The sequence below is a fragment of the Lithobates pipiens genome, unplaced genomic scaffold, assembly GCF_037356315.1.
Source record: "Lithobates pipiens isolate NorthernLeopardFrog02 unplaced genomic scaffold, aLitPip1_a1.2 Scaffold_19, whole genome shotgun sequence".
NCBI lineage: Eukaryota > Metazoa > Chordata > Amphibia > Anura > Ranidae > Lithobates > Lithobates pipiens.
In genome coordinates this window covers 68773082-69061439 of record NW_027507764.1, presented here as the reverse complement: position 1 = coordinate 69061439, position 288358 = coordinate 68773082, and the positions used below count along the sequence as shown (strand labels likewise).

General features: G+C 42.3%; 1 protein-coding gene across 1 annotated transcript; it reads right to left on the bottom strand.

Annotated features, from left to right (window-relative positions):
• Positions 1–50564: 50564 nt before the first annotated feature.
• Positions 50565–286684, bottom strand: ITGA8 (integrin subunit alpha 8). The gene is made up of 30 exons (XM_077490849.1): positions 286446–286684; positions 275469–275602; positions 243203–243303; positions 227840–227963; positions 222696–222757; positions 210265–210310; positions 198800–198925; positions 192462–192506; positions 182700–182743; positions 181969–182025; positions 178078–178130; positions 172150–172355; positions 165572–165763; positions 153976–154021; positions 152745–152861; positions 134999–135054; positions 132461–132615; positions 130962–131099; positions 127769–127836; positions 117916–118063; positions 117131–117223; positions 113610–113686; positions 101148–101228; positions 90005–90110; positions 89034–89192; positions 83859–83990; positions 77621–77734; positions 66773–66874; positions 59119–59241; positions 50565–52901 (listed from the first exon to the last, which is right to left on the bottom strand). Exons 1-30 carry the CDS (start codon positions 286607–286609, stop codon positions 52815–52817), a joined length of 3156 nt encoding a protein of 1051 aa, XP_077346975.1. The 5' UTR covers positions 286610–286684; the 3' UTR covers positions 50565–52814.
• Between the last annotated feature and the right edge of the window lie 1674 nt (positions 286685–288358).

Genomic DNA, 288358 nt, shown 5'->3' with positions numbered 1-288358 from the left:
TCTGCCACATTCCTGTAGCCCAGCATAGTCAACTTGTGATATTACAGGCAGTGACTCCTCCTAGGCAACTCAAGCTCTATGATGGACAGTACCACTGTCAAAACTCTAGGATAGAATACTGGTAGCTGTGACATGTGCAAGGGGCCGAGCAGATGAAGAGCCTCTGCCCACAACGCCCAGAAAACAGTAATTTGACTGGACCGGGCATTGATTCAGCTACATTGGTCCTAGCCAGGGTCAGTGCTGTTTCGAGCCTGGGTGCTCAGGATTCTTTTGTAATTGCCACATATGTTGTTTTATAATATTTTTTAAGTAAATAGTATAATATTAATCTATTTTATTTTTTTGAGTTTTGAGTACTCCTGTGTACTTTCTTTGTCTGCAAGATTTATCATAAGGATCTACATTATTGGTTGTTCTATAAGAGAGTGGAGTGGAGGTCAGGTGGGATCAGTGGTCAGCTTCCAATTTTTATGATTTTAATTTAAACCTAGATTAGAATTTGTCATTACAATTGCGGTGTCAAATCAATAAAGTATAAAACACTACCACAAGTGAAGATGAAAATCGGCCAAAAAAAATTATAATAAAAATGAATAATAATGAATAATAATTAATATTAGGTATCTCCCAGCTTCTGCTCACCCCACCAGCCATCAGGTCACAAGTAATCAAGCTCTTACACGAGGAAACAAAGCCCTTCCTCTTCCAAGATGGCTGCCTCCACATAGAGACAGTGCAGAACAAGGCACACTAATGCCGCGTACACACGAGCGGACTTTTCAACATCCAAAGTCCGACGGACTGAGTCCGTCAGACTATTCGATCGTGTGTGGGCTGCAACGGACTTTTGACTCGCCAAAGTCCGAAGGACTTTAGAATATGGAACATGCTTCAAATTTTCCCGACGGAACTCCGCCGGACCCGGTCCCTTCGAAAACTCCGCTCGTGTGTATGCTATTCCGACGGACTAAAACCGACGCTAGGGCAGCTATTGGCTACTGGCTATGAACTTCCGTATTCGAATCCAGTCGTACGTCATCACGTTCGAATCCGTCGGAGTTTAGTGTGATTGTGTGTGGCCAAGTCCGCTCCGCCGAAAAGTCCGTCAGAACTCCGTCGGAACTCCGGCAGAACTCCGACGGAACTCCTTCGGAATTCTGTCGGACATAAGTCCTCTCGTGTGTACAGGGCTTTAGTGAGCCCGGGGTATATGATTAACCACCTTCAGGAAGCCAACAGCCAGTGTTGGTTACTAATTCTTTGCCCTTTTGTTTTGTGGGTATAGTTTCCACAGTATACATGGTTTCCAAACCACAAACATTTCCCTTTAAGCAAGAACAATGCGAAGGGAAAAAAGTCACCCCATTGCAATATCACACCAATAAGGGTTCTTTGAAACCCGAAGTGCCTCACTTTCAGTGGGTGGCCAGGCTATGATTGAAGTTAATGCCACCAATCCCTTAAGATCAACTTTTGCCTTTCCTGAAAAGATTAAATAAACACAATTAAAAGAAAACGCACAGACAATCACCAAGCAGAAGCATTACAAACAGAACACAATACCCTAAAAACCAACATGAGCCTGTCTTTGAAAAGTCTGGGAAAGTAGAGGTGAATTCCAGGACTGGGTTCCCCCGTAGTGAAGAGATCACCTTGGCATTAGCAATGTTTATTTTAGAAGTTATCATAAGTTGGGACATGGCTGAGCTCTAAGCATCTAAATAAGTTTGGGCTATAGCCTCAGCGCCTGGACACCACCGTGTGTAAAGACAACAATCTTCTCTTAGGTCCCGAGGTTCTGGGCCCCTCCTGGTCATGGAGCCATGTTTGCTTTGGAAGTACAACCATAAACAACTAGAGGATATTGCAATAAATGATTTGAGGCTTAACTGGGGAAACAGAGTTTGTCATATGAGGAATCTCAGGCTGTGTTTGCTTTTGCTGTATGCAAATAAGAAAATAAAGCGAAAGATAAGCTTAGAAAAATAAAGTATCAGGTGACTGAGCAAAAAAAAAAAAGAGAAAAAACGCGATCTAATGCGCACTTTATATGACATTTTGTTGTTGGTTTGGTTACAGCTAAAAACAAAAAAGGATAAAAAAGATCCCCAGTTTAGAAGTTCCCAACTGTCTCCTTTCTGCCCTTTCGTCCTCCATAACGGTCCCTATTTTTTCGATGTACAGATCTGTGTTTGTATCACGACTGTCCCATCTAAAGGAATCATGCCATGAAAAATACTGTATATGGGCTGCCATTGGTGAATGAGGATATTGCATTTAAAAAAAAAAATAATGTGTTGCATATACAACGTTTAGTACAGGCATGCCCCACTTTTAAAGAGGAAGTAAACCCTGATGGGTTTACTTCCTCTTTCATTCCCTGCAAAGGTAAAGCATAATGGACTACTATGCATCGCATCGCATAGTAGCCCATTATGTGTCACTTACCTGACACAGGAGCCAGCGATGTCACCGCTGTCCCCTGTAGTCCGGCACATCCATCTTTTCGGTGGGGTCTCGCAGCTCCGCCGCTGTCATTCGGCGGAGCCGCGATGACGTCACTCCCGCGCATGCGCACGGGAGCCGACACGCGCGGCAGCTCCGTTGTTGGAAATGCCGCGCTAAGTGCGCCTGTCTTCGGGCAAATATCTCCTAAACCGTATAGGTTTAGGAGATATTTCTTGGACCTACAGGTAAGCCTTAATCTAGAAAGGTAAGATAAAGAAAATAGATATGGCGCTATACCTTTTTAAACTCACTAAATATAGGTGTCATAAAAAATGTACAGATTTTCCAGCTTGCTGGCTAATAATTTTAAACTCTTAAAATCCTGAATGAACCAAGATATACTAAAATAATAAACCCAATAAATAATATAGTGCTAAGAATCAGTCAATATTAAATGGTGAATACAAAAGTGAATATAAATTTTCCAGCGTGCTGGTTAATAAATTTATAAAATAAAATAAAAATAAGAATAAGAATAAAAAATATATATAAATGTGAATTCCACAATAAAATAAATAAATTAGATAGTGGAGGTAAATGGATGAATAATTGATGCTATGTTACTAAACTCAATCTATAATCAACAGTGAAATTCTAAAAAATACTCAAAGTGCCTGTGACTGTGGTTATGGCGTAACCAAGTGCCTTGGTTTGCAAATTCAATAAAATGACCATAAAACAAAACCAAAAAATTCAAATTTGTACAGTTGTGAACACAAGTGAAAAATGAAAAGTGCAACGAATATATACACTGTGTTAGGTTTCAAAAAATTCCCAAGTAGAGATGAGAAAATTGGGAAAATTACAAGTATAAGTAATAATAGAGATATAGTCCATAATATGAAAAAAATCTTGCGGTGACAAATCAGATATGAAAGTCTAATTGGGTAAAAATTGAAAATAAAAATGAAAATTAAATAGTGAAAAAAGATTTTCTATGTATAGAAGAGGAGTGGAGGGAGTAACTTCGCTATCCGTTCGTATTTATGAATTTTGCTCTCACCAGAGATACGACCCCGTCCGGGGTGGATCAGCCTCCACAGTATAAGCCACTGTATCGCTTCTTGGGCTGTCTTTGCTGTAGTGCTGGGGAGATCCCTCGTTCCTCCGTGGGGATGTTGTACCTCGTATTACATGTGGTAGAAAAGAGGACTTTCCATGGTATAGTATGTTTGCAACTCAGTTTATTTGTAACAACTTAAAAGTACTCACATTTAGTACGATAAAACACGTATTATAAAAAGCGTTCGGAACTTCCGCTCGGCTAACACGCCGTTTGCACTGGAGGTGTACGTATCTGGCCACGCCCTACGCGTTTCGTCATTCAGACGTCATCTGGAGCGGCCATCTTCATACACCTTTCCACTTATATAGGGTGTAGTTACCAATCGCGCATGCGCGGGACCTAACCGCCATGTTTGCTAAGGGAATCGCCATTATTAAGCCGATTTTTGTGCCGGCTATGTAGGGAATGTATCATTGTACCTGCTAATAATCTGATGTAAATAAACGCAGATTGGGCACTCCTCCTCTATAAGTGGAATATATACTATGACATCCTTAATACTTTATACATACCCCTAAATCGATATCAACATAGAAATTCCAATCAATACACAGTATCTATAAAAACAGTATCTATAAAAATCTATAAAAGGGAAAATGAAGGAAAATTTTTTTTTATATAAAGGGAAAATGCTGAAATACTAAGTGTGTATATGCTTTACCATAGAGAATAGAGGTAGAAAAAATTAAAATTAAATTTAATTTAATTATCTGGGGTGGCACTCACCTGGAATTACAGCAATTTTTAGATGAGATAAATCAGAATATTTATGACATCACGTTTACAGGAAGTTGGGACAACCAGAGTATAGACTATCTGGATTTACAGATTTTTAAAATGGAGGGATCCTTGGGCACCAGAACCTTTTTTAAAACCACGGACAGGAATGGATATATTCCTACCTCAAGCTGCCACCATCCAAGGTGGATTGGCAATATACCCAGAGGACAACTCGTAAGATTGTATAGGAACTGTACAAAAAAAGAAGACTTTGATAAACAGGCTGAAGTCATCATCAATAGGTTCATAAACAAAGGATACAAAGAAGCCCAGCTGAGGGCTCTCAAAGAAAATGTAATAAAAATGGATAGGAAGCAACTTTTGGATAGCAAAATAAACACCAAGAAGACCAGAAATATGGAAACCGCCTTCCTGACAGGTTTTAACAGGCAACACAAAGAAATAGAAAGGATTATCAAAAAACGGTGGCCTATTCTGAAAACAGATGATGTACTAAAACAAATCCTGCCCAACAATCCCTCTTTCATATACAAAAAAGCTCCCAACTTAAGAAATAGATTGGTGAAAAACACAATTGACCCCCCACGACAAATTAAAATTGCTGAACACCTCAAAGGCTTTTTCAAATGTGGCCATTGCCTTCCCTGCCGTAAAAGTAAAAAGACCAGTAGAAAAATAACTAAATTTACCTCGACTACTAATGGGAGAGAATTCAACATCAAGGAACTTATTTCATGCAAGAGTACGCATGTTACGTACATTATAGAATGTCCTTGTCATAAACAATACGTGGGTAGAACCACAAGAGAATTACACGTAAGAATTAAAGAACATATTAAGAACATTAAAAAAGGATACGATAAACATAGTGTCTCACGTCATTTCAGAGACTTTCATAACCAAGATCCTAAACAAATGATTTTTTATGTAATTGACAAAATCAAAGGACATTGGAGGGGAGAAGATATGACCAAGAAAATTTCTCAAAATGAAACCAGATGGATTTTCAACATGGAGACTTTGCAACCTGCTGGAATGAATATAGATCTGGATCTTAACTGCTTTTTAACCAATTTTTAATTTCAATTGTAATTTATTTTTTAACCAATTTTTAATCTTAACACATTTTTCCAGGGTCGAATGTAATACAATCAACAAGGCCTTGAACATAAATATATAGCAGGGGAATAAATAATAAGGTTGCACCTAGAAACTTATATTCTAATATCCTAATGTCCCAACACTTTAATTCTATTTCTCCTACCCAACGTGAAAACAAAATAATAAAAAATAAAAAATAAAAATACTAATAATCCTATCCCATTCTACCATTTTAGTGCCTTCCCTTCGTATACATTTTTATCTCTTCCATTTTATGTATATATATTTTTCATATATGAACTTTTTTTATATATATAGTTCATTTTATACATATAGTTCATTTTTTATGTATATATATGAATTTTATATATATATATATATATATATATATATATATATATATATATATATATATATATATATATATATACAATCTAGGTACATTTCTTACATTTTTTACATATATTTTCTCTTTATTCCAACTGAGATCGAATGTTATTCATTTCCTTTCCCTATTCTACCCCTTGGGTAATATAGCACACATTGGAAATACATTTCAAATAGTCAATGCCTTTGGAATTTAGGTAGCTATTTGCACATCTGAGACGTTGTTCAGTGTAAATTTAAATTTAATTTAAATTTTTTCTACCTCTATTCTCTATGGTAAAGCATATACACACTTTTAGTATTTCAGCATTTTCCCTTTATATAAAAAATTTTTTTCCTTCATTTTCCCTTTTATAGATTTTTATAGATACTGTTTTTAATAGATACTGTGTATTGATTGGAATTTCTATGTTGATATCGATTTAGGGGTATGTATAAAGTATTAAGGATGTCATAGTATATATTCCACTTATAGAGGAGGAGTGCCCAATCTGCGTTTATTTACATCAGATAATTAGCAGGTACAATGATACATTCCCTGCATAGCCGGCACAAAAATCGGCTTAATAATGGCGATTCCCTTAGCAAACATGGCGGTTAGGTCCCGCGCATGCGCGATTGGTAACTACACCCTATATAAGTGGAAAGGTGTATGAAGATGGCCACTCCAGATGACGTCTGAATGAAGAAACGCGTAGGGCGTGGCCAGATACGTACACCTCCAGTGCAAACGGCGTGTTAGCCGAGCGGAAGTTCCGAACGCTTTTTACAATACGTGTTTTATCGTACTAAATGTGAGTACTTTTAAGTTGTTACAAATAAACTGAGTTGCAAACATACTATACCATGGAAAGTCCTCTTTTCTACCACATGTAATACGAGGTACAACATCCCCACGGAGGAACGAGGGATCTCCCCAGCACTACAGCAAAGACAGCCCAAGAAGCGATACAGTGGCTTATACTGTGGAGGCTGATCCACCCCGGACGGGGTCGTATCTCTGGTGAGAGCAAAATTCATAAATACGAACGGATAGCGAAGTTACTCCCTCCATTCCTCTTCTATACATAGAAAATCTTTTTTCACTATTTAATTTTCATTTTTATTTTCAATTTTTACCCAATTAGACTTTCATATCTGATTTGTCACCGCAAGATTTTTTTCATATTATGGACTAAATCTCTATTATTACTTATACTTGTAATTTTCCCAATTTTCTCATCTCTACTTGGGAATTTTTTGAAACCTAACACAGTGTATATATTCGTTGCACTTTTCATTTTTCACTTGTGTTCACAACTGTACAAATTTGAATTTTTTGGTTTTGTTTTATGGTCATTTTATTGAATTTGCAAACCAAGGCACTTGGTTACGCCATAACCACAGTCACAGGCACTTTGAGTAATTTTTAGAATTTCACTGTTGATTATAGATTGAGTTTAGTAACATAGCATCAATTATTCATCCATTTACCTCAGCTATCTAATTTATTTATTTTATTGTGGAATTCACATTTATATATATTTTTTATTCTTATTCTTATTCTTATTTTTATTTTATTTTATTAATTTATTAACCAGCACGCTGGAAAATTTATATTCACTTTTGTATTCACCATTTAATATTGACTGATTCTTAGCACTATATTATTTATTGGGTTTATTATTTTAGTATATCTTGGTTCATTCAGGATTTTAAGAGTTTAAAATTATTAGCCAGCAAGCTGGAAAATCTGTACATTTTTTATGACACCTATATTTAGTGAGTTTAAAAAGGTATAGCGCCATATCTATTTTCTCTATCTTACCTTTCTTACTGTTCCATCCATTAGGATGGAAACAAAATAGAGGCTGCTCTTACCTACATTACATTATATATACTCTCTGTTTAACAAATCCCATAGCGCGCCCTATCCTTTTATTTTTATTTTTATTTAAGCCTTAATCTAGGCTTACCTGTAGGTCAAAGTGGTTTGTAAGGGTTTACAACCACTTTAAGTACACAATGGAGTTTATTTACTAAAGGTGGAAAGTGCAAAATCAGGCTCACTTCTGCATAGAAACCAATGGGCTTCTAACCTCGGCTTATTCAATTAAAGCGGGAGTTCCGTCGTTTTTTGTTTTTAAAAGTCAGCAGCTACAAATATTACAGCTGCTGACTTTTAAAATAAGGACACTTACCCGCCCAGCGTGCCCGCGATGTCTGTACCCGAAGCCGATCTCTCGATCGGCTCTCGGGTGCTGCCACCGCCATCTTGGGTATGGGAATCAAGAAGTGAAGCCTTGCGGCTTCACTTCCCGGTTCCCTACTGCTCATGCGCGAGTCCCGCTGTGCAATAAGGATGGTCCCCGCTGTCTCTGGGATCCGTGTGTTTCCCAGCAGACAGCGGGGCACCTGCAGGAAGTGGCGCAAATACCCGCAGATTCTGCGGATATCTATGCGGGAAGTGGGTGCAAATACCTGTACTATACAGGTTTCTGCACCCCCCTCCCCCCTGAAAGGTGCCAATTGTAGCACCGGGGGGGGGGGAAGGTTCCAATAAGCGGAAGTTCCACTTTAGGGTGGAGCTCCGCTTTAAGCTTTGGTAACACAACCTGGAAGCTGATTGGTTTCTATGCAGAAGTGAGCCTGATTTTGCACTTTCAAGCTTTAGTAAATAAACCCTATTGTGTACTTAAAAATGGGGTATGCCTGTATGTTATGTAGTTTAATTCATGAAGCTGTGGAGGATGTAAAGTCTCAAAAGGGGAAAGTGGATTGGACCAAAGAGCGCAGCAGGTGACCAGGAAATTGACACTCCCAGAAGTGTTGGATTCTGTAGAATCTTTATTCAACATGTTCTCTTCACTACCGCAGAGATCAGTGGACGAGAAGCAAGAGAGGGGAATATTCCATTTCTACTTTGCAGGGAGTGCTTTATAGTATAGGGCTTGTTTTAATGCCACATTTTTTATCTACTTAATATCTATATTATTTGTAATCCAGTACTGGTTAAAAAAAAAAAATACAGATTAAAATAATTTATGATAATTATTTTAAAAAGGGAGTCTGGCATGTCTTGCAGGATGCTCACAAACATTATCAATTGTTTCTAAGAGATCTTATAGGTTGTGGAGTCATTATGGGCTGTTTTCACTAATGGATCAAAGGCATGGAGATTATTGGCTGTCAGATATAGATGATAACAATAAGGATCACAACAAAATTACAACATTTAAGGGTAATTACTGGTTTTTACTTTACAGATGTGTATTGCATGCATCTAACAGGGACCCTCGGAATGAGGACTAATTGCAGGGCTGGGCCATTAAAATCAATACTCTGGTATCAATCTTCTGTTTTGCAGTGACATGAAAGCTTAGTGATAGACTATATGCAGATACAGTCATTTTTCTAGTAAATGAATATTGCACTTACAGAACTTTAAAACATTGCTTTAAAAGTTATATTAGGCATTGTGGGTATATTAGTGGAAAATATATAGTATGTGTAATTATCAGGGACTCTTTTTATATTAAAGCCAGAATGATTTTTTGTTATTAGTTTGGTTATTATTTTAATCTGTGTTCCCATTAGGGATTCTCCCTGCATATCCTGTCCTGATAGGAGATACACTATATTGTCAAAAGTATTGAGACACCTGCCTTTACACACACATGAACTCCCGATCTCAATCTCAATTTTGAGTTGGCCCACTCTTTGCAGCTATGCAGGCATACCCCACTTTTAAGTACACAATGGGGTTTATTTACTAAAGCTGGAAAGTGCAAAATCAGGCTCCCTTCTGCATAGAAACCAATGAGCTTCCAGGTTTTATTACCAAAGCTTAATTGGACAAGCTGGGGTTAGAAGCTGATTGGTTTCTATGCAGAAGTGAGCCTGATTTTGCCCTTTCCAGCTTTAGTAAATAAACCCCATTGTGTACTTAAAAGGGGGGTATGCCTGTAATATCTTCAACTCTTCTGGGAAGGCTGTCCACAAGGTTTAGGAGTGTGTCTATGGAAATGTTTATCCATTCTTCCAGAAGCACATTTGTGAGGTCAGGCACTAATGTTGGACGAGAAGGCCTGGCTCACAGTCTCCGCTCAAATTCATATCAAAGGTGTTCTATCAAGTTGAGGACAGGATTCAAGTTCAAAGTCAAGTTCCTCCACCCCAAACTCACTAATCCATGTCTTTATGGACCTTGCTTTTTGCACTGGTCCAAATCATTTTGGTGGAGGGGGATTATGATGTGGGGTTGTTTTTCAGGGGTTGGGTTTGGCCCCTTAGTTAAAGTGAAGGTAACACTTAAGACATCAGCATACCAAGAAATTTTTGACAATTTCATGCTCCCAACTTTGTGGGAACAATTTGTGGCTGGCCCCTTCCTGTTTCAACCTGACTGCACAGCAGTGCACAAAGCAAGGTCCATAAGGACATGGATGAGTGAGTTTGGGGTGGAGGAACTTGACTGGCCTGCACAGTGTCCTGATCTCAACCCGATAGAACACCTTTTGGATGAATTTGAGCGGAGACCGCAAGCCAGGCCGTCCCATCCACATCAGTGCCTGACCTCACAAATGTGCTTCTGGAAGAATGGTCAAAAATTCCCATCCTAATAGTAGATTATGGGAATTTTTAAGGCTAATAGGCAAACTACTACCAAAAAGGAATGGCAAGCTGTGCACTGCCATGTGGGACATGTATCAGTGACAAAACAAAAGAAAGAAAATACCATACAAAGGGGAGAGGGTCTTTTTAGGCAACTTTGAGAGCAACATGGAAAATACACAAATCACAAATAACAGGCTTGGGAATACCCTATATTTTACGTTGTTGTAGCTTACCCCCATAGAAGCTGCTGTTTTCTCAGGTCCCCTGTCCCCATACACCACAACTGTGGGAATGCGTGTAACCGCATGAATACCTGCACACAAAACACAGTGCTGCACAGAAGATTTGCTGGGGTGGCAATAATTCCTAATGGCACCCCACTAAACTGAAAAACAAGGTGCAGTTTCATGCACACGGAAATGCATGGTGCAAAAGCACTATGCGGTTTCTGTGAAAAAAGGTGCAGGGACCAAACGCAGCTCGCGGAGCCACATACTTTAGATATAAGTGGAATGCGTTGTCTGTTTATCGTGTTTTTTAAACCGTATATAGCCAATTTTCCAAAATAATTTTAGAAATACGCATCAATTCATAACAACAAATATACTAAATTAATTTGAATATACAAAAATTCTGAAAATAAATCATTCTAACATGATAAATATGATGAAATTAAATTATAAAGTTATCAAATGAATCAGAAATGTAACATACATTTTTTTTTCCATAGTGCACATCTCTAGTGAATGGGGCAATCAAAAACTGTCATTTTGAATACATAATTGTGTTTAGACATACTGTACATTTGCATTGCTTTTTGATGTGGTAACACCTTTATAACCTGTGAAGCTCTTGCTGAACTCATCAAAAACATATATCCCAACTTGGTAAACGCATGGGGTGTTCAGTAAATTCAAAAACCAAATGCCTGTTTGTAGTAGGTTCATGTTGGTCTAAGACTCGAAGGAATCCCAGTGACACCAATCTCTCACGATACAATGAGAAGTGTGAAATTTTAGAAGGATTCCTTTTGATGTCCCCCATATCCTGCCAAATGGCACCTGAAACAGCTTGTGGAGTATTCTCCCTTAGAGGAATACTCCAATACACAATGCATGTCCACCATATGGCGCAACATTGATCTACCACCTGTGTAAACCAACATTGAGGGAAATTAATTCTGCTAATGAAAACACTGGTGTTCATGTAACTGAAGCATTTGCTATTTCACGTGTATATATGTGGTCATAGAGCTGTATGGTACATTTTTCTTCTCTATGGGACTTTCTGGGTCCCAAAAATGTTTTCACCTCTATTTCACAGACAGGACGATAACTCTAAGCCCTTGTACACACGGTCGGAGATTCCGTCGGAATCTTTGCTATAGGATGGTTTTGTCGGATATTCCGACTGTGTGTTGTCTGCATCGGACTGTTTCCGTCGGAATATCCGACGGACCAACTTTTCCAACTTGCTGGTAAAATTTTCCGCCAAAATGCTCCGATCGGACATACTCCGATCATGTGTAGCCCACTCCGACGGACAAAGTGCCACGCATGCTCAGAACAAATTCCTAGACCAAAGCTATTGGCTACTAGCCTGAACGTAGTCCCGTCGTAATGAAATAACGTCATCACGTTATGTACAATCGGATTTTCCGACAACTTGGTCCGAACGTGTGTATGCAACATCATTTCCGGACCTCTTCCGGAATTAATCCATCAGAATAACTCAGACGGATTTGGTTGTCGGAATCTCCGATCGTGTGTACAAGGGCTAAAATGGACTTTTAAATAGGCAAATGTAGAAATACGAATGACTTTGGTATTTAAGATCTTGATATATTGGCTGCTCCAGCCTCAGGAAATACCAGCAAAGGATAATTCAATATTTCGAAGATTTGCATTAAAAATACCCCACTATGCCACCAGATCAGGAAATTAAAGAAAAAAACTGTTCAAGGCAGAACAACAATTGAAAATTGCTCATTAAAAGATAACACACTGTAACAAAAAAACAGCTTTTGCTACAATACTTGTGTTCAATACAGAACTTTTTCCCACAGTACTTCTTTTCTTTCACTAGATGGCCTCAGTCTTCCCCTGTGAATGGCTTCCTGCTAGACATATGCATTCGTTATCATCCGAATGCATTTTCCTCTGAATTTCTGGGATTTTCGTATTCGTTTTACCAAAATCCAAAATCCGGAAGATCCGAAATAAAAAAATGCTTTATTTTTGTATCTATTATATTTTCCATAATTTTTTCGCATCGTTGCAACAACAGTTCAATATAGATAGATAGTAGATTCGACATGAAGGTGACAATAGTGATCTGTGTCTATCGAACCTGCGATCGAATGTGCCTAACCTAACTCTATTAGTCCAAGATTATTCGACAGAGAGAAAAGATTTGACATTATAGAGACAATTGTAAAAGAGCTGTTATGCCCTGTACACATGGTCGGACATTCCGTCCACAAAATCCGTCAGATTTTTTCCGATGTTGGCCGAAACTTGTGTTGCATACACATGATCGGACAAAGTTGTCAGAAAACCCGATCGTTCGGAACGGGTTGACGTTCGTTGCGTATGATGGGACTACGTAGAGGCTAGTAGCCAATAGCTTTGGTCTCATAATTTAAACTGAGCATGCGTGGCACTTTGTCCATCGGAATTCTGTACAAACAATTGGAAAAAGTCAGATCGGATTTTGTTGTTGGAAAATTTTAGATCCAGCTCTCAAACTTTTTCCGTAGGGATTTCCAACAGAAAAAGTCAGATAGAGCCCACACACGATCAAATTTTCTGACAACATAAACCGATCAGACCTTTTCCGTCAGAATTTCCGACCGTGTGTACAGGGCATTAATGGTCGCTGCTGGAATGGGTGGGGAAAGTTAAATGATGATGATGATGAATGTTATTGGCTGATTGTAACCAAGGAGGAGGAAAATAGCTCGACATGAAGATTCGACGAAGCACCTAAAAACATACGATCGCCGCAAGCAGACATTTACGGTCAAATGCTCCGCCCATAGGCTAAAGAAGAATTCTAATGTTTTTTGACTAGTAATAATAATTAATAATAATAATCATTACTAGTCAAACAACATTCGAATTCCACTATAGCTTGCGGATGGAGCATTTGACCGGAAACGGTCGTACAGTTTAGCTACTTCATCGAATTTTCTTAGAACATCCGACAGACACCATAAGCCTTCCATTGACAGATTAGACCTTAATTAATTCAAATTTTCATACGAATGCATTTTTCAACAAAATTAAATACATAAAAATGATCTTCGGGAGTAACTAAATAAATTTATTTTTCCGACAAAACTGAAATTCCAAAACAAAATATTTCAGTGTGCACATGTCTACCTGCATCACTAAACCAACTGACCCTGAGCCCAATTGTCATGGATCCATCCACAGCTAGACATGTGCGCTAAGTTTCGTATACATTCGTACGAATCCGAAAAATACAAATTTTTATGCATACGAATTCTGGACGAAATATGACATTTTGTTTACGAATTTCGGATTGAAATTCATTGCGAAAATTCGTAATTGTTACGAAAAGTTAACAAACCTAAAAGGTGAAACCCCAGGAAGTCAGCACAGCACAGGGATGGTGGGTACCCCTCATAATGATAAATTAATCATAACGAAAATTCGTTATTTTTCCAAAAAGTTAATGAAACGAAAGGTTAAAAACTCTGGAAGTCAGCACAGCACGGGGATGGTGGGAGCCCCTCATAATGATAAATTCATCATAACAAACTTTTGTTATTTTATTTAAGGTTATGAATCTAACAAAAATTCGTATTTTGTACGAAACCGAATTGAATTTCGGACACGAATTACGAAATACGATTTTTTTTAATACGAAACAAAACAAAATGAATTTTTTGACGGCGCCCATGTCTGTCCACAGCCTTTGACCAGACATTGAAGAAGAAGTTATGAGTTCATTTCTCTGCCACTCTGCTATCACTTTCCCTATCAGCAAGCTCCATGTCAGCACTGATTGCCTACGTGTGCTGCTTCTTCCTCTCACATGCCAGTTAAACACAAGGTATTTACACTGCTTGCATTTAAAAAAATATATTTAATGATGTTTTAATAAATAAAGCATTGCATTAATTAGTATTTTTTTTTTTTTTTTTTTTGCCTAGAGTTCAGCTTTAGAATATGGATCCCATGAAAATAAACATAATTCATTAAAATGTTTACCTACATTCTTTGCACTGCATTCAGAGGCACCATTTAAAAAAAAAGTTTGAGCAATTTTTTCAGTTTGTAAATTTAGTTGATTGTCTAATGAAGACAAACACTGCTGGAAAACTATAATGGATTGAGTCCATTTTAGTAAATTGTTTTTTAATTTTATACATTTTTAGACTAATGTCTTATGTCTGTTTCTAATTTTTTAGAAAATAAAAAGTTTTTGCTTTACAAGGACATTGTTAAATACATTCTGCACCTAGGACAGTGGATCCAGAAAGTATATTATATTTTCTAAAGGGATTGTGCAATAGAAGACACCTGTTTTTGGGCATGCTGTGTCTGTTTGAAACCTCAGGCAGAGCCAGTGGCGGCTGGTGAAGTTTTTGGATGGGGGGGCGCCAGACCCCGCCCATCATGACCCCGCCCACCATTTTGGCCCCTCCCACTTCTCATAAAACACGCCCCTTATGTAATCGGAAAAACATTTTGACGTGGGTTCCCCCTCCGAGAGCATACCAGGCCCTTAGGTCTGGTATGGATTCCAAGGGGAACCCCCTACGCCGAAAAAACGGCGTGGGGTTCCCCCCCAGATCCACACCAGACCCTTATCCGAGCACGCTACCCGGCCGGCCAGGAAAGGGGGTGGGGACGAGCGGGCGCCCCCCCCCCTCCTGAGCCGTACCAGGCCGCGTGCCCTCAACATGGGGGGGGTGCCTTGGGGGAGGGGGGCGTGCGGCCCCCCCACCCCAAAGCACCTTGTCCCCATGTTGATGAGGACAAGGGCCTCTTCCCGACAACCCTGGCCGTTGGTTGTCGGGGTCTGCGGGCAGGGGGGGTTATCGGAATACGGGAGCTCCCTTTAATAAGGGGGCCCCCGGATACCGGCCCCCCACCCTATGTGAATGAGTATGGGGTACAATGTACCCCTACCCATTCACCTGTGAAAAAAAGTACAAAAAAAAAACACAACACAGGGTTAAAATATTTTATTGCACAGCTCCGGGGGTCTTCCGTCTTCGGGGGTCTTCTCGCCGGACTCCTCCGCTATCTTCTTGTAGCTCTTTTACTAGCGGAGGAGCCCGGCATTCTTCCTCGCCGCCGGCCTCTTCTCCCGACTTCGGGGGTCTTGTCCCCCTCTTCAGTTCTTCTGCCGGGCCACCGCGCCTTCTTATAGCTCTTTTACAGGCGGTGGCCCGGTCTTCTGCTGCCGCCGCCGCCGCCCGTTCTTCTTCTTCTTCTTCTTCTTCTTCTTCTTCTTCTTCTTCTTCTTCTTCTTCTTCTTCTTCTCCTTCTTCTCCAGGAGATGTTGCCTCGACAATCTCCCTGGCCGGAATGCCAGGGACGCGCTGTGCTGCCACTTATATAGGGACAATGGGGCGGTGTCACATGGGTTGATGTCACATGGGTTGGTCACATGGGTTGATGTCACATGGCGACTGTGACATCAACCCATGTGACCAACCCATGTGACATCAACCCATGTGACACCGCCCCATTGTCCCTATATAAGTGGCAGCACAGCGCGTCCCTGGCATTCCGGCCAGGGAGATCGTCGAGGCAACATCTCCTGGAGAAGAAGGAGAAGAAGAAGAAGAAGAAGAAGAAGAAGAAGAAGAACGGGCGGCGGCGGCGGCAGCAGAAGACCGGGCCACCGCCTGTAAAAGAGCTATAAGAAGGCGCGGTGGCCCGGCAGAAGAACCGAAGAGGGGGACAAGACCCCCGAAGTCGGGAGAAGAGGCCGGCGGCGGGGAGGAAGAAAGCCGGACTCCTCCGCTAGTAAAAGAGCTACAAGAAGATAGCGGAGGAGTCCGGCGAGAAGACCCCCGAAGACGGAAGACCCCCGGAGCTGTGCAATAAAATATTTTAACCCTGTGTTGTGTTTTTTTTTTGTACTTTTTTTCACAGGTGAATGGGTAGGGGTACATTGTACCCCATACTCATTCACATAGGGTGGGGGGCCGGTATCCGGATTCCGATAAGCCCCCCGCCCGCAGACCCCGACAACCAACGGCCAGGGTTGTCGGGAAGAGGCCCTTGTCCTCATCAACATGGGGACAAGGTGCTTTGGGGTGGGGGGGCCGCACGCCCCCCCTCCCCCAAGGCACCCCCCCATGTTGAGGGCACGCGGCCTGGTGCGGCTCAGGAGGGGGGGGGTCGCCCGCTCGTCCCCACCCCCTTTCCTGGCCGGCCGGGTAGCGTGCTCGGATAAGGGTCTGGTGTGGATCTGGGGGGGACCCCCACGCCGTTTTTTCGGCGTAGGGGGTTTCCCTTGGAATCCATACCAGACCTAAGGGCCTGGTATGCTCTCGGAGGGGGAACCCACGTCAAATTTTTTTTCAGAAATTTGGCGTGGAGTTCCCCCTTCAGAGCTCATTCTCTGATTGGCCACGGCAAAAGTCGCCTGGCCTGGGGAAACCTTTCTGGCTGTGAAAGCTTTTTGCATTCATTCAGCTAAATGCACGAACATTCTCCACAAAGTAGAGGCTAGAAAGCCTTTATGCGGTGACTCACCTCTCACTGTCTGGCAGCTCCGCTCGGGCTAAGGAACGGAGCTGCCTACGTCACTTCCGGGTTTCGTGAAGCAGCCGAAAGCCGGAAGTGACTGCCTGTCTAAGAGTGACAATGCTCCCGCCCGTAGAATCACAGTGATTTTACGGGCGGAAGCTAGTCGGCGTTCTGCTGTGCGCCGCAAGGCGGGTTTTTAACCCGCAAATGAAGCGCCATGAATGCAATCTTGTGATTGCATGGACGTGGCGCTTCTCATAGTGCACTGTGACCGGCGCCACAGTACACTATGTTAAATTGTTAAATGACATTTTTTTTTTTTTTTTAAATGTCTTAAAGGGCCCATTAATTTTTTTTCCTTTTTTTTTTACTTTTTTTTTTTTTTTTTTTTTTTTTACTTTTTTTTTTTTACACCTAGGGAGAGGGTGGGCGGCGCCCGGGCGCCCCCTATGGGCGGGCCGCCACTGGGCAGAGCTGCATGGAGAGAGAGGGAGGAGTCACTACTCTAACACTTTACCTGCGGAATAAAAGTGAGAATACAAAAAATTTGTATTAAAAAAAATAAACAAATATTTTAAATGTTACTTTTTTAGCCCTGCTAAAACAAAACAAAGGAAGAAAATTTAAACAAAGGCGCTGTACGTTTCCTTTAACCACTTCAGCCCCGGAAGAATTTACCCCCTTCCAGACCAGAGTGCTTTTTGCAATTCGGCACTGTGTCGCTTTAACTGATAATTGCGTGGTCGTACAATGTGGCTCCCAAACAAAATTGACGTCCTTTTTTTCCCACAAATAGAGCTTTCTTTTGGTGGTATTTGATCAACTCTGCGTTTTTTATTTCTTGCGCCATAAACAAAAAAAAGCAACAATTTTGAAAAAAATGCATTATTTTTTACTTTTTGCTATAATAAATATCCCCCAAAAATATTTAAAAAAACATTTTTTCCCTCAGTTTAGGCCGATTCGTATTCTTCTACATATTTTTGGTAAAAAAATTGCAATAATAATTTATTGATTGGTTTGTGCAAAAGTTATAGCGTCTAAAAATAGGGGATAGTTTATGGCATTTTTATTGATAATTTATTTTTTACTAGTAATGGCGGCGATCAGCGATTTTTATTGTAACTGCGACATTATGGCGGACAGATCGGACAATTTTGACACATTTTTGGGACCATTGGCATTAATACAGCGATCAATGCTAAAAAATTTAATTGATTACTGTAAAAATGTCACTGGCAGTGAAGGGGTTAACCACTAGGTGGCACTGTATGGGGTTAAGTGTGTCCTAGGGAATGATTCTAATGGTGGGGGGAGGGGCTGTGTGTGACTTGTCACTGATCAGCACTCAGGGAGAGCTGATCAGTGACAGTGTCACTAGGCAGAACGGGGAAATGCTTGTATACATTAGCATCTCCCCATTCTTCCTCAATGTGAGACGAAAGCAGGTATGCCCGCAAGACCCATGATCAAGGTCCCGGAGCCCCCGGCGGGCACGCGTGCAAGCCACCTCTTAAAGGACGTGCCCTTCTGCCACAGTATATCTGCGTCAGTCGGTCAGGAAGCGGTTAAAGGACAAATTCACTTTAATGACATTGTCCATTACGGGCACCTCTCCTCCCATAGTGAGTTACCCATGGGTCCACACTTGTACTCCACATGAAGTATACAGTAGATCCATCCATAGGAATGAATGGGTATGACAGGACACTCGCAGGACAGTATAAGGACCTGTCCTGAAGAAAGGACTGTGCAGGGTTTGGCAGAATGTCGTATGCCTGATGAAGGAGCACGCATGCTCCGAACGCACGCTCCTCCACACTCTTTCACCATCCGGAAGTGACGTATCCAGCCGCCCCTGGGCCGAATCTGAGAACCAGGAAGCGTTGGGAGCCACCAGCGCAGCCGGGAACATCAGCTGCCTCTCCACCTGCGAGCCGACCGCCTTCCCCCAGGAGTGGATGATCTTCCTATACCATTTCACATGCGCTGTAATCTCTACCATCTTGTGAGTTTAAAATTGTCTGTCCTATATTTAAATGTTTTTATCATGCTGCACTTAGATGGCGCTGCTCTCTTCTTTGTTTTTTAGGGTTTGGCAGAACCACAGTGAAAATCTCAAGAACTTACCCACAGCGACTGAACATTGTTTGGGTCCTACTAAAAGGATGAAGTCACTACAAAAGAAGTTATCTTTAAAGGAAACCTTTGCTAAGGGCAACTCCAGGACTTCCATTACTGACCTCCTTCTGGAAATCGGAAATGCTGATAATGTTGACCCTCTGTCTGTATTCCATTGATCTGAAACAAGCATGCATCAAATAAAGTCAGAACTCCTGGTCTGCATGACCTGAATAGAAAAGCCTGTCCCTGCCAGAATGCTGCAGAGAAGCAGAGGTCTCCGCTGATCTACAACTCTGCAGTAAGCAAAACTCATGCTTCTTGCAGACTGGGGAGCTCTAGCTCTGGATCAGCAGGGACCTTGGTAGAGAGGCCACTGCTTCCACACAGACATCCAGGGTCGTTCTCTGCAGCTTGCTGGCAGGATACAGGTTTTTCTACTTAGGTTGTGGCTGTTTTCTGAAGAAAATGAACTGTTAAGGGTCCTTTCATGGCATTCTGTCTGTCCAGTTTTCATCCATCCTTTGACAGATTATAAAGTGATGCCTCAATCTATAAAGTATATAAAGATAGGGGCTGGTACCATCATCCTTGAGCTTAAAATCATGAAGAAGGGGGGTGTCAGGGGCTATGCCAAAATAATTCCCCATGACAAGAGAGATTGTTGTGGACTATCTCGGTACCCAGGGATTGAACAAGGTAGATATAAAATGATTAATTTATTGAAAAGAACAAAAATGTAAAAATATTAAATACAGCAATATATAAGAGAGTTATTGCATACTATTACAAATAGTACAGACAAAGGATTGGTGAACCCCATAAAATAATGGGGAAAAGAGAGATGTAGGTCCAGACGTGATCCTCAACATGTTTAACGACAAAAATTGTTTCTTCTGGAGGAGTTGACCGTAAACATCTATAAAAAGATACAATCTTATAGTTATATAGTCACAAATAGTGAAAAAAGGGTACAATTTACATAAATATAGATATTCAGATAATTTGGAGTGTTATAGTCGGGCATGGCTTACCAATGGGGACGCAAGAAAAGGGTATCAGGTGGCACAATTTGAGGCACCCTAACATCCTTTGACAGATGGAAACGGGTAAATGGGTGTAAACGAATGATCAGACATTTACAGCAGTGTCTTTTGAGCTAGCAGACCTAAATGGATGTAAACAGACACGGTCTGTTTTTGCATCCATTTTTTCATTGGTTGTTAGGAGCCAGCACCCCCCAGCGTCCTAACAACCATGACTCATTTCTGCTGTCAGCACGGAATTCACCACTGACAGCAGAATGTAAACAAAAGAGCTGAAATAAAAATAAAAAAAATGGTGTGAGGTCCCCCCCCCCAATCCATACCAGGCCCTGGTATGCTTGGTATGCTTGGGCCTGGTATGGATTAAGTGTAAAGGGGGGAACGTCACTACATTTTTTTTTCAGCTCTTTTGTTTACATTCTGCTGTCAGTGGGCAAGGGCGGTGCCAGCTCCTTTAAAACCAATGCTGCTGAACAAACATGGATGTAAACATATGTAAACTTATGATCATACAATTACATTTGTTTGCCCATAGGAATTTATCGCTGTCTTTTTTTCATCCATCAATGGATGGATAGAAAACAAACAGATGCCCAGAATGCTCATGTCAAAGGACCCTATGACTTTGAACACCTTTTTAATGCCCTTGGAATGTATATAACTGGTTTAAACTGAAAGTTTAGGTTGGATTTAAGAGATCAAGTGCTCATTGTAACCTCAATTACTTGTCTTCAGAGTGAATCCTGGCTTAGAATGATGCCGCTGTAACCCATCCTCCCCAAGATTTGATGTACATCATGTTCAGAAATTCCCTTCTGCAAATTCTTGGTTCAGAGAATGTTTTCTGAGCATTTGAAGACTTTCTGTCAACTGACAGAAGCCTGCCCGTTCTCCTGTGACCTCCCCCATATAAAAGGTGTTTTGGCCCCAAAAAACTGAATCTTTATTGTTTTTCCATGACTTGTAAATTCTACAGATTTTATATACGTGAAAATTCCAGGAGGTCAGCAGTTTGTAAAACACTGGAACAATTGTGTCTGGAACCATCATTCCACATCCAAAAGTTTTTTAGATCATGGATCTTCCCCTGTTCTAATATTTAATTAGATAAGAACCTCTTAACTAGGGATAAACCGAGAAAACCTGGGGCAGGTTTGGCAAACATCAATAAATTTCAGGTGCCAAATCCAAACCCCATTAGTCTATGGGTGGCGTCAACAAACAGGAATGACCATTTTCTAGGCTTATAGGCCAAGGAATACCAAAAAATGGCATGGGGACTAGAAGAAAATTATTTTGTTTGGTGGTGAACAGCAATTTTAAAATGGTTAAAGGGGATTATTAAAAATTAAAAATTCAAAATGTAATAAATTGCAGCTTACCAATCATTAGATAGTGGTGGCTGTATCAATCTTCTTTTCTTTGTCTTTTTTTGCATCACTTCCACTTCTTGCATCACAATGGAATCTTTCCGCCCCTCCCTAAACCGCCTATGCCATTCAAAAACTCTTGATTTCTTCACTCACACCTTTACCAATTTTCACGCAAAATTATCATGTAATAATTTCTGTAAAAACTGAGTCAACTGGTCTGCGACCCAGGCGAGTGCATGCTAAAACTTGTCAGAACAGGCTCTCATGCAAATGGCTGTGTGACTCGCCATCAAAATGCTACACCGCCCCTTTTTAACAAATGAAACCACCAAGCTCCTCATTCACTCCCTTGTTATCTCTCGCCTTGACTATTGCAACTCCCTTATCATTGGCCTGCCTCTCCATAGGCTATCCCCTCTTCAGTCTATCATGAATGCTGCTGCCAGACTTATCCACCTTACCAATCGCTCAGTGTCTGCCAACCCTCTCCTCCAATCCCTACACTGGCTCCCAATCACCCAGCGAATTAAATTCAAAATACTAACCACAACATACAAAGCCATTCACAACTCTCCCCTGAGCTACGTCACCAATCTTGTCTCCAAATATCACCCAAATCGTCCTCTCCGCTCTTCTCAAGACCTCCTACTCTCAAGCTCTCTCGTCTCCTCCTCCCATGCTCGTCTCCAGGATTTCTCCAGAGCCTCTCCAATCCTCCGGAACTCGCTACCTCCACTGGTCCGGCTATCCCCTACTCATGGTACCTTCAGGCGATCCCTGAAAACTCATCTATTCAGGGAAGCCTATCACGTCTCAAACTAATCTCCTACCACTTCCATCAGCTCATTCCCGACAGCTATAACCTTTTGTACCAGCTACCCCACCCTATTAGATTGTAAGCTTTTCTGAGCAGGGCCTTTTTAATCCTCTTGTATTACATTGTATTGTAACTGTATTGTCTCCTTTTTATATTGTAAAGCGCTGCGTAAATTGCTGACGCTATATAAATCCTGAATAATAATAATAATAATACACCGCAAGCATTCTGGGAATAAAGTTGTACATAGGGCTTGGGACCCAATGAGACATTATAACCAAACAGGTTATAAGCAATTAAAAACGCCCTCTGAGTCCCTGCAGACACCTGTATGGTGGTACTGTCTCATTGGGTTCCAAGTCCTACTCCATAGAATCCATGGTTTCCATACACTGCACTGATGAGGACCATAAAGCCAGAAACAGCTGTATGCAGTTTGGAATAAGTGCCTTTATATACAGTATTAGGCTGTATCTATACTATACACCAATGGGTCTGGAGGTTCATTTGGCTGTTGGGGCATAAAGCAATGATTTGTATGGCTCTGCTCACTGTCCTGGAATGAAGAATCACCCTCTTTTTTTTGGAACATGTGTCAGAATGAGACATGTGAATACCTTCTGTTCTATGAAGGCTTTCCTGTACTATGTACTTATTACAATATTGTAACAGCATAATGGAGAGGCATGTGTGGGTGAGACCTTTGGAAACCACTGAACTCAGGGTGACCCATGAAAGCTCGGTCATTACACTTTAATAAGATGTGGTCAGACAAATAATTGTCACCTCCTGGGAATAATCTCAGGAACAGCTAGTTGGCTTCAAAATCTATCATTCTTTCAAGGAAATCCTGCTGCAATTTTCTGTAATAAATTACGATTTACAACGTACAAATGTACAGCTAACATAATGTTTACCATGCAATGATAAAATATAAAGTTAGATAGGAGTAAGCTGTGCAGACCACTGAGTGGCAGATGAGGCCATGTATGCTAAAGGATATCTAAACCCAAGAACAAAAGGTAAGTATTATTGGTGGCTGTATTGGCTTTCCTTTTGCAGGTTGGGTACATTTTCAGCAAGTACAGAAAATACTTGTTGATCCTGACAGAAATTCAGTGTCCTTTCTGTGAGCTAGACAGGAAGCAAAACAATTCTCTCTTTCTCATGTAAACTTCTAATCCCATCATTTTGTATTTATTTGAGATTAACAAAGGCAGACGTGTTTGAAGTCCAAAGAAAACACCAGTTGCAATCAGAAAAAAATTCAGACCCTCATAATTTAATTTCCCTGGACAACATGAACCCAAGAGTCTCTGCCTTCGACATCCTCCTCTGATGCTGATTTTTCCCACAAGACCGGGCTTGTATAGGTCTGACTCTATGTTTAAGCCCAGCCTTGTGCATGAAATACATTGTCTGTATTAATAAAGTTACCAGCATTTGATTTTTTCAGGGTGAAATGGGCCTGTTACTTTGGATTTGTGCAGTCTGTGGAGGGTAAAATAATCTTCTGCTGTTGTTCAATACCCCCATACTTTCACCAATATTTAGAGTTTAGCATGAGTGGCAATCATGGCTCCTTCCATAGATACAAATAAGAAATGCGAGTAGCCATCCAGGGACAGTATATGTGTTATTCAGATTACCAGGTGAAAATAAAGAAAAGCTTGATCAAATAAAACGAATGCAGCCAGCACATCTAAGAACTGATAAACTGCAATATATTACTTTTTCATTTTGGGTTTAGATATGTGTGTGCTGAAAATGTGATTGTGACGATTCACATAAGTACGTGTGTAGCACCGTGATGTTTAAGCAGGGCTGCTAGTTAATTTATTGCCAGATGATAGTTGCCTTGGCCAGTTGTTAGGAAATCAATTGATTTCACCCTAATTCTGGAATTGCTGCACTTCTCTCTTCTGTCACTAGCTCACCGGGTATCTGGTGACATTAGATAAGACAAGGGCATAGCAAGGACGGATTTTGAATAAATGGAGTGTCTCAGCCAATGGGCAGGGATTTTCTTTGGTCCCATGGCCTGCTGGGAGAGCCTATTTATTTGGGTGGAGTCAGGTGATCGCGGTTCTGTGCCACCTGGATGGCTGTCTAGGTGGACGTGTGTCATATTGCCCTGGGCTGCTAGGCTGTCTGAGGCCTATCCCAGAGACATCTGGCTGCTAGGCTGTCTGAGGGCATATCCAGAAGCAGGAGAGCAGCGTAGAGTTGGGACTGTAGGCTGGTAGTCCAACCAGAAGTAATGGTTCCGCCGGCCGGGGAACCGGTTGTGGTTGGAGGTAGAGGGGAAGCTGTCGCCAATAAGGGACCATCCACATTGCTACCGGAGATCAGAGAGTGAGCTGAGGCCAGTACCAGAGCAGACTTCTCGCCAACCAGGGATGGTGAAAAGTAGGAAAACTTCAGCAAGTGCCAAGTCAGGGTCCCAGTGGGACAGTAAAAGTGATGCTTGTGGAGCATCCGTGAGTGTCAAGCCAGGGACCTAACATGTCAGCTTGAGGAGTATCTGTGAGTGCCAAGCCAAGGACCCAGCAAGGAAGCGGGGGTGACGCTTGAGGAAGATACTGAGTGCTAAAGTGGAGGAACTCAGGGGATCCAGTGGCTATAGGATCTGAAGGCTAGTGAGAGAGACTGGGAGCTCGTTGAGTGAAGACCCACAGTGAGTGAGTGTGGGGTAAGGAGAACTGTTCATGCTGCAAATAGTTGAATACCATTACCGTTAGTGACTGTTACAAGATTGTTGCCATAGGAGAAAGCGGTCCTACCTATACAGAAGTGGTGTCCGGCTGGAAGCCTTCATCTGTATAGCTGTCCACCTATAGAAGTCTTGGAGTATGCTAATTATCTTTGCATCTACCTAAGGGTGTCCGGGCCCTAACCCTCTCTCCCACAATACTATTTAAGAGACAATAAATCTATTTGCATTCAAAAAGTGTCTGGCACCCACATGTTCCTCTTGCATTACACCCAACACTCTACACTGAAGGATGTCAGCTCTCCCTAACTCTGGAGGTAACCATTAGGCCTAAAGAGGCTCTGGACTTTGCTACATGTGTTTTCAAAAATGCATTGCAGAGAATCATGATCAACTACACATGTAGCTGAATTGTGAATATGTAGCCTGTTTCACTTGCCAAAAAATTTGAGGTTATGTTCAGTCAGTTTTGAAATTTAGACATGCTTGGTTGCTGGTTTGCATTTTTAGATTCTTTTTGGGGCTTTTCCTTGTAGCTTTTTAACACCTTTTTATTGTGGTTGAACTGGATGGACTTGTGTCTTTTTTCAACCTGACTAACTATGTAACAAAGCCAGTTTGGATTCCTAACTTTTCTCCACTGCAGTTATGCAGTACATAAACATAAAAGATGAATCTCATACTAAGTTGATAGTCACTCTCACAGTTAAACCAATTCATCCCAATGAACGGGGTACCTCCACAACTATGGGCTAAACATCTAAACAAAAAATGGGGAAAGGGGGTCCGATAAAGCCACCCCACAAGGCAAATGGAGAGCCAGCAATGGTATTCAGTTTGATAGTATAGACTTTATTGTGTACAAAAAAATTACCAAAAAATTGGAAGGCACAATGGTCCACCCCTCCAAACACTGATTAAAATGGCTTTTAAAAGAGTAGACAACACTGTCACTCACACTCAACACACCAGGACCCCCTTCACACATGCAGGCATACCGCACTAACTTCCACAAAACTTCCTAGTATCTATGCCTTATGCCGCGTACACACGACCGGACTTAGGTCCGACAGACTTTCGACGGAGTTCTGACGGAGTTCTGACAGAGTTCTGACAGACTTTCCGAATGAATGGACTTGGCCACACACAATCACACCAAAGTCCGACGGATTTGAACGTGATGACGCACGACTGGACTAGAATAAGGAAGTTCATAGCCAGTAGCCAATAGCTGCCCTCGCGTCGGTTTTTGTCCGTCAGACTAGCATACACACGAGCGGATTTTTCAGTAGGAACTGGGTCTGGCGGAGTTCTGTCGGAAAAATTTGAAACATGTTCCATTTCGAAAGTCTGTCAGACTTTTGCAAATCAAAAGTCCGCTGCAGCCCACACACGATCAAATGGTCTGCCGGAATCATTCCGTCGGACTTTTGATGTTGAAAAGTCTGGTCGTGTGTACGCGGCATTAGACGTCTGTGTAGGGGGTCATAGGGTGCTGAGCAATACTTGCCCCATACAGGGCTGGTTGTAGGCTACTAGCACATGGTTCTCGGTCTTATGATACATTATAGGAAGGAAATAACAATGTACTATAAGGTAGCTCTAATCATAGGCTGAAAGAAAAAAACACCCAAAAAGGAATGTGTATAACCTCTATGGGAATTTAAATTGGGTTGCTGGCATTATATTAATAGATAAGAAAAGTTTTTTAATATTTGAAACTATTACTTATTCAACAAAAGAGAAAAAAGACACTAAAAACAAGTAGTATTACACATAAAAAATTTAATGTATACTAAAAGTACATAACATATATACACATAGAACAATGAATGACCAGGTCTATTGCAAGAGATGATCTTTACAAAAAGTAACCCAATGTTTCAAGGTATATATAAACAGTTGACCTCTTCTTCAGGGGTAATTCGTGGTCAAATCAAGTAGATCTGTAGTAATGTGCCGTGGGTTTCCGCCATGTGCGGGGCACCGTGGCTTGAGCATGCCTCCCCGGCGTCTCGGTGGAGATTGCCGTTGGGGTAGCGTGCACAATTGCGAGGGGGGGGGGCGCCACACCTAACTCAGTGGGGATCCGCCTAGCTCCAGTGGCTCTCCAATCTAGGAGATACAGCTGGGCTGAATGGGCCTAATCAAGAGCACCATGTGAAGCCTGTATTTAACAGGCTGATCACAAGTGCTCTCTCCTGCCTGCAGCTGATCACAGGTTTTGGGACAGACAGAGATTATCTGGTAAGCTACATGGACATACTGTATATACAATATGCTGTGGCTGTTAGAGGCATGTGTGACACTAGGATGGAGTCATTAATTTGCCTGTCTATATTTTATGCCCCCAGATTTTGGGTACAGCACACTTTTTCAGTGTGGTGATAATTGAGCCCTGCCCCTGTAGAGGGATTTCTCAAGCCTGGTCCCTATGAGAGGATTCACACCTGTGGTCTAATATATCTTGCATCAGCAGTGAGGGTAGGTCTTTTCAGCTCGGTTTATATGTAATCACAGATTTTCTTGATACTACCCCAATGTTAATGGGGATGCCTGGGGAGGTACTTATATGATACATGCTAGTATGTGTGTTTCTATCTAGCCAGTTTGGACACCAATTGGAGCGTGGCGGGCCCGAGTGGTGGGGCCTTCTGTGACGCCATATGGTGGCTGGGATTCCAGATTGATTGACAGGAACATGAGATCCATGGGGTTGGGGGGTGTACGTTTTCTCCCCAATAACCTCCCTGTCCTGGTTATATATTTGGATTTCTCCTCATCCCTTGGGCCCTTTGACCTCGGTGGAGCTGGGGTAGATCAACCTTCTTGTTGGATGTTATATGAAGTTCACCATCTACACATATGGTTAGTAATGTGTATATATTTATATGTATTTGCTGTGTGAAATATGATTGTCAGTGTATTATATTGAAATGTACACATGATTAGCTATTAAAATTGTATTTTGCTTATGGGTATTTATGTACGTGACTGACATGAGAACTTGGAATGTATTTTTTATTTATTTTTTATTTTTTATTACTACAGATCTACTTGATTTGACCATGATGTTTATATATACCTCGAAACGTTGGGTTACTTTTTGTAAAGATCATCTCTTGCAATAGACCTGGTCATTCATTGTTCTATGTGTATATATGTTATGTACTTTTCGTATACATCCAATTTTTTTATGTGTAATGCTACTTGTTTTTAGTGGCTTTTTTCTCTTTTGTTGAATAAATAATAATTTCAAATATTAAAAAACTTTTCTTATCTATTAATATAATGCCAGCAACCCAATTTAAATTCCCATAGAGGTTATACACCCATTCCTTTTTTGGGTGTTTTTTTGTTTCTATGATTATAGGGAAGTGGGTTCATTTTGGCATTCTATATATATAGGGTGGACATCAACTCCTTTTTCTCTAATCATAGGCTGCAGCCTAGCATGAAATCTGTTGTGCTAGGTATGCCCCCCAGGGCCGTCTTTAATTAAGATTGGGCCCTGGGCAAACATTTTCTTGGGGCCCCCCCTCCATTCTGAGACATACAAAAAATAGCAGGTAGACTCAAAATCAGTTTACTGCAGCAGATCACACAGTGATTGCAATTGTTTGCCAGAGGTTACAGCCTATCCTTACTGCTCGCTGGCTGGTTGCTAGAGGTTAAAACACATAATTTCTGCTTGCCGATTGGTTGCTAAAGGTTAATGCACATCATTACCACTTACTGATTGGCTGCCAGAGATTAAAGCAGATCACTACTGTTCGCTGATTGGTTGCTACAGGCTAATACACATCATTACCTCTCACTGAGCAGTGGAGCAATCCTAAATAATTGATCAAGTAAAGGGGCACATTAATACACATACTACAGGAGAGGTTCAGAGACTGCAGACATACTACAGGAGACAATCAGAGACTGTGGACATACTGCAGGAGACAATCAGAGACTGCGGACATACTGCAGGAGACAATCGGAGACTGCGGACATACGGCAGGAGACAATCAGAGACTGCGGACATACGGCAGGAGACAATCAGAGACTGCGGACATACGGCAGGAGACAATCAGAGACTGCGGACATACGGCAGGAGACAATCAGAGACTGCGGACATACGGCAGGAGACAATCAGAGACTGCGGACATACGGCAGGAGACAATCAGAGACTGCGGACATACGGCAGGAGACAATCAGAGACTGGCGACATACTTCGGGAGACAATCAGAGACTGGCGACATACTGCAGGAGACAGAGACTGGGGACATACTACAGGAGACAATCAGAGACTGCGAACATACTGCAGGAGACAATCAGAGACTACAGACATACTACAGGAGACAATCAGAGACTGCTGACATACTGCAGGAGACAATCAGAGACTGCGGGCATACTGCAGGAGACAATCAGAGACTGCAGACATACTACAGGAGACAATCAGAGACTGCTGACATACGGCAGGAGACAATCAGAGACTGCGGACATACTACAGGAGACAATCGGAGACTGCGACATATGGCAGGAAACAATCAGAGACTGCGGACATAGTACAGGAGACAATCGGAGACTGCGAACATACTGCAGGAGACAATCAGAGACTGCGAACATACTGCAGGAGACAATCAGAGACTGCGAACATACTGCAGGAGACAATCAGAGACTGCGGAGATACTGCAGGAGACTATCAGAGACTGCAGAAATACTGCAGGAGACAATCAGAGACTGCAGACATACTGCAGGAGACAATAAGAGACTGCGGACATACTGCAGGAGACAATAAGACTGCGGACACACCGCAGGAGACAATCAAAGACTGCGGACATACCGCAGGATACAATCAGAGACTGCGGACATACTGCAGGAGACAATCAGAGACTGGCGACATACTGCAGGAGACAATCAGAGACTGGCGACATACTGCAGGAGACAATCAGAGACTGGCGACATACTGTGGGAGACAGAGACTGGCGACATACTGCGGGAGACAATCAGAGACTGGCGACATACTGCAGGAGACAGAGACTGGGGACATACTACAGGAGACAATCAGAGACTGAGAACATACTGCAGGAGACAATCAGAGACTGCGAACATACTGCAGGAGACAATCAGAGACTGCGGACATACTGCAGGAGACAATCAGAGAATGCGGACATACTGCAGGAGACAATCAGAGACTGCGGACATACTGCAGGAGACAATCAGAGACTGCGGACATACTGCAGGAGACAATAAGAGACTGCGCACATACTACAGGAGACAATCAAAGACTGCGCACATACTACAGGAGACAATCAAAGACTGCGCACATACTGCAGGAGACAATCAAAGACTGCGGACATACTGCAGGAGACAATCAGAGACTGCGGACATACTGCAGGAGACAATCAGAGACTGCGGACATACTGCAGGAGACAATCAGAGACTGCGGACATACTGCAGGAGACAATCAGAGACTGCGTACATGCTACAGGTGATGGTCAGAGAACTTTCAGCAACGCACAGCTTGGCAGTTGAATAGCACAGCTCAGGGTTTAAGCATTCAGGCATTTTATGGGTGCAAGGACATACCCGAGCAGCCAAACACACTACATACATTTAGAGGTATGTGGGCGGGGCTTCCATTCTCTGATCTCACTACAACAGCCGGGAGCTCCACTGATGCTTTGTAGGGGGGCCCCGTTACCCATGAATTGGGGCCCCAATGAAGGTTTTGCAGAGTGCACAGAGGACATGGGAGGCTGTATTCCCGCGCTAGCCAGCTGAGAGGGGCCGGGGCCGGGAGCTCCACTGACGCTCTGACCCCGTCCCCGTGCAGCCTGTATGCTCGGAACAGAGCGGCTGTAGTGAGAGCCAGTGATCGGAGTGGGAGCGTCAGTGGAGCTCCCGGCCCCGCCCCCTCCACTGACGCTCCCACTCCGATCACTGGCTCTCACTACAGCCGCTCTGTTCTGAGCATACAGGCTGCAGGGGGGCGGGTCAGAGCGTCAGTGGAGCTCTCGGCCCGCCCCCTCTCAGCTGGCTAGCACGGGAATACAGCCTCCCGTCCCGTGTCCTCTGTGCACTCTGCAAAACCTTCATTGGGGCCCCAATTTGCGGGTAGCAGTGCGGGCCCCCCTACAAACATTGGGCCCAGGGCAGGTGCCCCGTTTGCCCTGCGCTAAAGACGGCCCTGATGCCCCCTAGGGGGTTTGTATGGAAATTGACACAGAGTATGGAATATATCCAATGATGTATAGCTAGCCAAGTAGGAGGCCGGGAATCTAGCATCCAAGAATTGGAACACCACTGCTATGCCCCACTCGTGGGGTATAGACGTGTAGAGCGGCTCTACATCTATGCTGACAAGTATAATTTCCCATGGGAAGATCAAGTCTGTAATTTTGTTCAGGACATCCCCAGTATCCTTAACATAGAATGGTAACTCAAACACCAAATCCTTGATGAGAGAGTCAATCTATTTACCAATCCTCTCCATGGGACCCCTTATTGCAGATACAATAGGCTTGCTTGGGACTGGAGATTACTCTCATTCTTGTGTATTTTAGGGATGATGTAGAAAGTGGGAATGTTAAAGTCCTCGACTCTCAGGTATCCAAATTTCTTTTTAGTTAGTAAGTCCACCTAAAAAGCAAATAAAGGCATGTCATTAACCAGGGTGACCAGTTGGGGGAATTAATTGAAATCAAATTTTTTTATAGGTCAGTCCATCTGCCAATAGGCGTCGTACCTCTTTCTCATACATTTCCTGGGATAGCAAGACCCCATTCCCCCTTATCACTCTTCTTAATCACAAGCTTCTCTGCGTCCTGTAATTCATGCATGTTTTTTTTGTTTCTTCGGGGAGAGTTTATCCAGAGTTTCATTTTGCCATTGTAGTTTTTTAAGGTCATCCTGTACTAAGTCGAGGAAGATCGCTAACCATTTATTTTTCTCAACTGAGGCATAGACGTGGTCCTTATTTTGAGGTTATACTTCCTTTATCATGGGTTTGTTGCAATTATTTCTTCCTCTTCTGATAACTCCCCTCCCTCCTCAAATAGAGTTACCAGATGATCTAAAACGTCCTTATCCTGTATTTTATACACCTCATCTTTTCGGTCTAGCTTTTCTCTCTCCCCGAGAATATTAATTTGAAGTAGAACCTCCTGAGGAAGTGACACAGATCTTCATGGACCTCAAAATGATCCATTGTTCTACTGGTGAGAAGGACAAGCCTTTACACAAGAGTGCAATATATCTTTCCCAATTAAAGTCCGGCAAATTAATTACCTTTTTATAATCTTTATTTTTAATTTTAGGGGTTATACTAGTTCTTAGTGAACTACCTACTATGCCTAATCTTTGTATTTCTGACTCCTGGTCCTTGTTCGATCGTCTCTCCTGGGTTTCCCACTCTCTTTGGGCTTTCCCCTTCCTCTTCCTTTTCTTCCTTCTAGTTCTTCTACTCTGCCTCCTTTCAAAATTCCACATGGCATCTGGGGAGATTCCTGATCTAAAAAATTAAATGTTCGTTGATCCTCTTCCTCACTCCCTGATATGGCTTGACCAGTACTAGATTCCAGCCGCAAAGCATTCCTTTGCTGTCTGGACCTACTTCTTCCACCCCTGGGTGTGAGGTTGAAAATGTACCCCTTGGTCCAGTCCTCTATGTCTCACTTAAACTTAGCATGTTAAGTAGTTTTTAAATTTCTTTGGACCCTATCATTTTTTTTTTTTTAAGTAAGTCATTAAACTCAGCAAATTCCACTTTATCTTTAGAGGGTTCCAGTTTATCTCTACTCTCAGTTATTTGGTCCTGAAGTATAGTCAATTTTACCGTTTCCTCCTCTACAATAAGTTTCATGACTTCAATACCATGATCTATGCATTGTTTTCTCCATTTTTCTTAAAATCTCTCTGTCTGTAAATGAGTTGTGGGAACAACAAGTTCCCTCAATCTTCTAGATATGCTTTTATTATTGATATAGGATTCCAAAGAAAGGATATCCCACTTCCTATTTAATTATAAGTCTCTTATGTTCCTTAACCACATGACGTCTGTGCTATAGCCGAATGACGGCTACAGCACGGACCTGAATTTCCAGGAGGCCCTCATAGGACGTCCTCCCCTTTGAGCGGCGCATGCTGTGATCACGAGTCACTGAGATTCGAGTGATCACCGATCTGAGTAAGGGGCCGGTCTCAAAATATGCATGCACCCTGTCTCTGCTCAGACACGCCCATAAGACTACTGTAGTCATTGTTCATTGGTTGTTGTATTTCCTGTGTTGAAAGTCATGTGTTTATTTGGTCATGTCCTTATATGGTCATTTCCTGTGAGGTCGCAAACTGTTTAGGAGGCGATTGTCTGTTGGAGGCACACCCTCAAGTTTGGGACTTCCTGTTTATGTGTAAATAAAAGCAGACGCACGTCTCAGAAAAGGCCGATGCTGACGGAGCTGGGAACGTAAGAATGATGGTGATGTATGTTTACTGGGGAACCAGGGGAGACATAGATCAAAAGGGGTAAATTATATCATTAGATGGAATATGTGTTTAGGAGCACAAGAGATATGGCTGTGTGCATAATGTACAGCCAAATTTCCCCGTCAGTTATCAGCCAATGACAGCTGATCACGTGTGTAAACAAAAGCTCGGTAATCGTTTTTTTTTCTCCTCACGCTGACAGCGTGAGGAGAAAAAAGACGATCACCAGCTTATGTTCAAGGGACATCGGCCCCATCCTCTGTGCTAATCAGTACCTCCTGCCAGTGCCACCTGTAATTGCCACCTGCCAGTGCCCACACTGCCCATAAGTGCCACCTATCAATGCCCACCAGTGGTGCCAATCAGTGCCTCATCAGTGCCACTTAGCAGTGCTGACTTTCAGTGTCACCTACCAGTGCCAATCAGTGCCCATCACTGTCACCTATCAGTGCCCATCACTGCCAGCTATCAGTGCCAGCTATTAGTGCCACTTCTCAGTGCCCACCAATACCACCTATCAATGCCCTTCAGTGCCACCTCTCAGTGCACACCAGTGCAGCCCATCAGTGTCCACCAGTGCAGCCCATCAGTGTCCACCAGTGCAGACCATAGGTGCCAATCAGTGCAGCCCATTGGTGCCCATCAGTGCAGCCTCATCAACATACATCAATGAAGGAGAAAAATTACCTGTTTACAACATTTTATAACAAAATATAAAAAATAATATATCTTTTTTTTAATTCGGCCTTTTTAAACTTTTTAACAAAAAATAAAAACCGCAAAGGTGATCAAATACCACCAAAAGAAAGGTCTATTTGTGGGGGAAAAAGGATAAAAATTTCATTTGGGTACAGTGTTGTATGACCGCGCAATTGTCATTCAAAGTGTGACAGTGCTTTAAGTGTCCGGTAAGCAAGTGGTTAAACAAAACCCTTAGTTTCTCATTTTCTGATTGCACACTTTCATTGTTGTCACCGTCAAAAGCAGTCAAATGCAGCTCTAATTTCCTCATCCAATTCATCTCCTAGTACAAAGGCCATTCTTCTAATGTGCAAATCTCTAATATACTTCAAGGGTATAGACTGGTTCAACAGTGAAAGGTGTTTGGAGGGTAAATAAATATTATTAGTAAAGAGTCACATGAAGAATTGCTACCAACACTGCGTTAATGCCGGTCTTTTCAACATGAGAGGGTGGTCTCACACCTGAAGTTGCTTGTGTGTCAGACTATTCCTTTGAATCACGTTTCAACCTAGCCATCTACCAGTTCCAAATTTGGCACAGAGTAACTTGATGTGCTGCCATTATTAGTCTGCCACCCACACAGCTTTGACTGTATCATCCTACACTTTTAGGAATCCCTATGGAAACCTGATGAGGCACTATGAGGGCCATTCATATGTGACTTGGGTTTTGAATTTACAAGCATTCCCCCTACTTGGCCAGCTATACATAATTGGATAGAAAACACAATGAATCCTGCGAGCCACCACTGACCAGATGCCCATTAAATGTATAGAGAAAGAAAAAGCTGCTGCCATTAAACACGTTTCACAATTTGTGCACACATAAATGAGTAAATACTACGCTACGCTGTAAATATGATCTCATCAAAAATATAAAAATATGTAAACAGTAATAGGATTAATATAAGAAACAGCAGCTAAAATCAGAATAAATTGTAAAATAAATGAATTGAAAAGTGCTGTGCTATGTAATATATAATATGCACTACACACTAATAATTGTATACCAAATGTATATATAACATAGAAACACACAAATATTGACCAATGATGAAGTGCCAATAAATAATAAATAAAAAAATATAAGAGAGTGGAAACTCAAATGCACAGTAAGTATATGTAAGAAGGCCAGTATGGTGGCCTGAATTTATGGGAGGAGCCCGGGGGGGAATTAACCAGCCCACTCGCCTGTGGTCTTTGTGTTTCCTGTGCGCAATACTACGTCACTAGGCCGACTGCTCGAGTTTCGTTGCCATTCGGATAACTTCTCTCTACTAGAAGTCTCGTGGTTTTCGTTCCCGTTCGTGTTTTGTACAACGTCTCTGGCTCGACTGCCGCAGGTAAGGGTCTCGATTGACCTTCCTTTACTAGAAACATTTCTATTTTTGAGTATCGTTAAAACCTGAATATCTCGAGTCATTCGTTACGAAACCGGGTCGTTATCACTCAAAATGCACCATTTTCGCAGCGCCCTTCATTTCACGGGCTTCATTTCAGTAGAAATTGCTTGAAGAAAAACTGCACTGTTTTCGTAACTTGTTATGTTGTCTGCCTCATCACCGTGTTCCACAGACGAATCGTTGCCAGTCGCATCACACGGCACAACGATTCGTACCTCTGCCACAGCTGGCTCACGTAGGTCATTTCATCATTTCACTCATTTCTGTCACTCACTGCGCTCCGATTCGAATCCAGTCGCATCCGCTAAATGCGCCGATTCGTTCCGGTGTGCCCCTAGTTGCTCGGCCTCATTTCGGTACATGCTCCAGAGCCCGCTCGTTGCTAATCGATCCAGGTCTCTGTCATGGGAATCATTTCACTGTCACCTATTACGTTCCGAATCGAAACCAGTCGCATTTCTCAACGCACAGGTTCGATCGACGTGTCCCAGTTGCGTTGGCCTCATTTCAGTACATGCTCTAGAGCCCGCTCGTTGACGGTCGCAGGCTGCGTCCTCTCCGATTCATAGCTCTATCATGGGAAACGTTTCATTGTCACGTAGTGCGTTCAGTTCGAATCCGGTTGCATCCCTGTGCATCGATTCGTCCGGACGGCCCCAGGTATTTTTTCAGCCTCATTTCAGTGCATGCTCCAGAGACCGGTTCGGTTCCAGTCTCAGTTCGTGGCCGGCCGATCCAGGCCTCTGTCATGACAGAAGTTGTTCATTTCATTTCACTGTCACGCTCCGCGCTCCGGTTCGAATCCAGTCGCACATACACATGCACCGATTCGTTCCGGTTCGCCCCAGGTTATTTCCCACATTTCAGTACATGCTCCAGAGTCCGCTTTGTTGTCAGTCGCACTTGCGACGCGACCATTTCGTGCCTCTGTCATGGCAATCATGCTTCATTTCACTGTCACTTACAGCGCTCCGACTCAAATCCAGTAGCATCCGTGATGCATCGATTCGGTTCGGCGTGCCCCAGAGGGAACGGCCACATTTCACTTTTTCCAACAGGTTGCCTTATTGTACGGTCACAATTACAGCACTTATTCACGCTCCCGCATTGGACACGGGTCATCCCACACTTCATCCTTTACGCAAATGATACGTCGGATTGGGACAGCAAAAAAAAAAAAAAGGAAAAGGAGAGGAAAAAATTATGATAAATAAATGGCGGTGATAATAAAGGAGTTGTGGCGGAAAATGTCTACTCACCGGTGCACTTCGGTCGTATTAGCCAGCCGTTTACGTCACTCTTCAGTTTACTTGTTAGGCTCCTCACCAATTGTCATCTGTTGTTTCTCTCTCCAGGTCAGTCAAGTTCAGTAGGTCCACCCTGCACCAGCTTGGACGTTATCTTCCCAGGTAAAAAAAAAAAAAAAAAGGAGAGGGGAAGGCGTGGTAGAGGCAACAGCAACCATGCTGGTATACATATATATGTATGTAAAGGCACGCGACAATATATATATATGTATACACGTTCGCTCCCGCCTTAGTACTCAGCAACAGGTGGATTCGCTTGGTAAAAATAGAGAAACAGTCTTGACTTATGTCACCCTCTATAGGTTCCGGTCGTCCATCCTTCATCCCCAAAGAAATAGGACATCACTCCTAGGGCACGATTCACCTGGAGCCATGTCCCAACTCGGCAGCGAAGACCTTACCGCCCCCTTGTCTCCTCGCCCGCCTTCAGTGAGCGACAGCATACAGTCCTTCAGGGGTTGGACTATCCCCAGGCTGACAGCGGAGCTGAGACGCAGGGGCATTCCCTTCCCCGCTACGGCTAGGAAGGCAGAGCTTTTCAGGCTCCTCTCTACCCCGCCAGCTACGGCCGGGCCTAGTACCCCGCCTCAGGCTACTCTCCAGTCCATCTCAGCGGCTATAGGCCAACTGCATGCTATGGTGTCGTCCCTAACCAATACGGTCACGGACGTCCAGGCCAGAGTGACGCTCCTAGAAACTCACCCAGCCACAGCCACCCCTGTTCCGGTTCCAGTCCCGTCACCACTGCCGACAGGTAACGAAGGAACATGTCCCGTGGTCTGTCCAGCACATCTGGTGCCGGCCGGCATAAGGAAGGACATCTTGGACGGCAAGGATGTCAACCTTGCCTCCCTGCTTATTTCGGTACATGACCTTGCAGAGAACAAGGCTTACACCTGGGGAGATGTCTCCGAAGTCCTCAAAGCTAAGGACCCCAGGCTGAATCGTAAACTTTCCATCCCAGAGTTTGCCCTAGCCTTTGGGATGCTGAGAGACGTCATTTGCTCAGCATCCCCTGCCAGGAGGGAAGAGCTGGATTTGTACCTCCACACGGTGGTGGACCTAGGATACAAATACGGAGGCTTCTCCTTTTACGACTATCATCGTTCGTTCTCAGCCAAGGCAGCTGCTAAACTGGCACAGTTCCAGTCACCCACAGACTGGAGCCTTATGGACACCGAACTGTTCTGCCGGCATTTTGCCGGCCTTCGTTCACCCCTGTGTGCCATCTGCCAGTCCTCCACCCATACCGCTTCCTGGTGCGCCAACATACCGGTTAGTCGCCCGGTAGAGTTCCCCTCCACCTCTGGTGCAGCCCTAGGCCCATCAGGCCCTGCGCCAAAGAATCAAGTAGACAAATTTGGATGTACGGTCCGAACCGTAGGGGGAGCGGCCATCTGCAATAATTATAACTATGGCTCATGCAATTTTAGCCAGTGCCGCCTACTACACATCTGTGTCATATGTCACAGAGCGCACCCCAGAAATTTGTGCGAGGTCAAAGCGCACAAGGGCTCATGACTGAGCCGCATTGACGTCCTATGCTTGGGCTTCTACCTCACTATGCACCCCACTCCTTCACTAGCCACCTTCCTCATCGGTGGCTTCACGACAGGCTTCCACACCGGCCTCATCTCCCTACCCCACCAAACCTATGAGTGCAGAAACCTCCGCTCAGCAGCCTCTGACGAGCAGGCCATTGACCAACTGCTGCAAAACGAGGTGGAACGAGGCTTTGTCATAGGTCCCTTCACACAGCCCCCCTTCAATACGTGGAGAGTTAGCCCTATTGGGCTTGTGAAGGGCAAATTTTCTAATAAAAATCGTTTGGTGTACGACCTGTCTGCGCCTCGTTCTTCCCACATTCCCAGCTTAAACTCCTTGATTCCTTCCGAAGAGTTCTCATTAAAATACGCCTCTGTGGACATGGCGATTCAGGCCATCCTTAAAGTAGGCACAGGTGCGTGGCTGGCCAAAGCCGACATATCCGACGCCTTTAAACTGTTGCCTATCCACCCGTCCCTCTGGTGCTGGCACGGAATTAAATGGAGAGATCAATATTATTTCGCCACTAAGTTAACGTTTGGCTCCAAAAGCAGCCCGTGGCTGTTCGACACGTTCGCTCAGTCTCTTGAGTGGATTCTCCTGCACAAGGTTTGTTGTCAGCAAGTTATCCACTACCTGGATGACTTCCTATTGATTGAACAGCCGGGCACACCTCCAAGGGACCTCGACAAATTAAGGACCGTCTTTGGGAACCTCAATGTTCCCATCGCTGAACATAAGGTGGACGGGCCCGCACAATCAATCACCTTCCTCGGAGTCAATCTAGACACCAGCTCCATGCAGGCCAGCTTGCCCCTCGACAAACTGACCCGCATCAGGGCAGTTCTCCACGAGTTCACCCGCACCAGGGGATGTACAAGGAGGCAGCTACAGTCGCTATTGGGCATGCTCAACTATGCCATGCGTATAATTCCACAAGGTCGCTCCTTTGTCTCGTGCCTGTTGGTCTACCTTTCTCAGGCACAAGACCCGGATCAAGTCCTCTGCCTAGATACCGCAGCCTTAGCAGACCTGTCGATGTGGGACGAGTTCCTGTCCACCTGGAACGGTATCTCTCTGTTCATCCCGTGTATCTCACCTCTCTCGCCACAGGTAGTGACAGATGCCGCAGCCTCCACAGGGTTTGCGGCAATTTTTGGCCACCATTGGTTCGCCGGACCCTGGCCTTCTCAAATACTCAGGATCCCTGGGTTTAGTCAGTCTTCATCCCTTCAGACCCCAGCTCTGGGGTCATACCTGGACAGGACAAACTGTAGGTTTTACCACCGATAACCAGGCCACAGCCGAAATTGTCAACAAAGGCAGGTCTAAATCTCTCTCCATGATGTCCTTCCTACGCAGGCTGGTGCAGCTGTCTCTGCAGCATCAGTTTAATGTTTACTGCACGTTTATCCCAGGAACAGCCCACACAGTCCTGTCCTTCGCAGACGTCATCTGCTCCGTCACCAGGACCACGTCATCCTCCACCTCTCGGTAACCAAGACCCAGCAGACAGGCACCGGCGTAGATATCCACCTCTACAAAACCAACAACGCCTGGTGCCCGGTCGCTGTGCTTACACAGTTACTCTCTCGGCTACCCGAGCTCCCGGACTCTAGCCCTCTTTTGCCCTTGCCGGTCAAACCATTAACGAACTGCCAGTTCATTAAACATGTTAGGATTCTCCTCCGCAACTTGCTCCTCAATCCCGGTGAGTATTCCGGCCACTCCTTCCGCATCGGAGCAGCTTCATCCGCATCCCGACATGGGGTCCCGGACCACGTCATCAAAAGATTGGGCAGGTGGAAATCGGCCTGCTTCACTCGGTACATCCCTAACCCACAGGTAGAGATGTCTCGGGCATTCACTCAACTGGCTCAATAAAGATTAAGCTGGAAACAATAAAACTCTCTTATCCCTACCTAAGTGTTTTGCCCCCTTATTTTGGTATACCGTCCATTAGACCAGGGCACACTTTCAGGTCCATTTCATATAGGGTATCTCATGATAAGTTTGTATTGTTCGGATACGTATCGGTCATAGGGCTTCAGCCATAAGTAAGAAGGCCAGTATGGTGGCCTGAATTTATGGGAGGAGCCCGGGGGGTATTTAACCAGCCCACTCGCCTGTGGTCTTTGTCGGTTTCCTGTGCGCAATACCCACCCTCCCATCCCCTTTTTTAGGGCATTTATCAAAACATTTCTCTTCAAACACATTCATTTCTAATTACTGGGTATGCCCCCTTATTTTGGTATACCGTCCATTAGACCAGGGCACACTTTCAGGTCCATTTCATATAGGGTATCTCATAATAAGTTTGTATTGTTCGGATACGTATCGGTCATAGGGCTTCAGCCATAAATATATATATATATATATATATATATATATATATATATATACGAGAGAAAAAAAGGAAGGAAGTCGATACGAATTTCCTCATGCCATCCTGGGGAGGGGACAGGACGGCATGAGGAGCAGTCTACCTGCCATAGGAGGAAACGCACAATACCCCCATACCTTTCCGGTATCTAATCTTATTGGTTATTGCTGGCAATAGAATGGTGCACTAGACGCACCTTATAAATGTGAGTACCCTGTGTTATGGTTTGTTTGCTTTTGTTCATTAAATTGTTTAAACCTACTGCACTTTTATTTTTATTTTTGCATAAACTGAGGTATTTCACTGAGGAGCCCTGGATGCAGTTTTTCCCTTCTGAGCCCAAAGGAGGTTCTAATGCGTGTTTAAACTTGGCTTAATCGCTAAGTCGCACGCTCTAAGGTGAGCGTTCACTACCTAGGGGATCACTGGAGGGAGGACACCTTGGCACATTTAAACAACTACCAAGCTGTTGTTTGATTGCATGGACTACCCTGTGTAATGATTAGAAACACAGCAGGACACTCTGTTTGCACATGGCCATTTTATTACCTGCTATATATACACATATATAACATATTTTTTTTCTCGCATATATTTTATGGACTTCTACAAACTTTATGAATTTTACGAATCTATATGTTTTTTTTCACATGAGCACTATATACTTACTGTGCATTTGAGTTTCCACTCCCTTATATTTATTTATTTATTATTTATTGGCACTTCACCATTGGTCAACATTTGTGTGTTTTTATGTTATATATACATTTGGTATCCAATTATTGGGTGTATAGTGCATATTACATAGCACAGCACTTTTAAATTAATTTATGTTACAATTTGTTCTGATATTAGCTGCTGTTTCTTATATTAATTCTATTACTGTTTACATATTTTTATACTTTTGATGAGATCATATTTACAGAGCGGCGTAGTATTTACTCATTTATACATAATTGGATATATTCCATACTCTGTGTCAATTTCCATACGACCCCTCCCCCCCAGGGCAGTGATGGCGAACCTTGACACCCCAGATGTTTTGGAACTACATTTCCCATGATGCTCAACTACACTGCTGAATGCACGAGCATCATATGAAATGTAGTTCCAAAAAATCTGGGGTGCCAAGGTTCTCCATCACTGCCCTAGGGGGTATACCTGGGAATGATTGAAGATGCTAATTAGCGCAGCAGGTCTCATGCTAGACAGCAGCCTATGATTAGATCTACCTTATAGTACATTGTTATTTCCTTCCTATAATGTATCATTAGGCCGGGAGCCATGATTTCACGGAATTGTCAAAGGTAGTAGAGGATTTAGACATGCTAGTAGCCTACAACCTAGGGTGCTGGGCAATACTTGCCCCCAAATAGATGTGCAAAAGAAGGTGATATTACTGTGCTAAACCACAATAGTGTCAAAGAAAAAACAGAAAGCAGCTAACACTCAAAGTGCAAATGAAATAAAAATATACAATGTAGCGCTACAAGAAAAAAAAATGAACTGTGTTGTCAAAGATAGTAGAGGATTTAGACGTGCTAGTAGCCTACAACCAGCCCTGTATGGAGCAATAAAAATATACAATGTAGCACTACAAGAAAAAACAATGACCTGTGATGTCCAATAAACTGGTGATAAATAAACTAATAAAAAGTCTAATGTTCACCGAAGGGTACTAAAAAATTCATGAAAATTCGAAAGATATGTCCATCCCGATCTTGATAGCAAATCTTCAATTGAACATAGACAACACAATTGTGTAATTAATTGTACAGTTGTGAATATGAAGAAATCCTCTGTAGAAGGAATAGAAGGAATAGGATGGGTACTCTTACCAGATATGGTGGACCCACTTACCGTTTAGTAGTGGGTCAATCAGGCTTATGTGGGCCAAGTGCCACAGGGTTTCGGTTGGCAGGAAAACGATCATTCTATAAGGGATGGTTCCACTCCTCATCCGTGGTGGTCAGGCCAGGGAATCCTGGATCCTTGTGGTTCTCCAATGTGGTAAAGGACTTCCACCTTGTGGGGGAGCTGTCTGGAGGTTGATGTTGTATACAAAAAGGACTCAATCGGACCAGGATAAAAATAAAAGATAATGGAGGGACTACATAGGGTGTAGGTCAAAAAACCCCGGAAAGCATTAATTTTAAAAAAGACAGTGCATCAAATCAATGAGTACAAATACTGGTGATCACAAGTATAAATAAAAATAGATATAAAAAAGCAATGTGGGGAGAAAGCACAGCGAGCCCGATGCGTTTCATCCTCAAAGACTTATACTGGGGCATAGCATTGCTCCCCCACATTGCTAGTATTTATAAAGAATCAAAGAACATGTGAAAAATGAGCAGTGGAAGGTCCGTGACTGGTTCTTGACAGGTGGTTTTTATGAGTGGGTGGGCTTACGCTGGTCCTGTGATCCAGCCCGTTGTCACGTGACCCACAATGTGATAGTGCGGGTCACGCGGTCAAGTGTCTCAATTGTGTGATGTACATGCTTGCAGGATGCTTGCGATCGGTTCTTGTACCGCGTGACATACACACAATGCCATTATTGGTGGTTAGCGTCATTGAGTGTCCTTAACGCCACAGCTTTCAGCCGTGTGGTGTTTTTTGGCGCCTTTTCTTATGACTTCCTCAACACTGAGAAGAGTGGTTGGCAGAGCCTCCGTTATGGGCGGCTCTTGTCTTTTGGTGCCTTCTCTTGTTTAACATTTCCGGGTTAGACTGCACAGGTTCTATTGGTTCCTACGCTCCCCCACCTATGGGGATGTGTTTTTGAGATGTCTTATTGGGTGATGGAGATCACATGAGAGCGGTATCACTTCCGGTTGCCATACCGGAGGCGGACCTTCCATTGCTCATTTGTCACACGTTCTTTGATTCTTCATAAATACAAGCAATGTGGGGGAGCAATGCTATGCCTCAGTAGAAGTTCTTTGAGGATGAAACGCATCAGAATTGCTATGCTTGCTCCCCACGTTGCATTTTATATCTATTTTTACGTATACATGTGATCACCAGTACTTGTGCTATCTTTTTTTAAATAAAGGCTTTCCAGGTTTTTTTGACCTACACCCTATGGAGTCCCTCCATTTTCTTTTATTTTTATCCTGGCCTGATTGAGCCCTTTTTGTATACAACAACAACCTCCAGACGGCTCCCCTGAAGTCCTTTACCACGTTGGAGAACCACAAGGATTCGGGATTCCCTGGCCTGACCACCACGGATGAGGAGTGGAAACATCTCTTATAGAGTGATCGTTTTCCTGCCAACTGTAACCCTGCGGCACTTGGCCCACATAAGCCTGATTGACCTACTACCAAACGGTAAGTGGGTCCACCATATCTGGTAACAGTACCCACCCTATTCCTTCTACAGAAGATTTCTTCATATTCACAACTGTACAGTTATTTGCACATCATTTGTGTTGTCCGTGTTTAATTGAAGATTTGCTATCAAGCATGGGATGGACATATCTTTTCGAATTTTCATAAATTTTTTAGCCCCCTTCAGTGAACATTGGACTTTTTATTAATTTATTTATCACCATTTTATTGAACATCACAGTTCATTGTTTTTTTTTTGTAGCGCTACACTGTATATTTTTATTGCTCCATACAGGGCTGGTTGTAGGCTACTAGCACGTCTAAATCCTCTACTAACTTTGACAACACAGTTTATTGTTTTTTCTTGTAGTGCTACACTGTATATTTTTATTTTGTTTGGACTTTGAGTGTTAGCTGCTTTCTGTTTTTTCTTTGACACTATTGTGGTTTAGCACAGTATTGCCCAGCACCCTATGATCCCCATACCCAGACCTCTAAGGCATAGATACTAGTAAGTTTTCTGGAGGCTACTGTGGTATGCCTGCATGTGCGAGTGGCATCCTGGTGTGTTGAGTGTGAGGGGCAACGCTGTCTACTCTTTTAAAAACATTTTTAATCAGTGTTTAGAGGGGCGGGTCATTGTGCCTGACAATTTTTTGGTAATTTCTCGTACTCAATAAAGTCTATACTATCAAACTGAATACCATTGCTTTATCGGTCCCTTCTTTCCCCAGTTATGCAGTACAATTTGGTCACTGACCTGCCATTATTTAATGCCCTGATTATAATGATTATCGGGGAAGGTGTATCACCACAGTGTTCTGTCCTCCTGTCAGGAAGTACCCAGTATTAGATTGACTGCATTGTGCAATATGGCTGTGCCTGATTGTCTCACAGTGCTGTTCTTCATCTTTGTAGTTTAGTGGGTCTTACTTTACACTGAATTACGGAAGGCTAATATACAGATGGATTCTGGTACTCGCCGTACTTAATTATTACCGTACCAATTTTTATTAGTGAATACACAACTAATTGTCTGCTTATATATTTGTGTGTGACCTGGATACATAAAAGAAAGGATGGCAAACATTATTGTGTCCTGCCCCAGCACAGCACTGAAAGCCTTCTGTCACCCAGTTTAAGAGAAGGCTTAACAGTCCACCACAAGTTCATTTCTTCCAGATGTCCCTCCAAGCTCTAATATTGTACTTCCTCCAGATGTAACCTTTTGTTGTTCCTAACTTTGAAGCAACATGGGAAATAGCATTCATGTGCTAGATGAAACCAATAAAATAAATGTTTCAAAAATTCCAATATATTTTAATTTCTTTATAGAATATCACACTGTTCCTCCTACAGATGGAACCAGAGTCATCGCCATGTAACATACAGACTAACGTATGGAACCAAAGTAATTTTTACTAGTATATAGCAGATATCACAGAGGGATCCATCTACATTTCAGACTAGTAAGGCTTCTGTCTTAAAAAGCAAATTGCTAGGCAACATCGTGCAGATGTCAACCAATTTGATTACATTTTGTTGGGAGCTACAGAATGGTGGATATATCTGGCTGGTTATTATAGGCAACGACAGTTTCGTCTTTGGTCCAGTTTTACAAATTACTCACATTTACTTTATACTTTCATTCCACTTAAAGGTTAATCTTTAAAGATTAGGAGTGGAGGAGATACTTTAGAATGAAAGGCAAAACCTTTTTCATTTTGAATAGAGTAAGGGAAAGTTATAACCCTGTCAGATTTTGTTCCCCATCTGTCTCCCATTGAGGAGATTTCCCTGTCCCATTGCCAAAACAGGATGTGAGAGGAAATCTCTCCAAAGTGAGGGAATGCCTAGTTGTTACCAGGGTCTCCATAACTATATGTCCCTACTGGAAGATTTCCCGTCTATTTCTGTTCTGGCGACAACCCAAAATTTGGTATTTTCTTTAACTTTCAGTGATAATTGGGAAGCAAAAGGAACTCCTGGTGATGTGCCCCTGGGGGTGGCATCCCAGAGGTTCCGGAAAAAAACCCTATGGGTTTGGAACCCCTTTCACCAGCACTAGTTTATGTCACTTTGCTACTTTGCTCACACTTCTTGGGCGAAGCTTATTGCTAGCACAGAGTAATTTTTATATTGGCTGGGAGGCCGGCACAGAACGGTCCCATATCTCCTTTTTGATAGTGCCCCACTGGATCCCTTTGCTCTTTCTTCCTTTGAGCCTTCTTAGCAGGGCTGGCACCAGCATATAGGCTGCTTAGGCAGCCACCTTAAGGCACCAGGTTGGCGAGGCGGTAAAATCCAAATACCCAGTGCCCAGTAAAGGGTAGAGTGGCAGTGTACGATCCTGCATCTCAGCAGATAGGAAGGGTCTGTCTGTGGTGCTAGGTAAGGATGTCATTGCGTTCAACTGTGGCGCATGGGAACTGTATGAGTTGTCTTCCCCCTTTCCTATAACAATACACCCTCCTCCTTCCCCCGGGCTGTCCAGGATCTCCACCATGCCTCCTCAGTTCTTTTCTCTTCCCAGTGAGGCTGTCGTTGGCCCCTGTAGTGAAGGACAGGCAACATGTCCTGCTTTGTGCTGCAGTCCAGTCAGCAGAAGCTGGCTGAGAAACTCACCATCCTCAATTACCAGGGGGGGTCTGGTGGGGGGTGGCATGCTCACCTGACCCTACAACATCAACATCAAGAAGGTAGTCAAAATGCACCTTCACCTGTGTAGGCAAAAATCCTTGCACTGGCCCTGCTATTTAGGAAGCACCAGTGAATGCATGTTCTAGGGCTGGGCTGTGTGCATCCCCAGACACACACAGTACTGGTAAGCCACGCCCTAGCTCCCTCCTTACGGGAGTTTGACTGACAGCAGCAAGAGCCTATGGCTCCTGCTTTTCTTAGTGTCTCCTGTGAGACCGGGAAGTAAGAGGTGCGGTGTCACAGCCAGAACAGTGCTGGAGCAGTGGCAGGAGTCAGGTAAGTGTTTAGAGATGGGGTGGTAATACAGGTAGTGTTTTATTTTTACCATAATGAAGAGACTGCATTAAGCTAAAAAAAAAAAAAATATATATATATATATATATATATATATATATATATATATATATATATATATATATAAACTTTAGAACCACTTTAAAGCTAAAGATTATAACTTATCATATATAACTTTTGCAATTACATTAACGTGTTAAAGCTTATATGAAATTTGAGAGTGATTAAGTAAAAGTGATTGGGTTTACTGTATATATACATTTCCAGGATGTAGGAGCTCCAGACACACAGAAGATCTCCATATTTTTTGAGGGTCCCTAGTTATTTCTCCATTTTTTTCAAGGCTACAATTGCCAGGGGATCTTTTTGGCAAGCAGAAAGCAAAATGATTTCTATATTTTTATATAATTATTTTATATTTAAATATGTTTTAGACACAAACTGTACAAACCATGACTTTATTAATAAAAACATATTACCCTCAAGAGTATATCCCGCGGGATTGTTTGGGGTTTGGAAATGTTGTAATATCAAAATTGTGAAATAAATTAAATTTTTTGGCAATATGTGATAACCTCTTCTATGGGTCTGTATCCATTTTCATTAAACAGAAACACAATCCAAAGACAATATCCCTTTCTGTGACCGCTGTGCACCACCCCACTTACAGGCCGCAATCTAGCAATATATAACAAACAGCAGGAAGACGCCAACTAATGCTTTCCTTTGCAATATTCCAACCAGTTGTAATTTTTTATTTTTATATCAGCAAGATTTCCACTTAAGCCCCAAACTTTCCAGGCCGTAGTCAGAAATGTCCCTTTAAAAGCATCTTGTATGTATTAAATGAGAATGTTATAGAAACTAAATGAAACATTCAATTCATCCCTGCTGTGCCACATTATTAATCTAAAAGTTTTTACTATCAAGGGACTCAGGTCTAAAAGTATATCTGCTATATGGAGTTTACCCAACAAGCATTAATAAATAATATTGTCAGGCCAATAGTCCCTGAAGAACGTATTCAGTAACGTCGTCCAGAAATGTAATTGTTACACCAGGCTAGATATGACTTCCCTTTCATCTCCTGCAATTGTATATTCTTGTCCAAAGTGTCCCAAAGAGCCTTTTAGCTAATATTTACTATAAAAGTTCTTATATGTTTTATACAAGCAGCTTACAAATCAGGCTCATGTTGAGAAGTAAAGAGGAAATTTCTGCCAATTTCTGAAACAATGAGGGAAATATGCAAGGGAGTCTTCTCCCACAATGCTCCATCACTGTATGTGCGCCTTGTGTTACTGAGGATGGGGAGTTTAAGTATGAATAAAAATCATATACTGATACCTGGAGTTTTACTGGTGTGGGGGAAGAAAATGTGTTGCAATATATAAAATCCAGAGAAAGATAAACTAAACTGAGGTTGGACTTACATTTTTTAGCTCTTAGATCACCTTTTATGGGCTACCACCCATGATCAAAGTACTTTAGTGCCACACAAAGTTGCACATCTTAGTCAAAGGAAATAAATTGGATCTTCCAATCATCATCCCCCATACAGCTAGTCTTAAAATTGAAGAGTTTTTTTTTTTTTAAATTGGGGCCATTGAGTCAAATCAAATGTGGTCTTAGCAAATGTGGTCTTTAAAGATAAATACAAATATACTTTTAAAAGGAATATGTGCTTTTCTCATGCAACTGGTTCACTTTATTACCCTCATATTACATGGGGCTAAAAACTTTTTCCCAGCCTGCGTATGAGAGCTGGACCAACTGCCAAGCACCAGTGCTTCCATATGAGAGGAAGTAAAGGGAATAATATGCTCCTTCATACCAGAAATTAATGGGTATTTTCTTCAATCTCAAAAATTGAATGGAACAGCAGAGGAGGAAATGGAAAGTGAGTGTGTCCTGCTTTAGAGGGGGGTATCATGAACCAGTTGCTTTGTTCTGCATGGGCACAGCACAGGTTTGCTTAAGGCCCAACTGGGAAAAAAAAAATAAGTTTTCCCTTTCAGTGGGATTGTGCCTGCACTGCAAGGGTTAGTTGCTTATTTTTGTCTAGAGGATAGGAGAACAGAGATATACTTACCTAATCCCTGGCTCCTCCCCACACAAGACCAGTCCCTATGGCTCTGGCCCCCCTGGTCTAGTGGTCTTGTGTGGTGGACTGTTCCTGATGTCATCAAACCCATAGACCTGCTCAGGAAATGAAAACATCAGGAAACATCAGGAACAGTTCACCACTTGGGGGAGCGACTATTGTTGCTGGAGCAGAGGATTGGGTGAGCGTAAGCTTTCTAGTTACCCCCGGACAAAATGAGCAGTTTATCCATGCAGGTACAGCCCCACTGCATGGGAAAACCTTTTTTTGCCTAGTTGGGCATTAAATAAGGAAATTAACAATTTGAAAACCAACCACAAATCACTTTTCAATGTTCTAAGTGTTCAACCCAATCGTTGTAAACTTACTGAGTAGAGAGAACCACAATTGCAATTCCTGATATCCCCTTGGGTTCTTGCCTGATATTTAAAATATATAATACAATATAAAATGGTCAGAGACTGTAAACACTGCAAGAGATTTTCAGAGACTAAGGACATAAGGCAGGTGTGGGTGGAGAAAGGTACATGTTATATGAATCCACTAGAGATTAGTGTTCTTGTGGCAAATGAATGCTCCTTCTTCAGAACTCTTCAGCCCTGGGGCCACAAGTTGGGCACTGGGGGTTTTCAACTGATGAAGACACTTTGGTTGTTCTGGATTACTTTACTAAAACCAATTTGCTAGGGAAACCAAGTCAAAGGTGAAGAGTCAAAAGTGCGTTTTTAATTTTTTTAACAATATCATTTTTTATGATGTCAAATAATTAATAAAAAAGTTTGGACTCTTTACCTTTGGCTTGCTGCCCCTTGTATATTGGTTTGAAACTCTTCTTTGGGACTGACTGGAGGGGATCCCTGTTTTTTTTTTTTTTCATGAGCAACTGTAATAGAGCCAGTGAGCTCAATTAATTAGTGTACATCCTTTATCCCTAACTAACGAGCATACAAAGTTCCACAGACACTTGGATACGTTTCTCTGGGCTTCTTTCCATTAGTACTTTCTTGGGTTAGGTTACATCAGTACTTTCTTCAAAATATCCAAAGTAAAATATAAAAAAGACATCTACAATTATTTGCTTTTTAATGAAAAATGAAATTTTCACACATTGCATAGGCTTTTAATATGTTTGTTGTCAAGCATTTCCCAGAATTCCTGTAATCATTGTTAGTTTTGCAAGTGATCGATAAAAAATTGAAATGGAAAACAAAAAGTCTTTCAAAATCAGCACAGAGGTACACAAGCCAGATAAGACCAATGTGGAAAATACATTCAGTTGATTAGTCTGTTGTTTCCAATAAACATGGTCTGAAAATAACATTAAGTCTGCTTTTCCTACAGATAATTCATCATTATAAAACATTTCTTTTTTTCTGGCTAAAATGTACAGTTTAGGAAATATGGACAATGTAAAAACAGTATTGCAATTTTCTTTAAATTTATAAACAAACCACACGCCCATACTTGACAATGTCACATCATACATATAGAAACAATGCAGTGATACCAGTGTAAACATGCCCTTGGATTTATAATATATTGCACAGGAAAAAATGAACTGAAGTCTACATTGGGCCAAATTAGCCTTTCACCTGGTGTATAGCCATGCTGCTAGCACAAGGACAGATGCGTTCTTCCACACAAGCTGGACAACAATATGGAGTCAATGTCAGTTTAACTGTTATTTTTATATTTGAGACATTTGTATATGCAGCTTCTATACTGATCCTGGGCACCTTTCACTGTTCATCCTTTAAATCATAAATTTTGGTGACTGTGCCATTCTTGAGACCTATTAACACAACACAAACACAACATTGGAGCCCTGGAGTATGGGGAGATCTTTGTGCCCCCAAAATGCATTGGATGTTTTATGTTTTCTTGTTATGAAATAACAAATATATTAAAGATTCTGGAGATAATACAGTATCTCACCAATGGAATCCACAAGGCATGGATGAACCCATCATATACTTTAACATGCTAGAATCCAATATTGGAAAAGCAGATTTGGGAAAATCTATTTTTTTTTAATCCCATTATAAGGAGAAAAAATGCAGTAGATTCAAGCAGCTACACAGAAAAGTGTTTTTATATCCTAGTGCAAGTTGATTTGCAACCAGCATGGGGCATATATGGTGCAATGTAGGGAAGATATGACATAATGATGACATCAGATGCCAGTCCTTTGGTGCAATTTCACTGGTGCCCAAGATGTCTCATTGGTTTGCGCTTTATGTTTTTTACTTGGTTTTTGGTAAAGGAAGCATGTAAAGCCCAAAAAAGGTGGTTTTAAATGTGTACTAATTGTAATGTTTAGTAACAAATGTGTTGAACGTTAAGCATAGGGTTGTAGCACCCACTGCTTCTGTCAAATATGATATGTGTGCTTGATTGCTGACTCTATGAATAGCAAAGATGCAGTATATTATACTTTTCAGGCATCTGGCAGGTCATAAAGAGGTATGCCTAAGTTCTTCTGCTCCACTGGCACAAATGTGAAACAACATACAGTACACAATTTTAAGACGATGTTGGCAAAATATCTAAATTATCATTCTTGGTTGGATGCCACCAACCATACAATCAACAAACATACAATACACAGGGTGCCTGAAGCAGTTCTGTGAGCAAAACCCAATTTGTATCTGTTCATAGCAAAGTCTTGGAGGTATGAGTGTAACTACAATCTTACCTAAAACGGCCCCTTCACTGTGAATCAGCAACAAGCACACATAAAGTCATTCATTTTTCATTGCACATATTCTATAATAAGATCTGACTTTTAGAACATTCACACAACTGTATAAAATACCAAAACATCTATACTTAGTTTCTAGAAAGTATGGCAGAGGAAATAGGGATTTGTGCTTCACCTGATAAAGTATTGCCCACAGTTTTTTTCTAAGACACTTTCATATAAGCAGTCACTCAATGCCGCACTCCCTTCTCAGTGATGCATTTGCGTTCTGTTCTAACATGGAGTCAATCCCGTATCGTTCACAGAACAGTAGTGGTTTTAGATTTGGTTGTAGACTTGTACAATCCCACAGGTACAGTAATTCAGGCACTGCCTTCAGTTATGTTTTCATGAGACCTCAGTTTTAAGTCTGTAAAGTTTTCATCTTTTGTGTCCCAGCACAATTGCTTAGAACCTGGAAAAATTCATGTGAAACCTTTTCTGAGATCTTTTCAAGGGGTTGGTTCAGAACCACTTGGAACCAACTCAGCATCTGATTGATGCGGTACATTCAAGAAGGCATCTTTTTGGTAGAAAAATAACTTTCCATATTGCAGTCTGAAAGAATTTATCAATTCATGCTTCAGAAGCCTTGTTTGTTAACTTTTCTGTGTCATCCGTTACGTCTTCCTGCGGTGGTCTGGCCCGGTCGAAAAATCCACACTGGAAAGAAAAAAAAAATCAGATTTTAGGAATTCTGTAACATTTATAAACATAGATGCAAATTGAGTATGAAGTGGTTGAAAATAAGCACATCTACTGTATATGAGTTACAAGCTTCTTGCATGTGCACGGGAAAGTTTGAGAAACAACTACGAATGCTTGTTCGTGACAGTGAGCATGAAATCATTAAATCATCCCTAATTGGACATAATTGCCATAATAAAACTTTGAGAAGTGTTTTACCAGTTTGCCACTCTATAGAAAATGAGAAAAAAGTATCATCTTTAGATACACCATACCCTTCATTGAAATATTGTCTGAAAGGGGCATGAATATTTTAACCATTTGTGGATATTGAGCATGCAACACACCCAAAAAAACTTCAAAGTACATAAGGCATATGTGGTACGCCTTCTGCCAAGCTGCTGCTTCCCCACTGCTCTTGAAGGGAAATGCTTCCCCATTGCTCCTGAAGGGAAATGCTTCCCCATTGCTCTTGCTGGCAACTCCCAGCTGTCAAAATGACATCCATGAGTTGTTGTGTATATACAGCAGCTACTACAACAGCTGCTGTCATATGGACTTTCTGACATAGGGGGTTATTTATGAAAGGCAAATCCCCTTTGCACTACAAGTGCACTTGAAAGTGCACATGGAAGTGCAGTAACTCTAAATCTAAGGAGTAGGTCTGAAAGCAGGGGAAGCTCTGCCGTATTTACCATCCAATCATGTGCAAACTAAAATGCTGTTTTTTATTTACCTTGCATGTACCCCTCGGCTTTATATCAACTTTACTTCCAAGTGCACTTTCAAGTGCACTTGCAGTGCACTTGTAGTCCAAACTGGATTTGCCTTTAGTAAATAACCCCCATAGTGTTTATTATAAACACTGTTGAGATGTAGGATTAACAGATACAAATGAAGATTATTGTTATTTTTGTATTTTCTTTGTTCTATTCATCTGCACATCAAAGGGATGGGCATTGTCCGACATATGATTTCAGTTAAAGCTATTTGACAAGTAAAAAAAAAAATGTATTCCTATTAACCTTAGTTTACCCTAATCAACCCTAATTAACAAATTCTTCCACTTTTCCCATTAGCTACCATTTTCCTGCTGTTTTTTTAATTATGTGTTTCTAATCATTAATATTTCAACTTATTTTTTTTTTTTTGTTTTGCTCATTATTTTAATAGTATCTAATTAAAATAAATAAAGCCTTTATTATAAAAAAAAAACTTTATTTGTAAATAACTTTGCAATGCTTTGTACTAGAATGATGCAATTTGCATCATTGTGAAATAAAAATATAGAATTACTATAAATACTTCTTTGTCTACAGATTGCAAAAGACAAAAACATGCCTGGTCAGTCTCCCATTCCCTCTCCTTCTCTTTCACCTCCCGCCCCCTTTTTACTTTTTTTCATCTCCTTTTTAATTTTTTTTCCTTATTACTCTTACTCCTATTCCATTTCTGTTTAGTTTAGTTTTTCTTGCCTGATATAAAAAATATGATCTTATGCAATTTGTCATTTTATTTCCATTGTATTCTTTTATTTGTAATACTTTACTTTTTAAAGGCAATATAAATGATTGTACTAAAAAATAAAGTCCATTCTTCATTTTTGTCTTAAGTAATGACAAAGTTATTGCTTTATACCAGGGGTAGGCAACCCCCGGCACTGGTTCCGCAAGCGGCATTCAAAGCCTCTTTTGCCAGCACTCGACTCCCTCCCCATCAGCAGAGCAGCGCAGGGAAGTGTCAGTTCAGAATTTCCACACATTGTAAAAGATGGGAAACGTTGTTTGGTCCTCTAACTTTGTTGAAGCTGCGATCATCATCTTTTGTGATGGGAAGAGAATGAGTACAGTTTTGCTAGGGGGGCGGTCCCTGTTTCCAGGAGGAGGAGGACTGTCATTGGCCACTGCTGAAGCCAATCACAGTTCTGCTAGCCCCACCAACCATCTGGAGGAAGATGACTCGCTTGGTTGCCACTACCAATCTCAGAAAGAAGGGATTTCACCGATCAGGTGACAGTTTGTGGAATTACGGTTGAGCTTCTGGGAACTTTGTTGAAATTATTCCTGAACCTTTGCATCACTTACTACAGAACCCCAACACTCTGTGTCCCTTTAAGCCCTTTAAGCCACAGCCAGTATTCAGCGCAATGAAAATCACACTCAACCACTTATTCTCAGCTGTGGGGGCACAACTTATGATCTTGCACACAGGCCCACTGCTTTCAGAAAATGCCCCTGACCTGATTTAGTCATTGAGCATCCATTCCACATGCTTGTATTTGACATCACATACATCACATACAAGCACGTGGGCTGGATGCGAGAGGTGGATCAGCAGGATGAGTGTGCCAGGTAGATGTGTCTCATCTCTGCTTCCTTCCTCCACTCTGCATATCAGACAGATCATAGATGAGAAGAGGGTATAGAGGTGGAGCAGCTGAGGAGGGTACAGCCGTGGGGAAAATGAGCTGGAGGGGTTCAGAGGTAGAACAGAAGAGCAGGAGGGTACAGCGGTGGGTCAGATGTGCAGGGAGGTACAGTGGTGGAAGAGATTTGAAGGGGGTTCAGCAGTGGAACAGAAAAGCAGGGGGGTACAGTGATGGGCCAGATGAGCAGGAGGGGGTCAGTATTGGGCCAGATGAGCAGGGGGGTTTAATGTTGGGGCAGAAAAGCAGGGGGGTAGAGCAGTGGGGCAGATGTGAAAGGAGGTGTATTGGTGGGGCAGATGAGCAGGGGGTTACAGTGGTGGGACAGGAGAGCAGGGGGAACAGTGGTGGGGCAGGAGAGCATTGGGAACAGAGGTGGGGCAGAAGAGTGGGGGGGTACAGAGGTTAGACAGATGTGCAGGAGGTACATTGGTGTAGCAGATGAGCTGGAAGGTTCTGTGTTAGGACAGATGAGAAGATGATTCAGTAGTGAGACAGAAGAGCATGGAGATATGGCAGTGGAGCAGATGTGCAGGAAGGAACAGTGGTGGGGCAGATAAGAAAAAGGGTACATTGATGGTGAAGATGAGCAGGGGGGTTTACAGTGGTGAGACAGAAGAGCAAAGGGGTACAGTGGTGGGTCAGATGTGCAGGAGGTTTCAGTGGTGGGAGGGATGAGAAAGGGGGTTTAGCAGGGGGATAGAAAAGCAGGGGGGTACAGTGATGTGATAGATGAGCAGGGGGGTTCAGTGTTGGGCAAGCAGGGGATTACAGTTGTGGGATAGATGAGCAGGGGGGTTCAGTGTTGGGGCAGAGGAGAAAGGTGGTACATTGGTGGGACAGATGAGCAGGGGGTTACAGCAGTGGGGCAGAGGAGCAGGGGGTACAAAGGTGGGGCAGATGTGCAGAGGGGTGTAGAGGAGAAAGGAGGTACATCGGTGGAACACATGAGCAGGGGGTTACAGTGGTGGGCCAGAAGAGCAGCGGGAACAGAGGTAGGACAGATGTGCAGGATGTACAGACGTGGGGCAGATGAGAAAAGGGGTTACAGTGGTGGGACAGATGAAAAGATGATTCAGTGGTGGAGCAGATGTGCATGGAGGTATAGTGATGGGGCAGATGAGAAGAGGGGAACATTGGTGGGGCAGATGAACAGGGTGTTACAGTGGTAGGACAGAAGAGCAGGGTGGGGCAGATGTACAGGGGGTTACAGTGGTGGGGTAGATGTGCAGGGTAGTACAGTGGTGGGGCAAGTGTGCAGGGGTCTACAGTGGTGGGGCAGATGTGCAGGGGGTTACAGTGGTGGGGCAGATGAGAAAGGGGGCACATTGGTAGGGCAGATGAGAAAGGGCGTACATTGGTGGCACGGATGATCAGGGTGGTAGAGTGGCGGAGCAGATGAGCAGGGGTACAGTGGTGGGGCAGATGAGCAGGGGGGTACAGTGGTGGGGCAGATGTGCAGGGTAGTACAGTGGTGGGGCTGATGTGCAGGGTAGTACAGTGGTGGGGCAGATGTGCAGGGTAGTACATTGGTGGGTCAGATGTACAGTGGTGGAGCAGATGAGCAGGGGGGGCAGTGATCTGAAGTGTGGAGTTGCAGGAATTGGGGGTGATCTGAAGCGTGAGAGTGCAGGATATTACTTTCTCACTGCTAAAGTAGTTTACAGCATTTCCTTTATAAAAATATTTTTTGTGATTGAAAGTGTGAAGTTGATATTTTTTGTTATAAAATCGGCATGCTCAATTTCTTTAAAAACATTTTTTGGCACACTGTACTTAAAAGGTTGCCTACCCCTGCTTTATACGAAAGGCCCACAGCAGAAAAGTAAGACTTGTTTTGGTCCATATGATGTGTACAGATGTGAGAACTGAAGTGATTAAAACTAATGTAAAAAAACAAAAACAAATTGGACACTGATAATCAGAAGAAAACCAGCTGGTCTTCAAAGAAAAAGGTTAAAAGTAGATGTTTTTAAAATAAAAATTATATAAAAGACTAGAAAACGTGGCACATTCTTGTATACCTGTTAATCCAATACTTAAAATGAAAGGGGGACTTTTGTTTTCTCTTAATATTTGATGGATGTAGCAGGTTTTTACTCCTGAGTTTTGGCAGTATATTTGTCTGTGATGTTATGTTCCTATAATCTTGCAAATTCATTATATGAAAGGAACATTCCTCGGGAAATATGTTTTCCTTAATCCCCCTGCGCTTGTATAGCGTTATAATTGAAAGTCAAAACAATGTATTTTATTACAAAGTGCAATGAGGCACGATTACTGCTATACGGTTGTAGCGTCTGAAGAATTTCAACTTTATTTTGGCAAATGGAGACATATAGGAAACTCAATCAGCAGTAAAGTTACTGTGTTGGAGAAAAATAGCCATATTATGACCCCCCCCCACAATATAAAGAAACAGACATAAATGATCCCGAAACGTAACCAGTGGTAAAGTTGGTTTGTTGTGAAATAACAACATACCTATGTAACCAATATCACAATATGGAGAAATAGACATTGTGGCTATGCCAAACAATCACATCAATGGTTTCTAGAAAAAGAGGGAAAGGGGTAGAAACTCGATTGTGTTTTTATTGCTACCTATGTTCCTGTTGGAGGGATCCCCCCCCCCCCCCCCACTTCCTGTCCATTCTAGATATCATACAGAACAGGAAGTAGGAATAAATCTTACTAAAGGGGAACAACATCTATAAGGTGATTTGATTGTGTCACCAGTTCAATAGACTCCAGGTGAGGGGTGTCAGACAGTACAGGTTATATTGGCGAATCTACCTACTGGAGACACAAACAGCGAAAATAACCTGGAAGACTGTAAATTACAATTTCATTGCGTCAAAAGGCACAAAAAAGTATTAACATCCTAGTCCCACCCACAGCTTTGTGGATTCAAAGCACTGCCTCTGCTGCTGAGACCCTCTCACTGTGAGCTGCAGTGTCTGGAAGGGGGAGCTTGTAAGACACAAATGAAGGAGGAATTGGCTCAGGGAAGGTAAAGGAATTTCATTTGGTTTACTTTATGAGGCCTGTGCATCACATACTGTAGTTTAGTCTGTCGTATAGGATCTTTTCGTTGTATTTTAAAGTTATTGTTATTTAAAAAAAAACAAAAAAACAAAACAAACTTGTTATACTCATCTCCTGGAGCCTGGATCCTCCTCTTCTCAGGTCTCTCTTCTCTGCTCCTGGCCCCTCGTTCCTGTCAAGTGCCCCACAGCCAGCAGCTTGCTATGGGGGCACCTGAGCCAAGTGACAGCTCTGTGTGTTCATTCAGACACGGAGCCCTGACCCGCCCCCGCTCCGCTTCCTCACTCCAGATTGGCTAACTGACTTTGATTGACAGCTGCAGGTGCCAATAGCGCTGTTGCTGTGTCTCAGCCAATCAGGAGGAGAGTCCTGGACGGCTAAGACATTTGTGGACATCGCTGGAGAGAGATGGGGCTCAGGTGAGTAATTAGGGGGGTGCTGGGGAGGCTGCATAATGCATTAAAATAAAAAACCAAACCTTCTGCCTTTACAACTCCTTTACGCTCTGGTGTTGGACAAAATGCGGCAGAGTGGGAGAGTCCAGGCAGAGCCATCAAGATCAATAAAGTTGTTTGTAAATCCTGGAGGTGGGTGTGCACCATTACTGTTTTATCAAGTTATGTAATCTTGTAAAGAACTGGAGTTATTTTTTGACAGCCACTTTTCAAGGCAGATCTGATGCTGCAATTGTTTATCATAGTTATATAACAGAATTCTTACCTTCCACATTACAAGTGTAAGTATGGCTAGAACCAGTAATCCCAGCAATATGGCAAGTATGATAACCCACAGAGGTATGGCGAATGAGACATTCGGAGTGGCCCAAATCACTGATGTCTTTATCTAAATGAAACAAAAGAAAAGTAAAATGCCATCATCCATATATCTTTCATATCTCACAGACAGTCTGTTTCCACTTTCCTACACTTAACTTAAACAGAAACATTGGTGGAGTTTGTAAAAACCTCTACAAACATGATTCTTAAAGTACTTCTTCTGCATATATCTGTAATTTATACAAGGTCTTGGAAGACCCTCAAAAACCCCAAACATGCTAACGTACTTTTGTATCTTGATGAATGGATATAAACCTCCCTAATGCTTAGAGAACAAGAATCTTTAAGCCAATGCACAGCTCTCTAGGAAATCATAAATCTTTTATATCTGATGGCTGAAAGGTTAAACATACATTTTAGTGCACTTCAATGAAAAATACATTTACATTACCACAATGAGTTGAGCTGTCAAAGCTCTGAAACTATGCCAATAAAGTTAAGATGATGCTTGCTTGCCTTGGCTTAGTGGCAATATAGAATATGGATAAGTCATTGATTTTAAACACAAAGAATGTATACAGATGGTATAAATGTTTACACCTTGAAAAGCGAATACCATGGTGATTATGATCCACATGACTCACAAATAATTCATACAAGCTAGGACTCTTGGGTGGTTCAGTGGATATGCAGTTGGTTAAAGGATCCAGACCAGTCACCATTGGTGTACCACAAGGCTTTGTACCAGTTCTATTTTAATCTGTATGTAAGTGATATAACTGAAGATTTGGTGGGTAAGGTATGTATTTTTGCTGATAACACAAAGGTGTGCAATAGGTTTGATATCCCTGGAGGTGTCTATTACATGGAACATAATTCGGCATTGCTGGATACTCGGACAAAGCAGTGGAAACTTCAGTTCAATGCTTACAAATGTAAAATAATGCACCTAGAGAAATCAATCCCTCAATAAAGTACAATATTGGGGGGTACCACATTGGCCAGAACTACAGAGGAAAAGATTTGGGGGTACTTTTCTCAGATGATTGCAAAATGAGCAAAGAAAATGATCATTCTGTGGGAAAAGTGAATAGAATTCTAGAATGCATCACTAGAGGGATCACTAGCAGGAGGAAGGAGGTCCTGATCCCTCTATATAGATCTTTAGTGAGACTTCATTTAGAATACTTTGTCCAGTTCTGAACATCTTATTTACATGAAGATATTGATAGGATAGAACAAGTCCAGAGATGGGTAACAAAAATGGGAAAAGGTTTGAGGGATAAAACATATCAGGAGAAATTGCATGAAACTTAATATGTGCAGTTTGGAGGAAAGAACGGAAAGGGGAGACATGATTGAAACCTTTAAATACTGTACATTAAGGTTGTGAATAAGGTTCAGGAAGGCAGTATCTTTTTTTTTCTTTTTTTTTTTTGAGGTATGCAGTAAAACATTACAGAATGACATGGCAAACCATAGTTAATGACATCCGTTAATAGAAATGTAAAAAACATGAACAAAGAATTTATAGATATCAATAAACTACCAGACAAGATTCCAGCACTTCCGTATAAGGTGTCTATAACCTTCAAGCCATAGCCACATACCGTAGCCATACAGCAAGTATATCCTACATCGTTGGTAGGAAGCATATAGCAAAACAAATGACATGCCATACCTCAAACTAGCAGGAGGAAAGTTCTAAACTAATCTTAAAAAGTATTAATTTACCAAATGAGTAATGCTTGGAATATACTTCCAATAGTGGTAGTGAGTTAAGAGCAACTGGATTTAAACATGCTTGGGATGAACACAGAACTGCACTCAGACAAAAAAGTAAAAAAGACCACAAAAAAACAACACATACACACACTTTTTTTTCTGCCATCATTCTTCGAAAATTAGATGTAAGTACAGTAATAAAGTAATAAAAAGGGAATCTTTGGTTTGATGGGGAATCATAACCAACAGACCCTTTCATGGTTAGGAAAGTTTTCGGTGTCTAAAGAAAGTATATCTTGTCAAGTGTGACAAAGTGCTCCATTGATTAGTTGGACCTGGTAAAAGTTGATTATTTCTAAAGGTGATGGTTAGGTGTGAAAGACCTTTTTTACACCTTTCAGCATTAGCTTCCTTTGCACCCTTGATATTCGCTCATTTGACATCTCAGAGCCCCAAATTAGGATGGCGCTGGATTCTTCCCTCTATCATACAGTTAATAATCTGACTGATGTCTGAATGGTGAAGTATCTCCATTTGGGGCCACCTGCCCAACATATCTTATTAAGATTGGCCCTGGAGATAAATTCCCCTTTGCCTTCACGGCCAGGTCTACTAGTCATCCTTTAATGATAAGTGACAGAGGAGCTTACAAACAACAAAACAGATGATATGCTAATTGCAGCAGTTTCTGATCTGCCCCACTGTAATATGCTGCGTTTGTAGAGTGGGGTGACAACACACAGGACATTATTTTTTTTTTTATCCTTTGCTGTTATGTCATTTTACAGGTTGAAATGCTTTGAGAACGTGAAAATGACAAGCTTGTGTTTCTCTATCTCTTAATTATAATCATGATAATACAGGTTCAATTCTCTAGCAGAAGCAGCTGACAGCACTGATATATGAGTGTCAGCTGCTCAAAACTGCTTGTTCACCATATGGTAATGTCATGTGTACGGCCAGGTGGCAGGTAGATCGCTCAAGCAATATAGCAACTTCCAGGTCTCTCTACGTGAGAAAACATCTAGTGTGCCATAAAATGGGAATGTTAAAAGAGAAAGCAGCCAGAGGAACATCGTTCACCTTTCCCTGGACACTAGCAGGTCTCGGCCCTTCCTTCATGGAAGGAAGTCTTGACTTCCCCTGACAATGGGCTGGTCATAAATTGTGAGCTATGAACCCGCTCAGTCCTGCTCAAACAGGGCAAACCACATGTTCTGCTATTTCATTAGCAGGTTTAAGAGTGTTTTTTAGGACAAGTCTATGTAACGTAGTCTACCACTTCAATCTCTTATATACTTCTATTTAATGTATGTGAATCATTTACATAGAGCTGCTTTATTGCACAATGCTTTGGAAAGTACATAGAACTGTTTACATTAGTTCTGTTCCTAGTTAATTTACAATCAAATGTATCTACAATGATCACGCAGACACACAAACACAAACACACACACACACAGAGTCAATTTGGTCAGAAAACAATAGACCCATTACATAGACAGAGGGAGAAATGTATAATTGCTGTATTGCAATATCTGGGAGGTAAAGATATGTTTAAAGGGTTAGTTTACCTTTACTGAAAAAATGAAAAGGTGAACTAACACCAGACAACCTCCCCACCGCTCTACGCACCTACAGGGTTGCCAAGCTGTCAGCACTCCCACAGTCGATCCAGTGGTCCAGAAATTTAAAATGCACATGGAGTGTTGAACTCCATGAAGCATAGTAAAGTGTGGAGGCGGCATTTAATGGCCTTCTCAGATCCTAACACTAAAAATACTGTTGATAACTCCCAACTTATGTCCCAAATCCTGTCGGATTTTACATGTGATTTTTGCTAGCGGCTATTATAACTTCTAGCAGTAATCACTGTGTTCTCCCAGCAGGAACGGCTCCCCCTGCTGGGAGAACACAATAGCTCCATAGGAGGCATTCCCCCATTAGCACTGTCTGTGTTGATGGGGGAATCAAGCAATTTTCTTTCCTGCAATCTTTAAAATGCCCACTCTTCTCCCTCTTCCCCATGCAGCACTTTCACGACAGACTAGATTGATTCACAAAGATGGTGCTAGCCAATCAGAATCGATCTGATCTGTCTGAGAAGTGCTGCATGGTGAAGAGGGAGAAGAGCAGGGATTTTAAATCCCTGAACCACTGGAGCAGCTGTGGCGGTGCAGACAGCTTGGGAAAAGGGAGGTAAGGACATTGGGGACAATACACTTGTATTTAAAAAAGGCAATGCTCAAACTGGAGTACCAATAAATTTGAGTAAGGAGTTGAGAAATCTGTTCTCAGGCTCCTTGTGTCTTCCAATCACTTATACAAAGTAATTTTTAACCAAGGCTACTTGGCCAAAACGCATATGCTGTTTTATCCTGTAATCACCTTGTAGCAAATAAAGATTTGTGCGTTTGGATGTTTCGGTTTGCTGGCTGGCTATCTTCGTTACTAAGTATAGTGGGGACCAGGGGAGCGGGTAGGTTGTCCGGTGTTAGTTCACCTTTAAATTTTTTCTGTAAAATGTGAACTAATACTTTAATAGCATTGTGAGATGTAGGGTTTTGGGCCATGTTTAGGCATTTCACGGTGGAGCGGTTCCCACTATTACTATAGTTATTTATTTTATTTATTTCTTACAGGTACTTATTTCAGTTTATGCAGCTCTTTACATATATATTGTACATTTACATCAGCCCCTGACCTCAAGGAGCTTACAATAAGGGCCTCTAACTCACATTCATACATACATATTCTAGGGCCAATTAAGACAGTAGCCAGTTAACCTACAAGGATGTCTTTAGAGTTTGGGAGGAAACCAGAGTACCTGGAGGAAACCCATGCAGGTACAGCAAGAACATGTTAATTCCATGCAGGTAGTGCCGTGGTTGGGATTTGAACCAATGGATTGGCCCTAATGCTACTAGGTGGAAGTGCTAACCACTTGGCACTTTGCTGCCCATAAAAATGATATCTTGTGCAAAGAGGTACTGTAATTACTTTTGTACTGTAAAAGAGGAAAGCTGAACAGTTGTCAAATAAATGTAAAAAAATAAAATGTAAAAAACAAAACAAAAAAAACAAATAGCTATTATAAAATCACTGGTAGCTCTACATAAGCCAACCCTGGGGAGCTTCAGAGTACTTTTAACGAATCATGGATCTTTACTGGCTTGGTTCCAGTCATGAGTTTAAATGATAATTTACTTATACAATATTTTAAAGCTGCAGTGGTGATTATATAAAAAAACAAATAGGATGATGAACCTGTTCAATTATATACCTGGACACCAAAGTAAACTCAGCCTTTGCTCATTAAAGTCCTCATTGTGCGCCCTGAACGGAGGCTAGAAAATTCAGCGGTAAACAGCTTGAGGCTACAAAAAGAGCTTTCTATTATAAACAAGATTCTGAAAATATTTGTTTTAGAGTTTAAATACGGCACATGCCAAATGTCACATATCGCAGAACCGGCTCCTATTTTTTCCATTTAATTATAAACTTGTACTCCAAAGGTCCAAGAACCGCTTCACTACCTTAAATACTGTAAACAGATGTCATGAATATTAATTGCCAAGAGCTCTGTCTTTCTGTTTTTCTAACAATCATTTCCAACAACTTCATCCTAAATCATTATTGCTGTTATTACAAGTGTTTGCTCAATCGTCCAGCAGGGAAGTTTTTAACTAAGCTTGAAACAGTGCAGTTTATGAGGAGAAACATAATGGTGGTATAAAACATAAATTGAGCAGTGGTTTTACAGTCTGAGTAAATGTCCTGAGTGAACAGTGCACCAGTTTAACATATTTGCTTAAATTTCAAGCCCATGGAATGTTGAACAACTGCACGAAGCATAGTAAAGTGCAGAGGCGGCATTTAATAGCCTTCTCAGATCCTAACACTGAAACACTCTTGATAACTCCCAACTTATGTCCCAAATCCTGTTGGATTTTACATTTGATTATTGCTAGCGGCTATTATAGCTGCTAGCAGTAATCACTGTGTTCTCCCATCGGGGATGGCTCCCCCTGCCGGGAGAACACAATAGCTCCGTAGGAGGGATTCCCCTATACGCCCTGTCTGTGTTGATGGCAGAATCAAGCAAAGGTTGCAGGAAAGAAAATTGCTTGATTCACCCATCAACACAGACAGTGCTTATAGGGGAATCCCTCCTACGGAGCTATTGTGTTCTCCCAGCGGGGCAGTCCCCGCTGGAAGAACACAGTGATTACTGCTAGCAGGTATAATAGCCACTAGCAATAATCAAATGTAAAATCTGACAGGAATTGGGACATAAGTTGGGAGATATGAAGAGTATTTCAGTGTTAGGATTTGAGAAGGCCATTAAATTCTGCCTCCACACTTTACTATACTTCGTGCACTTGTTCAACACTCCATGTGCTTGAAATTGAAGCAAATATGTTAAGAAAATTGCTCCATCTATGGCTAGCTTTAAAGAGATAAAGTAGGAAGGCAAAGAACACACCTCTGCTGCATACCTGTACTCTGATATGCAGACCAAGTAGAAATAATACTTGATAAATGATTGGTTAAACCCACAGGATATTATTTTCAATACTACTTTTAATTTATACTGGCTTTCCAAAATGAAAATGTGATAATGGAGTTTGGATAAAAGCTTTAGTGCAATATAACTTTTGTTTAAAGAGTTTTTTTTTTTTATTGAGGTCTATACACCAGACCAGAAAGAAGAACAATAAATAAAAAAAGAGGGTCAGAGAGAGAGATATGGGTCCAAAAGTAGAACGATCCCTCAAAATGAGCGACAGTGCAGAGATATACCATTGGTTCCACCTAGTGCTATATCATCCCAAGGTTATGGCACCCTGGTAAAATGGTTTGAGTATCACAGCCAGAACTCCAATGTCTCCTGTGTGCACCCCTGGGCAAAAAGTCCAAGGAGACCTCTCTTTAGCAGCATTGTGTGGCACTTCTTGGGTTTGCCCCAGCAGTAACAGCTGACAAAAATGCAACCAGACAAGACCATATTCTGTAAGTAGGCAGAGTCACAACATAGAGGGTAGGCAGTAGCAAGAACACAGGATTAAGAAGCCCAAGCAGTGACCCCTGGTATCATCCCTTCTAAGGCACTCTCTTTAAAGCACCTAACAGACTTTTTAACTTAAGGCTTTGTGACATCATAGTCATGTTGGCACTCATTTGCTTCGTAGCACCAAATTTAAATCAGCATATGTAGTAGGTGCATTGGCTATAACAAAGTGACCAAGCCAAGGAGGAAGACGCTAACATAGACTCTGGCTGCAAGCACGGAGGACCTCCAGCTACCCACAGGTGGTGAACGTGGCTGTTTCCTTACATGAGAAACTGTATTTAACAAATAGGATTAAAAAAAATAAAAATAAAACTATGGTGCAATGCAACATCATCTTTTTGATGCAGAACTACTGGCTTACTTAGGATTTTGGGGTGCAAAGAAAACAGATGATGAATTCTGTCCAAAAAAGTGAAGCAGACATTCCTAGAGTACACACATGTTGTACTCAGTTCATGGGCCTCCATCTAAAGCCAGATCAATCTTGGGGGGGATTTACCCAACAAATAAAAAATTACATTAGATATTGCCACCTTATTTATATTACTCATTTATACAGCGCTGTATAATTTTTCTTTCTCAAAGAATGTTAAAGGATAACTGAAAAAATAAACACATGACACCTTAGGCTGTACTATGCCTACCCAAGTACTAACCTTTAGAAGAGATGAATGGGCTACTCGTCTCTGCATAACTTACCAGAGAGTGACCCAGCTCATTGATCTCTACTGCTGGTACTCACACATGCATGTCTACTTATATGATTGAAAACCTTACTAAAACCGTGTTTAGTACTTACTGCTATGTTGGCTGCTGGAAGTTTTGCTGGCTGAATGTTGTACGGCATCTTCTTGACTTCAAATGATACATTTGCTGTCAATGCGTAATGATCATTCTTCCTCTGCAATGGAAATATATTAAATTACTAAAGTTATATTTCAGTATTAAAGTGAAAGTCTGGTGTATTTTCAGTAGCTCCACCATATGAACAATTACTGCAGTGTTTAGCTCAAGCAGATCTAACGCCAATCACTAAAATCTCATAAGCTTCAGCATGGTAATGTTATTTTAAAAATTAATTTAAATCTTCATCTTGTATTAAAAAATAACTGGTGATCCTGCACAGGTGTGTTGCTGGCCAGGTCACCAGGTGTAAACAGAAGGAAGTCCAGCAGGAAGTCCCCCTGCCATTTTTTACTTACTAATACTTTAAAAGGGACAGTGCATCATCAAAATACGGCCCCCAACGAAAGCCAGTCAATATTAATTATTAGGCTCTAGGAACTGTACTCTCTACCATTTCCAGGGGTACCCCCACAATTAAAAAGCATACACACGCCCTCTATTGGGGTTGTATCCACAAGGTCTACACCAGGGCACTTTCTACTCTGAACTGGTTGATGCCAATTTGAGACTCTAGTTACCTGGTTATAGTTCATACACCCTATCTATAGTTCTTTTAAGTGCAATCTAGTGGTTTGTTGCTCACTCTTTTATCATAGTGCGCCTAAGTCTGTGCTATTATCTGTTTGTTGATTTACACCGTGTTGAATTGAATTGCCATAATAGATTCAATTAATATTCTGCCAGGCTGTTTGAGGCCTTATTCCTGTGTTTTCTTATAGAATGACAGCATGTTAACCCTTAACTCCCCAGGTGTATGTGGTTATTGTGTCTACAACCAAGTGTGTCAGTGGGGACTGAGCAGTTAAGAGATTCTTGCCAGAACAGAGAACCCATCATCACCAGCGGCTCCTGTGGGGATAAGCACTAGATTTGGAATGTTTGTTTGATTCTCTAATGATTACTAGGGTCAAATCAATGTTAATTTTTGAATGTAGTGACAAGGAAATTTTAAAGGACCAGGATATAAAAAAAAAATCAGTGAATGTGGTTTTCGTTCAGGATAAAATTGTACATTTTCTAATGAAACCTGTTTAACATGGCTGGTATTTCATTCAAGTAGCAGGTCTGGATGAAATTTCAAGGGCTTTTGAAATCAATTGACTCAATGTTGGCGACATCATATTTTTTCAGAATTTCTGTACAAACATTTGAACAAAAATCTAATCATGTATGGCCAGCTTAAGTGTAGCTGAGGAACAGCTTGTCATACTTGCACACAAGGGTCCTGTCTTGTAGTGCTATGTTGCTTCTACGGAGGTTCCTTCTCATGTGTCAACACAGTAAATTACTTTATTTCAAAAAGAACCATCTGAAGACACAAGTCTGTTGGAAATTTTGTGAATCTACTCTTATGCCTCGTACACACGATCGGACTTTCCAACGGGAAATGTTGGATGTCAGGCTGTTGGCGGACAATCCGACCGTGTGTATGATCTATCGGACAATTGTTGTCGGACTTTCTGCCAACAAATGTTGGCTAACAGGTTTTCAAATTTTCCGCCAACAAAATGTGTTGTTGGATTTTTCGATTGTGTGTACACAAGTCCGTTTGTAGTGGAGAATTAACATTTGTGACGTGGAGAATTAAGATTTGTGACGTAGCAAATTATGAAATCTCCAAATAAAGCGCACATTCTCTTCTTCAATGGGATCATAATGAAGCTGCTTTGCTGTTCATGCTGATGGAGTTATTGCAAATTCAATTTCAAAAGGCCTTTTTTTCTAGTGATATCAAGAATAATATTAATATGCTTTTTTAATTTTTTTTATTTGGGCAAGTTACCAAAACACCATTATTCCGTAGTTTTTAAGATACAACTATGTTGTGGTCCCTTGTAAATTTTACATTGTATTTTTTAAATGTAACTACCTACTCCCTATTCTGTCATTTGAAGTAAAACATATAGCCAAGTATTATTCTCCACAATTTTTTTATTGTGCATTAAAAAAGAAAAACAAATACAATTAGACATGCTATCTGCCAATAGAACTTAACCAAAAAGTGCATGCTATGCCTCCAAAAATATAGAAAATATACCAAATCAAATCATTATTCAACCAAAAAAATTATGAAATGAAAAGCGCGAAATGAAATGTGTGAATCAACACTCACCAAACTTCTACTAACACAAAATGAGCAGAAGGAGCCCAAAGAGTGGCGCTAAAGAGCTGAAAAACAACGTGGTACTTTGTATTTGTAGGCCAACTATTCCTTGCCGTTTGTATGCAAGACAAGTTTGGGCCAACGCCCTTCGGACAAAAGTCCACGGTTTTGTTGGCCAACAATCCGATCGTGTGTACGAGGCTTAAGTCTCTGGATGGCTTCCACAGTCAGAATGTGAATGACAATACCAGACCAGAGAAGAATGGTGTTCTACAGTACTTCTAAAATTCCCTCGAGTCTCAAGACTTTAGTCTGAGCCATAAAAAGAAGCCGAGGTCCCCTGGCTGATGGAGCTTTTGGTAATGTGAGGGATAAGTGGACCTGAGCCAGATGTGGAGAGAAAATGCGGGTCGGCATTTTTTGTTCCCTGCACTTGGGGGAATAGTTATGAAATCTAAAGACTCCTAAGGTCTTGTGTATAACATTTACTTCCAATTAAAGCAAAATACTACAGGGCTCTGACAGAACCGAATAATTTATGGCTTTTCTTCCTGAAATAATTCCTTGCAGACTCTGTATCACACGCACAGACGGTTTTTGTTTCTACGTTTTTGGTCTATATATAGCTGTCCGGAGAGATGTTAGCTGCTCTTGTTATCATAAAATATATTTCTTTTTTTTTCCTAGTTGTACTAAAGCAACCATAATGGTATATCTGAACTACAGGAAGTTATAAGACTCAAATTTTTGCAGCTCTGTAAGTATTAATAAATTAAGGTGTTTCTAAAGTCAAGAAATTTTTTACCTGAATGCATTCCCTGCATTCAAATAAAAAATGTCCCAGTAGTTGTATCACCCCCCATCTCCCCCCACCTCCATAAACACTTACCTGAGTGAGTTACCCATCTGCAGCAGCCTCCCCTCTCCATGCTCTCACAAGCCAAAGAGGCAGCAGTGGAAGCCACTGGCTCTTGCTGCTGTCAATCAAATCCTGTGAGGAATGAGCAGGGGCAGGGCCGAGCTGTGTGTTTCTATGGATGCAGTGTTGGGAGTACACTTGCAACAGTGACCCCATGATATAGAGTTTGTTATGAAGGCACTCACTGGTGGGAAACACCAGAAGAGGAGGTAAGGGGCTGCTCTGTGCAATACCAAGTATAACATGTTTATTTTTTTAAGGGGAAAACAATTTTAGGTGTATGTGTTTAAATGCAATTAAGTACCTGAATTTAGCCTGGTATCAGCCTCTTGCAGCTCCCTGTACAACAGAGCTCAGAGCAGGGAGGAAGAAGCATCACAGGGAGCTAAAAAGATGTGCTGCAGTGCAAGGAACATGCTGATAGGATAAGAGAGCAGAATGACAAAGATGAGCTCATTAGGCTGCAGCTTCTCCTTTCAGTGTCCAGTCGCAGGGTGGGGGGCAGGAAGAGGACTTGTAAGTTAAAGTCAAACTGTAGCAGAGAAAGATCAGATCCCCACCCTTGCTAGGACTTTGCTGTTTAGCAGAGCGATGTTTATCTGTATTAACAGAAACATAAATCTTTTGGCAGGTATAACAGCATATTTGAATTTCATCTGTATATTTAGCGGTTTGCTGGGAGTTCAACTATAAAGCCTTGTACACACGATCGGATTCTTGGCCAACAAAACTGTGGAATTTTGTCTGAAGGGCGTTGGACCAAACTTGTCTTGCATACACACGGCACACAATTGTTGGCCAACAATCAGTGATGCACTATGTGGTTTTTCAGCTCTTTAGCGCCACCCTTTGGGCTCCTTCTGCTAATTTTGTGTTAGTAGAAGTTTGATGAGTTTCGATTTGCACTTTTCATTTCGCACTTTTCAGTTTCTGAACGGTCATTTGTCAACCAGTCATGTTGCGGAATTGGAGGAGATAACGTGTTATTTATTATTGGCCTCTGAGTTATTGCTTTGACCTTTTTTTTTGGTTGAATAATGATTTGATTTGGAATATTTTCTATATTTTTGGATGCATAGAATGCACTATTTGGTTGGTTAATTCTATTTGCAGATATCATGTCTAATTTTATTTGTTTTAGTTTTTTAATGCACAATAAAAAAAATTGTGGAGAATAATACTTGGCTATGTGTTTTGCTTCAAATGACAGTTTGGGAGTAGGCAGTTACATTTAAAAAAAATACAATGTAAAATTGACAAGGGACACCAACATAGTTGTATCTTTAATCTTAAAAACTATGGGATAACGGTGTTGTGGTAACTTTTTTTAAATAAATAATTAAAGAAAAAAACATAATAATATTACTAGGGAAAAAAAAGCCTTTTGAAAATATGTTTGCAATAACTCTGTCAGTATCACCAGCAAAGCAGCTTCATTATTATCCCATTAAAGAAGAAGAGATTGTGCGCTGCATTTCGATATTTCATAATCTGCTGCATCACGAAAGTTAATTCTCCATTACAAACGTTAGTTTACAAGACCGACCGCTTCTGGCTCCTCCTTGCTTCTGAGCATGCGTGTTTGTACTTTGGACTTTTGTCCGACAGACTTGTGTACACACAATCGGAAAATCCGACAACAGACATTTGTCCATGGAAAATGTTAAAACCCGCTATCCAACATTTGTCCGTGGAAAATCCACCAATTGTCCGTTGGAGCGTACACACGGTTGGATTTTCCACCAACCTGTGATTACACATTTCCTCTCGGAAAATCCGATCGTGTGTACGAGGCTTAAGATAATATACCAGCAGCATAAACTACTACTAATGAGAAACAGATTTTTTTTATTGTAAGATTTAGGCCCCATGCACACGAGATGCCAGTGCAAACTCTGCTGAACACATAAGCCCTTGTACACATGGTTGGACATTCCGATGGAAAATGTCCGATCGGATCGTGTTGTTGGATAATCCGACCGTGTGTGACTTCATCTGACTTTTTCTGTCGGAATGTCCGACCAACAAAGTTTGAGAGCTGGATATTAAATTTTCCGACAACATGATCCGATCGGACTTTGTCTGATCGTTTGTAGAAAATTCCAATCGGACAAAGTGCTACGCATGCTCAGATCAAATTCCTAGACCAAAGCTATTGGCTACTAGCCTGAACGTAGTCCCGTCGTAACAAAATAACGTCATCACGTTCCGAACGATCGGATTTTCTAACAACTTTGTCCGACCGTGTGTATGCAACACCAGTTTCGGACAAAATCCGCCGACAGATTTTGTTGTTGGAATGTCCGACCGTGTGTACAAGGGCTAAGAATTTTGCAACTGCCTTTCACTTATTTACATATTTTCTGTTTTTATAGTTACTGTATATAGTGATTTGCCAATTGTCCCTCTAGTGGCTTTTATACATTGGACAGTGTAATCAGTATTCTTGCAGGAGGACGGCTGAAATATTATTAAGGACAGGATGATTTCTATCTCAGCAGTGTGTTCTGTATTCTGTCATCCTGAGCTGACTCTCTTGTATTGAACAAAGAGGGCCTGTGAAGCAGAACTGCTATGTTTCACTAAGCAGGATGCTTAGCATGCAGATGGTATTGCAATGCTTTCTTGTTACAAGTCCTTGGTGTTTCTTTCGTCTAATATCTTCCAATACAGTAATTTGATGCATTGCAGAATGCATGGAATTGCTTGACGAGTGAAATAACAATATTTTCTATGAAGGCCATTCACATACACGCAGTGTCGAATTTTTAAAAAGGATCCTGTACGTGTTTAGAGCGGTTGTGATTTTGTTCTCCATAGACTTGAATGTAAACTGCATGTAAAGCACTTATCTATTCAAAGACAAGACGATTCCAGTGTGTGAGAGAGAGAAGAGCATAAATCTAAATTGCATAAAAAACACATTGGAATCACATCAAAACCGCATTAACTCACACTGGACATGCTCCTAGAAATTGCACCGCAAAACTGATTCAAATCAGTTTGAACTTAGCCTTAAATTGGAATTTAAATTGTTGTTGAGTGTTCCATGATACAGGGAAGCCAGAGCTGCAGGATCACGTGACCAGGCCCAAGTGGACTAAAAAAGGCAAGTACGCAGATCTTTTTACACAACATAGCCAGGATAGGTAGGTGGAGGGGGTAAAGAACATTTTTAAATGAGAGTTCCACCCAAAAGTGGAACTTCCGCTCATTTGTCTCCTCCCCCCTTCCTCTGCCACAATTGGCACCTTTCGGGGGGGGGGGGGGAGGGGGTGCAGGATTCCTGTCTTTGACAAGTATTCTGTTCCCACTTCCGGGAGTATGGGCTGCGGCCCATGACATCACCGCAGGGCTCCCTCCTCCTCTCCCTGTCGCCAGGCCAGTAGGAGAGAGAAGCGGGGCCTCTGGATGTGACGCTGAGCATGTGCACTCAACTTCTTTGGTCGACCATGGTGAGGCCTGTTCTGAGTGGAACCTGTCCTGTTAAACCGCTGTATGGTCTTTGTCACCATGCTGCAGCTCAGTTTCAGGGTCTTGGAAATCTTCTTATAGCCTAGGCCATCTTTATGTAGAGCAACAATTCTTTTTTTCAGATCCTCAGAGAGTTCTTTGCCATGAGGTTCCATGTTGAACTTTCAGTGGCCAGTATGAGAAAGTGAGAGTGATAACACCAATTTAACACACCTGCTCCCCATTCACACCTGAGACCTTGTAACACTAATGAGTCACATGACACCGGGGAGGGAAAATGGCTAATTGGGCTCAATTTGGACATTTTCACTTGGGGGTGTACTCACTTTTGTTGCCAGCAGTTTAGACATTAATGGTTGTGTGTTGCGTTATTTTGAGGGGACAGCAAATTAACACTGTTATACAAGCTGTACACTCACTACTTTACATTGTAGCAAAGTGTCATTTCTTCAGTGTTGTCACATGAAAAGATATAATAAAATATTTAAAAAAATGTGAGGGGTGTACTCACTTGAGAGATACTGTATAGGTGATGCCTTTGTCTGTCATAATGTGAATTAAGATTTCAACCTCTCTTTAGTGCATCACCCTTTGCACTGGAGTTTTAATAACGGGTGTATTACAAAGTGGTAGTTTTGTTACTTTTAAATTGATAGCAACATAATATAAACTCAGTTTCCTCAATTTAAATCATGTAAGAGATGATTTGTGATTGGTTGTTGGGATTTACTGTGCTTTGCACATAATCATCCCTTTTTGTCTTGCTGAACTAGTCCAAATTGTTTTTTAAGCTGTGAGGTGCACAAGTTTCCTTTATAATTGAGTGTAAAGGTGTTCTGTAAACGTTTCTGGCACTTGGACGAGTGTTCTGTAAGGATGGATATGTACAGTTCAGATCTGGTTTCTCATCTAATCCAAAGATGAATCATCTGATTAATACTTTTTACTTTGATATCTGCCCAGCAGAGGCTAGTCTTGGACACCAGACAATGCAAGCGATCATTACGTCATCGTAGTTAAACCAGCTCCAAAAATAACTTGGCTACCGTCAAGAAGAAAAGTCGGAACTGGACATTTAATGGGTTATCTGTTAACGCTGAGATCACCGTATAATGCATTTATAAATACCAGACCATTAGTGGACCATTGTCTCCAGCACATGTATTTCTGGAAAGGGGAAACCAGGTTTGTTTCAAAAACATTTTTACATTTTTTTTTCTGTTTGCTACTCTCACTAGATGGACTGATAACCCTCTATGTGATAGTAGATCTGCTCTTTATGGATACATTAGGGAGCTATTAAACCATTTTCACACTGAGGCGGTTTTCAGGTGATTTAGCGATAAAAATAGTGCCTAATAAAGCCACTCCAGTGTGGAAGCCTGAGTGCTTTCACACTGGGGCGGTGCGCTTGCAGGACGGGAAAAAAAGTTCTGTAAGCAGCATCTTTGGGGCGGTGTGGGAGCAGTGTATACACCGCTCCCACACAGCCCCTGCCCATTGGAATCAATGGGCACCACTTCCGAAGCGCCTGAAAAGCACTTCAGAAGCGCACATCATGGGCACTTTTAACCCCTTTTTAACACCTTCTTGGGAGTTAGAAGTGCTCCGCTACTGCCCGAAAAGCACCGCCAAAGCGCCACTATAACAATGGTAAAGGCCGCTAAAATGAGCGGTGCTTTAACGCTAACGCCGACACTGCCCCAGTGTGAAAGTAGCCTTAGCCCTTGTACACACGGTCGGAGATTCCGACTACCAAATCCGTCGGAGTAATTCCGACGGATTCATTCCGTAAGAGGTCCGGAAGTGATGTTGCATACACACGGTCGGACTAAGTTGTCGGAAAATCCGATTGTACATAACGTGATGACGTTACTTCGTTAGACGGGACTACGTTTAGGCTAGTAGCCAATAGCTTTGGTCTAGGAATTTGATCTGAGCATGTGTGGCACTTTGTCCGTCGGAGTAGGCTACACATGATCGGAGTATGTCCGATAGGAGCATTTTGTCGGAAAATTTTACCGGCAAGTTGGAAAACAGTCGGAAACAGTCCGATGCAGACCACACACAGTCGGAATATCCGACAAAACGGTCCGATAGGACACATTCCGTCGGAATCTCCGACCGTGTGTACAAGGGCTTAGACTTTCCAATGTTACCTCCTCCCACTAGTACAGACAGATCAAGGGCAAGGAGCCCTAATCTGATTGTATAGTTGGCTAATACCAGCCAGAATTTGACTGACTGTTGAGTCTTAGCAGACTTAGAATGGGAAAGGTTGTTACTTTTTTCTTCCAATCTGCAGCATATTGGCCATTCCGGACCCTCTGGTGTGGTCCTGGACTTACATAGGAGCAAGATAAGACAGGGAAAGAGGGGGGCCCACGATTGCCGTTGCATTAATTGGGCAGCATGTAGAAGGGATCAGACAGCTATATTGCCACCAGGATTACTGCAATACTAAAAAGGGCATGATTAAAAGAAAACAAACCCAGGGTCATGGATTTATTTTCATGCTTTTTCTTCCCTGCTGTAACACAAAAAAAGCTAGGCCCCTTTCACACATTCACCATTTGGTCTGTTCAGCAATGTCTCCGTGAACATATGCTCTGCTAATGCAGAAAGTGACAGATGTCCCACTGGGTTGAACTGCAAAAAAAACTCATAGTGTGTACCAAGCTTAAAGTGATTGTAAAGTCTAGTTTTAAAAAAAATGAAAAACAACAAACATGTTATACTTACCTCCTCTGTGCAGTGGATTTGCACAGAGCAGCCTGGATCCACCTCTTCTCGGGTCCCTCTTCAGCTCTCCTGGCCCCTCCCTCCAGTTGGGTGCCCCATCGCAAGCAGCTTGCTATGGGCTCACCCGAGCCGACTCACAGCTCCATGTGTCCATTCAGGTGCAGAGCTGCGGCACGGCCCCACCCACCCCCTTTCTATTCTCATTGGCTGATTGACAGCAGTGGGAGCCAATGGCACAAGGTTGTTGTCTCAGCCAGTAAGGAGGGGATTGAGACATTCCTACAACATCGCTAGAGCTAGAAGAACCTCAGGTAAGTATTAGGGGGGCTGAGGGGGGTCTCCTGCACACAGAAGGCTTTTTATCTTAATGCATAGAATGCACCTTCTACCTTTACAACCACTTTTGTGTTGTTCCTCTGTTATCAACATGAGTCACTTCCCACATAAGATAAATTTGTGTAAGAAGGAAGGTGGGGGGGGGGGGTCCGAATGTAGCTTGTCTATTTATAACACTGTTCTTCTGCTGTGTGGAGGGGGTGTGTATTCCTTTCCTCCAATCATCTCTCACACAGTGCAACTGCAGTCTCTCTCCGCCCCCTCCTTAGTGCTGCTGACAAATGAAGAAAGATTTTTTAACACGATCTGCACTTTTGAAAGGGTGTAGAGAGGGGAAGACAGCAGATAAACAAGTATAACCTATGCAAGAGAATTAGTTTTATCTCTGTTTATCATCTGAGGCTGCTTACTTGGTATATTTAAGGGTTTACAACTGCTTTAAACCAAGGAATTAAAAAAATATAAGGATCTGTCTTCATTATCCCTACCTGAGCAATCTCAGTATGGTAACAGAAAAAGAAGTGCACTTTGCACCTTTTTAGCTACAAAGAGCCTTAGAAAATATTTCTGCTAAAATGAAACTTCCATTGCAAGGAATGCTTTTAATATACATTTTAGGTCTGTACAGGCTTCTGACAAAGCCAACTTCACAAATAACAACAAAAAAGAAAAAAAAGAAAAAGAGGGTTGTATGTACACAAACAGCTTTCTTATATTGCAAGGAAGCAACATATGGATTTTTGCCAGATTTAGAAAATCACAGGCGCTAAAGAATGAAATGGCAAGGTCTTTTTTAATACATAAAAAAAACTGGCTTGAGTAGCAACTATGGGGGTTATTCCTGAAAGGCAAATCCACTTTGCACTAAAATTGCACTGTAAGTGCACTCGGAAGTGCAGTCGCTGTAAATCTGAGGGGTAGATCTGAAATGAGGGGAAGCTCTGCTGATTTTATTATCCAATCATGTGCAAGCTAAAATGCTGTTTTTTATTTTCCTTGCATGTCCCCCTCGGATCTACAGCAACTGCACTTCCGAGAGTACTTTTAGTGCAAATTCAAGTGCACGTTGCACTGTAGTTTGCACTTGTAGTGCAAAGTAGATTTGGCTTTAGTAGATAACCTGTATGAAAAATCTTTCTTTCAGGGAGCATTTTCCTTTAACGTACCTGTAAAAATGTCTCTGCCCAGAGCCTGGATTTGATCTTTATAAGGGCGCGCTCACCGCCATTTAAACGCCACACATTACAGGAGATTGTTAAACATTTCACATTCGTGCAGTTCTGTTAAAAAAGTAAACAACAAATACATATTTATTAAATTTAAACAAATTAGTACATTGAGATTATTTATTTCAAGGGAATTGATAATAGTTGTGGGTTAGGTTTATATTATTTTCTTTTTATATATACAATTTTAAACTGATGTTTTATACTTGTTCTTTTACTATGTATATAAAATCTTTTTTCTTTTTTTCTTCAAAATATTAAGTGCACAAACACACCAGAACACAGTGGGGTTAATTTACTAAAGGCAAATAGACTATCCACTTTACAGAGTGCAGTTCTACACTGCAAGAGCAGTTGCTCCAGAGCTTAGTAAATTATCAGAAGCTCTGTTGACTTCCATCATCCAATCATATGCAAGCAAAAATGCAGTTTTTTATTTTCATTTTCCTTGCACGTGATTGGGTATTATTTGCAAAGTAAAGCATTACCTCATTTACTAATCTCTGGAGCAACTGCACTTGCAGACGTGCAACTAAATGCGCAGTCTATTTGTCTTTAGTAAATCAACCCTATAGCGGCACAGGCAATGCATTCTTGAGCATTGTGGGGTGTTGCATTAGGCAGCTCACAAAAAATGAATGGATTGTAATGCACCTCAATGCATGAAAAAATATATCTTGCTTCAGGTGCATTCTGGACATGTGTCGGGTTGGCATTCAAAACGAAATGGCACACACGCTAATGCATGCATAGTGCATTGCCATAGCTTGTGGTGACACACACACACTCCACTGTGAATTACTGCAATGCAGTAGCATGAGCAATCCCCAGTACAGGCATACCCCACTTTTAAGTACACAATGGGGTTTATTTACTAAAGCTGGAAAGTGCAAAATCAGGCTCACTTCTGCATAGAAACCAATCAGCTTCTAACCCCAGATTGTTCAATTAAGCTTTGGTGATGAAACCTGGAAGCCCATTGGTTTCTATGCAGAAGTGAGTCTGATTTTGCACTTTCCAGCTTTAGTAAATAAACCCCATTGTGTACTTAAAAGTGGGGTATGCCTGTACAGGGCTAGCCCACGAGTCAGGATTGTAGAGTGTGCAGAAAGGGAACTGAATAAATATTCTGCAAATGGGAGACAGATCTACATCAAATGGACTGGAGTTAATATGTCAGCAAACAACTGCTTTATACACATAACCTATGGACTGAACCCACCACCTGAAGGGACATTATGCCTAAAAAAAAAATGTCTTTCTTATTTCCAGGTGCAACCTGGTGGGCTGAGTCAGTCTTTGGTTTCTTATGTCTTGGGTCCTCCAACATAGAGATCTCCCCATCATAATTCCCAACTCTGTTCCTTTCTATCTGGGAGTTGTGTGTTCCTACTCCTCCTGTTACATAATATAAAACAAATAAAATAATATAACAGAGAGAGAGTGGGAACCCCCTTTAATGATCACAGCAGGTGTGCAGACCCAGAAACTCAAACAATCTCATTGAGACAGTCCCTAAGAGAAATAAGAACTTTTCAGATGGTTTAACGCTCAAAACCAGGTAAAAAAGCTAGATGCCAACGAGGAGCATGCTAATGGAAGAAGAGAGCAGAGAGATGAGTTCATCAGTCTACTGCTTCTCTTTTTGTAATCCTGTCAAAGTCTTGAGTCCAGACATGACCTGTAATGTTACCTAAATGTAGAAAAATCAGGTCTCCTGCCCTACCAGATAGGTCTTTGCTGCGTGACAGAGCTGTTTAGATCTCAACATGGGATGTACAGAAATGGAAACAAAAAACAAAAAAGTAGTGTTTCACTATCATCACCAAATATATAAAATAGTTCCCTCCAAAATGTAGCATCACCCTAAAACACCCAGCTTCATGATACCGATTGTTGTCAGTGGTGAACAGGTCATCCAGCAAAACCACTGTCCCTTCTTTGGTCACCGCATGAGCTGCATTAACAAGCTGCTGAACAAAGCTGAAATTTGGCGCATCATGACCATTTATACACATCCTTCCACAAAACATTCTTGCATGATATTTTAACACCTAAAATGGTAAATGGCAATGTTATCTGTAACAGATTTATAAAATAAAAAAATCATGCCAGAAAATAATCCCAAAATCTGCTATACAAGAATTCTTGTAGGAAAAACATGCCTCCAGACGGGAGGAAAAAGCCAGAGATCTGGCAAATCCAATCCAATGTGCTTCTAATTACTGGACAGAAGAAAAAAAAATGTGCATCACAAACTAAGAAGACCTTCACTGATCAGATAGTTCCCAGTCCTGTGTAAGCTCAAACTCTTCCAACTGGATAAAGACTAATAGCTTGTTCAAACAATCGTTTTCAGAGCCTTTAACATGGCCACTACACTCAAACAGCTGTACACACAGTTAAAATTCATATGGAGGAACTGTTTTATCTGGCAAAATATTTGTAAAGGAATCTTGGTTTCACAATCTATCCCACCCTGCTGTGCTTTAGGACTGCACAATATAAGGACGGTGACAATGATATTGTGAGTCAGCAGTTCCTTAAATCAGGGGTCTCCAAACTTTACTGGAAGTAGGAAAATCAGTGGGAACAAACAATGCCTCAGGCTTGGTGGTCAGTGGGAGTAAGAAAACGACATAGCACCTGTGATCAGTAGAAAAAGGAGTAGTGCTAATCATTGTTATTAGTTAGAGAAATAGTGCCCCATTGTTGGTGTCATAAGGAAGAATAGTGCCAATCATTGGTATCATTGGAAGGAATAGTGCCCCATTGTTGGTGTCATAAGGAAGAATGGTGCCAATCATTGGAAGGAACAGTGCCCCATTTTTGGTGTCATAAGGAAGAATAGTGGCAATCATTGGTATCATTGGAAGAAATAGTGCCCCATTTTTGGAGTCATAAGGATGAACAGTGCCAATCATTGGTATCATTGGAAGGAATAGTGCCCCAATGTTGGTGTCAGTAGAAGGAATAGTGCCATCTCATAGATTAATTGTGAGGAATATTGCTTCATTCTTGGTGTTGGTGGAAACATCATTGTTGTGAGTAGAAGGAATAGTGCCCCACCATTGGTGTCAGTATAAAGAATAGTGCCTCGTATCAGTTGGAATAATAGTGCCCCAAGGGCTGGATAAAGGCAATGAAAGGGTCACATCTGGCCTGTGGGCCGCAGTTTGGAGACCACTGATTTAGATTAGGTGTCACTGCCCACCTCCTTTCTTCTCTTAGGCTGGGTTCACACATGTTCGGTGCGAATTCCAGTTCCGTTTTCTCTGCGAAGAGAAAAAAATAGCTGTTCAGCGGTTCCTCACCGTTGTAGCTGTGGATCAGTGAGCAGGGAGAGGGGGAGGTGTAGCGAGGAGAAGGAGAGAATTTGTGTTCAGAACGGAATGCATCTGCGCATCAGATGCGTTCCCATAGAAGATAATGTGCTTGTAATTTGCACCGCACACGTTTTTTGGGGCAATGCGCAGTGCGAATGCAAGGCACATATGTGAACCAGATGCATTCAAATGAATGTATTTTAAAATGTCCTGCAAATTGGATGCGGTGTAAGCCGCATCTAATTTGCATAGGTGTGAACGGGGCCTTAAGCGTGCCAACCCATTTTAAATTAGATCCCACTCTGTAGTGTAGGACATCATATTTACTGTAGTTTCGATTACGGTACATAAAATGTAACACAAAAAGCTGGAAAAAGCAAAGGTCGTGGAAACATTTAAAATTCCAAGATTGACAGGATAACGTTGGGAATTTTGAGAGGGGGAGGGGGGTATATCTATAAACCAAGATGGATGGGAGAAAGTTGGGTAATTTGGGAAGGAGAATATTTTTAGGTATTATACTGTAGGAGTATCTCAGACACACAGGATGCCAGGGGCTGACCCAGCCCACCACACTCTACTTATAACTAAGCTATCACTTTTGGATGGATTGACCCTTTAACCTATGTTTGATTAAGAAAGCCAAGTATTGATATACAGCTTATGTTATGCAGAATCGGGAATATGTGTTGTCTTCCACATGTGGAGGATGTAGAGCTTTGTAATCGTACTCATCAGAACCTAGCTCCAGTCTTCCTCCAAAAAATGTAAAGGCAGCAGCTACAAACACTTACCTGTTCAAGGATCCAGCAATGTAAGCACCAAGCCGACTCTTCAATCGGTTTCAGATGCAGGCACCGGGGATCTTGTGCAATGACACATGTGAGTCGCGCTGCGCTTTCTGAATGATCATGCAGTCTTCTGGGACCTGTATGTGTGTCCCAGAAGGCTTCGGTGGGAAGGAGGAGGGGGCGGACATCGTCATAAATTGCTGCTGCAATCTGAGTGGGAAGTGAGAGTTGGTACCTGTCAAAACCAGGTACCCGCTCCCCCTCCCCCCGAAAAAGTGCCAAATGTGGCAGTGGAGGGTGCAAACTAGCGGATCTTCCCCTTTTGGGTCACAATGCTGCGACTGCAAGAGGAAACGGCAACCTTTTCTAATTTTAGTGTCACAGACACACCAGTTTGGGATATATTCCCACTCACCGTTAGCACACAACAATGGCCCTGAAGAAGGGAGAGTCTCTGTTCCCCTGAAACATGTCGGCTCGGTCATTTGTTGCTACCTTCCATAAAACGATCACATATTCACCTTTATTTTGCTTCTCATAGGATATCGGGCACTCCTTTTACCTACCCCTACAAGTATATGTGGTAATGACCTTGAGGTCCTACCCAGAGGTAGCAGCCCAAGCCCCCTCAAAGGGCTCACCGCCACCCCTCTGCCAAGTGGGACCGTAATTATTGTGAGTGAACTCTCCCAACCCACCTACAGCATTAGCCATTCACAGACACTCAACCGAGCGAGTCAGTTCAGAGCAGTCTTCAACCTTAAAGAGCTATCCTTTTGGGTGGAGCTCCATTTTATGCTAACGATACTCCTGTTCAGAAATCTTTGAAACCTGTAAGCACTTGTGTTATTCTCCACATTTGTTCCTTTGTCTCTCTGGAAGGCCTTATATTTGAGGTCCAATTTAGATAGAACTTCTGCCCAAGTTAAAAGCCTTCTCCTTTAGATGCTAGTTATCCCTCCATGATGCCATTCAACAGTCCAGCGTCAGAGCCTCAGTGGCCTGTAAATTCTCAGTTATTGCACTTCTGAAAAAAAGGGTCTGTGCTTAGCATCAGGAGTGGATGGGGTTTAAAAGACAACCATGACAAACGTCTGTTTTCCTCAATATATGGGAAATGCTTGAAAATCCCTTTATCAGCTCATTGAAATATTAAATATTTTTCAACCCTATTTCATATATTTAATTCCTTTTTCTCTGCATTTCGATGTGTCACAAAAGTGACAGCAATGGTTGTAGGGAGCTGCTGTGTAGTCAGTGGTTTAAAACCGATATGTGAGCCCCAGTGCTCTCAATTATGGAGCTGTCAGTACCACCCTTATCTTTGATCCTTTCCTGTTCCTGATCTAAAAGGAAGGACCTTTGTATCAATCCAAAAAAAGAAAACATCTGATTGCAATCTCAACCAGCTACTACATAGTTTGCACGGTCTGTGGAGACGTAATATCGGAGGTGTGAACTTTGATGCCTCATGGTTTTTTGCACAGGTTCTTTCTTCTGGCCAGCAGAAAGAGAAGGACCAACAATAAAATTGCGCTGGCAACTTAGTGTTTGGGAACGCAGAGACTCTCACAATGGTTGCAAACTGTTAAAAAAAACAGTTGAATACCACATTTGAAGGATTATGAGATCTGATTAATCTATTAAACAGCGGATATACCGGTCACTCAAGTAAGACATACATGTTGAAGGAAACAGGTATTTTTTGATAGCTGTCCTGAAAGTGCCCCCTAGCGAAGAACTCAAGGACCTCAGTATAGTCCATACCAGGAATCCCAAAAGCTCTACAGGAAACTGATCTGAAGGATAACACAAGCACAAGCTTTGCATGTTATTGCTGGGTCAGCCAATGTTTACAATCTAAGATGCAGGTTCACTTTAATGTGCTTAGGCCCATCAAGTCACTGGTAGAGCAGAATTGTGCTTTTAGAGTACTTTTTGAATAAAACAAAGATATTCATGTGTTAAAGCGTGGCGCAAACTGTTGGCGCTATATAAATCCTGTATTATAATAATAATAATAATAATATTCATTGACATGCGGTAATGTTCAGCTCTTACCAGCTGTTTAGTTGGGCTTGGTATATGCCTGAGGGGTTCGGCCACAGGCACGTCTCTGCGACTCACTGCATGAGATACGCTGGAGTTACGCAAATAAGCCGTTAATCCTGGAGTAGCTTCTGCTTTACTCGGCTAAAATAAAGAAAGACATCAGCAATTAATCAACTAGAAATCTACAAGCAATATTGTGACTACAATACTCATATCAAGCAGACTTCCGAACCCTACAAGTAAATTCAAGTATTATAAATCATTCCTGCCATCACACGCAAAATCAACATGTGGATGAGACAATATTTTGCTGTAGTAAGGCCATTTAATTTGCAAATATCCCTTATAACGTAAAAGCCCAATAAAAAAGGACCTGATTTTTTGCATGAGTGTGAATATTCGCCAGCACACCAAGGATCGGAAATTTTCTTCCAAAAGGTTTCAATGGAAAGGATCACATCACAAAGGAAAGTGCAACCTTTCGGGGCCGCGCAGGGCCCCTTCGTCAGGCATATGAGTTCACAATTCACATTCCTGACGAAGGGGTCCTGCGCGGCTCTGAAATGTTGCACTTTCCTTTGTGTTGTAGTCCTTTCCATTAAAACCTTTTGGATGAAAATTGGCGATCCATGGTGTGCTGGCGAATATGTACGCTTGTTTGATGTTTCCAGGACCCAACTGGTAATCACTGCAGCACCCACCATTTTATGAGCCATAGATACCAAGAACGTGTGCGATAGGAATATCGATCTGACTGATTTTTTGCATGACTCACTGATTACACAATTTGCAAAAAACGATTTACTCCAGAACCCTAGAACACTCTAGAACTGGTCAAGAAAAACATAAAAGGATAGGCAGTGTTGTAAATAACCTTCTATATTCTATAGCTTCTTTAACAATATAAACCTGAGATTAGAATTCCAGCTAAAGCCAAACTAGTTCAAAAATGCTACCTACCCAACACCTATACTAACTTCAGCCCACTTCAGTCTAGTAATGTGATCCCCGGCATCAGCCAGGATCAACTGCATGGGAGAGATCGTCTGACAACTGGGAAAGCCAGGATCGATGTGACATCACCCATAGGCTCCCATTGTGCAGCTGTTGTCGTTGGTCCCTACTCTCCCCTGCAGCCAAGGCTCCCTGACATAAGGGAGCCGGTGTCCTATCAGATACTGTCCCCCATCACATAGTGTCTGCCAAGAAGCCAAACATCTTCGAAGAAGAATGGCGCCTGCACACTGTGTCTGGGTTCAAGCCCCACCATCCAAGTGGATATAGAGTTAGAATATAAAAGAGCCGAGTGAAGCGAGGCCGTGCCCGAAGCGTGGCGAGTGAAGCAAGACCGCGAGGGGCCCTCTAAAGCCCCATACACACTATCAGATTATCTGCTGAGTTTTTCCTTCAGATTTACCAAAACCATGTAGTAGAAGGGCCTGCCTGATTGCATACACATTGAAACTCCTAAGGTTTGTCCTCATATTATATGGCTTTGGTAAATCTGAAGGAAAAACTCAGCAGATAATCTGATAGTGTGTATGGGGCTTTACTATCTGCAACTCTATGTCCACTTGGATGGTGGGGCTTCAACCTGGACTCTTCTACTTCTTCGGAGATGTTCGGCTTCTCCTTGTCCTCCGTACAGCACAAGCACTGCACCTGCACAGTACGGCCCCGGACACTATCCAATAGGCGGACCCTTTGTGTCAGAACACCAGATCCCATGACCAGACCGGAGCAGGCTGAAAATAGGTAAGTATATGCATTTTTTTAACACCGGTTAGTAGCTATGGGTGTGAGGGAAGAGAGCATTTTTCACACAAGTTAGGTTTTAGCTGGAGGTCTACTTTAAAGAGTAACTCTACTTTTGAGAAAAAAGACATTCCCTTCTGGGTAATCTGGGTGATCTGTGTACAGTACAAGGATTTCAACAAACTTTGTTGCAGATTCCTGCCTTTGTTATTTTGGAGAAATAGCTGTTTTTTTCTCTGTGTCCATGTGCATAGTGAATTTGTATGGGTGTGATTTTATAATTATCAATCAGTTCTGCACTTGCAGGGTTCTAATGAGGAAAGTGACAGGGTCTGCATCCCTTTGCATGGATTACCCTTTGAAAAATCCCACCAAAATGGACATTTTTGTTGCAGGGGGTGCCCAAAATCTTTCTTGTACCTGAATGCAGACTTCTGGGAAAATCAGTAAGCCAATCACACAAGCAGGAAATTACATTTCTGAGGGATGTTCTGTACCCCTTTCAGTGTACAAAATGCCTTCAGGTTGCCTTATTGCATTGCATTTTGCAGAAACCTACAGCATTGCAGATTGAAAAGGAAAGGTATTTTTTTTAATAACATTCAGCTACAATGTGTAGCAATTGTATATGCTATATTATTTTCTTTTTATTTGCTATTTTTTTCCCACGAAAGTGGAGTTACCCTTTAAGCTTAGAGATGGCACTTTAGTCTGAAGGTGGCAGTGTCCCTCTGTTTAATACTGTAATTGTCCGAAACAATTACAGTTTTACAAATAATAATACGTACGGTATATTCATTACAAGACTGAGAAATTAATATTTTATTCACTATAATATATATTAATATTTTATTCACTATAAATTCTTGATATGTAATTTGAGTGTGTGACTGTGTCAACAGATCTTTTTTGTTTAAACAGATATAAACAGATCTCAGTTTTTGGTACGTTATTGACAATAACGTACCAAAAACTGAGATCTGTTTATATCTGTTTAAACAAAAAAGATCTGTTGACACAGTCACACAATCAAATTACATATCAAGAATTTGAAAAGCAGCTAGTAACACAAAAATCTAATAATACTTTTAACATTGTTCAATAAAAGTTATATTTTATCCTCCAGATCTGTCTTTTTTTAAAATCCTGACAATAATAATTCAAGAAATATAATGACTTTAAGTTGACTTTTTTCCCCTTAAGCACACACAAGGTAGTCGTGTGCACATATACTCAAACCTATATTCTTGTGGTTAACAAAATATTAGTGTTTCTTTATCCTAGCAATAGCTTAAAGTTTAACTTAGATTTTAACTTTTTTTTTTTAAGAAAATATATATTGTGGCTAATGAACTCATTGTGTCATGTTCCCGGAAAAGGAATATCTCTGCAACTGTGCAATTAATGTAATTACGATAAAAGATAAAAGACAAAAAAAAACATACAATGAGGTAACAGTCTATAAACAGCAACGGAATTCCCCTCCAATGGGATTAAGCATTTCACATGTGCACAACATCTGGGCAAGGGGACAGCAGTGAAAAGTCTGGGGTATAATCTCCTAAATCCCACTGGTGGGAAGGTCAGAGGAATGACTTGTGCATTAGAATCGCTGGAAAAGAAAGATAAATAGGACCATGCGGGGGTCCAACCTCAGCCAGAGAAAAAACAGAAACAAAGCTCCGCAAAGTATCATCTCAGAAGGGAAATGATACAACAAAGTGGTAGTGAGCTCTGTCCAATCAGAGGGAAGCGAGGGAGCTGTGTGTCATTCTCACCAACACTCTCTGAAACGCCGAACACTCTATTGCTAAGTAATATATGAGAAAAAGGCTATCCTTTACAGATGTTAAGCAAACAAGTACATTTCTTGAACTAATAGAAATAAATTTCAAATAACAGCCTATGGGGAATTTATTTTCTGCAAAGAAAAAATCATGTAATTACATCAACCTTGTCCTCATATTCCCTTTCTTTTTTTAGTTAGGGGGGATACTCCCCCCCCCCCCCCCCCCATGATAAGATTTACAACTATCCTCTAATTCCTCCTGTATTGTAATGTAACTGTACTGTCTGCCCTCATGTTGTAAAGAGCTGCGCAAACTGTTGGCGCTATATAAATCCTGTATAATAATAATAATAAAATCCCACCATATATTACAAGTCTAATGCCCCATACACACGGTCGGAAATTCCGACAGAAAAAGTCCCATCGGATTATGTTGTCGGAAAATCTGATCGTGTGTGGGCTCTATTGGATGTTTTCTGTCGGAATTTCCAACGGAAGAAGTTTGAGAGCTGGATCTAAACTTTTCCGACAACAAAATCATATCGCATGTAGAGAATTCCAACGCACAAAGTGCCACGCATGCTCAGAAGAAATTTGGAGACGAAAGCTATTGGCTACTGGCCTCTTTATAGTCCCGTTGTACGTTTTGTACGTCACCTCGTTCAGAATGATTGGATTTTCCGACAACTTTGTGCGACCGTGTCTATGCAAGACTAGTTTCAGACAAAAAAACAGGCGGATTTTGTGGTCGGAATGTCTGACCGTGTGTATGGGGCATAAAAGGTAATGTATAACGTTTAAAGCCCCATAGAACTTTAATTTTAATCAACTAAACACTGTACAGTCTAGGTGTTTCAAAATGAAGGCCTCATGCACACTGGATGTTAAAATAACGTTATAAAAATGGCAGTAGCTTTGCAGTGAGTTTTTCAACTTTTTTCAACGTTTTTGCAATATCGTTTTTTAGCGTTTATTAGCATTTCCTGCGATATCGTTTTAGTGTTTTTTTTTCTTCAATGGATCAAAAACATAAAAAAATGCTGCTGAGCGACGTTTTTGAGCATTTATCTGCGTTTATCAGTGTTAGAGCGTTCTTACAGCTAAAAAAAGTCTCTCAGAACCCACTAGTTTTTTTTTTTTTTTTTACTGCTCAAAAATGCCACTGCCCAAAACTGCTGATAACAGCCTGTGTGTGCATGGACACATAGGATAACATGATGGAGAGTTTAATGACTGTAGAACGTCTACAGCCAAAAACAGCTGCTGTAAAAATGTCAAAAAACGTCCAGTGTGTGTGAGGCCTAAAGGTGTCCAAAGTCCTACAGTTTATTTTCTTTAGAAAAGCAGTCACAGAGTAGAAAGGCTTGTCTTCTGCCAGCATTCTGCAGAGAAGCACATTTGCTCTCTGTAGGAAAGCAGTAGTCTCTCCGCAGAGGTCCGACATGGCCCCTGTGGATTTAGACCTATAGCTTTGCATGTGGTAATGCTCATGCTCACTGCAGATTGGCGAGCTTTGACTTAACCGGGGGCATGTTTTTCTAAGCTGCATTTAGGTCTGTTGTTAACCCACAGTAACAGGGTCAATTTAAAATTTAAAGAAAACTGAAAAAAAAAGTGCAATTTCAAGTATTTTAACCTACCTGTATGTCCAATGTGTTAATGGCAATATTCGGGTTACATGTAATTGGTCCTTCTGTATCAATTCTAAACACATAAAGGAGAAATTCTTCTCGGCTCTGTGACGGCCATCCCACGCTAAGGTGTGTCTCGCCAACTGCACTTGGTCCTATATTGTGAAGCTTTTGGAAAAATAGTTTCAATCAATAGTCAATATTAAAATTGCACAACAATGACCTGAGATCTATTTATTTAGAAGGTCAGTCCACCCAAAAGATATTTTAGTAACAGATGGAGCCTGGTGGTGGAGCCAGCCATTGGCTAGGTCTATGTCTCCTTTACCCAACAGTATAATTTCCCTACCATAATTCCAGACTTTGCTTTGGTCTATCCTGGTATTTTGGGTGCTCCAGCTGCTCCTGCTACATTTTCCATAATATAAAAAAAAATTAAAATAGTATGAAGATTAGGAGCCCCCATAATGGGCATGGGCGCAGCATGTGTGCACGCCCATAAAGTTTGTGCAATGATCTCATCAACAGAGTCTCCACCAAATCATGAAACTGTTAGGGAGTTTAGCTCTACAGCATCAAGCAAACAGTGACTAATCATGTTTGGATGGACTGACCTTATAATAATAATACAGATCAAGGTTTTTGTATGTATGACTCCGTACTTGTTCTATATTATTGGAGAAATGCTGTTGTCTGCCTGCAATTTTCTCTTTTGTATTGGCCTATTCTTGTATTGTACAACTCCATTGTTGGACTCAAAAAAAATGTGAATAAAAAAAATAAAAAAATGCAGATCAACTTGCAGCAACCCATAGTAACCAAAAAGATATATTTTGCTGTGATGAGATATTGAACTGTGGTTGTTTGGTACAGGTAGCATCATTTTGCCATTGCACTTTGCCATGCCATATTTTTTAGGGAGTACATGATGTGCCTCACCTCCCCGGGATACAACTAGAATAGCCAGGACAAGGTTGTACCTCATAGATGTGTTGTACCAGCGGCCCGATTTCCCCTTCCTCAGATGGCTTTTGTTTGGGTTCCCAGTTGGCAATGGGCAAGATGATGTGAGGAGGATGAGACACACTGTAAAAGAAGATTGATGTCATTAGAAAAAAGAGTTTGATTGGTGTAATTCAATAAAAAAACCTGTCAGTAGGGCTCATACATCAAACCTTTCAAGTCTAGAACTGTGTTAAAGTTGAGGGCCACCCAAAAAAAAAGAAATGCATTAATAATCTTAAAAAAATAAAAAAAATACAAATTTTGAACCTGAAATCGCTGTTGCTAGGTAGTCTTCCTAATCTGCCTCTTCCTATTCTGCAACGCTTACTCCTCTTCGATGAGTGGCCCTGTTGCCTTCTGGGACATGTGTGTGTGCCAGAAAACAACGGGGCCATTCACAAAATGCCGTGCTACTCGCCGCAAGGCTCCACTGCCTGCTTCCCTTCGTTAAGATGGAGACGCCGGCAACCGATCTGATGGATGGATCGGCCTCGGGGCGGCCGATATCGCGGGATCGCTGGACAGGTAAGTGTCCTTATTAAAAGTCAACAGCCACAGTGTTTGTAGTTGCTGACTTTAAAAAAAAATTCTTGGCCGGAACGCCCCTTTAATGGGGCACGCAGAAGATGTCTGGGGTGCTTTCCCCTGCTGTATACCATTGTATGCTGTTGAGTACATTTTTGGAATAAATTGTTATTGCATAGTGTATGGGAGTGCTGCCATCCTTAGGGTTAGGGTTGCACCGATACCATTTTTTTTTTTTTTTACGAGTATGAGTAATGATACTTTTTTTTTTTTAGTACTCACCACTACCAATTACTGGTACCTACCACAACTGTTTTGTTTTCACTTCAGCTGTCAGCAATGGTACAAAGCATTGACAAGTTATTTACAAATGAAATAAGTAGATTTTCTTTAAATTTTGCACTTTTTCAATGTTAAAATGTGTAAAAATATTCACTAACACAGCAAACAAAAAAGTTTTAATTGTTTATTGTTTATGAAATAGATGTGAACAAAAAAAAAAAAAAAAGCAGGAAATAATTAAATGGTGGAGAATAGGGAGTTAATTAAGGCTGATTAGAGTAAATGAAGGGATTAAACAAAGGAATATTTGTTCATCCCTTTGATCTTCAGATGAAGAAACAGAAAGATTCAAAAAGAAACAATGTTTCTGTTTATTTTAGTGTTTCAGCAGCTGAGCAATGTTGTTAATAAACATTGCCTGGCGTTTGTTTTTTTTAATAGCTCCAATTACCGGACTTCTTTAACACTTCAGCTGTCAACAGGAGAGACCCGCTGACAGCTCAAAGAACCGAGCCTGAAAGTATCGGTTTCAGGTATCGGTGCATTTGCATGAGTACCGATACTTGTGCCAATACTCAGTATTACTAACAATATACCGATACGAGTATTATCGGTGCAACCCTACACCCTGTAATCAATGGGGACAAATGAATTAGATTTAAATGATAAAACAGCATGTGCCCTTGTGATGACCTTCAAAGAGGATTTCCTCAAATTAAAACTTTCCTGCAAGTAACGTCTAAGAAAGTCTACAGCTACACAAAGTATCTCATGCTTTAGCAGGATGCCAAGATACAGACTAAACGTGGGGGTATGGACACCAGGCAGAGAGCAGGAATTTATTGATGTGATGTTGGGAAGAAAAGAAAAAAAACCCTTTATCCGGCAGTTTACACAACTGTAGCTTGTTATCCATAATAACTTAGTTCCTCTCCCCATGCTTCCTCATTGAGGCCACTGCGCTAGCCATAGCACCAGAACATTCTTGGTTTTAGAGGCAACAGGAAGTATTTGTGAATGAAGGAATGCATATAATTATTCTACTTATATATCATGACAATATTAATCGTGTTATAGGCAGTTGAATGATATCTGTGCACACAACTCTAAATGTAATTTTCCATAGAAGTGCTTGGAGCACACACTAGGGGTGATTTACTAAAGGTAAATAGACTGTGAACTTTCTAAAGTGCAGTTGCTTCAGAGCTTAGTAAGTGAAGTAAAGTTTCACTTTACAAAGAATACCCAATCGCATGCAGGGAAATGAAAAAAGAAAAATAAATTAGCTTGCACGTGATTGGATGATGGAATTCAGCAGAACTTCTGCTCATTTACTAAGCTCTGGAGCAACTGTTCTTCCAGAGTGTAATTGCACTTTGCAAAGCGCACTGTCTATTTGTCTTTAGTAAATCAACCCCTGTATGTGCAGCTAAATTTGTCTACAAGTTCCTTGTTGAAAATGTTTTATTTCCATTTTGATGCTATACAAGCCTGTAAACGTTGTCCCTCTTAGAACATATTCATGTTTTTGAGGATTTACACTTGTGCTTGACAGTTTTTCCTATCCTTTCACTATAGCAGCTTCTAAAACAATGACACTATGAGGTTGATTTACTAAAGGAAAATCCACTGTGCACTTGGAAATGCAGTCGCTGTAGATTTGAGGGGAAGATCTGAAATGAGGGGAAGCTCTGCTAAATTCTATCATCCAATCATGAACAAGCAAAAATGCTGTTTTTAAATTTTCCTTGCATGTTCCCCTCAAATCTACAGAAATTACACTTCCAGTGCACAGTGGATTTACCTTTAGTAAATAAACCCCAATGCATGTCTTGTGCCCCTACTTTTTGCTCATCTAAAAGCCCCCTTACTGGCCCTTCTAAGCCTACTGACCCTTGTGCAAAGACCATGCAGTGCATTAAAGTGGTTGTATAGTCAAAATTGTAACTTTTACCTACAGGTAAGCCTTATTATATAATAATGCTTACCTGTAGGTAAAAAAATATATCTCCTAAACCTGTATGGTTTAGGAGATATTCCCCTCGCAAAGAGCCGCTGACTGCAGCGGCGCATGCGCACAGGGGATTCTCGGCTGAAATCCCGGCAGACGACGGACCTTGCCAGAAAGAAATCTCCCGCGCGTGGGAGTGACGACATCACGGCTTCAGCCAATCATAGCGCTGGAGCTGCACTACCCGGAAGACACGCCGAGGCAACATGTCAGTTACCTTGGCATGGACCAGGTGAGATACTTACGCCTCGTTCTAAGGTGAGCATCTGCGGTATGCGGGGCATACTAGCTCATTATGCCTTTTGTCTTACAGGTGTAGAAAAAAAAAAGTGTCAGCGGGTTTACTACCGCTTTAAGGTTGTAAATCTGTGATGTGAAATATGAACATAGCTTATCCCTCTATAATGTGTACTTGTCTCAATCCAGAGCACCAATTGTCATTTCTGTCTGTTGCTTTGCTCCTCTGTTCTCTGTATGAGTCACTTCTGACAAGTTTTCCTGACACCAGGAGCTAAAAAAATGACAGGGGAGGTAGCTCTAGCACACAGCCTGTGACTGACAGCCTTGGCCCTGTTGCTGTGTGCTATGTGAAGGAGTAGGGGGGAGGGGTCAATGCACTCTAATCAGCTCTCACTTAGCTCTGCAGAGTATAAATTCAGTTCTCCCTTCTATCCTTTCCAACCAAGGAAGCTACCATTTTGGGGTGGTGTAGTGGCTAGCACTCTCGCCTAGCAGTAAACCGGGGTCACTGGTTCGAATCCCAACTACAACAGTGATTCTTAACTGCTTCTCATTTTAAAACAAATGCCCCACTTTCAACTAAAAGTTTCTCTTTAAAGCGGTATTAAACCCAAAACCAAAAATATAATATATTGCAGCTTACCAATCATTAGATGTGGTGGCTGCATTAGTTTCCTTTTTTTAATGCTTTTTTCCACTCTGTTTTCATCTGGTGATCTGGCCAGTTACACACCTCCTGTATTAGAGTACCCCTACTCTGGCTGAATGAGCACAGGGGGCACCTTTGGACAGGAACATTGTTAATCTGTGTTAGATGGCCTAGTACAGTGATGGCGAACCTTGGCACCCCAGATGTTTTGGAACTACATTTCCCATGATGCTCCACTACACTGCAGAGTGCCAGAGCATCATGGGAAATGTAGTTCCAAAACATCTGGGGTGCCAAGGTTTGCCATCACTGGCCTAGTAGATTTAGATACACTAACAAATCAAAGCCAAACCTAGCTAACACCTTCAGCTACTAATAAGCTGTTTTTATCCCCTTTTGGGACAAGGGTTTTAGGGGCAGTTCACAAAAAAAAGTCCTCCAGATCTGTTCTGAATGCGTTTCTGCATGTGTGTTTTTGACTTGTTTTTGACGCATTCCAGTGCCGCTTTTGATGCGTTTCTGGGTGTATTTCAGATACTTTTTTTCTTGTTTTTTTTATTTCACTTAATTTTACTACTGGAGTCCAGTGCATTTTTGATGTGCATAGGTGCATTCCGATGCATTTTTGATGTGTTTACCACATTCCAGTACAGTTCTGTGCAGGAAAAATGCAGCATGTTTTGCATGTTTTGAACTGCAAGCACTGGTGTGAACTATGTCATTGAAAAGCATGAAACCTACTTTCCATGCATGCTGGATGAAAAAAAAAAAAAAAGATGGAACGCATGTGGTGTGAACTATACCTTAAAGTGGTTGTAAACCCTTACAAACCACTTTGACCTACAGGTAAGCCTAGATTAAGGCTTACCTGTAGGTCCAAGAAATATCTCCTAAACCTATATGGTTTAGGAGATATTTGCCCGAAAACGGGCACCGCTGTCTACGGCGCATGCGCCGTAGACAGCGGCGCGCAGGCGCACTGAGTGCGGCATTTCCAAGAATGGAGCTGCCGCGCGTGTCAACTCCCGTGCGCATGTGCGGGAGTGACGTCATCGAGGCTTCGCCGAATGACAGCGGCGGAGCTGCGCGACCCCACCAACAAGATGGATGCGGCGGACTACAGGGGACAGTGGCGACTTCGCTGGCTCCTGTGTCAGGTAAGTGACACATAATGGGCTACTATGCGATGCATAGTAGTCCATTATGCTTTGCCTTTGCAGGGAATGAAAGAGGAAGTAAACTCATCAGGGTTTACTTCCTCTTTAAAAGCTGACCATTGTAAGCCCCCCCACCAGTGGTAAATGGTTTGTCTCATCCTTGTAACTGCAAGAGAGCTTGTTCTTTTGAAAAACAGACTTACTGGGTGGATCACTAGATAAAAATAAAAGAAATAAAGCCTAAAAAAGAACATGAATGCAGCCATCACATCTAAGCCCACGTACACACGGTCGGAGATTTCCGCAACCAAATCCGTCGGATTTTGCCCGTTGGATTTTGTCGGTCGGATCTTGTCCGAAACTGTTGCATACACACGGTCGGGCCAAGTTGGCGAAAAATCAGATCTTTCAGAACGTGATGACGTAATTTCGTTACGATGGGACTACGTTCAGGCTAGTAGCCAATAGCTTTGATGTAGGAATTTGATCTGAGCATGCGTGGCACTTGGTCCGATCAAAATTCTCTACACATGATCGGAATATGTCCGACCGGCCCAGTTGGTCGGGAAATATTTCCAACATGTTGGAAAATTGGGTCTGACGGAGATTCGGATGGAATCAATCCGATGCATACCACACACAGTCGGATTATCTGACGACGCGGTCTGATAAGACGCATTCTGACGGATTCTCCGACCGTGTGTACGTGGCATAAGAATTGTTAAGTTGTCCTGTAATACATGTTTGCTTTTGGGTTTAATAGCACGCCAATGTACGTCTTCAGAATGGCACGGGCAGGCAAATGGGCGTACCTGTACGTCCCTTTAAATTTGCCGCCCTGCCATCGGGACCGATCATCTCACGGGGCGGCTGAATGGAGAAATGCCGAGATCAGTGTTCACTAAATGAAATCCCAGCCCCCCACAGTTAGTAACACACCCCTAGAAACACTTAACCCCTACACTGCCAACCACTGGTTAACCCCTACACTACCAGTGTCATTTACACAGGAATCACTGCATTTATATAGCAGTGATTGCTGTATAAATGACAATGGTCCCAAAAATGTGTCAAAAATGTCCAGTGTGTCCGCCATAATGTCGCAGTCACAATAAAAATCGCTGATCGCTGCCATTACTAGTAAAAAAAAAAATTATTAATAAAAATGCCATAAAACTATCCCTATTTTGTAAATGCTATAACTTTTGCGCAAACCAATCATCCATTTTCAATCCATTTTTATATATTTTTGGGGATATTTATTATAACAAAAAGTAAAAAATAATGTGTTTTTTTAAAAATTGTCGCTCTATTTTTGTTTATAGCGCAAAAAATAAAAACCGCAGGGGTGATCAAATACCACCAAAAGAAAGCTCTATTTGTGGGAAAAAAAGGACGTCAATTTTGTTCGGGAGCCACGTCGCACGACCGCGCAATTGTCAGTTAAAGCGACTCAGTGCCGAATCACAAAAAGTGGTCTGGTCTTTGACCAGCAAAATGGTCCGGTCTGTAAGTGGTTAAGATAATTTGCAGCACTCAGTGCATTTTACATCTAGCTTACAGCACTTGCTCAACGCACCACAACTAATGTTTTATATTAGCCTACGACATGTATCAATGCCCTTATTTTTATAGGGAAGACAGAGAGGTGATATAAGTATAAAAACAATAAAATAACATAAAATGTAGCCAGCTCTCCTACTCTTTGTAAGTAATCCCAGAACACAAACGCTCTCCCCTTTCTAGCTACAGAACTCTCCAATTTTATCCTCCTCCAGGGAACAGAGAACCTGTTTCATTTTACTGTAAGTGATGTCAGTACATACTGTCTGGATTTGCTACACGTTTTGGGAGGTCACCAAAGTCCAAGGATCTGGCCGTCTACCGAGAGGGGAGAAAAAGCAGACGCAATCCCTCGGCAGCCTGCTTATGCTATCAAGCAGGATGCAAACTCGTATTTTCCTGGGACCTATATCCTGTTAGGTAAATCTTATTAGCCTGTGTTTTAAGGGATTTGCTCCTTTATTTCATGTTTATTTCATGTTTATAGGAAATGTTAAACCACGCATGATTTGAAAATTGGAGGAATCCTGCTCATTTTATGTATATTTGAATTGGGTCTCATTGAATACCCCACATTTTCCCTTTTTTTGTGGTAGGAACAAACCAAAAGGCTTTAATAGAGCTTTGCGAAAAATGGAGCCAAGATTGCTGGACTGAGATGAGAGCTATTGTGGGCCCATGCTCATGGGAAACTATAACGGGGCCTTTTTGCTTTTTTTTTTAATGTTTATACATTTTTTAACTATTGCTTTTCATCTGGTTTACATATACTGGCATACCCCACTTTTAAGTACACAATGGGGTTTATTTACTTAAGCTGGAAAGTGCAAAATCAGACTCACGTCTGCATAGAAACCAATGAGCTTCCAGGTTTTATTACCGAAGCTTAATTGGACAAGCTGGGGTTAGAAGCTCATTGGTTTCTACGCAGAAGTGAGCCTGATTTTGCACTTTCCAGCTTTAGTAACTAAATCCCATTGTGTATTTAAAAGTGGGGTATGCCTGTATACAGTCTTTGTTTTACAAATACAAAACCTTGGATTTTGAGCATAATTCTTTCCAGAAACATGCTTGTAATCCAAAGCACTTGTATATCAAAGAAAATTTCCCCATCAGAAATAATGGAAATTCAAATGGTTTGTTGCACAACCATTTATTCATAGGTCCTTCAGTTTATAGTCCATATAAAAAGATGATAGCAATGTGATGGGTTGTGTAACCATAAAATGTCCATCCAGAAATAGAAGCCTCCACAAGGGGATTAGATGCAAAATCCAGCAGGAGCTCCAGAGTATAAAAGAGAAGAGAGGCGCCTCTAAGGCCGCGTACACACGGGCGGATTGTCTGTCCAACTTAGTCCGCTGAACCGCGTTTCAGCGGACAATCCGCTCGTGTGTGGGCTTCAGCGGACTTTTTCAGTGGACAATCTGACGAACAAAGTCTTACGGAATTTCCGTAAGACAGTCCGTTCAAACTTGGTTTTGTCCGTCTAAACTTGGTTTCAGCGGACAGTCCGCTCGTGTGTAGGCAAGTTGGACGGACTAAGTATGGCGCATGCTCAGAAAGGATTTACACGGCCGAAGGTTGCATTGCAGTGTATAGGACGTCGTTTTTCTAGTCCCGTCGTACGTGCTGTACACGTCATCACGCACGCTTTCAGCGGACTGTCTGCTCATCGTGTGTGGTCAAGTCCGTTCATGCAAATTTTGAACGGACTGTCTGTCGGATTGTCTGACGAACTTAGTTGGGCAGACAATCCGCCCGTGTGTACGCGGCCTTAGTGTAACAATATGTTGCTAAATGTTGTACCTTCATTAAATGTAACCATATTGCTACACTTAGACGCTCCTCACTCCTTTTTCATACACAGTTGTGACATGACGCTACTTGTATATCTAGCCATCGCTTGTATATTAAGTCAAAATTTATTAAAACATTTTGCTTGTCTTGCAAAACGCTCTCAAACCAAGGTTTTACTGTACACATTTATTCCATTACAAAGAATTTCCGGAGGGCTATGGGAAGCAGCACAACAGGAGCTGCCTTTGTGTCTTAATGAAACTTGGGAGTGAGCTGCCCGATAAAGGAGGAGCTACTGATGATGAATAGGGATGACCATAGGTTCCAGAAGGAAGCTGTCAGCGCCTGGCCAAAGAAATTGATTTAATATGACCATGTGGCCATATTAGGTCAATGATGTCATGAGAATCCCCTCCCCTTTGTGTACATGCAGCTCTGGGGTGGGGAATCTGCTGCCAGCTGCTGATTGGCCAGGTGCCGACGGGTTCCTTCACAGTTCAGCCAATTTCAAGAGTATGAATATTTTCTCAGGGCACTGTAATGATCAGAGGGGCACATGCAACCCCTTGGTTCTTGTTGTGTGGCCTGAATTCAATAGTGGGAGCACTGGCTTGTAAAGAGGCTTGTGAAGGCAGTGTTCTCCATGCAGTCTTATGTACTGTGTGCCCAGACTGACCATCTCCTGCAGCAAATTGTAACCCTGTGAAGTAAAGCATTGTGGCATTGTGAACAGACCCAAGTGGCCACCATGTCACATTATAGGTGGGTGGTCAGGGAAGTTTAAAAATAACTCCTGTTTTTATGGCTTCACGCCTACCTAGCCATAAAGTGGTATTAAACCCAAAACCAAAAGTGTAATATATTGCAGCTTACCATTAATTAGATGTGGTGGCTGCATTAGTTTCCTTTATTAGGCTTTTTTTACCTCTGTTTTCACCTGGTGATCTGGCCAGTAACACACCTCCTGCATTAGAGTGCCCCTACTCTCGATAAAGGAGCACAGGGACACCTTTGAACAGAAGCATTGTCAGTCTCGGGGGGAAGAAATTTTAGTTGTACTAGCAGATTTAGATACACTAATAAATTGAAGATAAAGGTTTTACACGAATAAATAAAAGCTAATCATTGTAAGCAGCCCTGTCGGTGTTAAATGATTTGTCTTATCCCCATAACTGCTACATCTGCAGGACAACTTGTTCTTTTGAAAAAGAGCAGACTTACTGGCTAGATTATCAGACATAAATGAAGGAGGGAAAGCCTAAAAAAGAAGATGAATGCCCCACTACATAATATATAATAAATGTTTTATTCTGGATTTAATGCCACTTTAACCACTTAAGGACCAGAAGAATTTACCACCTTAATGGCCAGGCCATTCTTTAACTGACAATTGCGCGGTCATGCAACGCGGTACCCAAACAAAATTGACAACCTTTTTTTTACACAAATAGAGTTTTCTTTTGGTGGTATTTTATCACCTCTGCGGTTTTTATTTTTTGCACTATAAACAAACAAAAAGCAACAATTTTGAAAAAACATTTTTTTTTTACTTTGCGCAATAATACATATCCAAAAAATATATATAAAAAAAACGAAATTTATTCATCAGTTTAGGCCAATATATATTCTTCGAAATATTTTTGGTAAAAAAAAAAAAAAATCGCAATAGGCATATATTGATTGATTTGCACGAAAGTTATTTGCGTCTACAAGCTACGGGATAGATTTAGAGACTTTTATTTATTTTTTATTGCTTTTACTGGTAATGACGGCGATCTGCAATTTTTAGTGGGACTGCGACATTGCAGCGGACAAATCTGACCCCAAATGATGCCAACAGACACCAAATCCACCCGAACTGTGGGCACACCTCTGCAACGCGCAGCCGGGGGCCGCCCACAAATGTGCCTGCGTGAGCCGATGTACAATGATTCACGCAGGGGAGCCAACCTGTCGCATTACAACTGCGGCCGCTAATCTTTAAGTGGTTAAAGAGTATCTAAAACTGGAATTGATTTGGGCAGGGTGTTGAATGTTTAGAACTCCTGCCAGGATTTGTTGCTGTGTCCCCGCTTAGTAATGTATATTTATCCTCTCTATTAGTCCTGGTGGCCACTTATCATTTAAAATTAAAAATTGGATTTTAAGTCACCATTAACACCATTAACAGGACATCTTCCATTAAGGACAGCTGTTCTATTGACAACTGCTAAAGAAAAGGCACACTTTTTAAAACAATGCGGCAAAAAAAAGCTGAAAGTAAAAAAAAAAATATAAGGCCCCTTTCACACATGCGGACAGTATGTCCGTATTTCATCCATCCGTTTGCGGATGAAATACGGACATACATGCATCCCTATGGGATAGCGGGTGTCTGCGGATGAACATCCGTAGACACCCGGTATCGTCCGCCTCCGCAACAGTCCGATTCTGCAGACAGAGGAAAATCCTATTTTTCTATCTGTCTGCAGAGCGGATTGGATGAACACGGACACACGGTCCGTGCTCATCCGATCCCCATAGAGGAGAGCGGAGAGCTGACAGGGCGGTCCCTGCACAGTGTGCGGAGACCGCCCTGTCCGCAGCCGGCTCAGCGGGGACAACGCAGCGATCCCCGTTAAGCGAGCGGATCATCACGGGGCGGATCATTACTGATCCGCCCCGTGTGAAAGGGGCCTATCCTGACAGGCATTTTACCCCATGCCTTTGTTACCCCCTCACACACAAAAAAGCTTTAAATCTACTTTGAGTGGGTTAAGTTTCTTAAAATAAGTGGTATTCCTAATTTAAAGGTGCTGATTTTAAACATACACACATGCAAAGTGACTTAAATTGTACATAACAATTAAGCTGACATTGATTATAGAAAACAAAAAAGGTAGAAGACTTACCCTCTTATCTCTACCTGGGCCGTGGCAGTTATAGGGATTTCCAGACTAACAAAGTTACTTTGGGAATTGTCCTTATTGGAACTGTAAATGACAAGTTTGAAAAGCGGTTATACATGGCAATGATATTGTAAAATGTATAACATGCATCTTTTTAGTTATTTTCTAACTTAGACTCTCCAATAGAATCTTTACTATCGACAAGCGCATCATATCGTTTTCCATAAAAGGGCGTCTCTCTATTTAAAACAGAACTTTATCCATAACAACTTGATAAAAAGTAATGTTCTTTGGCAAGGAACATTCCACATGAATAATTTTGCTACCAAAATTAGTGTATGCTTTAAATTGCCTCCAACAATGTTTGTTTTTCTTCTTGCTGGAGGCCGCCATTTTGCTAAATCCTGAAGCCCCTGAACCCCTGAACAGCAGTAAATTATAAAGTGGGACTAACCGGTACTAGCCAGTAAACCACTGTGCTGCCTCCACCAGATGTATGTTGGGTACTGGGTTAATTCTTTAAGGTGGATCTCCCCTCTTTACAAATCTGTATGACAACATTTCTGACATTTCACCATATATAGAAACAGTATCGCTTTTAAAAAAAATTTAACTTTTATGCTTATTAGGCAACCAAACTGATTACCACAGGCTGGATTCGGCCATTTGTCTTTCTCTCAGGGCACAATTCCTCCCACTGATACGAGGCACCGTTTCTCCTACACACACCCACAGTGAGGCATAATTTCCCCCCACTGACACCCCATGATGGGCCACTTTTCCTCCCACTAACACCAACAATAGGACACTATCCTGCCCTCTGATACGTGGCACTGTTTCTCCTACTGACAAGGGGCGGCCCGTTCATTAGAGGCACTCGCGCACTGCCCCCTCCCCTAAACTCCACCCCCTATATGGTAATGGATTGATTTATGCATAGCATGAATCTATCCACGGCCGCCCCCTATTCATGCTTCCGTCCCCTTTCAGGGCAGCGGGTGCATGAATTACAGTGGCTGTTTTTTTTTTAAGCACCTGATTTGAGCCAAAGGCTTTAATAGGCTTCAAAATCAGGTGGGCTTGGGATGCAGAGGATGTGCTCCGATCCCACCCAGGTGTGTTACAACAGCGAATGAACTGAATCTCAACCAGGCCAATCAGAAGGGGGAGTAAAACCCTTTTTCTGATTGGCCGAAAAGAGAAGACTCCCGATTGGCCACCGAGGGTAAGGGAGGAAACGGATGCCGCGTGATGAGCCAGAGAATGAGAGGCCGCAGGAGAAGAGCAAGAGAACGGGAGGCCGCTGAGCAGGGGAAGCCACCGCTGATGGGGTAAGTGTGACTGACCGACATGGGGGTGCGGCATACTGTTTGCCGCCCCCGCTCCCAAAAAAATTCCACAGGTCTCCACTGCTACTGACACTTACAGTGAGGCCTAATCACCCCCCCCCCCCCCCGACACCCATGATGGGGCATTTTTCCTCCCACTAATACCAACAATGGGACAATATCCTGCCGACTGACACCAATGATAGGGCACTATTTCCCCCACTGACTTTCACTGACACCAATCATGGGTCACTACTCCTCCTCTTACCAACCACAAGTGCTATGTCATTTTTTTTTCCTGATGCTAGGGCATTTTCTACTCCAGCTGGCCCTCTAATGTTTGAAGGTCAGTAAACTGGGCCTCTGCTTAGAAAAGTTTGGAGACTCTGGGCATAGATGATGCTCTCAGTCTGCTGCAGGCAGCAGAAAGAATTTTCTCAGTCTCCTCTCCTCCAGTGATTAGACTTTTTAGCAAGTCACAAAGGGGAGAAGTTGCAGAAAGGGGGCTGATTTGGGATCCGGCAGAAACACCAGAATATACATGATTGTGTCATCTCTGAGCTGGCATCTCAGTCCAGGAAGCAGATGGAGATGCTGGGTGATCCCTGAACAAAGATGGCTCCATCCATTTGGAAAGAAAAGCAATGAAAGCATTGTTGGGGGAAGGAAAGGAGGGTGGCTGTGATGTCTGTGAGAAGTAATAAATACCTGGAAGTGTTACATTATAAAGCATGAATGCAATTAAAATTAAAAAAATGTGTATCTGATGCAAGACCAGATCGGACATGTCTGCATTCTATATCAGTCTTTTATAAATTGCTGAACAGAAGGAAAAATTGCGAAGTATGGGGAGATGAAAAAAAAAAATCTTTAATGACCCCCCCCCCCCCCCCAGAGGTTCCATCCCTTCTCCAGTCCAGATCTCTGGCAGGTACATCGGCTATCTCTGAACACAAGCTAATAAAACATGAAATTTCAACTTTTCTGCAGACATTCCAATTCAGGCAAAAAATAATAATTTTTTTGTTTTCTTTATGTAAATAAATTAAAGCCCCTTAAATAAACAAATTCAAAGAATCCTACTTCAGCTCCAGATACGCAATTCATCACTTCAATGAACACCAGATTTTGCAATAAACTAATTACGTCCTTGTTATCCGAATAAGGGCCAGCTTGCTGCCAAACTTGCGCTGTGATGTGATCATTATCCACACTTGTCAGAATGTTTCTATTCTTTTGTATTTTCCATTCGAACATTCTTCACGAGAGTCAACGACTCCAGAGCGCTTGCTACAAATACACTGACATTTTTCTGGAACCCTCTGCGTGTTTTGTAATAACAAGCATGTAATCTGGCGGAATGCAGTTTGAAAGAACGCAAAACAAACAGTTTTCGGACGTTATCGGCTCACAGTGGAAAATATCTGAATTATTTTGATGAAGCAAATAAATTCCATGACCTTTTTTTTTCTTCTGCAAAAACACTATTTTTAGATGTTTTTTTTCCGTAGTGCTTATACAGAGGCTAAATTGGTCCATCTGCTAGTGTGTTGAGTGATGAGTGTTCAGGTGTCGTGATGACATCATCATGTCTCCCGGATGCAAAGAAATGAGAACTGATGTCCATGAGCCTCAAACACCAGATCAAAAAGTTACTCACAGATGGAATTGATTGGGAAGAATGTAAGCTCCCTCCATCATTTATTTTACAGTCAGTCGTCTGTATGTTTGTATGCAACTGAAAGTAATGCATTGTAGTTGTTATCCTATCCAGCACTCACTTAGGAGTATATTTGGTGCTCATGTACAGGACCATAAAAAAAGCAGAGTTTTTATCACTACTGTATTAGCATTTTTTTTACAAATATTTTACAAAGCTAATGTAAAATATGTAAAGTACTGCATAAATTGCTGATTAAAAATAATTGTAACAAATAAATAAAGCAAGGGTTGTACAAACTACACTTTGCTGTATAACTCCTGTATAATAATATAAGTTGAACACATGTATATTGTTTTCTCTTGGCTTATGCATATACAGTATCTCACAAAAGTGAGTACACCCTCACATTTTTGTAAATATTTTATTATATCTTTTCATGCGTCAACTCTGAAGAAATTACACTTTGTTACAATGTAAAGTAGTGAGTGTACAGCTTGTATAACAGTGTAAATTTGCTGTCCCCTCAAAATAATTTAACACACAGCCATTAATGTCTAAACTGCTGGCAACAAAAGTGAGTACAGAGAAAATTTCCAAATTGGGCGCAATTAGCCATTTTCCATCCCCAGTGTCATGTGACTCATTAGTGTTACAAGGTCTCAGGTATGAATGGGGAGCAGGTGAGTTAAAATTTGGTGTTATCGCTCTCACTTTCTCATACTGGTCACTGGAAGTTCAACATGGCACCTCATGGCAAAGAACTCTCTGAGGAACTGAAAAAAGAATTGTCTACATAAAGATGGCCTAGGCTTTATGAAGATTGCCAAGACCCTGAAACTGAGCTGCAGCACGGTGGCCAAGATAATACAAAGGTTTAACAGGACAGGTTCCACTCAGAATAGGCTTCGCCACAGTCAAAGAAGTTGAGTGCATGTGCTTAGCGTGATATCCAGAGGTTGTTTTTGGGAAAGAGACGTATGAGTGCTGCCAGCAGTGCTACAGAGGTTGAAGGGGTCAGCCTGTCAGTGCTCCAACCATACGCTGCACACTGGATCAAATTAGTCTGCATGGCTGTCTTCTAAAGATGATGCACAAGAAAGCAGGGCTGGACTGGGACAAAGATTTGGCCCTGGACTTCATCCAGACCGGCCCACAGTATATAAACTATATGCAATTGCGCAAAAAAAAAACATAGGTAAAAACATTCCAGTCACTGTACTATGGGTGAGCAGGGACTTGGGTATCTATGGTTTCACTGAAAGAACAAAAAAGTCCCTGCATTGGTGGTTTCACTGGAAGGACAAATGTCCTTCTGTCCGTGTTGTCACTGGAAGAAAAAAAAAATGTTCCTGCATTCATCATATGTGACACCAGTAAATTTAAGGAGGTGGAGTGGTAGAAAGCTGGAAATGGGGATGGAGATGACGGGAGTGGAGTGTGGGAAGCTGACAGGGGCGATGACGATGACAAGGGGGATGAAGATGACGTGGGGGATGAAGCTGACATGGGGGATGAAGCTGACATGGGGGATGAAGATGATGGGGCAGAGTGGTAGGAAGCTGACAAGGGGGGTGAAGGTGACAGGAGGATGAAGATGATGGGGCGGAGTGGTAGGAAGCTGACATGGGGGATGAAGATGACATGGGGGATGAAGATGACATGGGGGATGAAGATGATGGGGAGGCGGAGTGGTAGGAGGCTGACATGGGGATGAAGCTGACATGGAGATGAAGATGACTGGGGGATGAAGATGACTGGGGGATGAAGATGACAGAGGGGATGAAGATGACATGGGGGGATGAAGATGACATGGGGGGATGAAGATGACTGGGGATGAAGATGACATGGGGGGATGAAGATGACATGAGGATGAAGATGACATGGGGATGAAGATGACAAAGGGGATGAAGATGACATGGGGGGATGAAGATGACTGGGGGATGAAGATGACATGGGGGGATGAAGATGACATGGGGATGAAGATGACATGGGGATGAAGATGACTGGGGGATGAAGATGACTGGGGGATGAAGATGACATGGGGATGAAGATGACATGGGGGGATGAAGATGACATGGGGGGATGAAGATGACATGGGGGATGAAGATGACTGGGGGATGAAGATGACATGGGGGGATGAAGAGGACATGGGGGGATGAAGATGAATCGGGGGGATGAAGATGACTGGGGGATAAAGATGACATGGGGATGAAGATGACATGGGGGGATGAAGATGACATGGGGGGATGAAGATGACATGGGGGATGAAGATGACTGGGGGATGAAGATGACATGGGGGGATGAAGAGGACATGGGGGGATGAAGATGAATCGGGGGGATGAAGATGACTGGGGGATAAAGATGACATGGGGATGAAGATGACATAGGGATGAAGATGACAGAGGGGATGAAGATGACATGGGGGGATGAAGATGACATGGGGGATGAAGATGACATGGGGGGATGAAGATGACATGGGGGATGAAGATGACATGGGAGATGAAGATGATGGGGGGATGGAGTGGTAGGAGGCTGACATGGGGATGAAGATGACATGGGGGGATGAAGATGACATGGGGGATGAAGATGACTGGGGGATGAAGAGGACATGGGGTGAAGATGAAGACAAAATCTGTGTAGAATAGCTATTAGCCTGTTGAGGTTGAAATATGGGATCACCCACCCTATAATTTGGGCAGAACAGTAAAGGATGTGCCCTCACTTCTCCAGAGCCCTGTGCTTTGCCTCTTTCGGGCTCTTCAGCAATCGCACACCGCGTGGGGCAGTCCAAACAGCCAGGGACTGCGGGGGCTCCTCTGATCTGTCGTGGGTGGGACTGGACTGAGCCTGGAGGAGGGGATGACGTCACGTTGAGGCGAGCGGAGCGCCGTGCCTGTGCTTCAGCACCTCATTGGCTGACATGGCACACAGTGCCAGCGAGGTTGCAGTGATTGGCGGGCGGCGGCAACTCACCACCAATCTGAATAGTGCATAAAGACAGCGCTGCCCGGACAGGCCGTGGAGCCCGCACACCGAACATTGAGGCTGAGCACATTATGCTTAGGCTCACGGCACGGCGCACACAGTGAGTGACATTCCAGGCCGTCAGAGTCACTCCGCACTATTTCAGCAGAGCTGCGCCGGCCCCGCAGCCTGGCAAACTGATCCGGGCTGGCCTGCACCCTCCCAGCTAGGCAGCAGTGTTCCCTAGGTGACAGGCTGTCACTGGAGCCGGCCCACTGAGCCATCGGCCCACCGGGAAACTCCCGGTAGTCCCGATGGCCAGTCCATGCCTGCAAGAAAGCCCGCAAACAGTTTGCTGAAGAAAAGCAGACTAAGGACATGGATTACTGGAACCATGTCCTGTGGTCTGACGAGACCTAGATAAACTTATTTGGTTCAGATGGTGTTAAGCGTGTGTGGTCAACCAGGTGAAGAGTACAAAGACAAGTGTGTCTTGCCTGCAGTCAAGCATGGTGGTGGGAGTGTCATTGTCTGGGGCTGCATGAGTGCTTCCGGCACTGGGGAGCTACAGTTCATTGAAGGAACCATGAATGCCAACATGTACTGTGACATACTGAAGCAGAGCATGATCCTCTCCCTTTGGAGACTGGGCCGTAGGGCAGTATTCCAACATGATAAGGATCCCAAACACACCTCCATGCCCACATGCCCCCTGCTTTGCTAAAGAAGCTGCGGGTAAAGGTGACAGACTGGCCAAGCATGTCTTCAGACCTAAACTCTATTGAGCATCTGTGGGGCATCCTCAAATGGAAGGTGGAGGAGCGCAAGGTCTCTAACATCCACCAGCTCCGTGATGTTGTCATGGAGGAGTGGAAGAGGACTCCAGTGGCAACCTGTGAAGCTCTGGTGAACTCCATGCCCATGAGGGTTAAGCCAGTGCTGGAAAATAATGGTGGCAACACAAAATAGTAAGACTTTGGGCCCAGTGTGGACATTTTTACTTGGGGGGTGTACTAACTTTTGTTGCCAGCAGTTTAGACATTAATGGCTGTGTGTTGAGTTATTTTGAGGTGACAGCAAATTTACACTGTTATACAAGCTGTACACTCACTACATTTACATTGTAGCTAAGTGGCATTTCTTCAGTGTTTTCATATTAAAAGATATAATAAAATATTTACAAAAATGTGAGGGGTGTACTCACTTTTGTGAGATACTGTAGCTGCGTTAAGATCAGTAAACTTGAATGGTGTTGAGATCAAACTCTACACCTGTGGTCCTCCATATGGACTGTATTGTATGCTGTACACATGTAAATGTTTGTGCTAATGTTAACATGCATAGAGTACAAGCACAAATGTACTCTATTGGCCTGCTCAGTGCCATCATGTAAATATCAACAATGTGTAATCGGTTTGATTGCACACAAATGAGTTGACATGTTAACCCTGATGGTCACCTTTGTCCTAGCAATTAAGGACGTTAAGACAGCAAGAGCTGTCTGCATCCTAGCAACAAAGGATGCTAGACAGCAAGAGACACTTGCATCCTAGCACTGAAATATTCTGGACAGCATGAGCTGCCTGCATCCTAGCAACATAGGATAATAGGAAACAAGAGCCAACTGCATCCTAGCAATAGAAGACACTAGACAGCAAAAGCCACCTTAATTCTAGCAGCGAAGGATGCTAGACAGCAAAAGCCACCTGCATTTTAGCAATGAAGGACCCTGGACAGCAAGAGCCACCTGTATCCTAGCAAAGAAGGATGCTAGGCAGCAAGAGCCACCTGGATCCTAGCAAGGAGGGATGCTAGGAGTCAGGAGCCACCTGTGTTATAGCAATGAAGGACGCTAGTCAGCAAAAGCCACCTACTTTCCATCAACAAAGCTGGCAAGAGTCACTTTTAATCCTTGCAATGAAAGGTGGTAGGTGACCTTAAAGAGGCCCTGTCACCAACTTTAAAAAAAATTAGGTAAAAGCACAGAAAATTAAAAAATCTAAAGTATTTCAAAGGATTGCGTGCAGTGTCTTAATTTCCTCAACTGATTTTATTTACTTTTAACGGCTGCGCTAATAAGCTAAAAATATTAACTAGTTTATTCCTTGGCACTGCCCCCACCTCCTCACACATCATAGCCATCTCCTCTTCTGGGAGTTTCTAAATACTGTGTGTTGGCCTAGCTCCTCGGCCCATCACCTAATATTCCTAAATAATCTTTTGTTCAGCTATTGGGGCAGGAATAAAGGGGAATTTTACAAAGAGTGGCACATAATATATAAGTAATGGAAAAACCTTTTATTTTGGTTTTGGATAGAGTGGAGAAGGATTGGAACACCTATTAGGTTTTTATCACTGAGTATGAAAGTAATCAAAGAAAATCCCAAATTTGAAGTTATCACCAGAACAGTAATAGAGGGGAAATCTTCCAAAGGGGACACTAGTTCTGATGACTACCAGGGATTCCTTCATTTTGGAGGGATTCCCTCTCACTTCCTGTTGTGGTTTTAAAACAAAGTGAAGCGAAATCTCAACAATGGGACAGCAATGAAAAAAGGAACTTAGCAGGGGTCATAACCTTCCCTTACTCTATCAAAAATGAAAACAGTTTGGGCTATAGGTTTTAAGTGACAGCTTTGAGTCTGCTGGGGCTGCTGATATCACATCTAAGATGGTGGCACCCAGCAACCTCAGGGTTTTTGGATTCCTACATAAGGGAGGTTTTTACAGGTGCATAACATGCATGGAATTTCTCAAATGCACATATAAGGGTTGATTTGCTAAAACTGGAGAGTGCAAAATCTGGTTTAGCTGTGCATGGTAGCAATCAGCTTCTAACTTCAGCTTGTTCAGTTGACGGCTACAGCGCGGTTGGCAAATTCTGGCAGGGTGGACACCTGGGAATGTCCGTGACCAACTGGCGCATCACAGAACGGAGTATGCCTCATTCATGCTCATCCATGGCTCATTCATGCTCATCCATGGCTCATTCATGCCACATCAGTGGTCATACGTGCCCATTCATGCTGCATTAGTGCCCACCCATGCCTCATTCATGCTCAGCCATGCCCCACCCATGCCTTATCCATGCACACCCATGCCTTATTCATGCTCATCCTTGCCACATCAGTGCTCATCCATGCCATCCATGCTACATCAGTGCCCATCCATGCCACATCAATGCTCATCCATGCCACATCCATGCCACTACAGTGCCCATCAGTGCCTCACAAAAGTGTAAGAGGTAGTCAAGAAATGAAATGTGTAATTTATATCCCTAGAACACTTGATGGTACTCTCTGCATGTTGGGCCTCTGTATGTGGCCAGCCTGTGTAAAAGTCTCACACATGTGGTATCACCATACTCGGGAGGAGTAGCAGAATGTGTTTTGGGGTGTAGTTGCATATGCTGTGTGTGAGAAATAACCTGTTAATATGACAATTTTGTAAAACAAACAAAAATAAAATGTAAAAAATCTTAATTTTGCAAAGAATTGTGGGAAAAAATGACAACTTAAAAAAAAACTTGCCATGCCTCTTACTAAATACCTTGGAATGTCTACTTTCCAAAAAGGGGTCATTTGGGGGGTATTTGTACTTTCCTGGCTTGTTTCCTGGCTTAGTGTCTCAAGAAATTAGATATGCCGTCAGTACATCAGGTGCAATCTTTTTTGGACAAAGGCCCTGGCTGGGTATTTAGCCGCAAGCTCCAAAAAGCTTGCCTTCTGGTAAGCACACAATTCATGTGGTGGAGGTGCACTGTCATCAAGAGGTGTCATATCATAAGAACCCACATTTATGTGCGAAATATGGACTGTTCATTTATCACTCATGTTGCTTTTGTACAATAATTTATACACAACCATTGATTTGGACTATTTTATTATATTTTTTTATTCTCACGGTTTTATTCACTTTTTTTTTAGCGCTGCTACTTTGTATTATTTACACAACAGGAAATGACAGAAAATCTTTCCAAAATGAACAAAATTAAATTCTTAAAACAGTTTTATAGGAATAATTGTTCCTTTAGAGAATTTCTCACATTTCTGTCTCTGGTGACAACTTAAAATATTTGAATTTCCCCTCACTTTCATTCACTGGAACATAGAGAGTCAATCTCCCCGATGGGGTTACAGAGACAGAAAAAAATCTTTATAGAGCGTCTAACTCTTCCCTATTCTATTAAAAGCTTTTAAAACAAAAAAAAATCTATATTTTAAATTAAAATTATTTAGGACACCAGCATGCTCTGGTGTTTAGCCACTAGAGAAAGAAAACAAGATCTGTCATGAAATTATAGGAATGGCAATGAATTAAAAATATGAAAGTCATAAGGAGAGAAGAGAATTTTGTACAGACTTTAAAATAATAGCTTATAATAGATACGTACTTAAAAGCCTCAGCAGTTTTGTTTTAGGGCAGAAGGAAGTTAGAAGGAGTTGACCTGAGCCCTAATCTCCCCTCCAGTAATAACACTGGTGGGAGTAGAGATCAACCTCATAAATCTTCCACTATTGACACAAAACAACATATGTTAAAAAAAACACCATAGTCACAAAGTGTATCTGCTCTTTTGGCCCCCTTGCTACTAACATGACTTCCTGTCCCCCTCTGTAGCACACAAGGTACATCCAAGCTGTGTCAGCTTCATTAATAATGTGTGAGATTTTCTTGGGAGATGGATGATCTTTTTGCATTGGAAAAACATGGCTGAGATTATGACGTATGACTTCAAGGTCACCATGTTGTGATAATATCCCTTCTGTGTCACCACTTCCTCCCCTTCCGCATTTCCTTAAGATTTCCTTTTCTACTATCTTGATAATGTTTAGAATTTTCTTAATTGTTTTATCTCCCTTTGCCAGATATAAAAGTCACGCAATTTACTACTGGACTGCTATTGGGAAAATGCAGTGTCCTGCAAGGAGTCTGGCATATTTAAGGGCAATTTCAAAGGTCAATTTTATTTGTATTCCTTTTTTTGTACATCTTATAATAAGCTGTATAGCATATTTTAATTATATATATATATATATATATATATATATATATATATATATATATATATATATATATATATATATATATGTAGATATATATATATATATATATATATATATATATACTGTATATATATATATATATATATATATATATATATATATATATATATATAATATATATATATATATATATATATATATATATATATATATATATATATATATATATATATATATATATATATATATATATATATATATATATATATATATATATATTATATATAACTTTGGGTGGGTTACTGCCTTTTCTTTATCCTGGTTTTTTGACTGGAACAATGTCAGGGTGGACATCCGTTTAAAAGACGACAAAGGGACACGTTCTCCAAATGCAATAAACTTTAATGTATCTTCAAATCATCAGGTATTGTCAAATCATGTAAATCAGCAACAGCATGATGATACCTGATGATTTGAAGATACAGTAAAGTTTATTGCATTTGGAGAACGTGTCCCTTTCTCGTGTATATATATATATATATATATATATATATATATATATATATAAAAAAGCTTTTTTAGATCTTTTAAATATATTTTTCTAATTTGTACTTAATAAATACTTTATATATATATATATATATATATATATATATATATATATATATATATATATAAAATAAAAACTAGAAAAATCTATTTCAAAGATCAAACTAAAGTAATTTTTTTAGTCCTGACCAGAAAAAAGTTATACAAATGTAATAAATAATAAGAAATAAGAATTATTTCAGGCAACAAGTAAATCAATTTGATTAACTCCCTTACTCTCTAAAGCCGGCCATAAAACAGTTTGAATCTAGGCCGGTTCATCAGGGACTAGCCGACATTTGAACCATTAATGGGCAGGCTGAATGTACCAAGTTGATCGATGGATCAACTTGGGTACAACCAGCCTGCTGGATTCGCTTCCAATTATTGCAAGCGGCTGCTATAGCCGCTAGTGATAATCACTGTCTTCTCCGGGCGGGTTGTCCCCAGAACAATTATAGAGGGGAAAACTTCCAATGGGGACTTCTGGTGACCGGCGAGGCTCCAATGGATTTCCTTAAGATTTTCTCTCACTTCCCATTTTGGCCATGGGACAGGAAGTGAAGATAAATCTCCCCAATGGGACACAGATGGCAAAAAAAAAAACTGACAGGAGTTATAAGCCTTCTTTACTTTATCCAAAATAAAAAAAAGTTTTGCCTATAATTCTACTTTAAGAATCGCACCTCTTTAGTCAATTGAATTTGCCATATGGGTAAACTAATTTTACTTTTTTTTTTAAATTACTAAATGCATTGTTAAACATATTCACAGAAACTGTTTCCCAAGTAGTGTAATGCACACACTTCTATTATCCTATGGCTCTATGTCACTGCTCCGTCCCCTGCTAAAATAAACAGCAAATACTAGAAACTATTGTAAAATTTGGAATTTCTGCATGTATGACAAGGCTTACCTTTTCACGTATAGGCCAAAGTTGATGCTGTCTGCATTTTCTAACCTCTGTACATTAAATCTCAGGCCGAGTGAGAGCTAAAAGAGGAAAGAGACCTGTAAGACCTGGATTTGTATGTAGCATGTAGTTTTAGCAGGTGTCCTCTGCAGGACAGCACACCTTCATGGTTATAATATTAATATCAGCCTCCACACTGTCCAGGGAGAACCAGTGAGGGCAGTGGGGTGGATTTACTAATGGCAAATAGACTGTACACTTTGCAAGTGCAGTTGCACTAATTTTCCTTTGTAAATGTAAATATGGTAATACTTTACTTTGTAAACAATACCCAATCAGGTGCAAGGAAAATAAAAAACAGCATTTTGCTTGCACATGATTGGATGATGGAAATCCGCAGAGCTTTGGAACATTCACTAAGGGTTGGGGAAAATGGGTGCAACTGCACAATGTGTTTGCCTTTAGTAAATTAACTCATCTGAGAATTGAGGTTGAACCAGTCAGACGTTAATCAATGGAAATATGACTGTAATATATTGCTGCACTTTTGATTATCATTATAACGCTGTCTGGGCTAATAGGAAGCATCTGATTGGTTGCAGTGGGCTACCAGATATTTTTACAAAAGAGGCTGAATGCACTGTAATAGTTTTCACATGCACTGTAAATAATAATTTTTACAGATTTCTAGGCATCCTGGAATACATACAGTACATTCAAATATTTATAACCTGGAAATTATTCGGGAGTCCACTTCTAGGCAGGTGCAGGTATTCTTCCCACCTGTAGATGGCCGTGTTTTGATGCTACAGAGCAGTGATGGCGAACCTTGGCACCCCAGATGTTTTGGAACTACATTTCCTATGATACTCATTCACTCTGCAGTGTAGATGAGCATCATGGAAAATGTAGATCCAAAACATTTGGAGTGCCAAGGTTCACCATCAATGCTATAGAAGGAAGACTGAAAGGGGAAAGGTTCCTCTCTGGGAAGGCATGTGTCTAATTGGATATTCATACCTCCCAAAGTTTTGAGATGAGAATGAGGAACACCTACTTGCAAACATATGTAGGCATAGGACACGCTCCCTGACACACCCCTTTAAATGAGAATTAACCCAAAAAAAGGTTAATTAAATCCACAAGGACTTTTTTTTGCCACTCCTATTCCTTTATATTGGCTTTTAACATTTACAAATGCAGCAATTTTGGATTTAGATGAAAGGTTTAGCACTGGGAAACATCTTTTTAAAGATTAAAAGTGCATTTTATATACAACTATATAGATCAGACCAAAATGAGAGACAAATGAAGGGGGAAGAGGGACAAAGAGACATTGCTCCAAATCAGTGTCAGTCCCTTGAAATCAGGGTCAGTTGGGAGCTATGGATATGTGATTCCTGCGAGAGTTTGGGTGACCATCTTAGCGGTGTCCCTTGGTTGGGAAAGGAGCCTGCTGGTTATGGACAATACATTGCTTAGGGAAAGGTTCCTGGTGAGTAGGAACAGCACAAGGGACATTGTCTGGTGCCTTCTGAAGATTCCCTTTAACCTCCCTGGCGGTATGATTCAGTCTGGAATAAGGTGCTGAAAGCGGTACAATTATTTTGCATGGAAATCTGGCTTTTATTTTGTAGTCCTGTAATTCTTAGGAATAACGCTCTGAAATCTCTTCAAACCAGAGTCTAGCGGACATCCCGGGTATGATAAAGTTTATAATATAATAAAGAATAATAAAAATTATTCAATAATGTAATCAAATCCCAAAAAAACTGAAAAAGGGACATGTTTTGGTTGCTATGGACAATCTCCAAATTCCAAGCAGTAAAAAACTGTATTTATAATATAAAAGTGCATGCAGGGCATTGCACAAACCACTAGGGACAAAGGGGGTGTGTATTTTTTACTACAGCACTGTAATCTGTAAGATTACAGTGCTGTGTGTGTTTTGTGTGTTTTTACTTTTTTGAATTTGCCGCCGTTCTCCGCTCCCGTGCGCCGTAACGTCGCAGGGAACGGAGCTCGGCGGCATTCGGCACTGTGAATCGAGCGCAGGACAGCTCGATCACACAGCGCGGCGGACATCGCTGGATCCAGGGGACAAGGTGAGTAACGATCCCTGTGTCCCCCCCTGCATCGAGCGGTGCAAACCCGAGTCTGGCTCGGGGTTACCGCTATTGTAATGAAAATCCCAACCCGAGCCAGACTCGGGATTACCGCTAGGGAGGTTAATGGGTTAGTGCAGCAGGGTTATACAGCAAACTGCCACCCATCCATTAGAAGCCATCATTCAGTAACATTACAGTGTAATGCAGCATTGAGAGCTGTGAACTGAACTGCCCAATTCTGCAGTGTCCCAATTATTATATATTGGGACTCTTTCAACTGCAAACAATTACTAAAAAATACTTTGGGAAAACTAAGTGTGTGTAATCCCTCTTGAGCAGCAGCATTATACAGACCCCTCCTAAACACTGTTGAAGTAGGAACGGTCTGTTGTGTAGAAAATAAGATGCCCATAATGTGTACACAGAAAGAGAAGACACGCACACGAAATGGTTGCAAGAGAGTTCTCTTGTATATTCCATAACTTACAAAGCATTTTATATTGTTAAGAGATAAGGTTAGATCAGGTTTCAACTGGCTGAGACAAAGTACAACTGTATGCCTTATGCCTAGTACACACAATGAGAATATCAGATAAAAAAATACCACTTTCGGAGTGATCGTCTGTTAATCTGATCATTAGTTTCAAAAGCCCATCACAACTGTTCATGCAAAATTATCCAAAGGGACATTCTCATACGATAACAGAATGAACGATTTTCAATAAATTAGTATAGTATTTGTACAAAAAAAAAAACGTGTGACCAAGACCACGCATGCTCGGAAATGAAAGAATACATTAGAATACAATACATTATATCACTTCAAAAGTTGTATTCTGTCTTACGAGAATTGACGTAACTTTGGTAACCTATTTTTGTATTTGTATATGAGGCTAGCATGCAAAAACACAAAAAAAAAAAAACAGACAATCATTTGTATTCATATCATGTGCACTAGGCATAAGGCTGGCCAAACACCAGTCATTGTGTTTGAAAATGACTTGATTCCACTATCCAAACATTCGATGTTGATGGGGGAATCCCTCTCACTATGCTTTCGATTCTGACAGCAGGGAGATTTCCCAACCATCAGAATACACTATAGCTATAGTCAGTGCTACTGATCGAGAACTTTTTTTCCAACAGGCTAGTTGTACACAAGTCATTCGATAGATGGTGTGTAACCAGCCTGCCCATACATAGATGAAAATTCAGCCAGTCCCTGCTGAACCAGACAAATTTAGATCAATGTATGGTCGTGTTAACAAGCAAGGTCCCTCCTGGATATCTATGTTCCAGAATATCTGTTGAAGCAAAGAAAACTTTAAGGGAGAACTCTACGTGTCTAACAAATATAAAATGGAGTCTCTAAAGCATACTGTAACTTTGAGTGAAGCCCACTTGCTTAACACTTACATTGGTTCCAGCCACCATGGGGTTTCCGAGGTCACATACTACCATCCGAGAGTCATTTCCCATTTTGTATTCACAGTTAAGTTGCCGCAGACCCTTAGGAAAAGAATGATGAATTAATTATTGTGTGCTAATTTTACATAGTGTTGACATTCAGCACTTTCCTGGACCCCTGCAGGACATTACACTCGAATGTACCCACCACAATCTTACAGTCAACTTTTGTGGAAACACATCAAACTACCTGCATACATTTAAAGTGGTTGTAAACCCTTACAAACCATTTTGACCTTTGTGTGTTCTCTGAAACATAATTATCATTTTGTGACTCTATTGTGGTGGGGCACCCAAAAGAAGAGAAGGAGCAACTTTGGGAAGAACCCCAACCCCAAGTTGTGCTTTTAGTTATTTTTAGTCGCTCCCATTACCTTACAAAAAAAAACACAAAGATAACTGGATAAAATATACAGTATATTGTGTCGCACCCTTGTATGGTCTTACACAGCAGGCTACACCATTGAATGGTCTTACACGGTTTTATTCGACACTCCCTAATCCTATCCTCTGCGTAAACTACAATATCCTTTGTTTTCCTAGCAGACAGGAAATTGCTGACAATGAGCTTTATCTTGAAAGACTAGGATATGATGTTTTACATTAACTGTCCTTGGCTGCCAGATGTCTGCCTGTAGAGTTACGAGTCTTTCTGGCAGAGAGAATTAGCAGGCAAATTTTTATTTTTCAGGTAGGTGATTCATTCAGATAGGTTTGTGACATTTAGCACCTACCTCCATGTGTCGCTCAATGCCTATATAATCTGCCTCCTCGGGTACATTCACATGGAGTTCAGCCTCGTATGCCCCTTCACCATCATTCCGTGCATTTATGGTTAACAGGATGTGGTTTTCCTCTCCTATAATTACCTGTTTCTTATCCCTACAAAAATCAGAATCACAATTAGAAAAGTACGTGCAAAGAAGAAGTATTTGTAAAATGAAAAGAAGTTGCAGTGCTTTCAATGATCATTTCTTTTTTGTATTGCAATTAATTGGATTTACTAAAGGCAAATCGACTGTGCACTTTGCAAGTGCAGTTGCACTCATTTTCCCCAGAGCTTAGTAAATGTGGTAAAGCTTCACTTTGTAAAGAATACCCAATCAGGTGTAATACATTTTTTTTTAAAAACAGCATTTTTTACTTGTACATGATTGGATGATGGAAATCAGCAGGGACATTATTTCCTTCCAAGAACATCAATAACACAAGTGTTTTTTTCATCCACCAATATTAGCTTCATATGATTAGCCAAACATTGCCACCATATCAGCACTCTAAAGTGCCACATCTATTCTATCCCTTTTAGCTCAGTGCACTGCTATAAGCATCTCATAGGCTCATTTCTGTGCGGTTTTGTTTTACTAAACCTTAATAAAAACATATTTGACCATATAAGTTCCCAGGTATGCATATATTCTGGAGTAGGGGGTTGAGTAGGGGGGGGGGGGGACTCAAGGGCTCTAAATGTCCTGTCCACAATCACAGATATACATTTTTCATGCCTTTTGAGAGGCAGCCTCTTAAACTGATGCTGTGTTTTTGGACTATGAGAAGGAGTCAGATGAGGGCACCTAGAAGAAGCCTCTTGGAAACTGTGCCCAGGACTTCAGTGCAGTTAGCGCTTCCACCTAGCAGAACTGGGGTCATTGGTTTGAATCCCAACCACACTACCTGACTGGAGTTTGCATGTTCTCCCTGTGCCTGTGTGGGTTTCCTCTGGGTACTCTGGCTTCCTCCCACACTCCAAAGACATACTGGTAAGTTATTTGGCTCCTGACTATATTAACCCTACTAGTGTATGTATAAATGTGAGTTAGTGACCTTAGATTGCAAGCTCCTTGAAGGCAGTGACTGGTGTGAATATACTGTATATGTAAAAGTGCTGTATAAATTAAATTGTATACAGCCCTATATAAGTACCTGTAATAAATAAACACATTTTTTCTGAGGAAGTGGGCCCAGCCATTGATCTTGCACACAGGACTACTCCATACAGATAACACCCCTGTTAAGGGATAGGGTAGGGGTTTACTGTTGGGGGGGGGGGGGGTAGTTGTTAGGTATTCTGGTAGGGTAGTGTTAAGTGTTTATAAGGAGGCTGAATTAGTATAATGGATGTTTTCTTTATTTTGCCAAAACTTTGGCCAGCTACATTATGCACACCAGTTCTCGGTGCTGGGTTCTCCTTTCTGGGAACTGTGATGAAAACTACCTGAGTCACTAAGCCACCTTGCTGCTTGTACAATGTGCCTTGTTAAAACAGAAGGTATTGGCATCACTTCTTTACCCCCGCAAAAAATAAATAAATAATAATAATTATGTTTCTACACCTTGGCTTTATGAGCTACAGCATGGGTGTACTAAGTTAGGCCAGTAGCCAGTTAATGCATGGTATGAAGTGTCAACAAAAATTAAAAATCAACATTCAGGACAGCATTTTATTTTCAAAGCAGAAGATATTTATGGTATCACTTCCATTAAAAATAAAAACCAAGGGGTTTACTCCTCATTTTAGGATTGGGCCTTAAATTTACAATGTAAATAATTCCTTCATGTCTTCATAGCCAACCAAGCATCCAAAGCAAAAGTTGACCATCGTGCCACCAGGATGGAGTTAGCAGTATCAGGGGTTATAACTCTGCTTGCACTGTGAATGTATAACAGGCACACTTTAAATTTAAAGAAAAGAGAAAACTTTTAATGTATTAGTGATCAAAGCAGATCAAAGTAAATATCTATAGAGAAAAAAAGAAACATATGGTAAATTCCCACGTCCTCATGTTCTAATCCAGCAGGAGCTGCATCTTGAAGCTGCTTCTGTGCCTCTTAACACTATGGAGATCTACATGGCTCCATATCAAAGCCCGGTCACATGCTTGCCCGGAATGCTGAGGGGGTGTGTCGAGGGACAAACTGTGCTTTGAAGTTGAAAGAGACAGGACTCCGATGTGATGGGGCTCTTCCTATTATTTCAGCACATGGCTATTTCAGGAGGAGCGTTGACTTGAGAATTAATAAAACAAAACTATTTGCAGCATTTTGTATAGCTAATGTGTTCTTTATTTATGAGAAGGTTTGCTTTGATTTTCACAACTTTACTTCCATTTCCCAAAAGTTTTTGTCTTAGATTTAAATAGTTTTAGCCTGAATAGTGAGGCAGAAAGTATGAATGATCATGGCGTGGCACCCTTATCATGACTGAAGAAGAAACCCAATTCTATTAGAAAGATTGCATTTTCATGTATTCTACGTTGCCCGGCTGGTATGCCAATCCAATTACATCAGTAATTTATGAGTCAGTGATCCAGAAAAGACATGCAGACTGGGATTTCTGATTTCACTGGCTGCATGCTTATTTGACAGCCCAGAAAGTATACATTTTCAGAAGCACATCAGCAATGGCAAACTTCTCTCAGTAAAGGCTGACTTTAAAAATAATGCAGAAAAGCATCAGCATCAATGTGATTAATCATATAAAATATAATGTACAGAACACACAGCTCTAGCTGTCAGAGAAGTCACCAAGCAGCCACCAAAGTTATATAGCATTGTGTAATTTATATAAAGGTTCAACTGGTAGTGGCAGCAGTAATCCATGTGCGAGACAGGGACACCTAGAAAAAGTCCAAGTTTTCTATTCTTTTGGTACCCACAATTCAATGCTGCAAGTCTTTAGCATAAAAACAAAAAAAAAAAAGGCTTTTGTTTTTGTGATTTATCAGCACTCAGCCTTTTCACCCAGCAGCAGGCTCCCACATCAGAGAGAGAACCTTGAGCATATGTCAACTGACACATACAAAGTGGAGAGAGAGAGAGAGAGAGAGAGAGAGAGAGAGAGAGAGAGAGAGAGAGAGAGAGAGAGAGAGAGAGAGAGAGAGAGAGAGAGAGAGAGAGAGAGAGAGAGAGAGCCATAGCATTAGTCAGCTCAGATATATAAAGGAGACAGAGAGCCCTGAGCATCAGACAGCTCACATACTGTATATAAAAGCCTGTGAGCAGCTGTGACTAATAAAGAGGTTTGGCTAACAGGAAAATGTGGACCTGAGAATGGAGGCTGTATCTTTCCCAAAGATCTACAGAGTCTGTGGACTCCAGGACCCAGACTTGAAATTATTAAGACCTGAGAAACCAAAGTCTGTTGTCTTCAAAGCAGACACAAACCCTGAAATTCCTTACAATGTGTAGTTGAGAAACCAGGTCACACATACATACCGGCTGGAGTTCTAGTTTTTAGCTTAAAGCAGAGTTCCACCCAAAAGTGTAAATTCTGCTCATTTGTCTCCTCTCCCCCTCTGGTGCCACAATTGGCACCTTTCGGGGGGAGGGGGGACAGTATACCTGTCTTTGAGTCCAGCCACGGCCCGTGACATGATCCCAGGGCTCCCTCCTCCTCCTCCTCTCCCTGTCCCCGGGCAGTAGGAGAGAGGAGCGTGGCCTCGTGCCTGTTCAGTAGGGTTCCTGGCGTGAAGATGTAAGGCTACACTGCCAGGTTCCCTTACCCACAATGGCGGCGGCAGCACCCGACAGCTGATGGATACATCAGCTGCTGTGCCGACATCCTGGGACTCCAGGACAGGTAAGTGCCTGATTGCTATAAAAACAGCAGCTGCAGTATGTGTAGCTGCTGGCTTTTAATTTTAATTTTTTGGGGATGGAACATCACTTTAAGTGAATCTCTGCTGTGCCCCTTTTATAGGAAAGCAACCAATACACTTTACTAATGGCCCCTCCAGCTGCGTGCACATACTTATCTTCCTTTTGCTACCCTAATGCTCTGTTTGGCCACTAGCAGTAAAAGAGAGGAAGCTCTCCTGGGCCCTACTGCTACCTCATCTGGTATCCACCTGCAGAGACATCTCCACACCTACATCTCTTATCTGTGGCACAGCTGGCAATCCCTGCTTCTTTGGGCTTCTTTTCCTCTGTTTTCACCTTCAGGGACACCGAGCTGCAAGGAGAGCCCTCTTAGCATTTCAGCTTCAGGACCAGGGACGTGACAGTTAGGCCGCGTACACACGGACGGACTGTCTGTCCAACTTAGTCCGCTGAAACGTGTTTCAGCGGACAATCCGCTCGTGTGTGGGCTTCAGCGGACTTTTTCAGCGGACAGTCTGGCGGACTAAGTCTTTCGGAATTTCCGTAATTTTGTCCGTCCAAACTTGGTTTCAGCGGACAGTCCGCTCGTGTGTAGGCAAGTTAGACGGACTAAGTATGGCGCATGCTCAGAAAGGACTTACACGCCGAAGGTTGCATTGCAGTGTATTGGACGTCGTATTTCTAGTCCCGTCGTACGTGCTGTACATGTCATCGCGCAAGCTTTCAGCGGACTGTCTGTTCATCGTGTGTGGTCCGTTCATTCAAAAGTTGAACGGACTGTCTGTCGGATTGTCTGACGAACTTAGTTGGGCAGACAATCCGCCCGTGTGTACGCGGCCTAAGTCACATGATCTTTATTTTTGAAATTACTGAGTATTTTTCTTCCCTCCCAATAGCTGAAAAGAGTGATAGGGGAGTAAAGGGAAGGTATGGGCTGCTGGTGTGGCTGCTTTTAAGTTAACCTGTTGCTTTGTTTTGCATTGGAAAAGCACAGGTTTCGCTTTAAATCCAGGTATGGAAACCTTTGCTTTGTAACTGATTTGCAGCACTGAAAACCCTGATTTGAAAAAGGCAACAGCAAAACATAACTAATTATTTACATATCACTTGCCATTAATCTTTTTTTTTTTTTATGTTTTTTATTATTTAGCATATCAAAAAATTAAACATACAAGACATCGGGCAGATATTACATCAAGTAAAGTCAGCAGTGAATTCCACAGTGATCCAGATAACAATATAACCATCAGCATTCCATAACCATAATGTCCTGGATCTCCAACCCTATCAATAGTTGCTCTTTTTTTTTTAAACAGTATAAACCATTCAGTTAGATCAAATCCCCGACCCCCCCCCCCCCACTTGCCGCCTAGGGGAGGCAAGTAGCCAATCCTCCCTATTCCGTGAAGGGCTTAACCCCAACAACCCCAACCCCCAGGGATTTCAACTTATATTTTAGAAAGCCATGGGCAACGGGATACAGTTTTGCAGCCTACTACACCCTTCGAACTTCCGTATATCATTTGTCCAATCATTATGCTCATACTCCCACCCTTCTGGTTGAGCTCTGCCATTGGGATTACGCTCTTAGGCACACACACAACTCTAGGTTCCTTCTTCCTCCAGTGTGTTCTTGGAGTCCACCCTTCTAAACCATACCTTCATAAATTTCTTGGGGGCACCCCTAGCCTCATACGTCATACTTATATAGAAGTACATCCGCATTTACTCTTATATCCAGCGCTGAGCTATCAGTTTTCTTACACTAAAGTATAAGAGCCTAAGGAACAGTTTAGTGTATACATTCATCTTTTCCTGGTCAAAGACCCCTAGGAGGAAATAAATTTAGTCGCTTGAGACCATAACAGTCTTATTCTAGGGCATTCCCATACCATATGGATGAAGGTCCCCTCTGCCCCCATACATTTATGACAGACTGCAGAGTCCCTCCTATGCATTTGGCATAGTCTAGTTGGCGTGTAGTACATCTGGTGAAGGTATCTAAGTTGAATCATCTTATCCGTGGAAGAGATGACAGATACAAGATAAGTATCCAGAGCCTCCTGCATATCTCCTCAGACAACTCCAGCACAACAGTCACCCACAGACCCCTGGGCATGGATAGCAACCCAGGGTTCCCAGGACCCACTGCCCTATAATATCTAGATATTTGTTTAGCTGAATCCAGATCAATTAGACCCTTCTCCAGTTCCGTATTGTGTATTTGGAGCCCACCGTTCCCAAACTGAGCCAGCGCTGCATGATGCAGCTGAGCAAAGTGGAAATGCCCTGCCCTGGGTATTCCAAATTGTCCCCTCAATTGTGTAAAAGGGGACAATCCATTGTCCTGGCAAATATGATGTAAATACTTCACACCGTATTTTGCCCATATCTGTCCATCTGTTAATTTAAAAAATTGCTTCGAGAATTTATTACACCAAAAAAGGGTTATTTGGGGAAAGCCATAGGGGCCCATCCTTCCTCCGTTGGGAACAGAGATGGAATATTTTACCAGGAAGAGCCCTGACTGACCCCATCTTCTTCCCCAGGATCCCCTGTCTGTAGACCGTATTTAGTAGGGTTTCTTGAGAGGTGACAACCACTGCTTCCAATAGTAGTGGCATTGGGTGTCTGGGGAAAAAAATCGCCAGTGTAGAAAGGACAATTGTGATGCAAAAAAATGGGAGCGCAAGTCCGGAAGGGCCAACCCCCCCCATTTTAACTGGTCATTTTATAACTGCTAGAGAGACTCTGGGGGCATGTGACCCCCACAGAAATCCCACAATAATGGAGTCAATGGTTCTGAAAATCTGCAAAATCATCTTAAACACATTTATTCGTCCTTTCAATGTGATCTGCAAATTATGCAATTTCTGTACCTTCTCTCTAAAGGCCTGATAATTGGTGACAGATTATTCTCCAGAATCCGTGCAATAGGGAGCTGTACCACAATCCCCAAATATTTAAAAGAAGTAGAAAAAGGAATGGGATAGTCAGATGGAAGAGCTACTGTATCATTTATGGGAAAAAGGGATGATTTTGCCCAGTTCATTTGAAATCCGGAGTAATCTCCAAATTCCTGTATCAGCCTGAAGGCCCCCGAAAGTGAATGTCCCGGATCCTGCATATATATAAGCATGTCATCCGCATAGAGAGACACCTGTTCTTCAAACTTCCCAAATTGCAGACCCGACAGAGTAGGAGTAGACCTCAGCTTTACTGCCAGGGGCTCTATGACCAGAGCAAACAGAAGGGGTGACAGTGAGCACCCCTGCCTAGTTCCCCCGGAAATAGGGAAGGAGTCTGAGATGATACCATTAACCTTTAGTCTGGCCAGTGGATCTGTGTACAGCAGCCACACCCAGGAGATGAAGACAGGTCCAAATCCACAGGATTCTAAAAGGCGAACCAGGTATGCCCACTCTACAGAGTCTAAGTCTAAGCCCCCCGCCCGCAGACCCCGACAACCAACGGCCAGGGTTGTCGGGAAGAGGCCCTTGTCCTCATCAACATGGGGACAAGGTGCTTTGGGGTGGGGGGCCGCGTGGCCCCCCTTCCCCAAGGCACCCCCCATGTTGAGGGCATGCGGCCTGGTACGGCTCAGGAGGGGGGGGCGCTCGCCCCCCTTTCCTGGCCGGCCAGGTAGCGTGCTCGGACAAGGGTCTGTTGTGGACTTGGGGGGACCCCCACGCCGATTTTCTTCGGCGTTGGGGTTCCCCTTTAAGTCCATACCAGGCGGCGGGGCCAGCGACGTCTCCTTCGCTGGCCCCGCCTACCTGGAGACCCGCTCGAAATGAGCGGACTTTTCTCCGGGCGGGAAAAGTCCGCTCATTTCAAAAGTACGGCGGACTGGCATACACACAGCCGGATTGTCCGCCGAAATGCGAGTCCGGCAGGAAGATTGGTGTGCAACACGGCATTCTAAGTCCGCCGTACTTTCGGGTCAAAAAAGTATCCCGGAGGCTACACACGGGGGGATTGTTTGGCGGACTTGAGTTTGCCGGACTTTTCCACCAGATTGTTTGATCGTGTGTACGCGGCATAACATACAATTTTTCAGGACAAGCTTCCGGAGTATGTCCCCTTCAAGGTCCAAGCAGTACTGATTTACAAATTTTTAAGCAAAAAAAAAAAAGGGAGCTTGTCCTGAAAAATTGTATGTTAGTGCAAATAAAAAAAGTATCACGGACAGTACTCAATTTTCTCTGTCACAATTGCACTAATACGGCTACAATCACAAGTATGAGTATGATGCTAAAAGCTCGGCACACCTATTTTGGACAGTTTCTCCCATTCTTCTTTGCAGGACCTCTCAAGCTCCATCAGGTTGGATGGAGAGTATTGTTGCACAGAATGTAATCAATTTTGGAATAAGACTGTAACATAAGGAAAAGTGAGGCACTATGAATACTTTCCGTATGCACTGTATGAAAGATTTGCATGTGAACCTAAAAACCAGATTTGGTACAAGCACCACCAACCCATTGAGCTTATTGCAGTTCATGGATGTGAGACAGCAGTGTGAGAGGCCTGATGAATCTATTGTACAGTGGTTGTAAACCCACATGAAAAAAAAAAAAAAAAAAAAAGACTTGTAAGACAAAGGCATAATGAGCTAGTAGGCATAGCCTACTAGCTCATCATGTAATACTCACCTGAGATCGAAGCCCCTGCTGTGGTGCCCGTACACAACTCCGTCCGGTGACATTTCTCTGGCGACATTACTTCTGGGTATCGTAGCTTTGGTGCTGTGATTGGCCGAAGCCACGATGATGTCACTCCTGTGCATGCGCATGGGAGCCCCCGATAACGGCACACTTACTGAAGTAAACGGAACGTACATGCCATTGCTTCAGTGCGCATGTGCGGATGATATCGGCACATGCAGATACAGGGGATATTTCCTAAACTGTGCATGTTTAGGCGATATCCAGGGTAGCTACAAGTAAGCCTTATTATAGGCTTATCTGTAGCAAAAAGTGGATTGCAAGGGTTTACAACCACTTTAATCAAACTTAGATAATAGTAAACAGAGTTGATTTTAGTATGATGATTTTTTCACTGATTTAACTTTCTTGGTTACCCGGCGTTGAACTTTAATTATTTCCTGGACAAAAGCACAAAACAGTAAAGCATGTTTACGTTCGTGCTTTAGGGTGGGTTACAGTGGACGACAACTTAATAATAACCCAAATGCCTTTATGTTTTAGCCCTCTAGATGGATACATCCTTTTGTATTCAAATGTTTATCTAAATCAGGAAACGGCATGATTGCAACCATGCACTGACTCATACGGCGGACGCGAACATCCTATAGCTTGCATCAGTATAACTCGATAATCACAGTATATAGAACAAATAACGGGTATTACAAAGTGATCATTTGTAGTCTGCCACACCAAATGATAATATTTAGTGCGAATTAAGCCTACCTAATTAACCGCGTATGAACTTAAATTCCGTCTGGAGACAGTGCTCTGTCGGGCCGGTTTAAACTGACATACACAAACAATCACAATTACAGTTAAATATATACAGTAGGCCTCCGGAACTTCAACAAATCAGCTTTAGCTTGAGGACACTTTTTATTTATTCTTCTTTCTGTAGGGGTTTTTGGATTGTCCTACACAGATTTATTTAAGCCTACAGCCCCCCGGCCTCAGGGGACCTGAAAAATATCTGTATATACAAAGGCGAAATTATTCCGTAAAAAAAAAAGAGACAACAATTCTGCGCTGTATTTGTAAGATGTTTGGCCTTGATTTTACTCTGTGATCTGCATTTGTATTGTTCTAAAAAATTGTAGTAGAATTTCACTTCTGTGTATATATTAGTTTAACATTTTGCCAAGTGCTGTCATTTCCTGTTAAAACAAACATCACAGTTTGGGGTCCTCAGTAAGTTATAACGGCTCTTTCTCAGTTGTTTCCTTTATTTTTTAAAGCATGCATTCAATAAACGAAGGGAAATGTATTTATTCAGACTTACAATTGGGCCGCAAGTTTCAGGTCAGGAATGCACATATTGTCTTCTCCACAATCTACGAGAATGTGTGCCTGTACAGGGAAAAAAACACAACATGACCAAGATGTTGGTTTATGTTTTTTTATACATCCTAGATCCTAATTCGAGTTCTCAATTCTTATCTGTTTCAAATGAAAGCTGAACTACAAGCAAACAGCTAAAACACAGTTGAAATACGAAGGAGGAGGGCAGTTTTAGCTGTCCAAGGAACTGGATTTCAATCCCGCCAGTCCCAAGATTTACACTGCTTAACCAGACAACAGTAGGTAGTCAAAGCAATATTAAACCAAAAAACAAAACAAAAAATAATAATATACTGCAGCTTACCAATGCTTAAATGCAGTGACTGCATTTATTTTCTTTTTTTGAGGCTTTTTTCCCTTTACACATACTTTGCTTCATATAGACTGAAGGGTCTGGGGCCCTTCCCCATAATCCTGGGGCCCTTTACTCCCATTGCTGGGCCTTTTATTATGGACTCTTTTCACATGTTCTGCAGCGGGCCCACTTCCTGCCAACTTGAATAGGGTTGCCAACTTTTCTTCAAGCCAAATGCGGCACTTTTTTGTAGTATACACTATATACATATTTTGTGAATAAAAAACATTCTAATCATATGGATTTAATCACAAGAGTTCCCCTTTACATCAGAATCCGCAGAGTCCCCCTTACATCAGAGTCCACCGATCCCCCTTTACATCAGAATCCACAGAGCCCCCCTTACATCAGAGTCTGCAAAGCCCCCTATACATCAGAGTCTGCAGAGCCCCCTTTACATCAGAGTCCGCAGAGCCCCCCTTTACATCAGAGTCCACAGAGCCCCCCTTCATATCAGAGTCAGCAGAGCCCCCCTTTACATCAGAGTTCACAGAGTGCCCCTTACATAAGAGTTTGCAAAGTCCCCCTTACATCAAACTCTACAGAGCCCCCCTCACAGCTGAGTCCACAGAGCCCCCCATACATTTTGAGTCTGCAGAAATTCCACTTACACTGTAAGGGGGATCTCTGTGGATCCTGGGGAAACTCTAATGTAAGGGGGTCTTTGCTCACCAAAGCCCCCTTACACCAGAGTCCACAGAAGACCCCTTACATCTGAGTCCCTCTTACATTAGAGTACTCACTGGGAGGCAGAAGAGAGAAGGAAGAGGGAAAATTCCCAGTGGATGGAGATGCATCGGCTGTCTGCACCTTTCTTCTTCGGGCTGCTGGGCTTCAAACTTCCCGCCCACACTTCCCCTTCTCTGAGGAATAGCACTGCCGGAGAGAGACACTCTCAGAGCCCAGCAGCCAGCAACCTTGCTGAGGAGCCACAGTGCGAGCTCTTGGTGCCCCTCCCACAATGGCGGAACTTATAGCCACACAGGTAGCTCAGCCACCTTTATCTAATCACCACGGAATGTGTCAAGACAAATGTTGATTGTCCAAGAACAATATGGGAGCTGTAAAAGATTGCGAAGCTGCTCTGTTCTAATTGCAAAATCCAATCATCATCATGCCAATAAGTTGGGGCAGGTGTTAACCTTTAAGTTACATGGATGACACTTACCATCTTGTTCTTGGACAAACAACATCTACCTTGGGACATTCCATTGTGATTGAGTTTGGATGATTTAATGTGTGGCATTTACATTTTTGGGTATATTCCTGACACTCATTTGAACTGAGAAAGCTACTTTGATAAGTAAGAGAACCGGAAAATCTCAACATTATTAAAGAACAAGTCCAGTTGAATGTGACTAACCATTTCTAGGTATACCACAGCATAGAAAATTAGAATTGCATTTTGTATCATTACTCAATGTACTGATATACACATTAAATATTTAAGACTATTACTTTCTCAGATCTATAGTACAGTTTGTACAAATGGAGGAGGGAGGTGCAAAGGGTAGTCAGCACCCTTAGCAAGTGTCCATGACAGGTCCACCGGCTCGTATTATCCCTTGTAGAACTGGAAGACTATTGCTGCATTGGTATGAGGGAGGGGGGAGAGGAAGGAAGATTTCAACTAAGAGAGTAGCCACCAGCACAAGGGGCACTCATTCAATGCAAGCACTATCCCTTGGGCTAATTAAAGTCCTTAAGTGGTTAAAGCCTAAATGCTTTTTTTTTTTTTCACGCAGATATACTGTACCTGATTTAGTGCACAGGGCCTGAGGCACGCACGCTGCCAGTGACTCGCTTCCACTGGACCCAGTACCTGCCGGGACCCACTGATTATTGACAGGAGAGGCAGAATGGCGGTCTGCCTATGTAAACAAGATGTAGATCTTGTGTTTCTGTTAAGCAGAAACACAGATCTCTGTTTTCCTCCAGTTAAGCCATCCCCCACACAGTTAGAAAGCACTCTCTGGGAGCACACTCAACCCTTTGATCACCCTAGCGGTTTAAACCCTTTCCAGCCAGTGTCATTAGTACAGTGAGAGTGCATTGAGAGAGTCCCCAAAAAGGGTCACTTAGTGTCCGATTTGTCCACCACATTGTCACAGTCCCACTAAAAATTGCTAATCACCGCCATTGTTAGTAAAAAAAAAAAAAAAAAAAAAAAAAAAATCTATTCCATAGTTTGTACATGCTATAACTTGTGATTTTTTTTCTACCAAAAATATGTAGCAGAATACACATTGGCCTAAATTGATGAATAAATTTGATTTTTTTCATTTTTTTTTATTGGATATGTTTTATAGCAGAAAGTATTAAATATTGTTTTTTTTTCAGAAATTGCCGGTCTTTTTTTGTTCATATCGCAAAAAAGAAACATCGCAGAGGTGATCAAATACCACCAAAAGAAAGCTCTATTTGTGGGAAAAAAAGAACATAAATTGTATTTGGGTACAGTGTCGCCCGACTGCGCAACTGTCAGGTAAAGTGGCGCAGTGCCATATCGCAAAAAATGGCCTGGTCATGCTTCCGGGGCTGAAGTGGTTAAACTTTACAGGCCTCAGTGTTCCAAAAAAAAAAACATTTCAACAACTCTAATTTTGAAGTATTTTATATTTGCAGGCAGTTGAATAATACCCTACATATTCTATTGTCTTCTATTTTAATCTTTTCTATTGTTGGAATAATGGTATGCCAGAAATCAACGCAAACAAATGTTTGACACATGCTTTTCTGGCTTGGGCTTCTAGGCAAGCAGTGATGAGACATACTGTACCTGTTCCTGTAGCCGTGCCTCCCTAAATTGGTTTAATATTGGTTTCAATTCCAGTTCATTTAAGAATGCAGATTCATCCAAACTGTAATTCAAGTTGACAGTAATGGGGGTGAGTTTGTCTCGAAATTCTGATTCTTCCTACAGGAAAAGTCAACAAAATAGCCTAAAATAGCTTGTAGAAAACAATTTATTACTGGATGTAAAAACACACAATTTAGGCATTCATATACTGTATATGGTAAGCAAACACATCATCATAATTTTACACCAAATATTGTTATAAAGAATAAACTATTAAGCAGCAGAATATTCTACAGAGTTCAAAAAGAAAGAAGATTTGCTGGCTATAGAAAGAGCATACACAACAACACGAATTACAATATAAATAAGAGGAGATAGCAACAAAAGGATAAACATAACATACACAATGTAAAGACAGACTTGGAATCTTTAGCTAGCATATAGTGTGGTGTTAGATGTTGTCATCAGATGGATGTGCACACAAGGTTTGATATCAGCATTGGGGAGTGGAGGTTGGAGTTGGCAGATGCTCATGCCACTAATTCTCTCATAAAAGAACAGCAATACGTTTATGTATTTGATGTATATCAATAGCCTCCTGAGGAAGTCCTTGTGAAGAAACGCGTTGAGGCAGATGTGATGCCAGATACTTGACAGGGGACATTTACACTGTTAACCAGGGCACCAATTATAAGTGCCCTGATTATCAGTGCAGCCCCAACAGTACCAGTCAGTGCCAATCAGTGCAGCCTATCAGTGCCCATCAGTGCTGCTTCATCAGTGCATCCTTATCAGTGCCCCTTGAATGAATGAATGAATGAATAATTTGTATAGCGCTCAAAGTGAACTGAATCGCATCAAGGCGCTTCATCAGTGACCATCAGTGCCGCCTCATTAGTGCCCATCAGTGCAGCCTCATCAGTGCCCATCGGTGCACATCAATGCAGCTTCATCACTGCACATCAATGCAGCTTCATCAGTACACATTAGTGCCGTCTCATCAGTGCCCATCAGTGCAGTCTAATCAGTGTACATCAGTGAAGAAGAAAAATTACTTATTTGTAAAGTTTTATAACAGAAAATAATAATTAAAAAAAAAATTGGTATTTTTTTTGTTTGTTTAGCAAAAAATAAAAAATCAAGTGGTGATTAAATATCACCAAAAGAATGCTTTATTTGTGTGAAATTAAAAGAAAAAATTAATGTGGGTAGTGTTGCATGTTCGAGCAAATGTCATTCAAAATACAACAGCCCTGAAAGCTAAAAATTGGCCTGAGCAAGAAGGGAGTGAAAGTGCCCGGTATTCAAGTGGTTAAAAAGAACGTACCAAAAGCGAACCTTCCATTGAAGTCATAGTTTTATGTAATTGATATACTCTATTTATATAAGGACATAGTGCTGCTATATCAATAACAATAGTTTGGCTTTACTTTCATCTATAAATAACATGTTTGTTGCAACTCCAGTTAAATACTTACTCTTAGATAAACATCAAAGTTTTGGCACTGCGTCTCCTTTTCCCGTCCTACTACCAGTTTAAATGTGTGCTGCGCATTATTGTAGTCAAGGAACAGCGTCCTCTTCACTGCTCCTTTCTGTTTCAACCAGTCCAACTCAAGATCAGCATTCAGAACTGTGGAGTAAGAGACATATAAAGATAAATATTCCCAATGCAGGAAATAAGGCATACATGCAGATGAGAAGTTTGATTACAGTTATAGCTGGAATTAGTCATCCACCCCCCAAGGCCAGTTCACTATCCATCTTTCACCTTGGTCATTGTGCTATGATGAGACATGCGATGTCACATCAAAGGAACGCCAAATGTCTGTCTACCGTCAGAAGACAAATTTGGCCACGATAGTTAACATAAATTAAAGTACAACTCCTGCCAAGATGTGTTTTTATAGTTTTGGACAGAATGGGAGCAGATAGAACATCTGCACTGGGGATACTTCCCTTCACTTCCTGTCCAGAGACACCAAAGGTAGTGCAAATCTTCCTAAGTTTAGAGGACACCAGCTGTTACTGTACCAAGTGCTAGTGTGAACAGGCAAATGCAAATTGATATTAAAGTGTTACTAGACCCAGGAGCCTTCATTGACTATACCTGGTCTCCCACAGTACACAGAACATGGCAATGCAATTATTTTAGTAAATATAAACTGCTAAATACCTTTTCTTTTTAGCAGTATATAGCAGTCTTGTGACTTCTATCAGTATCCAGCCAAGCACCGGTTATTAAAGGTTGTAGGAAGAGTTTTTTGACCGTCCCATGGGACTGCAAGACCCCTGACCCTCTGTCTGGACAGTGATGATTGGCCCTGTGCTGATCGCCTACAGTTAACCTCCTTCTGATCCCCTTCTAAGCTACATGAACCTGCTTCTAGATGATTTTAAATTCCTACAGACTTAAACTGAAAGAAGCAATTCTGATGGAGAAAAGACTATCGTCAAAGGTGCTTAGTTTACTTAAATTAGAGTAAAGCAACCTTGCAAGCAACTATAAATATTGAAATCAATTAGAATACTAGCTGCTAGTACTCCTCACATTCCCATAAAAATGTGCAAAGTACAAAGAAAAAACTCAATAAATGTTCCATGTTTTTTCCTCCAAGTGAAAAAAAAAACAACTAATAAATGTGAATATATATATATATATATATATATATATATATATATATATATATATATATATATATATATATATATATATATACACATAAGTGCTCAATATCATAAACTAATAATTCAATTACAATTCCATATTTCATTTCTGTGATTTAACAAACAAATTATTGTGGCAATATTTTAATTAATAAATAGAGATAACAAATTAATAAGAGTGCAGTCCCATCAGTGATATTCCAAAGAAAAAAGTCTAAATAGTTCCATGCCTGCATGCACAAATATCTACGGTATATCTCCTTGTGCTTCTCACTTTGTTTGTGTTTAACCACTTAGTGCTCAATTAATATACCAATATTTTAAATTGCTCGTGCTCCCCCATCAGATGTGCTCTCTCACCTTTTGATCTGTGACCTCACATTTAAGTTGGTCAAATAACGCTTTTTAGTCCTTCCAGGACCAGAACAATGGATAAACCTTTTCTTCTTGTTTCTCCTCCTTAATGCAGCTGCTATTTAGCCTCAAGCCATGACAGTATCATCAGAGCCACGTGTAAAGGAAAGGATCACCAATAGTGCTTATATCAGAAAAACAGATAGCTTTACTTATCCAAAAAATGCTACCCATATTAGCAGGGTACTTCAAGTGCACCACCCTCTTACCGCTTTAAAATCCTTTTGAAATATATCACTGACACCGCATCAGCCATTCAGGGTATGAGCTCCGTGCCGTCCTGTTGCCCCTCTACTATATGCTATGCCACAGGGACCCAAGGCTTCTTAAGGGTAAATTCTCCATGGAATTCCCTGAGGAAGCCACGTGTCTCTGTGGCGTAATGCGTAGGGGAGGGGCAACGGGATGGCATGGAGCTCATACCTCGAAGGAGATTTTTTTAGACATATGGCTGGTGCAGTATCATGGATAGCATTATGGAGAAGGAACGAGGAGAAAAGACATCCATTGCTCTGGTCCTGGAAGGACTAAAAAGCATTATTTGTTCAAACTCAAATGTGAGGTCACATATCATCAGGTGAGAGAACATCTGATGGGGGAACATGAGTGGATTGAAATATCGGTACATTAATTGAGCGCTAAGTGGTTAAACGCAAAAAAGTGAGAAGCACAAGGAGATATTTGTGCGTGCAGGCACGGCACTATTTACAGACTTTTTTCATTGGAATATCATTAATGGGACTGCACTCTTACTAATTTCTTATCAATTTTTTACCATTCTACCTATTTATTAATTGAAATATTGGCACATTAATTGGCAACGCAGATTACAATGAAAACTATAAAAAGAAAAAAAAAAAGCCAACCTCCTGCAGAAAATACAGATTCTCTGCAGTATAAGCCAAAGAGCAGTCGTATGCAGTAATAATACATACCTATATTATGAGGGATGCCTTGTCCTGTTACTTGTACACAGACTTCCACTATGAAACTAAGAATAAAAACAATAACCTGTTACTGAGCACATTCATTAATCAAACATTATATAAACATATTCCTTTACTGCATTGCGGTACTTTCTGCAAACCTTCTGTTGCAGAGGTTTCCCTCAACCCCACCTTATATTTATCTGAGCCCGATCTCAATCCAGTGATGTGCATGAGAGCAGAGGTTCTCTTGGTTCTGTCCCTCCTCATTTGATAGTTTGATAGCAGGTGGAGCCATTGGCCCCTGCTCCTGTCAAACAAATCCTATGGCGATGGAGCGGCTTTCTATGGGGGCATTTGGCGGGAGGTAGAAGCCAGGAGTGCCAGCGTGGGGACCCAAGAAGAGGAGGACCGGGGCTGCTCTGTGCAAAACCGTTGCAGAGAGCAGGTAAGTAAAACAAGTTTGCTACAAGGAAAACAGAAATGGAAGGTGCGCACACACCTAGCGAATTACCAAAGATAATTTAATAATAAGACATTTTTATATAAAAGTGGGTACTCACAAAATGGTAAATTCCACCATTCCCTATAAAAGCGCTTGCCCATGCTGTATAAGACTAGCTTAGCTCTGAGGAAGGGGGTGTGCCCCCGAAACGCGTTACCTGTACCCCGTGTTCTGTGAATGTCAATGCACTGTGTTTATGGCCTTTTGTCAGTTGCATTTTGTGAGTACCCACTTTTATAGAAAAAATTCTTATTATTAAATTATCTTTGGTAATGCACTAGGTGTGCGCGCCTTCCATTTGTTTTTCTTGTAGTTCCTTTCGGATTACCCCATCTGAGGAAGGCAGAATCCACCCAGTTTTGGATACCATATATACCTTTCACACCACCATTTTACCTGACATCTTTTACTCCACACCTTGGAAGACCTATTAGCGCTGGATGTGACTGTGTTTTTCATATAACAAGTTTGTTACTTTAATTTAAAGAAACAGAAGGCTTTACAAGTACTTTAACAAAATGCATGTTAACACGAAAAAACACATAAGAACAGCAAAGTGTGAATGGGCTCTAATTGGGGGGTATTTTTGAGTAACGTGCACCCTATGTCATTTGTGAAATTTCTTTTTTCCACCGAAGTTTACATTATTTATAATGTACAATTTCGTTTTTAACTACTTTTCCTATCCTAATTAGAGTCCTTTTACTATGGCATAGACATTGCTCAGTTTTCAGTGTGTTTTTTTTTTCATGTTCCTGTGCCCACAGATAAATAAAAATGGTCCAAATGGCTACATTTTCCCCTGATGTAGCTGTCCATTCCTTGCCCTCCACAGCAGTGAGGTCACTACAATGCCGCTTCACCATGTTTCATCCAGACTGTGGCATGTTCGATACACAGAGGAAAAGGGGAAGGGGAAATTCCATGTACCTCTGCAGGAAGAGCTCCATCACAGTAAGTGCAGCAAGTCATCGCTGTGGCCAACGCAATTACATCTCTTCTATGCACCATTAATGTATCTTTGGAAGATGCTAAACAAACCTCTAATCATAATGCAGTGAAGCTGAAGATTAACTTCCTCTTTGTAATGTGATTAAACTGAATAAGAGCTGACATCTGGCGGGTCTCATACCGCACTCGAGGACAAATTTCCTACACGCCATTAGGCATGATAATGTCAAGAACGTGGAGAGTAATTATCAGAGAATACCACGGCTCTCCTGAGAAATCAGGAATCTACGGGTAATTTCTCATGGGAGATAAATAGTGAACTGATTAAAGTACTAAGATGCATCCTGTTCCATGTTGTCTGATAACAGCCACCTAAAGCCTTGTACACACGGTCGGAGAATCCGTCGGAATGTGTCCTATCGGACCGTGTCGTCGGATAATCCGACTGTGTGTGGTATGCATCGGACTGATTCCGTCCGAATCTCCGTCGGACCCAATTTTCCAACATGTTGGAAATATTTCCCGACCAACTGGGCCGGTCGGACCTAATCCGATCATGTGTAGAGCATTTTGATCGGACCAAGTGCCACGCATGCTCAGATCAAATTCCTACATCAAAGCTATTGGCTACTAGCCTGAATGTAGTCCCATCGTAATGAAATTACGTCATCACGTTCTGAAAGATCAGATTTTTCGCCAACTTTGTCCGACCGTGTGTATGCAACAGTTTCGGACAAGATCCAACGGACAAAATCCAACGAGCAGAATCCGACGGATTTGGTTGTGGAAATCTCCGACCGTGTGTACGTGGGCTAAGTCCCATTCAACACTACACATTCTGCATCTGGCATAAATACATATTAAAAGAGAATGCCACTCTTTTGAAAAATGTAAAACTCCAATGCCCCATACACATGGTCGGACATTCCGACCACAAAATCCGTTGGATTTTTTCCGACGGATTTTGGCCCAAAATTTTCTTGCAGGAACGCGGTTGCACAAAGTTGTCGGAATTTCCGATCGTTCTGAACAAGGAGACGTCAAACACGTACATCAGGGACGATAAACGGGCCAGTAGCCAATAGCTTTTGTCTCTTTGTTTATTCTGAGCATACGTGGCACTTTGCCCGTCTGAATTGTCTACACACGATCGGAATTTATGGGATCGGATTTTGTTGTTGGAAAATTTTAGATCCTGCTCTCAAACTTTGTGCATCGGAAAATATGACGGAAAAAGTCAGATGGAGCCCACACGCGGTCGGATTTTCCGACAACATGATCCGATCGCACATTTTCAATCAGAAAATCTGATCGTGTGTATGGGGCATAAGGAATGATAGTGATTACCTGTTGATCCCACTACACCAGAAAATGAGCTGGTATTCTAAAAGAAAAATACTATTGCTCACAATATATAAAGACTGAAAATACCCTATACCTTCCTTTTAATGTGCATTCTAATGCTCTAGTAGGGCTAACCTAAAGTGAAGACAATTTGGAAGAGAAATGATTAGAAAAAAATGAACTCAGCACTCGTTTGAGGAGAGACCCTGGAGGTGTACACAGATTAAATAAATGTGATTAATAGAGTCTCTCAATAGGAGGGTCAAAGGAACCACCCCCAGATTTTGCTGCAGGATTACTATCATGCTTGTGTTTATGCTCCCTTTGTGAGTAGTTTCACTTTCGACTTATCATTAAATGGTTTACCAATATTGCACTTAGAGGCACAGTGTTTCTTTTCAGTTACTGGAAAAGATGAAGATCTTTCTAGAATCATCATTTTAAAAACATAATTGTAATATTTACAAGAAAAAGGAGTGTAGGAGGTTGTCCATTTAGGTTTAAATTAGCTATTGAGCCCTTAGCAAATCTCATCAGAAAAAAACCCTGAAGTGACGAGTGTGCATATAGCTGGACACCATAATAAACAAAAGTGTTTGCTGATGACATTGGGAGAGATTTACCAAGACTGGAGAGTGCAAAATCTGGTGCAGTTCTGAATCAGCTTCCAGGTTTTATTGTCAAAGCTTAATTGAACAACTTGTAGTTAGCTGATTGGCTGCCATACACAGCTGCGCCAAATTGAGTGCGCTGGTTTTAGTAAATCTTACCCATGATGTCTTATTTCTTACAAAACCCTATAAGTTCCTTGCCCAACTTGGACTATTAGAAGACTGTCTCAGCCCGGATTCACACTTGTGCGATGTCCGACATCAAATTTGATTTGCACCCACACTGAGGTGCTGATCACATGCGTTGTCTGTGCAGTGCGGGTTCAGCCATACCTTTTTTTCCCACACTGCGATCTGTGAACCGATCTGGGGGTGTCATTGTATTGACGCCCAAAGCGGTTCTGCCTGCGGGAGAGATGCAATGTGGGAACCGGCGCTGTAATCGCGCAGGTTCCCATATCACTACAGTGTGAACCTAAGCTCAAGGTCTTATGCTGTGTACACACGGCCGGACTTTAACAGCAAAGGTCAGACGGAACGAATTTGTCAGACAATTCGACCGGGTGTGGGCTTCATCGGACGTTTGCTGTCAAAAAATCAGACGGACTTTAGATTTAGAACATGTTTCAAATCTTTCCGACGGACTCGAGTCCGGTCGAAAAAACAAGTTCGTCTGTATGCTAGTCCGACAGATGAAAACCGATGCTAGGGCAGCTATTGGCTACTGGCTATGAACTTTCTTATTCTAGTCTGGTCGTACGTCATCACTGTCGAATCCATCGGACTTTGGTATGATTGTGTGTGGCCAAGTCCGTTCGTTCAGAAAGTCCATTGGAACTCCGCCGAAAGTCCGTCGGGAAGACCGTCGGACCTAGTCTGCCTGAAAGTCCAGTCGCGTGTACACGGCATTAAATACATTTTAAAGAACCCTTGAACTCTTGAACCCCAGCCTTCCCAGCGTTCCCACTTAACCCTTCCCTCCCTTCCCCTTTCTGGTCCCATTCTCAATTCTCTAGTCTCTCTGATAATTACTGTTCTCTGTTGGGCAATATTTTATGCAATCGTATTACATGGAATTCTGTGTATAATTCTATATTACTGTAAGGTTCCTTCTTAGCTGTAAAAATGTTACCAATTGCTGTATCTCCTTAGGCTCCATGCACACTATAATCTAAAACAAAATGCCAGAAAAACGCTGGATGAAAAAAGCTAATGGCATTTTTGTGCCAGCTTCTAGTAGTATTTTAGTAGCATTTAGAAGCTTTTAGGAGCAGTTAGGCCCCTTTCACATGGGGCTGTCCATTTTTTCAGCATGGATCTATCTGCTGATCCTCGCTGAGCCGGCGGATGACAGGTCCGTCTCCGCTCACTGTGCAGGGACAGACCTGTCAGAGCTCCACTCTCCTCTATGAGGGATCAGATGAAAATGGAACGCTTGTCCATTTTCATCCAATCTTATCCGCCAGACGGATTGGAAAATGGAAAATAGGGTCACCAATAGGGTCGGACATGTCACCACTGACATCCGTTGCTCCATATTTTATTGCTGTTTTTGCAGTACATGAAGAAAAAAAAAAAGCTTACAAAAAGCTGTTAGCATTTTAGTAGCATTTAGACACAGTTAGGAGCAGCTAGAAGAATTCAGCTTATTTTTCTGCTGGAAAAATGCTCCAAGAAACTCTACAAAAACAATTTTTTTCCTGCTCCTAGAAGCTGAAACTCGCTGAAAAATGCTAATAGCCTAAAGTAGTATGCATGGACACATAGAATAGCGCTATTTAGCTTCTAAGAGCAGAAAAAAATGGCTAATAACAGATTCTAGGCGCTTAAAAAAAAATGCTAGTGTGCATGGAGCCTTATACAATCGTACTTCTTGAAAACTTTTCTTTAATAAAATTATCAAAGAAGAAAAAATAAAAAAAGAGTTTGTTCTTAGTAGAATAAGCAATGACTTCCCTTCTTATAGCATGGGGTGCTCTATCATGCTTCATCACTGAAAAGTAGTGAGGGCCCCATATTTATGCCGACTCATAAGCATCAGTATATTTTCCCTCTTGATAAATATAAGCACCATGTAATGTGAACCTGTCAGCATTACCAGTGCTGCAATGCACAGGCTCCCGATTCTGAAGGGTCTTCAGGTACCAGTATTTCTCTAATACAGTAAAGTCCAGGGGCATGGGCAGTAGGAGAGGAAACTTTCAACCATCTCTTTAGCAGGCACCTTATTTAACATCTTTATTCTATTGACAGAATTATTCTAAAAACTGAAATAACCTAAGTCATTTCTATAACCATACTGAAGTTTATAGATTTTTGAAAATTACCTTTCCATTCCAATCTGTGGACACTTATGATTTTTTTAAATAAAAAAAAGATGATTTACCTACAACAATAGCAAGGGCTCTTGCACGTGGTACTGATCTGTAAACGTCAGATATTCCTGGCAAGAAAAATGCGAGGATGGGCTGTATAGCATTTGCACGTACAGTGCTCAGCATAAATGAGTACACCCCCTTTTAAAAAGTATGATTTTATTCAATATTTTAATGAATACAGGAACAATTTCCAAAATTTTGACAAAACTGAGTTATTTAGAACATTTGTTTAGCTAATTACATGAAATTAAGGTTAATAATATAACTTAGATTGTAAAATCTTCAGTTTTACTCAAATTAGTTGATGCAAAAATGAATACACCCCACAACAAAAACTCCTATTTAGTATTTTGTATGACCTCCATGATATGTAGGACAACATCAAGTCTTCTAGGCTTGGAATGAACAAGTTGGCAACATATTGCAACATCTATCTTTTTCCATTCCACAAGAATGACCTCTTTTAGAGCCTGGATGCTGGAGAGTGATGCTCAACTTGTCTAGAAATCCCCATAGGTGTTCGATTGGCTTCAGATCAGTAGAAATACTTGCCCACGGAATCACTTTTACCCTGTTCTTCTTCAGAAATGCAACAGTGGCCTTAGATGTGCGTTTTGGATCATTGTCATGTTGGAAAAGTGCAAGACGACCATGGGCACGAAGTGATGGTAGCATCTTCTCTTCCAATCTGCAGCTGTACCTTTGATAACTAAAACAGCTGGTGTCTCCCGCTGTGTCATGCAGTCTGTTCCGCGGCCACCCACTGTAACAAAGCCCCACCGTTTCCCAGCATTGTATCAGTGTTCTAACAGTGAGCAGTGAGGCTGCAGATGGGCACAGTGAGGCTGCAAATGGGCACAATGAGGCTGCAGATGGGTACAGTAAGGCTGCAGATGGACACAATGAGGCTACAGATGGGCACAGTGAGGCTGCAGATGGGCACAGTGAGGCTGCAAATGGGCACAATGAGGCTGCAGATGGGTACAGTAAGGCTGCAGATGGTCACAATGAGGCTGCAGATGGGTACAGTAAGGCTGCAGATGGGCACAGTGAGGCTGCAGATGGGCACTGATGATACAGGTGGGCACAGTGAGGCTGCAGATGGGCACAGTGAGGCTGCAAATGGGCACAGTGAGGCTGCAGATGGGCATTGTTTACCGAGCAGCTGCTGCATTTCCCAACCTAGGCTTATACTCAAGTCAATACGTTTTCCCAGTTTTTAAAATTAGGTGCCTCAGCTTATATTTGGGTCGGCCTAAACTCGAGTATATACAGTATGTACTTGTATATATTTGTGTGTATATGTGCAAAAATACTGAATGGAGACTCAGATTTCTGTATTTTCTTTCCTGACCTATAAGCGCATGTTTATAAACTTGTGTGTACAGGCACATTGGAAACAATGGTCTGTATTTATATCAGTACAAAAAATGCCTGTATGCCTAAAATATTTTCATTTTTAGGCAGCAGTGTGCAAGACGTCCCAGAATTCCTATTACCTAGCTCATCCCATCACCTAGATTGAGGAGCTGTTTCTAAGACAGCTCATAAAAAAAATCGTGACCCCCGCAAATGAGAATGTATTTAAAAAATACCTACACAATTTGAGTTCAGTGTATTATATGTCACATTTGCATTAATCTCACACATTCCAAACCTGACATAAAGCATTACCTCACAAGACCGTGATTGTCCAAAAAAGAAGTCAGGAAAATGATTTGCTCTGTTGGGCTACATTCCTAAACTGCACTGATTCACACGTCAACAAATTACTGTCTGCACAGCGAGCCTAATGCCTCTCATCTGTTGCTCGTTACGGTTCACATTGTGGGGATTCATTACACACAAGTGCCCTAACCTATAGTGACAAACTCTACATGTATCCCTTCTCTCTGGAATATTAACAAGCTAGAGTACCAGAGATTTGCTGATTAAAGCCAAATTTCATGCAAGCAGCTAAATGCACGACAGATATGTGAGCTGGCTGCAACAAGATTTGTGTTGGCTCTGACGGTTTCATGATCCTGGTACCACAGACAGCGCAGTCTGGTTGGTGACTTAACTTTGCTGCACATAATTAAAGCAATGCAACTTGGTCACTGACCCTTCCCTGTCTTCCTGACTGGACAGTGAAGAAGTACTACATAATTGAGGTCATGGCCTCTACTCACTTTCTTCTGTCCTCCTTTCTAAAAACTTAGTGCTACAGTGCCCTGAAAAAGTATTCACAACCCTTGAAATTTTCCACATTTTGTCATGTTACAACCAAAAACGTAAATGTATTTTATTGGGATTTTTTGAGATAACACAAAGTGGCACATAATTGCAAAGCAGAAGAAAAATGATAAATGGTTTTCATATTATTTTACAAATAAATATCTGAAAAGTGTGGTATATTGTATTCAGCCCCCTTTACTCTGATACCCCTAACTAAAATCTAGTGGAACCAATTGTCTTCAGAAGTCACCTAATGTGTAAATAGAGTCCACCTGTGTGCAATTTAATATCAGTATAAATACACCTGTTCTGTGAAGCCCTCAGAGGTTTGTTAGAGAACCTTAGTGAACAAATAACATCATGAAGGCCAAGGAAAACACCAGACAGGTCAGGGATAAAGTTGTAGAGAAGTTAAAAGCAGGATTAGGCTATAAAAACATATCCCAACGGAGCACTGTTCAATATATCATCCAAAAATAGAAAGAGTATGCACACCTGCAAACCTATCAAGACATGGCCATCCACCTAAACTGACAGGTCGGACAAGGAGAGCATTAATCAGAGAAGCAGCCAAGAGGCCCATGGTAACTCTGGAGGAGATCCACAGCTCAAGTAGGAGAATCTGTCCACAGGACAACTATGAGTTGTGCACTCCACAAATCTGGCCTTTATGGAAGAGTGGCAAGAAGAAAGCCATTGTTGAAAGAAAGCCGTAAGAAATTCTTGGCTTAAAAGCAAAACACTATGTGTGGCGGAAAACTAATACTGCACATCACCCTGAACACACCATCCCCACCGTAAAACATGATGGTGGCAGCATCATGTTGTGGAGATGCTTTTCTTCAGCAGAGACAGGGAAGCTGGTAAGAATTGGCGGGAAGATGGATGGAGCCAAATACAGGGCAATCTTCGAAAGTAAACCTGTTTTGCCACATACACACGAGCGGAATGTCCGACAGAAAAAGTCAGACGGAAGATTTTCATCGTATATTCCGATCATGTGTATGCCTCATCTGACTTTTTTTTCAAAAATTCTGACGAACCTAGAAATAGAACATGTTTTAAATATTTCCGATGGAACCAATTCCAGGAAAACCGCTCGTCTGTATGCTGTTCCGATGGACCAAAAACAACACATGCTCTGAAGCAAGTACGAGACAGAGGCTATTGGCTACTGGCTATTGAACTTCCTTTTTCTAGTCCCATTGTACATGTTGTACGTCACTGCGTTCTCGACGATCGGACTTTGGTGTGATCGTGTGTACGCGAGACAGTTTCAGCGGAACTCTGTCGGAACTCCGTCGGAAAAACCTTCAGCGTTTATTCCGACTGCAAAACCGGTTGTGTGTACAGGGCATTAGAGTCTGCAAAAGACTTGAGACTGGGGCCACTGGTTCACCTTCCAGCAGGACAACGAACCTAAACATACAGCCAGAGCTACAATGAAATGGTTTAGATCAAAGCATATTCATGTGTTAGCCCTTTTACACACAGTTGGACATTCCGACAAGCAAATCCGTCGGATTTTGTCCGTCAGATTTTGTCCGAAACTGTTGCATACACATGGTCGAACAAAATTGTCGGAAAATCCGATCGTTCAGAACGTGATGACGTTATTTCGTTACGATGGGACTACATTCACGCTAGTAGCCAATAGCTTTGGTGTAGGAATTTGATCTGAGCATGCGTGGCACTTTGTCCGATCGGAATTCTCTACACATGATCGGAGTATGTCCGATCGGGGCATTTTGTCGGAAAATTTTACCAACAAGTTGCAAAACTTGGTCCGTCGGATACTCCGACGGAAACCGTCCGATGGAGACCACACACAGTCGGAATATCCGTCAAAACGGTCCGATCGGACACATTCCGTCGGAATCTCCGACCGTGTGTACAAGGGCTTAGACTGCCCCAAAGTCCAGACCTAAATCAAATTGAGAATCTGTGGCAAGACTTGAAAATTTCTGTACACAGACGCTCTCCATTCAATCTGACAGAGCTTGAGCTATTTTGCAAAGAAGAATGGGCAAACAAGTCACTCTCTAGATGTGCAAAGCTGGTAGCGACATCTCCAAAAAGACTTGCAGCTGTAATTGCAGTGAAAGGGGGTTCTACAAAGTACTAAGTACAAAAGTATAAAGTGCAAAGTATAAATTGAAAACAATTTATAATTTTCCTTCTACTTTACAATTATGTGCCACTTTGTGTTGGTCTATTTCATAAAATCCCAATAAAATACATTTACGTTTTTGGTTTACAAATGTGGAAAATGTCAAGGGGTATGAATACTTTTTGAAGGCACTGTAGTTTGGCAGTACACTGCAATGCAGCCTTCAAACACGTTATGCTAATACCGAGTTTCTCAATGTGTTGGCCTGTTTGAGTGCTCCTAGTGTGTGTTTCTGAAGACATAATGACAAGCATGTATATAACCAGATATTGGTATCCGACTCTCCACAATTCTATGGGACAGTTCTCTGGGTACTACTCCTGAAATGTCTGAAAGTCCTTTTCCACAGAATTTTCTTGGTATTTTTTTTTTTTTTTTTAGGAGGTACAGTAGGTCTTTCCTCAATCCTCCCAATTGCAGAGCTTGGAACCAGCAGACAGAATGTGAAAACACATGTGCATACCATTTTGTACACACATACTAGGGCCAATTTAGACAAGAGCCATTTACCTACCAGCATGTCTTTGGAGGGTTGGAGGAAGCCCATACGAAACACAGAGAGAAAATGCAGATAGTGTGGTGGCTAAGATTCAAACCAAAGACCCCAGTGCTGCCAGGTATAATTGCTAACAACTAAGTCACTGCGCCTTTCTAATCTGAGTATATATGTACAAGGGCTGTACTAAAAGTAATGCAAAAGTAGACAACTTTTTTACATAGGTTGTTTACATTTCACATGTTGGTAAATCCTCATCTACAGTAACTCTTAAATTGTAGGTAAATATTTGATTCCAAGCAGAAGCAACGTGCAGTCATTGAGTCCTTGATGATGGAGGGGTGCAGGCTGTCCGACAGCAGAAGGCAGAAGGCTACAGAACATTTACAGAGATAACACCATTTACAAGAGTTGACAAGAGTTGTCAATGGTTTCATCTCCATAAACATTCGGTAGCCTTCTGTTGATGTCAGAGCCTTCACCCCTACTTCATCAAGAACTCAATGATAGCATGTTTATCCTGCTTGGAATTTATTATTTACCTGCAATGAAAAAGAAGAAGAAGAAAAGTTACTAAAGACCAATACATGAAATTAGAATGCACCACTGTATATAAGTTTATAAAAAAAGTTATGCCCACTTTTGCATTACCTTCCGTACAGCCTTTGTATATTAATGAATATGATAAAAATGAGAAAATAACTGCAGAATGGAAATACAAAGCTAGTGCATACTAATGATGACAATACATGTAAAGATCTAACCACATGATAAATGCCTAATTTTAAGAGCTTAAAGTGAAAGTCCAGCCTATTCCCGACTGAGCTTAAATCTGCTCCCACCTCCTTTTTAAACAGAATATTATTCTGAGAGCAATCTGGTCCCATCTCATGATCAGCTGTCAGTGGGGCTTCAGTTTAGAAGAGGGACAGCGATGCCCCATAGTAAGCCTATGGGTGACGGCACCTATAGCCATTGTCAGCTGTTTGAGAGATCATGTGACTGGATGGGATAGCTCTCAGAATAGGTAAGTATAGACATCTTCCTATTATGGGGTAGATGGGTAGATATAATAGGATTTAGAAGGGCGGGGGGGGGGGGGGGTGTCGATAGCAGGTTTAAGGTTGGTTAGTATTGGATGGAATTCCACTTTAAAGTATATTAAGGAAAACATGTAGTTTTGGATAGAGAAAGGAATATGTCCCATCCTTTTACTTTCTGGACCAAAGACATAGCAGGAAAAAAGAATAAGAGTAAATCGAAAGTGAAGGGAAATACCCTCATAGGTCCTCAGAACAGCTGTCCTCATTGGAAAATATGTCAAGTTTGATATCTCTCTTAGTGAGATAAAAATCAGAAGAAAAAACCCCATAAAAAATAGAAAAGGAATGGTTGGAATAAACGTTAAATTAAAGTGGAACGCAATCCATATTTCCCTCAACGGTCCCTGTCCCTCGCTGGCATCTACCGCTGGGTGCCAGTCTTCAGCTATCTTCATTGGCCAGCGCTGCATGATGTCACTCCAGTGCATGTGCAGGAGTCAGTCACCCCAGCCACAGTGTCGATGATATAAGCTGAGCTCCACATTCATAGCAGTTTATGCCAGACAGTGAGCAGGCAGGTAGGTGTATTTTATTGCAGAAGAGACATTGGGGTTTATTTACTAAAGGCAAATCCACTTTGCCCTACAAGTGCACTGCAAGTGCAGTCGCTGTAGATCTGAGCAAGGAAAACAAAAAACAGCATATTTGCTTGTACATGATTGTATGATAAAATCAGCAGAGCTTCCCCTCATTTCAGATCTTCCCCCCAGATCTACAGCGACTGCACCTCCAAGTGCACTTGTAGTGCAAAGTGAATTTGTGTTTAGTAAATCAACCCCATTGAATGTCTCTTCTGCAATAAACAGCCTGCCTGCAAATGAATGGCCGGCAGGGGCGGACTGACCATTTGGCCACTCGGGCACTGCCCGAGGGCCCCGGGCCACTAGGGGGCCCCATCAGGGTTTGCAGCCTCAATAAAACCAGGGACAGTATGTAAAAATCTGTGATTTTTTTACATCTGTCTCTGAAATGTTCCTTACCAACATCCTTTTGGTCTAAAAATGAGATTATAGCTGCCCCACCTCTCCAGTACCTTCTCAGCCAATAGGAAAATGTCTGTGTATACTGTGTGTACATGTATGTGTATACTGTTTGATTGTATACTGTGTATGTGTATACTTTGTGGCCCCATAATCTCCGGTTGCCTGGGGGGCCCATAATTTCCTATTGCCCGGGGGCCCCATAATCTCCTATTGCCCGGGGGCCCCATAATCTCCTATTGTCCGGGGGCCCCATGAGTTGTCAGTCCGCCCCTGATGGCCGGGATGCTGGTGACGTCACTGCCCATATAGCCAATGAAAGTGATTAAATACAGTATGGACACGTGTCCATATAAGATCACTAATATTGCCAGCATGTTGTTTTATGTGTGCTGCGAGGTATGGAATGGCCCAACCAGCAGCTGATTGTTGTGAAAAAATGACATCTTGATGTTCGGATAGAAATTAGTTCAAGGGACACCCAAGCTTATCTCTGCCAAAGGGCCCCATGCGGTCCCTAGGCCACAAGTTTGGCACCAAGTGTCTATACTGATCAGCTATCAATCAGGTTACAAACGATTGTGGGTAGTGCCCAAATAATAGGATACATCATGTAAAAAATAGACCTTTTAGCAGTCGAAGCACAACTGACTGCTGTCTTTACAACATCCAGACATGGATGGCAGCATAAGAGGATGCTACGAATATTTACATACTGCCACATTCTTCGAGGGTTTGTTTTCTAGAAAGTAATACTTGTGTTTATTATCCCAAGTCCTCTTTGCCATGTGGATCAATGAGTACCTGCCAGGTTGCCATCACCGAGGTATTCGGGTTTGTTGTTTCTTGCTTAAAACATCAACGGGCAAATAAACCCAGAGCTTATTATGCTACGTCAATTCTGGAATGTCATGTGTCTATCAGAAATGGAAGACGTTTGGCTTTGGCTCGTTGAACCTCTTCTAGACTCCTTTGCGCTGTTCCGTAGTTTCCCTTACTTATACATATCTATCAGCGCTATACGAGCTACACAGCTGGTTTACAAGTACAGGACGATGGATCCCACGGGAGAGGAGAGAAGAATTATGTGCCGGTTGGATTTAACCTACTAATCACTTTCAGATGCTGAATACAAGGTTACAACAACTACGGCAGAGCATTACAACTCCATAATCTGAACCGACAACAAAGACCAACTTCTCAGCAAACAGACTCTTAGCCACTGTCGTAAAATTCTCATCATGTTCCTTCAAATTCTGCAGCTCCAAGCAATTTGGGTATTGGGCTATCACCAGATTCCAGTCTCAACAAAGAATTTAAAAGTATTTGACTAGAAGGCAACATTCTTATTTTACATGATGTAATAATTTTGCCCCAAGATTATGTAAAATTAAAAAAAAACTCTGTTACAGTACAAGTAACTGAAGGAAAATTCCAATATAGCTGAACTATATACACTATATTACCAAAAGTATTGGGACACCTGCCTTTACACGCACATGAACTTTATTCGCATCCCAATCTTGGTCCATAGGGTTCAATATTGTGTTGACCCACACTTTGCAACTATAACAGCTTAAACTCTTCCGGGAAGGCTGTCCACAAGGTTTAGGAGCGTTTCTATGGGAGCGTTTGACCATTCTTCCAGATGTCTCTTTGTGAGGTCTGGCACTGATGTTGCACAAAAAGGCCTGGAGCGCAGTCTCCGGCTTTAACTTATCCCAAAGGTGTTCTATCAAGTTGAGGTCAGGACTCTGTGCAGGCCAGTCAAGTTCCTCCCCCACAAACTCGCTCATCCAAGTCTTTATGGTCCTTGCTTTGTGCACTGGTCCAAATCATTTGATGGAGGAGGGATTATGGTGTGGGGTTGTCTTTCAGTGGTTGGGCTTGGCCCCTTAGTTCCAGTGATGGGAACTCTTAAGGTGTAAGTGTACCAAGACATTATGCTCCCAACTTTGTAAGAACAGTTTGGGGATGGTCCCTTCCTGTTCCAACATGACTGCGTACCAGTGCACAAAGCAAGGTCCATAAAGACATGGAGGAGCGAGTTTGGGGTGGAAGAATTTGACAGGCTTGACTGGCTTGCACAATTCTAACCCGATAGAACACCTTTGGCATAAATTAGAGCAGAGACTGTAAACCAAGCCTTCTCATCTACATCAGTGCTTGACCTCAAAATTAATTTCTGGAAGAATGCCCATAGACACTCTCCTAAACCTTGTGGACAGCCTTCCTAGAAGAGTTGAAGCTGTTATAGCTGCAAAGGGTGGGCCTCAACTCAGTATTGAACCCTACGGACTAAGACTGGGATGCCATTAAAGTTTATGTGCATGTAAAGGCAGGTGTCCCAATACTTTGGTAATATAGTGTATATGAATATAAATGTATCTTGTGTACACCTTTTTAAACCCAGATATTCCTTTGCAAAAGGAACAGAGACATCATCATGGGGCTGCATAAAACCTGTGTGAAGGACCCAGCAGCTTCTCCTTCTACAGGCTGCCTGCATGAAACTACACGAGAGGTGGATACATTATCAGGCTCCCTGCACAAGGAGAGAGAGCAGCAGTGACCGATCTTTATTATAGGAAGCTCCTGCAGAGAGGCAAAGTGCAGGGATGATTTAAAGCTACATTACTGCACAGGTCTGGAAGAAATATACAAAGATGCAAAGATTCAAGTAAGAATACATATGGCTCAGAGTTCAACAGAAAAATAAAGGAATGCCATTAAAGTGTCGCTAAATCCACATCATTAAGGGAACTTTCACACCAGGTTTTACCGTCATTTTTCAGCCGCTAGTGGTGCACTTTTAACCCCCGCTAGCAGCCCAAAAAGGGTTAAAAGCGCCCACAAAGCACCAGTGCTCTGCCGGTGATTTGGCGACGCTGCCCTTTGATTTTAATGGGCAGGGTAGCTTTGGGAGCGGTGCCTTAAAGATGCTGCTGGCAGGACTTTTTTGGGCATCCTGCCAGCGCACCCTTCATGCTTTTTCACACTGGAGTGAGAGGAGAGGCGCTTTACAGGTGCTACTTTTAGCGATATAGCGCCTGTGAAGCGCCTGAATGTGAAGGGGGTCTACAAACTATCAATAAATGGTGTATTACATGCTGGTCATACTCATTCACTCACTATGAAATTTGTTTTCTGCAAAAAATCTTGTTGATCCTGCTTTTCTCCCCTTCTGTCCATGTCCCCAATTCAGCTAGGGATATTGCAGCTGTGGCGGCAACTGTGCACATGCTCAGTGTTCTGTGAGTTTCTATTCTGAACATTTCTGCCCCATCACAGCCGAGCAGCCCATGTGACTATAGAGTCACACACGTAGGTGTATAAACATAAAAATACCCACTCCCTCCTTCCTCCTCCATGCCCACAAAACAGCTAAACACAATGTGGGTGGGATATTACATGTAGATTGATGGAGGCTTCACCTCCCTGTTATTCTGAGACACAGGCTGGAGAGGTGTGATACAGGCTGTAACTGGCAGAAATCCGCCCACACCATGTTATTGCCAAAAAATATGAAAATTTTTATTTCAAATATATATTTATATGACAATTTAACAGTTTTATTGATATTATTTATTTATTTTACTCTGTATTCCAAAGGGGCTTTTTTTTGTTTTGTTTTTTGAACGTGTGTGACCAGCAGCAGAGCACTAGACGTTCTTTCTGCTTATTTTTCCCTACAGACAGGCCGGATCAGTTGTATATTGATTAGGAAAAAGTACTTAAATTTTTTTAATTAAAATAATGACACTGCCATCATCCATAAACAGAAATGGGACAATGTAAATGAAACAGTGTGTGTTTAGTATCGCTTTAACCACTTGCCGCAAAATTACGAACGCAAAAATCATGTAACAAAATCACGTAATTCTATGCATTAAAGTGAAAAAAACATTTGGCAGTGACCGCCCCCCCCCCCCATTTTACTTACCTGAGCCCCGTATTTTTTTTGGTGGAGACGCACTCTCTCTCTATCCACGGGGTCCTGGCTCTTGATTGGATATATTGATAGGAGCGCAGCCATTGGCTCCCGCAGCTGTCAATCAAATCCAATGACGCGAGAGCCGGAGGGGGGCAGGGGAGATTCCAGCATTCGTGTCTATGGACGCAAATGCTGGACTCGGCAGCGCACCTGCAAATAAATCCTCTAGGAGAGCGATTTTCCTAGGGGGTTATCCGATGAGGTTCGGGGCCACTCTGTGCAAAACGAGCTGCACAGTGGAGGTAAGTATGCCATGTTTGTTATTTTAAAAAAAACTAACCCTTTAAATCAGTTTAAATGTGTAGGTCTAGCTGTCACTGTCTTCCGAATTTTGAGTCACTGTTCTGGGACAAGCTGCATACCTGTTTCGGGTCAGAGACTCAGAATGGACTGAAGACACTGGACCAGCATGACATCTTTGGAAAGAAAAGTCAGTGGGAATTTATTCATGAATATTTTGTAGCAGTAATATAATATTTCACCTGTACACTTTCCACAAATTAGCCTTTTGTCAACAATCAACAGGTATGTAAAATACTGGACATATATCATGACGTTGCATGGTACTTCAGTAATGGCAACCTCCATATTTTTTTTATGGTTTCCTCCCACCGAACTCATCATTACTGTGCTCTGGAAGTCGGCTAGAAGAACCAGTGTGAGCTGTGGGGTTCCAAAGGAGATCAACCTTCCCAGAGCCCGCATATCTAGGTTCTGGGTGTTTTCAATAACTCCAGTTGGTGAATGGGTTGACAGGGGAGAGTGAGGAAGTTAAGTATTAGTCGGTGGACTATAAAGAGAGCCTGATACTTTGCCCTGGGTGGGCAAATGCTGTTGGAATGAGCCTATGCATAGGGAAGAAGTGGTGGAAAACCAAATACTCTGAATGAGAAATCTTTGTTGTAGTGGTAGTGATAAATATAAAAAAAGCCACCAAACTTCACCCACAAGTGTAATATCAATATGCTGTCCACTTGGCTTTTAAGCAGCAAGAGCTTTAACTTACCAAGTCACCATGATGTCAGAGGTGTCTGGGATGGAGAGCTGGCAGTTCCTGACCTCGGGGTTCAGAATCGTAGGGTTGAGAAAAAGCTGAGCATCCACTGTAACTACAGGTCGGGCCCTGAGAGAAGAAAATACTGTATAATACATAATTCAGGCAACAAGGTAATCCAGTCATTAAGCTACTGCCTCACAAACAAGGCAACCATGCTAAGTTCTTGTATTCATTTTTTAAGGAATGCCGGTGGAGCACCTTAGATTCTAGTCCCAGGCTCTCTACATGGAGCCCAAACTTCTGCCCATGCTGAGATTAAAATCCTCCCCATCAGGGCATGAAGTCTCCCCTGCCGTCATTCAATTGTCAATTGGCAGAACATGATTGGGGAGTAAGGGCTCATTAAGATGTCTGCGTTATGCTACAAATACAGGTTAACACGCATCATTACTTGCAATAAAATGTGCTGTGTTAAGTCAGCTCATTCATTTGAATGGGCTGCCAATGTGCCACAACACAACAAAAATCAGATATGTACTATTTTTTTTTTTTACACCGCACTGTGTAGGTGTGTAGCCAATCTAAAGAGTCTGGCATTTGATAACTGAGTGTTAGTGTCAAGATTAGATGGGGCCTATAATAGTCAATACCCCATGTACAGCCTGAACCCAGGAACCAAAGGATAGCACAGCGTAAAAAAAATTGACCTGAATACATCTGGAAAGTGACAGTACTTCAGCATTTTTTAGAAACATTTTAGGCCAGGTCAGAATCACTTTAAGGCCCCCATATACACTGTTAGATTTTCTGCAGATTTTTGTCTTCAGATTTACCAAAACCATATAATATGAGATAAAACCTTAAGAGTTTAAATTTGTATGCAATCAGGGAGGCCCTTGCACTACATGGTTTTGTTAAATCTGAAGACAAAAATCTGCAGAAAATCTAATAGTGTGTATGAGGTCTAAGGCTAGCCTCACTATGTTAGACACCATGCATGTATTAGCATGCATTAGCATGTTGCTGTGACATTCATTCTCATCCCCATTCTACCTTGCATTTCAGTGCACTGTAATGGGAAAAGTAGTAGGTGTGTCTTCTGGTGCGTTGGAAACCCATTCAAATGAATGGGCTGACTTAATGCAACATACGTTAACATGTTAATGCGTGTACTGCATCAGATTGGCAAGATATTAAACTTAAGCTGTAGACTGCCTTGTAAGGGCTTTGTAGAACCTACCTGTAAACTGCTACTTTTTCTACACCGAAGGCTCCAACAATGAGATCTGGGGAAGAATCCAAAATAAATAAACTTTAAACTCTTATAATGGCAGCAATAATCCACTTTTACATCACAGTGGCCAATAGCAGAGGAACACAAATCACTTTTCCCTGATTCCCCCCTCTGGAGCTGAAAGCTAAAATCGGATTGGCACCTGAAGACTACTAAGTATATTGCAATATTAAATATATAAATGAAATGTGAACAATGACATTAACATAGTTATCCAATTTAGGGTCTCTTTTTTGGTAAATTAAATACGTAGTGTGTATTTATTTTACTGTATGTGTGTTGTTTTTATGAAGATAGGGTAATGTGAGGTATGTTATGTCTTTTATTATGAGGGGGCTGCACCTACATCTCATTTTATGATCTTTATTGTAAAATGATAATATTTTTCTGATTTCTGATTCTGATTCTATTTCAAAAAGGTCAAGAGCAAAATGTTAACTTTGAACCTTACTTTTGCTCTTGGCTTTGCCTTAATAAATTAGTCAATATAGTCACATATCTATGTGGGCTGCCAATGCTGCCATCCTGAAGTTCCTTGGCTGTCTTGCTGATCCTCTGACTTCATTGAATGCATACGAGTCACTGATTCTTGACACATATGCCGCCAGTGAAGTCAGGACCTTGCTGTGGCTTCAATTACTGCATATTTGTTTTGGATCAGTGATTAAGGGAGCATTGAAGTCACTGGATCAGCATGACAGCCAATCAGGAACCATTTTCGAACAGACGAACAAGAAAAATCTTCTGCACTCAAGTGTGGTGTTCAGAAACCAATAGACCTTCACTGTTCCACTCCAGAGATTCAATAGGCCACCATGTTTTGCTGCTCTCTTAGGACTGGGAGAGCCTTGATAAAAATTAACTAAGAAACAACAGAAAGAGGGCACACCAGCCTAAACCAGAGATGTCAGATCTGCTGTACATGTTCTCTTTCATAGGAAGAAGCCATTCAGGCATTCTACAACTGACGTATTTCAAGGAGAGTTCTTCATCAGAACATTCTGTAGTACACCTAAATTACTTCTTCCCATGAAAGCGAGTATGTGCAGTGAATCTGACGTCTCTGGTTTTGGGATTTATGGACGAGCTTACATGCAATTGTGTTTGTGAGTATAAAATTTGTTTTCATTTTATTAATAAATGGTTTCTTATAAAAATGCACTAGTATGTGTTTTTTAGGAATCATTTTCATAAGAGGCCAACAGTGGCAGCCTTTAATTAATCAAGTTACATTCCTGTTAATTGATTCCTGTCAGCTGAATTAAATGATGTTCAAATCAATGTCAACTCTTAGCCCTTGTACACACGGTCGGAGATTCCATCGGAATGTTTCCTATCGGAGCATTTTGTATATATTCCGACTGTGTGTGGTTTGCATCGGACTGTTTCCGTCGGAATATCCGTCGGACCAACTTTTCCAACTTGCCGGAAATATTTTCCGACAAAATGCTCCGATCGGACATACTTCGATCATGTGTAGCCTACTCCGACGGACAAAGTGCCACGCATGCTCAGATCAAATTCCTAGACCAAAGCTATTGGCTACTAGCCTGAACGTAATCCCGTTGTAACGAAATAACGTCATCACATTATGTACAATCGGATTTTCCGACAACTTAGTCCGACCGTGTGTATGCAACATCACTTCCGGACCTGGCCCGGAATTAATCCGTCGGAGTAACTCAGACGGATTTGGTTGTCGAAATCTCCGACCGTGTGTACAAGGGCTTAGTCACCCATGCTAGGTACCTTGGGGTTTGGGGCCCATGGCTGGACCATGCTGATCACCTGAGCATTGACCGCTACCTTCTTTCCCTGTAACTACAACCAAACGTTGTAAACAGACCATTATTTTACTTAGTCAACCTAGCCTATTGAAACTTAGCAAGTTTTCCCCCTTTTGTCTCAGGTTGCCGAGCTTTGACTGACAGACAGAGCACTCCTCAAGGGCTTATCAATTTTGTGGCTCCACAAATGTGTCCTTTCATGAAATGTCCCCACAACCCTCATACCCACATCCTCTTTACTCTTGACTATGCGGAGCTTCAATCCCTTTGGTGTTGTTCTGAGCCTGCACTATATTTCAATTTTTCTATTCTGCATTTCCGAAATAAAACTCAATACAACTTTTTTTTTAAAACAGTCAACTCCTAGTCCAAGATGGTCATTGTCAAGTTATTACTTTAAATGTGAATTCAATTGAATGTGAGAACATAAATTCAGCTTCAAGTAACTCACTGATACCTAGTTAACTTGCCCTGTGGGCTGTCTAACAAATATTAAAATTATAACAAATTTCAGTATTCATTGCACAAAAAAATGACAGAAACTTGGCAGGGTTCTGACCTCTGGAGCAAACCACAAAATCTTGTACAATAGGCAGGAAGGGAAAGGGTCACTGTGAAGAACACAAGAGACGTTCCACCATCAACAGACAGCCAATTTACTGCACTTTCCTGTGGCTTTTCATTGCATCTCCCTACAGCAGACCTTTCCAAACCATAGACGGTAACACATAAAGTCATCACCATCTGGTATTTTTAAAGCACTTCTAGGGAAATTCTTTCTATCAATTGAACATGACTATTCTCAGATTGTGCCTCTATATCCATAGGCGTTGTAAGCACGCAGCCAAGAATCACACCGGACATCGAAGACTGTTAGAAATGACATGTCCGCAAAAACCCATGTACTAAGTGGAAAATGCTTCCTGTTTGATGGAAAGTGTCCAAAACCAGAACGATTTTCACAGATCAGGCCTAAGGCTTGTCTAGTTACAAGGAAACAGATTTCAGTGTTATTTCTGTTAAACACAGGTGTTGATCAAAGTTTATTATTATGGAGTAGAACAGTTGGCCTTATTTACAAAAGTGGTGCACACAGAGCAGTTTCCTACAAAAAACAATCAGGTGTGTGGTCTTCATCTCGGTAGAGGATGACAGTTGGAAGATGATTGGTTGGCATGGGCAACACACTTTCTCTATCTAGCGTCCTGATGCTCAATTCACAAAGCTAACACACAGGGCAAGTATACTTATTTTACAAAAATCAAATGCTTTTTCAGCTGAGTTCAATGAAGCTGATTTGCAAAATTACAGTTACATGGTTAAATTAGACAGCCTTATCCTTATGTTAAAGCTTTGTAAATTGAGCAGCTAATCGTAGGGCTCGTTCACACTGAAATTGACCTGCGTTTTTTTAAAAGGTTGGTAAAGAGCGCAGTTTTTCTTCCACTGAACTTCTTATCTCCATTCATCACGAAACTAACAATAGGACATTGCAGTTACAGCAACTGTTGCTAATGCCCTGGGAAATTTGAGACTCATTTAAAAAGTAATTATCATACAAAAATAATAATAATGACTGATATACTGATACTGCAGACATTTGTCTTTATATGGTCACAGAATGTGTCTGGGTCTTCTTAAAGTAACTTTTGACACGGTTAGTAATTTACTTAATTTAGTAATAATAAAAAAGGAATGCTAGACAAGTACAAAGATTGGATTTGGCTAAACTTTCACATGGCTACTCTGTATTCCCGAATGTCTACATAAGAAATATCATGACCCAGGTGCAATACGACTCTATCAGATAAATACATTAATAAGAAAAAAAGGCTAAATATAGTCTCATACCTATTCTTCTTCTTTAAGGCTAGGTTCACACTTATTGCGAATTGGATGCGGGTTTCCCTGCATCCAATTCACATAGCAGGAGATTGTGACTGGATCTCAATGGAGCCAGTCACAATCGGCCAAAATTTGTCTGAAATCGGACCTGAAACGGTGAATGGAGACCAGTGATGGTGCATCCATAAGGGCGCACAGGCGCCGCCCCCTCTCTCTTGCCACCCCCTCTAGCACCTGGCCGCCGCTGCCACCCCCTATTAAGGTGCCTGGCCCCTTTTTGGGCACCTGAATTACAGTGGTGGGGGAGTGTTTTTGAAGCACCTGATTAGAGCCATAGACTCTAATAGGCATCAAAAAAAGTGACCTGCGAGCGCCATGCTGGGCACTCGCAGGTCACTCAGCTGTGTTACAAAGTGAATTAATATTCGCTTTCCTAACGCTAAACTGCCTCTTCGCCATTCAGGTGCTTGGATCTGTTACCCGTCACCTGATTGGCTGAAATAGCAGATGATGTGATTGGACACCTATCAGGCGTCCAATCATAGCAGAGGACGGGAAGAGAAGACGGGAGAAGACATCGAGGAGCTGTCCCACCGAGACAATGTAAGTGCAAACGGTGGGCAGACTGTACATATCACAAGTTCTTGAAGTCTTTTCTGATATGTCTTTTCCCTCAGACCTTTCACCATTTTATTTGCCCATCTCTGGAGTTGTTCTATCTGATCAATATATTTTTATAAGTGAGGTCTCCAGAACTGGACACAGTATTCTAAATGAGATCTAACTAAAGCTCTATATAGGAGAATCAGGATCTCCTTCTTCCTGCTGGTGATCCTTCTAGTAATGCAACCTAGAATAATAGAATAGTCTTATCCTGGGTCCAGAGATTTAGTGGACATACTAACCTTTATTAACCACTTTCTGACCACCCTATAGCAGATTTACTGCTACAAGGTGGCCATTCTGTGCAGAATCACATATATATATATATATATATATATATATATATATATATATATATATATATATATATATATATATATATATATATATATATATATATATGTGTGATTCTGCACTTCTGGGTAGGGGGCGCGAGCATACCGCCAGTGCACTGCTTCTGCTCTGATTAGTCACATCAGAAGCCAATCAACAGGTGTCGGCCAAAGGATGTCCGCTGACACCTGCTGGTCGTCAAGGAGACAGGCTCGACAGAGGTTTGCTTATGTAAACAATGCAGAGCTCCATCCTGTCAGCGGGCAGGAAGTAAAATCCAGCACATCCCTTAGTAAAAGTAGCACACTGTGTACACAAAAACACTGGGTAGGCACACATTTAATCCTTTGATTGACCTAGATGTTTATCCCCTTCCCAGCCAGTGTCATTAGTACAGTGACAGTGTATATATTTAGCAAGGATCACTGTATTAGTGTCAATTAGTGTCAGATTGTTCGCCGCAATATCGCAGTCCCACTAGAAATTACTGATTGCTGACATTACTAGTATAACATTTTTTTGAACATATAAAACACTATAACTTTTATGCAAACCAATCAATATATGCTTACTGGGATTTCTTTTTTTTTCACTAAAAATATGTAACAGAATACATAGCCTACCTTTATAAAGAAATTCGATTTTTTTATATTTTTTTATTGGATATGTTTTATAGCAGAAAGTAAAAAATATTTTATTTTTTTATTTTTTATAGCACAACAAATAAAAAATCCAGTGGTGATAAAATACCACCAAAAGAAAGCTCTATTTATGGGTAAAAAAGTACACATTTCATTTATGTACAATGTTGCATGACCGTACAGTTATCAGTTAAAGTAAGGCAGGCCTATTCATGGAGGGGGTAAATCATCCGGAAGTGGTTAATAATGCCTTAGGAAAAGCCTAATGGAATATGTGTGCACCTATTAATGCATCCATTCAGTTATCCCAGAGGACATTTCTTCTCCTCCTCCCTTCATGTAAATTTGGGGGCATAGGAGGTACTGCGTTATATATACAGCTAGTGATGTGAACAAATGGCCACCATAGAAGAAGCCAAAAGAAGCATGTTATGTGAAACACATTGAGAAAGAACTCTTCTGTGAAAGTGAAATAAATGGAACCCCTGGACTAGTTGATACATGTTTTGTACGAAGTAAGTGGGGTGACCGGTCAAGTGGTATTCTCTATATGGAGGGGGATTGTCTGTGATGACATTTATTGTTCAAAATCCTTATGATTTTGAACAATAAATGTCAAATGTACATGGTTTATTACAAGATGCAAATAAACAAAGTTATATTTTTTTGTCCTGGAGTTTTTGAAGTCTATTTACGGTAAGCACTATGAAAACCCCATGAAGCCATTTTGACACTGGCAGTTGTATATAGGGGGTGCAGTACTTTATGCAGTTTTTTGACAACAAAATTTATATATTTTGTATTCTTGAGGTAGTACCAGTAAAAACAATAATTTAATTCAAAAAAATTAATGGATTTGTTTTTGCAATAGCATAGAAAATTTAACTGACTAAAAGCCAAGAGAATAGCATCCTGGGTATAGTAAATAATAATGTACTAGTGTACACTTACTGTAAGAGAAAAAATGTTCTCAGAAGTAATGTATAGTGTTCAGTAATATGCACTCAGTGGTTTAAATTGGTCATGAACTTTATGTGACTTCTTTATTTTTATTTTTTTTATACCTATGGCATCATCTATCACCTTCTTTTGCTATCATTGTATATATTGCTGACAATACTGCTATGCAGTTTCTTGCGCTCATGTTTCTATAGTTTGAAAATAAAAACAGACATTTAAATCAACTCTAAACCTTAAAAAAATTTAATAGAAAAGTTTAAAATGATGTAATGATGTCACATAAGGAAAGGTGGTCATACACATATATTGTTCAGCCAATGGAAAACTGAGCAATAATTCTATGTCAGATAATTTTTTCATTTCAGGGACATCTAATATTCGTCTTCCAACTGTAGAGTTGACAGTTCCAAATACCCAGGGGCCCAGGGGTCCAGATCTATCTATCTATCTATCTATCTATCTATCTATCTATCTATCTATCTATCTATCTATCTATCTATCTATCTATCTACACTAGAAGAGTGTTTGCACTTGGGCAATAGTTGAATGGGGGTCCCAAACTTGTTCTTTCACAGAACCCCATTGGTGACAATGGGGTGTATTTACTAATCGCAAATAGATTGTGTATTGAGTATTCTTTACAAAGTGAAGTTTCAACACATTCACTAGACCAGGGGTCTCAAACTGGCGGCCCTCCAGCTGTTGCGAAACTACAAGTCTCAAACTGGCGGCCCTTCAGCTGTTGCGAAACTACAAGTCCCATCATGCCTCAGCCTGTGGGAGTCATGCTGGTAACTGTCAGCCTTGCAATGCCTCATGGGACTTGTAGTTTTGCAACAGTTTGAGACCCCTGCACTAGACTGCAAATTGCACAGTCCATTTGCCTTTAGTAAATCCACCCCAATGTCTCAACAGCTGCATTGATGCCAGCAAAATGAACCATTATTTCAAAATCAGACAATTTTTCTATATGTGAAAGAAATTAGACCAAGCAGTTGATTAAATGCAAAATTGATCACTGAATAGCCAGCAATAGAAAAACTGTTGGTTCAAATAATCTTAGACGCACAAATTTTCGACTTGAAATTGCATATTTCCTAAGACCATCATGTTACATCTATAGGCCTATGGCTGTTCTCTTATATCCCACAGATAAGTGGCCGCAGCCTTGTTTAGCCAACAGTCAGATATGGGAATACAGATTACAAACATATATTATTAATACAGATTAAAACCCTGTTACTAGAGAAGGTCACGTCAAACCTGATAGAACAAATAAATACTGCTCACTGACCGTATCAAATAATCGTACTGAGGAAATTATCAATTTTAGTATGTCAAACATTTCGCTTATTGGATTTACACAAGGGATCTTCATGAAAAGAATTTAAAGTTTCCTTTTCAGGTTTCATTGGAAAGTGGGGATGTTAAAGACATTAATAAAAGTCAAATTTAATTCCAACTCTTTCCAAACAGAGAGGCTAGTAAAAAAGATCTGATGATATCAGCAGAATATTAGCACAAAAATAATAAATACCAAAATACCAGTGAAAACATACCTGTTCAATGAATGGTGGACAGCGTAATATTTTATATTTTACACTCAGAATGTTTAAATTCAAATGCTGAACTGAGCAGGACAATTCTGTAAGAGGCCCCAGTTTAAAAAAAAAACACACACACTAGAAGATTATGAATTATTTGCCAACTATTATATAATTTTTTAAATATACAATTTTTTAATTATCAGCAACTCAGCAATGTAAAAAAAAGTCTTTCAGTGACTGCTAAGGACTCCTTAGCAGTCACTGACTATTTTATTTTAACATCAGGCCTCTTATAGCTTGAAGGTCTGTAAAGGGGGAGGAGTCTGCAACGTGACGCTACTGCATGCTGGGACACGGCGGCCATCTTTCTGGTAGGGAGAGGCTGTATACATACAAACAGAGCTTGCTTTTGTTTGTCAGTAATGTGAGTGCAATTTCAATCGTGTTTATCTGAATAAATACTGTTATATACTGCAATGAGGTTTATCTCCTTTTGTCTGCATGGGATGACATATATTTGATGATTACCACTGGAGGGTAATTTTTGAACAAGGAGAGTCACATCCAGGTTTGCTGCATCCACTAACTGGTCTGCTGCCACTAAGTGTATGACGACAGATGGCCCCCTTGCGTTAACACTATGTAGAGCCACCTTTTGCTGCGATTACAGCTGCAAGTCACTTGGGGTATGTCTCTATCAGTTTTGCACATCGAAAGACTGAAATTCTTGCCCATTCTTCCTTGCAAAACAGCTCGAGCTCAGTGAGGTTGGATGGAGAGTGTTTGTGAACAGCAGTTTTCAGCTCTTTCCACAGATTCTCGATTGGATTCAGGTCTGGATTTTGACTTGGCCATTCTAACACCTGGATACGTTTATTTGTGAACCATTCCTTTGTAGATTTTGCTGTATGTTTGGGATCATTGTCTTGTTGGAAGATAAATCTCCGTCCCAGTTTCAGGTCTTTTGCAGACTCCAACAGGTTTTCATCCAGAATGGTCCTGTATTTGGCTGCATCCATCTTCCCCTCAATTTTAACCATCTTCCCTGTCCCTGCTGAAGAAAGGCAGGCCCAAACCATGATGCTGCCACCACCATGTTTGACAGTGGGGATGGTGTGTTGAGGGTGATGAGCTGTGTTGCTTTTACGCCAAATATATCGTTTTGCATTGTGGGCAAAAAGTTAGATTGGTTTCATCTGACCAGAGCACCTTCTTCCACATGTTTGGTGTGTCTCCCAGGTGGCTTGTGGCAAACTTTAGATGAGACTTTTTATGGATATCTTTGAGAAATGGCTTTCTTCTTGCCACTCTTCCATAAAGGCCAGATTTGTGCAGTGTACGACTGATTGTTGTCCTATGGACAGACTCTCCCACCTCAGCTGTAGTTCTCTGCAGTTCATCCAGAGGGATCATGGGCCTCTTGGCTGCATCTCTGATCAGTCTTCTCCTTGTCTGAGCTGAAAGTTTAGAGGGACGGCCAGGTCTTGGTAGATTTGCAGTGGTCTGATACTCCTTCCATTTCAAAATGATAGCTTGCACAGTGCTCCTTGGGATGTTTAAAGCTTGGGAAATCTTTTTGTATCCAAATCCGGCTTTAAACTTCTCCACAACAGTATTACGGACCTGCCTGGTGTGTTCCTTGGTCTTCATGATGCTCTCTGCACTTTCAACAGAACCCTGAGACTATCACAGAGCAGGTGCATTTATACAGAGACTTGATTACACACAGGTGAATTCTATTTATCACCATCAGTCATTTAGGACAATATTGGATCATTCAGAGATCCTCGCTGAACTTCTGGAGTGAGTTTGCTGCACTGAAAGTAAAGGGGCCGAATAATTTTGCACGCACCACTTTTCAGTTTTTTATTTGCTAAAAAAGTTTAAATTATCCAATAGATTTCGTTCCACTTCACAATTGTGTCCCACTTGTTGGTGATTCTTCACAAAAAATTAAAATTTGATATCTTTATGTTTGAAGCCTGAAATGTGGCAAAAGGTTGAAAAGTTCAAGGGGGTCGAATACTTTTACAAGGCACTGTATATCTTGTTATTGACTTCCTTTAATATTGTGCTGGCTGGTGATATCTGATTGAACCAGGATACTAAAGATCTATAGCGCAACAAATTCTTCTTATTTTTTTATGTAATGTGACACATCAAGTCAATTTCCCTACTTTAATTTCAGGTTCAATAATACAGAGATAAATAATTGTGAAGGGAAACAAACACGCTCTCATTATCAGGCCACAGTAAGCTGCTCACACTATAATTTTCTGAAATCCCACCCAACGTTTTCAAAATCTGATTTGTTTCAGTCTTCTTATCTGCTATATTTTGGGGATTATTCGGAATCCTAGTCCCAAAACCACCATCATTGGTTCCCATATCCCAAAGGATAATTGGACACGTTCGGTTAAGATCCCCTTTCTAGAATAAAGACTTTCTAAAACAAAAGTCATTGCTTCCTTCACAAATCCAAAAAAAAAGAGTGTTTTAGTCCACAAATGCATGGTCTCATGCACACTGGACGATTTTACAGCTGCTGTTTTTGGCTTTGGGTGTTTTTTCTGCAGCCAGTAAAATGAAACGTTTTTTGGCAGGGAGGATTTTCTGGCTGGAAAAAACCTGCAGAGGGTTTTAGAGGCGTTTTTGAGCTGTAAAAATGTTCTATTTATTTATTTATTTATTTCAGGTACATATATAGCGCCATCAATTTACGTAGCGCTTTTACATATACATTCATTATACATTCACATCAGTCCCTACCCTCAAGGAGCCTACCCTCAAGGTCCCTAACTTACATTCATACATACTAAGGACAATTTAGACAGGATCCAATTAACCTACCAGCATGTCTTTGGAGGGTGGGAGGAAACCGGAGTACCCGGAGGAAACCCACGCAGGCACAGGGTAACTCTGATAAAACCTAAAAAATGCTAAAAAAAAACCAAGACTTTTCTGCATTTATCTGCATTTTTGAGTCATAAGCTTTTGTGGGAGTATAGTTTTTCTAAAACAAAACTAAGAGACGCTACACCTAAAAAACGCTAAAATACCCTGCTGCATAAATGCTGCAAAACCCATTCTACAGCTACAGCTTTCTACAGCTGGAGATTTACAATGTCCAGTGTACATGAGGCCTAACTCTGCAGAAATGCAGTTCCTATATGTTTTTTTGGGTTTGTAATGACACTGAAGCAGAGATGGTATACAATAATGGTTTTACAATAGTCTAGTGATGGGAATTATGGTTCCTTTAGCCATGCCCTTATTGGATATCATGTCTCCCCAATTTCCAAGATGTGCGCAATATAGAGCTGGGCTGATGAGTAGGCAGATAAAGTGCCCACATTAGTCAGGAAGATAGCAAGAGCAAGAAAGGTATATCAGTTAATTTACTACGGGAGAAACCAAATCCAACCTAAAGGTTAGTTTTCAGAAGTTAGGTCAACTTAAAGCAGATGTAAGTCCTTGACTTAAAAAGTAAATACGTGCAAACAAGACATTTAAGAATAACATATTGCTGTTGTAAAGAAAACTATTAAAATAAATTTTTATTGCTTTCTGAAGTGTTCATATGACCACTTTCTAAGTTCCTCTCTGTGTTTAGCTGAATTAAAACGTTCACTAAAGTTGTTCAAGAACCCAAATTATATGATGAGACTCTTTTCTGACTTTCATATCTGTAGATGATGATGTTTCCAGATGTAGGGAAGGAATTACCTTTCTCAGCAGAATAGAGATGGAATAAATCATATCATACCTGGATAATCATTTTTGTCTATGTCTGAATCCCCTCTCAGGGTGAAGCCAAATCCAGCCGGCAGGGTGCCAGAGGCCCAGGACCCCTCTAGGACCTGGGAAGGGTCCTTGTTCAATCCATTTCTGTTCCCGTTGTAAATAAATACTCTTCCTTTTCTATCTTCCCCTCCAAACGGAGAGCTGATCGCAACATCTGCAAAATCAAACAACATAAATGATTGCTGCTGCCTATCCAGTCAATAATAAAGTGTTCTGCAAATAAGATGTAAAGGAACATCCTGCACTTCAGCAGAATTAAAAGAACCCCATGCAAATCTTATACTTCAGCTCTGAGTGGAGAATAAAGAGGAGCCACAGATATTACTATTACCTTTAGTAGAGAGGCCACTGATAATAACCAAAACAAGCTCATCAAGGCCGTCTTTAATATTGATTGGACCCTGCGCAAACATTTTCTTGGGGCTCCCCATGCACTTTCACTCTCCACCTGCCCTGAGACATACAATAAATAGCAGCTAGACATAAAATCAGTTTACTGTATCAGATCAGGCAGCAATTGTGATTGGTTGCCAGTGGTTACAGCATATCATTACTGCTTACTGACTGGTTGCTAGAGGTTACAGCACACATTACGGCTCACTGATTAGTTGCTAGAGATTACAGAAAATTATTTCTGCTTGTTAATTGGTTGCTAGAGATTACTGTACAGTAATACTGCTCACTGATTGGTTGCTAGAGGTTACAGCACATCATCTCCTCATTGCAGGGTAGCATGATACACATATGAATGCTGCCTTTATTTACATATCAATGCTGCCAGCCGCAGCTATTTACTTAGTAATGCCGCCGCTGTTTACATATGAATGCCGGTTATTTACATGTAAACACAGGGTCTGCAGGTGAGTCATCTGTACACAACAATAGGGCAGAGCTGAGCAGCATTAGTACCAGCACTTCACACTGAGATATCGGGACACAGCACAGGACTAAAACGTCAAAGAACAAGGGAATTTAAACTAGGATAGTTGGCAAGTATGAGGCAGCTTCTTTGGGCCCCACAACAATGACAGGGCCCAGGGCAGCTGCCCCTTTTGCCCTGCCTTTATGACGGCCATGAAGCTCATGCCCTTTTGATTGCAGTGATATAGAACTAGCTACACAGCCATGACATATGTAATACATCCTCAGCAGTAAATGTAATAAAAGTAAGCTATCATATATTTTCATGGAAGACTCATTCTAAGGTATCATTGTAAAGACGTCTTGGAAGAAATTCTAAATTTTTTTTTTTTTGATTGAAACACTCAGTACTTCTGGGTATGGGTAGGCATGTGACCCACTCCTCATCGCTCATTTGACAGTGCCTCATGATTGGCCCAGTACTGTCACTAGGGGGCATGGAATAATTTCATAGCCATGCAAGCTTTAACAAGTTGGTTTAGAGTTTCCAAAGGGCTTTCTTTCCCCAGGCCCAGCAGCTAAATGGAGTGGCTGGGATTTGAAGGAAAGATGACTGTGTACTCCTAGGCGGGGAAGGTGAGATAAGTGAATCTCTTACTTTTTTCTGCATGGGTTAAGGAAAGGTTCACTTTACGATGATCAAATTTGCATACATTTTAGCATATTTTTGCGCTTTTTATTTCTGTTTTTAGAAAACCAATGTTTGCTTGATCATACCATTTGTGATTAGTAGTTAGCACTTGTGCCTTGCAGTGTTAGGGTCCTCTGTTTGAATTCCAGTCAAGACACCATATGCATGAAGTTTTGCTGTGCTTGTGTGGCTTTCCACTAGGTACTACAGTTTCATTGCACATTTCACAAACATGCAGGGAGGTTAACTGGCTCAACTTTAGTTTGCTTAGAATAGCTGATTTGCCTCCCAAGCACTTTGCGTTCCCAAAGCAATTCATTTATTATCCAAAATTGCTTTTATGGGGAAGACATTGCCTTGATTATCACCACCACATCAATCTCAGTGTTACAATAGGAAAGAGCTTCTGCACCACTTTAGATGAAGAGCTTTAAAGGAGAAGTATAGCCAAAGCTCTTTTGGTCGTACTTCTGGGGATCACAGCACTACGCTCTGCACTCCTATGACCCGTTTTCAGCTGACAGCAGGCTTTAGCCCGCTGTCAGCTGACATCACTCAGCCAGACCAACTGTACAAAAAAATGGCAACCACCCCAACCTATAACTAGCCTTTGCAGCAAGGTGCACATGGAAAGGCAATGCACATAGTACATGGAAGATTTTCTCTCACCTTCTGTTTTGCTTACAATCATACATTTTGAATTTCCCATCACTTTTAGTAGTTTTCATATCTTTCCAGGCTCAGGAAAGATCCCAACTTTACAGTAGGGATCCACCGAGATGCCTGGATCAGTAGCTTGCTCAGCCTCTCAGCGAGGCTCTGAGACATTGTGCCCACCACTCCCATACCCTGCACAGCCCGGTACTCCAGTGAGCGCTGGTTGACAGTCACCAGCTCTCTGCTCACTGAAGACTGAGAACTGAGAGATCAACAGTCTTTTATCACTTGGTTCTCAGTCTTAGAAGCGGCTGCAAGAAAGATGCATTGGATTGATGCTACATCCACCTAGGTGAGTATAAATGTTTTTTTTTTTTTTTAAAGCGATACTTCTCTTTTAAAAACTATCTAAGAAAAAGTATCTGAGAAAAAATTAAACTCTTATTAAAGGAGGTACCTCTAATTTAACTTCCAGTTCTGCACAGACCTCTAGAAAGAAAATGGTGTAGTTTTTTTTTTTATAACATAGGTGACAATTTCCTTTAACAACGTATTTTCTATTTCTAACACTGGATGTGCTACGGGGGACAGGGACGGGGGGGGGGGGGGGGGGGTTGCATAAGCTAGTAAAGCTGTGCAGTAAATGTGGAAGTTATTAGGGAGCTAGCAGACCCAATTCAGGAGAGAAATAGGGGTTAAATGAGAGGTTATCCTCGTAGCGGCACTCTGTGAAATGACGTGTGGAAAGCTGTACAATCCAGACACCCGCAAACGGAAGGTCGCCCTGGGTAACAAGACTGAGGTCACACACGCAGGAAACAAAGGTTCCTTATTACAATATGCTAATACTTCCATCTGTGAGATATAAATAGATTACAGAACGATGTTTGTAGTGATGATAGCAACAAATATAGGTCTAATTTATGGATAGATATGCGATAGTTGGGCAGACCAGGGCTTTATCAGTGTGCTGATTTTACATATGAAGGAATTCGTAGAACAGGGATTTTATACATCATTAATTATAGGTATTTATATAGTGTTGACAAATTACACAGCACTTTACATACTGTATTTCACATCAGTCCCTGCCCTCCAGAAGTTAACAATCAAAAGATGCCTATCTCACATGTATGATCAAATTTGGATAGGAGCCAAATACCTATGAGCATGACTTTAGAGTGTGAGTGGAAAGCAGAATACCCGGAGGAAAACAATGCAAGCACAGCAAGAACATGCAAACTTTATGAAGATAAGTGGCTGACCAGGATTTGAACTGGGCACCCTAGTGCTGCAAGGCAGAAGAGTTTGCTACTAAACCACTGTGTTGCCTGCTACTGAAACAAGTTTTCCTTTATAGAATCCTGTGTTTACCAAGTATGCCCTGATGTCAGTTACTTCTTAAAAATGTTTTCCCCTTCTGTAGAGAAAGCATAAAATGTTGATGCTTACCCACTGCTCAAGCAAATCCTGACAGTCAAACCTATTCCTAACACATAACCACCCTCTTAGCATTAACTCTATAATATGGGCACCCAAACACTTAGTCTAACTTGGCCTTTCTCAACCTTTGTAACATGGAGGAAGCCTTAGATTAAATTGTTTGGCTTCAGGGAACCCCCTGAAAGGAATTATTATATTTACAACTCACAGTACATCTGCGTGATGATTAGTGGGAAGAATGCTCCTTACATTTGTGGTCACTGGGAACAATCCCACCATTACAGATAGCTAAAAAGTTTGCTTATTGATGAAGCAGTCCCTAGCAACCTTTTGAAGGTACACCAGTGTTCCGCTGAACCCTGGTTGGGAAACCTTGGTCTAACTGTAATGCCTCGTACATACGATCGGACATTCCAACAACAAAACCGTGGATTTTTTTCTGACGGATGTTGGCTCAAACTTGTCTTGCATACACACGGTCACACAAATGTTGTCGGAAATTTCGAACGTCAAGAATGCAGTGACGACGAGCCGAGAAGTTCAATAGCCAGTGCGCCTCTTCTGCTCGATCGTGTGTACGGGGCATAAGAATTAACCCACCCTATCTCTTACACTTAATGTGTGTCTGAGCCTGAAGTTGTTTTGGATAAAAAAAAAAAGTACAGTAGCCCCTCTGTAGTTGCATTTTTTGCTTTCTTTGTCCTGTTGGGGAGTTTTCCCCAGGTGTCCTGCACCAGGGACACAAATGGTAATCACTTATTCTTTCCTTAGAAAGTTGTCAATAGAACAGGTATCCCCTTTGGAAGATTTTTCTCCTGCCTCCTGTTTTGCTGACAACCATACATTCTGAATTTCCCATCACTTTTAGTGGTCACCAGGACCAGGACAAAAAGTTAAGGCTCCATGCACACTGAAGCTTAAAAAAGCTTTTTCTGGACGGCAGATTGCTGGCAAAAAATGCTGGTTGAAAAACATGCTTTTAACAGCGTTTTGTACTAGCGTTTATGAGCGTTTATTAGCGTTAGCATTTATGGGCGTTTTCAATAAAAATACACAGAGGACACTCCAAAAATACCACAGTGCATTCCAAACTCCCACAATGCATTGAAAAAATAGAATGTTGAACACTAATTAAGGCGTGTTTCTGAGCGTTTATAAGCGTTTATGAGCGTTTATCGGCGTTTTTTGGAGGTGAAAAACGGCACTTTGAATGCGAATTTCTGGCGTTCAGAAAAAAGCCCATAAACTCCACTGCTCATTAAAGCTAAAAAATGTCCATGTGTGCATGGACACATAGGCTAACATAGAGTGGAGTTTATGGGCTTTTAAATAAATGCCCAAACGCCAATAAACTGCAGTTATGAGCTCCAGTGTGCATGGAGCCTAAAAGTTATTTCTTCATAGTGGAGACACAGACAGCAATAAAACCCTGGCATAGCCTGGCCATTCCACACTTTCTAAAGAAAGAGATAATTTTGAATCCCTAAGCAAACATGAATAGCTAACCTTTAATATTTTAAATATTTTACCTGATCCTAATGGTAAACCTAATTCTTTACCTTACCTTAACCGTTAGCCTAATACTAAATGGACCACTAAACCATAACCTCCTAATCTACCACTTCATTTTTACTCTTTACTCTTGTATTTACCCCTCTCATTGCTGTAGTTTGTTTCAACTCAGTAGTGGCCGGTGCTCCATTTTTTTTTTGGGGGGGGGGCGTGGCAAAACCGAGTGCCAACAAACCACCTCCCCAGTCAGTAGGTCAGTTGCAAAACCACACCCCCCCCATTGCTCAATCATCAGCCCACCCGCCCCCATCTAGGTCGTAGGCAGCGCTTCCTTCTCGGCTTCAACCTGCATCTCCTTCTCCTCGGCTTCACATCGGCTTACCCTCCTACTCCTCGGCGGCCAATACGATAGTTTCTCCTCTTGGTCAATCACGTCTCAGGACCCGCTTCCTGATTGGCCGGGAGGAGAATCAGGAAGACAATCGTGAATAATAATTCGCTATCCTCATGCACCTGGGTCGGTGCAGGGAGCAATGCTCTGCGCCCTGAGCACACCCTTTTTTTCAAGCCAATTAAAGCCACTGGCTCTAATTGCGTGCCTTTAACAAAAAATGTAAAAAAAAACATTGGAATCCATGCGTCTGGAGTCCTGCATGTAGATTAGGGGCCAGACGCATTGGATTGGGGGGGGGGGGGGTGGCGCCTCTGCAATCCGTATGGACGAGTTGCCACTGTTCCAACTTATGGCACTGCCACTTTTGTTGAACAGTCATGCAAAAATATCAAATAAAAATAATGAATATACTAAGTACAGTCATTACATGTATTAACCACAGTTATTAGTATGCAACATTCTGTACAACAGTGGTGCTTTAACTGTAGCTTAGGTCTATGACATAACTCTTAACACTCCTAATTGCTGAATGTAGCAAATTATGTCATTATGTATTATTATGCCACATCCCTAGAAACAGTACTAATACAAGAAATAACGGATGGGATTTTGACGGCACCATAAACTTCTTATATTTTACATGGTTGCAATATCATTTCTCTTGATTGCTGAATGTACACAACCTAAAGTAAAGAAATAAAGTAATATTATTTCTAATAGATTCCTTAAAATGGATCTGATCTCCAAAGGTGAAGATTTGCTGTTATAGAAACATCTAAAAATGTTAATTGTGACTAAGCAGTAAATTGAAAAAAAAAATGTAATTACTGGAACATTTTTTACCTTAAAGTCGGGAATGCCATTAAAACCATATTAAGTTGTTGTCCAAGATCTTGCTACACAGAGATATTAGCGCCAATGTAAAATCATTTGTTATTTTTTACCCCAATTAGGCTATTTCATGGCAGAAAGATCCTCTTACCATTGAATCCATCTTGATTTAAATCCCCTAGGTTTGCAATTGAACTGCCAAATCTTCCAAACACCTCAGTCCCCATCAGCACTTGGGCATCTTTAAAAACAAGAGCTCTTTCCTGCAAGTAGAGGTAGACTTGGCCCACTTCCTTTGGATTGCTCTCAAATTCTCGGTCCATGAAGAGCGGTGCCCCCACCAGGACATCATCCAATCTGCACAACACACAAGTAGAATTAGAATGATGAGAGCGTAAACATTTTGCTCATAGATTAAAGACAATTGCACATTTGCACATTTTTACTCCTATATGCCATGATTGTTTTAAGTGACACTAAAATCTGTCGGCGCATGCGCTGTAGACAGCGGCGCCTGTCTTTTTGTAAATATCTCCTAAACTGTGTAGGTTTAGGAGATATTTCTTGGACCTACAGGTAAGCGTTAATCTAGGCTTACCTGTAGGTCAAAGTGGTTTGTAAAGGTTTACAACCACTTTAAAGGATAAGCAAACTTGATCCTTATCTCTGCTGTGCCACTACTCTGTGTCACATTTCCGCTTAGTCTAGGCTGTGACTCAACAAGAGTGTCAGTGGTGGAACACATAAAAATGCTGCTGTCAGTAAGCACATTCCAGAATATAATAAAGGACCCATACTGCAGTGCCGGCTGACCAAATTCTTATTGTTATACTTACATAGTTGTTAAAGTAGAAGTCTACCCTAACACTAAAATCCCATGCACCTATAGACATCCACAATCTAACACTAGCATATCTTACCCTGTAAAGAAGAAATCAATATACCTACCTTTTCTGAAGCCGATCCACGCTGAGCTGTCAGCCACGGCTTCACTGTTTAGTCAGGTGCAGAGGAGGCAGCCGACAACGGAAGCCCCATAGTAACTATGGGTGACGTCAGTTCTCATTCATTTCACAGCCATTGTCGGCTTCCGCCGCTGGAGACTGGACCAGAGCGGCTTCAAAAAAGGTACGTATACTAATTTCTTCTTTACTGGGCTAGATAGGTTAGTGTTAGATCGCCGATGTCTATATATGTAGAGATTTTTGTTAGGCTGCACGTCTACTTTAAGATTGAATAAAGACACCGTTCCATCCAGTTCAACCTGTGGTATGTATATGTGAGTTTATGTCAATATTAAATCTCATATCCCTGTATGTTGCAATCTTTAAGATGCCCATCTAAAAGTTTTTTTTAAACTAGTGACACACCCTGCTGATACCACTGCTTGTGGAAGGGAGTTCCAAATCCTCACTGCTCTGACAGTAAAGAACCCTTTATGCAGTTTAACTTTAAACCGCATCTCTTCTAGTTTCAATGAATGCCTGCGTGTCTTTTTAAACTCCCTCCCACTAAAATGTTTTTTCCCTATGCTAGAGTCATCAGTAAGGTATTTGTATATCACTACCATATCTCCTCTCAAGTGTCTCTACTCCAGAGAGAATAAGTTTAGTGTTTGCAATCTTTACCCATAACTGAGGGCCTCCAGTCCCTTTATTAGCTTTGTTGCCCTTCTCTGGATTCTCTCCAGTTCCAGCACACCCCTCCTCAGGACTGGTGCCCAAAACTGGACGGCATACTCAAGATGCGGCCGGACCAAAGTCTTGGAAAGTGGTGGAATTATATTTTTTTCTCCCCTTTTTAATGCATGCTAATATTCTACTGGCTTTGATTGCAGCAGCTTGGCATTGCATGCCATCTGCTTGATGCCTGGATGACGGTCTCGGACGTCTGGAGAGTTACCACCTTCATCAAACAGATGAGCTTGATATTTATTCCCATCTTGTGAGTGCTATATATACTTTGTGATTAAAACTTTGCTTTAATACTACACTGAAGTGGCGCTTCCTGTGTTTTCTCCTCGTCCTTATCTGTTTACAGAGCTGGCTGTCTCTGAGAATAGCTGCAGCCCTTCATTTTAAGAACTGATCCTTTAAAGCGGGAGTCCGCCGGGACTCCGCGTTTTTTTTTTTTTTTTTTAAAGTCAGCAGCTACAAATACTGCAGCTGCTGACTTTTAAAATGGTGACACTTACCTGTCCAGCGCGCCCGCGATGTCGGCACCCGAAGCCGATCTCTAGATCGACACTCGGGTGCTGCCGCCGCCATCTTGGGTATGGGAATCAGGAAATGGAGCCTTTCGGCTTCATTTCCCGGTTCCCTACTGCGCATGCGCGAGCCGCGCGGCGCAATCCGGACGGTCCCCGCTGCCTCTGGGAACTGTGTGTTTCCCAGCAGGCAGCGGGGCACTTGCGCAAAGGGGCGGGCAGTTGCGGAAAGGGGCGTAATCTACGCCCCTTTCCGCAGACAGCTATCCCGGAAGTGGGTGCAGTTACCTGGATTATCCATGTAACTGCACCCCCCTCCCCCCTGAAAGGTGCCAATTGTGGCGCCGGAGGGGGGGGGGGATTCCGATGAGCGGAGGTCCATTTTAGGGTGGACCTCCGCTTTAAGGACTAATGGATTTGTATTATTATATGACTATTGGTTCACTGTCATATGTTTACAGTCACTCCATCTCTGCGCTTACAGTTTTTCTTTTTCTACGTAAGTATAGTAATTTAACTGGGGTAGGAGGGAGGCACAAACCTATTAGTCCAAGTGGGCAGGAAGTCCACTTACCCCAGGGGGGCCCTGGTTGCTCTGCCCTGCTCAGACCGCATGTTCAGTTGCCAAACAAGGGGCTACTCACTGTGCATATTGGGAACCCCCGAGAACACCGCCAGTGGCTTAGAAACTGCATGGGACAACCTGTTTGACTGTTTTTACTTATGTTTACACCATTCTTTCATTTCTCCTTCCCTTTATGTTGGTGAATGGTTTTCATAATTGGTTTCGGGATAAATATGTCATAGTACACATGTATTTAAAATAAGCCACAGGGTTCACAAATAAGTATAAGCTACACAGGGCATTAACCTCCCTGACTGCACAGGCAGCTCTCACAACAGATGGAATTTAACACAAGCATCTATAACAGAGATCATAAAAATCTATTCGTTATGAGGGGGAATGTGTATATGATGTGACATAAACATATGCATTGTGTAAATGTTTACCCTTTCCAATATAGTATAGAATTATGATAAACGGCTGCCCGCAGCCAACAAATCATCTACTATTCAGCCATGAAAATGATTAATACCTCGAAATGTATGCACACATATATGTTTACACGTTTCCACAATAGAAGAGAAATTATATGTTCCAAGTAATAATTTCTGTTCTAAAAATAAGAGTTTCCAAGGTGAAGGGGTGCAAATGATATTAAAGGTCACATGATCTGTCAACGTAAACATTGTAGGCTCTGCACTGTGTCTTAGTGAATTTCAATTTGGGTATACATTGTTTAGCATAATTGCCAACATTCCAAAAAAGTCCAGTGGACATTTTTATGTATCCAGCTGACTTGAAGTAGAGACCAATGCTAAAATCATGAGACTAGTCTGTAAAAATTTAGGATTACAAGCATGAGCGTCTAGTAGGGATCCAGGTATCCCTGGAATCAGGGATTGGATCAGGAGTTTCCCACTCTGTCTTTATCGTAGCGCCGACTGCCGGGTCTGCTTGCACCTGTACACAGTTTAGCAGGGCCGGTGACAGCTGGTACGAGGAGCAGGACAGCAAAGGCCTCAAGGGGTGGGCAGGATGACATCACCCGGTCTACATAGTGCGAGCGAGTCACCCAGGAGACGGAATCCACGGGTAAGGAGAGCAGCAAGACACCAGGAACAGTGGGCACAACATCCCCAGCACCTCCCAGTTCCTGGAACCCCTGGACTTCTTAAACCTCCTCACTGCTCCCAGACCTGGAGGACAGACTGACCGGAGGTTCAGAGAACAAGGACAGGCAGGAAATGCAAGCAGTCAGGGACCGCTCCATGTCCCATCATAGATCCGAAGGAAGGAACAGAGCACCTCCTGTCCTCACCCAGAATGAAAACCGGTCTTGCCAGCTGCTGGCCATCATGGAGATCCTACTGGCATGCAAGATACCATACTGAGCATTACACACACCACTGGAACACTTGAGCGACTGCAGACAGGGCTAGGGGGTCCCTCTCTCTGACCCCTATCACCCCTCTCTGTCACCCCCTCTCTCTCTCTCTGTCACCCCTCTGTCTTTTTCATCCCCTCTCTCTCTGTCACCCCCTCTGTCTCTCTCTGTCACCCCTCTGTCTCTTTCTCTCACTCCCTCTGTCTCTTTCTGCTCCCCCTCTCTCTGTCATCCCTTCTTTCTCTCTGTCAACCCCCACATGTATGCAGTTTCTTAGAGTCTCTTGTGCCATGTCCGCAGGCTCTTATAGTCTCTTGAGCCATGTATGCAGATTCTGACAGTCTTTTGGGCCATGTATGCAGTCTCTGCTCATCTCTTGTGCCATGTCCGCAGTCTCTTACAGTCTCTTGAGCCATCTATGCAGTCATTGACAGTCTCTTGGGCCATGTTTTCAGTCTCTGACAGTATCTTGGGCCATGTCCACAGTCTCTGACAGTCTCTTGTGCCATGTATGCAGTCTCTCTGACCATCTCCTGTACTACGTCTGCAGTCTCTGACCATGATAATGTGATAATGACATTGTCGAAAAGGGTCAGAGCATGGGTGACCTTAAAATAATGCGCCGAAAAAAGTTCTGCTAGATAGGTTAATTTTAGAATGTGGCTGAGAGTAGGTTTAGCTTTAGTTTTGGGCGAACATCTACTTTAACCACTTGCCAACCATGCTATAGCTGAATGACAGCTACAGTGCGCTCGTCCAGTTCTGGGAGGGTATCTAATAATGTCCTCCCAGAACCACGCCCGTTGTAACGTGCATCTGGCGCGCTCTGTGATCACTGTATCCGAATCACAGATTGCAGTAAAGAGCCAATCACATTGGCACTTTACCACGTGATCAGCCATGTCCAATCACAGCTGATCACGGTGAAAACACACTTGCCGGTTATCGGCAGTCCTTTCCTCGTGCTGTCACAGTGTGAGGTGAGGAGAGAGTCGGTAACTGGCTAGTATGAAAGGGGTGCATCGCTGTCCTGATTATCAGTGCAGCCCCAACAGTAACCATCAGTGGTGCCAATTAGTGCCCATCAGTGCTGCCAATCAATGCTGTCAATCAGTGCCTCCTCATCAGTGCTGCCTATTAGTTTCCATCAGTGCTGCCTATCAATGCCACCTATGAGTGTAGCCTATCAGTGTAGCCTATCATTGCTCATCAGTGCATCCTATCAGTGCCCTTCAATGCTGCCTCATTAGTGCAGCCAATCAGTGCCCATCAGTGCAGCCTCATCAGCGCACATCAATGAAGGAGAAAAAATACAGAAACTATAATTTGTTTAGCAAATAATTTAAAAAACTCAGTGGAGATTAAATACCAGCAAGCTCTATTTGTGTGGAAAAAATGATAAAAAAAATTCATATGGTTATAGTGTTGCATGACCGTGCAGTTGTCATTCAAAATTGGCCTGGGTAGGAAAGGGTAAAAGTGCACTGTAGGCAAGTGGTTTAGGTAAAAAACTTGACTTTAGAACCACTTAAACTCCAGTTTGTAATTTTCTTTGCCTGGTACCAGGCTGACAAGTGGGCCTATTGAAAAAAATTCTGCCTACAAAGCCTGTTTTTGGCCTGCCTTTCTCTGAAGTTTGCCGTTTAATCTTTCCTTTTTGTTTTTTCCATGTTCTCTTTTCCCTACTCAGCTGACTTTTATTTAACACCAAAACATGCAGCAGATTACAATGCATAGCATGAAATCATAAGCGTTAAACTGAGTATTTATTTTTGAGGTAATGTAAAGAGATTTCAGACACGCTCCCCTCCCCAAGGGTAATCTTGAAAAGAAAAGCAGTAAAGTGGCAGAATTCAGTGAAAATGGCATTCTTCATGGTGGTAATTACGAATTACCCAAACACTGGGGGTTAGTGTTAACATACCCGTCACTGTTTACATCTGACACGGCAACTGTATATCCGAAGTACGAAGCCATCTGGAGAGGGAAACACATTGAAAGGTTTGAACAAGGCCTGTGCCAGCTTTGTATAACTGTGAAAGTATTGGCATCCCGACATCAAACATCGCTTTAATGGGGAAGGAATCTGTAAATATCCAATATCTAGTTGAACTCTTTAAACAGTGAGTTGAATCTTAACACGCATCATTTACAAAGGCCAAACCCTGAGACTTGACAATATACAACATGGAGGTTATTAGGTCAAGCTAATCCTGCCGTTGATGACTGACTCAAAGCAATGAGAGGTCTTGTAGAGAAATGTTTTTTATTGGCAAAAATAATCCGCCCATATTTTTCATTGATTTTTTTTAAAAGCACTCTTTGTTTCAGCATTAATGCGATTGCTAAAGAAATCCTATCATGTGAGAAATACAGGAGCTGCTGTTGCTGAAACTCCAAAAATGCTAGCTAAAGCCTGACTCCAACATTTATTATTTTAAAGCAGAATTTCACTATATCTGGTAACCACAAACTGAAAATGCGTTTTAATTCATTGTAATACTACAGCATACTCGCCCATCTATCCATCCAAGTCTCCATGCCTTATTTTATTGAGAAATCACTTTTAACCACCCTCCATACACACACCCCTAGCATTTCTAGCCACCGCCATTTTGAGTAAGGGCAGATGATTCATGTAGCATTTACTACCTAAAATCCATCTGCCCTTAGCTCAGGAATGCAGACAGGAGGGTGTGCTTAGCTGAGAAAGTCCCTCCTCACCTCCTCCCCTCCTCTAGATGAAAGAAAAAAATGTCCATCAAGACACCTGGGATGTATGACATCATTTTGGCCTAGGCCAAACATGAAGCAACTTGAGAAATGTAAAAAAAAAAGTTTAAAAAAAGTAAACTATAAAATACCCTCCTACTTTTTAGTAATGCTGGCAGCATAAGAATTAAAAATAATGATGACTGAGAGAGTTTAGTTCCCCTTTAGGCTGGGTTCACACTGCAGAGATGCGGGAACCCTGTGAATCCACTGCGGGTTCCCACTTTCCATGTCTCCGGGCGGCAGGTCACACTGCCTTATGTGCACTGCTGGGAATGTCAACTTGAAGTTAATGACACCCCCAAATCAAATCTGCAAATTCAGACAGGATGTAAACACCCATGCAATCCGATTCTGCTGCGAAACAAAAAAAGGGTCCTGTGTGAGTTTTGTCCAAATATGATGCAAATTCAGCCATACTATCTGTATGGCTGAAATTGCATCGCACATATATCGAATGTGATTTGCACTGCAGTGCGGTGTGAATCACATCTGATGGGAACCGGCCCATCATGTGAAAAAAGCTCATGCTTTGTTAAACAAAAAAAAAAATACAGTATTCAGCCCCTTTCCGGTGCTGTTGTCTATAGACCAACCTCTCCAGGTGTCCAACCCAGCTCCCCTTCTGGGCTAAATGAGTGCCTGGTGTCATTTGAACCACTTCCTGTAAGCCCAGGGTGTGAAGGACACCCCTAGTGAGCACATCATCAGGCCACCCTGGACTTAAAGGAAGATCCTCTGCAGCATTCAGGACCCAGGACCTGCCCACTGCTGAAGAAGCATGGAGAAGGGTAGACGGACCTATGATATAACAGGACTAACCTGAAGACTGCTTGAAAAAAGTATGTATTAAGATAAAAAAAAAATGTCTGCAACCAGGGTTTATGATCAGAAAATGGGAAGGAGGGATGGGCTGGAGAGGCTCTGGTGTTTAGATGCAGACGGGAGGTACAGGCTCACTGTCCAGCTCCATTGCCAAAAGCCTATAAAAGTCTATAAGAGGCTGACAGCTGCTGTGGCTGGACAAGGCTTGGTGGTGCACCGAGTGGTACTTACATTTATAGCAGTATGTGCCCAGGACAAATGTCCCTGGGCGCATACTGCACTAAATGTAAGTACCGTTCAGTGCACTGTACAGCCCTGTCTAGTAGTAGCAGCTGCAGCTGTCACCCTCTTATAAACTTTCATAGGCTGTTAGCAATGGAGCTAGACAGTGAGCCTGTACTTTCCATCTGCACCTAAACACCAGAACCTAATGCACTAGGTCAATACGCACATTGTGCATGAAGCCTTAAAGCTAAATCCAAGCTGGTGACTATTTTACCTGCCAAAGGATTTTAACGTCCATCAAGTTGTGAGATTTACACAGCTGTGCCTCACAGCATTACACTGTCTGACAGAGGTTCAGCTTTAATAGTTACCAACCCAGAATAAGTATGAAGACCAGGAGAAAAGACAGAAATCCATATCTATCCTTGCCCCAAAGAAGCTCGCCTGATGAGTGAATCGCGCCATTGTGACATCATCACGTCGTTGATGTCTGGACACAGACGAGACTTCGTGGACATTCCGTTACATCCTGGGAACTAGACGCACGTCTAAGTGGACTAAGTAGACTGGATACACAGACGCTGCAGCGTGCAGGGAGTCCTTGCTGGATACTCCCCTTTGTGAACATCGGGACAACTTGATGCTGTTCGGCTTTGTCCAAGAGTGTTGGGGAGTGGAAAGATTAATTGGAATTGTTTATTGATACCTGTATCCACACTCCCACACCAACTACACTCCGCAGCACTTCCTTTACACAATTCTTGCTAGCCCCCAATCTCAGGGGCCTTCCCGATCTCAGCTAATTGCTTGATACACAAGTCATCTATACATACATATATGGAGTTGTGCTATCCATGAACTCATTGACCTCTTACAGGCACTCTGAGACCATACCAGGACTGTCCCATACTGCATACCTATATGGTTAAATATCAGGGTTAATTCGATTGACCCATGGAATGTCACATTGATCTTATTAAGAGCAGAACTGCTAATTGAGGACCTGTAATTATTTCCTAGAATTGGGATCTTATGCCAAATAATAATTTACATTTTTATGCAGGCATGTGGATGGATGAGTGTCCATGGTAGTGAGTGTCCATGGTAGCTTCTTGTGTCACTTGACAATGTCATAGTTTAACTTTTTTGATATGGTGGAGGTGAAGTTTACTATATTTTGAATGTTCTAATAAAGCTTTTTGTATTTTTTCAATACTGGTTGATCCTCTTAGACAGATTTCTTGAGGACCTTTAGTCCATTTATTTATATGCTGCTGGTAATCTAGGACCACACTCCCCTCCTTTCCTATGTGGAATATAGGGGAGTGACTGTATTTATTGATCTATGGTACTGGAATACACATTCCCCCTAGATCTATTTCATATGGAGCCATGGTATCAATTTTATTCTTTTGAATTATGCTCAGAAATGCATATCCGCCATCATACACTGGGTCAGTTATTCAAAGTTTTGAAGGAAATACTGTAAAGTAGTTAGCAACTGAATTTTTCACAATTTACAGACCACCCCTGTATTTCTCTATGGACTGGTTTTCTTTTGTGCTAGGAGCAGCAATGTGAAGCCCCATACACACTAGTAGATTTTCTGCTGATTTTTGTCTTCACATTTACCAAAACCATGCAGTGCAAGGGCCTGTCTGATTGCATACACATTGAAACTCCAAAGGTTTGACCTCATATTATATGGTTTTGGTAAATCTGAAGGAAAAACTCTGATGTATGGGGCTTAAGTCTCCTTCATTAAGCTATAGGAATCATTATTTGCCATTTGCAGAAGTAAATCAGTAAACAACAAGCACTTTATTGTACAGGCGAAATAACAGTATAAAATGGCAACGTTACCACACAAATATGGTTACTTAAAATAACGTGTGATTGTATTTGATTGTAGTCATTTCTTTCAATTAAATAAAAAAAAAAAACTGTAATTATAAACACATAGAACACCTACACGTAATATGTTGAATATTACCTGTTCACCTGTGAAATTGTAAATGTACATCATCTGACTGGAGTCAATGATGGAGACCTAGAAAAATACATCAGGTTGTCAATGTGTTGATTGATACATTGGATAGACAAATGTAACTAATGAATAGTAGACGATGGCCAAAGTCAACCCATATTACATTGTAATTCTGATGTTCTGGAGAGCATAATTAGGGTTGTGAGCTGTAAATTAGAATAGTCAAAAAACAGCCACCTTCACAGTCCACACAAAACATTACTTTACTTTTTTGGTAGAAGATGGAAAGTTAAACCATCCCCATGTCCCCTATATCTCTCGGGCATTGGTGATATCCCTGAATTCTCAGTTCCTGCGGTGGTCACTATGAGAGGTTCCCAATCTCCCAATGGATTTTTTATATTTTTTTATTATAAAGAATGTAACAGGAGAAGTTTGATCTTTTGGGTTAAAACACTCAAAACTTCCAGGTGGGCAGAACAATCAAGAATTATAGCAGGGAAAGCTTACTGTCCAAGACATAAAAGTCAAGGGTTGACTCAGCTGACCAGACTCCACCTATTACTATTAGTTTTGAGGGACCCTTAGAAGCACAAAGCGAATCAGTGATTGGTAGATACTGCATTAGCTCACTCTATTCCTTTGATATGCATGGGCTTAAACCAGCATAGGTTAAGTCAAGTACGATGTACACAGAGGTTGAATTTTACACCAAGAAAGAAATTAAAAATACATACATATCCAAAATTTTGATCTCCTTTTGGTACTCCAGCCACCAGCTCTGTCAAGAAAATCACAACATTTTTGTTAAGAGTGTCTATCAGAGTAGGAAGTAAAAACACAATTACTCTTGCTTCTAGCTAGAACCTTGTGTTACTAACAAACATTACAATATAATGTAGTTTAGAAGATGATGGGAGTGTCTGCAGGACACCTTTAAATGGGACAAATCATGCCTGGTCACCGCGGTGGTAGGAGAGGACTTTTCAGCCAGTAGCCTATTGTTCTTTCATGCTGTAGACATATAAAATATTAGGTCTGCATGGTTATATTTACACTACATTTCTTTCATGTTGGACCTATTACGGAAAGGCTTCTTCACAGTTAGAGCTGTGAAAATGGGGAATAGACTGTCATGCGCTGCTTCTGGTCAGCTCAGTAAATTGTTTTTTAAAAAAAAAGGTCTGGATTCTTTCCTAAATGCACATAATATAACTAGAAATTAATATTTAGAGGTAAAGTTGATCCAGGGAATATCCGTTTGCCTCTTGGGGGATCAGGAAGGATTTGTTTCCATACTACAGCAAATTGGCCCATGCTTGGTAAAGCAACAGTTCTTACATTCATAATGCATTGGAAGACCAGTCTAAACTAATATTACACACTGTTTGTAGGGCTCTACAAAAAAATGTAATGGTTCCAAAAGGAAAACCGTTTTGATAATAAAATCAGAAACTAATTAGTAACTACAACTAAAGGCCAACTCTAGTCAAAACATTCTTTTTTTTTTTTTGTAGTTTTCAAAACAGCATGAAAGAATGCCAGGATTTTAGTATAGTCTATTTCCCCATTGAGGAGAGTTCTCACTTTCTGTCCTGGTAACACTCAGGGCATTGCTGTGAAGTGGACTCCATGGAGTTCACGTTTCATATATTACTTTTGGGGATCCACTAGGAAGACAGTGTCACTTTTTACAAACACTGCTGAAGAGAGAGGAGAACCTGGAAGGTCAATCCACAGCAACGCACAGTGTCACTAGGCTGAGAGTGAAGGGAAAGCTCCTCAATGGGGTTTGTATATCTGATACGCATGATATATTAGTGATATACCATATTCGCCCTTAGACATAGCCATATATGGCAGAACTCACTCTGGTTGTCCTAACCTGATGACCATTGACGCCTTGTGGGTTGTTGAGCCCATCTTAAAGCCGGGACCCAAATGGGACGTGCTACAGCTGCTTTCGTTGGCCTCTATACCTGATCTTATTAATTTTTGTAAGTCTAAGCCCTTTTACACATGGTCGGAGAATCCGTCGGAATGTGTCCTATCGGACCGTGTTGTCGGGTAATCCGACTGTGTGTGGTATGCATCAGACTGATTCCGTCGGAATATCTGTCGGACCCAATTTTCCAACTTGTTGGAAATATTTCCCGACCAACTGGTTCGATCGGACATACTCCGATCATGTGTAGAGAATTTTGATCGGACCAAGTGCCACGCATGCTCAGATCAAATTTCTACATCAAAGCTATTGGCTACTAGCCTGAACGTAGTCCCATCGAAACGAAATTACGTCATCACGTTCTAAATGATCGGATTTTTCGACAACTTAGTCCGACCGTGTGTATGCAACAGTTTCGGACAAAATCCGACGGATTTGGTTGTCGAAATCTCCGACCGTGTGTACAGGGGCTAATATGTTTACATAAATGATGCAGGGCTATTGTTACTACTTGCAATTTAGTGAAATCTATATGCTATTTGTCATATTTTTTTCTTTACGTATATAGGATTGCTCCCATCCTATTGTCCTGTGAACAAGAATATGGATTGTTGAAACGCATTGGAAGATTTTGGTGGATATGCAATTTTTACAATAAGTGTTTAGTAATCTCTGCTCCCTGTGAGGTCAGCATGAGATGATATTCATTATCTGAATAGGATATGGATTGTATAGACCAGCATTTTTAAATTTATTGTATAATAAATATTTCTACTTTTTTATAAAATATTTGCTTTGTGTGATTCCTATTGCTGCAACAAAGTCCCACGGGAGATATTATTGGTCTCAGATAAAATACCTGATATATTATCTGAACTTTATCCAAGATATCTAAGAAATATTTTAGCTAGAATTCCACCTACATGTGAAAAATGTTATCAATGTTGGATAATCATTTAAAAAATAATTTGTATGCATAGTTTTGGTTTGTAATTATATACTCTACATACATGGGGGTAGTAATATGTGCTTATTATTTACTTAGCTTCTTCCTCTTGTATGTTCCGGGGAATCAAATACAAACACATGCTAACTCCATTCTGTGTTATTGATAGGAACTAAACCAAGCACTGTAGTGCTGCAAGGCAGCCACCATGCTTAGAAAATAAATGTGGTCAGTGGTAGATGCTGCCTTCACAGAATTGTGTTGAAAAGATACCTTCAATATCCATATGAGAACACCTAGATCCTCATACTGTAGCACAGTTGACATCCAACTGCATCAAGAACAAAATAATAGATGAGACCTATTTAAAGATACATTTACTGTTAAAGGTATGAACTTTAACATATGTAATTGCTCCAACTGGTTTCCTTATGTCAGCAGCACCGGGAACTTCAGAGCATGGCAAGAGCCAAACCTGTGATCTGACAAACCCAAAGCCAAGACCTCATAAGGGCGGCTGGTTTAAAGGAAGTTTATATCCAAAACACACTCCATCATTGTGATTCCCCCTTCAGGAACAGCTTGTTATATGGTGGAAGTGGCAGTAGTCAAGCCTTTCATCTAGCTAGGCTGGTTATAGTGTACAGAAAGGTCCTTCTCACAGCTGGTTCCTGTTAGGCTAATTCTTGCCATTCCCTTTTTGTGCAGCCTCACAAACTTCGACAGGGAGCAGAGACCCTGAACAAAGAATAGTTAACTTAGCATGGTGAACAGAAGGTAGCTACCTGTGCCCACAGGCAGAAGACATATTGCCAGTTTAGCCATATAGGGGCCCTCAGCAACCATAGAGCCCATTACGGCTAATAAAACAGGCACAAAGGAAAGGTTTTTGAAGATCTCAGGTGATCAGTGGTGAAAAAAATAAAAAATAAAAACAATCCCCGTGTATTGAGGGGCAGGATATGATGGGACTTAAGTCCAAGGGTTCATTCAGATGGGCATTGACACCAGTCATGCATACAGCCTCCCTTTGTTATTGTGCCAGCATCCTCCCCAGACTGAGCAGGCAGCCTATAGAGGTGGATGCACATGGCTGCTGATATAAGTCACTGGGCTCCATATAACCTACCTGACAGGGACCCCCTCCTCCAAAAATATCTAATTATATTTTTGTTAAAATGCAAGGCCCACAATGCTATGCTTTGCAGCCATGGCAGAAATTATACCCCTTTTGAATAAGACCTTTTCAAGTGAATAGCAGCACAGAGGCAGCACAGAGGCAATATCTGCACTCCCTCAGTACTCACTGTGTTCATTTGGGGTGGTTTGTTCATTAAGGATAGTGAGCCCCCCAGCTCACCATTCTCAAATAACCTGCCTGTATGCCCTCAGCAGCTGCTGGCGGGAGAGGAGAGTTGGGAAACGGCAGCACTGCGGGGGGGGAAAGAGACACACAGGGGTCCCAGACAGCAGGGGGAAGGGGGCACAGATACTAGAATTGATCCTCCTTCAGTGCAGCCAGAGGAAGAAAAGAAAAGTAGAAGCTGGCAGCACTGCACAAGAGTCACAAGTGTCAGAAATAAGGCAGTACTGCTGGCTCTCCTGTTCGGCAGGTGCAGCGGCTGCATGGACACAGCCGCATGTAAAAATTTGACATGTGGGCAGGAGCAGGTGCAGGTGCACGAATCTGAAAGCACACTGCCTGCAGAGCTGACCATTTTTGATCAGTGTATAGCAAGCTTAAAGTAAATCTAATGGTTTGCAGTTTTAAAAAATAAATAAATAACAAATTATACCTACCTGCTCTGTGCAATGGTTTTAAACAGAGAAGTTACGATCCTCTTCTTTTTGGGTCAGCCGCCAGCAGTCTTGGCTCCTTCCCGCTGCCGAGTGCCCCCAATAACAAGCCTCTTGCTTTAGGGGCACTCAAGCAGGCTCTCTACTGAGTCACGCTCCTTTGAATGGATATAGTCCATTCACACACAGAGCATGGTTTGGACCCACCCTCTGCTCTCTCTGCATTGGCTCACAGGAACCAATGGCTACTGCTGATGTATGAGCCAATGAGGAGAAAGAGATTTGGGAGTGCTGCTGCTCCCATGCATATTACTCAGGTAATTATAAGGGGTTTATACTTCAAAGTGGTTGTAAACCCTGTTACACCACTTTTACCTACAGGTAAGCCTATAACAAGGCTTACCTGTAGGTACCTTGAATAGCTCCTAAATTCTTCAGGACCGGCGGCTTCTGCGCGCATGCGTGGGGTGAGGTAATTGCGGCTCCAGCCAATCACAGCACCGGAGCCGCAAACTCGGAAGTAACTCCCGTGGAAGATGTCCATGCTGTACACGGAGGGCCGACTCCGATCCAGGGCACTGTTCTAAGGTAAGTAATTCATAATGAGCTAGTATGCAATGCATACTAGCTCATAATGCCTGTGTCTTGCAGGGTTCGTTTTTTGTTTTTTCTGAGGTTTACATCCTCTTTAATGCACATTAGTGCATTAGGGTAGAAAAAAAACTTCTGCTTTTAGAACCACTTTAATAAGTAATATGTCTGCCCTAGTGTACATACGTATATAATTCTACCAAAATTGTGTTCTTTCCTAGTAAATTGAAGACATATGTAAATAAACTAAGAAAAAAAATCTAATTAAATAAATCAAAACCAAAAACCTTACACATCCTATAAAATGATTAGAAATATCAGCAGGGCAGTGATAAACGAACAATAATAATATTCATATTCACATGATAGCTTGTAATTTGTACTATCATATGGCTGTCTTTAATTGGCACATACAGAATCCAATTGTCTACACAGACATATCAGGTCTGAAAAGTCTCATTAAAGGGGAGTGCCAGGCTTTTTATGTTTATTAAAAGTCAGCAGCTACAAAAAGTGTAGTTGCTGACTTTTAATAAACAGACACATACCTGTTCCACGGTCCAGCGATGCGGCCGAACGTAGCGCTGCTCCTCTCTCCCTCCTCTCCGCCGGCGCCTCCATTACCACTCTGCGCACCCGGCCTTGACAGCTTTCGGTTTCACGGCCGGGCATGCGTGAGTCGTGCTGTGCTCCCGGAGTGGACAGGCGATCTCCTGGGACCTGTCACGTGTCCCAGGAGATCGCCTAGAGGGAGAGGCCGCCTAAGGCGAAAGGAGGAGTCGCCTTGGCGGTCCCTGGGCAGAAGGAGGAAGTGGGACAGGAAGTCCCCCTCCTAATGAAGCTCCCACCCCCCAAAAAAAAAGAAATTACATACCAAATGTGGCATGTAAGGGGGCAAGGAGTGCTTAAAGCGGAAGTTCCATTTTTGGGTGGAACTCCGCTTTAAAGTATGCCATTGTGTGGTCTTATAAGCAACAGCATACTCCCATAAAGCTTTCATATATGTTAAGAACTACTTTATATTCTAAGCTATGTAATGTTGAGACAATATTCACAAAGGTCATAAGAGGAGTGATCTCAATATTTATGCCTTTATCAGATATCCTCAGAATCCTACAGTATATGTACATTGAAAACTGCTGCTTGCAGATTGCTCTGTTTGCCATCTCCAGTACACACACTTTATAAGGGAAGAGGCCACTATGGCTATGCCTTTATTGAATTGCAATTTTCTGGACTTTTCTGGACTTGATGTGGATATTTACACCCCATTCACACTTGTGCGATTTGTCTTGTTTGGACCACAAAGTTGCATGACCAGTCATACCCCATGTTTTTCAATGATAACCATTCATATAGGTGCGACTTAAAGTTGCAGCAACTTCAAAGTAGTTCTTGCACTGGTCTGGCTTTCATGCAATTTGAGGGCCACAGACGTCAATGTTAATACTCAAAAGTTGCATGAAAATCATACCTGAATGTTTTACATGCAACAGTGAGTATGACTTTACAGAGGGACAACAAGTCACATCCAAGTCACACCCATCCAATGTTGCGTCAAAGTTGCAATCCAAAGTTGCCCGACTTTGGAGTCCTACAAGTGTGAATGGAGCCTTAAAGTGTCACTAAACCCACATCATAAAACACTCAAACACTCAATAAATGGTGTATTACATGCTGTTCATACTCATTCAGTCACTGTGAGAGTTGTTTTCTGAATTCTGCAAAAAAAACTTGGTGAATCTTGCTGCTCTCTATCTCCCCCTTCTGTCCATGTCCCCAAATCAGCTAGGGATTTTGCAGAGCAGTGTTGGCTATGTTGCTCAGTTTTCAGCGAGTTTCTATGGTGAGCATTTCCTCCCTATCAAATCTGAGCAGCCCATGTGCTCAAACAGTGTCAAACATGTGGGTGTATACACACTGATAAATGACAGCCCAATCCCTCCTCCATGCCCACTATGGGGGTGGGATATTGCATGTAGATTATATTACATGTAGATTGATGGAGGAATCACCTCCCTGTTGTTCTAAGATACAGGTGGAGGGGCGTAACACAGCTAGTGACTGGCAGAAATCCACCCACATCATATTTCCACAAAATAATAAAGATTTTGTTTCAAATAAATATCTGTATGCCAATTTAAAATAGTTTATTGATATTAATTATTTAATTTAATTTTAATTTATTTTATTTTTACTTTGTATTCCAAAAGCTTTTTTTTTTTTAACATGTCACCAGCAGCTAGACTAGAAGCTTATGTTTCCCTGCAGACAGGCTGGCTGAGAGCTGGGTCATGTGACAGCAGTATACTTTGATTTTTTTTTAATTAAAATAATTAAATTTTAATTAAAAAAAACGTCGATTTTTTTTAATTAAAAATATTACAGTGGCATCGTTCACATACAGAAGGGGCAATGTAAATTTTACAGTGTGTGTTTAGTATCACGTTAAGGCAAATTCTTGAGTGAAAAGGCAAGTTTCAAGTTTAATGCAGTTTTTTTTTTTTTTTTAGATAAATGTGTATCCAAAAAATGTATGGTGTAATCACACTACCAGCTGGAAGTAATATCTACAAAGAATATCCCAGAAATATATATATATATATATATATATATATATATATATATATATATATATATATATATATATATATATATATATTGTGAATGTCAACCTTGAGACATTCAAAATGTTTTTGAATACGGCCGTTCATTTTTTTTCTTCTTCAGGGCCCTGCTAATAATTTGAATCTATTTATAGGACTAAAAGAATTTTGCTTTTGATTTGTTTGACTTTTCTTTCTTTCCTTACATTTGTCCTTGATTTTTGAGGATAGACTAACATTTTGGTAATGCTTTATATTTTTCTATTGGTAGCAACGGTATTATATGCCTTATTTATAAACACACACGTGCGTTTAATTTAACCAATAGAAAATAATAAATAAATGGAAAACCTCCAAACTCCCCAAAGACCATCAGATATTCTCTGGATCGACCATCTCCAGCGTTATTACCAATAAGGCCCCTTTCACACATGTGGATTATTGATAGATGAAAAAGATCAATGCATCTTTATGGAAAAACTGATTTTTTTTTGGAATGGATCAAAGCTCTATTTTTCATCCGTTACAAATATAGATCAGAAAAAAATCGGCGTAAACTGACAGTTTTTGCATTGGTATTGGATGTAAAAAAACTGATGAGAAACGGATGAGCAGCTGATGAAAAACGGATGAATATTTCATCCGTTTTGACGTGACTAAACTGATAAAATGAATTGAACTGGTCTGCATGCGTGAAAGGGGCCTAAATGTTATATTTTATGCATTTAGGAATGCATCCAGCTCTTTTTTTAAACAATCTAGTGAGCTGGCCAGAACTAGTTGTTGGCAAAGTCTATTTCAAATTTTCACAGCTGTTAGTGTGAAGAAGCCTTTCTTTATGTGGAGGTTAGTTTCTCTACAGTTTGGTTGATCTGGTGCAGGAAATAAAGTGACATCTTTCCTATATATAAACACACATATACATACACACATAGCTACAAGAGTGGAAACCCTCAAATATGTAAATTCAAGGCACCATCTCTAATTGAAACATACATCAGAATACAACCAATTACAGTTGACCAGAAGGAAGACTGGAAAATGGGGATTTTAAATGTGCCAATACAAAAGTAAAGTTAAAAAGATATACACGTTTATTTATACATGAAAAAAATCATGAAAACACCTTCTCAATACAGACACCGTATCACGTATGCAGTACATGTCATTGAAAATTTGGTGGATTGTTGCGTTTCACACACAATCTTGCTTTCTTAGGATCCACTTTCTCATATGATTAGGATTAGGATATGGCAAGTAACAGAAGATCTACAATAAACAAAATAATTTAAATACAGTCCAATAAATCAGCCCCAAAGGGGTATAAATCCAATATCAGATATATAAAAAAAATTGTATAATTTAAATTTTTTATGACATATACTGTATACATGATATGGTGTCTGTATAGAGGTGGTGTTTTAATGTATTTTAATGCATAAATACTAGGGCTGTTACTGATTAAAATTGTTGTGTTTGATGAATCTATTTTTTTTTAATCCATTAATCGACTAATTTCGATTAATTATAATGCACATACAGATCCAACTACTTTTAGCTGATCTCCTTGCATTGCAACTCTGCATTAGTCAGTGGTAAATGTGGTATACACTATATACAATCACCCGACACTAGTTAGTTTCCACAATCCATGACTTAACTTCACAGTTCACACAAATACGTTTTAAATTCAAACTGTAGCACTGACGTAAGTAATTTTTTTCCCACAGTAGCGTGACAATCCCTCCACCTCCGGTCTAACTAATCACTCTCACCTTATGGCATGGACCCCTGTACAAACGGTTGGTCATGCAAGCGGGTGTCAAAAGGGTTAACACGGACCATAAACTTCTCTCATGTCTCCTTAGATCTCAGCAAGGACACCAAGTCATGGGTAGAAAGAAATTATCTAAGTGCTCACCGCTTAAGTATAAGATTAAATTTTTGTGTTCAAACACAAACTACTCACATAAAGATGATAAAAACACAACATGTAAAGCCGACAATTGTGTTAGTTCCATAGGGCAACAGTGGGTGACGTCATGCGTAGCTCCTCCGACGTACGCGTTACGTTCAATTAGAACTTCAACGTCACCGGACTCCTCCCCCCTTCCCTTCGTTAGCAGACTGAGGAGCATGGGGAAGGGGGGAGGAGTCCGGTGATGTCGATGTCCGTGACGTCACCGGATCTCTGACTGAACTCCCTGAAGACCCGGAAGCCGGCGGAGAGGTGAGTACTTGAGGAAAAAATCTTTAATTTCCACAGCCCTAATAAATACATTTGTATATCTTTTTTAATTTTACTTAGTATTGCCACATTTAAAGTTACCATTTTCCATTCTTCCTTCTAGTCAACTGGATATACAGTATACTGTGTATATATATATATATATATATATATATATATTTATTTAAAACTTGAAAGAGCAGAGAGATGCCCCTTTACTAGTCCTGAATGTTTTCTTCCTTTTTCTTCTTCACAATAGTAGGCATGCTGCTGATAATAGCTCACATTTTAATATTTAATAAGCTCATAGATACAGTACTCTGAATGAAGGCAATATTTCAGGAATTATTAGACACGCAGGTCTGTGGTCTGACGTTAGTGCATTACCTTGCTCAGAATCATCGGTAAATTCTCCCACAGCCACCGAGTACCCTGTACAGAAAGACATTAGCATCAGAGATAATCAATTCAGAAGACAAGGCATGTTTATAGAGCATCTCATGAAAAACTGACGGCGCCAAGGAAGCTAATGGCTGAGCCATATTTATATTTTATACGTGGCACCATAGGACACTGTGACAATACCGTGCACCCGTTTCCGCTGCGGTTTTAAAAATGCATGCTCTGTTCTACTGGGTTGATACGGTTTGCATGCTGGGCCAGTGAAAACCGCAAAACATTTATTTTCTGTTAACCAGAAGGAACAAGCTTTGGCATTTTACTAAACTGTAAACCCACAGAAATGTAGAGATACAATCTGTAGCATCAGTTATAATGGTACAGACATTTCCTTGATGTGTCTTTGCTGTGTGTTCTCATAAAACCAATGAGTGGAAATGGGCCTTAAAGCTGAACTCTTGTCAAATATTTGGGGGTTTTAGGTAGAGTGGGCAAAAACTTGGACCACACCCAGAGACTACAGCAGCCTTTCTCAGGGGTTTCTTCAAGGATTGTTAGGGGTTCCTTGAGCAGTGGTGGGTAGAACAACCTGCGTTGTTCTGGTAATGATGGCACTCAGCAGAGGCTACTAATCAAACCAACAAAGTAACAGAGCATTTTTTCCACTGACCATCAATGTAAGGAGGCATTCCTTCCCACTAACCAACAATGTAAGGGGTCACATCTCCTAATGACACCAATGTAAGGGGGTGTTCCTTCCCACTGACCACCAATGTAAGGGAGCACATCTCCTAATGACACCAATGAAAGGGGGCATTCCTTCCCACTAACCACCAATGTAAGGGCGCACATCTCCTAATGACAGCAATGTAACAGGGCGTTTCTTCCCACTGGCCATTAATGTAAGGAGGCACATCTCCCAATGACACAAATGTAACAGGGAGTTCCTTCCCACTGACCACCAATGTAATGGGGAGTTCCTTCCCACTGACCACCAATGTAAGGGGGCACATCTCCTAATGGCACCAATGTACAGTGAGTTCCTTCCCATTGACCACCAATGTAAGGGGGCACATCTACTTATAACATCAATGTAACGGGGCATTCCTTCCCACTGATCACCAATGTAAGGGGGCACATCTCCTAATGACACCAATGTAATGTGGAATTCCTTCCCACTGACCACCAATGTAAGGGGGCACATCTCCTAATGGCAACAATGTAACAGGACATTCCATCTCATTGACCACCAATGTAAGGGAGCACATCTCCTAATGACACCACTGTAATGGGGCATTCTTCCCACTGACCACCAATGTAAGGGAGCACATCTCCTAATGACACCAATGTAACGGGGAGTTCCTTCCCACTGACCACCAATGTAAGGGGGCATTCCTTCCCACTGACCACCAATGTAAGGGAACACATCTTATAATGACACCAATGTAGAGGGAGACTTTTCTTCTTATGTTCCATTGTAAAGCGGCATTTTTTCATCAACTCCTTTTGTAGGCTGAGCACTATTAGCCCCCGTACATATGGTCTGACATTCCGATGGAAAATGTCCGATCGGACTGTGTTGTTGCAAAATCCGACCATGTGTGGGCTCCATCGGACTTGTTCCGTTGGGAACATGCGACCAACAAAGTTTGACAGCTGGATATAAAATTTTCCGACAACATGATCTGATCGGACTTTGTTCGATCGTTTGTAGAGAATTCCGATCGGACAAAGTGCCACGCATGCTCAGATCAAATTACGAGACCAAAGCTATTGGATACTAGTCTGAACGTAGTCCCGTCGTAATGAACGAACGTCATCACGTTCCGAACGATCGGATTTTCCGACAACTTTGTCCGTCCGTGTGTATGCAACACCAGTTTTGGACAAAATCCGTGGGAAATAAATCAGACGGATTTTGTGGTCGGAATTTCCAACCGTGTGTACAAGGGCTTACACTATATTGTTGCGTTCAGATCCATATACATTACAGATATGAACGAAGAGTATTGTGCGCCCATGTGCATTAACCCTACTAATCATTTTTACCCATTTGTATAATTTTATAATCTAACGATGTACAGGCAGATTAAAGCATCAAAGCCCTTTTTCTAATTACACGGCAGCACCTGGTTCCAATTAGTCTTATGACAGGGTAGTATGGATGGCCCTCTTCACAGCGGGCCTCACATTATGCCCTAACAGTTCCAAATCTCAGAGATTTAAACTGAACGTGACTGAAATCTAGGAAGCCGTAGGTTTTAATTTGCCTCACCAGTAAGCAGTGTAGCAGCTATTTACATATCGAATTATCTCCATCCTGTTTGAGCGTTCAGGAGGAGACCCTCAGAGAAACCTTCTGTCAGATAAAACGGCCAATACAACCATGGAGGACCTGGAACTCCTGATTGCAGCAATGAGGCCGTGTAAACACATCCTGCCATGTTACACATTGGAGCAGACACTAAATGGATGAAGTGAAGGGAATGTTTATTGTAATACAGAGAGCTGTCCCATAGTGTCAGGATTATGCACTGTATGTGTGTCAGTGTCAGTTTCACACACAACATCAATGATGGTGCAAGATGGGCTACAGCAGTATATAGTAAGATAATTATCTGGCCAGTACATTGATTTTTCAGCTTGCGATAATAGCAGAGTTGTTTCCAATTAAAGGGTTAGTTCACCAAAAACCGCCACTGCAGAAAAGGGGTGCCTGTACATAAAAACAAACTGTGCTGCTCTGACTAAACTTGAATAACATCCTTGCTGTAAGCGTAAACCATTTATATACCTCCCAAAGCCTGACTTGAATACGCTCCCAGGACTTTGCTAGGATGTTGCTAAGTGAGGCCTAGTCATTACTGCTCACCTCCTCCAACACAGGAGTGAGCCTTTTCTCTGATTCAAACCCCCTCACGTGCTCTTTCTCTCCCCTGATGCAGTAGGTCTGAGCTCAGCGTTTGAGAGTTTGCTCCTGTGATGGATGAGGTGAGCAGTGATGACTAGGCCTCACTTACAGGAATGAGCTACCAAACACTGAATTCCGAGCTACAGCATCAGCGGAGAGAAAGAGCATGTGAGGGGGTTTAAATTTAAAAAAGCTCACTCCTATGATGGTGGAGGTGAGCAGTAATGACTAAGCCTCACTTAGCAATGCCCTAACAACGTCCTGGAAGCATTCCAGTCAGGCTTTGGGAGGTATGTAAATGGCCTACATCTATAACAAGGGAAATATTCAACTTTAGTGAGCTGCACGGTTTGTTGTTATCTACAAACACCCTTTACCTTCATAAGCAGTGTTTTTGTAAAGGTGAACTAACCCTTTAGGCCTCAAGCACACTGAGCATTTAGGCCACGTTCACACTTGCGAATGGGCCTGACAACGATTACATGCAAGAACCCCAGTGGGGGGTTCCTGGCGATTAGCTGTGGGAGGCAGCCACAATTAAAGCAATGGGAGGCTGTAGGCTCCCGCAGCTAACTGCAGCCACTGACATACTGTATGATTGCACATAAAGCCCTGGATGCTTCAAAACATCAACTTCAGGGACAATATGTTCACTTGCTGTCTAAAATATCCCCCTGACTTTTAGATGCCATTGTAACATGATCATCAATGTTATTCCCTTTACCTTGCAGTGGTCATAAAGGTTTGGCTGATCGGCGTAAACTGTACATAGGTGGTCCAGGCTAGACCAATGCAACTTTATGCAAAAATGTCCATACATGGAATTCAATTTTAAATTGTTTGTCACTCTAATGCCACACACACACGGTCGGAATTTCCGACGGAAAATGTTGGATGTGAGCTTGTTGTCGGAAAGTTTGACCGTGTGTATGCTCCATCGAACATTTTCTGTCGGACTTTCCGCCAACAAATGTTTGCTAGCAGGTTCTCAAATTTTCCACCAACAAAACTTTGTTGTCGGAAAGTCTGATCGTGTGTACACAAGTCCGTCGCACAAAAGTTCACGCATGCTCGGAATCAAGCAGAAGGAGCCGCACTGGCTACTGGACTTCCTTTTTCTCGGCTCATCGTATGTCTTGTACGTCACCGAGTTCCCACGTTCATAACTGTTGACCAACATTTGTGTGACCGTGTATAGGCAACAACCTTCCAACCAAAATCCACGGTTTTGTTGGCGGAAAGTCCGATCGTATGTACGCGGCATAGCACTTCATATTCCTGATATGTAGCTGCTGTACCATGTACTTGTATCAGAAAGTATCCTATGCTCTTTGTATTGCTTCCATTGTGTACAATCCCTGGTGTTCATTCCAGTCGCTCTGCATTCCTATTAAAAACTGACCACAATAAGCATGAGAACACACTGGGGTCAGTTCTCTAGCTATGCTGGGAACTCAGCCTGCTCTCCTCCAATGATCAGACTTACCCTGACACAGCCATTCACTGGGAAGCTGAGTGTGCTGCTGTTTCTTCTCCCCCAGCTCTCATGCAGCTGAGAACAGAGGGAATGTGATCATTTTATAAGAAGGTGGAAAAAAGGTATTTATATATTTTTTTATATCTGTACACACATGTTTTGCCTTTCATTTCTAGTTTAAACAGATTGCATGGTTTTACAAGGTGATCGTTTACAACCACTTTAATTTTTTTTCTGCTTAATGCAATTATCTTTTGTATTTTCTACGTCAATAATCAGTCAGATGCTTCTCTGTAGGAGATTATGTGGGACATGGAACTATCTCTCCATATATAAATAAACCATATTGTTGAGATGAGGACACCCTTCTGAGGAAGGGCATATCTCAATGGACTATATCCTGTTTATACAAAGCACTGCACACTGCTGTGATATATTCTATAGACTGCGGCGTCTCGCTGTCCTGACTTCACATTGCTCTATCCTGCAGGAAAGTTTTCTCAAAACAGAACTCCGAACCTGTTTTGTGTAACGCATTACGAATGAAATGTAAGAAAATACACCATTCCCATTCTACTTTTTACTCACTAGTTCTTGTTATATAATGATAAACCAAATAACTCATCATTTGCTTATCACTCAGGGACTCCACTGGTCATTTTATTTTTATATCATTGCTCCCGTTTTGTTCATGTCCCTCTGTCTTGGGAGTCTCACTCTGATTGCAGCATTTTTGTCAATGTAGCGCAAATGAAAAATCCAGGAAGCCCCCTTGGTAACCCTAGTAATAGTCAAATGGAGTCCTTGAGAGATTCATGGCCAAATGACATCCATGTATTGCAGCAATGCACCTATTAATGCGTGGCCAAACACAAAATTCCCAACGCGCACGTTCCTAACAAATGGCTGTGGATATCAATGGGTGCTGCAGTGACCACCGGCTGGGAACCAAAGACATTCAAAGCAGAAAGTATGTCCCCAGCACACCAAGGATCTCCAGAATGGGCATAAGGCTTTATTCAGCAATCACAATATAGTTACAGAAGCCATGATTCGGAGGCTCGCAGGACCCCTTCATTAGGCATGAGACATCACATGCCCGATGAAGGGGTCTTGCGAGCCTTTGAAACGTTGCCACGGTAATTGCTTCTGAATGTTTTTTAGTGAAAGTGTCTTTTTTAGACACGTGCAATTAATTTAGTTCCAAATTAGTTTTTTTAATGAATTTCAACAAATTCGTTAATTCGGAAAAATCTGAATTAACGAAAACCCATTTAACACATTTTTTCCAAATATTCATAAATCAAAAATTCGTAAATTCATAAATTCGAAACTCGACAATCGGAAAACCGGAAAATTCGAAAATCTGAAATAATAACTAACTAATAAATTATAGGTATTGTAATTTCCTTTCAAATTTAGCTGTTAGTGAACGTAACGAATATGAATTTATCCGAAGTTAGAAAATAACCAGAAATAACTAATGCGATATGTAAACGAATGGAAAATAATAATAATAAAAATGTTTTACTGTTCTTATTTATTATTAATTTGTTACGTTCCATTTGTTTAGATGTGGCATTCGTTATTTCAGATAACTCTTAACTTCGGATAAATTCATATTCATTTTGTTCACTAACAGCCAAATTTGAAAGGAAATTACAATACCTATAATTTCATAGTTATTATTAGTTGGTTAGTTAGTTATTATTTTGAATTTTCGGATTTTGTTCTTTTTTTATTTTTTTTTTACAATATTTTTAGGAGCCCCAATAGGGGGCTTTGGTGAACTATCGGGAATTAAGGGTTTAAATGGGGAATCTGTGCACCCAATAGGGTGATTAGAGTGTGCCCAGGCACAACTGGCACACCCTCTATGAACGCCTATGTATTTTTTACATTTTTGTTCTTTGGTGTAAATACACTTTCCAGTCTTACCTAGATAGCTGTCATCGTAGGTTGAGTCAGCGACTTTGGTCCTTCTTTCTCTGGCCACTTCCCGTACAATCTCCTTGAAGGAATAACCCCTAATTATTTCTGCAATGCTGACACTGAAGACTTGTCCTGAAATCAAAATATAATTATTTAAATAAAATTTTAATCAAAATAATCTGTTTTACTTAAATTAATACAGAACAAAATAAAAAAATAAACAACTTCCTGCTGCAAAAAGCAGGTTTGTTACCTAGGGGCACGCAAGTCTGGGCGTAGGCCAAAGTCTTTTCTCTGTCTGCTACCCTTCCCAGGACACAGCTGTATGTTTAAAGCTAGCTTGGGTAAAGTCAGGGCAGTCCATCTATTGGATAATAAATGTCCCGGATTGAACTGTGTTATATTCATAAATGGTAGATAAAGCTATTGTATAGGTTCAATCAATATGGAATTGATCAGTTTGCTGGAAGAAAGTGTTGTCCCCGGGATAACGGAGTGTCAGGTGCCTCACTGAAATCACTTATTTTATTCATCTGATAGGTCTTGTTTCTAGGAACCCAAGAAAGGCGTAATGACAACATCACAGCTGAATATATTTATTACCAAATACATTTACAATTGGGAGATTCTGCTGCATGGTGTGAGATCGCATGTGATTCGAAACCACACTGAAGTGCAAATCACATGCAATGTCAATGTGATACAAATTCAGCCAACAGATAGTATGGTTGAATTTGCATCGCATTTGGGCCAAACTCACACAGGACCCTTTTTTTGGTCAGCAGCAGAATCGGATCACATGGATGTTCGCATTTGCAGATTGCCCTGCGATATACAAACTGATTAGGGGGTGTCATTAACTTTTAAGGCTCGGTTCACACTGCAGAGATGCGGGAACCCTGCATATCCACCACGGATACCCTATGCAAACTGCTGGGATGGTCAATTAAAAGTTAATGACCCCCAAATCAGTGCGATCTGCAAATTTGGACAGGAATCGGATCGCATAGGTGTGAACACCCATGTGATCCAAAAAAAGGGTCCTGTGCGAGTTTGGTCTAAATGTGATATGAATTCAGCCATACTATCTGTATGGCTGAATTTGCATCGCACGGACATCGCATGTAAATTGCACTACAGTGCAGTGCTAATCACATGCAATCTCGCACAACACAGCAGTGTGAACTGGCCCTAATGCGATGTGGGAATTTTTCAGAGGGCACCGTTATTGTAAATTAGCCCATAGGCTTTCAATAAGACCCGAGTAAGGGCCAGTATTGTTTTTTTTTTATTATTATTATAATTTCTAAGAATTTATTAATATTTTTTACATCTTTTTCCACAACTCTGTTGAGTCTAGGTGAAATATCAGGGGTCCAAACAGACCACTCATGTCTCACTTTTGAGGCAGAGAAAGGGACCGAGGACATGGATTTCCAATCTCTTTCTCTGCAACCTCAGATGCACTGGACAGCGAATGAACAGAAAGCTCTGTACAGAGGATCCTGTTCATTCACAAACTGAAGTATAGTAAACACAGTTGTCTATGCTCACTCACTGATCACTCACTGTGTTCATTAAGGAAAGTAGGGGCCAGTAAATATAAAATGTTTATCAGCCCCTTCCCCCACTCTCTATCCCAAAAGATCCCTCTATGTGTCTGCAGAAGCTGGTGGAAGAGAATAAGAAAGCAGGCAGCACTGTGAGGGAAGAAGGATGGTGCACAGGAAGGGTGATTGGTGTAACGGGAGGGCAATTACAGAACTGATCCTCAGTGTGGCTTTATCTGCAGCAGCTGAAAGCCGGCAGGAGGGACAGGAGGAGAAGCCGGCTTTCAGCTGCTGCAGAGAGAGGCACACAGGAAGATTGCTTCTGTAATTGACCCCCCACCAATCACCCTACCAGGCTTTGGGGGGGAGGGGAGATTGGACCATGCAGGGGAGGAGAAATTACTAAAAAAGAACGTGAGCAGCCATTTTTTAATATAAGAGAAAAAGGGGAGACCTCTACCCTGCCACTTCCGTATTAATGGAGCATTAAAGAGTTGGCAAGGACAATCTGACTCCTGCTGATGATGGACTTTACTGGCACCCGCATATGACAAGGTATAATTTATAAAAATATAAAAATATTTGATTCAATTTTTTTTTTTTTTTTTTTTTTTTTTAAATTGTATCTTGTCTCATGTGGGTCCCAGTTAAGTCCATCATCAGCAGGACTGTTCTTGCTAACTCTTTAATGCTCAATTTTTTTTAATATAGTCGCCATCAGTACTCTCTGTGGGGAAGGAGCTGTTGACCTGTGCATGTGCACACTTGTCATATTGGGAGGAGTGGCTGTGTTCCGTCTATAGACTTATAGCAGGAATACACGGTTAGAAAATTGACCGATCGCTCATTCGCAGACCAATAAAACAGCAATCATTGGTCGAAATTGTCGCCAACATTCATTAACCAATCAAAAAAAATCTTTAAAAGAGCAATTGATTTCATATGCAGTGCTGACGTCTCATGTACAAGTGGGGTCATCTACTTGTTCCGCTCATGCATGATAATGTTCAAGAGATGTTTTACGGACGACCTTCACACCAACAAATAGAATCTTGATTGTTCGCAAACGATACGACACAATTTTTTTATTTTTTCAATCAGTCTTTTCCATTCACAATATCGGGTATTACTTGCTGGGCATCAACGAGTAGAAAGTTGGACGATCATTTGCAGAACGGAAATCCTGCCATTTAGGGAAGAGCTCCAGCGTGTTCGCACAGCCCACGTGCAGAGCCCGCCAGGAAGTCGGCACTGCGATGCGCTAATCACAGACAGTGAGACATTCCCTGATCTCTGCAGCCGCGCATCGGGGCAATGTCTCACTGCCTGTGATTAGCACAAGGCAGACTTCCTGGCGGGCTCTGCACGTGGGCTGTGCGAACTCGCCGGAGCTCATCTCTACTGCCATTTCACAGGCTGCCTATAGGCAGCACCTGGCCACTTAACCCCCATAAACACAAGGCCTGTTCATGGCCTACAGGCCTCAATGCTTGTGTGAATGGAGCCATAGAGGAAGTGTGTAGCTAGGAAAAGGTAGGACAGAAGCTCCAGAACCTTTTTGATCGCCAAGCATCGGGTGTTTTTTCGGGACCCGTTTTGCCACTTTTGTAGCGCCTTTTGTCATGCGTCTGCTACGTATATTTTGGGTGCCATTGCAGTGCCTTTGCGGCCTGTTTCCCAAGCGCATGCCAAAATGCACACTTTTATACAGTATGTTGCGTGTTTATGAAAATGAACCTAACTCTAAATTCTGGATGGAGTATTCTAGTGAATGCGTTTCATGTTCACACAGTGACCTGTCTCTGCACACCCTTTGGTTTTGTCTATTCACTTTTATTTCTTTAATTTCTTTCACAGTTCAGCCAATTAACTAACATGACCTGTTTTAATGGGAGCCGATTATATACCTCACATCTGTTTTCCTTTTATGACCGGAAATCTATAAACAGCTACAAAAAAAACACTATCGTAGTTGGCAGACCTGCATAGGGTTAGAACATGATGATTGGACCCTACAGGTGGAAGTAATAAGGCATTGTTAATGAAGGACATCATTCTAAACCCATTTTATTTTAGTCAGTTTGGCCCAGAAATGATATGGCATGCATCCTACAGTTACCATTCATATCGTTGCCGACAAATACAATCAAGTTTAAATCTAGAATATAGAGTGACGGCTTATACGGTTCACAAAACATGCAAATCTGCTGACTGCAGGCTCTTTAATTTGTTTTATGGACAACATGTGGCACCATCCAGGCAACAGAATGCTTGATTAGAATGGAGGGGATTAATGAAATAAAGGTACATAAAGTGAACTTTCTTATATTCTAATTACAGTAAAACCTTAGTTTAAGAGTAACTTCATTTGTGAGGGTTTTGCAAGACAAGCAAAATTTTTAAATACATTTTGACTTGATATACAAGAAGCGTCATTTCACAACTGAGTATAAAAGAGAAGAGAGGCACCTCTAAGTGTAGCAATATGGTTACATTTAATGAAAGTACAACATTTAGAAACTCACATGCTTGATGATTAAAACAGATACATCTAAGTATGCAGGCATCCGGGGTAAAGCTGTCCACATAGACCGTCCTCCACACCGCCATCAACGTCTTCTCTTCCACGCTGCGCTCCACAAGCGGTTCAAGCCACGCTTTCCAATCGCTCTACTGCAGGGTAGTCTTCCCGGTCACGATTGCAGATAGCTGTGAGAGCCGGCAGTGCGGAGAACGGTCTATGTGGACAGCTTTACCCCAGATGCCTGCATACTTAGATGTGCCTCTTTTACTCATCAACCATGTGAGTTGCAAAATGTTGTATCTTCATTAAATGTAACCATATTGCTACACTTAGCCCTTGTACACATGGTCGGACATTCTGACGGAAAATATCCGATCGGACTGTGTTGTCGGATAATCCGACCGTGTGGGCTCTATCAGACTGTTTCCGTCGGGAATATCCGACGGACAAAGTTTTAGCTCTTGTACACACGGTCAGACATTCCGACGGAAAATGTCCGATCGGACCGTGTTGTCGGATAATCCGACTGTGTGTGGGCTCCATCGGACTGTTTCTGTCGGAATATCCGACGGACAAAGTTTTAGAGCTGGGCTATAAAACTTTCCGACAACATGATCCGATTGTGTGTAGAGAATTCCGATCGGACAAAGTAACACGCATGCTCATATCAAATTCCTAGACCAAAGCTATTGGCTACTAACCTGAACGTAGTCCCGCCCTAATGAAATAACGTCATAACGTTACGTACGATCGGATTTTCCAACAACTTTGTCCGACCGTGTTTATGCAACACAAGTTTCGGACAAAATCCGACGGATTTTGTTGTCGGAATGTCCGACCGTGTGTACAAGGGCTTTGAGCTGGGCTATAAAACTTTCCGACAACATGATCCGATTGGACTTTGTCCGATTGTGTGTAGAGAATTCCGATCGGACAAAGTGCCACGCATGCTCAGATCAAATTCCTAGACCAAAGCTATTGGCTACTAGCTACTAGTCCCGTCGTAAGGAAATAACGTCATCACGTTACGTATGATCGGATTTTGCGACAACTTTGTCCGACCATGTGTATGCAACACCGGTTTCAGACAAAATCCGTCAGACAAAATCCGATGGATTTTGTTGTCGGAATGTCCGACCGTGTGTACAAGGGCTTAGAGGCCCCTTTCTTCTCTTTTATATTCTGTCACTCCTGCTGGATTTTGTTTCTAATCCCCTTGTGGAGGCTTCCATTTGTGGATGGACATTTTATGGTTACACAACCCATCACATTGCTATAATCCTTTTATATGGGCTATAAACTATGAATAAATGGTTTTGGAATGAATGATTTGAGTTTCCATTATTTTTAATGGGAAAATTTGCTTTGATATTAGCGTGCTTTGGATTACAAGCATGTTTCTGGAATGAATGACGCTCCCAATCCAAAGTTTTACTGTATAATTGTTCAAGCAGAACTCCAGCCTCACCCTCAGTCTTGCACAGTTGTACAAGCTCCTCTCCCATACTGGCCCTTGGGAGATGTTATTCAAATATTAAAATACCTTAATGTATGGACAGGGCCGCCAATAAGGAAGTACAGCCAGCCCTCCTGTACCGGGCCCTGGCGCCATTAGTTTAGAAGGGGGGCCCAGGCACCTGCAGAGCAGGAGGGTCAGCTGTACTGTCTCGCGACTCATGTGGATCCCCGTGCAGCACCGCTGTCTTTCTTCCTCCATATGCTCTGCAAGGGGATTGGATTTAGTATCTGCACCCGGGCACCCCCTTCCCCCTGCTGTCTGGGCCTACCTCTGTGCCCCCCCCCCCCCCGCAGCACTGCTGGATTCCCTCCTCTCCTCTGCCATTGGCAGCTGCTGAGGGCACACAGGGGGTGTTTCAGGATGGAGAGCAGAGGCCAGTAAATATGTCATATTTACCAGCCTCTTCCTTTCCTGAATGAACACAGTGAGCAATCAGTACTGATTGCTCATGTGTTCATTCCTCACTGAAGCATAGCTAACTGTGTTTAGTATGCTTCAGTTTGTGAATAAACCGAAAGCCCCTTAGCACAGAGCACTTCCCAATCATTCACTGTCCAGTGCAGCTGAGGCTGCAGAGAAACAGACTGATGGATCTCTGTGCTCAAAAGTGAGACATCAGCGGTCTGTTTAGACCCCTGATATTTCAGCAAAGCAGTTCTAAAATGTAAAGATAAATAAATAAAATTAAAACAAAAATGTAAAAATAAAAATAAATAAATAAAAATTATAAAAAAAATAAAATATTTAAAAAATCAAGGGCTTGCTCACATATGCTTTGCTCTCTGATGAGCAGTTAGTATTTGGATCGTTCTTCACAGAGTATTTGACAAGTGGTGAGGAGGCGTTGCTTTCTCACTGCCTACTTTAACTCCATAGTAAGCACGGCAACCGCATACTTTGCAAGTGGTTGCGGAGCGATTGCAGAGCAATTCTCTTGAATGGATCTTGTTCAGTGAGCATATCATTTCTGCCATGGCCGGAGTTTAGCTTTAATTATGTGTATGCTGTCACTTTTAATTAGACTTCTAGCACAGATTCACTATGAATACTGTTTTAGCATCTAGGGTGAGCTAAATCAACACTTTAGAGAGTGCTGCCAGGCTGTCTCTGGCTTCACAGACTTCATACAAGCATGCAATAATTGATGTTGGAGTTAACGTGTATTAAAACCCAAAAACAAAAATGTAATATATTGCAGCTTACCAGTTCTTAGATGTGGTGGCTGCATTCATTTTCTTTTCTTTACAAATATCTCATCACTGGGCGGCGATGCTCACTTCTCCATTGTATCAATGGAGAGGGCCATGGTTGTCATCCATAAGATAGTTTTGCTTTCTGTCCAGCTCTCAGAAAGTGACAGACAATGTATTTCTGGCAAGATCAACAGGTATTTTTCCCATACTTGTTGAAAATGTTCTTAGCCTTACAAAAAAGAAACAAATGCAGCCAGCACATATAAGGAGCGGTAAGCTGCAATATATTACTTTATTGTTCTTGGGCCAGGCTTTTTCTGGAGCTTTTTTATTACAAGTTTAAATTAGTATTTATTTTTGCTAGAAAATTACTTAGAACACCCAAACATATATATATATATATATATATATATATATATATATATATATATATATATATATATATATATATATATATATATATATATACACTACCGTTCAAAAGTTTGGGGTCACATTGAAATGTCCTTATTTTTGAAGGAAAAGCACTGTACTTTTCAATGAAGCTAACTTTAAACTAGTCCTAACTTTAAACAAATATACTCTATACATTGCTAATGTGGTAAATGACTATTCTAACTGCAAATGTCTAGTTTTTGGTGCAATATCTACATAGGTGTATAGAGGCCCATTTCCAGCAACTATCACTCCAGTGTTCTAATGGTACAATGTGTTTGCTCATTGGCTCAGAAGGCTAATTGATGATTAGCAAACCCTTGTGCAATCATGTTCACACATCTAAAAACAGTCTAGCTCCTTCCAGAAGCTACAAAACTGACCTTCCTGTGAGCAGATTGAGTTTCTGGAGCATCACATTTGTGGGGTCAGCAGCACCAGATTCGGAGTGCTCCAGTTTTAGTAAATCTTCCCCATTGTCTCCATTCAGGAAGGCTCTCATATGGTGGAAGGGGTCATTGCTCACTTTGTACATAAATTCCACCTTGACCTACCTCTCACATGAGGTTGAGGGGTAGTAAAACCCTGCAGGTGAGCTGTGTTTTTATGCATACGGTGCCTCTTCATGGCCTGTTAAATCCTCTATAAAGAGCGATAAGAATGTGGGTTGCTCTTCAAAGATAGCAGCACATATGAATGAGCCCTAAAGCTGACTGAAAAACAGCATACAAAATATTATTTTGCAATCTGCATACTTGTTCTAGGACAGTGGCCAAGGGCTTGTTCACACTTGCTTTGGCCTCTGAAAAACAATCTGCATTCAGATTGCTCTTCAGACAGTATTTGACAAGCAGTGAGGAGGCGTTGTATACCCCTTGAACCCTGCACTAGTAGGCATTTGAAGAGTGCACTCCTTCATTTGAATGGGTCACGCTTAGCGGGTACTATACCTGCCAAAATTGACTGGGGAGTTCATTCCTGCTGCAGTTGTGAAGCAAAGCACCATGGTATGTGTACACTCCAAGACGCTGCCTCTGGAGCTAAAGAGGGAGTGTTTGGGGAGGTAAGAACACAGCTTAACCATGTGGTTTTACCATCCCTCAACAGCTCTTGTGAACAAACCCTAAGAAAGCTTTGAAGCCAAGAGGTTGGCATGCCAGCCAGGAAACTAGCATTTTCAGAAGCAGATCCGGCACAACAGCCCCCATATTTTTTTCCTAAGAGCCCATTCACACAGGGGCAACTCCTGATCCGACTTCAGGTCGCCCCTAGTCGCCTCAGGTCGCCTCAGGTCGGACAACATTTAAAAATCAATGTAAGTGAATGAGAGCCGTGTTAATGCACACTACTGAAGTCGCTCCGACTTCAAAAAAGGTTCCTGTACTACTTCTATCCGACTTGTAGGCGACCGGTACCCATTGATTTCAATGGAGATCGCCTCCAAGTCGGATCTCTGTCTATACGGAGGCGACTTTGACAGAATTATCAGCTCTCAAGAGGGAACTCCACGGCAAATTTCTGAAAAAAATTTGGCGTGGGTTCCCCCTCCGAGAGCATACCAGGCCCTTAGGTCTGGTATGGATTCCAAGGGGAACCCCCTACGCCGAAAAAACGGCGTGGGGGTCCCCCCCAGATCCACACCAGACCCTTATCCGAGCACGCTACCCGGCCGACTAGGAAAGGGGGTGGGGACGAGCGGGCGGCCCCCCCCTCCTGAGCCGTACCAGGCCGCGTGCCCTCAACATGGGGGGGTGCCTTGGGGGAGGGGGGCGTGCGGCCCCCCCACCCCAAAGCACCTTGTCCCCATGTTGATGAGGACAAGGGCCTCTTCCCGACAACCCTGGCCGTTGGTTGTCGGGGTCTGCGGGCGGGGGGCTTATCGGAATCCGGGAGCCCCCTTTAATAAGGGGGCCCCCGGATACCGGCCCCCCACCCTATGTGAATGAGTATGGGGTACAATGTACCCCTACCCATTCACCTGTGAAATAAAGTACAATAAAACACACAACACAGAGAAAAAGTATTTTATTGCACAGCCGGGGGTCTTCCGTCTTCGGGGGTCTTCTCGCCGGACTCCTCCGCTATGTGTGTGTAGCTCTTTTGCCAGCGGAGGAGTCCGGCTTTCTTCCTCCCCGCCGCCGGCCTCTTCTCCCGACTTCGGGGGTCTTGTCCCCCTCTTCGGTTCTTCTGCCGGGCCACCGCGCCTGGTCCGGTGGCCCGGTCTTCTGTCGCCGTCTTCCGTTCTTCTGTCGCCGCCTTCGGTTCTTCTGCCGGGCCACCGCGCCTTCTTATAGCTCTTTTACAGGCGGTGGCCCGGTCTTCCGTCGCCGCCGCCGCCGCCTTCCGTTCTTCTCCTTCTTCTTCTCCTGGAGATGTTGACTCGACGAGCTCTCCGGCCGGAATGCCAGGGACGCGCTCCGCTGCCTCTTATATAGGGACAATGGGGCGGTGTCACATGGGTTGATGTCACATGGGTTGGTCACATGGGTTGATGTCACATGGTAAGGGGGCGGGGTCACCATGTGACATCAACCCATGTGACCAACCCATGTGACATCAACCCATGTGACACCGCCCCATTGTCCCTATATAAGAGGCAGCGGAGCGCGTCCCTGGCATTCCGGCCGGAGAGCTCGTCGAGTCAACATCTCCAGGAGAAGAAGAAGGAGAAGAACGGAAGGCGGCGGCGGCGGCGACGGAAGACCGGGCCACCGCCTGTAAAAGAGCTATAAGAAGGCGCGGTGGCCCGGCAGAAGAACCGAAGGCGGCGACAGAAGAACGGAAGACGGCGACAGAAGACCGGGCCACCGGACCAGGCGCGGTGGCCCGGCAGAAGAACCGAAGAGGGGGACAAGACCCCCGAAGTCGGGAGAAGAGGCCGGCGGCGGGGAGGAAGAAAGCCGGACTCCTCCGCTGGCAAAAGAGCTACACACACATAGCGGAGGAGTCCGGCGAGAAGACCCCCGAAGACGGAAGACCCCCGGCTGTGCAATAAAATACTTTTTCTCTGTGTTGTGTGTTTTATTGTACTTTATTTCACAGGTGAATGGGTAGGGGTACATTGTACCCCATACTCATTCACATAGGGTGGGGGGCCGGTATCCGGGGGCCCCCTTATTAAAGGGGGCTCCCGGATTCCGATAAGCCCCCCGCCCGCAGACCCCGACAACCAACGGCCAGGGTTGTCGGGAAGAGGCCCTTGTCCTCATCAACATGGGGACAAGGTGCTTTGGGGTGGGGGGGGCCGCACGCCCCCCTCCCCCAAGGCACCCCCCCATGTTGAGGGCACGCGGCCTGGTACGGCTCAGGAGGGGGGGGCCGCCCGCTCGTCCCCACCCCCTTTCCTAGCCGGCCGGGTAGCGTGCTCGGATAAGGGTCTGGTGTGGATCTGGGGGGGACCCCCACGCCGTTTTTTCGGCGTAGGGGGTTCCCCTTGGAATCCATACCAGACCTAAGGACCTGGTATGCTCTCGGAGGGGGAACCCACGCCAAATTTTTTTCAGAAATTTGCCGTGGAGTTTCCCCTTGAGCTCATTCTCTGCTTGGCCGCGGCAAAAGTCGCCTGGCCTGGGGCGACTTGTAAGTCGTCCCAAGTCGCGCTTGAAGTCATCACAAGTCGTTTTGAAGTCGTCCCAAGTCGCCGCTGTCAAGTCGTGTCCAAGTAGCCTGATCAAGTCGCCTACAAGTCGTGTTGCCCCTGTGTGAATGGGCTCTAAAGGCTTCCTTTAATGACAAACACTATGTAGATGAGATTTCCTGCTTTAGCAATCCCTCCATCCCCAGGAATAAATGTGTCTCTTGTGTCCACTTTTTAAACAAACACTGTATTTCTTAAAATGTGCTTTCCATCACACTCTGCAGAACAGGCCAACCAAACATCTCCAACAGCTGAAGAAGACCAGGCCAAACAGATTTCTGTAAATAAGACTGTATTAAAGGGATTTCAATGGACACGAGATGCTCTGTCTTATGGCTGTCAGGCTAATAATGGAACTATTAGGATGGCTCTAAGCTGAATGTTTCATAAATACATAGTAACAAGAACCATGTGAAAAGATGATTTTCGAAAATGATACTGCACTTATTCCAAATTCAGATATGACCTCACCTCCCTGGAATGCAAAAAAACTGGACAGTGGGAATATACAAGACATGACATTCTGAAATGCGTGCAAACGGCGGTAAGAATGAGTGCCGCTGGACGTAACAAGTGATCAATGTCGCGCCGGATCCGGCTGCATCAATCTTACCTTGCCAGTAGAAGCTGCCGGGTCCTCCAAGAGCCAAGTCCCCATTCTAGACAGGAGACAAATGACATCCATTAATACTTCACATGTGTAAACTGTCTGAGAGTTCCAAACGAAAGTGTCCCTGACAGTACTAGAGGAACGGGGCAGAAGAGACGGCTGAGAATAATACGTTACTGTTATATGTCACATCCAAGATGCTACAGTGACTGGGCAGTAGGAGCAAAGAAAAGAAGAGGGTTTTCCTGATAGTAGTCCTTAGATCTTAATTCTCACTGGATGACATTTAGTTTGCTTTAGGCTCGGTTCACACAGGGGCGACTTGTCCAGGCGACTTCGCCGCCTGACAAGTCGCGCTCCGTTCTGTACTACGGAACCGTTCTAATAGGAGCGACTCAAGACGCTCCGACTTAGAAAAAAGGTTCCTGTACTACTTTTGCGGCGACTTCGGGCGACTTGCATTGACTTCTATACAGAAGTCGTTTTGCAAGTCGCCGCTGATCGTGTGCAGGTCGCGGCGCTGCAAGTCGTGCCGCCCGCTGTGTGAACCGAGCCTAAGCACTGTGTATTATAAACAATTGCCAAGTTTTTTGTTTTGTTTTTCATAAAATACTGTTTTTCACTTTTTTGCACCTCAGTGCTACTGATCTCCTCCAACCCCTTTCAGCCACATCTTGGCTTTCTTGTCTATAATGGTGGACCAGGGCTTTTTTTCAGCAGGATCTAGGGGGAAGTTCTACCACCTCTCGCTCAGGTCTTCTGCTCCCTGCTCACCACTATCACTTGGTAACACTGAAGTCCAGTTTCTGCATTTACAAGTGATGGCTTATCTCCCAGAAGGTCCCACAGGTCAGATCTCCTGTGCAGATCCCACTGAGTGCTGGACAGAGACAAGGGAGATACAGAACAGGTGCCCAGGGTTCAGTGCAGTCATGGGCAGGAGAGGGTGCATGGTGTGCTGCACCCTCTGCGGTCTCCATTTTTTCCCTAGTGACCAGTTGTTGATGCTCCTACTCAGGGCTCAAGTCCTGCAGGAACTAATGGGAACGGAGTTCCTGTACTTTTTCCACAACAGGAACTCAGTTCCTGTTAGCAGCCCTGTCCTGCAAGACTTTGAAGTATGGGAGCTGTGTGGCAGGTGCTACACCAGCAGCTGCCGACACAGCTCGCAATAGTAAGTGCCGCACACCTGACCATTCAGGCATTGCCAGTAGGGGGACCCATGACAGCTTCCTCTTCGATCTACCTGTCGATCACAGCTAGCTGACAGGTAGATCAGGTCCCTGCTGCTAAGAGATTGTATTTAGTCAGACCTCTCGTGATGCGCTCCTCCCCGCCGGCTCCTCCTGATTTTCTGTCATGCACGGAGAGAGGTGAGCTGAGGGAGGAACATCAGTTTGGGGTGCTAAGCTGAGCACAATACCTGGCAAAGTTTAATGCCAGGAGGGAAGTTTATGTGGAAATATGTGAAGGGTTGGAATAGCAGCGAGTGTGTGTTGGAGCCCTGCAGAGTTTGCAGCACCGCAAGCTAACATACATCTCCTAAGCAGGAACACATCACTATCTCCCCAAGCATTCTGTCCAGATAATGTGCAGTTAATTTATGACCTTTCCGTTTAACCCTGTGTTATCCAAACTCTGTTCAATGAAAAGTGTAAACTCACCACATAAACACTCTATATACAAAATAACATCCCCCAATAAAGATCAGAACATGATGTTCACATTTGCATGGAAGCACAATTGAATGAATGCTGATTATTCAGAGAATTACCATATTTATGTTTATTGAGGATTTTTTATTTTTTTTTATGTACTAACAGTTAAGCTTCATACACACAATACGAAAATTGGATGAAAAATAACACTTTTGAAATGTTTGTGCATATGAGCGTATCATTTATTTATTTTTTGGTGGGGGAGTGGATCTTGGGTGGGAGTTCCCACACTTTTTTCCCCAGGACTTGACCCCTGCTCCTACTGCATAATCTCCCTTGCAAGTGACTGTAGTATAGAATAGTATGCTGGGAGGTACTACAACCAGATAGGTGTTTCAGTTTAATAATATTGCAACAAAGGTAAGCTATATGACAGCTGGTGGAGCTTTTAAGGAGGGGGGAGAAAATGAGAGCAATGGAGGGAGGGGGATGTATGCAGAGGGAAGAGCTACTATATGATGCCATTTGGCAGGTATGTGAGTGTGGTGGGCATGGTTGAGTTCCTGCACCTATTCTCTGAGAAAAAAAAAGCCCTGTGGTGGATCATACCTGTTCAATGTGTGGTGGCATAGTTCTTGTCTACAATGGTGGACTATACCTATTCAATATTTGTTGGCATGGCTCTTGTCTACAATGGTGGACCATACTTGTTCAAAATGTGTTGGCATGGCTCTTGTCTACAATGGTGGACCATACCTGTTCAATATGTGGTGGCATGGCTCTTGTTTACAATGGTGGACCATACCTATTCTATATGTGTTGGCATGGCTCTTGTCTACAGTGGTGGACCATAGCTGTTTATTTGTTCAATATGTGTTGGCTTGGCTCTTGTCTACAGTGGTGGACCATACCTGTTCAATATGTATTGGCATGGTTCTTGTCTACAATGGTGGACCATACCTGTTCAATATGTGTTGGCATGGTTCTTGTCTACAATGGTGGACCATACCTGTTCAATATGTGTTGGCATGGCTTTTGTAGAATCCATCAAGAATGCATGTGACAACACAACAGCACAACTTGGAGACAGTTGCCGCTCCACACAATGCCTGAATCCTGCCATGTCTTGCTGCCACAGAGATGCACAGGTGTTGCGTGCATCCACATGCTGGCATCCCATTGTTCACTATTAGGACATGCAGCTGCACAAACACAGTTGCTGTGTCCCAATATGACATCTGTGTGGGTGCAGGTCCCTAAATCCACCCTGTGTGTGTTCAAGAACCCGCACGTCATATTGGGACATAGCGGTCGTGTCTGTGCAGTCGTGTGTCCTAATAGATAACAATAAGATACCTGCACATCCCTGTCCCAGCAAAGCATGGCCCTGCACAAGGCACACATGGAATCATGACATGAGAACGAGGCTTTAGTGGAAGACTTAAGATTTATTAAGATTGAAAACAACCTTAGGTTAGAAGTTAAGTGAGAGCTTATTGACCGGGTTTATAGCCATCCTGACTAAACTTTACCCCCCCCCCCCCACCCCAAGTCATTTATAATCATTTCCAGGTACCAATTTGAAATTGAATTTGAAATTTCACATGCCTAACCTGGGCATATATATCTGCAGTGTTTACTTATATCTCTCCAAAGCACTAAGTCCCATGTCTTTCCGCTGCTCCGTTCCTCTGTTATCAACATGATAACTTCTGACAAGTTCTCCGACATGGGAGATAAAAGCAGCTGGAAATTTGTGTTGGGGACGTTTCTATAGATAGTTTAGCAGAGAGCTGATCTATTCACAGCACAGCTCTGCATGTTTCTTTCTTCCTCTGTGTCTACGTGGAGGGGGGTGTGTGCCTCTCCTCCAATCAGCTGCCACACAGTGTATGCCCAGACTCCCCACCCACTGCTGAAAGAGGAAGTAACAATTCTAACAGGATGTTCACTTTCTAAAGAATATATAAAGCTGAAGACAGCAGATATACAGGTAACACTTATGTAGGGAGATTTGTTCCATCTCTGTGTATCATCTGAGACTGTTCACTTCACTGGGTATAGGAGAGGGTTTACATCCACTTTAAAATCCTTCACAGGTTATTAGTCTGGCGTTAATCATGAATTATGGCCCTAGAATTATTGCTCTGACAATCGTGATGATACCTCGCATGTGTGGTGCAAAAAGCATTTGCATATGCATGCTGGACATATGTGCATGTTTGTCTTTGCATGTATTCATGGGCAAAAAAGTGTGCTTTTGTTTTTTGTTTTTTTTTATTAATTTTATTTTTATTTTACTTTTTACATTTTTAGTTTTCATTTAAGTTTATTGCTATCACAAGGGAGCAAACAAGTCCCCTTGTGATATCTTTTGGGAAAGTGCTTGTACTTTTTAAGGAGGGATCAGACCCCTGATGTTTTCCTTGCCCTCCAAGGCACGTAACCAAACACAGATCATGCTTGGTTAGATGCTTCCCTGGCTGTAACAGCCAGGAAATTTCGGCTCTGAAGCTAGAAGTGTCAAAATCCCAAATGTTTCTAGGATTATTTGTTTCAGAGGAGATCGAGGAATGGATGTTCACCCATCTGCTCAGTGGGAAGCCCCCTGACTGCTAGGCTCTGCGGGAACTTTGGTGCTCTGTAAATGTGACTGTAAAGCCACCCAGATCGCTTTTACAAAACAAATGATTTTCAGCTGTAAAAAATAAATTAAAAAATGATGCCAAGATCATCTTTTTTATTATTATTATGTCTGTTTGCATTACTAGCTACTTAAAGCGGAGGTCCACCCTAAAGTGGACCTTCCGCTCATTGTAATCCTCCCCCCCTCCAGCGCCACAATTGGCACCTTTCAGGGGGGAGGGGGGTGCAGGTACCTGTACAGTACAGGTATCTGCATCCACTTCCGGGATAGCTCTCTGCGGAAAGGGGCGTAGATTACGCCCCTTTCCGAAAGTCCCCCGCTGCCTGCTGGGAAACACACGGATCCCAGAGGCAGCGGGTCCATCCTTATTGCGCAGCGCGACTCGCGCCCTTGCGCAGTAGGGAACCGGGAAATGAAGCCGAAAGGCTCCACTTTCTGATTCCCATACCCAAGATGGCGGCGGCAGCACCCGAGAGACGATCGAGAGATCGGCTTCGGGTGCCGACATCGCGGGCGCGCTGGACAGGTAAGTGTCACTATTTTAAAAGTCAGCAGCTGCAGTATTTGTAGCTGCTGGCTTTTAAAAAAAAAAAAAAACGCGGACTCCCTCTTTAAGGACCGAGCCTCTTTTTGAGATTTGTTGTTTACATGTTAAAAACATTTTTTTTTTCCTAGAAAATGTATTAGAACCCCCAAACATACACATTTTTTTCTCTAACACCCTAGAGAATAAAATGGCGGTCGTTGCAATACTTTCTGTCACACCATATTTGCGCAGTGGTCTTACAAGCACACTTTTTTTTGAAAAAAAATACACTTTTAACACTAAACTTTTACCCATAAAAATCTCCATAGGCAGCGTTTTAAAAATTCTACAGGTTGCATGTTTTGAGTTACAGAGGTGGTCTAGGGCTAGAATTATTGCTCTCGCTCTACCGATCGCAGTCATACCATGTGTGGTTTGAACACCGTTTTCCGTTTTCCTATTCGGGTGCTACTCACATATGTGTTCCATTCTGCACGCGAGCTCAGCGGGACGGGGCGCATTTAAAAAAAAAAATATTTTTTATTTTACCTTTTATTTTTTATTTTTACATAAGTGTCACTTTTATTCCTATTACAGGGAATGTAAACATCCCTTGTAATAGAAAAAAGCATGACAGGTCCTTTTAAATATGAGATATGGGGTTAAAAAGACCTCAGATCTCATATTTACACTAAAATGCAATAATAAATAAAAAAAAAAAAATGTCCCTTTAAAGAGGAAGGAAAGGCTATTTTTTTTTTAAATGCAACCTGTAAGGCAAAGGCATAATGAGCTAGTATGCATAGCATACTAGCTCATTATGAATAACTTACCTGAGAACGAAGCCCCCGAAGCGGTCCTCCTCCTTTATCTTCGCCGCTGCCAAGTATCCCGGAGTGACTTCCGGGTCTTGCTGCTCCGGCGCTGTGATTCGCTGGAGCCACGATGATGTCAATCCCACGCATGCACATGGGAGCCGACACGAGCGGCATATCGCCGTGATCTGCGGCGTGCGCCTGCGCGCTGCTGTCTACGGCGTCTTTTTGTAAATATCTCCTAAACCGTGTAGGTTTAGGAGATATTTCTTGGACCTACATGTAAGCCTTAATCTAGGCTTACCTGTAGGTCAAAGTGGTTTTTAAGGGTTTACAACCACTTTAAGATCTATGGGTGGAATGACATTTTGACGTCACTTCAGTCCTGCAATGATATGGAGACGGGTGGGGGCCAACTTCTCCTCATTCATTTCCATGTCACACAAGGGACAGCATCCGATCGCTTCCGCCACTTCCGACAGCTCCAGTAAGCAAGTGGAGGGCACCGGAGCGCGGTGGGAAGGGGGCCCTCTCCCGCCGCTGATAAAAGTGATCTTGCGGCGAATCTGCCGCAGAGACCATTATTATCGGAAACCGCACTGCCAGCCGAAGAAGAGGATACCAGGGTTATGGCAGTTAGCTGCTGCCATAACAATGATATTATTCTTCAACGTGGGGACGTATATCGGCGGTCCGAAAGTGGCTAGACCATAAGGCTAGGTTCACACTGGAGCGATGCGGGAACGTCGCGAATCCGCGGCGTTTTCCCGCATCGCATGCCTCCCGCCGGCAGTTCACACTGCCGTATGCGGACTGCTGGGAGTGTCAATGAAATCTTAATGACACCCCCAGATCAGTCCGCATATCGCAGTGTGATCTGCAAACTCGGACAGGAATCGGATCGCATGGTGTGAACACCCATGTGATCCGATTCTGCTGCGGACCAAAAAAAGGGTCCCGTGCGAGTTTGGGGCGGGTGCGATGCGAATTCAGCCATACTATCTGTATGGCTGAACTCGCATCGCACAGAGATCGGATGTGATTTGCACTGCAGTGCGGTGCGAATCACATCCGGGTCTCCCACCCGCAGCAGTGTGAACCCAGCCTAAAGTAAAATTCTAAATTTTATGGTTGTCACTAAACCAGGGGGATTCACCTCACTTCTTGATGAAGGGATTTAAACCCCTTATCCTGCTGTGTCCAATGAGCCGCAGACTACAAAACTCTATCCAAAACTAAGACAAAACAAAATAAAAGTTTTTGGTTTTGGATACACTCAAGTCAGCATTTCTCTTTTCATAGTAATGTGGCCTTTGGGGCTATTTAAGTGAACGGTTTTTTATTTTTTTTCCAGTTTAGGCTCTTCAAGACCTTCACATTGTATCAGTTGAAGATTCTTCTGCACAAAACACATTTAATTACACTTCAATCCATCAAAAAGACTAAAAAACATAAAGTTATTAAAAAATAACCAGAGCCAAACCGTTGGGATCATTTGTAAGCTCCATTTGGCATATTTAACCAATCTATGTTGTACAAGCAGGAAAAAAAAACGAAAAAGCTATACATTACTACTGACACGTAATATAAATATGTTGTAGATAACCGCTGTTAATGTTCTGCTTATTCTGTCTCTGAGTTAAATATTTTCAGAACAGAGCCAAAGGATGTTGCAGCTGAGAAATTTCAGTGTCACCGGCAGCTGCCGAGCATGAAAATATTTTTCCCCCAATGATAAAAAACCTCTGTTCCATTTTTCGAAGCTCAAGGATTTTCAGGAATTGTTTAACCTTATCAGCTAGTTTGTAAATGTTTATGTATTACACAGCTATCAGCAAAGCAAGTCAAGTGGACAGAGCTACAATGCATCACTTGAGAACCTCTTTGTTCTAAAGCCATGGTCTCCAAACTGAGGCCACTGATGGGACACTATTCCTCCCACAGACACCAATGATGGGGCACCATTCCTCCCACTGACACCAATGATGGGACACTATTCTTCCCACGGACACCAATGATTGGACACTATTCCTCCCACAGACACCAATGATGGGGCACCATTCCTCCCACAGATACCAATGATGGGGCACTATTCTTCCCACTGGCACCAATGATGGGGCACTATTCCTCCCACTGACACCAATGATGGGGCACCATTCCTCCCTCAGACACCAATGATGGGGCACCATTCCTCCCACTGACACCAATGATGGGGCACCATTCCGCCCACTGACACCAATGATGGGACACTATTCTTCCCACTGACACCAATGATGGGACACTATTCGTCCCACTGACACCAATGATGGGACACCATTCCTCCCACTGACATCAATGATGGGACTCTATTCCCCCCACTGACACCAATGATTGAGCACAATTCCTCCCACTGATACCAATGATGGGGCACTATTCCTTCCACTGATACCAATGATAGGGTACTATTCCTCCCATTAACATCAATTATGGGACACTATTTCTTCCACTGACACTAATGATGGGGCACTCTTCCTTCCACTGATACCAGTGATGGGACACTATTTCTTCCACTGATACCAGTGATGGGGCATTATTCCTTCCACTGATACCAGTGATGGGACACTATTCCTTCCACTGATACCAGTGATGGGACACTATTCCTTCCACTTACACCAATGATGGGGCACTACTCTTCCTACTGGCTTGAACTTGAAAAGGGATGGTAGGGGAAGGGAACAAAATGGAAGGAAAAAGGGCAAAGGGTACAACAGTAGGGCAAAGAATTAGATTGGTTTAGAGTGTCAGTTAATCTCTATGTAAGGTTGGTGAAAGAGTTCTATACAAATGGAAGAGACCTATACATGGGGACCAAATGTTGTCTAATGTATTTATGGAGTTGGTTTGTTGTGCCGTAAGATTTTCAAAAAACATTGTACGAGACATAAAAGTGAAAAATCATTGGAAGGAGAGCGCAGGAATGAGCAATTAGTGAAGGAATTACAATTTCTCTGGGGTGAATCCCTGTGGCTTCTTGTTCAGTAGGGCATCAAAACTCTTCTGGAGAGGAAAACCTGAAAACCCGTGGATCTGCCGCAATATTTTGGACCAAATCTGCAGCTTTTATTAAAATAATAGCTGGTGACCCTGACATGAAGGTCCTCATTCAGGCACTTTCTGTTTTAGGGTGACAACATTCTGAAAACAGAAAGGGTGTTACCTGACACAACCATAATGACAAACCACCATCTCTAAACCATATGTACAAAGAAGAGACAACATTCTGTCTCTCTATTGTTTCTTTCCTTTTGCTGTCTTGTTTCTTGTTTTGGAGATTCCTGTTTTGCTTCCAGAATGAGGAAATGGAAGTCAATCTTTCCAAATGGGATACAGGCAGCAATAAAAACCTGCATACAAAGACCAATAGGGGAGCCACACCAATGGATTAAAGGAGTTGTAAACCCTCATTTTATTTTTAAATAAAAATAACAAGCATGCCTATACTTAACTGCACAGAGCAGCCCTGATCCTCTTCTTCCGGGGTGCCCCCACGTAAAGCCACTTTCCCTGGGAGGACCTGTGCGGGATTTCCCGAGTCCCGCTGCTGGGTCCATTGACACAGACAGCGGGACTTAGTCCCCCCCCCCCCCCCGCACCAAGCATATTTGGACAGCTTTTTCCCCTTAATAAATTAAATAGTCATTTAAAAACTGCATTTTGTATTTACTTATCTTATCTTTGTGTATTAAAATTTGTATGATGATCTGAATCAATTAGGCGTGACAAATATGCAAAAAAAAAGGAAAAAAATCAGAAAGGGGGCAAATATTTGTTCACATTGGAACGTGAAAGGTTTGGGGGGGGGGGAATAGGGGCTAAGCAGGGGAGATCCATCCAATAGGGGCACCTGGGTGAAGCCCCCGCTCTCCAGGCCACCCCCTATATGCAATGGATAGATTCATGCATAGCATAGCAGGTGTGTTACAACAGCAAATTAATATTTGCTGTTCAAACACTGATCCTTAATGCGGCCAATCAGAAGCGGGTGTGAGACCCGTTTCCTGATTGGCCGAAAAGAGAAGACTCCCGATTGGCCACCTAGAAGGAGGGAGGAACGGGAGCCGCCGCCGCCGTCGCAACCCCTGGAGAGCAGGAGAGCGGGAGGCCGCCAAGCAGCAGGGGAAGTAGCCCAGTGATGGGGCAAGTGCTACTGGTTGGGGGTGGCTACTGATTGCTGCCCCCCCCCCCCCCCCCAAAAAAATGTTTTTTTCACCAGCCGCCTCTGAAGCTAAGGCATCATTTAAGGGTTTCAATTGAGTGTTAAGGGGTCAGACAAGGAAAATACACAGTATATGGCCGGCCTTTCACTAGAAAATAAGAGATTTATATACATTTTGAAAGAATTTAAAACTTTTTTTTTGGCCTTGCCAGGATTACAGCTGCCAGGATCAGAGGGCCCGGCACATTAGAGTTTACATCCTGCCTGGACCCAGGTTTATGGGGTGGCGAAGGCAATGGGGTGGGAAGGGGGTTACAGTCAAATTAGACAATATAAAGAGCAGTAATGATCTACAAAGTGCAAAACGCCCCACCAGCCAATCACAGTTTACTGAACTCAGGTCAAAAGATTATAGACCAGTTACTATAGTTTACATGTTTACTGCACTTTAGATATCATCACAGATTACTACATTGCCTTATGGAATAATTCTGCATGTGTCAGATGTCTGAGGCCCGGGAACAATACAAACCTTATACTGTGATATGAGGACATCGCTAATTTAAACAATCAGAACTGTGACTCCAATTCCACCTCTCTACTCCACAAGGCATTTTACCAGAAGCACTACACAGATTAGATGTCAAGTATACAGTAATTATTTTTCCAGGCAAATCCGTCTTTGGGGATTTTCTGACAGAGCGCTAAAAAGGTAGACAGCCTCCATTTTTCCTACCAGCTATACGTCAGGTTTATAGTCTGTATAATGTAGCACTGGGGGGTCAAAAGTCACACATATATTGGCAGTAGTGAAAATATGCTGAAAACAGCAATTGTAAAGGAAAGGATGTTTACTTTTTTTATATTACTTTGGCTTTATTTAACCAATTGCTTACTGGGCACTTAAACCCCCCTCCTGCCCAGACCGATTTTCAGCTTTCAGCGCTGTCACACTTTGAATGACAATTGCGCGGTCATGCTACATTGTACCCAAATTATATTTTTATAATTTTTTTCCCACAAATAGAGCTTTCTTTTGGGGGTATTTAATCACAGCTGGGTTTTTATTTTTTGCTAAACAAACAAAAAAAAAGATGGAAAATTTTGAAAAAAATCATGTTTAATAGTTTGTTATAAAATTTTGCTTCACTGATATGCGCTGATGAGGCGGCACTGGGGGGCACTGATAGGCTGCACTGGTGGGAACTGATAGGCTGCACTGATGGGCACTAATAGGCACTGTTAAGGCAGCACTGATAGGCACAGATAAGGTGGCACTGATGGGTACAGATAAGTCGGTACTGATGGGCACAGATAAGGCGGCACTGATGGCCACTGATAAGATGGCACTGATGGGTGGCACAGATAGATGGCACGGATGGGCACTGATAGGTACCAGATAGATGGCACTGATGGGCACTGATAGGTGACACTGATAGGTGGCACTGGTAGGTGACACTGATGGACACTGATAGATGGCACTGATGTGCAGTAGCACTGTCCAGGCGCTGATTGTGGGCACTGATAGGTGGTACTGTGGGCACTGATAGGTGCCCCTGGTCTGGGCACATCGCAGTGCCGCCGGTGATCGGCTTTTTTTTTCTCCTCCCAGAGAAAAAAAAAGCTGATCACCGGCTATGTTGACATTACGTGATCAGCTGTCATTGGTTGACAGCTGATCACGTGGTAAGGGGTCACCCCCTCTATCCATGCCAACCCCCTATATGGTTAATGGATAGATTCATGCATAGCATGAATTTATGACCAGCCCCTATTCATGCATCCGGCCCCTTTCGGTAAATGTGCGATCGGAGCTGGTTGTCGGAAATTCCAACGTTTGTAGGCTCCATCTGACTTATTCCATCGGTATTTCCAACACACAAAATTTGAGATCTGCCCACCAGCACCACCTGTCATTGTCCACATTTTTCTCGGCTTGCCGTATGTGTTGTACGTCACCGCATTCTTGATGTTCAGAATTTCCAAGCAACTTTGTGTGACCGTGTGTATGCAAGACAATTTTGAGCCAACATCCAGCGGAAAAAAAACATGGATTTTGTTGTCGGAATGTCCGATCGTGTGTACGCGGCATAATAGGCTTCAAAATAGGGTGGACTCGGAGCGCAGTGCAATGTATGTTAGAAAAGCAAATGAATATTATTATATTATTATATTTTCTAACACTGAATTGCCTCTCTGCTAATCAGGAAGCACAGGTCTGTTACCTGTTTTCAGATTGGCTGAAAGGTCAGGCGATCCCATTGAACGCCTAGGAGGAGGGGAGGAGACGCATGGCGGAAGCCACCGTGATCTCAGAAGAGAAGAGGACACAGGAGACACTGCCAGATGCCCGCCGCAGCCTGCTCCCCTGCCCAATGTGCCTGCTGATGGGGTAAGTGCAGATGGACTAGCAGACAGCAGGGGGGGGGGGGGTTGAGGTATTTAATGTTTGCCGCCCCCTCCCCCCCAACAAATGACCATCAGCCACCACTGCTTGAGGGGTATTGGTGGGTGGACATAATGTTATGGCTGATCAGTGTATATGGCCTGAATGGAGTGCTTAAAAAAAAAAGCATATTGGTGACATTATTACCTTGTAAAAATCCAGACTAAATCCTGCTTGGCAGTAACCTTGTCCCGCAGGGTCAGCATTACCTAAAAGAAAAGAGACTGTTTGAGCTCCCACTACAAAACAATGTATATCTGTCCATACTCCATACAGTAAAAACTGTAGCACAGCAATTGGAATTCAAGTCAAAAGTCAAGTTTATTGTGTTTGGGTTAGAGTCCCTGTCAGGTTTTTCCTGAATCTGTGTCCCTTTTGGGGTCACTATAACAGGTATATCTAAGCCACATACTCTAAAAATAGGGCAAAGACTCCCCAAAAAAGAGGTCACCATCTATAGGACAATTATGCACCCCATCATCCAAAATCCCATTATCTCATCAACAGTAAAAAATAGAATTTGATTGAATTCATACTAAATTAAAATTTAATTTATAGTAACAATTCAATAAAATTATATATATATATTTTTAAGATGTATTGTGATTATCTTGTATGGTCCTATAGATGGTGATGTCTTTTTTGAGTTTTGAGTATATGCATCAAAAGGTCACATGGATCATGCCTATTTCGGCAAGCAGCCGCCTTGTAATTTTCCCCTTTAATTAACTAATTTTGATGTCAAACACTATGTAGTGCCGAACCTCAACAGTAACTGGTTCTAGGGGTTCTAACCAGTATTAATATTGACATCAAATTTCGATTTAGTTTTAGTTATAGTCTTTTGACTAAAATGCCATTTTAGTTTTAGTTGTATTTTAGTCATCTTGAGTTGTTTTCGTTTTTGTCGTATTTTAGTTAACTAAAATCTCCAGTACATTTTAGTTTAGATAAATTTAGTTACATTTTAATGCATTATTTCTTTAGAACTGCCAAACATTATATACTCCTGGAGTAAAAATCTAATAACATGTTCATTATTTATGGTATTATAGTGGATGTAAACCCGATGTCATCCTTTCTAAACTACTGCCATAGGGGTTATCTATATGGATATACATGCTTCCTACATGTATCTTTACCTGTCAAATGTCTCCCCTCTGTCTGCTATGAGACCCGAAAAACTACAGATTCTGTGGGTGGGTCTGTTGTCTGGAGCTCGGTGGGTGGAGGTGTGATGTCAGTAGACTCCCCTCCCACCTCTACACTCCCCTTGTCAATATGCATTTTCTCCTGTGTATTTCTAACACTGAACTTCTGCTGATCACTAACATCCAGTGAAAAGACAGGAAAGTTCCCATATGACTTCAGCATGCCCAATCATGCTGAGGTGTGGAACAGCAAATTCTGGCACAGCAGCAGAAGAAAGGAGTGGGAGGGAATTAAAAAATAATGCATGTCTTAGGCTAGTGCACGAGATATGTAAATCACCTGTCACTCACAGCAATGGGGAGGATTTGACAAAGTTTTTCTCTGTTTGTCAAGATTTATCTAACTGAACAATAAAAGAGGATTGCTCAGGGCTGGATTAACTCTTTGTGGCAAGACTGGGCTCAAAAGATAGGAAATCTTATATACTCTACATCAGCCTTTCTCAACATTTTCAACACAGAGGAACCCTTGAAATAGTTCTCCGGTCTCAGGTAACCCCTGCTAAAAATTAGAAAGCTACATCTCATGATACATTAGTGTGATGGTCAGTGGGAAAAATGGTCTTTACACTTGTGGTCATTGGGAATAATTACCTCCTTACAGATAGCTAAAAAGATCAATGGTGTGAGTGGGAACTTATCTGAGAGGCAGAATTGCCCAGTGCTGAAGGAACCCCTAGCAACCTCTGGAGGAACCCTAGGGTTCCACGGAACTCTGGTTGAGAATGACTGCTCTACATTATGACATCAAAAACCACTTTAGGGTTTGAACATGCACTACAGACAAAGATTTAGCCGTTGTGATCTAAATTCAATTTTGTTTTAGTTATAGTCTTTTGACTTAAATGCCATTTTAGTTTTAGCCGTATTTTGGTCTTTTAACTAAAATGTCATTTTAGTTTTAGTCGCATTTTAGTCATCTGAATTGTTTTTGTTTTAGTCGCATTTTAGTCATCTGAATTGTTTTTGTTTTAGTCGCATTTTAGTATTAATTTAGTTGACAAAAATATTTTAGTTGACGAAATTAACACTGGTTCTAACTCTTCTCTATCCAAAACTTGAGAAAAAAGTTTTGGCTGGTGTTACACCTTCATTCTGTATGTAGTGGATCTACCCTCTTATGCTTCCGTGCTTCTAATGCACTGATTATTCTAAAAACAAAATATATTTCATTTTTTAACTAATAATTTTTCAATAGAGCAAAATGTAGCAGAGGATGGTTACAATTTTAATAAATGTTATTATTTGAATGCCAAGCTGTAACATCTATTGGAGAACAAGCCAAAACAAGCTGCATCCTTGGAGTAGTGACTTTGTGTTCTAGTAAGTAATCCTTTGTAAATAAGCATTGGAATTCCTACAGGAAATTCCCTCTGGAATAAAAACAAATTCTTTGGATTCTATGCATTTTTAGACCCGAGATGATACTGTTATAGTTCTAGAAGCAGATAACATTTCCCTTAGGGTGGACATGGACAGGCGGCTAAAAAATGAGCATTGAGGCATCTGCCTGACTTTGAATGATTTATGAGCCAAAAAGAGAGTGTGCAGTGTTGATTTTACCCAGACTAGTTCCGAGGATCAGAACTACACATCATGGCACTGCTTCATGGCCTGACGTATATTACACACACTATTTGGCCCAAAGTTTGGTTATACCTGACCATCACTCCTATATGAGATTATTGGACATCCCATTCCAACACCATGGCCATTAAAATAAAGCCTTTCCACAAGTACCGGGACAGGGTCGTCCAGCACCCAGGGCAAGGATGCAGACCTGAGCCCTCTTCCAAATGCATGTCATAGAAAGGGTTACCACTATGTGCCTATTCTTTGCCCCCTTGTCCATTGTTGGCATAGAGGGCGCAATGCCCCTGCATGGCCAATCACTTGCTTTCTTGTGGCCAAAAGGTAGTTTTTGTGTCAGCTGTGGGTGGATGGGGTGGAGAGTGGGTATGTTGGAGCATGGGGTGACAGCTTTAGCTGTCAGAGCAGATGTGAAACTGCAACCTCTGGTTACTAGCCACTGATTTGGAGCTTTTGTGAGGTGAGGGGGTACCCCCCTCTACCGTTGCGCCCTGGGTTGCTTCCCCTCCTGCTCAACCCGTGCCCCTTTGCAACTATAAGAACATTCACTCTTCTGGGAGAGCTTCCCACAAGATGGAATGTATGTGGGAGTTTTTGTCTATTCAGCCAAAAAGAACATTTGTGAAGTCAGGTACAGCAATGATGTTGGAGAAGACATGGCTCACATTCAGCCTTCCAATTCCCCCAAAGGGTGTTCATTAGTGTTGAGGCCAGGACACTTGAGTTCCTCCACACCATACGTGTCAAGCCATGCCATTATGGATCTGGCTTTGTGAACTGGCACACAGTCATGCAGGAATAGAAAAGGGCCTTCAGCAAACTGTTAACATGAGGTTGAAAGTGCAGAACTTTTTAAATGTCTTTTAAGCTGTATTACTAGCAGTACCCTTCACTGGACTGAGGGGTGTTGACATGGCCACATAGTGGTGTGATGATCAGGTGTCTGAAACTTTTGGCCATATAGTGTATTTTGGTAATCAAAGAGTGTGGCGCCGCTCAAGCCGATAGGTAATCACTTCCCTGAACCCACTGCCAGACAGGGTGCCCGCGTATCCAAGTACCACTACAGAAAGCAAATTTATGTCATTAGAAAGGCTCGCCGCTCTCTGGTTCAGCCATGTAGACAAGAGTGAAAGGCAGCCTCAGCTTGCATGTCTCTGCATGATGCACCCCCCCCCCCCCCACCCATCAGGGCTTAGTCATAGGGCTAATGACTAAGCTCTGGTGGGCGAAGTGAAACACGTCATGGTTTTGGCGAAGACATGCAAGCTGAGGTCGCCTTTCACTTGTACCTGTGTTTGTGCTGGGAGTGCACTGCACAGCGAGCTCCCAACATGGATATTGGGCTCTCACTGAAATCCTTGAGACCTGTATTAATGATCGGGAACCAGGAGACCCAGTTCCCAGTCACTGATCGCTGTGATAACCTTTGATTGGCTATCACACTGATCAGTCACTGTGTATCTTGCCTGTCATGGATCCGCAGTAATGTCTGTCTGTCAGCTTACCTCTCCATGTGTTCAGCTTAAGAGACCAGCCGCCCTTCACCTGGCTGCTTAATTACTCTCTCCTCAAAGCATGGCTCCACCCCAGCCCCTATCAGGGAACACTATATAAACCTGTGGACTGCAAGCTAGCCCTGCTGATCAATATTGTGTCTTTGGCTTCCGTCTGCTCCTTGCTGTGTGTTCTAACTCTGATTCTCATTACCGATCTTGGCTTGTTCTTGACTGTGCTTGTCTGTTTCATATTCCGACCTTGGCGTGTTCCTTGACTATCCTTACCTGCTTATTGCCCCAACTTTTGGCTACCTCCTGACTATCCTTTGTTGTCGCAGTCTGCTGCTTCCTCTGTAACCTTCCTGTAGTGTACCGTTAGCGTGAGCTAGGAGGCCCTAGGGGGTCACGACCTGGAGCCAGACTGCAGCTAAATCCATCCCCACCACTAGGGGCCTCTGGTGAACACCCGCTGGCTCTTATATTCTGTGCTCTGGGAAATCTCATGCTCTAGCTCCCAGTGTGATCCGTGTTGGTGCTCCAGAATACCTTCTCTCCTGAATCACTTAGAGCTCCATCCGCAGCAGTCAGACCTATGGTCCACTACCTTGCGGTGCACTCCGGACCCCAACGGGGTGCATGATGCATCTGTCACCTGAACTCAGGTGACATGACATTACCTTATATCTTTTTCTCCTTGATAGAGGAGAAAAATGTAAACCACAAAGTTTATGTAAGTGTGTGTAAAAAATATATATATTAAAAAAAAAAGACGAAATAGATTGATCATTATAGTTTACCTGGATACACCAAGTAGTTGAGATGATATGTACAGTTTTACTAACGCATGTCAAAGTTGCAAAACTAGGTTCAGGTGTTAGGATTTACCCTCCGTCATGAAAGGGTTAACAAGCCAAAAAGGAACAAATAAGAGAAGTTAATGGTTAGGGTTTAAATACACTTTAACAGTAAGATGTTAATTTCTAGGACTTACGGTTTCGACAAGGAGAGTATTCTGCGTATGAGCTGAAATTCTGAATGGCAATGTAGCAGGTCCCAACCGGGTCCCGTTCACTGGTTTCTTTTACGCTTCGCCAGTGGTATAAAGGTGCACAGGCCTAGACACAGGAAGACAGATGTTATTTTGGAGACTGCTTCTAAATCTATCCCATCTATAGGACAACACAGAAACCTGAACCAACGTGTTTGCAGACCAGGGTTCATATAAATACATATCAAACCAACCAAAAGAAACCCCAAACAAATGTTTGCACAAAAATTATTCTCAAAATAATGGAAAAATTCTTTATTACAAAACACAATCAATATGTACAATATATAACACAAACAGTAAAGAAGCATGCCACAAATATAATCCACAAGACAAAATAACTTAAAAACACCCTAAACCCTAAAAACATACCACCAGTCCTCAATAACAAAATATATGCTGTGTACAATTACTAGGCAACTCCTAATGAGCCAGTTCCTGAGCGGAGTACATTCCACATATAAGAACATGCCTATCCCTGTGGGTCCCAGTCGCATGGCATGCTCTGGCTATAATTATGCCCTTAGTCTTCTATAGCTCTCTCAGAGGTTTTTCTCTTACTTCGTGTCGAGATAACAGTGGTGGGGACAGAAAGTTAGTGAGATTTCACCAATCAGATCCACACAAGAAAACTCTCTATCCCAAACTTAAAGTGGAACTAAATCTAAAATGTAAAAATTGTGAGCAAGCAGAAGAGATATACTAAGGTCTCTTCAGCAAAAAGGGGAAGCTCCGCTTGTCTGCCCCCCCCCCTCGGTGCCACATTTGGCACCTTGTGGGGGGGGGGTGGGGAGCGGGTACCTGGTTTTGAGAGGTACCCACTCCCACTTCCTGCGAACTCAACCAAAAGTTGGACCCTCGCCGCAGGATCCCTGGAGAGGTAAGTGCCCTAATAGTAAAACTCAGCAGCTACAGTATTTGTAGCTGCTGACTTTTAATTTTTTGGTAAGGGGGCTGGAGCTCCTCTTTAAATATAAACTGGTCTGAAAATTCGCAGCTCAGCATGCATTCCTGGCACATTCTGGCTGTGCTGGAATGACAGACTCAATTGACAGATGCCAATTAAAAAGCTAAGAGCCCGGCATCAAGATGTAGCCCCATAAGAAGATGACCGGCGAGGGATCTTACCATCACTGGAGGGTGGAGGTGAGTATTTATGGAGCTTTATTCCATTTTAAATTGAAGGCAAAACTTTTGTTTTAGCAGTCTGTGTCCCAGTTAGGGAGATTCACCCTCTCTAAGCCCTTGTACACACGGTCGGAGAATCCGTCGGAATGTGTCCTATCGGACCGTGTTGTCGGATAATCCGACTGTGTGTGGTATGCATCAGACTGATTCCGTCAGAATATCCGTCGGACCCAATTTTCCAACTTGTTGGAAATATTTTCTGACAAACTGGTTCGATCGGACATACTCCGATCATGTGTAGAGAATTTTGATCGGACCAAGTGCCACGCATGTTCAGATCAAATTCCTACATCAAAGCTATTGGCTAATAGCCTGAACGTAGTCCCATCGTAACGAAATTACGTCATCACGTTATGAATGATCGGATTTTTCGACAACTTAGTCCGACCGTGTGTATGCAACAGTTTCGGACAAGATCCGACGAACAAAATCCGACGGACAAAATCCGACGGATTTGGTTGTCGAAATCTCTGACCGTGTGTACAGAGGCTTACTGTCCTGGAGATCGTTATCATCAATAGTAAAAGTGAAAGAAAATCACAAATTTTGAGTGATCACCAGAATAGGAATAGAAGTGCTGCCAGTGGTGACCCTGGTGATTACCAAGGTTGTTCCTTCTTTTGAAGCGATTTCCTCTCACTTCCTGTTGTGACTAAGGGACAGGAAGTGAAATCCCTGCAGTGGGAAAAAACCCTTCCCTTACTCTATTACTAGTCCCACTTTAAAAAATGGTATTCAACCCACCAATCGCCCCTCCCCTCTCCTAGCAGTGGCATGTGAGCCATTGATCGCCAAGCCATTGGGACCCAACTAGCTACCTGACGAAAAGTGGTGCGCTGAGCTACACATCCTAAATGCCTTTCATACACTGTTAATCCCAATAGAGACTGCTCCTACTTAGCAACCTACCATCCAACCACACTATTAAAGGGACAGTGCTCCACCGAAAGAAGGGCCCCATCAAAAGCTGGCCAACCTTAATTACTAGGCGCCAGGTACTTTTTACCACCTCCACGGATACCCTCATACTAGGAATGCTTACACCCACCACCTGCTGTAAGGGTTGTTTGCACAAGGTGTACAATGGGACCCCTTTTTGATTCTTCTGAATTGGTTGTTGGTCTGGCTACAACAAAAGTGTCAGCTAGTAGTTAATTAACCATTTCACCTTTCATAGCATCCTTAAGTCTGTATAATTACATAGCAGAAATAAAGAATGGGAGGAGGGGCCTCAATAGAGAGCCCTCTAATGGTGGACAACAATTGTCCAGTACCTCATCCTATGATAAGACTACACAAAAAAAAACCTAGCATGCTAGATTGATTACTTTAACAATACCAATTGGGAAAAATATCAAAAAGATTTTATTGTACAAAGGTAAAATGTATAAACATAAAAGTATATGATTATACCACAGACATAAACAACAGCTCTCTGTATTTCCCTCATCAACCCCACTGCAGTCGGGGGATGAGTGGCTCGCTATCGCATGCATAATTTACATGTTTATTGATTTACTCTCTGTTTGTTGGCACTGCCTTAATACATTAATTTAGTTATCTCTAAGGTGTTTGTGGCCTTATTTGTGTGCATTCTTATGCCGTATACACACAATCGGAATTTCCAACGGGAAATGTTCGACGTGAGCTTGTTGTCGGAAAGTCCGACCGTATGTATGCTACATTGAACATTTGCTGTCGGAATTTCCGCACACAAATGTTTGAGAGTAGGTTCTCAACAAAACTTGTTGTCGGAAAGTCCGATCATGTGTACACAAGTCCGTTGCACCAAAGTTCACACATGCTTTGAATCAAGCAGAAGGAGCCGCACTTTCTATTAAACTTCCTTTTTATAGTCCCATCGTACGTGTTGTATGTCACCACGTTTGTGACGTTCGGAATTTCTGACATTTGTGTGACCGTGTGTATGCAAGACAAGTTTGAGCCAACATCTTTTGGGAAAAAAAAACACAGTTTTGTTGTCGGAAAATCTGCTCCCGTGTACGGGGCATTAGAGTGGTAGCTTACCCAGATAGCAAGGATAACTTGCCACAATTTTTGGCAGTTTTGAATTGTAAGACTGTTAACTTTCCACACTTCTTCAATGGCAAGTTGTACACTTGCAGAGCACTTGATTCACAAGTTCTAGCTGACACTTTTCCAATTTGTAGCAAATTTGTGTTGCAAGTTTCTAGCAAGCCAAAAGTTGCAGTGGTAAGTCTACAGCAAGAGCTCTGCAAGTCTACAGCATTAAAATGCAGCCACAGTGACCCCTGTGGTGGGATGACTACTGCACAATATAACTGAACCAGAACTTGCAGCAGATTTGCAGAACATTTGCAAGGAAAGTTGATCTGGAGTCATGCATGGCCGACTTGCTGCAATTGTGAAGCCTGACAAGTCTAGCAATAGCTTAGCACGTCATTATTTATACTTACAGCACAATTGCTTGCTATCTGGGTAATAACCCTGAAGTCCACAGGTATAAACAGCTTTAGTATATGGCCGAGTGTGTCAGTCGGGACCAAGCAGTTAGGAGAGCAGAACAGAAGACCTATCATCCCCAGCAGCTCTAGTGGGGGGTACGCACTATATACACTATAAGTGTCAATCCAGTATACTATTTTCATAGATGGTTCTTTATTTGGTTCTGGGACTCCCATCATAACCTATACAGTTGTTTTGACTTGTAAAGACAAAAATTACCTAGCTGTCTTTTCTTGTCATACAACAATGAATCGCTGTCAGATTATTTCCACCAGTGAGGTTTATACCACAAAATAAAAAAATGTATTTAAAAACATAACAGTTTGAAAATATCCAAAACTAAAACTATTTGCCATAGCTGTCAGATTCCATTCACCCTGCTCTGCTGAGCTTGAGATGGTAAACAGTTCTGTTTTCTAGCAACACAAAAATCACCAAAATATCACAAGAGGAAACTCCTGCAGAGATGGCACCTCTCCTACAATCAGAGTTTACAGCGATGACGTCAACATCCAGGACCGATGACAGAGCCTACCAACTGCCAATCTCCAGTGTACAGGTATACTGCTCTATTCCTTCCATAACTCAAATACAAGTCACAACAACCCAAAAGAACCCAACTGCATACTGAATCTATTGCATTCTGATGACCAAAATGGACAGGTATTACACCAATGCATGCTATTGATCAGTCCTGTGTTTGATTAGACCTAACAAAGCAATCAACTTTCTTAAAATATCCTTACTAGGTCATGTTGTTTAAAGCATATTCCACTTTTTTTAAAACAAAACCATAAATACATCCTTTTTGCAAAAAGAAAAAATGTGCATTAATAAATTTTTTGCATTGGAGAAACTGCAACCAGAACAGCTAATACAAGCCCCAGGTCATTTTGGCAAGAGACAAATCACAGACGCTAACACATTTTGAGGATGTCCCCTCGAGCTGAATGTTTGCTATCCCATTGCATCCTATATACTAAAACTATGGAAAGACCACACAGCGAAGCCCCTATTCATTGCTTCTCTTTGTAGTTTTCATAACAGTCTAATTTAAAGGTCCACTTTTCGAGGATCGGCCCCTTACTCCGATCTGTGATCAGCCAAGTCTCATTGACTGGTGGCGGGAGGAGGTTAATGTGTGTTGAAGTTAAAGCAAAGCTAAATGAGCCTTAGCCCTTGTACATATAAAATAACATTTTCCAACAACATGATCTGATCGGACCTTGTCCGATCATTTGTAGAGAATTCCGATCGGACAAAGTGCTCAGATCAAATTACGAGACCAAAGCTATTGGCTACTAGCCCGAACGTAGTCCCGTCGTAACGTACTAACGTCATCACATTCCGAACGATCGGATTTTCCGACCACTTTGTCCGACAGTGTGTATGCAACACCAGTTTCGGACAAGATCCGTCGGAAAAAATCACAAGAGGAAACTCCTGCAGAGATGGCACCTCTCCTACAATCAGAGTTTACAGCGATGACGTCAACATCCAGGACCGATGACAGAGCCTACCAACTGCCAATCTCCAGTGTACAGGTATACTGCTCTATTCCTTCCATAACTCAAATACAAGTCACAACAACCCAAAAGAACCCAACTGCATACTGAATCTATTGCATTCTGATGACCAAAATGGACAGGTATTACACCAATGCATGCTATTGATCAGTCCTGTGTTTGATTAGACCTAACAAAGCAATCAACTTTCTTAAAATATCCTTACTAGGTCATGTTGTTTAAAGCATATTCCACTTTTTTTAAAACAAAACCATAAATACATCCTTTTTGCAAAAAGAAAAAATGTGCATTAATACATTTTTTGCATTGGAGAAACTGCAACCAGAACAGCTAATACAAGCCCCAGGTCATTTTGGCAAGAGACAAATCACAGACGCTAACACATTTTGAGGATGTCCCCTCGAGCTGAATGTTTGCTATCCCATTGCATCCTATATACTAAAACTATGGAAAGACCACACAGCGAAGCCCCTATTCATTGCTTCTCTTTGTAGTTTTCATAACAGTCTAATTTAAAGGTCCACTTTTCGAGGATCGGCCCCTTACTCCGATCTGTGATCAGCCAAGTCTCATTGACTGGTGGCGGGAGGAGGTTAATGTGTGTTGAAGTTAAAGCAAAGCTAAATGAGCCTTAGCCCTTGTACATATAAAATAACATTTTCCAACAACATGATCTGATCGGACCTTGTCCGATCATTTGTAGAGAATTCCGATCGGACAAAGTGCTCAGATCAAATTACGAGACCAAAGCTATTGGCTACTAGCCCGAACGTAGTCCCGTCGTAACGTACTAACGTCATCACATTCCGAACGATCGGATTTTCCGACCACTTTGTCCGACAGTGTGTATGCAACACCAGTTTCGGACAAGATCCGTCGGAAAAAATCCGTTGGATTTTGTTGTCGGAATGTCTGACCGTGTGTACAAGGGCTTAAAGAGCATTATCACCTAATATTTAAATTTTGTGTTGGTATTGTCAAGATTGATCGCATTCTGGCTTCTTTTATCTTTTCTGGGATTCAACTGGTGAGATGTCCTAGCTCAAATGTTGCGGCTACTACCAGGCCTAATGAAATCAGACTCTTGATTCTTTTTAACGACTGCAGGAACTACCCTGTTTCCCCTAAAATAAGACATAGCGTGATTGTCGGTGTTGGCTGCAATATAAGCCCTACCACCCAAATAAGCCCTACTCTGTTTCCTCAAAAATAAGCCCTACCATGAAAAGAAGACCTACAAGGACTTTAACTAGGGCTTATTTGGGGGGTAGGGCTTTTATTGCAGCTATCACCGACAATCACACTAGGTCTTATTTTAGGGGAAACAGGGTAGCAGTAGTTTCTGCTTCTAACAATTTCTGGTCTTATGGAACAAGTAGTAACTACTGTCAAGAAATCTTGCCAGTCATCAAGAAATAGAGGAAGATCTTGTCTAAAATGAATGAATAATTAGTTTGACTGGAGATAAACTACAACTAGTTTTGGACAGAGTATGGAAGGGCTAAAACCCCTGCTAGATAATATTTGCCCTGTCTGTGTACCATTGGGGATTTTTTTTTTTTAGATAGCCGACCCTGGAACAGGTAGTTGGAAGATCTCTTAAATTTCCCCTGACCTACATTAATAGGTTTGCCTAATTATACAGAAAACGTTAAAGGAGAAGTACAGCCAAAGCTCATTTAGCTGTACTATCTCCTGTGGGTCACAGGAGTGCAGTTCGTAATGCACTCCTGAGACCCGTTTTCAACTGAAGTCCACTGTCGGCTGATGTCACAGAACCAGTCCAGGCTTGGGAAGGAGTGTGTCTATTTGAGCCGCTGAGAGCCTGAGTTGGCCAATCCCAGGGGGGGTTAGAGCAGAGAGCTGCTGGCTGACAGTTCTCAGCTCTCTGCTCAGGGAGGAGCCCTGAGAACCAAGCGTTTGGCAGTGTTTGATCGCTCATTTCTCAGTGGTAGAGCCACCTAAGTAAGTATAATTAACCGGTTCCCGACCGGTGTACGCCGATGAATGGCTGGGCAAATGGGCGTACCTCCTGTACGTCCCTTTAAATTTGCCGTCACGCCATGCCATAGCGTGCGCGCCGTCGGCCAGGACCTTCGTGAGTCGGGTCGCGGGTCCCGCGGACTCGATGTCCACGGGGATACCCGCGATTGTCTCATGAAGAGGAGGAACAGGGCGATGCTAATGTAAACAAGCATCTCCCAATTCTGCCTAGTGACAGTGTCACTGATCATAGCTCCCTGTGATCGGGAGCTATGATCAGTGATGTGTCACAGCTAGCCCATCCCCCTTACAGTTAGAAACACTCCCCAGGACACACTTAACCCCTGCAGTGCTATCCAGTGTTAACCCCTTCACAGTCACATTTACACAGTAATCAATGCAATTTTAATCGCACTGATTGCTGTATAAATGTGAATGATCCCAAAATCTCGCCAAAATTGTCTGATGTGTCCGCCATAATGTGGCAGTCACGATAAAAATTGCTGATAGCCGCCATTGCTAGTATACATTTTTTTTTATAAAAATACCATAAAATTATCCCCTATTTTGTAGACGCTATAACTTTTGTGCATTTTTGCGATTTTTGTTACCAGAAATATGTAGAAGAATACAGATCGGCCTAAACTGAGCAAAAAAATGTTTTTTTGGGGGGGTATGTATTATAGCAAAAAGCAAAAAATAATGCTTTTTTTTCAAAAATTTTTTCTTTATAGCGCAACAAATAAAAACCGCAGGGGTGATCAAATACCACCAAAAGAAAGCTCTATTTGTGGGAAAAAAAAGATGTCAATTTTGTTTGGGGGCCACGTCGCACGACCGCGCAATTGTCAGTTAACCTCCCTGGCGGTATGATTATTTCAGATTTTAGGTGCTGAAAGTGGTACAATTATTTTGCATGGAAATTTGGTGTTTTATATTGTAGGCCTGTAATTCTTAGGAATAACTCACTAAAATCTGTCCAAACCAGAGTCTAGTAGACATCCCGAGTATCATAAAGTTTGAAAAATGAAATCATAAATTATAATATAATAAATAATTATAAATAATTATACCAAATAATAATATAATAATAATAAAAATGATTCAATAATGTAATCAAATCAAAAACACTGAAATTTTGCTCACTTGCAGAATTGTCACTGTCATTACTTTTCAGTATTTGATGACGGATCTCCCCACAAATCACTATTGCTCAATTCTGCAAGTGATTCTAATTTATTATCACTGTTTTCTAGCTGGTCTAAAACCATTTTTGATGTAAAGGGACAGTTTTGGTTGCTATGGACAATCTCCAGTTTCCAGGCATAAAGAACAGTTTTTATAATATAAAACTGCATGCAGGACACTGGAGAAACCAATAGTGACAAAAGGGATGTGAAATAATTACATACAGCAATGTAATCTGTATGATTACATTATGCTGTATGTAAGGTGTGTGTTTTACTTTTTGAATTTGGCGCCGTTCTCTGTCCCCGTGCGTCGCAACGCTCGCAGGGAACCAAGCCGGCGATGTGATGAATCGAGCGGAGGATGAGCCGCTCACACTGCGGGGGGGGGACATCGCTGGATCCAGGGGAAAAGGTAAGTAAACTCATCCTGGATCCAGCGATGGGATCCCGAGTCTGGCTCGGGGTTACCGCTTTTGGGTCTGAATTTTCACCCCGAGCCAGACTCGGGAATACCGCCAGGGGGGGTTAAAGTGACGCAGTGCCGAATCTCAAAAAGTGCTCTGGTCTTTGGCCAGCAAAATGGTCCGGAGCTTAAGTGGTTTAAAAATAAAAAATAAAAACATACTTCTCTTTTAACATTTTTTTAAACTTGTTTTTTGGCCAATAAGAAATTCACAAAAATCTATACCTAAAAAATGACACAATAAAATGTATATGTCCGTTTCTTCCTTATAAATACTGCAACCACTTCTCAAAGAAAAACAGGATTCATCTAGCAGGAGGAGGAAGTTTTAACAAATGACCTTTTATTGACGTATTATACAATGTACACTGTCACTGTGACAACATGCTACTGCTGAATGTAACGAGCTGCGGTCTTTCTGAAAGACGTTTAGGAAGGAGCTCAAATAGCTGCAGACATATTTCCAAATATCTAGATGCCACAATATAAGACAAGGACCTCACTAATTGGTCCCTGATGGATGTCGTTGGTCAGAACTGTCTAGTGGTAGTATGATTGTGGTATGGGATGAAGGCTTGCACCAGAAGAGTTTCTGAGCCATAGGAAATTATAGTATATAGTCTCCTAGACATATACATACTGAAAGACTCAAAGATCTTAAAGAGCCAGCCCAGCCAGAACATACAGAGTTAGTATGATTGAAAGAAGATAAGTCGATCCAGTTCAACCCACAGAGAAAGTCCAAAAAAAAACAATAAAACATGATCCGATTTACTCCAGCGGGGGGGGGCACGGATTCCTTCCTGATCCCGCAAGAGACAATCAGATATTCAACTTTTCCTATAAATATTAGTAATCGGTTATAGTATGTATATTTAGTAAAGAATCCAGGCCTTTTTTTTAAAGCAATCTACTGAGCTGGCCGGAATCAGCTTTTGAGGGAGTCTATTCCACATTTTCACAACTCTTACTGTGAGGAAACCTTTCCAGATTCGGAGGTTAAATCTCTTTTCCCCTCCAGACGTAAAGAGTGCCCCCTTGTCCTCTGTGATGACCTTAAAGTGAATAACTCAACACCAAGTTCACTATATGGACCACTTATGCGTTTATACATGCTGACCATATCCCTCCTTAAAGCGGAGGTCCACCCTAAAATGGACCTCCGCTCATCGGAATCCCCCCCCCCCTCCGGCGCCACAATCGGCACCTTTCAGGGGGGAGGGGGGTGCAGTTACCTGGATAATCCAGGTAACTGCACCCACTTCCGGGCTAGCTCTCTGCGGAACGGGCGTAGGTTACGCCCCCGTTCCGCAAGCGCCCGCCCCCTTCAGCAAGTGCCCCGCTGCCTGCTGGGAAACACACAGCTCCCAGAGGCAGCGGGGACCGTCCGGATTGCGCCGCGCGGCTCGCGCATGCGCAGTAGGGAACCGGGAAATGAAGCCGAAAGGCTCCATTTCCTGATTCCCATACCCAAGATGGCGGCGGGACCCGGCAGCCGAGCGAGCGATCGGCTTCGGGTGCCGACATCGCGGGCGCGCTGGACAGGTAAGTGTCACTATTTAAAAGTCAGCAGCTGCAGTATTTGTAGCTGCTGGCTTTTAAAAAAAAAAAAAAAAAACGCGGAGTCCCGGTGGACTCCCGCTTTAATCTCTTCTCAAGAGAGAATACATTCAGCTAACCTTTCCTCATAGCTGAGCTCCTCCATGCCTGTTATCACTTTGGTTGCCCTTCTCCGCACTTTCTCCGCACTTTCTCCAGTTCCCCGATATCCTTTTTGTAAACTGATATTTCAGTTATTGGTAGAGACTTGAAAGTTAAAGGAGAAGTTTGGGGTATTTAAAAAAACTACTAGCATAGATGTGATGCTGCAGCTGTCCCCCATCAGCTCCAAGCCTGAGAACTGAGCGATCACATGACTGGTGATCATTCAGTTCTTGGTTTTCTCAGAGCAGAGACTGGTGACTGTTGGTCAGCACTGTCCACTCTGCTCCCCCAAGTGCAAACAGGAGTGCTGGGCTGAGGAGGGGGCAGGCGCAGCTGGCTTCAGCTCTCAGCAGCACACTGAGAGTCAGAAACAGCTGTCAATCAGGCAGCTGGGTGGATCCCGACAATACGGCCGGAATCCTTCCAAAGCATGGAGCGGTTCTGTGGTGTCAGCTGACAGCAGGCTTTAGCCCACTATAAGCCAAATCTGGGTCACAGGAGAATAAAAGTAAGTGCAACCCTGTGACCCAGAAGAGAAGTATGACCAAAAAAGCTTTAGCCATATTTCTCTTTTAAACCATATGACAATTTCTTCCATCACTTGGGGGTTGGTGGGATCTTTGTACTGAGTTCCCACATTTTAACAGAAATTAAAAGCTAAAGCTATAATTTACAACCACAAATAAGTAATATTTCAGAACATTGACTTATTTTCCTTGCTCTGTATGGCCACCTCTCAGGTCTCAATGGGAGAAGGCATTCTGAAAGCCACTACTACTATTGTAGTCTCTCTATAGCAAACACTCATAACTGCTAGATCAGCCTTTCTCAACCAGGGTTCCTCCAGAGGTAGCTAGGGGTTCCTTGGGTAATGAGCGGTAGAGGATTAATATTCTGCCTGATAGTGCTTGTGTAGTTCCAGTACCAATGTCACTCAGCAGCACCAAAGACTCGGGACCAGCGATTATCAATATATGTGGGCGCTACACTGACCACCATTCTATCCACTGACCACCTGTGTACCAGGGCAATTTTTCCACTTATTACAAATGTCAGTGGGTTCTTCTCCCACTGACCAACAATATAAGTGATCTATTGTGAATGGTACCCCAACACATTGTACAATAAAGACCATGCACAAGGTATAGCTAGCACCCCGGTGCACTTACTCTACATTGTAAAAAAAAAAAAAAAGGGTCCTGTGCATTTTTCTGTCTGTCGCAGAACGCCAACAGCCCACTAACGAATGGGCTGCCTAATGCAACACATGTTAAAGCGGTGTTCCAGCAATTTTCCAGCAATTTTCAGTCAGCAACCACAAACACTGTAGCTGCTGACTTTTAATAAGGACACTTACCTGTCCAGGGACCCCGTTATGTCACCCCCCCCCCCCCCCCCCCCCGAGTCCAATCCATTCATCAGCTCAGGTACAGGCGCCATCATTGTAACTAAGGGAAACCGGCAGTGGAGCCTGCTGTGCATGCGTGAGTCATATTGCGCTTTCTGAATGGCCCGTCTTCTTCTGGGACACACACGGGTCCCAGAAAGCAGCGGGGTGAAGGAGGAAATGACGCCGTAGGCCGCGGCCGAGGTATTTCAGAAGTACACTCAGGTAAGTAAAAAGAAAAATCATTATCCAAAAACGAGTGATGGAGGGGGGGGGGGTCATTCCTTTAAGAACACGTTGTAAAATAGGAACTCTGCTTTAGGCCGGGTTCACACCGCTGCGATGCGGGAACGCCGCGAATCCGCAGCGTTTTCCCGCATCGCATTACTCCCGCCGGCAGTTCACACTGCCCTATGCGGACGGCTGGGAGTGTCAATGATATGTTAATGACACCCCCAGATCCGTCCGCATATCGCAGTGCGATCTGCCGACTCGCACATGAATCGGATCGCATGGTGTGAACCCCCATGCGATCCGATTCTGTTGCGGACCAAAAAAAGGGTCCCGTGCGAGTTTGCTGCGGGAGCGATGCGAATTCAGCCATACTATCTGTATGGCTGAACTCGCATCGCTACGGAGATCGGATGTGATTTGCACTGCAGTGCGGGTGCGAATCACATCCGGATCTCCCCCCGCAGCAGTGTGAACCCAGCCTTAAAGTGGAACTAAACCCATTGAATTAACAGTTTTAAAAAACAGTAAAATCCCGGGACGTGCCATCACATTGGTGGTGCTCTCAACCAAACTGTCAAACCATCAAATGACTGGTGTCATAACGGATCACATGTGCAGCACCATGGCAGTTGCAGATCAAACAGAGGCCAAGCTTCTTTGGCTGTAAAGGACAGGAGGGTTTATTTCCACTTTAATGCACCACAACTGAATGCAAAGGTGTAAATAGGCCTTCAGGGCTCATTCACACTAGTGGGTGGGGTGGCAAAATCCTGCAGCTGAGCCTTTTTTTTTTACCATCCCTCAGCTGCTACCTCCTTTAGCTACAGAGGTAGCAGCTGAGGGTGTACACATGGTGCAGCTCTGATGCTTTGCTTCATGGCCATGGTAGGAATTATACCCATTGTCATTTTTTCCCCGTTTACTTTTGCTCTGCTCTCTGAAGAGCAATCTGCGCTCAGATATTACTTTATTGAGCATTTGACCGGTGGAGAAGAGGCAATGTATCCCTTCTTCACTACCTGTTTTAACCCCTAAATGTCAGACTACTGTGCGGCAACTGCACACGTTGTGCAAAGTCATTGTAGTGCAGCCCCATTCACTTGAGTGAATTGCGTTCGCTGAGCACGACAGGGGTTATATTTCCTGCAAAGAAGTAAAGCATCACAGCAACAGCATGTATACACCCCCGGCTGCTGCCTTCCCAGCTAAAGGGGGAGCGGTTGAAGGGTGCTAAAAATGCAGCTCAGTTGTGAGGTTTTACTGCCCCCCCCAACCATAAGTGTACACAAACCCTTTCGGTGGGAGTAGCACCCACCAAATGTGACCCATTCAAGTGAATAAAGCCTCGTACACACGATTGGACTTTCCGACGGGAAATGTTCAATGACAGGCTGTTGACGGTAAATCTGACTGTGTGTATGCTTCATCAGACAATTGTTGTCGGATTTTCCGCGGACAAATGTTGGATAGCGGGTTTTAAAATTTTCCGCTGACATATGTCTGTTGTCGGATTTTCCAATTGTGTGCACACAAGTCCGTCGGACAAAAATCCAAAATACAAACACGCATGCTCGGAAGCAAGGACGAGCCTGAAGCGGACGGTCTTGTAAACTAGCGTTCATAATGGAGAATTAACATTCATGATGCGGCAAATTATGAGATCTTGAAATGCAGCGCACAATTCTCTTCTTCTTTAATGGGATAATAATGAAGCTGCTTTGCTGGTGATACTGATGGAGTTATGGCAAACACATTTTCAAAGGTTTTTTTTTTCTAGTGATATCTAGAATAATATTATTATGTTTTTTTATTTTTTTTATTTGGGCAAATTACCACAGCACCATTATCCCGTAGTTTTTAAGATCAAAAATACAACTATGTTGGTGTCGCTTGTCAATTTTACATTGTATTCTTTTTAAATGTAACTGCCTACTCCCAAACTGTCATTTGAAGTAAAACACATAGCCAAGTATTATTCTCCACAATTTTTTTATAGTACATTAAAAAAAGAAAACAAATAAAATTAGACATGCTATCTGCCAATAGAACTTAACCAAAAAGTGCATTCTATGCATTCAAAAATATAGAAAATAAACCAAATCAAATCATTATTCAACCATATTCAAAATAATGTCAAAGCAATAACTCCAAGGCCAATAATAAATAACACGTTATCTCCTCCGATTCCGCAACATGTCTGGTTGACGAATGGCCACTCAGAAACGAACTGAAAAGTGTGAAATAAAAAGCGCAAATCAACACTCACCACACTTCTACCAACATGAAATTAGCAGAAAGAGCCCAAAGGGTGGCGCTAAAGAGCGGAAAAAGAACGTAGTACGTCACTACAGTATGTAAGTAATTGTTGGCCAACAATTGTGTACGTTTGTATGCAAGACAAGTTTGGGCCAACGCCCTTCAGATAAACGTCAACAGTTTTGTTGGCCAACAATTCGATCGTGTGTATGAGGCTTTAGACTGGATACACACGTTACAACTTTTATTGTTAGATTTCCTTTAGATTTCCTTTCAACTATGTAGTACAAGGGCCTGCCTGATTGCATACAAATTGAAAGTGTTTAGGTTTGACCTCATATTATATGGTTTTGGTAAATCTGAAGGAAAAAATCGAAAGAAAATTGTATAGTGTGTATCCAGCTTATGGCTGCTTCGTGAGTTCAAGGGGTTAAAGCGGTGAGAAGGCAAGACAACTCATCCCCACCACGTCAGATGCTCTCTGAATAGCAATCTGAACATAGATCGCTCTTCAGTGACCAAAGCTAGTGTGAACGAGCCCTAATATAGTTTCCCTTTAATAAGTTTGACTGTTTACATTCACATGCAGAATTCGGTCCACAACTGGTACTAACTTTGTCTGGACTTCCTAGCAGGAGGAAAACAGCAATACAAATAGTTTATTTAGAATAGCTAATGATAAAAAGATTAGCAGGATAAAGCCATTATGTAGCCATTCTTATAATAATAAGAGCAGATGTGCGTTCATTAATTTATATTTACCAGACTTGGAGACTTTTATATCGTAGCACAATACGCAGCGTCTGCTTTCCATTGCTATAAAAGAACAGGCTGTGTATACATATTCTGACATCAGACATAAAGGTTTAGATTAAATTTCATGCTTACCACAACTTTTTCCTTATGAGACCTGACCATTGCCCCAAACCATTGTTTTGACTTGAATTCGAGCGCCTGTTTGGTTCCATTCAGCCTGCCGTGCCTGTTGCCTGTACAGGAAGAAGAACATTAGAGCCCAGTCAGTCGGGATTCTCTGTGCAACGCTAAAATGCGATGCCGGGCTCGTTAGCTGGTCACTGCCCTCATCTAACACAACATAAAAATACAGCGGGGACAAAAAAAAAACATAAAAAAGAACGAAATACTAGAGGGCCAGCAACGAAATACTTCTGAAAACTAAAAGGCCGCTGGGGACGGTACAAAACCAACTCTGGCAAATACAAATGTCTTGTAACATAATTAGGTTCTTTTTACATTATAAATGATTTAACGAGCGGCTCTAGACAACAGATAAAACCAGTAGTGTGACCCAAAAGACAGACTGACACCGAACCAAAATGAGTTCACCAAAACTGTTGTAACTCTGATTGTTCTTTACTAAACTGTAACCGTATTCACCAGGACTCTGACATTGCTTGTAGGGGAGACTGCAGCCTCCTGTCTTAGGATTCTGTAATGTGAGACTTTTTTATGCTCTGACGTGCATTAGAGAAGCTCCAATGGTCTTAAAGCGTATCTAAGGCCCTTTTCAAACTGGGCGACACTGTTATGATGAGCAGGGGATTTGTCCACTGATCCCCTGCTGATCAGAGCAAAGCGGGTGGATGACGGGTCGGTGTCCGCTCCGTTTCTGCAGAGCAGACATGGGCCAAGTCAGCCCTACTCTATGGGCTGCCACGTGTAAACGGACAACGTAATGCCTTTTGACCCGATCCGCCTAGACCAGTGATGGTGAGCCTTGGCAACACAGATGTTTTGGAACTACATTTCCCATTTCCGATGCATCCCCCAAATGCATGCCCTCAAAATAGACCCCACCCCAAAGCACCTTGCCCCCATCTCGATCTTGATGGGGACAAGGGCCTCTTCCCGACAACCCTAGCCAGTGGTTGTCTGGGTCTGCGGGCACGGGGGCTTATTGGAATCTGGAAGCCCCCTTTAACAAGGATGCTGTCACCCGGAGGCCCAGCCCCCTTGTGATGTCACCGCCTGGGGCAGGATGGGACCCTGATGTCACAAGGGGACGGGCTTGTGGATGATGTCATCCAATGGCCGCACCCCCTTATTATCTAAAAAATGCTTGACATTGGCGTGGACAGATCAGCGGGATGCAGCATCGGAGGAGGGTCGTCGGTGGGAGCGGCGGCAGAGGAAGAAGCACACCAGACAAAAAAGACAGGTGAAAGAAGAAGAGCGGACAAAGAATCGGGAGAAGGAGAGGCCCGGATGAGGAAGATGCCGGAGAAGATGCAGGAAGACCGGAGGAAGAAGAAGATATTTTTAATAAAAGACTTGTCAAAAACTGTCTGCTGTATTTTTTGACACTACACTACTTTTTTTTGGTGAAAGGGTAGAGGTACAATGTACCCCATACTCATTCACATAGGGGGGAGGCTGGGATCTGGGGGCCCCTTCAAGATTCCGATAAGCCCCCCGCCCGTAGACCCCGACAACCACTGGGCAATGGTTGTGGGGAAGACGCCCTTGTCCCCATCAACATGGCGGTAATGTACTTTGGGGTGGGGGGCGTAGAGCCCGCCTGCCCCAAAGCACCCACTCCCCCATGTTGAGGGCATCTGGCCTAGTACAGTTCGGGGGGGGGGCGTTGCTCATCCCCTCCCTTTCCTGATCTGCCGGGCTGCATGCTCGGATAAGGGTCTGGTATGAATTTTGGGGGGGCATGGGGTGGGGGGTCCATACTAGAGCTGAATGGTCTGGTATGGACCTGGGGGGAATCCTACTCCATTTTTTTTCATGATTTTGTTTTTGCCAGCAATTATTTTTTTTACATTTAGCTGTCAGCTGGGAAGCCCGCTGACAGCTGATGACTCATTGGTTGTTAAGGACGCAGTGGCCGGCTTCCCAGCCCCCTCCTTAGCAACCAGTTATATACAGTAAAAACACAAAATGCAAAATCGCATCAAAATCACAGTAAGGCTGGATTCATACCTATGCAATTTTAGTGCTTTTTGCATTTTGCAGATTTGCACTACAGTCCATTTAACATTGTTTTCTATGGAACACGTTCTGTAGTGCAAATCTGCAAAATGCAAAAAACACAAAAATTGCATAAGAGTGAATTCAGCCATAAAACACGCCATTTTGGATGCGGGTCCATTGAAATCTATTACATGCAAAACGCTGCATTTTGCGGGAAAAAGAGTCCCCGACCCTTTCCAAAAATGCAGAGGCACACAAATGCATTGATATGAACATGTTCCATAGGGACCCATGTTTAAACAAATGCATCAAAAAACGCATTAGTGTGAATGGAGCCTAAGGCACTGCTGAGTTTGTAGAGGCTGATCTGCTGACATCAAAAAGTATCAGTACAGCGCAAATACAAAATAATACAATAAATATCATAAAGTGAAAAATATGAAAAGTCCATATAGTGAAAAAGAAGTTCAGAAAGAGTCCACTTGTGTAATGTATCTTCAATCAATATATCAAGTGACGATGTGATCCCTTCACCATTGAGCAAGTTGAACTCTCACCTCAACAAGTGGACCTCTGATATATCAGATAGGTCAAAAACGCATGTTCCCATCAAGGGTAGATCATAAGGTTACAGCAGACCAAGCGGAAGCATTTCCAGGTAAGGTTCTCCTCCGTATCATCAGATCAATGTGATATCATATATGAAAAAGAACAGGCAAATCTAGTGCTCTCCGTTGATGTAAATTTATTAAACAGATAGATAAAAGACAAATACCACTCACATTTGGAAGCACTGATCTCCAGTGCTGAGTGCTCAGATAAAAAGTACCATGCATGGATCAGTGTGTCAGCTGGCGGATGACGTCACGACGCAGGTCACGTGGTCCGCTTGATCTGCTGACAGCCTTAGCCCTTGTTCACATTGACTGTGGTTTTGAAATTGTGTGCCTTCATCTGAAATCGCATAATTTCAAAGCCGCATGTCAGTGCAGCTTTGAAGACATCTCTGCGGCTTCATGCACAGATGTCTATCCAATTTACACCCGAAATCGCCAAAAGTAGTGCAGGATCTACTTTTTCAAATCCTCGCACAGATTTGAACAGTGCCACTGCCAGTGCCAAATCACATGACAAGTCACTCCAATATGAATGAGGGCTTAAAGTGCAATCAAACCCTCTTATCCTTTACAGCTAAGGAAGCTGCTTCTGTTTGATCTGCAACTGCCATGGTGCTGCACATGTGATCAGTTATGACACCAGCCATTTGATGGTCTGACCGTAGAATATGGAAGCTCCTGCAAAAAAGAGGAAGGATTAGAAAGGTGTCAACAAAAATTCCCATGGGGTTCTCTTTAAAAAAAAAAAAGAAGGCCTATGGGAACCAGGTTTTGGTACAGTTGGGTAAGAAGTTATTTAGCGGTACTCTAAGGCCGCGTACACACGGGCGGATTGTCTGCCCAACTAAGTTCGTCAGACAATCCGACAGACAGTCCGTCCAACTTTTAAATGAACGGACTTGACCACACACGACGAACAGACAGTCCGCTGAAAGCTTGTGCGATGACGTGTACAGCACGTACGACGGGACTAGAAATACGACGTCCAATACACTGCAATGCAACCTTTGGCCGTGTAAATCCTTTCTGAGCATGCGCCATACTTAGTCCGTCCAACTTGCCTACTCACGAGCGGACTGTCCGCTGAAACCAAGTTTGGACGGACAAAATTACGGAAATTCCGAAAGACTTAGTCCGCCAGACTGTCCGCTGAAAAAGTCCGCTGAAGCCCACACACGAGCGGATTGTCCGCTGAAACACGTTTCAGCGGACTAAGTTGGACGGACAATCCTCTCGTGTGTACGCGGCCTAAGATATTCTATGTTATGGACACTGTAAATGCATTTGTATAGATTGAATGTGGATGGTCCAGCTGAGTGTCTCCATTTGAAGGCTATTAGGCATCTTGTAGCAGATAGGACTTTTATGTTTTAGTCTTGATGTACCTGGAAACTAATTAGCCAATTTGAAATTAAAGCGGAGGTCCACCCTAAAGTGGACCTTCCGCTCATCGGAACCCTCCCCCCCTCCGGCGCCACAATTGGCACCTTTCAGGGGGGAGGGGGGGTGCAGAGGAAGAAGTACTTGTCATACTTTTGGGAAAGGAGAAATACTTGTCATACTTTTGGGAATTGGTGCTGCGCCGCAAATGCGGCGTCGCACCGATTCAGGAGATGCCATTTCCGGCAATTGTCACTGATTTGGCATGCGATTGGACATGTCAAAAATCATCTACACCAGTGGTTCTCAACCTCAGTCCTCAAGTACCCCCAACGGGCCATGTTTTCAGGTTTTCCTTTACTTTGAACAGCTGCTTTAAATCAATATCACACACATGGTATTGATAAGAGCTATTTTATCTAAGGGAAGTTCCCAAAACATGGCCCGCTGGGGGTACCTGAGGAATGAGGTTGAGAACCACTGATCTACACTAATGGCGCCCGTACACTAGAGGAAAGATAGTTCGAAAAGCTGTCATTTGGACAGCTTGTTCATTTTTCGTCCAGTTAATGGGCACAAATCGATAATCATTGGTGAGGTTTGTGAGCCAATAAATCAATGGAATAGTTTGTAAAACTTCTGCCAAATGGACGATGCATTGAAAAGATAACTACTTGCCTACTGGGCACTTTTACACCCTTCCTCCACAGGTCAAAATGAAATTTTTATCATTTTTTAACACAGATAGAGCTTTCTTTTGGTGGTATTTAATCACCACTGGGTTTTTTATTTTTTGCTAAAAAAACAAAAAAAGTTTCTTCTTAGTTTCTGTTATAAAATTTTGCAAATAAGTATTTTTTCTTCTTCACTGATTGGCACTGATAGACTGCACTGATGGGTACTGCTGAGGCGGCATTGATGGGTAATGATAGGTGGCACTGATAGGAACTGATAGTTGGAACTGATAGGCTACTAACAATCCGAAAATCGGCAGATTAACTTAAAGGGGTTGTAAAGGTTTGTGTTTTTTCACCTTAATGCATGCATAGGATGCATTAAGGTGAAAAAACACAAACCTTTACAACCCCTTTAAGTTAATCTGCCGATTTTCGGATCGTTAGTATGGTGCTTTCGACAGCCGATTCCGATTTTTCGTCTGACAAAAGCTGGATGTGCAGACTATAACGTTTTAATCGTATGTGAACACAAAGTCCGATTATCGTTTAATTAGTAGGGTTTTTTTCCGCAAAAAATCATATGCTCAGAAACAAAAGAATACATACAAAACTATTCAACACATTATGTCACTTCTGAAGTTGGATTTTGTCTACCTCTCCACTTTCGATATGAGACTTGCATGCAATAAAAAACGGACGAAAATCTGATTGTGTATACGAGGCTTTAGTCAGATAGGGGAGAAGATAAATGTCCGTTAAAAGAGTCATTGTGGTGGGTTTGAAAGGAATATTCTACATCACCACAATGCATCTCAACGCACATCATAATGCACTTCAAATTGCATGCAGTAACATATTTATAGTGATTGTAAAGTTGCCACCCCATGGGGGCTCCGGCTTTGGGGCTTTCTCTTCTCCAACTGCGACATGTTTAGAGATGCAACTTTGACAATTGTATTACCGTGGTGACAATAATTTTGGTTGTTTTAGTGTACTGTACTGTGTGAATAATCACATCAATGGCTCCTGAAAAAAGTGGACCAAGTCTGTGAAACGTGTCGGCCCTAAAGCAATTAACTATGTTCTGATATAATGTTCTGCTTTACCACACTGATTTTTCATTGTTTATTTTTGTTTTAAGGATAGTTCATGAGATATTGTTTGACTTAGGATATAAAATCCTTTTTAAACTAACTAATGTGCCTGTGCATTACCCTTTAAGAGGTGGCCAGTGGGCGTGCACGCAGGCGTGCGTGCGTCCGCGGTAAGCTTCGTGAGTCGGGTCGCGGGTCCCGCGAACTCGATCGCCGCGGGGATACCCGCGATCGTCTCGCGGAGAGGAAGAACGGGAAGATGCTAATGTAAACAAAATCTTCCAGGGCTGAAGTGGTTAAATCACTGTCACCTATTAGTTGCAAGATGTGAATTAGCATATAGTATATGTTGGCTGTTGTTTAGCTATGTTAATTATATTTCTGTTTACAGTTTGTATTGTTAGGGTAATATGATCAGGAGGAATATCCTCCTATGGGGTATAAAGTATGTATCAATAAACAGTCATTCCTTTAGATTTTAGCTCACATCTTGTCTATGTACGATGTTTGGGGTAAAAAGGGCTGGTATTAGCTCTCGGTCTGCTCGGAATAGTTTGGAGGACAGGGGGCACTGTTTGGCAGAAGGAAGCACTTAGTCGGGATGCCCAAGTGGTTCCGTCACACCTCCCCTGTCACCTTTTTTTCTCTTGGTGTCAGGAAAATCTGTTATAAGTGACTGCAGATAGCAGAGGAACCAGGCAGCAGACAGAAATGGTGCTTAGTGCTCTGGATTGAGACAAGTACACACTATAGAGGGATAGGATATGTTCATATTTAATGTCGGAGGTTTACAACCGCTTTAATTCAATGAACACTAACTCGTGACATATTGCGCATTAACTCATCGCACAAATGTCTGGAGCTCACGTTATATATACAATATTTACAGTATCTTTCAAACAGCAGTGTTTTGATATGATCAATATTACATTGATGATTACTATTTATATTTATGAAGACATGACACAGCATAAGACATAATGATGACGTATTAATTATATTACATTGGTGCAGTGAGGACCTCAAGGATCATCAGTATCTTGTCCACGTATATGTGGCAGCAGTGGGATAGCTAGGGCCCATGTATACCATAACCTGCATGCTGGGACTTGTTGTATGACAAGTATCTGGTGCAGGTTGTCTCCCTCTACTCATATGGAAGAGCCAAATAAATGTAGCACATGGTGCCGGTAAGGGGAACCATATGGCTAAGAGGCAAAGGGCAATCACAAAGGATCCCGGGTCATAATAAAAAGCAGAAGGCCTGTTTAGTGGCTCCTCACACTATGATGTGAAGTGATATTCCACGTGCTCAGTCAGTGATCGGTCCCGCGTCTCACCACACACCGCTAATGGACTTTACTCTGTCAGTGTGAGGACAAAGTCTGTTCACATTTATATATCAATTTCCTCCACAACAAAGCCGTAACATGGGCTCTGAGGTCTTCAGGAGAAAAAAACGCTGCAAACCTACTTTTAGGCTTCATGAGCATGGCCACATTGCTGTCAGCGTGGGGGGGAAAAAAGCCAATCACCGGCTTCTGTCAGAGGGATATCGGTCCCTTACACAGGGAGCCATGGGTGCCTCATCTGTGCCCACCAGTGCCACCTGCCAGTGCCACCTATCAGGACCCACCAATGCCACTTACCAGTGCCCGCACTGCCACCTACCTTTGCCCACCAGTGCCACCCATCAATGCCCACCAGTGCCTCATCATCAGTGCTGCCTATCAGTATCACCTACCAGTGACCATCAGTGCCACCTATTAGTGCAGCTTATCAGTGCCAACTATCAGTGCCCTACAGTACCATTTATCAATGCGCATCAGTGTCAACCATCAGTGCCACCCATCAGTGCCACCCATCAGTGCTTATCAGTGCCCATCAGTGGCGCCTTATCAGTGCCCATCAGTGCAGCCTATCAGTGCCCAGTGCAGCCTATCAGTGCCCATCAGTGCAGCCCCATCAGCGCATGTCAATGAAGGAGAAAAATTACCTGTTTTCAAAATTTTACAACAAACTATGAAATTATTATTTTTTTTCAAAATGTTCTGTTTTTTTTTTGCAAAAAATAAAAAACCCAGCACTGATTAACCACTTGACCACTGGGCACTTAAACCCCCTTCCTAACCAGACCAATTTTCAGCTTTCGGTGCTCTTACACTTTGAATGACAATTACTCAGTCATGCAACACTGTACCCATATGAAATGTTTGTCCTTTTTTTCACACAAATAGAGCTTTCTTTTGGTGATATTTAATCACCGCTGGGTTTTTTATTTTTTGCGCTATAAATCAAATAAAGACTGAAAATTCGGTAAAAAAAAGTTATTTGTTTCTGTTAAAATTTATTGCAGAGTATTGGCAGGGTATTGGCAGAGTATTGGCTAGTATTGGCAAGTATTGGCGAGGTATTGCAGAGTATTCCAGTATTGCAGAGTATTGGCAGAGTATTGGCACAGTATTGGCAGAGTATTGGCACAGTATTGGCAGAGTATTGCACAGTGTTGCAGAGTATTGGCAGAGTATTGGCAGAGTATTGCACAGTGTTGCAGAGTATTGTCACTGAGCAGCGCTGTGGGCACTACTCATCCAGCCCACAGCGCTGCTGCCATCTTTCCCCCTCTCCCCTCTCACTGTACCTATCAGTACAGAGAGGGGAGAGAGGAACCGGCGTCATGACGTGACACCGGTTTGTTTATAAGTGATCACTCCATCATTTGACGGAGAGATCACATGGTAAACAGCTGCTATCAGCTGCCATTTATGGTGATCTGTGATGCGCTGGGTCCTCGGGATGTTCCCAGGTGCGCCCCCCAGGGGGCGCGCGGGAGCAAGATTCTGTGAGGACATCCCACGGACGTCCACCCAGAATAAGCCGACCACGCTGTAGCCGTCTTTTGGCTATGGCCAGGTCAGCATGTGGTTAAATATCAACCAAAAGAAAGCTCTATTTGTGGGAATAAAATGACAAAAATTTAGTTTGAGTACAGTGTAGCATGACTGCGCAATTGTCATTCAAATAGTGACAGCGCTGAAAGCTGAAAATTGGTCTGGGCACGAAGGGGGTTTCGTGAAACAAATATATATACTCGCGCTAGAAGTGAATGAAAATTAGTAATACTGGTGGTTGCAGCTGCTGTTTACTTGGCTGAATAAAAAGTACATGTAATTACAGCACTCGCAATACTATAAACAATCAAATTAATGAGTGAAATAATCAAAAGACACAAAACGTCCATATACATTGTGCAAATGTGCTCCAATCATAAAGTGCAGTTGTGCTCCAAACTTCAAGGTGTGCCACACACTCCTCCTGTGTCCCCACTTACCAAAAAGAATGGACCCCTAGCTTTTCAGTCCAGGGGTCATTCAAGCTAGAATGCTGGCCATAAATGGCAAAAGGATCCAATGAAGATCTCCCTCAATCGTGTTGGTCAAATTTGGATATTGTCACAAAAAAACGAAGAGGCACTAAAAGTGAAGTACAATACTTGGCTACCACTGTACTCCTGTACTGTTTATGCTCCTATGCAACCACTGGAAATAAATAAAACGTTATTTGAAAAAAAAAAAAAGTGAAGTACAGTTTGGCAGATCTTTAATGCGCAAACGTGGATAGGTACTTACAAGCTAAAAACATTCATCAAGCATCGAAATTGCAAGGATAAGTACCAGGAAAATCTGCATCCAGCGTGCGTTCCACCAAAAACGCAAGTGGCGTTGTTTGGACTTGAAAACCGGAAGTTATGTCAACGTGTTTCGCCCTCTCCCGCAGGGCGTCATCCTGGTGTTTATCCTTGCAATTTCAATGACTGTTTTTAGCTTGTATCATTCCACGTTTGCACATTAAACACTTCCGGACTGCCCACCATCGTTATACGTCGGTACTTTGAAGGAGGATGTCATTGTTTTGGCAGCAACTAGCTACCATAACCCTGGTATCTTCCTTTTCTGCGGGCGGTCTAGTTTAACACAAAAGTGGTCTCTGCGCCAGATTCGCTTTTATCGACGAAGGTAGAGGGCCCCCCCTCCCGCCGCGATCCAGTGCCCTCCGCTGCTTACTGGAGCCATCGGCAGCAGCGGAGGCGATCGCGTCTGTCCCCTGCCTGGGTATGGAGACGAGTGAGGGGAAGATGGCCCCAACCCATCTCCATATCACTGCAGGGCGTAAGCAACGTCAAAATGCCACTTCTGCCCATAGCTCTTAAAGGGCCATTTTTTTTTTATCTTAAATTACAAAATTTATATATTTTTTTTATTGCATTTTAATGTAAATATGAGATCTGAGGTCTTTTTGACCCCAAATCTCATATTTAAGAGGACCAGTCATGCTTTTTTCTATTACAAGAGATGTTTACATCCCTTGTAATAGAAATAAAAGTGACGCAATTTTATTTTTAAAACAGTGTAAAAATGTAAAAAAATAAAAATATGAAAATAAATATGAAAAAAAAATGTTTTAAACGCTCCGAGTCCCAACGAGCTTGCGTGCAGAAGCGAACGCATATGTGACTAGCGCCCGCATATGAAAACAGTGTTCAAACCACACATGTGAGGTATCGCCTCGTTCGGTAGAGCAAGAGCAATAATGCTAGCCCTAGACCTCCTCTGTAACTTAAAACATGCAACCTGTAGAATTTTTTGAAACGTCGCCTATGGAGATTTTTAAGGGTAAATGTTTGTCGCCATTACACGAGCGGGCGCAATTTTGACATGTTGGGTATCAATTTACTCGGTGTAACATTATCTTTCACAATATAAAAAAAAAAATGGGCTAACTTTACTGCTGTCTTATTTTTTAATTCAAAAAAGTGTAATTTTTACAAAAAAAATGCGCTTGTAAGACCGCTGTGTATATGGTGTGACAGAAAGTATTGCAACGACCACCATTTTATTCTCTAGGGTGTTAGAAAAGAAAATGTATAATGTTTGAGAGTTTTTCTAGCAAAAAAAAACAGTTTAACTTGTAAACAACAAATCTCAGAAAGAGGCTCGATCCTGTTAACGACCTGCCAAACTGCACTTCACTATTAGTCCCTCTTTTCATTTTTTTGTGACAATATCCACATTTGACCATCACGATTGAGGGAGATCTTCATTGGATCCTTTTTCCATTCATGGCCAGCGTTCTAGCTTGAACGACCCCTGTACTGGAAAGCTGGGGGTCAATTCTTTTTAGCGAGTGGGGCACAGGAGGGGTGTGTGGCGCACATTGAACTTTGGCGCACAACTGCACTTTATGATTGGAGCACATTTGCACAATGTATATGGACTTTTTTGTCATTTGATTTTTTCACTCCTCAATTCGATTGTTTATAGTCTTGTAAGCGCTGTAATCATATGTACTTTTTAATACAAGGGTTTTAAGTGCCCAAAAGGCAAGTGGTTAAAAATAGCTTTGATTTAAATATTCTAATTAAATGTCAGATTCGTTACGAACATAAACATGTTTGCAGACTGGGAACTGTGCCCGGTCTGTAATTTCAGAGCGAAAATGTTGGAAGTGGCCTTCCATTACACCTCCTTCATAAGAAAGCTTCTAAAAATAGAGAAATACTAATGTATAACATTCCGCAGGCTGCAAGGTAAAAACATACATCTGTCGGGTAGATGGCAGATCTGTTACATAACGCGGGGGAACATGGCAGGGATCTTACTTAAATTGGCGCAAAAGGACATTCATATCAAATAGTAATACCGCATTTATCTTCCAATGACATCATGTTTATCTTAAACAAACTTTTTAACAAAATTGTAAAACTAAGTTTTTGCAGCTGATTTTTAGGAAAAATTCACTGTAAAACAGAGCTACATACAGAAAACGGATAACAGTCAACAATCTACTAAAAGCCATGACTAAGGACTAACGTCCGAAACGCGTAGGCTGTTCTACCGCTTTGTACATGTATTTAATAAAGGAATACAATTTTGGATGTCATCCTGAGTGCCGATCATCCCTTTCCTTATAACAATCTACTAAAATTAATTGAAAAAGGAGGGGGGGAGGTATGTGGGACTTTAAATGAGGTGCACATAAAAATGCGCCTCCATCCCTATTCTTTGAAATACAGTAGGAGGTTTGGGACTTTAAATGAGGCAAGTATTAAAAAAAAAAAAAACTGATAAAGTTATTGTTTCATTTATTGGCATATATAATGTAAACCCATAACAATGGGTATGTGCATATATAAAAATGATCCTAGACACATCATAAATGGATTATACACTAGAAGCAAAATACACATAGCATTGAACCATAATGTAGGAAATATTGTATCATGTCATGAAGTCATTTATATAGTATAACTAAGTATAATATAGTAAAACTATATATTGAAATAAAGCTTTAGGCATAATGTAACTGTATACTTGCCTCATTTAAAGTCCCAAACCTCCTATTGTATTTCAAATCTACTAAAATGAAAAATCCTTCTATGTACAAGCAATTTGCCTATCCATGAGGGAAGGTGGAAGCATTATGGGTATAGAGGAAGGAAAGGGGGAGCACTACAGGTGTAGAGGAGGGAAGTGGGAGGCACTATGGGTATAGAGGAGGGAAGGGGGAGATTTAGGGGTATAGAGGAAGGAAAGGGGGGGCACTACGGGTATCAAGGTGGAAAAGGGGAATATTTAGGGGTATAGAAAAAGGAAAGGGGGAGCACTACAAGTGTAGAGGAGAAAAAGGGGAGGCACTAGAGGTATCAAGGAGGGATGGGGGAAGATTTAGGGGTATAGTAGAAGAAAAGGGGGAGCACAACGGTTGTAGAGGAGGGAAAGGGGAGGCACTATTGGTATCAAGGAGGGAAAGGGGAAGAATTAGGGGTATAGAAGAAGGACAGGTGTAGATGAGGGAAAGGGGAGGCACTATGGGTATCAAGGAGGGAAGGGTGAATATTTAGGGGTATAGAAGGAAAGGGGGAGCACTACAAGTGTAGAGGAGGGAAAGGGGTGGCAGTGACACCAGGGGTATCAAGGAGGGAAGGGTGAATATTTAGGTGTATTGAAGGGAAGCGGGAGGCACTATGGGTATAGAGGAGGGAAGGGGGGAGCACTATAGGTATAGAGAAAAGAAAGGGGGAGCGCTACGGGTATAGAGTAGAGAAAGGGGGAGCACTACGGGTATAGAGGAGGGACAAGGGGAGGACTACTGGTGTAGAGGAGGGAAAGGGGAGGCATTATGGGTACCAAGGAGGGAAGGGGGAAGATTTACAGGTATAGAGGAGGGAAGGGAGAAGCACTACAAAAATAGAGGAGGGAAGGGGGAAGTACTATGGGTATAGAGGAGGGAAGGGAAAGGCACTACAAAAATAGAGGAGGGAAGGGGGAAGCGCTACAGGGACCAAGGAGGAAAGTGAGAAGCACTATGGGTAAAGAGTAGTGAAAGGGGAAGCCCTATGGGTGTAGAGGAAGAATGGGGGAAGTACTATGTGTATCAAGAGGTAAGGAGGAAGCACTAAGGATATAAAGGGGAGAACAAGGAAGAAATACAAGTATCAAGAAGGGAAGGGTAAGCACTATCGGTATCGAGAAGGGAAAGGAAAAGCATAGACGAGTAGTATAGACAGGGGAATGGGGAAGCACAATCAGGAACTTTGGCTCTCGATTGTCCATGGGGACCAGAGCTGTCAGTGACAGCCAGTGTTGAGGGCTACCAGTGTCACCTGGGAACTCTCAGAGGGAGGACAGCTAGGTATCCACCCATGGGATATTTTACAGAGAAAAAATCATATACAGATTGTGGTCACTGTGAGTACAGAGTGAAGGACCGTTGCTGCTGTTAAATCCAGGTGCACTAATACTAAAGCTTGCCTGGCCTGAAACATTACTTATGGTGTCCTCTAGTGCTGTCCATTCCCTGTCCTATTGCTGAAGGGACTGTTTAGGAAGAAGCTGCATCAAGAAGAGTATCCTCTCATTACTGTTCCCTGTTTGGAGTATACCTCAGCTTCCCTAAGCCTCATCCAAATTAACCTGCATTAAAGTTTGACAAAGGTGACCCCTAGATTGTTTATTGAGCCAAAGGAGTGAATATTGCTGTTTGCCTGGCTGCTACTACACTTGTGAGAAAGAACCTAGGACAAAATCAACGGCCCTTGCAGGGGTTAGCGCTACATATGCAATTGTAGAAAAATCGTTTTTGGCCAGACTTCCGCCTTGATAATACAACAGCCTCTTTAACTTCAGACAGATAAAATAAAACATCAATTAACGCAGTGATATCTTCATCACAAATAATGACAAGTATATTATATGCAACTGATATAGATACCAAATTGTAATTTTATTTCAGTTTCTGTAAATCTTCTGCACAGCATGACTCAGATTGAGAGAGAGAAGGCCAGCTGTGCATTAAGTCTATAAGCACGCTGATAGTAGGAGACTTGAGTTTGTGTGCTGCTGTTCCTTCATTATCCAATTAGCAGTCTGGGAAGGTGGGGACGTTTCCTGGACCAAAGGAAGCTTCAACATTGCACTGGATATCTAGGACTCGATGTGCTGTGTGTCAGAAGTGCTGGAAGATCAAGCCTGGCAGTAATACAACTGATATATATGTATTTCAATGATCTATTTAACTACTTGCTTTAACCAAACAAAATGTATCTTTTCTGTCTTCATGCACACAGTCAACATCTTGAAATATCCTATTCCGCCCTCTAGAAATGAGCTCTGGCTGTAGGCTGATGCTATCTTGTATGTGACCAGAAGACTTTGCAAATGTTCCCAGGCTACGTACAAAAAATAAGAAACATGTGTACTTTGATTTAAAAGAAATGAACTGCATTTCTGTACTCCTACTCCATGCTGGCATTTGATCTTCTCTCTGGTAATAATAGAGATCACCAATGCCTGTGGAAGGGCCCTTTGTTTACTTATAAACTACAAATCCCAGCATACCCTGCTGTTGGGTGACCTCTTGTCACAGTGATGACATCACTAAATGTTGCCTGATAAAAGGGAGAGAATATTTGCAGAACGTCCAAAACATTCTACAGAAATCAGCTTGTGCAATGATTAAGGGGGCTCCAAATAAAATAAAAACTCTTTGGTCTTATGCTGTGTACACATGAGCGTAATGTCCGACAGAAAAAGTCTGACGGGAGATTTTCATCGTATATTCCAATTGTGTGTATGCCCCATTGGACTTTTTACGTCAAAAATTCTGATGGACCTAGAAAGAGAACATGATCTAAATATTGCTGACGGAACCAATTCCTATCGGAAAAACCGCTCATCTGTATGCTGTTCCGACGGACCAAAAACGACGCATGCTCTGAAGCAAGTACGAGGCGGAAGCTATTGGCCACTGGCTATTGAACTTCCTTTTTCTAGTCCCGTCTTACTTGTTGTACGTCACTGCGTTCTTGGCGGTCAGACTTTGGTGTGATCATGTGTACACAAGACAGTTTCAGCGGAATTCCATCGGAACTCCGTCGTAAAAACCTTCAGAGTTTATTTCGACGGGAAAACCAGTCGTGTGTACAGGGCATTAAAGTAACAAAACGTAACAGTTGTGCTGCTAAAGCAGAACAAAGTTCGTTATTTCAGACCTAAGATTGCCTACAGAGAACTATTACTTTATATGGCCAAATATTTATAAACATCTGACCATCACATATATTTGAGATTGTTGGACATTGAAAAACTGTGGCCATTAATATAGAGTCGGCCCCTTGTTTGTAACTATACCAGCTATTCTGGAAAGGCTTTCACAAGATTTTGAAATGTGTCTGTAGAAATTTGTGCCTATGCAGGCAAAATAAGGGCAGGTACTGATGTTGAATGAGAAGAACTGTCTTCTAATTGGTGTTCACATTCATCCCAAAGGTGTTCAGTAGGGTTGAGGTCAGTGCTCTGTGCAAGAAACTCAAGTTCCCCAGCATTAAACTCATCAAACCATGTCTTTATGGATCTGGCTCTGTGCACAGGGGCACAGAGCCCTTCTAGAACAGAAATGGGCCTTCCCTAAACATTACCACAATGGTGCACAATCGTCTAAAATATCTTTGTATGCTGTAGCATTAACAGTAATCTTTATTGGAAACACCTGAACTCAACATTTGGAGGCATAGATAGGTGCAGCGTAATCTGACAGGCAGAGAACATATGGAGTTCGAATGCAGTAACAGGAATATGTAGAAACAAAAGTTCAACAGTACACAGCTGGCCTGGCGGGAGGCAACAGTTGGGGAACAGAAGACTAGAAACTCATGAATGCCGACAGCACCTGCCACAAGGAGCGGAATGAGGCCTGTCTGATCTGTACCCCAAGGGGAGGCTTTCCAAGAAGGTTGACGTAGTCCCTGTTCTTTTCCTTCTCCTCTGGAAACTTTCCCTGGTTCTAAGTACTGTCCCTGACAGACGGGTAACCTGTCCCTACACTAGCAACTCTCAAAATGCGTGCCAAACCCGGGTACCAGGGTCTTAAATAGACTCTGCCTGACCCATTGGTGCATCTCCTTAGTGACTAGGACTTCTCCATGTACTCATTGCTAGGTCATATTTTGCCTCACACTTTATGCATTGCCTTAACCCCCCAGACGGTATTCACGAGTCTGGCTCGGGGTGGAATTTTTATGCCAAAAGCGGTAACCCCGAGCCAGACTCGGGACCGCATCGCTGGATCCAGGAGGATGTTTACTTACCTTCTCCCTTGGATCCAGCGATGTCCCCCCGCTGTACGAGCGAGCCGTGTCTCGCTCGATCTATCACGGAGCCTGTCTCCGTTCCCTGCGAGCGCTGCGACGCACGGTGATGGAGATCGGCGCCAAATTCAAAAAGTGAAACACACACATTACAGACAGTATAATATAATCTTACAGATTACATTGCTGTATGTAATTATTTCACATCCCCTTTGTCCCTAGTGGTCTGCCCAGTGTGTTGCATGCAGTTTTATATAATAAAACTGTTCTTTATGCCTGGAAACTGGAGATTGTCCATAGCAACCAAAACTGTCACTTTACATCAAAAATGATTTTAGACCAGCTAGAAAACAGTGATAATAAATTGTAATCACTCAAAGAATTGAGGGATAGCGATTTGTGGGGAGATCCGTCATCAAATACTGAAAAGTAATGACAGTGACAATTCTGTAACTGAGCAAATTTCAGTGTTTTTGTTTTGATTACATTATTGAATAATTGTTATTAATGTTATATTATTATTATTTGGTACAATTATTTATAATTATTTATTATATTATAATTTATTATTTCATTTTTCAAACTTTATCATACCCGGGATGTCTGCTAGACTCTGGTTTGGACAGATTTAAGTAAGCTAAAACGCCAAATTTTCATGCAAAATAATGGTACCACTTTTAGCACCTAAAATCCGAAATAATCATACCGCCAGGGAGGTTGAGAAAGTGATGGGCATTGAAATAATGATGCAATTGCATGTGAATCTGTAATCGCAGTTCAATTCTTATTTTGAGTGGATAACCCTCAGCCTGCCAGGATAATAAAGGGGACCTTTATCTTCTTTAGGTACTCCCCCCCCATTAGGGCTCGTTCACACATGCATCAATACCCTGTGTTTAAGCGCCATGTAAGCAGCATTTTTAAAGTCTCATTACCATTCTTCAATGCCTGCCATGAATGTTACAAAGGGCACCACTCAGTGAAGTACACATAAGAACGGTAGCCTTGTGTTAAAAGTTAAGCAGCATGTCACTTTAATGAGGCGTTAACACTTGTCAGTCGCCTCCATTATTTCAATGGTAATGCGTCATAACTGCACCTTAACCGCACCTATACAACTATGGCGTATTATTGAATCATTTATAAAGGGTTAGCTGCGCACTGGGGGGAGGGACAGTGGAGGTCCCTGTATCCCAGAATGCACTGGGGAATAATAGAGAACTAGGACAGAGCAGCTCCAAGACAAGCGTCAAAGAGATCAAAGTATATAAATCTATCTCTCAGAGAATTCACAGAAATGTGTATCACACCACATCCTTAACATGCCTCAAACAAGATCATTTCCTCTACATCACATCCTCTTAAGAATATTTCCCACTAGAAAAACAACACTTTCATGGGCACCCAGCCTGGGTGTCTCCATCAGGATACAGCTTCCTCCACTCTGGAACCGAGAACAAGATATTATAGCTGAGAATTGCACCCAAGAACTAGAAGACACTAGCTTAGGTGCAAATTGGAACTGGAAATTCACGCAGAATATATACCACACAAGATCAGGTAAGAGCCTGATCATATTATCCTAAACAATGCAAACTGTAAACAGTAATATCATTAGTACATATGAACAACCAACATAAACATAAACAGTATTCTAATTAAACAGTAAGCCAATTAACAACTAGTCGCCTAGACAAGCCTAGGTGACTCAGTACCCACCCACACAGTTCGGCACTAATATTTAAGAAGACCCAGGGCTGTCCAATTCTCATTAATCAGCTTTCTTTTCACATATATCTTCTCAATGAGTTTCAAGTTGGCGGAGACCATTATGGCTTCCTTGATTGTTAAATGTGGTAATGTCATCTTGCATTATATAACAGGACATCTTCCTAAATGGTTGTAGCATCCTCAAATGCCAGGGCCTTTAGTCAGTAGGCAAGAGGCTAACCTGCCTTCCCATCCAAAAGTCCCTGTCCTGGTTGGGTCTGTCACAGCTTCAAAAACATGTCATAAATGCTCTAGCTGCATTAATGAGCATTGCTTCATTCTTCATAATCAAAACACGTGTGAACAAGCCCTTACACAATCAGAGATTACATTTTTGGTTTTTATTTTCTTTAATGCCTTTTCAGCAGGTTACTGCCCAGTACATCCTGGTTTCTCTCAAAAGGCAAGAAAGATGTCCTCTCCACCCCTTCTTGAAACCTCATGGGACACTTACATCACCCATCTCAAGAGGCTTCGGGGCAACACAGGGCGCATGTACCAGGTCATCTCGGGCACACTGTGCAGAGGCAATCCACCACAGAGCCAGATGCAAGAACCCGAAAGAGACACTCGGCCCCCTAATAAAATCAGTTTAGAATATGGAGGTGCGATACCCAGCATTTTTCCAGCTGTTTCACCAGACTATGCTGCGTTTTCTAGCCATTTGTTCCCTTTTTAGGACAACCAGTGAAGGGGTTACAATAATCCCTATCATGGGTGTACTTGCATGGGGCATCAGCAGTACAGGTAAGAGTGGAAGAAAAAAACATAAAGGGGGAGAGTAAAGTCCCTCTATAAGCAAACTAAACTTGTGCCTAGCGGTGAAGGAGGCCACAAACTTTGTGCAGATAAAGGCTCCTGTAATGGAAATCCAGCATTAGACAAAAGTAATGTTTAATTCACAGCCCCTTTAATATTAAACGCTCAATCTCAGGAATCTTGTTGTTTCAAAATGCTTCTATCTGATGCAACAGATGTTAATTGTTATGGGTCCAATTGTTCTTAATCTTCTACCCTAAATTTAGAGAGCGATACATGCATTTGTAATAATATTACTGGAAAAAAACTAGTAGCATACTGGAAAAACAAGTAGCAGACTATGTTCATCTAAGGTTTTTTTTTTTTAGCTTTTAGTTCAATTTTGTATAACCCACAGACTTGTAGAAATGTCCTGCACATCTGCTTCTACAAATCCTCAGAGTTTTTAATTTAATAAGAAAAAATAATGAGACTGGCTATAAAGCAGTGACCTGTCTTTCAGAACAATTCCGCTTATGTCTTAAAGCTGAACCCCAGGCTCAAAAACGTTTTATTTAAAGTAGTTGGAAACCCAGAAAACTAAATACAACAAGAACATTAAATCTAATAAAGAACAATAGCATAAATCATTTGTGCGTAGCATGGAAGGTAGAAGAACAGCCTGTCATCTGTAACCCTGCCCACTATACTGAATCCCAACACCTTGAAAAAAATGGCAAATTAAAGGTTAAATTGGAAAAGGTATAAATTCAGGTGCTAAGATGGCGACCAGAGAGCTTCCCGATAACTTCCATATGGGGACAAAATGTGGGATTTCTGGTTGCTTGCGTCACTTCCTGTGATGTCACTTCCTTTTTGTGGAATGCACCCTGGTTTGGGTTTTTCAGAACAGTGGCAGCTATTCAGCTTAGTTGCGCTGGACATACTGGGTGCTAGAGTGGGCACCAAGAAACGTGAGTGGATTTATATATATTTTAACATCTTTTTTTACATTTATTTATTAAAATTTGTCACAGAATATTTTTTCTGTGGATCTTTTATTCCCTTGTTTGAGCCATATGGTAAAGAGATTGGGGGTTTTATTTACTAAAGGCAAATCGACTTTGCACTTGAAAGTGCAGTCTCTGTAGATCTGAGGGGGACATGCAAGGAAAATAAAAAACAGCATTTTTGCTTCTACATGATTGGATGATAAAATCAGGAGCGCTTCCCCTGATTTCAGATCTTCCCCTCAGATTTACAGCGACTACAATTCCAAGTGCACTTGTAGTGTAGATTGGATTGAGCTTTAGTAAATCAATATGTGTGCTGGAGCCTCTTTCCTGGACCGGTGGAGTAGTGGATTCTTGTATAATATAAAGTACATATTGACCGTCTTATCACTCACTCTGGTGAGTGTATATCTTTGTGGGGTCACGTAGGATCATGGCACTTGAAGTGAAGACTGGAGTGAAGTGGTACACTTTTTTACGTCTGAGGAGCATGGACTTTTTACATTGTAGCACTAATTTTTGATAGTGGCGTGAACACTTAGGGGGTTATTTACTAAAGCTGGAGGGTGCAAAATCTGGTGCAACCCTACACTTAATTGAACAAGCTGAAGTTAGAAGCTGATTGGCTACCATGCACATTTGCACCAGATTCTGGGTGCTCCAGCTTTAGTCACCCCCCCCCCCACCTTAATGAGCATTTGTTATTAAACTATAAAGGCAAAACTTTTTTTATAGTTTTGGATCATTTGCAAAGGGATTAGAATGCTTGTCAGTTTTTATTCCTCAAAGAACATTTAAAAGCAGGCAGGATCCTGGTGACCAAAAGTCTAACTAGTCCAGGTAACATGTGTCCGGACTCACCCAATATTGGGAGGAGTTCCCCTTAAAAACAAAAAATATCAGCAAAAGTAAGCAGGCATAGGACACACCCCTTGCCACGCCCCCTTAAAGGAGAATTGTACAAAAAAAAAAATAAGATTGGTTAAACCCACAAGTGCTTTTTTACCACTACTATTCCTTTATATTGGCTTTTGGAATTTACAAATGCAGCAATTTAGAAATCAGATGAAAGGTTTAGCGTTGGAAAACACTTTTGATAGATAAAAAGTGCATTTTATATACAACTATATAGATCAGACCAAAATGAGGGAAAAATAAGGAGGAATGAGGGACAGAAGGACATTGCTCCAAATCAGGGGCAGTCGCTTGAAATCAGGAACAGTCGGGAGCTATGGTGGTGTATTCCTGATTACATTTTTATCAAAACATTTAAATATAAAAGAGGCATATGCAATAGGTAATTGCAAAAAAAGAAAAAAAATTACAACGTTGTCAAATTTAAAAACGCATGCCCATGAGCTCAGCTATGCCACTTCAACCGCACATGCCAGTCAAATCAGGTTAATCAGCAGTATACAGGTGAACAATAGGATGTGATAATTGGACTGATAGGGTCCTGGGAACCCTCTATCGCACGCACTGGGTACCAGTCTTGTGCTTATTGAGGACCTCCAGGCTCTTTATATGTCCTAATACAAAGTGCATGTAGATTATACTGTGACAGGCGCGTACATAAATGGTTTCAAGGTAATCGGACAGAAAAATCAGTTTAAAGCAAAGTGATTCCCAGCTGAGTGTCACCAACCAGGCAAACTAAGGGCCCTCTCAAGACCCATGTAGGCGAACCTCTGTCCAGAATTTGCTCCCCAGATGACGAAACTCCAATAGTGGAACACTTCTCCAAGTATCATAATGGGCAATCTAAGGGACTCAAAATTAAGGGTTTCTATGGCCTAAAATTACCAAATAGAGAAGGGGACTTCACTACAGTCCTTCTTCAGTGCCCAGTGCATGCAGCCGATTACATCATCGGCGAATGCTCTCTGAACATCCGGCTTACAGTGCCCATCCTTTAGAGCCCGTGTCGGCAGCTCCCGCACGCATGAGCGACATCATCGTAGCTCCGGCCATTCACATAGCCGCAGCTCGCAAACCCGGAAGACAGACAGGGGGAACATGTCAGCCACTCTCAGCGGTGACTTTACAGTGCAGGAGACTTCGTTCCAAGTTGAGTATTTCATACTGTGCTAGTATCAGATGTATACTAGCACATTATGCCATTGGCTTGCAGGTTTTCTTCTTCTTTTTTTTTTTGAACATCGGCGGTTTTACAACCGCTTTAGCACTAGCACTTTATTGTTCCCTTTTGAGAATTGCTGCTTGTTAGCCCTTGTACACACGGTCGGAGAATCCGACAACTAAATCCGTCGGATTTTGTCCGTCGGATTCTGTCCGACGGATTTTGTCCGAAACTGTTGCATACACACGGTCGGACAAAGTTGTCAGAAAATCCGACGTGATGACGTTATTTCGTTACGATGGGACTACTAGTAGCCAATAGCTTTGGTGTAGGAATTTGATCTGAGTATGCGTGGCACTTTGTCCGATTGGAATTCTCTACACATGATCGGAGTATGTCCGATCGGAGCATTTTGTCTGAAAATTTTACCAACAAGTTGGAAAACTTGGTCCGTCGGATACTCCGACGGAAACAGTCCGATGTAGCCCACACAGTCGGAATATCCGACAAAACAGTCCGATCGGACACATTCCGTCGGAATCTCCGACCGTGTGTACAAGGGCTTATTCTCTATTTTATTCTTTTTTTTTTGTCCACTAGTGAGTAGCACAATCAAAGCAGCTGCTGGAGTTAGGACATATATACACACATATAATTTTTTATTTAATTATTATTTTTTGTTTGTAGCTCTTTATATTGGTTATAAACCCTTGATGGTCATAGTAGAAAATATATTAGCCATCATATAATATACTGTACATACAGCCCAGTTTCCTATTGGTTCTATCAGCAGACTATTGCCCAATTCTTGTAGTTTTTATTACCAAACTGTGACCAGCTTCATGCATGTCAATGCCAATGGATGTCCTGGTGTCCAGAACCTGAAATGCACCCTTCACCTCGAGAACGCAGGGGATGGGTGTAAACTCAGCCAACGCAAAACATCACAAAGTTCAATAGTTACAGTATGTGCAAACTGCCGTAGTCAATAGTGTTTAATCAAACTTTATTTTTCTATTGTTGGATTATTTAGAATACAATTTTCAATGTCAATATCATTTTTTTGCAGCATGCCACTACCAAACAGAACCCGGATCAGGTTGTGAGGGAAGAAAGGGATCAGATTGGCTGCTGTGGACAAATAAAAAAACACCTTCCTTACAGACACCTAATACCCAAGGCTCAAGGTTCTCACTCCCCCACAGAGCAGTCTATTGTGGATACTATTTACAGCCTTGTCTAGAAAATATGCCAAGCACAGTCTATTATAATACAATTGGGAACTGGACAGAGACTGCCAGACATTTAAAACACCAACTCACATCACTTATTTTTACAAGGTGTAGGGAATCGGACATGACAGCTCTGGAGCAAAGCATTATTTGGATACCAAAGCGGGTTTGAAAGTTGAGCTGCCTAGCGGCAATGAGAAATCCACTGAGCCCTTCAGTATGACTTTTTTCAACTTTAGTGATGTATTGCATGTTATTTACTTTAATAACGGGTATTTGTTAAGAGATAATTGACTGCAAATTCAATAAAATTAAGAATGTAATATTTATTTGGCAAAAACAAGAAGTCTAATGCCCAAGGTCTAATACACAGTTCAGTTTTATTTTATAAACCTTTCTATGACCTATACCTCTCATCAGCACCAGATTTCTATCACTGTGACATGTAGGCACACAACCCTCAGCATCCAAAGTTCCTCATTTTACTGGTCCCCAAGCCTGCTTCATATATCATGAGAAGGAACACTATAAAGCTTAATTCCGAACTCCCTCCTCTGTCACCCAGCTCTTTCCCCCAGAGTCTCCTCCAGAAGTATATTTTGTTCATTTCTGTATACTTACCTTTTCCAGAAGTCTTTAGGCCAGGCACAAACCTTGCTAGGTCTTCTTCAGATCGTCTCTATTGTGGTTAGTCCTCAGTGGTGCAGTGAGCGTTACTGACCTTTAGGTCAGTCACAAACTTTTCCTAGGTCTTCTTCAGATCGTCTCCATAGTAGGTGGTCCTCAATGAAGCAGAGACCAGTACTGACCTTTGGGTCAGTCACAGACCTTTCCCAGGTCTTCTTCAGATCTACACCATCTTGGGTGGTCCTCAATGATGCAGAGAGCAGTCCTAGAATGATGGCATCAGCACTGTTCTCTGCATCCTTACACTTTGCCTGTAGGTGATAGTGGTGACACCTCTTCAACAAAGGGTCCATGACAACCCGCACTCTCTGGTCCCCTTCAGACCTTTGCAGTGGTTAATCAACTTTGCACCCACCCCCCCCCCCCCCCGATGGGGTCAGATGTGACGAAATGTTTAGGGAGGAGCTTAAGCACGTGAAGTCATCTATTCAGGAAGCTGTCAGATCAGTTTCTGGGATTGGTATTTTACTGTTTAAGAGATTGTTGTTTTTATCATTGGGGGTAGCTAATCATTTGTTTTATTAATAAATTGCCTATACAGTTTTACACTATGTGGGCCTTCCCAGTTTTTCTTTTTTATATTCTGGTGGAACATCTCATGTTACTGGATGGGAGATCCTGGTAAACATAAGTGGAAATATGGTGGTGATACTAGTTCCTCTACAGATGGCATAAATAATTGATAAGCTCTCATGACTCTTCTTATATAAAGGGTTAACATGTTCTTGTAAGAGTCCTCTTTATTCAAGGTGGAGGCACACCTGGGTGTTGAGAACTTCGAATTAGAAAGATCCCTTCACGTTACATTCTTCAGAGATTTGGATTTATTCAGATTCAGAATACTTTAATAATCCCAAAGGGATTTGGGACTATTACTTTATTCTTTTCTATTTTCACTCTTTATTCATTAAGATACACTTGTTTTGATTTTCACTGGTCAATTTTTAGCAATATAGTTTTATACAAAGTGGAACTAAAGTCTGCAATACTCAGCTCCCCTCTGCATGGTCCCTCGTCGGAGCTGGCATCTATTCCCGTGGTTCTTCTGGGTTTTAGGGGGGGGGGGGTGAATAATTTTGCAAGGCACTGTAACTCCTGGGCATGTAAAGGAGTTCATTCAATCTGGAATACAGGCACCACTAAGAATATACACTAGGCTGCCCATGTGCAGCTCAGTGTGCATTTTAAAGAAGACTGCAAACAGGTAGGTATGTATGTTTAATTAGAGAAGAGATAAAGCATACACTTCTGTAATAAAGAGTCTGTCTGCTTATATATATATATATATTTTTTTTTTTAGACCTTTGGTTCCACTTTAATGCACGTTAGGGCAGTTCATTCATTTCGAATGGGCTACTAATGCACTTTAATTGCCCCAAAAAAATCCAACGGGACACTTTTTTGTAAAGTAGTGCACCACAACCATGACATGGCTTAATCTCAATGAAGGGGGTCTAGAAGAGGGTCCTGGGAAATGACAGCTCAATGAAAGGGTGATTGGGCAAGCATTCTTCATGTGTCTACCCAATTGTAACCCCTACAAAAAAGCTGGCTGAGGCTACCTGATGGCACTAGAGATGGTTACTTCATGAAGATTTCAAGAGATACTCTTGTTTATGTGTACCTCTTGGATCAACTGCTTGTAGGCAGGTTGTGTTAATGCTGATTTAGTAAGTTAGCGGCTGGCCCAGGCTGTGGGAAGGGATAAATTATGTGCGCTCAGATCCTGTTTTTTTTGGTCCCAGCAAGCCCACCTGTGGTAAAAAAAAGGGGGAGAGGCTGAGGTCCAGGGGCCTATTTGAACTCTTGGCATGGCTCATGGTTTTGGGGCTGCTGCATTTTGCAGTCCGCAGAAGGCACCAGGGTCCAAAGGATATCCAAATGCCAGCATGGACTACCACCTCACAGAGGTATGCCTGGGCAGCCACACAGCTATAGTTAGGATTAGGGATTGAACTTATTCATATTGCTCTGTGTTATGAAAGTTCTTCAGTAAAGTTGCATCAACTGTTCTGAGCCTGGACTGAAGCTATTTAAAGAAGAGTTCCACCCAGAAATGGAACTTCCGCTTATCGGATTCCTCCCACCCTCCGGCACAACATTTGGCACCTTTCAGGAGGGAGCAGATACCTGTCAAATCTAGGTATTTGCTCCCACTTCCAGGCAAAGATCGCCACACTTTCTGCGGCGAACTACGCCATGTCCAGCCCCCCCGTTGTCTTCTGGGAGACACACAGGTCCCAGAAGACAGCAGGGAGCATTCAGAATGTGCAGCGCAACTCGAGCATGCGCAGTAGGGAACCAGGAGTGAAGCCGAAAGTCTTCACTTCCTGGTTCCCTTACCAGGAATGGCAGTGGCTGCACCAATGAGTCGATCCGAAGATCAGCTTTGGGTGCCGATATTGCGGGCTCCCTGAACATGTAAGTGTTCATATTTTAAAAGTCAGCAGCTACAGTGTTGACGTTTCATTTTTTTTTCCCCAGGCAGAACTCCGCTTTAAGGGGTGCATGTTGGTTCTAGCATATCAAAAGAACCAGGGTCTGTAAAGCAAAAAAGGGGTATGAAGTAACACCAACACAAATAGGTTAACTCGGCAAGACAAGGAAGAGGAGTGTAGTTGCTATTGGTAATCAAGCACAAGTTCAAGACACTACAGTAACCAGTCATTAACCACTTCCCGCCTGGCCTATAGCAGAATGACGGCCGGGCGGTGGTTTCGTTATCCTGACTGGGCGTCATATGGCGTCCTTCAGGATAGCATGCCGCCGCGCGCCCGTGGGGGCGTGCATCATGGCGATCGGTGGAGCAGTGTGTCAGTCTGACACACCGCTACACTGATCTCAGTAAAGAGCCTCCAGCGGAGGCTCTTTACCATGTGATCAGCCGTGTCCAATCACGGCTGATCACGATGTCAACAGGAAAAGCCAGTGATCGGCTTTTCCTCACTCGCGTCTGACAGACGCGAGTAGAAGAGAGCTGATTGGCCCTCCTGACAGTGTGGGTCTGCGCTGATTGTTTATCAGTGCATCCCCCCCTGAGATGCCCACACTGGACCACCAGGGACTCCACTAGGACCACCAGGGAAGTGGGCAACGTGTGGATGGCCAGGTATGTACCTCCTGGTTATCCACATGTGCAAATGATGCCAAATCTGTGGAAGTCAGTGCCCACAAATGGGCACTGACTGGCACCATCATGTACCAATCAGTGTCATCAGTGTCACCCATCACCCAGCAATGCCACCCATCAGTGTCATCAGTGCCACCCATCCGTGTCCAGCAGTGCCACCTATCAGTGCCCACCCGTGCCCACCTATCAGTGCCCATCCATGCCACCTATCTGTGCCACCCATAAGTGCTCATCAGTGCCACCCATAAGTGCCCATCAGTGCCGCTTATGAGTGCCCATCAGTGCTGCATACCAGTGCCACCTATCAGTGCCCATCAGTGCCACCTCTCAGTACCCATTAGTGGCCATCAGTGCCACCTCATTGGTGCCCATCAGTGCCACCTTACCAGTGCCCGTCAGTGCAGCCATATCAGTGCCCGTCATTGAAGAAGAATTTTTTTTAGCAGAAACAAAGAAAAACTATTTTTTTTCAAAATTTTCGGTCTTTTTTTATTTGTTGCGCAAAAAATAAAAATCGCAGAGGTGATAAAATACCACCAAAATAAAGCTCTATTTGTGGGAACAAAATGATAAAAACTCTGTTTGGGTACAGTGTAGCATGCCCGCGCAATTGTCATTCAAAGTGCGACAGTGCTGAAAGCTGAAAATTGGTCTGGGCAGGAAGGTGTCTTAGTGCCTGGTATTGAAGTGGTTAATCATGGTAGCTGGAAGTCAGAACGCTTGTTCTAAGTAATTGACTCAGAAAGTGCTGAAGCCAGATGACCAGAATGACAGCCAGGCATCCAGCATTGCCAGCAAGAGTTCATACCTATACATGGACAATTTTATTTTCCTTTTAGGAAGAAGAGGTGCAATTTGGCCAAATTTATACATCCGACACCGAAATCAACAGGGAGCAATTATTGACTAAAACATTAAAAGTCCCCAGCTGTTATAAATATAGAAATAGAATAGAAAATGGTCCTGGAGTTAATTAACATGTGGAAGCTGTTACCACTGGTTGTTCCATGAGCAAACAGCAATAATGGGATAAAAATAAACAAGAACAAAATATGGAAATAACACTCATCAAAGATCTCTTATTAAGTGCAAAACTTTACAATTCTTTGCGGCGTTAGCAGGCAACGGTTAAGGAAAAAATAAGAACAAAGATTTTGAATGTTCAGGGGGCAATGCTAAAATAATTAATAGGTACATTAAAAACCCACACCTCCCAACTTTTTGAGATGGGTATGAGGGACACCTACTAGCAAAAGTATGTAGGCATAGGACACGCCCCTGACACGCCCTCTTAAAGGAGAATTAACCAAAAATAAAAGATTAGTTAAATCTGCAAGAGCTTTTTTTTTTACTACTGTTCCTTTTATTGGCTTTTGAAATTTACAAATGCAACAATTTAGAAATTGGATGAAAGTTTTTTAACGCTGGAGAACACTTTTTGAAAGATAAATAGTGCATTTTATATACAACTATATGGATCAGACCAAAATGAGGGGCAAATGAGGGGGATAGAGGGACAGAGGGACATTGCGTCAAATCAGGGACAGTTGGGGGCTATGAAAACCACTAATGCCGGGTACACACGGGATAAATATCAGCCAAAATCAGCCGGTACAGAAGGAACTGTCTGACATTCGGCCCATGTGTACAGCCTCCGGTCCCGCAGGATCCAGTCTCACAAGCGGCTTCTGAAAACCAACATCCAATCAGCGCTGGTAGCCAATGGCTGTGAGCACAGATCAATGTGTCAGAACACAATAGCACAGTGGTAATGATTGCTGTACTAACTTTGAATGTGTTAGTACAGCAAACTGTCAGGTTTTTTACGTTACAGCCCACTGGGTTGAACGAAAAAGAATGTATTGTGTGTACCAGTGGAACCGAGTGCAGAATGGGCAGTATAATAACTATAGCATGGTCACCATCCCACCCCTTACCCACTGACTGAAAAATAAAGGAGCATCACAACAATGGTCATACCTCTCAACTGTCCCTGGTTTTGAGGGACTGTCCCTGATTTGGAGCAATGTCCCTCTGTCCCTCATTTCTCCTCATTTGTCCCTCATTTTGGTCTGATCTATATAGATGTATATAAAATGCACTTTTTATCTATCAAAAAGCATTTCCCAGCGCTAAACCTTTTCTAAATTGCTGCATTTGTAAATTCCAAAAGCCAATATAAAGGAATAGTAGTGATAAAAAAAGCACTTGTGGGTTTAACCAATCTTGTTTTTTTGCACAATTCTCCTTTAAGGGGGTGTGGCAAGGGGTGTGTCCTATGCCTGAATACTTTTGCTGATAAGTGTCCATCATTCCCATCTCAAAACGTTGGGAGGTATGCAATGGTGAGGTCACAGTTCAGCTCTGTTCTCACCTCCAGTCAGAAAGTTAGGCCGTGTTAACATCGGTGCGCTGCAGTTTTGTCGAAGTGCGATTGTATGTGCGTTTTACACATAATTTTAGGTCGCCATCCCATCCAACTTCCTTTAAGCCATGCATTTTCTGAAAGCGCATCAAAGATACAGCATGTAGGACTTTGATGTGCATTCATGAAAATGTGCGGTCTAATAGAAGACAAATGGATTGCACCTAAGACCACATGTAAAACCCGCATACTGTCGCTCTGCACCCAAACCGCTGCACACCAACGTGAACGCGGCCTAACAAATAGAAGACTGACAGCACCGCACAGAGCAGAACAGCCTGATTGGCTTACACTGTTACATTGGGGGTTATTTACGAAAGGCAAATCCAGTTTGCACTGAAAGTGCACTTGGAAGTGCAGTAACTCTAAATCTAAGGGGTAGATCTGAAATGAGGGGAAGCTCTGCTGATTTTATCATCCAATCAAATGCAAGCTAAAATGCTGTTTTTTATTTTCCTTGCATGTCCCCCTCGGATTTACGGCGACTTTACTTCAAAATACACTTGCAGTGCAAAGTGGATTTTCCTTTAGTAAATAACCCCCATTGTCTTTTCTCTTGCAGGCACCCGCTGTTTTTAAAAGTGGAATTCCCATATCCATACAACATTTTGCTATGGGGCCCTGTGATTTCTAGCTACGCCCCTGAGTGCATGCAATACTTTTGGTGCAGTACAATTTTAGCCCATTCTATTATTTGGATCACAGTATCACAGCGCTGATTGCATATACTGATTGGACTTTAATTGACACTATTTGTGAACTGTCATATTTGTTGCACATTATAATTGTATTAGATGTGTATAGTATATATTTTTTTTTTATATATATTTTGGTGTTTATATTCAGTACAAGAGATTTATTTTTGTTTTATACTTATTTAATCTGGAATTCCACTTTATCCATCCCCTGTTATGAAACATATTATTTTATTTCATTAAAAAAAAACATTTAATACAGGGATATCCATGACAAAGGATTCACAGAGAGTTTGTTAAAGGCAGAGCACAGCAGGAGCTGCTGTATCTGATTGAAACCACCTAAAGAGCCATTAGCATAACAGCCAGTCAGCTAGCATTTTCAGAAGGAAAATTTCAACAATGGCAGCCACCTTTATTTGATCATGATAGATTTAAATGAAGGACAGGGTGGGGAATTATGGGATTTTTAAGCTGTTGCTCATAAATACATGATTATGTAACCAACAAGACGTATTATTCCTACCAGTTCATTTCCTGATGGGTACAAGCAAATTGCACATATTCCAATGTATCCAACGTTCCTCAGCATCCCTCAATCTGCCTGTCCCAATGCAAATCTAGCTTTAGCTACTCCTTACCAAGTTCTCTACACAAAGCATATCCTACAGCCAAAAACAAATCTAAAGTGTGTGATGAATAAATCAACCCGCCAATATCAGCACAAATACAAGAGATATTACAGAGTTGCTTTACATTTGCCTCCAAATCCCTACAGTGACTAAAGCCAGCCATACATGGATTGAAATTCAGCCGGCTCAGCGGGGAGTGGCCACGATTTGATCCATCTATCAGCAAGCTGACTGTACCCTAGTCGATCCATCAATTGGTTTGGGTACAGCCAGCCTGTTGGATTTTCAACATGCGATTACTGCCAGCGGCTAAAGCCACTAGCAGTTATCATTGTGTTCTGCCGGCCAGGAAGGCTCCCTGCACCCCATCACCAGCAGAATACAATAGTGCTGTGGGAGGGGGCCCCCCCATCAACACACTGACTGAATTAAGCAGTTTTCTTTCCTTCCACCCATGGTGGAAGGAGAGAAAATCAAATCATCTATGGGAAGCTTAATAAAAGGGAACATATAGTAGAGCTGCACAATTAATCGTCAAGAATCATTATCGCGATCCTGACAAAAGTGTTTCACAATTCTTTCTATGCAGAGAATTCTCTCTGCTCTTCTGAAGCTACCGCCATCAAAAGAAAAGAAGAGAAAAACTGGGCAGTCTGCCAAAAATCAAAACATTCTTTATCTGTTGAACTTAAAGCGGGATTCCACCCTAAAGTGGAACCTCCGCTGATCGGAACCCTCCCCCCCTCCGGTGTCACAATTGGCACCTTTCAGGGGGGAGGGGGGTGGAGATACCTGTCAAAGACAGGTATTTTCACCCACTTCCGGGCATAGACTCCCATGGGAGTCTACGCCATTTCCTGCCCTGCCGCGCTGTCTGCTGGGACACACGGGTCCCAGTGACAGCGCAGAGATTTCCTATTGCGCGGCGCAACTCGCGCATGCGCAGTAGGGAACCGGGAAGTGAAGCCGATTCGCTTCACTTCCTGATTCCCTCACCTAGAATGGTGACTGCAGCAGCCGAGAGCCGAGCGATCGATCGGCCTCGGCTGCCGGCATCGCTGGAACCCGGGACAGGTGAGTGTCCATTTATTAAAAGTCAGCAGCTGTAGTATTTATAGCTGCTGGCTTTTAATATTTATTTTTTTTGGTGGAATCCCTCTTTAAGTATAAACATTGTAACAATTTGTCAATGGAATAGACTTTTGTGTGTAAGTGTAAAAAGTTTAACCACTTAAACACTAAACCTTTTTCTGACATTTGTTGGGTTCAAGTTAAAATCATTTTTTTTGCTAGAAAATTATTTAGGACACCCAAACATTCTATATATTTTTTTTTTAGTAGACACCATAGAGAATAAAATGGTGGTTGTTGCAATATTTTATTTATTTATAATACTTACTAGTATTGTCAAATGGAATGCGTTTGCATCCGGTCGTCCCTGTCTTCGGGAATGGGCAATTATACACAGCGCCTCCTTCTACAATGTCTGGTTGGGAGGTATTTGCTCTAGGTGCTCCAATCAGAACACTCGCCCTGTAATCAGAAATATAAAATAAAGACTTGTCATTTCAGAGCTCACAGTATAGCTTCCTATTCATCCCATTCATCCCAGGTCAGCAATTAAAGCCAAGCACAGCAGGCTTAGGTGGCATGTGGTCACCCAGGAGATACTAACTACAAATCTCCGCTCAAATTCATCCCAAAAGTGTTTAATCGGGTTCAGGTCAGGACTCTGTACAGGCCAGTCAAGTTCCTCCACCCCAATCTCACTCATCAATGTCTTTATGGACCTTGTTTGGGCACTGGTAATGCTGCAACAGGAAGGGGCCATCCCCAAACTGTTCCCACAAAGCTGGGAGCATGAAATTGTGCAAAATGTCTTAGTATGCTGATGCCTTAAGAGTTCTCCACTGGAACTAAGGGGCCAAGCCCAACCTCTGAAAAACAACCCCACACCATAATCCCCCCTCCACCAAATGATTTGGACCAGTGCACAAATCAAGGTCCATAAAGACATAGATGATCAAGTTCTTAACACTTCTCTACTCTATACAAAAGTTTGGCTGGACTGTCCCTGATTTGGAACAAAGTCCCTCTGTCCCTCTTTCCTCCCCAGTTGTCCCTCATTTTGGTCTAATCTATATAGTTGTATACAGGGCCAGGACAAGGGGTGGGCAGAAATGTGGCTGCCCTGGGCGCAGCATGTATTGTTGGGATGGGGCACTGCAAGTTCCTTCTACTAAAAGGCTGACAGGAGTAGTGACAACATCATCACTACTTCTGTCAGCCCAACGCTGGTAGCAATAAGGAGGGGAGAGGCGGGAGGAAGTGTGGGCTGTGCTCTCCCTCTCCTCCTACAATTTGCTTTCTTTGCCCTTGGCAATGGATGATCTTTTCCTGGCACTAGTTGTATATAAAATGCACTTTTTAGCGCTCATGCACACGGACGTTGTAAAAAACTGGCTGCAAAGCTAGCTCCGATGCCTGGAAAAATTGTTGTTAAAAACGTGATTTTTACCGCGTTTTGCATTGGCGTTTTTGCGCGTTTTTGCGCGTTTTTTAGCGTTAGCGTTAAGTAGCGTTTTTTAAGAAACACATCTCTTGGCTATAGCACTCAGAAAACAAAGAAAATATGTTGCGCGTTTTTGCACGTTTTCCCGCGATTCGCGTTTTTACAGCTCTAGCTCCACGCCACGGAACGCACTGGTCCTGGGTTTTTTTTACAGCTTAAAAACGCCTATGCCATTTGCAGCTCAAAAACGCCTAGGTGGGCATGAAGCCATAATGTTAAAAAAGTGTTTCCCAGCGCTAAACCTTTCACCCAGTTTCTAAATTGCTGCATTTGTAAATTTCAAAAGCCTGTATAAAGGAATATGAGTGGAGAAAAAAAAAAAGCACCTGTGGGTTTAACTAATTTTTTTGTATAATTCTCCTTTAAGGGGGCGTGACATGCGGGGTGTCCTATGCTTACATACGTTTACTTATAGGTGTCCCTCATTCCCATCTCAAAAAGTTGGGAGGTATGGTTTAATTTACTCTTGAATACTATAGTGTGGCTCACTCCTTTCCTTAAATAAACATCACAGATAACATAATGGATAACACTTCATGTATATTATTATTATTATTATACAGGATTTATATAGTGCCAACAGTTTGCACAGCGCTTTACAACATCGGGGAAGACAAGTCAATACAGGAGGGATCAGAGGGCTCAGGGATCAGAGGGAAGATGTATACACTTCTTCCTCCATGCCCCATTTCTGAGATGGTGCTGCGTCGGGTACAACGGACTCCCCCAGACCAGCAACTGTCATCTCATCTTAATGACAATGATATGCATGTCTCCCTCTTCTCCTTCTTCTACACTCCTAATATTAACTAGATGTGTATCCCAGGAAGCTCTATACCATAATTTTGCACATAGGTGTGCGCATGGGGTGTGCCAGGGGTGCCTGGGCACACCCTAATCACTCTGTGCGGTGCCGATTCCCCCTACTGCTCGGGCTTTCCATAATATTGCTTCTTCACATGTTTCAGGATGGAGAGTGGAGAAGGGGCCAATCAATATGTCATTTACCGGCCCCTTCCTTTTCTAAATGAACTGAGTTCAATCATAACTGAAGCATATTAAACAATGTTTACTATACTTCAGTTTGTGAATGAAAAGGAAGCCGCTCAGCACATGGCATTTCCCCTTCACTCACTGTCCCGTGCAGCTAAGGCTGCAGATAAAATCATGTGTGTTTGAGCTTTGGGGTGCACACCCTAATGCAATAGGCTGCACACACCTGTGCTTGTGCCTTAATACTCTGATCACTCACTCCATCTGCTATGACTTCCAGGCTGGGTCCCTAAGACATCCTGTACCACAATCAGACCTATATTAAAGCGGAGGTCCACCCTAAAGTGGACCTTCCGCTCATTGGAATCCTCCCCCCCTCCGGCGCCACAATTGGCACCTTTCAGGGGGGAGGGGGGTGCAGGTACCTGTACAGTACAGGTATCTGCACCCACTTCTGGCGTAGATTCTGCAGAAGGTACGCCCCTTTCCGCAGAATCTACGCCCCTTTCCGAAAGTCCCCCGCTGTCTGCTGGGAAACACACGGATCCCAGAGACAGAGGGGACCATCCTTATTGCGCAGCGCGACTCGCGCATGCGCAGTAGGGAACCGGGAAATGAAGCCGAAAGGCTCCACTTCCTGATTCCCATACTCAAGATGGCGGCGGCAGCACCCGAGAGATGATCGAGAGATCGGCTTCGGGTGCCGACATCGCGGGCGCGCTGGGCGGGTAAGTGTCACTATTTTAAAAGTCAGCAGCTGCAGTATTTGTAGCTGCTGGCTTAAAAAAACAAAAAAAAAACGGCGGACTCCCGCTTTAAGGGTACTGATTGCTAGGGAAGGAATCAAGCACATTGGCTCATTTGCTACCTCTATCACTTCAGCTTCATTACTGACTGGCTGCTTTAATGTACACAGACACCGGTACTGTAGTCACTGGTAATGACAGCCCAACCTTAAAGCATTAAAGCTTAATAAAAAAAAAAAAAAAATAACAAACATCTCTATATTTACCTGCTCTGGAATTGGTGGCAATGGAATTGCACAGAGCAGCCCCGAGCCTTCTCTTTTCGGGTCCCCTGCCAATGCTTCTGGCTCCTCCTATTTGTCCACAGGAAGCCACTTCCCATGGGGGCACTCGTGTGTGCTCGCTCTCGAGCTCTGCTGCTGTGTCCATTCACACAGACAGCCGGACTCGGCCCGAACTCCTTGCTCTCTCGTCACTGGAGTTGATTAATCTGCCCAATGAGGAGGGAGACAGTGGTGAGAGACGCTGCTCTTGTGCATGTCGCTGGATCGTATAGACTCAGGAAAGAATAAGAGCTGGGGGCTGGGGGGATCCTGCAGCAGAGAAGGTTTTTTTATATTAATGCATTGCATGCATTAATGTAAACATTCTTGAGGCTTTGGAGTCACTTTAAAAGGATTAATTTAAAGTGGTTGTAAACCCATACATGTACACTGTATTGGCTCCTGATATGCCCATGGAAAGTGATACGCCGGGCATGCACCCCTCTCTCTTTCCTCTCTTACCTTTTTCTGTTCTCTTTGACTTTTTTGAAAGTCCTCAGACATATCAATGGACTACGAGAGCGCTCATCTGCCCATTGAAACTACAAGTGCGTCTGCCTTGGTGGGAGACAGTACTCGTAGTTTATTCATTCACAGGAATCAGTGAATGAATAACGTGACTGTGTGGGCGGTGCCCTGTGCAGCTGCTGTGTTTTCAGAAAGTGACAGGGGGTGCAGGGAGAGGAACCCATGCCTGCTGTCACTGGGGGGGGGGGGGGATTGGAGGGGGAGGGGGCAGGAGATGCAACATGTTACATGTTCCACCCTAAATATGAATGGAATATATAACATGTTCCAAAGGTAAACTTATCCTTTAATTTCTCTCTTTTATTCCCAAAACTCTTTGCCTCATCTCTCTCTACTCCCGGTATCCCTCTTTCTTAATATAGCTCTTCTTTCTGCTCTCCCTCTGTCTCTTCTTTCCTTTCTTTTATTTTCTCTCTTTCTCTCTCTCTCTTCTTTCCTTTCTCTCTCTCTCTTCTTTCCTCGCTCCCTCTTCTTTCCTCTCTCTCTCTTCTTTCCTCTCTCTCTCTTCTTTCCTCTCTCCTTCTCTCTCTTCTTTTCTTTCTTTTATTTTCTCTCTTTCTCTCTCTCTCTTCTTTCCTTTCTCTCTCTCTCTCTCTTCTTTCCTTTCTCTCTCTCTCTCTCTCTCGCTCTCTCTCTTCTTTCCCCTCTATGTGTGTGCCTCTCTCTCTTCTTTCCTCTCTCTGCCTTCTTTCCTCGCTCTCTCTTCTTTCCTCTCTCTCCGCTCTGTCTCTTCTTTCCCCTCTCTCTCCTTTCTTTCCTCTCTCCCTTTCTCTTCTTTACCCTTTCTCTCTCTCTCTCTCCTTTCCTCTCTCTCTCTCTCTCTCTCTCTCTCTTCTTTCCTCTCTCTCTTCTTTCCTCTCTCTTCTTTCCTCTCTCTCTCTTCTTTCCCCTCTCTCTCTCCTTTCTTTCCCTTCTTTCCCCTTTCTCTCTCTCTCTCTCTCTCTCTCTCTCTCTCTCCTTTCCTCACTCGCTCTCTCTCCTTTCCTCTCTCTCTCTCTCTCTCTTTCTCTTCTTTCCTCTCTCTTTTTTGTTTCTCTCCCTTTTTCCCTCTCTCTTCTTTCCCCTCTGTGTGTCTCTCTCTTATTTCCTATCTCTCTTCTTTCCTCTCTCTTTTTTTCCTCTCTCTCCCCTATTTTTCTCTCTCTCTCCTTTCTTTCCTCTCTATCTCATTCTCTTCTTCCCCCTTTCTCACTCTCTCCTTTCCTCTCTCTCTCTCTTTCTCTTCTTTCCACTCTCTCTTCTTTCCCTTCTGTGTGTCTCTCTCTTATTTCCTATCTCTCTTCTTTCCTCTCTCTCCCCCTCTTTTCTCTCTCTCTCTCTTTCTCTTCTTTCCCTCTCTGTCTCTCTATCTCGCTCTCTCTCCCCTTTCCTCTCTCTCCTTTCCTCTTTCTCTCTCTTTTTTCCCCTCTCTCTCTCTCTCTCTTCTTTCCTCTCTCTCTCTTTCTCTTCTTTCCTCTCTCTCTTCTTTCCCCCCTCTCTCTCTCTCTCTCTTCTTTCCTCTCTCTCTCTCTTCATTCTTCTCTCTCTCTCTCTGTCTCTCTCTCTCTCTCTCTCTCTCTCTCTCTCTCTCTCTCTCTCTCTCATTTCCTCTCTCTCTCTCTCCCTTTCGCTCTAGTTTTCTCTCTCTCTTTTTTCCTCTACTACATCATTACTATTCCAAGTGATAACTGAATTTAAGAAATAAACCAACACAAGTCCAATGCCGCGTTCTGACACACACCGGGGTTGATTTATTTCTGTGGACTTGGAGTTGCAGTCGCTGTAGATCTGAGGGGTAGATCTGAAATCAGGGGAAGCTCTGCTGATATTATCACCCAATCATGTGCAAGCTAAAATGCTGTATTTTATTTTCCTTGCATGCCCCCCTCGGATCTACAGCGACTTTACTTCCAAGTGCACTTGTAGTCCAAAGTGGATTTGGGTAAATAACCCCAAACGCCTCTGCATTGTTCCATACACTCGGCATTGTTCCTCTGTTTCCAGATTTCTATGATTATAAATCTTTAATGTACTTTGGATACATTACATATTTATAAGACGTGGTGGAGCTGTTCACATATTTTACTCTATAGAGAGGAGACAGGCACTGGATCTATAGAAGGAGATAGAAGCAGGGCTTTTTTTCTCAGACAATCGGTGCAGGAACTCCCCCTTTCTGAGTCACCCCTTTTCTCCGCCTCGCCCTCTACTTACCTCCCATTACTGCCCTTTTGGAGAATACAGAACCAAGTATCATTTTGTGGTGATAAGTAATTTGTATGGGATTTGTTAATGTTAACAAGAAAAGCAGTAAAATAGATCCCCTGTAGCCAGTAACAATAAAGCCTCCTCTAGCAACAATAGATCCCAACATTAACAATGGGCCACCCGAAACAAAATCCCCCAGCAGCAACAACAAAGATCCTCACAGCCAGCATCAATAGACCCTCCCTCAACAGTAGATCTCTCCCAGCCATAACTGACCCCTCAGCGATATAAGACCCACCTCCACCAACAATAGGTCCCCCACCAGTAAGAATAGACCCCCCTGCAAAAATAGATCCCCTGCAGGTAGAATAGATCCCTCAGCAGCCAGCATCAATAGACCCTGCAGCACACCCCAGCACCCCTTACCATTACATACAGTCAGTGCTGGAGGTGCCGGAACTGCGTTCCCCCACGTTCCCGCTGAAAAAAATCCCTGGATAGAGGTTTGCACATGTGGAGCTGTAAGTAGAAATCAGGCAGCAAGCCCTTCTTTACGCCTGTTTTCCTGAAACTACATAATAACAATACCAACACCGGTGTCTACCTTGTTCCAGAATCTACCCCAGAGAGTATCCGTAGTGTCACACAAGCTGCACCAGTACCAGGTCACCTGTGACGTGACATGCTGATGCTTGTAGTTCTACATCACTTAGAAACAGTCGTTTTCTCAAAACAGCTATTGGTTGGGGTTGGTTTAATAATCGAATATGTGAATGTGCTGTAACAAATTTCATTTTTCCAATCATGTGCAAAGTAAAATCCTCTTTTTTTTTAAGTGTATCTAAACCTAAAAACACAAATGTATTATATTGCAGCTCACCAGTTCTTAGATGCGGTGGCTGCATTAAAGTTTTCTTTCTTTTGACTTTTTTTTTTCACCTGGTGATCCTGCTACTAAAGCTTTTCCTGTCCTAGGGTCACAACGCTCACACGCTGGGGTTGATTTACTAAAGGCAAAGACTGTTCACTTTACAAAGTGCAGTTGCTCCAGAGTTTAGTAAATGAGCATAAACTCTGCTGACTTCCATCATCCAATCATGTGCAAGCAAAAATGCTGTTTTTTTTTGTTTTTTCCTTGCATGTGATTGGGTACTCATTGCAAAGTGAAGCATTACCTCATTTACTAAGCTCTGGAGTAACTGCACTTGCAGAATGCAACTGCACTTTGCAAAGTGCACAGTCTATCTGAAATGAGGGGAAGCTCTGCTAATTTTATCATCCAATCATGTGCAAGCTAAAATGCTGATTTTTATTTTCCTTACATGTCCCCCTCGAATCTACAGCGACTTTAATTCCAAGTGCACTTGCAATGCAAAGTGTATTTTCCTTTATATGATAAATACCTTTCTCACAATCAAATCTTTTTTTATAACCCTTTTATAGCCCTCTTTTTGAGGACATTGGGGTTGATTTACTAAAGGCAAATAGACAGTGCACTTTGCAAATTGCAGTTGCTCCAGGGCTTTGCAAAGATTATCCAATAACGTGCAAGGAAAAAAATGAAATAAAAATAATAATTCTTGCTTGCACATGATTGGATGATTTTCTTGAGTTTCTGCTCATTTACTAAGCTCTGGAGCAACTGCACATTGTAAAGTGCGCAGTCTATTTCCCTTTAGTAAATAAACCCCATTGGATTATTCATAATTAACGATATTCATTAATAAATGATAGGGATTGGACGGGAAGAAGTTGTCCAGCTTGGATCTCTAGGTACATTCTCTGAATCTTGGGACTGTCCCGCCATGTCGGGCACAGCTGGCACACATGCGTTTGTGTCTGACATCTCCCAGATAGAGGAAGTGGTCGGGGTCATTGCCAGGTCCCCTCTGCGTGTCGCGACAATTCTCTGATCCTGCACACTGACCTCAACGCTGCAAGCAAGCCGAGCGCTAAGAAAACCTGAGCCAAGTATGCCATTCAGGTCCTCTGGAAATGCAGCTGCCCTGGCTCTCAGACTTCACTACTTCATGAGTCAATCAGCCAGAACAAGCATGCAGCCAGTAAAGGCAGACGGAAGTCAGAACTCCAAGACAGGGACTCAGAAACTACTGACACTAGAGAAAAAGAATGGCAGCCAGGCAACTTGAATTTTCAGCAGTTCTCAGTAGAAAACACCTAAAACCAGCTATTATAGGAAACCCTGACTAAGAGAAATACAGAAGTTGCCATTGCTGACCTGAATCTGAAAATGCTAGATGCCTGGCTGTCAATACCTTTGTTCCACCTAGGATTGCACCGTTATCAGTTTCAGTGCTGATACTAAGCATTTGCACCTGAAACTGATATCTTTGTGGTGCAATTTGAGCCCTACAAAATGAATGAGCTCAAATCGCACTGCAAAGAATCGCATATGATTTGAACCGGACTGCGGTGCAATTCTTGTTTGAATCACATGCAGTTTCTCCCATGGATCCTGTGTGAACCCAGGATTGTCATAGTGATTTCCGCCTGGGTTCACACAGGAGTGTTGGGTGAAATGTTGCGGGCACCGCATTCCTGTTCAAATTGCATGCGATTCTTTGCAATGCGATTTGAGCCCATTCATTTTGTAAGTACTTGTTATTGGCGAGTACTTGACCAAAAGTATCGGTGTGGGTACTCGCTGGTAAAAAAAAAAAAACATCTATGTAACCCTAGTTCCACCTCTTTAAGAAAACCAAAACCGCCATTGCTAACAACTGAAAATGCTAGTTGCCTGGCTGTTGAGACCATGGCTTCACCTGTAGAGAGACAAATACCAAAAATGCCATTGCCAGCATCTGAACATGCTATTTCCCTGGCTGCAAATACTATGGGTTCGCCTGTACAGGGACGAACAGTGAAGCTGCCCTTGCAAGTAATTTAAAAATGATAACTATCTGGCTGTCTATGACTTCAGCGGAAGCCAAGCCTATGGCATTAAGCATGCACATCAGGAAAGCCAAAGAGATTCAGAACTACACAACTACATCATTGCTCCAGGTCAGTGGATTAGGAGCACTGAAGCCACTGGATCAGCATGACAGCCGGTGTATCAGCAGCACCAGCCTTTTTCATCCATTGTAACATGGAGGAGCTCCTGAAATGACATTCAGATCTCAGGGAACCCCTGCTATTATATAAGATATCTACAACTCACAGCGTGTTAGTGTGAACGGTAAGTTGTGATATTAGAATAGATAAACGAATAAGGAATGTGCGGTGCTTAGTACATCAGACAACAGGGCTGCTTTATACATCAACATTATTTTCAATGCAAATAATGAAATAAAACAAATTATAATCATAGAAGACAGAACTAATGCAGCGTTCCCTTACACTGAGGGTCAGTAAAGTGCCCCCCGAACACTGGTGATCAGTGAGATGGACCGTCTCACATTGGTGGTGGGCATTGGATGAAGAGCCCCCTTACATTGCTGGTCAGTAGTAGAAGGGCCCCATTATACTACCTGTCAGTGGGAAGAATCCCTATATTGGGGGTCAGTGTGACTAATGCTCACAATATTGGGGGTCAGTGGAAAGAATGCCTCCTACACTGAATGTCAGTGAGAAAAACATTCCATACATAGGTGGTTAGTGGAAAGAATGCCCAACACATTGGAGGTCAATGGGAAGAATGCCCTTTACACTGATGGTCAATGGGAAGAATGCCCCTTACATTGGTGGTCAGTGGGAAGAATGCCCCTTACATTGGTGGTCAGTGGGAAGAATGTTCCTTACATTGGTGATCAGTGTGAAGAATGCCCCTTACCTTAGGGGTCAATGTAAAGAATGTCCCTTAGATTGGTGGTCAGTGGGATGAATACTCCTTACATTGGGGGGCAGTGGGAAGAACGTCCCTTACATTAATGGTAAATTGGAAGAATACTCCTTACATTGGTGGTCAGTGGGAAGAATGCTCCTTACATTGGGGGTTCAGGGCAAGTATATCCCATATATTGGTGATCAGTGGAAGGAATGTCACTTACATTGGTGGTCAATGGTAAGAATGTCCCTTACATTGATGGTAAATGGGAAGAATGCTCCTTGCATTGGGGGTCAGTGGGAAGAATGTCCCTTACATTAGTGGTCAGTGGAATAGACATCCCCTACCTAAGGGGTCAATGTAAAGAATGTCCCTTACATTGATGGTCAGTGGGAAGAATGTCCCTTACATTGATGGTAAATGGGAAGAATGCTCCTTACATTGGGGGTCAGTGGGAGGAATGTTCCTTACATTAGTGGTCAGTGGGATAGACATCCCCTACCCTAGGGGTGAATGTAAATAATGTTCTTGACGTTGGTGGTCAGTGGGATGAATGCTCCTTATATTGGGGGTCAGTGGGATGAAGGCTCCTTATATTGGGGGTCAGTGGGATGAATGCTCCTTACTTTGAGGGTTGGTGGGATAAATGTTCCCTTTGGTGGTCAGTGGGATGAATGTCCCTCACCTTAGGGGTGAATGTAAAGAATGCCCTTTACATTGAGGGTCAGAGATTAGAATGTCTCCTTACAATGAGGGTCAGTGGGATGAATGCTCCTTATATTGGGGGTCAGTGGGATGAATGCTCCTTACTTTGGGGGTCAGTGGGATGAATGCTCCTTACTTTGGGGGTCAGTTGATGAATGTCCCTTGGATTGGTGGTCAGTGGGATGAATGTCCCTTGGATTGGTGGTCAGTGGGATGAATGTCCCTCACCTTAGGGGTGAATGTAAAGAATGTCCCTTACATTGGGGGTCAGTGAGAAGAATGTCTCCTTACAATGGGGGATCAGTAAATAGCTATACAGATGATTGGGGTCAGTGGTTACTTATCTGGAAGGCAGACATTGCTCAGGGGCCCCTATCATCCTGGTTGGGGAAGGCTCTCTGGACTCCCCAGGACAGGTCCTCTTTAGGTCCCATCTGATGAGAACCTCCTGTGGTCCAGCAATGATCAGGGATGGTCCATTGATGGCTCTCAGCATCCCGATGTCACATCATTCATAGTCAGACATCCGACTTACGTTCGGGAGTCCGGAGTATAGAAATCCACAGAGTATCCGAAGTAGCTGCCGGGGGGTCCGGTGTAGACGGTGACCTTGTCGGTGTCCAGGTTGAAGGCTCGGAGTAGCGGGCACAGGCTGGCCAGGGTGAGCAGAGACAGAGCCGGGATCCCGGGGGGGAGCATCCTGGAGGCGGCGGTGATGAGTCCGGAGAAGAGCGGAGCTGTGCGGACTGATCAGCGCTCACTGACTCCCCTTAGCGCCCGGACAGGCAGGGGGAGGGGCCGGGAGGCTGGCACTGCACTGGAGGACCACCATCCAGCATCTCACCCAACTCACCCTTCATTACCAGGCAGGGTCACCAATGAGGCTTTCCTAATTGTTCATAGAAATTCGGCATTCTGAACATGCAATGGACAATGATTGTGGAAACGAATCCAGAAAAAAAAATTGTAGATTGAGATTATTATCATACAGGATTTATATCGCGCCAACAGTTTGCGCAGCGCTTTACAACATGAATAATTATTAATATTTTTATTTTTTGCTTTTTTCTAATGATTTTGCTGCTAATTAAAAGGACCCCACCCTGCCCTGACCTGTCCTCATATATCCTGACCTGTCCTCATCTGTCATGACCTGTCCTCACCTGTATTCATCCCTCCTGACCTGTACTCATCTGTCATGACCTGTCCTCACCTGTATTCATCCCTCCTGACCTGTCCTCATCTGTCCCAATTTGTCATGACCTGTCCGCATCTGTTTTGATCTGTCCTGACTTGTCCTCATCTGTCATGACATGTTCTTATCTGTCATGACTTGTTCTCATCTGTCATGATCTGTCATGATCTGTCCTCATCTGTCCTCACCTGTCCTCATATATTCTGACCTGTCCTCACCTGTATTCATCCGTCCTGACCTGTCCTCATCTGTCCCCATCTGTCATGACCTGTCCCCATCTGTTTTTATCTGTCCTGACTTGTCCTCATCTGTCATGACATGTTCTTATCTGTCATGACTTGTTCTCATCTGTCATGACCTGTCCTCACCTGCATGACCTGTCCTCACCTGTACTGACCTGTCTTCTTCTGTCATGACCTATCCTCCTATGTCCTGACCTGTCCTCATATATCCTGACCTGTATTCATCCGTCCTGACCTGTCCTCATCTGTCATGACCTGTCCTCATCCGTCATGATCTGTCCTCATCTGTCATGACCCGTTCTCATCTCCACTGACCTGTTCTCATCTGTCATGACCTGTCCTCATCTGTCATGACCTTTCCTCACCTGCATGACCTGTCCTCATCTGAACTGACCGGTCCTCTTCTGTCATGACCTGTCCTCACCTGTATTCATCCGTCCTGACCTGTCATCATCTTGCATGACCTGTTCTCATCTCTACTGACCTATCCTCATCTGTCATGATCTGTCCTGACCTGACCTGTTCTCATCTGTCCTGAGCTGTTTTTAAACAGGATCTGTTATTTATTAATGGGGTTCCTTAATTTCCATTATTTACTTACCTTCCCTGCACCCCCCCCCCCCCCCACACACACACACACACCCTAATTCACTGCCAAATTACATGGTAAGAAAAGTGGCACAGTGGCACAGTGGTGTAGTGGGTAGCACTCTTGCCTAGCAGTTAAAAGGGTCACTGGTTCAAATCCCAACCATGATACTACCTACCTGGAGTTTGCATGTTCTCCCTGTGCCTGCGTGGGTTTCCTCCAGGTACTCTGGTTTCCTCCCACACTCCAAAGACATGCAGGTAGGTTTATTGGCTTCTGTCCAAAATTGGCCCTAATATATGAATGGGGACCTTGGATTGTGGGCTCATTGAGGGTAGGGACCAATGTGAGTGTGCAATGTACAGGGATAGGGACAATTGTAGACACTCACGCTGTGACCACCTCTCCCACCACCTACTGGA

Excerpts from the sequence above, each read along its gene's own strand:
- ITGA8 (XM_077490849.1), bottom strand. The coding sequence starts at position 286,609 with ATGCTCCCCCCCGGGATCCCGGCTCTGTCTCTGCTCACCCTGGCCAGC. Across the intron at positions 127,837-130,961 it reads AGGCACGGCTACAGGAACAG|GCACACATTCTCGTAGATTG; the intron begins GTACAGTATGTC and ends TTCCCTGTACAG. Across the intron at positions 83,991-89,033 it reads TTAACACATTGGACATACAG|CCGAGTAAAGCAGAAGCTAC; the intron begins GTAGGTTAAAAT and ends TCTTTATTTTAG.